Genomic DNA, 288,358 nt, shown 5'->3' with positions numbered 1-288,358 from the left:
GATTACAGTAGAGCAGGTTATTTTTCATGGTGCAAGTGAGTGTCAATAGTAGTTTAAAAATTGACCAGATTTAACTCCCTAAAAACTTTTATTCTGGAGCAACTGGACAGTATTAAAAATTGTTGGTAAGATGCCGTTCAAGTGCTAAATTGACCTTCGGAATCTTTGTAGTGAGAAAAAATGAATAAAAAATGGTTGACATGTTTCAACCTGATGGCGATAACACCAGGTTTTTGTCAGGACCAGTGAACCTGAACGTAGCGGTATACACTTGCTAAGGTGTACCCTACCCTTGATCACAGCAACCCAACCATGTACTCACAGTCAGGCGTTCTTTCGTCCAATTGTAGAAAGGAAAAATCTGAAATGACAATCAAATAATCACACGCAAAACACAATACGTTGCTGTAGAAAGCAAGGATGGGCGCACACTGCTGGCCTCTCCACCGGATTGCCCCTCAGCGTTCTGGAATTAGTAGTGCAAGTAGCATAAGAAACCGTAAAGTTCAAAGTGTATCACCTTGGATGGTGCAAATCAGTACTTGAAAGTTCCGTAAACTCTAGACCCGAGATATGGCCGGGGTTTCGGGATTTATATCCCTCATCAGTAGAGATAAAGTTCAGGGGTGGTGAAGAAAGCCGCCGTAGATCCGTCAAGGGCTTAGTTGTCTGCTCGGCACGCAGGTGCGTTTCCCAAAAAGCCCGTCGGCTTTGGAGGCTCGCAAAAGCCCTTAAGTAGAAAGCAAGGATGGGCGCACACTGCTGGCCTCTCCACCGGATCGCCCCTCAGCATTCTGGAATTAGTAGTGCGAGTAGCATAAGAAACCGGAAATTTCAAAGTGTATCACCTTGGATGGTGCAAATCAGTTCTTGAAAGTTTGGTAATCTCTAGACCCGAGACATGGGCCGGGTTTCGGGATTTATATCCCTCATCAGTAGAGATATAAAGTTCAGGGGTGGTGAAGAAAGCCGCCGTAGATCCATCAAGGGCTTCGTTGCCTGCTCGGCATGCAGGTGCGTTTCCCAAAAAGCCCGTCGGCTTTGGAGGCTCACAAAAGCCCTTAAGTAGAAAGCAAGGATGGGCGCACACTGCTGGACTCTCCACCGGATCGCCCCTCAGCATTCTGGAATTAGTAGTGCGAGTAGCATAAGAAACCGGAAAGTTCAAAGTGTATCACCTTGGATGGTGCAAATCATTTCTTGAAAGTTCGGTAATCTCTAGACCCGAGACATGGCCCGGGTTTAAGGATTTATATCCCTCATCAGTAGAGATAAAGTTCAGGGGTGGTGAAGAAAGCCGCCGTAGATCCGTCAAGGGCTTCGTTGCCTGCTCGGCATGCAGGCGCGTTTACCAAAAAGCCCGTCAGCTTTGGAGGCTCGCAAAAGCCCTTAAGTAGAAAGCAAGGATGGGCGCACACTGCTGTCCTCTCCACCGGATCGCCCCTCAGCATTCTGGAATTAGTAGTGCGAGTAGCATAAGAAACCGGAAAGTTCAAAGTGTATCACCTTGGATGGTGCAAATCAGTTCTTGAAAGTACGGTAATCTCTAGACCCGAGTCATGGGCCGGGTTTCGGGATTTATATCCCTCATCAGTAGAGATAAAGTTCAGAGGTGGTGAAGAAAGCCGCCGTAGATCCGTCCAGGGCTTCGTTGCCTGCTCGGCACGCAGGTGCGTTTCCCAAAAAGCCCTTCGGCTTTGGAGGCTCGCAAAAGCCCTTAAGTAGAAAGCAAGGATGGGCACACACTGCTGGCCTCTCCACCGGATCGCCCCTCAGCATTCTGGAATTAGTAGTGCAAGTAGCATAAGAAACCGGAAAGTTCTAAGTGTATCACCTTGGATGGTGCAAATCATTTCTTGAAAGTTCGGTAATCTCTAGACCTGAGACATGGCCCGGGTTTCGGGATTTATATCCCTCATCAGTAGGGATAAAGTTCAGGGGTGGTGAAGAAAGCTGCCGTAGATCCGTCAAGGGCTTCTAACATATTCAATAGAGACCTAGTCGACTTCAGTCCTACGTCTAAACTATTGGTTATGTTATTCCAATGCGCAGAGCCTATTGGGAATATAGGAACTACACTACATGGCGCCCAAAGTTTGGTAAGGCGATAATTTAACGCTAGATACTAAAGTAACTCAGTTGTGCTTTTCACACAGACGTCTTTTTCCGTAAAAACTCCAATAGACGTCTGGAGTGGGTAAAAGGTTAGTATCCGCCAGAACTAAGTAGGACGAGAATCCTATGTATTGTTTTTTTGGTTTATTCAATGTTGAAGGATACAGTGTTCCAAAATATTGTGCACCTAATCTTTGTTTCCTTGAAACTTTCTCTGCAAACTTTCTGTCAGCAAAATGTCGGAGAGTGACGACGAAAAGGGAAGAGCTAGAATAGCAACTGAACTATTAGCAGAGGACACAAGTCTTTAGCAAAATGACCTGGATGTAATAATCATCCCGATAAATGTAAGAAAGAGTGTAACTTACAAACTAATAAATAGTGGTGTATCATCGAGAGGTGGTACAGTCATATTTGTGGTAGAGGCACATGATTATCGGCAGACAGAGGTATTCTATTCATGGATAACTTTTCCAGCAGCAAATGCTGTGACACTCGAGTTCCACTACTACAAAGCAGGGGAAACTCCAGTGGAATACGTTCCTTTTGAGGACGTTGAAATTCCACTAACTTACCAGGAGCATCAGCTCTGGTTTAATGGTGCCCTAAAACATCAAAATCACATTACCAGGCTCTGTCCACTAAGTAGACCAGGAGCCACCTGGCCGGTTCTAGCCAGCTATATACCACATCCTGATATTGGAGAAATGTCAGACAGAGAACTATTCAGTCAGTTTGCTTTATTCGATTTTGGTTTTAAAATCATAAAAGCGTACAGTTAAAAACAGTCATAAAACACAACATGGAGTAGCACAAAGTATGTACAAGTAAAAAAAAAAAAAAAAACTTAGGCCCAGCCAGTGGGAATAATTTCATTATTGTTTACGTGCGTTTCACAGGATTAGCATTCACAGATCTACCATTACATCAGCTTGTCGCTTAATAGGAGCAATTAATAGAGCTTTCCATGCTCATAGCTATTGTACATTTGTTGGAATCGATTAGAAGCGGAAAAGCTACTACCATTCAATACACAGGCGCTTCTACCCATCGAGTAATTATACCCTGTCTTTGGTCTTTATAGAGGGTGGTATGATGCACAGGGGTAAAAGTTGTGTAAATTGTGGTCAATAAAATTACCGTACTATTTTTCTATACATTAAATGACAATAAGGATAGTTCAATCAAATGAGAGGCAGAATCCATGGAATCTGAGTCATACGGGCTTTAATGAAATGCCTCTAGGCATGGGACATCGAGTTCCATCACCACTAAGGTTCAGGAAGGGACATTCAACATTTTATTAACATCACACATTATATATAGTAAAACAGTATAATTGAATCGAATACAGTAGGTGTAACAGGTGAAAAGAGAGAGATAAGAACACATGTGCGTAACAGGAGGCGTGTAAGAAGGCGTACACATGGGCGTGCACTTGACATGTCAGAGAAACGTCACATGAAACGTCACAAGTGGGTGTATGCTTATCCAAGACCACCTCTCCTTCAGGAAGAAGCTGAAGACCTGGCTGTTCGAGCAGTAGCGGCACCCCCCCCCCACCCCCAGCGCCTTGAGACCCTACGGGTATGTAGCGCGCTCTATAAATGTCTTTGATTGATTGATTGATTGATATGCTTAGAGAAAGTTTGCAGGATCAGCAGAAACTTTTGGCCTGTATGCGCGCGCAACTGAGCATGACGTGTAACTGGGGAGAGCTGGGGGCTTCGCCTTTTGCACTAGTAGAGGAGACTAATGTCTGGGATGTCAGAACGACCTGCACCTATAGCATATCTGGTATCTCATGTTTGGAGGATGTAGTGTCTGAAGTAAAAGGTCTCTCGGGCAGAGGCCGTTCATCACTGAATAATAGTGCGTGCATATGGATCTTCATGTAGAGTGTGGGGGCCATGGGCCTACCATGGTAACGGGAGCAGTAAATTACTTGCATGGAAACAGGAAGGCAGGGCCCTTTGCTCTGCAGCCGGGAATATGTTTACCTATTTCACTAGACTGGAATGTGGTTTCGCGGAGGCTGAACAGATAACTGTAGGCAAAATAACGTTTTGACAGGCAAGCAGGCCGAGCCGGGCACCGCTCGTCTGTGCAGGATTTAAGGTAGAGGTCAGGGATGCATACCTAAACTGCAGCTTTCAGAGGCAGAAAAGAACTCGGAGCCTCGATTACGGGCTTGGCTCGACTGGGCCAGGAAACATGGAGAAAACGTGTGCTTTATTCAAAAGTGTACCATGTAAAGACGTTGGCACCATAGGCCTAGAAGCCTAATTAACGTGATTTTCTTGGGGAACTGTATAACTGACATGTTAACGTTGGACGCAAATGCACATGCGTCTTTCTAGCATGCACGGAAAAGGAATTGCATGACATACATGGAACACGTGTGTTTGGATGGGGTGCGAGTGGGGGACACGTTAGCTACCTGAAATTTTCTATTACCTCAAAATCCCAGGTGGATATAGGGCTGTCTCCTACTTGGGGCTGCCAGGTTTTCAGGTACGGGACAATATGTCTGTTCCTGATTTTAACTAGCAGTAGATCACCAGGAATGTCTTTTGGGAGAGAACCTAGCCTGCCCACCCTTCTAACACTCACTATACTTCCATTAAGGTCGGTTGGCAGAGGTCTATTTTTTGTTAACCAAAACATAACCTTGTTTAGTAGATCTTCTTGTCTTTCGACTTTTCCATAAGTGAGTGCTGGTACTCCCGAAAGGACATATACAAATGGGGCAGCCTCCTGTGGTAGGTGTATGTAAGGTGCTTTATTAAACTCTGCTCTAGGAGCAGTATGCCGTGCTAATACAGGTTTAGAAGAGATCTTAGAAACATTTGGGGCTGATGTATTAAGGGCTAGTGGCTGAATTTGGTCAGTAATGCTTTGTGTAGTTTGCGTAGGTACTTCGGGGGCAGCAGGTGGCTGGGGACGGTTAGATGTTACAGAGTTTTTAGTGGGTGGCAGGTTGGCCTTAATCATTTCTTCTAGTCTCGTCAACCTGTCCCCTAGAGTGTTTAGTTTTTCCACCAACGGTGATGTAATTGATTTAATCAGTAGTTCAATCTGGGACAGTAAAGTTAACTGGGAGGGAAGTACTAGGTGGTCCAATTTTTCTGCAGCCTCTGAGGTTAAGGGGGAGTTAGTGGTGGAAAGTAAGGGGCTTACGGACAGTTTTTGTAGCTTTGGGTGATTCCCATTGTGTTTATCCCCGTCGTGCTTCCTTTTAACGGATGAGACCAGGGGGCGTGCTATACTTTGGGTGTTAACTTTTTGAGGTAATAGGGGGTGTTCCAGCAGGCAGTCATTAGGGGATAATGTATCGATACTACTGGGATGACAAGGTAGGGCACTAATTTGTTCGAATCTCGGTTTCACTGGAACATACCTAGTTTTACACAGAATATTTAATTCCTCTTCCAGTGAGAGGCTTTGCACAATACCAGCTGTAAGTAAAGGAGAGTCTTGACTGAGTATGCTATCTACGGGCTGGCAAGAATTATTTCCATCTGTTTCACTAGGAATGGGCAGTATTATCCCGTTTAGGTGGTGGACTTGTGTCCCATGGCATGAACCCCCCTGAGGGATGGATTTTCTGTTAACCCCTTTACGAGTCATAATGTGGCTTGGTTATGGGCAAGATGTATATGGGTAATACCAAGCAGCAACACGGTCAGGAAATTTAAAATACAAAAAAAAAGTCCGTTAATAAAATCAAATTTTAGGTAAACCACGAAGTATAGAGTCCAAGTCTCTTTACCTCCTCTAGTGGAAAAGCCAAGGGGGGTGGTCCGTCCCGTCCTCCTCAGGCCTCTGAGGGCCACAGAGGCCCGCCCTTTGCGATGGCGGGGATAGAGGAGCGCTGGGTTGAGGTGCACGAGGCAGCAGGTAAGGGACAGCACTTTGGCCCCACAGCACAGACAGGAGGGCCTCCCGCTCTCCCGAGGGCAGTCCTTCGTTTTAAGCGCCTCCGGGCGCTCCCTGATTACTGGAGGCGGCGTCCAGCCGCTGAAGATCTTGGGGGATGTATTCCCCTGTCCCGGCAGCCCCGCTGCGGTGTCCTGGCAGCAGCGGCGATGGCGGGGATAGAGGAGCGCTGGGTCGAGGTGCACGAGGCAGCAGGTAAGGGACAGCACTTTGGCCCCACAGCACAGACAGGAGGGCCTCTTTAGTCACCTTTGAGTACTAGTGAAACAATAAAGAGGCATACGTCTGCCCAGGTGGTAGGTACAATGGAACAGCAACAGCTGAAGGGGAATTGTAGGAGTCCAGCCTGGATCTATGTATGTGTATTTGTTCGTATTCCCTCAGTGAACAAATACCGCCAAAGCCGCCTAATGCGTGAGGTCACATAAAGCTCCCGAGATGCTGAGCAAATTCCACTTAAAACGGAAGAATAATTCTCAATCTATTCAGCAGAGACAGCAAGTATAAGAACTTATAATAACAGCGCTACTGTGCGCTAATGAGAAGACATGCAACAAAGTCCAGGCAGCTGTTGTCTAGTGGGAGCAAACATGGGGAGTCAAAACGCCAAACGAGTTGTAGAAAGAAAGAGCACTCTTCTCAACTTCTCACCTCGATCAGCCTTGTTGAGCCTGTCGCCGTCACTGATGTTATCAGGAAAAACAGTCCCCTCTTTTATTGCCTCCTCCCGAAGCCTCTTTAGCCCGTCTTGGTCTTCTCCCTTCTGGACCACCGCCTCTCCTCCTGCAGGAGTAAATCCCGGGACAGAAACCTGCGTCTCAGCACGGGCTCAGCGACCCGAACAGCAGAGGCAAAGTAAGGCTTCACTCCCTCGGTGCTGCTCGAGCCCTTTTAAAATCCAGCGACAACAAGAGCTTTCAACAATCAGCAGGGCAGCAAACAGTTCAGAGCGGGCAGACAAAGTGCTGCAAATGTGGAAAGGCCGTAGCTCCGAAGGGGGTCAGAAAAGGCAATGCGTGCAGTTTCTCCTTCCAGCCCCAGAGAACTATTAGTTCAATTAGAACAATTAATTGAAATACATAGACAATTAGTCCAATATGTCATGTGGACTTTAGCAGTCCAACCAGCAATAAAAATTCCACAGCACACCCCTCACCAGGGGAATACAAACAAAATTACACCACAGACTATACAATCAGTCATTGGCAAATTACCTGCAAAACGGGAACAAATTCCGCTCTGGTTAGCTCAAAAGATTACTCAAATAGAGGCAGTATTCCCTGATAGTACACCTCATGAAAAACACAGAATTCTGACAATCTGCTTACCAATGGGGATCGCACCACATGTGGAGGACTGTGACACTTGGGGAACAGTCTTTGCTTCAATCTACACAAAAACATATGGTGTTCCGTCTATGGCGGTTATACCAGACGTACTAAGACAGATTCAAAATGAATACAGTCCAGAGCCTGCTTTAAATCTAGGTATGAAATTACTGAAAGACTTTAAGCAAGTCTTGGCTATACTACTAGCCAACATAAAAGGAGAAGCAGCATCTGTGGCGATCCGCCAAAAAATAAAAGAAACAGAAATAGCAGACCAACCTTTTGAACTTGCCAGAATAATTGAAAAATCCTATGAAGAATTAGGTAGAGATAGTTTGGGTGGGAAACCACTAAAACCACAACTAACAGAAAATCCTGAAAAGACTTTCATTAAAAAAAATTAATTACTCCTAAAAAAGAGGTGGGAGGGTAATAAACAGACCACTCCCAGAGAAAAACAGTTTCAGTCCAGATGAAGGTCTCCCCAATGGAGAGATAGATCTCCAGAACGGGGGGGTAGGTCTCCACAACGGGAGCCCTCTGAGAAAAGATATAACCTCAGAAATAGGAATAATTTGAAAAAACCTGACAGTTATCAAGATATTGATACACGTCCCTCTCGATCTTTTCAGACTTCCTAGCAGAAATCAGAAAAAAGAGGACGGTCAGAACATAAAGAAGAGCGCGTCAAGTCCAAAGACAAGGAACCCGCTCACCAAAGTAAAAAAATCTCAATTTCCCAAAAAGAAGGTAGCAAGCATAAAGATAAAACATGCAGAGCATCCTGAGGACACAACTAAAGAACGGGGAGTGGGCCCAAACAGTGCTAGACAGCGCAGCAGAAGTGCCCATAGCTTGCAAGATCCTGATGAATCTTCTGGAGACAGTGGACACAAATGAGTACATTCAGGTGGAAACTGCAGAAACCCAAGTTATTGTACCCCATAAATGATATGAAATAACATTGCGTATTGAAGGGGACATAACTAGGAAAATAAGAACTCTATTTTGGGAGAAGCTATCTAAAGGCTATGATATTCTTCTAGCTGAGAAAGACTGGCCACCAGAATTTGTTAGGGAGTGCCCACATGGCGAAGAAATGATTATAGTCACAAAGCAATGTACAAAGTTCCCCAAGGTGGAGTGGTGGAAAACTAGAGTATGTCAAGTGAAGCGTGAAAAGAGAGGGAAAGAAAAGCCAAAGAAGGGGAATACCCTTGTTGGAACTAAAACCCTCACAAACCTAGCAGGCTAGATGTCATGCTTCATCATATGGGTTCTGCTCCTCGTTAGACTGGCGCTGCAATGTCTGACGGGCACCCGTAAAGGGGCTCTTTATCGGAGATCTTTTGTTCCGGCCATATGGTGCATGCGGGTGTGCGGGAAGAAAAAGGGTGTAGTCGTGAGAAAAGTGGTGAAAATTAAAAAAGGTGGGTCAGTCCACAATGAAATTTATTAGCGTGGCTGGCGCCCTTGGTTAAAATGGTGGGAATATTTAAGCTGTAAACCTACCTACCTACCTACCTACCTACCTACCTATACCTACAACCCCCTGAACAGGTCTACATGTTTCTTGCCCGGATGGCAATTCGTCAGGACCTTAGTGAGACGTACTACACAGTGAGAAAATGGGTGTTCATACAACCTTATGCCTTGAGGTCGTATAAAGGCAGGCAAAGAAGTCCTGCTGAGTTTGGGTGACCCTAAGGGAGATCCTAAGGTGCCCCACAGTCTGCTCCAGTGGGACCTGCACGTAAAGGACAGGTACCCGGATAGCGTGCGGTCAGCGCCGCTAACACCTACCCCCACCGTCTGGTCATTTCAGAAATTGATCGTATTCATTTGGAAAAATCACTGTCTGTAGTGGACAATGGGTTAAAGACTCTGTCCTCCAGAATTTTTTCTTTGGACAGCATTGTATCATCTGCTATTGATATAATAGAACAGGATATGCTAATGTTACAACATGGCCAGTCCCTATTACGTTCTATTGTACAGTTAGGCTGGACGTTACAAAATCTGCGTTCAGGCTACGTGCCTTGGCGTCTAATCAACACAACGTCATTATTTTCTATCATTAACCTTACTGATAAAAAAATCTCTTTGGCACAAAAAGGAGCAGACTATACGGTGCTGAGCATTGAAAAAGTAGAAAGATTACCATTAACAGTTTCCGAGAAACCTGTAATTGAATGGATAATACATGTTACCATAACAATGCCAATAACGAGATTCCAGTTTCAATACTGCCTACAGCATATACCAGCGGGCCTGTATGAAAGGTTGGGTAAAGGATACATCAAGTAGACCTGGAAGTTACCTTACACACATAGATGTTGGAGTGGGGGTAACAAAGAGGTATTTCTTAGTGGTAAAAATTGTGAAAAATCACTAAGTGGTACACTTCTGTGTCAAGAAATGAATTTACATGGAGCCTGTGAGGGTTCATCTAATGATCTTTCTTGCCACTTGCAGGGCACTCCAGCAACACAAATAAAACCTGTTTTCAGGCAGCTTTCCAACGATAGCTGCGTTATGTTAAGTGACCACAGCTGTTGTGGCATGTTGCCAGGAACGCCCTATCTTGTCAGTATTACATCCAGGGTCACTTGTTGTATGCAAGTATTGTGTCCAAACAGCAAGCCAGACAAGGAGGCAACGATTTGACCTTCATTGAACAACTCTTCTATTCGAATTGATACATTAAGCAGAATGAAAGCCATTCTTTTACAAAAAACTGTGCCTTTGACCTCGTCTAGAGAAACGTATGATCTGCAAGTTGCAAGGACCTCAGGAGAGATACATACATTATTATCAACAAACTGCCCCGTACATCTCGTAGAAATGTTAGGTCAAATATTAAACATGTCAGATACCAGTGGCATCGCACATGTATTTTAGACACTTTTTTCGGGACTGTTAGCACCCTTTGAAGCAGTCCTGAGCATTTTTCCAAATTTCGTGCACTCTGTGTTCAGCGGCCTGCGTCTCATTTTGGGACTCGTAGCAGGAATTCTATTTTTGTTCTTTCTGCTCCTATATGGCAAGTCCAGTCACCAGCGATACCCAGGTTACCATGGAGCAAGCGATCCAGGCACTTCGGTACCGAAATAGGATAACACAGGTTCTCGGCTTGGCTCGTCTAAGAGATCTGAATACCACATGGTTTCTATCATTCAGACCAATCTGGCAAGATTGCACCTTACCTGTTCTATGATGCCTGCTCTGCGGAGAAGAATGCGTGTTAGACATCTGTCTCTCACTTCCATCAGCAGTACCTGTGGATGTCGATACTTTGCTTGGTTCGGTAACGGCTCATGCAACGTGTTGTCCCCAGCAGGTACCAATTCTGATGACGGCATTCATTAAGACCTCATCATTACAACTAGGTGGCGGTGAGGTACGAGATGAAAGCGGCACACAGGTACAACCTTCTGTGAACATTGCTGATCCAGGTAACGCTGACGGTAATGAATCTCACATATGCACTATTTCCACTTTCTCTGAAATGGCCCAACTTTCACCTACTGTGGTAGACAAATTCTTTGCCAGCCTATCTGAGTTGATGTTTTCTCCTACCAACGAGAATAACTCTTGATAAACAAGCAAACAGCGTTCCCTGAACTTTGATTTCGGCCTTCAGTTTTGATAAACAGAACTTCTAAAATGTGGGACTATTTTTTACTACAACGAAAATATTTTTTCTCAATACCAAAATATTTCCCTTTTTTGGCACAGAGTAATCTGCTTAATGTAGAAATATTCTTAGAGAACAAGATTTCTATTTTTTGATACCTAGAAACAATATTTTGAAAATAGCCTCTAGCACATGTACAGCATTACATAAATCTGTGATGAAATGGTCTCGACCTTCTCTTCTGTATTAAGAGCCATTTCATAAATGTAAATCTCGTGAATCATTCAGCCAGCATTTCAAATGTAAAAACTATATGCATTATTTGAATGATACCACTGCTTAGAAAACGTACAGTACAATACTCATTTTTCGTGTACAAACCATTTCAAATGCATTTTATGTATTTTTGGGTGGGATTGTAAACACATGCTTAGAAATGTTATAACTGCTTAGTATTTAGTAAAGATGGACATTCTACGTGGAGTGGGTGTTGTAACGTATCAAGGGCTCTAGTTTAAATTTCCCGATTCATGCCCTTATATAGATATAACTTATCCTTATATAGGCATAAGAATCATAACCATATTTAGACACAGCCAATGCAGTCCAAATACGGCTTGTCTACTTCCACTAAGCTCCTAGAGTACAACGAGTTCTTGAAGACAACCAGCCTTAAGCAGTACGGGAATTTCCCCTGCTTCAGTATTGATTAGTCCCAGAACTCCTGGAGTGTGTAAAGAACTTCGAGTTCGACGTTATTATGTCCACCCTTATGTCAAACTCGGCACCTTCCAGGTATAAATATGCCCACATCTGCCCTAGCAAAACACACAGTGGTTTTGGAGCACATCGCCTAACTACTTGCCCGACGCCCTGCTGTATGCGAGTGCCGAAGGAAGCCGACCCTCCCTGCTGACGCACTGAGAGAGGCGCTGTCTTTTCTCCTGCCGAGAAATCCAGCTCCAGTGTTTCCCTGCTACCCTTGTGGGTTACTGGGAGATCGAGTCCTGAGAGAGAGATACAAGACCTCCTTCATTCTATAACCAAGGTACGGAGTTGATTAGACCCTTCTTGGATAAATTCTTGGCAGAAACTATTTAACTCAAGCTACACCTCACTTCCTTCTTCCCTTGTACTAGGCTTAGGTAGGCTTAGGTTAAGTACACCGGGGTAGGCATATTTTAGATGCACCAGTTGAGTACTTTTAGTCATTATTTATCATTGTATGTATTTTATCTATTTTATGTATCCTATGGCTTAGAAAGCATATAAATACTTTTACAGTATTATTTTATAATACTTTTACTTCATAGCAAGTATTACGATTGTAGCAATTCACTTCTCCTGCATGAGAAAGAAGACTGCTCAATAAATATCCTTTTTATTGAAAACGTCTGTCTCTCTATTTCTCTGCACTTCTGGTGAAACGAAGCATGCACGATTGACTGAGTGAATTAGCCATCTATTGTTTCCGTAACTCTGGAGATATATTCCTTATTCTTGGGGAACAAAGTTGTCATGTTCTATGGTCGTCAGAAACTAATCCCTTCTTGTGTATTCGAGAAAGTTTCTAGTGACCTCTGAGCTTGCTGGCATTCACAATTTAGTCTAACATATTCAATAGAGACCTAGTCGACTTCAGTCCTACGTCTAAACTATTGTTTATATTATTCCAATGCGCAGAGCCTATTTGGAATATAGGAACTACACTACAACACCTTAGCGAGTGTATACCACCCAGGTCACGTTCCCTGGTCCTGAGGAAAACCTTGTATTTTCACCATCAGGTTAAAACATGTAGACCATTTTTTATTCACTTTTATTCACTATGAAGATACCAAAGGTCAATTTAACTGTGAACGGCATCCTACCAACAATTTTTAATATTGTCCAGTTGCTCCAGAATAAAAGTTTTCTAGGGAGTTAAATTTGGCCAATTTTTAAATCACTATTGACACTCACTTGCACCACCAAGAAAAATAACCTGCTCCACTGTTTTTAGGTGTTGAAGCACACCCGGATAGCATTTGGCTATTCTGATGGGACCCCAATGATGAAGCATGTCACCAACTAGGTTGGTGAGTGAGGGGTCTTCTTAAGAAAGGAGAAATGTTCCTTTTTGTGCTCTCAGAGACATTGAGGAGTCTCCTGGGTGTACTCCTCCTACTTTTTGACTACTTTACCCAAAGGGACCAGGAGTATTCCCTTTAAACAAAAAACAACCCTTTCGCTCTCTTTAGTTTTTTGGTATATTATTGTGTGATCCAGTTTCAAGTTTCTGCTAGGAAGGTGCCACTACCTAATTGCATGAATCAGGCGCCTGCTGTGGCTGAGCAATTAAGAAGTCAGTGAAGACTGTTTCTTCTGTCACTATATTGAATCACTGAATAGCGCGTTCTCTCTGTGACTTTCTTTATGTAGCTCATACAGTTCCAGGTTATTTAATTGAATTCACAGTGATGATGTGAAGTATGCATCTATGTATTTTCAAAAAAGGGAGGCTGAGCTGGCTTATACCGGGTAATCAGAAATGGGAATAGAATAAAATCAAAGATCTCATTAACTGCATTACATTAGTTTCAAATGTAGTTTTGTTAAGGAGATTTGGAGTATGTATTTAACAACAGTCAATAGACTCAAGTTCAAAGAAACTATCCGTAGTATAGGTGACTGATTTTAGCGACTGCATTTGCTTTTCATAAAACTTTTTGTGAAGATTATAAACAGAATCACTGATCTATTTTTTATTTATCTTCTGTCTTTCCTTCTTTCTTTCTTTCTTTCTTTCTTTCTTTCTTTCTTTCTTTCTTTCTTTCTTTCTTTCTTTCTTTCTTTCTTTCTTTCTTTCTTTCTTTCCTTCTTTCCTTCTTTCCTTCTTTCTTTCTTTCTTTCTTTCTTTCTTTCTTTCTTTCTTTCTTTCTTTCCCCAGGGGGAAGAAGAGGGACGATTCGGAGTGTCCGGGGAGGCTGGCCACCTGGCACCGACCACCAGCGCCGCTGCTGAGGGCTCTGCAGATCCCAGTAAGTCCTTTTATAATTGTTTTGGGATTCTAAGTGTAGAACCATAGAAACTTGGGGTATTTATTTGTCTATTGGAAAGTTGGTGCTATCTACTGTGATTCGTGAAGACTCAGATAGCAGGCCTATGTAAGCTAGTATTTTAAATAAAAAAAATTGCAATGTATTTGTGTTCAGAAGGCTTTCCTTTTCCTACTTATGCCGACAGATCAGTTCACAAGACAGTGGCCATGATCATCATGCCCGCCACCAGTGTAGTGTGCTACAGACCTATTAATTTATAATTACAATACAACACCAGTTTCCAGTGACTGTGCAGGCAGGCTGGAAAACAAAGTATGAGGCACCACTCACATTGCATTTGCCACCCAACACCATAGGTTATTCATTGACGGTTATTTCACCTTGGATTGTCTAATGTTGTGAATCAACCAATCTAATGCCCAGAGTGATATTTGGAAGATATATGCTTACTGAGCTGTATTGCTGCATTGCTGTTGTATTTGGGTTTGCGTATCTGGGATCTAAAGTATGTGTAATGTTTTATTTTCTAGCCAACAGAACATCAGGGATGCCGGCTCCAGTGCTGCTGCAGGAGGAGACGGCGACGGTTCAGTTGCAAGGGCAGAACTGGCAGCGGGGACAGGCACTGATAAGTCACATATTTATTGCATTTACTATGCTTACTAGCTATTGCCATGGCGTCGCTCGTCGTCATCAAAAATTACTGTGAGGCGAACCCCCCCCTCCCCCAGTTTTACCAGCCACAGCTGTGGTTGAGTTAGTATGGACTCTTTTATCTGCAGTGCAGCAAAATCTCACATAATGAGCTTTGATGGCTTGAGGGAGACAAGAAAGAACGGAAGGTAACCCTAAAAGAAAGGAAATGGTATGAGTGAAAGGGTTGGTGAGCCATTCTTGGCATGTGCCACATTTGATCACTCGATACCCATGTAAAGTGATTCTAGAACATACATTATGGTTCCCCATACCAGATTAATTTACACTTGTTCAGATTTTTCCCTTTTGAATTGAACTGTGGCTGAATAAGCCAAAGATGATGAATCAATTATCAATGTAATGACGCCTCTATTATATATAGAAAAAGCTCTATCATACCTGTCTAATCCCTCTACCCTACCCCCTGCCGAAGAGAACATCACATTTATTTTCCTAGGTTCTAGCCCAGCAAATGAATTTGTTAGAAAATGTAGGGCCGGCAAGACCACAGAGTAAATGGAAGTATGTGCATGATCTGATATGGAGTCTTGCATATGAGATACTCAGTGAAGAATGTGTCATATAAAATCTATATAATATGTTCCTTTACCTCTAATGCAGTCCATTAGATTCATTTTCTTCAAAGTCTGCTTACGGCAGACAGGATCATTTAGTAATATCCTCATTTCATACACGAGGTTTATGACTGACGTAGTTTCCTTTTATAATTCATAAGCCTCTTTGGAGACAGGGTAGAAAGAGAAATGCATTTGGCAAAGAGCTGGGCCATTGGAAATAAAAATAGATAATTGTCAACCCCAGCTGCAGCCAGTAGCAAACTATTAGAGGTGCTGGCTCTCAATGAGCATGACTTTATTGTTTTAGCACCACACACAACTTGTACTCCATAATAGTGCATAATACCTTACTTATCAATGAGAAGTCATTCATTTTTTAACTCAAAGTGTCTGACTCTGTTTATAGTTACTTGAAAAGTCTTTAGAAGAAAAAAAAACCCAGACGTTGTTTTTTAATCCTGTGATGTTATTCTCTGCCAGTCTGCCTGTTACGTTTCTGCCACACAGTCACTACTTTTTTATGTTTTGCAACGTGTGTGGGTAAGAGAAAACATAAAATTGGCCATGTGATTCTCCTAATCTTAATCAAAACAATCAAATATATTTCAATGGCCCTAGGGACCAGCAATGTACTGCTACTGTGCCACACACTTTATTTAAAACAATTGTTGGCACAGAGCATTAATTACAATGTGTTTTTTTGTTTTTCCTAATATAGCTGCTCCTGCTGGTCCAGCCGGACCACCTGACAGGCAGGAGAGAGCAGCCAGTTTGTGGCGGCAGAGGCTATAGCATAGTCCGAAATCAAAAAGAATTAGCGGTGAATAAGTATAGGTAGATATTAAGTTAATTTCAGTGGTGGACATGTGAGTTTGTTATTTTAATTAAAAAATGTCAGTGGAGGGGTAGAAGAGGGAAGAGTTTGCCTTTATATATCAATTGCTACCACCCTGAAAAGGTGTTTGAGTGCTTTTCGGTAGGCACTACGCTACTTCAGAATCCGAACAGGATTAGTGGGGAATTAGTATAGAGAAGTATGAAATTAATTTGAGTGGTGGACATGTTTGTCTGTTAGTTGGATTGAAAAGAATAGTGAAGGGATAGAAGAGGGAAGGGTCAAGACAATTTTTTGGGGAAGCTCATTGTAAGTGGAGGAGGTTTGGAATGAGTAAAAGGGGAGTGGAGGGGTGACGAGTCAGAGGGAAAGGTTTAGAAAGGCTTGCTCAGGAGATCGGAGTAGTAAAAGAGGTATGAGATTATGCAGGGAGGTGTAGAGAACGGAAGAGTCTAGAAACGGTTATTTTGTGGATCATAGTAGAAGAATGATGTTTGGTATGAGTTAGAGAGTGGAGGTATAGGATATATTGTAGGAGAGATAGGGGTATAAATATGGTAGTGCATTGGAGACAGTAGTAGAATGAGGTTTGGGATGAGTCAGAGAGTGGAGGTAGAGGATATATTGAGAGAGTTATAGGGTGAGATATAGGGTAGTGCATTTTGAGATGCTGGATTAGAAGTAAAGTAATACATAAAAAGATACCTAATTAGATGGAAGGTAATATATGTAAATTTAAGTTGTATTTAATAAACTCAGACTTCCAAGTGTTGCTGTACTTTAAGGTAATGTATTTGTTTTTATATCTTTTTTTGTAATTCAATAATGAGGCAGCTGTCGATAAATAGTTATGGTAAAAGATGTACTTGTTTATGGAGTCACTTATGTACATGTTAGACATACAATAATATAACCATAATTAATGTGTACAATTGTTAAGCAGAACTATTGAATATTTATAAACATCATTATTATGCATGTTTATACAAAAAAATGCACATATGTAGGTACATATCTATAGTCCAAACAAATGCTTATATAAATAAGGATATTCTGTTTATATGTGAATATGGTAGCTATGTGGGTAAGAGCCAACTCTTGAGTAGTCTTTTAAAGATAAGGCCGTAATCCATGGGGGGTAAAGAGTTCCACAGTGTGGCTGAATCCTCTTGGTTCTGGTCCTTCTGGTCATCCTGGTCCTTTCAGACCGCCTTCTTCTAGCCCTCTGTTTCCTTTTCTTTTCTTTTCTTTTTTTCTTTTCTTTTCTTTTCTGATCCCTTGACAATATTCCATTTAACCTGGTCCTTCTGATCATTCTCAACCTGCTCATCTGATTCCCAGTACACCTGTTCCTGGCCCTCCTGATCCCCTCGGTCAACCTGGCCTCTTATGTCCTGGCCCTATTAGCTCTTGTCTTCCTTCTTTGAATCATCCATGTTCTCTTGGCCCTGTGCCTTGTCCTCTTGGTCCTTCTGGCTCTGCACCTAATGGTCTGGGCCCTCTTGATCCTGGTTCTCTTTGTTTAGATCATTCTGAGCCTCCTCATTTTGGTCCTGATCCTCCTGGACAGCCAGGTCCAGTGCTATTAGTTTTGTTGGCACTGGCTGTTATGATCCTCATGATCTGCCTCACCCAGGTCTTGCTACCAAAGGTCCTGGTCTTTATTCTCTACTTAGTACTTTTGGCCCGGTCCTACGGTGATGGTCCCCCTGGCACTCCAAAGCCTGTTCCTGCTCCTATTGGTGATGATCATTCTACTACTCCTTGCTCTGGTTCTGGTCCTCTTGGCTCTAGTCCTGGTCTTGGTACACACTTGTCATCTTCCTTACTTATTCTGGCCCTCAGTCCTATTGGCCTGGATATTGTATGCCTGGATCTGGTCTTGATTCCCTTGGCTCTGCTCCTCCTGGTAGTCTTGGTACTCACTCTGTCATCGCCCTTGCTTATTCTGGTCCCCAGTCCTATTGGTCTGGATACTGTCTTCCTGGATCTGGTCCTGATTCTCTTGGACTTGGTCTTCCTGCTGCTTGTCCTCGTGCTGCAACACAAACTCACCATGGTCCTCCTGGGCCGGGCCATCTTGTTGCACATCTTCCTGGCCACCCTGTTCCTAATCCTGTGGGATTGACCTCCAGGCTGTGGTCATCCTCGTCCTTATGTCCCCCGTCCTCCTGTTCTTCCTTTCTCTCCTGTCCCTGGTCCTCTTTGTCCTGGTACTCAAGGGCTGATCCCCTTTGCTCTGATCTTCCTGGTCCCCTTAGTCCTTTGATTGCTGGTTCTCTTAGAACGTTTCCATCTGACTCTGGCTGCCTGTGTCACTGGTTTCAGCTGACTGCACTCCTGGCCAAGCAAGCTCATGCTATTCTTGTTTTTCATTGTCCTTGTCCTTCTCAGGATTCTGTGCCCATTGTCTCTAATATTCTTGGTCCAGTATCATATAGTTTGGGTTCTCCTGGACCTAATTCTCCCAGACCTGACCCACCTGCTCTCTTAGTCTTGGTCTCCTTGGTCCTGATCATGCTGGTCCTTTTTGTCCTATTGTGCTTATGATCATAAATGTTGAGAAAGCTCCCACCCGAGGAGAAAATCTACTCAAGCAGCAGAAAGAACAGCGCTCTCTGGTATACTGCATGGTGCTGTTCACACTGATTTTACAGCGTGGGACAAGCTTTGGGGGGTACAAATCAGCCCAAAGACAGAGTGACGTTCCAGACTCTGACGCTTGCGGAACTCTGCAGAATCTCATGGAGTCTGTCTTTAGGTTACCCAGCGCAATTCCGCGGAGTAAAACTCTGCAAGTTCCCCCAGCCCCTATGTAGAGTGTTAGGTTGGACGGTAGTAATGATTTGGACAAGTTTCAGAACTCCCAGCGGGTCATATTCCAGTTCCATTTGTTTCAAGACGATGTGCAGTTTATTCTTTAGAACAGTTTGGGATTTGGTTACTTCCTCCTAGGTAGTGGCTAAACACTCATAACAAGTTGTGATGTTAAATATCTCTGAATCTGCTACCTGTGGTGTGTAAATAGTTTGTGTCTCGTTTCTCTCGATTTCAACTTGCTGTGTTTGGTATACATTTAGACCTTAAAAGAATGCATGGGGGCTGCATGTGCACCAGATGGAATTGATGCAACAGCAGTCCGAAGAGGTGCAACATCACACTGGTCATCACATCGCAGCTGACCTACCTCTCAGTAGTGCAGATCAGGGTGATTTCTCACTGGTGCTCATAGTATGCCTCCCACTGACACCTCTCAGCAGTCCAGATTGGTGTAATATCACAATAGTCCTCACAGGTGGCCTGCCACTGATACCTGTAAATCTGGGCCACAACTCAGAAAAATACCTCCTGGTGGATTTTCTGTTGTTATAAGGTCCTTCTGAGGCTGTAAAAAGCCACAGTGTTTCATTTGAGGTGCATTGACCCTTTTTTAGGTCGAAGCCTACCAGATGGCTCAGCTGTCTGGTTTGCTAAAGACATCTGCAGGACATTCAGAAAGCTGTGATAGAAATGCATTCCACCTGTTGCTTACCATTGTATTTGTAACTCAAATGTTCTGACTTTCTAATTCCTGACTTTATTTGTTTTAGGTTGTTCAGCATGAGTTTGTCTCTCCTGTTGCCCAAACATTGTTTATTGTATTTGTCCACAAACTCACTTTCTATAAACAGACCTTTAATTCTTGTTTTTATCTTGTCACATTTGTTGTGCATTCAAAGTTGGAAGTCAAATGTCAGGCTCTCTCTTCCAGAGCGGGTGGAAGAGCCTTCTACTACATCGCAGTCAAAGCCTGGAACGAGATCTCAGTCAGCATCAGACGCTCCCCTACTCTAAACACCTTCAGGAAGATCCTCAAGACCTGGCTCTTCAGCTGACTCAGAGCAGCCCCCCCTTGTGGCGCCTTGAGACCCTTACAGGTGAGTAGCGTGCATCAAACCTCCCGATTGATTGATTGATTGATTCTTACTCTGACTTCAAAGGGAGAGAATTTATGTGACAATCCTTCTGAGTACCCATGTAAGAGCAGAGGGTGAAGGATGTCTTTTTTTTCTAGCACACTCAGACACTCATGCATTCACCCATTTATTCACCAACTCAGAGACCTATGCTCCCACTCACAGATCCATTGAGACACTCATACTCTCACTCACAGATCCACTCAGACACTCATACACCCACTCACAGACCCACTCAGGCACTCGCACAACCATACAGTCACTGGCACACCCATGCAGTCACTCTCACACCCACTCACAGACCCACTCAGAGACTTATGCACCCAGTCACTCATACAGTCAAAGACTCACACACCCACTCACAGTTCCACTCAGAGACCCACGTACCCACTCACAGAACCACTCAGACACTCACAATCCCAGTCATAGATCTACTGAGAGACTCATGTACGCACTCACAGACCCACTCAGACACTTATGCAACCACCCACTCAGACACCCATTTAGACACTCATGAATCCACTCACAGATCCAGTAATACAGTCATATACGTACTTACAAATGCACAAAGGCACTCATGCACCTACTCACAGATCGACTGACAGAGTCATGCAACGAATCACAGACCCATTAAGACACTGATGCACCCACTCATATATGGACTGAGACATTCACGCAGTTTGTTACAGAATCATTGATAGTCTGTCTCACAGATCCACTCAAATACTTATACAGTGAATGAGAGACGTAATGATACAGTGATGTATGCAGTTACAGATTCCACTGATAGAGTTATACACTGTTTTATAGAGAAGGGAGTTGTACATGCTATTATAGAGTCATTTAGAGAGTAATGTGTTTAGTGTGGGACGAGATTAGCAGTGGGCAGTAAATATTATAGTATCCTACAACAAAATAATTCTACAAAGAGCTGCAGTTCAACTAGTCTCTCACAAGTCAAATGTGAAAGCATTGAAATTATTCTTACATCGAGCTGCGGTTCCGCTAGTCGTTACTAGATGTCCCTCACGAGTCCAATGCAAAAGCATTGAAACCCTTTCATCAAGCAGGTGCATTTGGCTCGTGAGGGACATCTAGTAACCACCAGTTGAACTGCAGCTCTTTGTAGAATTATTTTGCTATTGGATACTATAATACTATAATATTCACTGCCCACGCTAATCTCATTCCATAATGCTTTGCCGGGCCTTTGGTTGGGATTGTTTTTTTGCCAATAACTGTGCTTGGGGTGGTCCTAAGAGGATGGGACCACCACCGAAGTTTAACAATATATGCTTTTTGTTTATGCTCTTTGTGTTCAAGGTATCTGCTTGGTCCTCCCCCTAGGTTGATTGTTTTTTTGCCAATAACTGTGCTTGGTGTGGTCCTATTAGGATGGAGGGACCACCATCGAATCGTTCAACAAGATGTGCTTTTTGTTTTCAGTGATGTCACTGACCATGTCATGAGTGATGTAATATGTGACGTCATCAGCAGTGCATTGCAGGCGCGCAAGTTATAGTGAGTCCAACTAACTATAACGTGGGAATTTCAATGGTTTTATGTCAGTAAAATTTCCAGCTAACTATAACTGGTGTGGAACTTCTGGTTTTTTCAGTGAATTTAATAGGTTTTTTAAATGCTAATTCCTAACTATAACTGGTCTGAAACCTATGGTTATTTCAGTGAATTTCATAGGTTTTTTGAATGCTAATTCCTAACTATATATAGTGCCTCAAACCTATATTTTTTATAATGAACCCTATATTGTACATTTATATAATACTTTTTTTTAAAATGTATTTATTTTTTTGCCCTGGTGCGCTCCCGGTGCGCGCCCCGGTGAGCGCACCGGAAAACGCACTTTTCCGGCGCGCCCTGGGGCGCGCACCGGTGAGCGTCCCGTTAGCGCTATTGCCTTGAACGAAAACATCATCGTGACGTATCGTGTAGACCCGTCCGCGTGATATGCACGGCGTAAGCGCACCCGGAAGCACTCGAGTGAATACGATCGTGCAACGTAAGCATTTGACGCACTTACGCGACCCGTCCCGGAGCGCGTAGCGTAAGTGTGTCGGGTCATGTGACCTAAAAATGACACTTTTTATTGGTTCAGGACAGTTTTGGTTTCCAAATGATGAAAGACCTGGTCATGTGGCTATAAAATAACTCTTTTCATTGGTTGTTATCAGTTTTTTTACAACTAATGAAAACCCCACCCATTTCCTTAATTTCTTCTTTCACGTTGGAGACAGCAAGACCTGTTTTTTTCTGTCCTACCATTTTGTGCAAAGAATGGCAGCTAGACCATCCAGCAGTAGTGAGGACTCAGATGGCTTCATTGAGGAACAGCCTCCTCAGCCCAAGATCAAGGAGCATTTTATTTGGAAATTTTTTTCAATACCTGAAGGACTTAAAAAGGTGAATGCTCCCAAAGTAGAATGCCTAATCTGCCAAACTGTGCTTTCCCAAGGAGACCCAAAAAGGAAGTAGAGTTTTGGCAATTTGACAATGATTCGCCACATCCAACGCAGGCACCCCCAGAACTATGCCCGGGAAAGTGTCCGAGACCTGGCACGTAATCCCCCAAGGGATGGTGCCTCTACATCTACAGGAGGAGCCACAACATCAGGGAGAGGACGTGCAGCGGAATTGGAGATGATTCCGAACATTCAACCTGTTTTTAGTGACATTACTATAAAGTGTAAGCAATGCGATGAACTGCTTTGCTATGGTGAGCAGAGCATCAAGCTCATTGCACGCAAGAGGCAAGAACACCGCTGCATTCCCCAGCCCTAATTTTTCCCCTTTTTTTGCTCCTATTGAGCAGTTTTGCATTCCCTGTTTTTGTTTTTGTTCTGAAAAAAAGAAGAAAAAAAACAGTTCTTTTTAGAACTACCTCCAAATTATAAAAAAAGGCAATTTTTTTTTTGTCATTCTTTATTCCTAATAAAAAAAAAAACATTTTTTATCTTGAGACATAGCAAAGGCACATCAGGCTACCAGTCCCTACAATATTGCCAAGTTTGTCATTTGAGATGTCATCAGTGATGTCATCAGTAATGTCACTGACCATGTCATGAATGATGTAATATGTGACATGATCAGCAGTGGATTGCGGGTGCGCGATATATAGTTAGTGCAACTAACTATATATGCGAATTTCAATGGTTTTGTGTGAGTAAAATATGGTTTTGTAAATGCTAATTCCTAACTATATATGTGGTCTATAACCTATGGTTTTTTCAGTGAATATATATATATATATATTACACAACTCTGAACCACCAGCCGTTGCTCCACATTGCCGTGGGTGCACGCTCAAAGCACGGTGGAGTGATTAAATATTTTCCCAACACTTGGTCACAGAGCCACAAAAAAACAATTTCAATAGAGCGCACTCAAAGCCATTTACAATGTCCAAATCGCCACATTTATTTGATGCTGCAGTTAGTTAACAAACGTGTTTCGGCGTTGCCGCCTTCTTCAGTGTTCAGAACACTGACGAAGGCGGCATCGCCGAAACGCGTTTGTTAACTAACTGCAGCATCAAATAAATGTGGTGATTTGGACATCATAAATGGCTTTGAGTGTGCTCTAAGGAAATTGTTTTTTTGTGGATCTGTGACCAAGTGTTGGGAATATATATATATATATATATATATATATATATATATATATATATATATATATATATATATATATGTATGTATATATATATATATATATATATATATATATATTACCTCCAGAGCGGTTCCTTCGCGGGAGTTTCTGCAGCGCTCTCGCATGTGCGGTATCCTGCGGCAGAACCAAGCCGCTATTTATCAAACAACTTCTTCCCAGATGGGAAAAACAACGGGTCGCACAGCCAACTTGGATTTAAACAGCAATCCTTTTTATTTCTTTCGTTTCAAAGGGCAACAGGCGCAGAGATCTACGCGTTTCGGTGTCACTCCACCTTGCTCACCCATAGCAATAGTAATGACACACATTGCATGTTCTATAACTCCTGCAAAACTACTGTATTTTAGCATTTTTAAACACATTGCTATCACAGTGACAGAGGATGTATAATTGAAACTGCTTTGGACATAGTTTGGCATTTACTTATGATATCTGGCATGAATTTGCTAATCTGACAGGCTGTATCCCTCTCTTTTTTGTTTTCTCCTGCTGATGTACAGGATCAAGAAGATATGTCATCTGAAGAAAGTAAATGTTGAATTCCTGTGTTGTGAGAATACACGTGACTACCTGAAAACTAGCCTTATATATCCCACTGGGGAAGAAAAGAATATGTTTTATACCTCTGATGAGCGTAGAAACAGGTCCAGACATTGGGGGAACTTGGAAGTGCACGGACACTATATAATCCACTTGGAATTTATGTGATCTGCAATTTGGTGCACGGACACTTTATTGAAGTATGGTCTATAGTCACTTGGCTTTGAATTAAGTTACGTTTCATTATTTAGTTTGTTTGGACCAACCTATCAACCGCGCATTATAGGGTGATAGTAATATGACCGTGAATTTTATCACGATACAGCTACTTAAAATTATGGAAACAGCTGATAAATCCACTAGGAATGTATTATTTGAATTGACTAGCCTGTGATTAACACTGTGACAAGATGGCCGCCAAAGTTACATGATCCACGTCCTTTGTCTATGTTTAATATTTTTTCACTGATCACATGTGCACCTTTGTAACAACTTTATTTAAAAGCTTCATTTTCGTTGCACAAGTTACCCGTGAGCAAGGCGAGAGTCAAATCGCCGAAACGCGTTGGGTTTTTTGTTCCATGTTGTCCGTGTATTACATGCTGGAACCGAAATGAGGAAATAAATCTAATTTGAGCACACACGCTATCTCGTTGAAAACTTTGTGAAAGACTGGATTGGAAGTGCATTCGCACAGCGGCTGCTGTGCTTGGTGGAAGACATTGTTTACAGGGCGACCTCTGCCCCCGGTTTGCACCGCAGTCATAGGTCCCGGTGAAACGGAGGAAGTGGACTTGTTATATATATATATATATATATATATATATATATATATATATATATATATATATATATATATATATATACACACATACATATATACACACACTGAAAAAACCAAAGGTTACAGGGACGTTATAGTTAGGCTCAGGTCTCCCTCCTATAAAACTAGTGAAATTCTGCAGTTATAATTAGCTGAAGTAACTATAACTCGTGACCCCGCAATACACTGCTTATGATATCACATATTACATTGTTCATGACATGGTCAGTGACATCGCTGATGCCACCTCAAATGACATCACTGATTATATCATCTGGTGAAAGTGAGTGTTTCAAAAAAACATTATGAGTAATTGAGTATTAAATATGTATACCAAAGTATTTTTGTGAATCAGTGGGCGTATGAGTGCCTGTATGGATGATTCAATGGGTGCGTGGCTGACTGTATAAGTCAGTGATTAGGTGTCTCAGTGAATGTATGGGTGAATGACTGGTTGTGTGAATATCTGTATTGTTCTGTCAGTTGGTGTCTAGGTGGCTGTATGGGTATGTGAGTGGCTGTATGTGTGAGGGATTGGTTGTCTGAGTACCTGTATAGGTGTCTATGTTTCCGTGTGGTTAAGTGAGGGTGTGTGTAAATTTTTGTATGGATGAGTAAATGAGTGGGTGACTAAGTGGTTGTATGGGTTAGGGAGTGTGTGTGTGTGTGAGGGGCTGTATGGGTGAGTGAGTGTGTGTGTCAGCAATGCATGGGGGAGTACATAGGTATTTGAAAGGCATTACAGGTGAGTGATGGTGTATACAAGTGACTGTATGGGTGAGTGAGCGAATGTGAGAGTGGCTGTATGGCTGAGTGTATTATTGTGTTACTTACTTTTTAGGTCATTCAGTGAGTACGTGTTCGTATCTTTATGAGTAAGTGAGTGGGTGTAACTGTATGTGTGAGTAAAAGGCTATGTGATTGGCTGTATGTGTGAGTGCGTAGGTGTGTGAGTAGCTCTATCAGTGAATGACTCAGTGTATGAGTGGCTGTATGAGTGGATATGTCAGTGCTGTATTAGTGAGTAAGTGAGTGTATGAGTACTGGTATGGGTCTGTGAATGGGTTTGTGAATGGTTGTGTGTGAGTGGATGTATGAAAAGTTCTACAGGGGTGTGTGGGTGCATAAGGGATTCTGTGGATAATGTCATCAGTGATGTCTTTAGTAATGTCACTGAACATGTTGTTGCTGATGTAATATGTGAGGTCAGTATCAGTATCAAAAAGCTTTATTCGATTTTAGATATTAAAATCATAAAAGCATACAGACAAATATTAAAATAAATTTATGAACATTTAAAATCAATCTCCTAATAGCTTTTGGTTACACAGTTAATGCATCAAACATACTTTACGCATCCTTTAGGCTACGTTGTAGGGCACAGTAATCTACAAGAATTAATAATTATTACACAAAAAACCCATTGTAGAACGGTTTGGGATAATTAAAAGCCACTGGAAAACTGCTGCAATTACTTGGATGTGTTCCTCTACCCCCAGGATGCTATCAATGCCCCGGGTACTTGGGGAAAGCGTGTAGGACCTATAGGGGTAAAAGTCATGTAGATTCCAGGTAGAAATGAGTCCATCTCCATTTTGGGGTAGCCACGTCTGCATGAATGGCACAATAAGTCTACTCCTAAAACGTATCAAGATCAAATCCCCCGATATGTCTTTTTTAAGAGGTCCAAGCCATCCCACCCTCCGGACACTTATTATTCGGCCATCAAGGTGGTAGGGCAGAGGTCTGTTTTTTGATAGCCAGTATTTGACCTTGTTCATAAGATCGTGGTGTCTCTCAGCTTTGCCTTCTGTTAGTTCAGGAACTCCCGAAAGAACAATGACAAAAGGCGCTGCTTCTGGAGGTAAGTGTATGTGGGTGGTGCGCACAAGTTTAGGTGGAGCATGGCGTGCGTTTTTTAATTTCAGGGGGGCTTTGGGGTTGATAGGCAGAGAGGAGGTGGGGGTTGGCAATTGGATAGGCACCGCTTCATACGGAGTAGTCAAGTTGGGTAAATTTGGATGGGCGGTTGTGGGCGGACAAAGCGTTGTTGCGTTGTGGACAGAGGGTTTCAAGAGGGATTCAATGGAGTTCTCCAGCCCTGTAAGCTTATTCCCCAGCACAGTGATTTTGTCCATCAAGGGGTGTACTAAAGATTTGAGCAAATGCTCAACTATAGATAGGAGGGCCTGATGGGAAGGTGGTGATAAATCCTCCAAATTGACACCAGGCGGCATGGTAAAAAGAGAATTAGTTAAAGATGGAATTGGACTTGGAGAAGGTTTATCAGATGTTTGAAATTTAATAGGGCTCCCATTGACTTTGTTCCCAGCAATCTTCTTTTTGTCGAGCGGAACCCTGGGGGGTATACGTTTTGTATCAGTAAGAGATTTATGCTCCCTTGGATGTGATGATGAGCTGCGGCGTTTTAGCGTGGGGGAGGGTGCTGCTGGAACATATTTGGCCTTGCACAGACTGTTAAGGTCATCCAGCCATGAGGAACTGGATGGGGAATGTGCGACTATATCATCCGGGATGTAATTGGACATATCCCCTGATTTGGGCTTAGACATGGAGACAGTAATACGGGTCGGAAATTTACCTCACAACTTGCAAAGGGGGTGGCCCGTCCCCGTCCTCCTCTGTCCGATGAGGGCCGTAGAGGGCCCGCCCTTTGCCCGGGCTTAGCCCGGCGCTCCCGCGCGTGACTCGCGGTGCGAGAGGTTCTCCTGGCTTTACCCCGCGCCTCCGGGCGCTCCGCTGACGTCACCCGACCGCCGGGGCACCTGGGGGATGTAGTCCCTTGCCCTCGCGGCGGTCAAGGTGCTGGCGCTGGTGTCAGTGTATCCGTGTATCCACGGCCGTTCCCCTCACGGCGGCAGGTCTTCGTGGCAGTTCCTCCCCTGGGCGTTTCTCCTCCCTGTGTGCAGCTTTCCCCACAGCGCTCGCCACCAGCGCTCGGCTCTCCTGGCTTTACCCCGCGCCTTCGGGCGCTCCGCTGACGTCACCCGACCGCCGGGCCACCTGGGGGATGTAGTCCCTTGCCCTCGCGGCGGTCAGGGTGCTGGCGCTGGTGTCAGTGTATCCGTCTATCCACGGCCGTTCCCCTCACGGCGGCAGGTCTTCGTGGCAGTTCCTCCCCTGGGCGTTTCTCCTCCCTGTGTGCAGCTTTCCCCACAGCGCTCGCCACCAGCGCTCGGCTCTCCTGGCTTTACCCTGCGCCTCCGGGCGCTCCGCTGACGTCACCCGACCGCCGGGGCACCTGGGGGATGTAGTCCCTTGCCCTCGCGGCGGTCAGGGTGCTGGCGCTGGTGTCAGTGTATCAGTGTATCCACGGCCGCTCCCCTCACGGCGGCAGGTCTTCGTGGCAGTTCCTCCCCTGGGCGTTTCTCCTCCCTGTGTGCAGCTTTCCCCACAGCGCTCGCCACCAGCGCTCGGCTCTCCTGGCTTTACCCCGCGCCTCCGGGCGCTCCGCTGACGTCACCCAACCGCCGGGGCACCTGGGGGATGTAGTCCCTTGCCCTCGCGGCGGTCAGGGTGCTGGCGCTGGTGTCAGTGTATCTGTGTATCCACGGCCGTTCCCCTCACGGCAGCAGGTCTTCGTGGCAGTTCCTCCCGTGGGCGTTTCTCCTCCCTGTGTGCAGCTTTCCCCACAGCGCTCGCTCGCTCGTGAGGTCATAAGCAGTGGATTGCGGGATCACTTGTTACAGTTATCCCAGCTCAGTACGAGTAAAACCTGAGCCAAACCATAACGTCCCTGTAAACTTTGTTTTATTCAGTGAATTTCTCAGTTTTTTAAATTTCATTTCCTAACTATAATGCATTTGTAATATTTGTTTTTTCTTCCATTGAATTTCTTAGTTTTTTTTAAAAGCTGATTTCTAACACGTCCCTTTGCATTTTCCTCAATGAATTTCTAAGGTTTTTAGGATCTGTGAGTGCATGCATTAGCGTCTCACTTAAAAGACAATGTTGTATACAGAAAATGGTTTGGAACCTCTCATGCTTACCATGTGTGTGCTACAGTGTCACTCTTCATGTCAGTATCCCTAATTGGCTAATTCAGCCAAAACGTCACTTCCGGTGCTTGCAGTGGAGCGCTGGCCAAGCATAGATTGATTCAACTTAATCAGTCCTCGTCAACTGTTCCTCACATTATTGAGGTTCTATTTCTGCCCTTCCTCCCTTCACTGTGTTTTCTATGTTGTTTACATTGGGTGCGATAGGGATAAGCACTGTGGCTGAGACTAGGAACTCAAAGTAATATTTAAGCATGGGCCAATTTTGCGAATTCGCGATCCGCGAATTTGCGGATTTGCGAATTCGCGATCCGCAAAATTCGCGAATTTGTGCGAATTTGCGGATTTTTGTTTTTTTGCGTGTTCGCTGGGTTTTTTGCATGTTCCCGAGGTTTTCAGCGTATTCGCGGGGATTTTTGCGTCTTCGCGAGCCGCTTGCATAGCGAAATTACCCATGCAGTCGTTTATGGGAGAGGGAGAGAGAGATAGATAGATAGATAGATAGATAGATAGATAGATAGATAGATAGATAGATAGAGAGAAAGAGAGGGAAAGAGAGAGGGAGAGAGAGAACGAGAGAAAGAAAGAGAGGCCGGATCTCTGAAGGGCCAGATTCCTGAGTTGCCCCTACAGAACATACAGCTTTTTATTTTTAGAAAAATGCATATGAAAATTGTGCTGTAAAGGTCTCTTTTAGTTTACCCCCTCCTGACAACTCAAAATGGGTGTATTTGCCATCCTCTCCCTTCTTCCTGTTTTTTATATCTGTAAGGGCTTTCTGATGAGGTTTAATTCCTTGGACAGGTGCCTCGTTGCCTACTTGTAACTATTCTCTGACCCTGCTTTAAGGGTCAGAGCAGGGTCAGAGAATAGTTGCAAGTAGGCAACGAGGCGCCAGGAAGCAATTAGCAGCAGGTGTCCAAGTTGAAATAATTTGTTTGTAACCCTTTTGTAAAAGGTTACAAAGAAATTAGGTTCAACTTTTGCACCTGCTGCTGTAACCCTTGCTTGGCTGAAAATTCGTCCCCGCTGATTTGCGGATTTTACCGTGATTTTGCGAGATTTGTGGATCGCGAAATCGCGGAAAATCCGCAAATTCGCCCGCGAAACGGATTTTACGCCCACCCTTAGTAATATTACAAAGTTGTAAAATCTGAGAAGTGCGTGAATACTGAGTTGATTGACACATCTATACTAACACCGCTCGTGAACTGGGGTGCACAGTTAGTTCTGGATGATTTGATTCAGAGGCGACCATTTTCATGGCCTCCCTGTCGCCACCCACTCCAACCACAGAGAACAATACTACAATACTAATGAAAGCCATTCCATTAACTCCTTGCATGTGGCGCGAATTTTTGCGCTGTGCGGGCAATTTAAATAGTGGGTGGGATTCGGACGGCTCTTGGCTGTCCTCCGCACACGCCCACCATGACGCGTGACAACACCCGGCTGTCACGAGCATGCAAGGGGCTAAACAACAACATAATAATTAGTAGCTATTATCGGGAGTGTGTTTTTATGGTACTGCTCAGTCACAGTCTCCCTTGACCCCATGGTCTGTAGTGTTTTGTTCAGTGCCATTTGGGCCAGAAGCAGCTGTGTTTAGTTTGGTTCTCTGTTCTTCCAGCTTGTATTCATACTTACCTTTCTGCTTCGTTTATGTGGTGCAATCGCAGGAGGCTCTTTTGCAATTATTCGGGACATTAGTTCATTGTCTGTTTGTGATGTACCTTGCACAAGGAGCATGCAAGACGAGATGTTCAGGCCTGGTATGCTAAAAGAAGCTCGCTCTGACACACAGATAGCACATCCTTAATTGCAACATTACAAGTTTGAAAGGGTGAGAAATCAGGAACCATCTCCACAGGGCACCACAGAACGGGAGGGAGGCAGGCGTTGTTTTCTGGCAAGCCTTTGCGTCTATTCTGTGCTCAGATAATAAAATTAACATATTCTCTGCCTCTCCCACAGCTGAGGAGGAAGAGGATATGATTCACCAAGAAATTAGGTAATTACATTACGAATTTACATACGTCCTGTGTTTTACGGACGTTAGTTTACCAGGAGTTAAGGAAGTGATTTCAAGTACCTTTTGAGCCAAGAATATACAATTATGTGCTATTTCAGTGACAAAGGCGTGAACCTTCCTCACAAGAAGAGCAAATCAGTCATGTCCATGTAAGTAAATGGTTTTCACGAATGACCCCTTATGTGCACTGTGATACCTACGGCAGAAGTGCAGGATGCAGACCCCATTTAAAAAGTCGTTTTTAGGTCTCGCAAGCAAGAACTATTGTTACTGTGATGCTTCCTAAGGGAGACAGACCGTGGCATGCGCAGATTGTGGTCTGTGGACGCGCACGTCCAGCCACGCGCACATCGCCTGTCCCGCTTTCGCTGGCAAGCCAGCGTACAGTTTCACTTTTGCGCTCGACTCACCCGGTCTGCTTGTTTTGGTAGCTGGCTGTTGCTCTCCATTAATGGGGCTGCAGGAGTCTCTCCTCACGCTGGCAGGGCCACGCCTGAAACCCGGCCTCTTTCCCCTGCGGATAGAACCACAGTGTCAGCAAGCACGGTACTCAGAACTTCCAACTTCAACCCTCTGCTCTGCTTTCTCCAGGAACTCTACGGGTGGCAGAAGCGGGGCTCACAGGAACATCGTCCGCCCTCTGGTAAGTGCAGGGCTCTTCCAAAACATTGCGCTGCATGTTCTCAAAGTGCCGGACAGCCTCTGGGGTATCATCGCCACTCGCGGGTGTTGCTGTGGCACGCGCAGATTGTGGTCTGTGGACGCGAACGTCCAGCCACACGCACATCGCCTGTCCCGCTTTCGCTGGCAAGCCAGCATACAGTTTCACTTTCGCGCTCGACTCACCCGGTCTGCTTGTTTTTAGGTCTCGTCAAGGCAGCGCAAGCGCTGCCGCAATTGCCTAATAAATAAATACATAGAAAAAATAAAATTTGCAATGCAATAGGTCTTACCTTACTGAATGTTTGAGCTATTGGCATTGCAATAATAATGCAATGCCAATAGCTCAAACTTTCAGTAATGCGAGACCCATTGCATTGAAAATGCTTGTTATTGTATGAGAGCCATTATCAAGATTATCATAATGTAGTTTGGTTTATGCACCATAAAAACAAATTTTTATTAGAATATAGTGGCCCTTTAAATATGTGAAAGAAATACTGTGTGCAGGCAGGGTTGTAAATAATTATGCGTAATCATTTCCAGTACAGATTTGTCTTACTATTCTGGGACTAGTGGCATTGTAGAACCAGGACTACAAATCCCAGAATGAAAAGGAAAGAAATGTGCATGCGAGCAGCTCCTCACACATGGACCTCAGAAACATGGCAGCTATGCCTTTGCTTCTCTCCACTGGTGTGAACTGTGCCTTTCATCCTGCCAGTCTGCCCCATTCCTGCTAGACACATTATTGCTGTATTAGAAGGATGCTTTCACAGCCCCCTCCCTGGCATGCATTTTACTGTTCTGGTTTGAGACTTGCTCAGATGTTCTCCTGGGGAGAATAGACTGTTTTACATGTTTAGTCACTGCCCTTTTCATGGCTGAGGGTGTTTATGTGCCTGAGACTCTAGGCACTAGCCACTGGATTATAATCTACACAGCAGGGACAAGTATTGCACATTTACAGGCTGTGACTGGGGCCCAAGAAGATGGACCTCTGTCACAGTGCTACCTTTTAAAAATTGTCCTTAATGCCCCAGGGACCATATCATTAGCGTGTGCTAATTGAAAACAGATGGCCCACACGCCTCTGCTCGCTCTCGCAAGGTGGATGCCAGCACAAGCACTAGTGCCTGAAAACAGCTGTTCCCTTCAAACTGCTTCTCTTGCTGCCGCTTTGCCTTTTCACTGGCAGTTTGCATTTGTCTGCTCTTATTTTGTTTCCCACTGCTTCTCTTGCAATCGCCTATACTGTTTTATTCAATCTATATTGGTGGTTATTTTTCTTTTCAATTTAAAATCGTTATTGCATGTACATGGCCACCACATTTGAGCAGCAGCAGGTCATTTTTTCATTTTTAGGTCGAGGATCGGAGGCTGTGCTTGCGCAGTCTCCGGTGGGAGATTGAATGTTTTTAGGTATTGGGGCTTGAACCCGCCCCTCTCCTCCATTGGCTGGCTTCCTAAACGCAGGCCAGCCATTGGAGGAGAGGGGCGTCACTCGTTTCAAGCCCCGTCTCTTTCGGATTCGGGGGCGTGTTTTTTGGGTTCTTTGTACCTGTGACGACATCCGTCACTCAGAATGCCAAAAACACGCCCCAGATTCCGAAATTTTCGGAGCTTTGCGGCCGCCATTTTTTTTTTCTTGTATCTCTCCCGCTCTGCAGAAGGCACAACAAACATTGGGAAAATCGTGTTAAACATGTTTTTAAAACTGTGGAGCACACTCAGCAACAACGGCGCACGCACAACACTGACAGGCCGAGTGGGCATGTGGAAATACTCTGGATGCTTGTGTGGCGCAGACAATTCTGGTGAGTTTGTTCTCAGCTATGTGAGAGACACAGGTATTTTTACCGCCAAAGACGGTGTTCGAGGTCTGTAAGGTGGCTGCTGTCGCCATTTCATGTAATGACCGAGATTGCTGATGCGAAGGATGCTGAGCCCACGAAGCTCGCGCCAGGCGCGAGTATCAGTGCGGCATCGTGTCAAGAGCAATCAGACATGTCTCAATCAGCTGTAAAGGGAAGATACGCAGCATGTAAACAGGGCCTTTTAAAGCAGGCGTGGCCACAGCCAGACGAGCTCCAGCCCAGCTCTTAGCAGCAATTGTTTGGTAAAGATGAGAGAGAGATTTTACTTACAGCTCCAAGCGCGGGGGCAATGATGAAGAGAGGGAGACGTTGTACATGTGTGCAGTCACCTCCTGTACCCCAAGGGCTCACTCTTCCATGGCCGTGGGAGTTGACGAATACAACACACTGATGGAAGCCCTATCAAGCGCTTTAGGCGCTAGGCACCAGATGTTTTCTTTCCACACACAGGGTATCCTTCGACGCATTATTTACCATTATTTACGGGTTAAAGGTGGAGTCCGTTTCATTCTGCGCTAACACAGCCAGAGTTAGGTAAACACGGCAGACCATGACACGACGTACGTATGTTAAATGCACGGATCTGTACACTGGCCAGCAGTTTACCTGCTCTGCACACGCATGTAATGTCTCTGGGGCTCCCACTGACCTAAGTCTCTGCTGGCGCCGGGACTGCACATTACAGGCTGTACCTGGCCCCTTCACACGCCCCCGATCCATCCGAGCGCAGGGGCCCCTCTTGCAGATTGGCTTCTGGTCTCTCTGTTGTTGTGGCTAAACTCATGCCCTGCGCCCGCATCCTGGGAGAAGGGCCGGGCACTCTCAGATCTCCTGCCCCTGGAAACCCTCGAGTATAAGAGGCGCTGCCTGGCTTTTCTGGCCCACCGGTCGGAAGTGGCTGTAACAAGCGGCGGTGGGAGCTTCAGTAAAATCAATCTATGCCTTGTAATGAGAAGCATCGGTAAGAGCCAGGTGTAATAAGTGGCATAAGAACGGGCCATAAGGAGCGTTTCGAAGGGGCGCCAATAGGATTAGTTAGTAAGGTGCAGTGTAACAGAACCAGTGGCAAGGAACAGCGGTAGAAGTGGCATTAAAAGCACAGTAAGTAGAAGCGGTAAAAAGTGCTGGTGAGCAGCAGTGAGAAGTGGCGCAGTGAGCACTGTAAGGCGCTGTACTAAGAAGCGGCGGTAATGAGCAGTGTAAGGCGCTGTACTAAGAAGCGGTGGCATGGAGCAGTGTAAGCAGCTGTACTAAGAAGCGGAGCAGTGTAAGGAGCTGTACTAAGAAGCGGCAGTGATGAGCAGTGTAAGGCGCTGCACTTAGAAGCGGTGACACGGAGCAGTGTAAGGAGCTGTACTAAGAACGGAGTCACCACGGTAAAGTGTGTCTATGTATTAGGTGGCGCTTGCCTTAAACAATGAAGTCATTTGTGCCTTTCAGCCACTCCTAGCTTTCAGCCCAAAGCGCTCTGCATGTTGGGACATGTAGTTCCACATGTGTAATGGAAATAGTGGCGCTACCACCCCCAGAATGCGGTTACCTGCCTAAGAGTGAATTGGTGATTCCCTTGTGGGTAGAAGCACAAGGGTAGAAGCATTTTTTAAGAATTAAAATCTCTTTGAACAGCACAGGGCGCTGTGTTCCAGGTTGTCTATAATTGGGCAACCATAGTTTGTTTCTCCCTTGCTTCGTTCCTACGGTAAAGCGCTCTGATACCTGCGGGTCTAGCCAGCACTATACAAGGGTGAATGCCAATGTCGAGGAGCCCCCTGGCTGTGCTTGCTCCCCTGCCCCCTGGCTGTGCTTGCTTACCTGTCCCATGGCTGTGCTTGCTTACCTGTCCCCTAGCTGGGCTTGCTTCCCCTGCCCCCGGGCTGTGCTTGCTTCCCTGCCCCCTGGCTGTGCTTGCTCCCCTGGCTGTGCTTGCTCCCCTGCCTCCTTGCTGTGCTTGCTTCCCTGCCCCCTCGCTGTGCTTGCTTCCCTGCCCCTCACTCTGCTTGCTTCCCTGCCCCCTCGCTGTGCTTGCTTCCCTGCCCCCTCACTGTGCTTGCTTCCTTGCCCTCTCACTGTGCTTGCTTCCCTGCCCCCTCGCTGTGCTTGCTCCCCTGCCCCCTGGCTGTGCTTGCTCCCCTGCCCCCTGGCTGTGCTTGCGCTGCCCCCTGGTTCCCCTGCCCCCTTGCTGTACTTGCTTCCCTGCACCTTCGCTGTACTTGCTTCCTTACACCTTCGCTTTGCTTGCTTCCCTGCACCCTCGCTGTGATTGCTTCCCTGCACCCTCGCTGTGCTTGCTTCCCTGCACCCTCGCTCTGTTTGTTCCCCTGCCCCCTGGCTGTGCTTGCTCCCCTGCCCCCTGGCTGCACTTGCTTCCCTGCCCCCTGGCTGTGCTTGCTTCCCCTGCCCGTGCTTGCTTCCCTGCCCCCTGGCTGTGCTTGCTCCCCTGGCTGTGCCTGCTCCCCTGCCCCCTCGCTGTGCTTGCTTCTATGCCCCCTCGCTGTGCTTGTTTCCCTACCCCCTCGCTGTGCTTGCTCCCCTGGCTGTGCTTGCTCCCCTGCCCCCTCGCTGTGCTTGCTTCCCTGCCCCCTCGCTGTGCTTGCTTCCCTGCCCCCGCGCTGTGCTTGCTTCCCTGCCCCCTGGCTGTGCTTGCTCCCCTGCCCCCTGGCTGTTCTTGCTTCCCTGCCCCCTGGCTGTGCTTTCTCCCCTGCGCCCTGGCTGTGCTTGCTCCCCTGCCCCCTGGCTGTGCTTTCTCCCCTGCCCCCTGGTTCCCCTGCCCCCTTGCTGTACTTGCTTCCCTGCACCCTCGCTGTGCTTGCTTCCCTGAACGCTCGCTGTGCTTGCTCCCCTGTGCCCTCGCTGTGCTTGCTCCCCTGCCCCCTGGCTGTGCTTGCTCCCCTGCCCCCTGGCTGTGCTTGCTCCCCTGCACCCTCACTTTGCTTGCTTCCCTGCCCCCTCACTGTGCTTGCTTCCCTGCCCCCTCGTTGGGCTTGCTTCCCTGCCCCCTCGCTGTGCTTGCTTCCCTGCACCCTCGCTGTGCTTGCTTCCCTGCACCCTCGCTGTGCTTGCTCCCCTGCGCCCTCGCTGTGCTTGCTCCCCTGCCCCGTGACTGTGCTTGCTCCCCTGCCCCCTGGCTGTGCTTGCTCACCTGCACCCTTGCTGTGCTTGCTTCCCTGCCCCCTGGCTGTGCCTGCTCCTCTGCCCCCTTGCTGTGCTTGCTCCCCTGCACCCTTGGTGTGCTTGCTTCCCTGCCCCCTGGCTGTGCCTGCTCCTCTGCCCCCTCGCTGTGCTTGCTTCCCTACCCCCTCGCTGTGCTTGCTTCCCTGCACCCTCGCTGTGCTTGCTTCCCTGCACCCTCGCTGTGCTTGCTCCCCTGCGCCCTCGCTGTGCTTGCTCCCCTGCCCCCTGACTGTGCTTGCTCCCCTGCCCCCTGGCAGTGCTTGCTCCCCTGCACCCTTGCTGTGCTTGCTTCCCTGCCCCCTGGCTGTGCCTGCTCCTCTGCCCCCTGGCTGTGCTTGCTTCCCTACCCCCTCGCTGTGCTTGCTTCCCTGCCCTCTCGCTGTGCTTGCTCTCCTGTGTGTGTGTGTGGCTCTGGGTGTGTGTGGGGCTCTGGGTGTGTGTGTGGCTCTGGGTGTGTGTGTGGCTCTGGGTGTGTGTCTGTGGCTCTGTGTGTGTGGCTCTGTGTTTGTGTGTGTGTCTCTGTGTGTGTGTGTGTGTGTGTCTCTGTGTGTGTGTGTGTGTCTCTGTGTGTGAGTCTGTGGCTCTGTGTGTGTGTCTGTGGCTTTGTGTGTGTGGTGCTCTGTGTGGGTGTAAATGCAATAGGTTATGCATTTGCGAGCGATTAGGCTATTGGCATTGTAAATGACAATGACATTTATTTATGATTTTAAAAAAAAATGTCATGAGCAATGCCAATAGCTCTTCCTTTAATAATGCCGCGACCATTGCATTGTAAATGCTTGTTGTTACATAGGCTTTCAGTAAAAAACACAACCTTCGCACAAACTTAAGCAAACCTATTAGCTTTGCCGGGGATTGTTTTGTTAACCTGCAACAAAAATGCGCTCTAGCATCTGGGTGTCTCGTGAGTCTGAAGAAGGGAGGTCGGGGAGAAGAGCTCCTGGTTTCCTATATATTTGTTATAACCTGCTGGAAGTTGCATCAGAAATTCCCTCATTATACTGTAGGCCAAATATGTCCTGGTCTCTTTCAACTTTTTCTTTTGCTTTGTAGCATAAACTTGAAAAACGAAAAGAAATCAATCAGCTTACTCAACATATTCAATCACCATGGCCTATCTATAGGATAAACAAACACTCTATCTATGTATACAGACGTCACCAAGAGCGTTTAATATAGCGAACATAATGAGGAGACTTTGACAAGGTGTGTGTGAGACAATTTAAAGATGCTAATCATATTACACCCAGAAAGCACCGCAGGGTGTTTACACTGGTGAGTTGCATACATGTAAATCCATTGTTATGTTAGGGTGTCGCTCACTGAATTTAATGATATTGTACAGTGAGTGCGTGGTGCTCTGCTCATGAAACTGGAGATGTGGATGATAGCCACGTGCTCCAGTGAATGAACGAATTCCTCACCCAGACCACGGCGCGGAATGTTTTCCTCTCTGGAGCTTATGAAGTCCTAGCTGTCTGTTTTTGCCCTCCCCGGGGGCTGCTGCTGCAGTAGTTCCACGGCCCTCGAGAGCCATGGTGCGGGCTGCAGGCCTCGGGCCTGAATATATTTCAGGCATCTAGCATGCGCGTGAAATCATTCCCATTTGGAGCCAGCGCGAGATGCAATCATTCCCCACATTCCTGTCGGCAGACCCCTGCCCATACCAGGCATTCCTGCCAGCAGACCCCGGCCCATACCAGGCATTCCTGCCGGCAGACCCCGTCCATACCACGCATTCCTGCCAGCAGACCCCGCCCATACCAGGCATTCCTGCCAGCAGACCCCGGCCCATACCAGGCCTCACCTGCCAGCAGACCCCGGCCCATACCAGGCATTCCTGCCGGCAGACCCCGTCCATACCAGGCATTCCTGCCAGCAGACCCCGCCCATACCAGGCATTCCTGCCAGCAGACCCCGGCCCATACCAGGCCTTCCTGCCAGCAGACCCCGGCCCATACCAGGTTTTTCTGCCGGCAGACCCCGGCCCATACCAGGCATTCCTGCCAGCAGACCCCGGCCCTACCAGGCATTCCTGCCAGCAGACCCCGGCCCATACCAGGCATTCCTGCCAGCAGACCCCGGCCCATACCAGGCATTCCTGCCGGCAGACCCCGCCCATACCAGGCATTCCTGCCAGCAGACCCCGGCCCATACCAGGCATTCCTGCCAGCAGACACCGCCCATACCAGGCATTCCTGGCAGCAGACCCCGGCTCATACCAGGCATTCCTGCCGGCAGATCCCGGCCCATACCAGGCCTTCCTGCCAGCAGACCCGGGCCCATACCAGGCTTTTCTGCCGGCAGACCCCGGCCCATACCAGGCATTCCTGCCAGCAGACCCCGGCCCATACCAGGCATTCCTGGATGCAGACGCCGGCCCATACCAGGCATTCCTGCCGGCAGATCCCGGCCCATACCAGGCATTCCTGCCAGCAGACCCCGGCCCATACCAGGCATTCCTGCCAGCAGACCCCGGCCCAAACCAGGCATTCCTGCCGGCAGACCCCGGCTCATACCAGGCATTCCTGGATGCAGACCTCGGCCCATACCAGGCATTCCTGCCAGCCGACCCCGGCCCATACCAGGCATTCCTGCCGGCAGACCCCGGCCCATACCAGGCATTCCTGCCGGCAGACCCCAGCCCAAACCAGGCATTCCTGGCAGCACTCCCCGGCCCATATAAGGCATTCCTGGCAACAGACACCTGCCCATACCAGGCATTCCTGGTGGCAGACCCCAGTCCATAAGCTCCCCATTCCCATTGTCCCTTGCTTCCCATGCAGGCAGCAGCCTCTGGAGGAAACGCACTCGTGGGATCCCAGTGGCATAATGAAACTTGATGGGGCCCCCCTGCAAGTTGCATGGCGGGGGCCCCCATGCTCCGGACCAATTCAAGCCTGCCGCCCATGCACAGTGCTGGAGGGGGCCACCTGGAGCTCAGGGGACACCCGGCACCACGAGGACTGCGGGGGGCTATCGTTATGCCATTTACCTACTGGGGATCTGTATTTGTTATTCTGATGTGATACACCTCAAATCAACCCAGCTTCTCCAGTAGAATGGGCATGTAACAGTAGAAGACACTTCTTAAAGAAAGGTCCTAAAACAGCAAAAAACATAAAATACCAGGATGCTTCTTTGAATGCCAACCTATGACAGTACCTACGAGCTTTATCAGAATTTCACAAAAGGGTAAAGTTACTAGTTGATTCCCTGTCACAAAGCACACAATGCCCCTGTAGTGTATACAGACCATTATTTTCAGTGTCAAGTGATGTGATAAAAGAAAACGCTAGGAATGATTTAGGTTGTTAAATCTAACATCAAAGGTGGAAAACTGCATTCCTGTTGACATAGAGTGACCGTACAAAAATGTATCGAAGGTCGTGAGCCATCTTTCAACGAGTAGTATGCGATGCCGGCTGTAAGAACACTAGAGGACTTAACCAGGCTCAGGGGCACAGCTATCATTGGTGGAGTCCGTGCAGTCGAACTGGTGTCCGTGGCGTGAGGGGCCCACTGTACTGTACAATGGCTGCATTTGACTACTCAACCTGTAAGCAGGAGGATGGTTTTCCTTACTTACATTAGGGCTGTGTGCACCCTTGCTACACACTGACCACATGTGTCATTTGTGCAGCAGCTTGAGTGAAATCTCATGCAGTTGCTTATCTATTTTCTTAATTGAGTCAACTCTTGGTATGTAGGACATTCAAAGATCCCAGACTCGGCAGCTGATGAAGGTCCCATTTTAACGAGACCGATTCATTAAACCCGTTTTTTTAAAATGAAGTCAGGACAAATAAATCTGATGTGTGTAACTATTCTTTTCAAAAGCATTTAATTAGAGATGTGTTTTACAAACAAAAAACATAAAACAACTGGTCCTACAGAGCCTGGTTGTTAGTACTTAACTTCAAATTACCAAAAACCAGCATCGCCTGTCACGTGGGCTATCTGTCTGCCTGCCTATATCTAGAAACTGACACAATCCATTCATCAACACAGGGGAAAAAAGTAAAGAAAATCTATGTGGATAATCTACCCCTCGAAAGAACAAACACGTACCCCTACTTAGGCATCACCATTGACGAGGCATTCAATTGGAAAGAAGCGGTTAATTCCCGGAAACTGTCCCTTATAAGAACAGTCGGCGCATTAAAGGCCTTCTCTCTTCGCCTCGGTAAAAGACCTCCGACCGAGATGATCAAGATATACAATGCCAAATGCATTAGTACAACCACCTTCGGAGCAGGGGTCTGGGGAATGACAAACGCAGAACAGTTACAAAAAGCTGTGCCAAAAAGCACAACTACATTTGGATGTCACCTTGAACTCTGGATGGATTATATCTCTGACATCATTAAAATCTAACCGATCATGTTGTGGCGCAGAATATGGGCAACGGACGAGTGCCAGCTCACAAGAACAATAATTCTGGACTGCATGAAACTAGATAACATGACAAAGATAAAATGGTTGGTCTACGTAAAATCATTTCTTACAGACATTGGTTTCTCGAGATTCTTTGATGACCCCTTGTCAGTAACACTCTGTCTGTCGCACTTATCTCAACTACGGTTGTTGAGTGAAATAGGGAAGCCATCAGTCCAACAATGTCTACTAATACAGCTGGTCCCCACCATCCAACCGTATTTGCAGTATGATTTAACACAATATGAAAAACATCTTCTTACTCGTTTTAGGTTTAATTTATACCATTACATGGTTTTATTTCCTAACCAGAATGACTGGACACATAATATTTCAGTGTGTCCTTGTAACCTAATGTCCCCACAGTCTACAATTCATGTCCTTTTTTTCTGCAAATTTATACGCCACTACGTAGGCGGTGGATAATACCATTATTAAAAGTTTTAAAAATTCGCAAATGTCGCCCTGCCTACTTGGCGCTACAATTTTTGGAAAATGATCTGATGACAAAATCTGTTGCACAGTATCTCAAATTATGTATTAGGCACCGAACGAACTTATGAATTCTGATTGAGTATCTTTTTCTGATATAAGATGGATTGCTAAAAATACGCTTTCAAGACACTGTTTGATACAGAATGATTGTGATTTTTAATATTTATTGTGTTTTTATGTACTTTTATGGCTTTCAAAAAAATGGAAACCGAATAAAGATGATTTGATTGATTGATTTGATCATCAACACTCAGAGCGTCTTCGATAGGCAACTCACTGTCTTTGTCGATGGCCGGCGCTGAACAGTTAGCGTACACGCAGGAACTCCGAGCAGCCACAGAGTACTGTGCAGAGGCATAGCGGCCAATGTTTCAGATTGCTATGTGTGACATTTTCAGAATTTCAGCATAATTATGAGTGACATTTCAACAAGTATGAGTGACACTTTCTCATGTGCAAAATCAAGAAATGAAGATGAGGGAAACATATAAATATTAGAACTTACACTCATTTGAGCAATGGCAAACTCTAAGAACATCTTAAAAGTGCTGTAAAGCACCAAAAAATGGAAGAGCTTGATATCAGGGTTTTAAGTGGTATGAAAAAAGTGGGGGGTCTATAAAAGGGGCAAGCTTGGCCTCTGTGATTAAGCGTATGGCTTAAACACAAACTACGGGGCATATTATCAAGAAACTGTGTTAAAATTATCGCCGCGTTAGCGGCAGGAAACTGCCGCTAAAGCTGCAATAATGTGCTTGATAATATGTCCTTCAGAATTCCCATGGAAGCCCATTTCTGGTGTGAACATGGGCTTCTATGGGAATTCTCTACGGCATATTATCAAGCCCATTATCCCCGCTTTAGAGGCAGTTTCCTGCCGCTAAAGCGGCGATAATTTTAACTCAGTTTCTTGATAATATGCCCCTACATTTCTCCACTAGCAGCACTTTGTTGGAAGAATTACTTCTAAAACAATCTTATTGCCAGTTTATCTCACACTCCACAACTGGGGCGGAAATATGCTATGTGCAATCACATTAGAATGCCCCGTCTTTAAGCAATGCTTACAAATTCCTGCAGTGTTACGGTTGTAAAAAGATTCCCTCTTAACTACTATGGCCTGAAACTCTTCCCACGAAAATGAAAGAATTAATGAACATGTCAAGTTCACAGGGGCTTTAAAGACACTCATATTCACCACTGAACTCTGCTAGGACACGAATGGATGCCACCAGCTGGAGACCTTAGTGCTCTAGCACATCCCCTTGACATAAGATAACAACTTACTGCCAAGACTGAAAAACGTGGTGAAGGTAATAAAATGGGGGAAATAAACTTTTTTTAAGCAACGCATTGTCGTTTATGCCTCACTTTATACACCCTACTATTGTGGTAATATTGGCCTCATTTATACCCCCAAAAATGAGTAATTTAAATAAACGATTGTCAAACCTCGATGCGAGAGTGCGGCAAGTTCATATCAGAAAGGCTCGAGTGCTATTGTCTGGTATGTAGGTAGAGTGTAACAATATCACCTCAAGAAAACTATGCGCCTGCCCGAGGCCACGCAGTGGCCATCAGGAGGGCGGGCTCCTAGTCATGGAGGGCTGTCCCGCCCCCGCATGACATAGTAGTTCCTCACCCATGGCAGTCTCCCCTGGTTGGTGGAGACTGTGTAGGTGATGCACGTCCGGGGCGGCTGGGAGGAGCCGGCGGGAGTATTTCTGACCTCTGCCCCGCTGGGGTGGCCTCTTTGCCGCTCCGGACGTCGTAGTTCCATGTTGGGACACTCTTTTGCTTCCGGTTGTCGTGGGATCACCTTTGTGACGCGTTGTACCGGGTCTGGCGGCGGTTTTGTTCCGGTGAGTGTGGGCATGGTAGCCGTTGGTTTCCTTCCCCTATCCTACTTCTGGCTCCGTGTGGGAGTCGGGTCGTTTGTGTTTTGTGCGCTCTCCCCGCCGGCTCTTCCGATACGCTGTGAATGTTCAGACCCTGCTTTGGGTGTTCGAGGCTGCTGTTGTTCAGAGTATTGATCTGAGTAGGAGTTGGGGTCGGCGTGGTCCGGTGGTGCGGCGCTGCAGAGGATGGAGTGGCATCGAGCTTGGGGACGTTTGTGCAGCGCGGGCACTGCTGTTTGTTAGGAGTATGGTGGCGGGTGTGTACCTTCCCCCCCCCTCCCCTGGCCATGTTGCGGAGGCCCGATGAAGTTCAAAGGCAGTTGCGCGAAGCTGTTGTTCTTCCAATGTCTGCCTGTGGCCGCTGCGTTTCTCTTACGGTCCGGACCGGAGTTAGGCTGAATAATCCTAGTGGGGTTTGACGTGTGCATACTACTCTTGGTTTGGTTTCCGCTCTTTCTACTAGAACGGGTACATAGCTGCTGTAGGTCTATCTTCCGAGTTCGCAATCCCTAGGATGTGCCGCGTTTCTCGTGCCGTGCGATGCTTGAAGTCTCTGGGGTGTGCCTACGCCATCTGATAGGATGCCGCCTCGGGTATCTGTTAATATGGCTCCTAGGGTAATCCGACACGCGTAGGACCCCGCAAGTTGCCCCCTCTCAGGGAGGGTTTACGTCCTGTTGTTTTGTGCCCCGACGTTCAATGTAAGGAAGGCAGACATGCTCATTGATTCTTCGGGGAGGCCATGTTGCGGCGAGGCGGCTACTAGAGTTTTCATTTATATTACAAATGTTAGACAGGAGTAAGATTTGTATAAGGGGGGGCCGGTAGCGGCGCACCGAAGGCCGGTCGCTTCTCGTATGGGCGCATTACCTTTCGCTTAAGCGTTGTGCTGCGGGTCGCGAAAATGTGTTTGTGTGACCCTGGTCCATTCTACGACGTTCACCGTATTAGCTCAGTGCGCAGAGCGATAGACCTTTGATCTGTAGGTTCCCGTTTTCGAGCCTGAGTTTGGGCAGATGCCCTTGGAGACTAAATAATTTCCTCAATACGCTTGCAAGTGTGAATTTAAGCGTTCGGATGCTTGTGGGTCACGTTTGTGCGTTTTGTTCCCGCCAGAGTGTTTTCTACCCATGGCATTTTCCTTCCCGCTGCTTAGATGGCGGTATTTCCCTGCTCTGCACGGCCAGTATGGGGGGGGGGGTGTGTTTTGCAGTGCCTGTGATCCCCTGTGCCTAGCATTGGGGCAGTGCAGAGCGGTATGCTGCCGGTGTTATAGCGGGGCGTTTTTGTCTTGTGTGATGGTTGGAAAATGTTGGGGGACGCAACGGGGCCAATTCCATGTGGGGCACGTTTGTGCGTTTTGTATCCGCCAGTGTTTCCTCCCAATAACGTTTTACTTCCCGCTGCTTGATTGGCGTTTCCCTTCTTCTGCACGGCAAGTTTGGGGAGGGTGTTTACAATATCTGAGCTTAAGTCCTGCTCGATCTTCTAACCAGGTGCTTCGGCTTTGCGGTGCTGGGGCCCGGAATGGCGATGGGCCTCCCTTGGCATGTCGCGTGGGCAATGGTGCCCGGGTGCGGCCATCTTGGCTCAGTTGGTGTACGGCGACATGTGGGTGCGACACACATGGGTAATGGCGCCCGGGTGCGGCCATTATGGTTGCTCTTCTTCGTTTGATGCCAGGCAGTTGGACTTTGCGGTTTCTCTGGCGCGGCTCATCCATAGGGGGTATTCGTGATTTTGGTCGGGATGCGATCCATATGGATCTGCGCATAGGGGTTCTGATCCGCCAGTGTGCAGGCATGATCCTCGAACGGGCCACTCGTTATTTTCACTTCGACACCCGAGGTGGGGCTGTGGCACAATTTCCTGGACATGGCGGCTGGCCCCTTCAGAGCTCGTCCACTTCCGGGCTTCAATGGAGGGTGTGGCTTATTGGCATGAGCGGCCGACGTTGAGACGGGTCAACCTTGTTCGAGTCCGGCGCGAGGCTCTAACTCCTGGGATTCCGGGCACATCCCTTACTCTCCCCTTGTCCAAAAAAGGATGTGAACGGGTGCGCCTTCCCTGATACCTCCCCCCCCCCACCCCCCGCGCTGTTGATTTCTTCTTTCTCCTAACTGCATTCGGGGGCTTGCTGATGCAAAGGGTGGCTCGTCTAGTGGGGCTGATGCCGTAGGCTTTGAGGTCTTGGTGGCCTTCCGTGTAGTCTCTCTTACCTTGCGCAACCTGCCCCCTGTCCTTCTGGGTCTCGTGGTGATTATGGACGTCTGCCGCCCCCCCCCCCCCCGACCTTGCAGCCTTGCACGGAATCCGCTTAGGCGGTGAAGTTGTCACTAATGTTATCTTAGTGCCGCGTCTATTGCTAGACGTTTTCCACTTGTCTGATGCAATATTCATATTTCCGTGTTGACGGCCCTTTCTTCACTGTCTTCAATACGTAGTAATTCCCGATAAGCTAATTTCATAGCGATTTGCGCTCCACCTACTTTTCGGAGTTAAGGCTTATCTATATGCGTCACCCTGCCGCTGGCATGCATAAACTGTTGGCGCAATTATTGGCTTCGCTGCTATGTGAATGGCTACACGATTTCGTCAGCTTTGCTCAAAAACACAAGTTTTCATCTGTTAGGTGTTTAATCTTTTGGACGCGTGAAGTGAGCGGACAGTGTGGTTCCTTTCAGCCAGTTAGTCCTTTGCGAGACTTTGGCGTGTGATGCTCCTTATTATTATCGGAGCTGTTTCCATTGTACTATCAGGGGTACTTCCGTGTTGCGAGGAATCTCAGCGTTCGCATTTTAAGTCGAGTGGTACGCTGACGGAGGTTGGTCTATACAGTTTATCCTAAATGTTGACTTTGTTTGACGCAATACTTGTGTGTTCTGCTGACACGGGGCATGTCTCGGGGGACACGTTGTGGGTAAACTGAAAACTTAACTCCATTTATCATATGCTGATCATGATCCATTCAATTTTCTGTGCCTAACAAAATGGATGTCCATGAAATACTGCTGGAGCTAGGCAATGCACCTCAATGCCCGGGCCGTGTCTCGCTCGTGCCATTGTAAACAGGAAAGTATTTGTTGGCTTGCTGGGACCTCGTTCCAGCGCGGGTCAGACTTGTTTGGTCTTTTTGGTTCCATACCGCGTGGGGGCGAGAATGCTATGTCGGGATGTAATCTTCGGCGTGTTTTCGTGTTATGTTCGGCAAGCGCCTTCTGTGTCACCAATGCCCTCGGTAGCATGGGATGGAAATGAATGATAAACCAACGTGCCACATTCACAAATGCTGAATCTTCGAGCCCTCGACATGAATACTCCTGGGCCTGAGCAAGTTTCCGGGTCTTAAAGTTATAGTTGGCTGTACAGGTTTGTTCAATTTGGTGTGCGTGTTTCTCGATCACCCATACGCAGGGGCCACCTCCGCACTCTCGTATCGACAATTGCCCTTTCACTTAGGCGATAGTTGGCGGTACATGATTATTAATTTCTGTGCATCGTTTACAGGTTTTGTCAATCGGTCATGTGTAGGTGTACCCTCGCACTCCCTTTACGCGTTTCCCTGTCAGGGCAGGTGTGTCCGTTTGCTATTATCAGGATCAAAAATGGCAAATAACCTTCTAACATAAGGGACCTGGGTATGGCACAATATTTGAATAATAAATGTTCCCTTGGTGGATCCGTGTTCTCCTGCTTTGACGATAGTTTTACTTGACCAAATAATTTTCACTCCTCATTCCAGCATAGCCTTTGCTACGATGTTTCTCTAGTGCCCTTCACTTCCCAGTGTTATTCTGGTCTAAAGTGACATGAATAGTACGCACATTTCCATTCAGAGTTGTTCCTTTGTCTAGAAATCGCTGGTGTATCTGATTAAGTTGACTGTTTTGTGCAGAAAGGACTGGATGGGGGCTCTTCTACGCTCCCCTCTCCTTCATAATACAACAGTGCAGTGCCTCTCACCTTTCCATAGCCCTTCTCCCAAATGTATTTTATTTGTTTGATGGTTTCTCTCATTTATCGTAGGGTGTCGGGGCTCTTGTCTCCACGGGTGGGGGTAGGCACGGTCAAACTGTGCGTTCTGTCAGTCACTTGAGGATTCAGATACCCTGCACCCACTATTCCAAAGGCCACTAGGTGGGGCCGCTGTGTCGAGCTACTTTCAGACCTGGGTTCCTGAGCATTCATCAGGAGTGAGTTCAGGGGCCCCCCTTACGGGTGGATAGGGTCTGGTATGCATGCCGATTGGGTACACTATTTGCAGTTAGGGGGGTCGTTTTAAGGAAGTGCGCGGTTGCAGCGTTGGCCCAAGCTCCGGGAGAAGGTAACATGCTGCTTAACGGGTTGTGGGGACAGGCTTCCATACCAACTGTACTCCCTGTGGGGCCCTTCCTGTGCCAGGGGAATTCAATATCCTCTATTAGAGGCCCCATTTAAACAATAGCATGTGCATGTCAATTCGGAAGAAAAGCAACAGTGCAGTAGTCATACTGTCTCCCCCTGAGAATAAGCAAGTTGCTTCCTCCTGCCCTCCCCCCCCATGTTTTTGAGGTAGGTGGTCAACCGGTGTGTAGCCACTGTCTTCAGAATTGACCTTGGTCGCGGGCGGCGTTTAGGGCCTTGTCCCATCACTGGAATGCACACTATGTGGGGGGGGGTCTGGCTTTTGGGAGCTGTGTTGTGGCTCCATTGACCGTTCTCCCGAAATAAGATAGTGTTGCGACGGGCAGAATAGTAGGTAGTAGACCTCTACAGTGTGCAATCAGTGTGCAAAAGGTGTTAATTGTCAGTCACTTTTCTGGTATTTGACGTCTTTGGGTCTGTTCGATACAGTACAGTTTGCACTGCATAGAGCCACACATCTAGTATGCGATGGGGGAGCCCCGAGCCGCGTCGGATGATCCCTTTGGGCCGTGTGTAAATTGGGTTGGCACCTATGTTTATACTCATTACTGTATTGCTGCTGTGCTTTTCCCAATGGCGCTCTAGTGGGAAGGGCCCCCACACCTGGGTTTCTATCTGACCGTCTGGCTTGGCAAGGTCTGCTGTTGGTAGACAATCAAGGATGTGCCTAAGTAGGATCATTAGCAAGTCCGAGGCCCAGCCCTAAACTATGGGAATATCCCCATGTGCATATCATCTCCTGGGACCCTAACCTAGAGGTTTAGCTAGTCCTGTTATCTGTACATTCCTGGGACCGGTACTGGTTTAATTACCTATGAGTAGGATAGGTCACATGTCTACAGGCATTTCGCCCCTTCCATAATTCTGCTGGTGTCTGTCTGTTCATCCAAGTCTCGGGAATCTGAAGGCAGCCCTCCCGCTGTGCCTTCAGCTGGGGGGCTCCTGCTGCCTCTCAGTAGAATGTATGGCCTGCAGCTGCAGGGTAACACCCGTCTCTTGTATAAATGGAGCAACTGTGGCAAATCACAGCCTGAGCCTGGTCTGCACTTAGCCCCTAGAAAAGAGGGCACCTAGTAGTCTTATATAGAACAATCTTTTGGTACCTAGTTAACCTTAAGGACAAGCTATTCCGTGTGGTAAGATAGACTTGCAGCCGACAGGCTGGATTGGGGGGGCATGTATTAACGTGGTTTTCTGTTTTTCACTTTTACGACCACGCCGCTAGTTTCACCAATGTATACATCTGTGCACTGCAATAGACTTCTGTATCCTTTGTGGGATTAGTTGTTCAAACGTAATCTTGCAGCGTGATTGGACTTTTGTGACAGCGCCTGCATACTAGGGAGGGATTCTCTGCAGGCGGGCCCTCCCAGTCACCTGGTCTCTTGCCTGGGTTAGTCTTCACTTCTGAGGTAGAGGGATTGTTCCCGGGTGGTTATGCCTATTGGTGTCTAAGGGGGTTGTATTTCTTAAGGCATGTCCCTGCGCAGGTCAGGAGCTTTGGGGGCTCTCCGTTGCTGGCGCAGCTGTCCCTGGGAGGTGGTGTAAGTCGGCTTACAGACTAGCTAACTTAACGGTTTCTTGGCGGAAGCCGCTTCCAGCCAAAATCGCAAGAGAGCAGGGGATGCCGGCTGTCATTTCCTGTGGACCCTGTATTTTGCTTTCCTGGGACCCCCCCCCCAAGCTTTATAGTATGTCTTGTGCCCTCCAATCCCCCGGTCCTTCTTTGAGGTTAGCAGCTCAAGTGTCATGTAAGCACACCTTCTGCTAGATTGCAGAAGACAGCGTTTCAGTAAGCACATTTTCTCAAAATTCATCTATGTCAATGAACTTGTCCGTTTATTTAGTTTCAGACTTGGAATTCACAGACCATTACATTTCTAGGCAACTGACCACAGTATCTCTTGAATCTTTAGGACATTATTACAAATTATTGGAGCACTCTGTTTATGGTGGAGGGCATTGCACTTTTGCAGCCTAACCATCCAAGACTGCCATGGCACACTGCGCCTGCCCATGACTCCTTTGACAAGATTTGGCGTAAAGATCAGAGCTGGCAAATTTTTTTGGGGGGAACCGGGTTCGGGTTTTGGAGTCAGCTCACTATCCTGAGTCTGGGCAAATCACTTACAGCCTGATTCATCAAAGACCCGTTTTGCGAGTCTTTAATAGCGATTCATAAGGAATCGCTATTACAGACTCGCAAAACGGGATTCATGTAGGAATCGCAAAATTAAATGCGATTCCTACACATTCCTTATTTGCGATTAGCAAATAGCTAATCGCAAATAAGGAATAACTCCCCATTCATTCCTATGGGCCAAAAGGCCCATAGGAATGAATGGGGAGTATTCCTTATTTGCGATTAGCAATTTGCTAATCGCAAATAAGATAGCGATTTGAAGGGTGCCAGGGGTGTCCAAAGGACACCCTGTAGCACCCCTTAAATGCACATTTAAACAGGTGTTGCGCACACACATGTCCAGAGGACATGTGTGTGTGTAACATGCAACTTAGAAAATTGCTTTTAAAAGCATTTTTCTAAGTTTTCGCTATTTACCACGAGGTTTGACCTCGCGGTAAATAGCGGCCCAAAATTGCGAATTCGAAATTTTGAAATGTTTCAAGAATAGCATTTAAGGAATCTCTAACAGAGATTCCTTAAATGCTATTCCTCACAAATTTGCGAGTTCTTAAATAGCGAATTTTGCATTTGGGAATCTGGCCCTTTGCACTCGCAAAGGGCAAGATTCTCTGAATCTGGCCCTTTGCAAGCGCAATTAAGCTTGATGAATCAGGCTGTTAATCTCCCCGTTCCGCCCAAAATGAATGCGTCCTTGTGTATTGAAACTGGTGCTCAAGTAAAGGGCTCCAATACCTTCAGGCTGAGTGTGCACTATGTAAAACGCAACAACAAAAAAACTTCAAACTAATTTTAACTGGAAATGGAAAAGCTAGAACAGCAAAGGTTTTTAATTGCATTTGTCTCGTACTTTCCCTATGTGCAAATGCAGTCGTGTGATAACATCTGTGTTTGGAAAACTGGTGCTCTAATTTAAATGGTGCTGGGCAAATCACCCAATTTTTGACTGCTGCCTTTTCTGAAAACCGACACAAGCGCCTTGAGACCCTTCACGGGTGAGTAGCTGGGCTATACAAACTCCTAATTGATTGAGTAAAAACAAAAAAACATTTCTCAAGTCTGCATTTTGGAGAGTTCGAAATCAACAATGTGTTTCAGAATATCGACGCAAATGTGCACTGCCAATGAAACCAAGAGTGGTCATGATTATATTGATTTTTACTGGGAAAGTAGATTTCCTCTTACCAAGTGTCTCGAAAATTATTTCTATGTCAGTCGGCACCATGAGTGAGAGGAGCAGCTTCTCTACAGCATATCGACGTAACCTGTTCTTTCACTCCTCATCGTGGCCAGTCCTCTAACTCTGGGCCTGGAAGGAGCTACAAGACTCCTACCCCAATGAGGGGCCCCCTGCAGCTCGGGCCCCCCTGCACTGCGTGGGTTGCGGGGGCTGCGGGGACCTGTGTTACGCCCCTGTGGGATTCTCCCTCGAGCTCCTGGGGTTTGTGGGAGCGACACCACTTACCAGCAGTGCGTGATAATAACACACACTATTAAAGGCCTAAACATCTCCCCGATGTTGCTTTCTCCCACCCGCACTTCCATTGATGTACTTCTTGTTGTTTATCCCAGCCCCTCCCTCCCAATTTCTGTTGTCTGTGTTGCCCCCAGGCCCTGCTTCCTCAACCCAACCTCTGTTGACTGTGTCCCTCTCCCGCCCCCTTTGTTGCGCCGTGTTTCAGATTGATCAGTACTCCCTCTGTGATAAACGAAAAACAAGCATTGGCATAGCCAATAGGTCTCACCTTTGGGACGTCTATGTATTTAGTTATGCAGCAAAATATCCTTGATGGAACAACATCAACTGTTGCGTGGCTAAACACTTATAAGGTCCCAAATCAAAACCTATTGGCTATGCCAATGCTTGTTTCCCTGCTGTGATGGCTGGGATTTGGCCCAGTGACCATCCAGACACACTGCGCTGTTGGTTTTATGTGTAGCTTTGATATCAAAGTCCAGTGAGCCCCGACTAGGCTACACAGCCAAAGTGGGCAAAAGTAGGACGAGCCAGCCAAAAACCCAACAAAAGCAAGCGTAGGCATTAAGGGCTGGAGCGAGCTGTGGGATCTTAATTGTAACACCACAAGATTGTCTAGTAGCTCGGCCTCAGCCCACTTTTTATACAGCTGACTAAACTGGAGCAGGCCCATTACTGGAACAAGGCAGGTGGTGCACTCCGCATCAATACATTTCTTCACCAGTAGCGGCTGGTATTGGGTGAAAGTGGTGAAGCATCGTGGGGGACAGAATACAAAAAAATAATTTACCTGGCTGCTGCTCTTTTGCTGCCGGCTTACGCTGAGGCTCCCAGACTCCCCTGCAGCCAATCCAAGCACTTATCTCATGTTCCTGAGAGAAGCGGTGGGCTTGGCCTGAGAGGGCTGGTTTTCCGCTCCATCGAGGACTGGGAGCCTGCACTTGCTGTTATCTTCACCCGTAACGGTAGCTCGGGTTGGAGAGATGTCAGTGCGCATGTCGGTTTGGCCATCCGAGACAGCCGGCCAAACGGACTTGCACAATGACAGCAGTGCCCGCCCTTCCCCTCTGTGCTTGCTGTAGTGCTGGGTGAGTATGGCCCAGCCCCCAAGATGTCGTTCCGAGAAGAAAAATAAAATGATAATAAAATTACTTTATTTCATTTTATTTTTCAATTTCTCTACCATAAGGGAGGAGCCGCTGGTGTTCTTAACCCTGTTTGGTCTTGACAAGTTCCTGAGGGGATGCAAGAAAATTACTAGAATGTGTTAATCTAACCCGCGATGCTTGGCACTTGGCAAGGCTGCCTTGGTGCTTTCTGTTCTTGCTGCTGCTTTCACAGCTCCTGAACCCTAATCCTAGGGCACACAAGAGATGCGCTAGAGTATGACGTGCTAGCAGGCGTTACCCTGGGCTAACCCCAAGTTACCTTCTATGGTACACGGGCGCATTTCTTGGGACTAAAAGCTTTTCAAACAATACATTTTAAAAAAACAATGACTGCACATGCAAAAACTACACTTTTAGGGTCAGGTGAAAGGCACTTTGCACACATTGTTTTATTGCTATGCATTAAAAAAAACAATCAAAAAGACGTCTGACTACTAAGGGGTATATTTACAAGCCCCTATCACCACCGAAGCATCACTTTATGCTCCAGTGGCACAGCACCTTTCTAATATTTACCAGGTGGCACTAAGCCACTTAACGTGGCTTAACATCACCTTGTATAAATGCCCCTTTCCACTGTTGTCCTCTGTGACAAAGGGGCGTGCAATTGGTGTTTCTGTAAGTGTTCCGTCGCAACACCCATTCATACCATAGGAAAGCTGCTCAAGTCATAGGTGTACAGTCATACTATTGCACATTTTTTGTGACATCTTTCTGAGTTGGTATTTACCCAGTTCCGAGCTCTACGTCCTGAAAAAACTGCATATGGAAAGGAAGCGTGTTCTGCTAATGCATACTTTTCCATTTCCGTTTTTTTCTTCTTAAAAGGAACTATTTTTCCTTTGGAAAAAATTTCTTCCACCGCACCTAAAGTTTGCAGGCATTCCCTTATGTATCCAGTGTTAAAAAGTGATTTACTTCTGCATATTTTGGAATAAAGTACTAATAATTTTCAGAGTGGCGAAGAGCTAGAGAGAGTGGGCCCGATTCACAGAATGAACTTAAGACTCAATCCTAAACTTACTACTATTTTGGTATTCACAGAATGCACTTACTACTTTTGGTATTCACAGAAGTTAGGATTTTGTTTTAGGTTTGTTTTAAGACAAACTTAAGACAGACTTAAATTAGGATTTTGTCTTAAGTCTGTCTTAAGTTTGTCTTAAATCTGTCTTAAGTCTATCTTAAGTCTGTTTTAAGACAAACTTAAGACAAAATCCTAACTTCTGTGAATACCAAAAGTAGTAAGTTAATTCTGTAAATACCAAAAGTAGTAAGTGCATTCTCTGAATACCAAAATAGTAGTAAGTTTAGGACTGAGTCTTAAGTTCATTCTGTGAATCGGGCCCGAGATTTTGAACTGTCACAAACTCACAAGTTGGTGTACGATCACAACCTCTCTAAACCAACCACACCTTCTTCTGACCATTCTCACACCTAACGTGGGGATTACTACTATGTTATTGTGCACAGTTGTGGCGTACAATTAACTTGCAGTGAAACCATTTACTCTTAATAGGTACTGGTTTGTGAATATCAGGCAGGCATAAAGACAGTCATTTTCAATCATAAACATACGTTTGCGGCCTAAAGTGAATCTGTGCAACAACTCAGAAAAATCCATCCTGGTAGATTTTCTGTTATAAGTTCCTTCTGAGGTCATAAAAAGCCACAGAGTTTTTCATTTGAGGGCGCATTGATTCTTTTTAGGTCGAAGCCTAACGGCACAGCTGTCTGTTTTGCCCGAGAACTGGGGGACATTCAGAAAGCTGACCTAGGAATGCATTCCGCCTTTTGCTTACCATTGAGTTTGCGGTTTGTAACTCACATTTTCTGCCTTTCTAACTGCTGGCTTTATTTGCTTTAGATTGTCAAGCATGAGTGTATTCCTCCTGTTGCCCAAACCATGCTTACTGTATTCGTCCACATACTCACTTTCTGCAAACAGACCTTTAATTCTTGTTCTTATCTTGTCACATTTGCTGCGCATTAAAAGACGGAGGTCAAATGTCAGTCTCTCTCTTCCAGAGACAGTAGTGTTGATTATTCTCCCTCCAAGTCCTCTTCGCAATCCCACTGTATGAGATTTACTGGAGGACCCTCAGGATCCAAGGGGACGTCCTCCCTCAAACAGCAGTGCGCCAGGAGGTCCGTTTGCAGAGTACTGGAGAAAGGGTCTGGGCCACCGGCGACTTGCAGGTCCTGTTTTTGTTTTGCTTGTTTTCAGGGGAGAAGGGCCATATGGCCCTCCTTCCCTGACTGCTTTTGGGCACCGGGGACCCCATTCCTCATTGTTAATGGAGAAGGGGGGCCGCACAACCCCCAATTTGGCCCAGGGATGGCCCTCTCCAAGGGCCTGTCCACTGCTTTATTTTTTTTTATTGTAAAAAAGTGGAGGTGGCTGCGTGCCCCCATCCCTGCATCAATTTCATTCCTGAAGCCCTTTTACCTCATCTTCCAGAGCTCAGCCTCAGCCTTGAGAGAGCGAAATTTGAATACAAAGTATATGGTAGCCATATCTAGACGTATATGTTATAAACGTAGGAATGAAACGCATATCGTAATGTAAAGTTGGCGGATATAGCATAAAGGCCAATGAAAGTGATAACATGGTATAGGAAATGTAAATGTATTCATACGTTAAAATGCATTAGAGTTAGAAGACCCGTATACATGAAGGGTAAACGTATAGAAATGTGTAGAAATGCATAGGAAATATCGAGCGTGCACAGTAGAATTCGTGTACGTGTGTAACTTTAAATGTGTAACTTTACATTGGAAGAAGCGGCGAGGAAATATAACGTGGAAAGACGTAAATGTGGAGAAACGTGGATAAATGTATAAAAGACCGTACATGACAATGTAACCAAGGAAAATGCATAAGTTATATTCTATGCAGTCGTATTCTATGTATTTCATGTATTTGATGTAGAATGTTTAAGTATAACTAAGGCTTTTGTTAAAATACGAAAATATAAATGTATGCCAAAGGTTATACTGTGTAGAGGGTTTCTGTAGGAATGTTGGAAGAGTTTAGGTCATTTGTGTATGTAACCTAACTGGTCAAGAGTTCGAAGGAGCATAGTCACGTGAAATGTAATTTAGTGGTCTTGTGAAGGTCGTAAATAGCTTGATGTGGACATGAGAGCCGAGAAGTCTAGCACTTGTTAGATTTAAGGTGACAATGCCGGACGGAGCTTATTGCTCGAACGTGAGGAGAGACACTTTGAATGTAGACTATGTTTTGACAAGACCATTCACAGGACCTAGCAGGGTCAAGTTAAGAGACATAGAGTTAAGGCCTTGTCTAAATTCATATGTTACATGATCTGAAAGAATCGATAAATGTCGACGATGAAATGATGAAGATGACATCCAAAGGAGAAGGGTCAACTTAACGGACGACGCGAGGAGTGGACCAATGGAAGAAGCAGGAAGTTGACCTCATCGGGGAAAGTCCGTGGTGGGCGTCAAGGGGCGTTCCACCCACACTGTGATTGTGTATTTTAGGGACAGCACCCCGGGGAGGAGGGCAGAGTCATCAGCGGAGCAATTGGGAGATTAGGAACAGCGAGACGAATTGCTCAGAGCAAGGGCGAAGGGTAGATGCCTTGAGCAGATGCGCTGAGACATCAGAAGCGCATAGGAGCAGTAGGCCGAGGACCCTTAGAGAGCAGATGGGTAGGCAGATAGGGTACTGCTTCTGAAACTTAAGATTTCCTTTAGAGGCTAAGAGAGTTTGAACTCCTTTGAGAGTCAAACTGCTGACACCTTTTTTAGGGAAGAGAACTTGCGAAGTAGGGACGTCACATAGCATAGAGTAGGGACAGTTTTAACTTGATTATTGTTTTGTCTTACTGCAGATGACGCAGAAGGAACCACTTCACACCGAAGCTTAAGGCGACTGATATTTTAATCGATTTTGTATTTTGTATACTTTGAGATTTTATCCTGAGTGGATTGTAACACATTCAAATTAACTCTATATAAACTCTTAAAACTTCATCAGTTGTAAGTGGTTCTTCAGAGTGGCGTCAGTTAATGGGGTATGTCTAACCAATGCGGGGGTGGTCCTTTCCTCAATGACAGATATCAACGATCCAAAACAGATGAATGGGATTCTTTATTAAATTTATCATAATCATAAATTGATATCAAAATCCCGTTCCCCGCAGTTGGTAGCAGAGGATGGTTATCTTCTTGAGGAAGACGACCTAGGCCAGGTTAGTTTACCCCAAGGTCCCTAGTCATCGTCGACCAGAAGAAGAGTTGCAGCCGAAGACGGTGCTGACGGTGCGTCGAGAGAAAAGCAGCAGAGTCGGTCGAGAGTGAGTATAAGGGTCATGCGTTGTAAGATTGCGGTGTTTTATGTTGTTCCTGTGTTGTAATGTCAAGCGGAGTTGAATGCCTGTAGTTTGATTGAGGGAAAGTTGTGAGCGCGCGCAACTGGATGAAATCTTATGTCCAGAGGACTTAAGTGGTTCGGGTGTATCGAACACCTAGAGTAATTTGTCTACCATTGAAAGGGGGTCATGAGGTACCATTGATTTCCCGACAGACCGATGATAGGGGGAGCGTATGTGTGAGTGAATGAGTAGCGGACGCTGGTCGTACGTTTACTGTGTGTAAGTAACCTATCAGTTGAGGCGATCGTCGGACCGTAAGAGGGAAGACGCTTCGTCAGTTGAGGTAGCAATTACAGTTAGACTGTGGCCGTACAGTCAGAGAAAAGTGATCGCTTGGACGGAAGTAGTCATTTTTCAATGTATGAATGAAAACGCATGTGAAATCGTGAGACGAGTTGAAGAACGAGGGAAGCTGCTGAAGAGTGAAGTGACGTCAGCGTAGAGCCGCGCTGAGATTGGTCGGTTGGCATAGAACCGTGCTGAGATAGGCTGATTAGCGGGAGTCGCACAGGGATTGGTGGTTGTTATCAAGACGCAAATAAGTAAGAAATATCATACGGGATCAAAATGAAGTGTTTTAAGGGTTTAGGAAAAATCTTTAAAAAGAAAAGGAGAAATTTATATGCCGGAGAAGAAGCTCCACCAGAAGGCACACCAGCATATCATATGGCAGTAAATGTAGGCTTACATTCAATATTGTGGATCTCCGAGTGGCATAGGCTAACTGAAGGGCAAAAAGAATTGGCGTTTCCAAGATTCGGAACGTTTAAATTAGAAGTGTTGAACCAACTGAAGGCGACGATGCTTTCAATGAGACCTCTACCGAGGCCAACACAATTTGAAGCTCTTGGTGTGTGGTTTAGAACAGCACACGAAAGAGGCGTAAAGAGGCGCCAAGAAAGAGTGAGAAGATCGGTAAAAGCAGTGCAGGATGCTAAATGGGACGAAGAAGCTAAGAAATGGAGGGTGCAGAAGGTAGAAGCGGACAAACTGTTCACCATGATAGAGGCTACAGGAGAAAGGAAACCTCTAGAACAAGTGGATGAGGAAAGCGAGTCGGAGGAGGATCTGATAGAGAGGCTATTGACAGACAGACCACCTCCATACAGCGGTGAACTTGCGAGTCCCATACTACCGCAAGTAGACGGAACTAGGTGGGGAGAATATAAGTCGATCCCAGTAACAGAGTGGGACGCTACTAAGACCGTAGAAATACCCCAAGCTAGTCCTGAACAGAGAGTAGTGGGAAGATTTGTGGTCCAGAGGGCTCCAGAGACGCAATGCGCTAGGTCATACCAGATGCCGGACGCCTTGCAGGTCCCGGTCACCATAGGTCCTATTGTGTCAATCTACAACCCAGAAGGGGTCCAGCAGGAGGAACAGGCACGGTGGGATAATGAAAGAGCAGAAGAGGAGAATAGGAATGCCACAATGAATTCCCACAGGCAAATACGAGCACCAATAAGTCGGAGTACCCCATTAGATCCTGCAACAGGTCCCAGAGTAGAACAGAGAGGTCGAAGAGGGCCAATGGATTTGAGGGGTCCTAAACCAAAAACCCATAAGGAATTAAGGGAATACCTGAGAGAATGGGACGCGGCCGAAGAGGCTCGGAATAAAAGTTTAGAAACGGGATCCGAGTGGAGAGAGCAGGATAACAGGATTCTCTCTCATTGTGGAGCTGGAGAAAGCAGCCCCGAGTGGGAGGGAGGAAGCCAAGAGAGCAGAAGGGATACTTATCCTGCTGATAACAGCAATAGGCTAATGTGCGAAGACAGAAGTGCAGGGTGTGGCGAAGTGCCTCGCGTCACCTTCAGTGAAGGGGAACATAGGACACAGGAGTACCGGAATACCTTTAGGTGCACACACCATGCCCCAGGTGAGAATGCGAGACATTGGAGTCACGGAAATATGGAGAGTCGCGAAGCGTCTCGACATACATCCGGGGACAGTGGAAGGAGTCATGAGAATTCAGGGAGTCGCGAAACATCTCGCCATGCATCCGGTGATCACGAAAGAGATCACGGGAACACGGAAGATCGGCGAGGGCCTTTCATTTTATTAAGCGACACCAGACAGCAAGCAAGTTATAATGGGTTAGAACCGAACGGTGGATCCTATCTCACATCTGGAGAAACCGAGCTTAGAAATCGGAATGTAGGGTTGGGGGACGGAGCGTTATTCCACCATACCCCACGGGACGATGGAAAGGCTTGGGATCTAGAAGGGTGGGAACGAAGAGATGGAAGGAAGACTCCTCATAACTCACCTGTGCTCAGGCGTAGGGCGCATAGTGGAGGTGAGAGGGATATGAGAGAAGAACACAGAACTGAAATGCTGAAAGCTGAAATAAAAGCAAAACGGCTTGACGTGATGAGTTTGAAGGCAGATCTGGATGAATTGATTGATGGCACAGTGCCACTAGAGAGACTAAACTCATATACACCAGATGAGATACTGTTCCTATCCAAAGATATTACTCGAAGAGCGAGGTCAGTTCATGAGAACTTATCTAATTTAGCAAACAGGTACATGGTAGACCTGTCGCGAACTAAAGCTTTACAGAGTAACCACAGGCTAACTAGCACAGATCAGGATTTGGATGATCGCAGAACGATCGCGCTGAAAGTACACATAAGGGAATTGATCGTAAGTATCAGAATATGGAGAGATCTAGATAGATGGGAGGAAAGATGGTCCAGAAAGGGCTCCGTTAGACGGAGTGTGCTTGAGGGCTCCCAGGACACAGGCTTGATGCGAATGGAAGCCTTCCCTTTGCGAGAAATCGCGAATGGAAGTTACGTTCATGTGCCCTGGAGTAGGGGGGATTTGGCGGCATTCACCAATTCCTTCCCAAAGCTTAGGGATAATCCTGTCGAGTGGTACAAGCAGGTAGAGAGATTCGTGAAGATCTCGAAGGTACTATGGATCGATTTGAACACACTGTTCGATATCGTAGTACCCGGAGACTTGTGGACGGCGTGCAAGCTTAGTGTTGAATGGCCCACTTCTGAGCCATCAAGAGATACCCGGACGAATGGTCCATCTGACAGAGTCATGGAAAAATACGAGAGAGTAATAACATGGCTAAAAGAGAAAGTGCCGGTACAAGACATAGACTGGGTAAAGATAGATCGGACTACCCAAGAACCGAAGGAGACAGTGCATGAGTTTTACGAAAGATTGCTGAAAGCATTCAAGCAATACAGCGGGTTAGATGTGATGGATCCCAAGGACATAGGACAGTTTGTTTCAAAGTTTGTCTTAGGATTAAGACCAGAAATATGCCTAATGATCCAACAGCATCTGATCTGTTGGCAGAACAAACCTTTAGATGAAATTCTGAGGTATGCAAGGTATTGTAGTGACGAGATAGACTCGAAGGCAAAGAAGCTTAAAGAAAAGTTAATGCTAGTGCAAATGCAAGCTGCTGGAAAGGATAAACAGCGACAGCAGGGAACAGGAACGCAGGCAAAGAAACAGAATAATCAGAGCAGAGACGAGGAAGAAAGACCGAGACCGAGAATGGATATCGCGACACTGAAAAAGACGACGAGATGCCATCAGTGTAATGAGGTGGGACACTGGCGACGCGAGTGTCCTTACAACGTTGAGACAGGGGAATTAGAGCAGGAGGAGGAAGAGGTTCAGAACAACGTGGTTAAGGGAGCCACAGTCCCGAAAGGCAAGTTTGTCAAAGGGGGGACTCAGACTCCTCGAGCCCCATTTCCTCAACCACCCCGCATCTCAAACGGAGGGAAAACCTACAGACAGATGCCATTGTTTGTAGGAGGAGAGGAATGTTACTACGTTGATCCTCTTACAGGGCAGAGGGCGAATAGGGAGGAAGATTGTACACTAGGAGCCGCCTTGGAAGTAGATCAGAGAGGTCCATACGTAGAGGCTGAAATAGCGGGATGTCCTACAACCTTTTTGGTGGATACAGGGGCCACTCGATCCACGTTGAGATCTGCAGTAGTCCCGGGTCTGCCAATATCAGGAGAAATGGTTCAGGTGGTAGGAGTTGCAAACAAGAGGATGACGAATCCTCTGACCGAACCAGTGTCAGTGAGAATAGGGAATTACAGTGACGAACATCAGTTTGTGATCTGCGACTCTAGTCCTGTGTGTTTGCTAGGGAGAGATTTGCTGTGCAAATTGAATTGCACGATACATTGCACACCAGAAGGAGTAGAAGTGCAGACCAATGATGAGGATGCGGATTTTAAAGTTGTAAACTCGAAGGAGTGTGTGGAACTATATCCTACCTTAACAGTGGAGGAACTTCCGCAAGATTTGAGGGAGAAAGTCTCAGCTGAGGTATGGGATTTTACTGGAGAAGAAATGGGATTGATCAAGGGAGTGGAACCGGTAAAAATCTTGGTCAGACCTCATGCTGAGTATCCAAGAACACCACAGTATAAGCTAACACCAGAGACGATTGCAGGGATTAAGCCTGTGATCGAATCCATGATTAAGCAGGGAATACTGAAGGAGATCGTGGGCAGTCCATGTAACTCCCCGATCATGGGTTTGCAGAAACCTAGTGGAAAATACAGAATAGTGCAGGATCTCCGAAAGATTAATAACATTGTTGTCTCATGTTGTCCAGTGGTACCGAATCCATCGGTGATATTATTTCAGATACCGTTCCAAGCTGAATGGTTTACCGTGATCGATTTGTGTCAGGCTTTCTTTTCGATACCGTTAGACGAAGAGAGCCAGTATCTTTTCGCTTTCAAGCTGGAAGATCGCGTCTTAACATGGTGTCGTATCCCTCAGGGGTATACAGAAAGCCCATCGATCTTTAACCAGCTATTGAAACGAAATCTTGAGAGTCTGGTACTGCCTAAGAATTCAGTTCTGGTCCAGTACATAGACGACCTCCTGGTTGCGTCAGAAACTGAGGAAGCTTGCAAAGAAGACACCATCACCTTGTTAAATCACTTGGCTGAGAACGGACACAAGGTGTCTCCAAGTAAGTTGCAGTATTGTAAGACTGAGGTGCAATACTTGGGCCATAGGATTGAAAAGGGAAAGCGGAAGGTGTCTCCAGACAGAATAGAGGCGATTATGAAAATGAACGCGCCTACGACACAAAGAGAAGTCAGGATGTTTCTAGGCATGGTTGGTTATTGTCGACAGTGGATAGCAAACTTTTCACTAAAGGCAAAACCGTTATTACAACTGACGCACAAAGGAGTAAGTGATCCGGTACCATGGGACAAGGATTGTTTGATGGCGTTTTTGCAGCTGAGGGAGGACTTATGTCGCGCCCCGGCTTTGGGAATGCCGGATTATAAGAAACCTTTTTTGCTTTACTGCTGCGAGAGAGAGGGATGCGCTTTAGCGGTATTAGCACAGGTCCATGGAGATGCGCGCAGGCCAGTGGCATACTTTTCGGCTACATTAGATCCAGTAGCCGCAGCGTTGCCCGGATGTCTCAAATCCGTAGCTGCAACGGGTGTCAGCATTGAAAGATCTGAAAGTGTAGTTATGGGTCATCCGTTAGAGGTGTATGTACCACATTCTGTAGAACTGTTAATGACCAGGACGAAGACTCAGCATCTGACGAATAGCAGGCTCACACGCTACGAGCAGGTCATACTGGCTGCCGAGAATGTGACCCTAAAGAGATGCTCTGTCTTGAATCCTGCAACCTTGATGCCACTTCCGAATGAAGTGGATGACGAAAATTGTACAGAACATGACTGCCTTGATGTGACTGAACTATGTACCAAACCGAGACCTGATATCGTAGATGAGCCATTGACAGACCCAGACGAAATTTTCTTCGTCGATGGTTCATGCGTAAGAAACGATGTCGGTCAGCTGAGAGCAGCTTATGCAGTATGCACGATTACCAGAGTTATAGAAGCCGCTTGCCTGGAAGGAGTACACTCCGCACAGGTAGCTGAAATTGTTGCCTTGACTCGTGCTTGCTTAGCAGGCGATAGACTTCGAGTCACTATATACACCGATAGTCAGTATGGTTTCGGCGTAGTTCATGATTACGGGCAGTTGTGGTCTCAAAGAGGTTACATGACCTCCTCGGGTTCTCCTATTAGGAATGGAGAATTCGTGAAACTACTGTTAGAGGCTTTGCAAAAACCTTTGGCCATAGCTGTGGTCAAATGTGTAGCACACACAAAAAATACGGATTTTGTATCATTAGGAAATAAATATGCAGATGAGGTAGCGCGTTACTGCGCAGAGCAGGGATATTCTCACACTGATGCAAAAGTGGGGGGAATCCAGGAAATGACTGAATTGACCATGTTGTTAGACACTGTAGATACGTGGGATGAATTGAGAGCAGTACAGGAAAATGCACCAGATGATGAGAAAAAGGGCTGGGAAACAGCTGGGTGCGGAAAAAGTGAAATGAATTTCTGGGTGTCTGCCGACGGAAGGGCAGTATTACCAAATGAACTCATTAGTCCAATGGCAAGGAAATTGCATGGTTCAGCTCACATAGGAAGAGATGCTATGGTGAGAGTATTCAGACAAACGTGGTTTAACCCTAAATTTAGAGTAGCGGCAGAAGCAGTGTGTCAGCGATGTACGATCTGTCAGCAACTAGATGTGGGTAAGAGAACACCAGTTACTTTGAGTCACATAGGAAGGTCTGGGGGGCCTTTCAATAGAATGCAGATTGACTTCATAGAAATGCCTCCATGCAACAGACTCAGATACGTGCTAGTGATTGTTTGCATATTCTCTAGATGGGTTGAGGCTTACCCTACACGTAGGTGCGATACACTTACAGTAGCAAAATTGTTACTTAGAGAGTTGATACCGAGGTTTGGGGTGCCATCCTCTTTGGAATCGGACAGAGGAACTCATTTCAATAGCGAAGTGGTGAAGATGCTGTGTTCAGCTTTAAATATCGATCAAAAGTTACACTGCAGCTATCGACCAGAAGCTTCAGGGATCGTAGAGCAAATTAACAGTACTATCAAGTCCAGACTGGCTAAAGTTTGTTCATCGACATCCCTGAGTTGGCCAGACGCACTTCCAGTAGTTCTTATGAGCATACGTAGCACACCTGATAGAAGAACAGGCCTCTCTCCACATGAAGTGCTAATGGGGAGAGCTATGAGATTGCCATCGGTTCCGACTGCAGCGCTAGTGAACATCACAGACGATTTGATCTTGGACTACTGCAAGGGACTATCTGACGCCGTTAATTCTGTGTCCCTCCAGGTCCAGGCTGCAGAGGTTCCATCAGTGCAAGACTTGTGCCATGACCTGAGTCCAGGAGACTGGGTCCTGGTGAAGAAACATGTCAGGAAGAACTGCTTAGACGTGCGTTGGCGAGGACCGTTTCAAGTCATACTTGTAACGAATACCGCAGTGAAGTGTGGAGGACTGCCAAACTGGATACATGCCTCACACACCAGAAGAGTGCCAACACCTCCAGAAGACACAGCTCCTCTCTCGGATGAAAATCCGACAGGAAGCGGAGAAGCCATAGAGGGGGAAAGCCAAGCTGTGGAGGTGATCGAAGAAGCTGAAACTGTGTTGGAACAGGGCGACGAAGGTCAGGACACGAGTGGGATCGAAGTTGCCTCAGGAGAAGAAAGTAATTGGGAATCCGACACAGATATCGAGCAGGCTGAGAGTGACCAAGAGACAATTCCTGGAACAAGGAACAGAAAGACGGAAAGCAAAGAAGCTAATTGGCCGGAGAGAAGGAAAAGGCCAAGTTCGGAAAGGAAAAAGGAAAGAACTCTTGCCCCGATCGCTGAAGAATCGGACCAGGAGGAAGAGACGACAGATTCAGGAACTGAGAGTCCACGACGATCAAGAAGGGTACGTGTGCCCTGCAGAAGGTACGCCACCCCAGAGTGGACTTATCTAGCAGATGTATTGGGGACAGAAATCTGGGAGAGTGAAGAGTGTGAAAGTAACCACTCTCGATCCAGTCGTGACAGTGGAGATATGGATGTTGGCGCCTGGGCTTGAGACTGAGGGGTTGCTGACCTTCACACTTCCCAGACCCCCACGTTTGAGTAAAATTCAAGATCTAGTGCTAAAAAGACTACAATTTCCAACAGTTGGTCAGCAAATGACAGAAGATGAAGAAAAGGTTATTCGTTTTGAACTATTAATTATTGTTGTGAAAGCTGCAGGTCCGACAATAATTGTTGATGCATAAAAGACTTTTTGTATGTATGTTATAAAGAAGAAGATAACCTAGCGCCGAGTGGAAAGAAGAATAAAATTAGGGATTACATTTAGAGGACGGAGAAGGGCTAGGGTTGTCTGCTGCTAAGAAGAGAAAAAGACATTGTTGCGAAAAGATACCTGTTGATAAAAAGCACTTTAAAGACTGTGAAAGCAAACAAGCAACCAAAGACTGGAAAGAGAACTTTCGCTGAAGAAAGAGGTACGCTGTTTTGATAACATGGAGAACGGCAACCCAAACAGAAAAGCTAGATGTATAGTAGGTACACTTATAGCAATAGTGATATTTCTCATAATCATAGTAGTAACGATATCTTACATGACAGGACATGAAAACGATAAAAGAATAGCAAATGTAAAAATAGTAACGACTTTGAAACCTGCTCTTGTGGGAAAGAAGGAGGAGGGCACTGTTATACGGGAAAAGGCGTTACTTGCAGATGAAGTTCGTAGGTTACACATAGACGAGTCACAGGGAAATTTTAGGTCGAATGCATATGCCAAATTATTGTACGAATATATCGATGCCATGGAGGCCAAAGATTGCTACGTTTGTATGCAATTGCCGGCTTCTGTAGACGAAGGCATTAGATATCACCATCTCCCATTAACTTATGGGATAACTTGTAGTTTACTGCTTAGTATATTCTACGGTAGAGAAGGGTTTGAGTACTACTTTTCAAATTATGATTCGGTACTGCCTGAAGTTCCGAATTATAAGCAAATGAATAAGTGGGACTACTACAAAAAGGAAGATAGACTGGCTAAATTCTTTCTTCCTTGGGACACATTAGATACATCATACGCACATAGAAATAATCTGACTTGCAAAGTATCAGAAGTAGAGAAAAGGTTTATAGCACAAGTAGATGATCGATGCAGACGGCAGAAGATTCTAAAAATGTCAGGACAATGGAAAACAGATTGGACAGAAGAAGAGAAGGCACATAAAAAGAAAGGTAGTAATGGTCCAATAGCATTGGATAGAACGCAGAAAGGGAAGTTATGTTTAACTCGAAGCAAAACGTACTACGAGAGTGAATTTGTAGGTGAAGTTAGTTGCGAGCACTCTTTTAGACTGGAGTACTACACAAAGGATTTTATGAAGGGGATGCAAGCTATTCCGAATGTGTATTTTGTATGTGGGAGAAATGCCTATGTAAAACTTCCAGATAATTGGTATGGTTCGTGTTACTTGGCAATTGTCTTCCCCAAAATATATCATGCAAAGGATTTAGCGATCATAGAAGGAAAGGCTTCGAGGAGAACGAAAAGGGAAGTAGGAGATGCAGAAGTAGTAGGAGATGTATTTGGAGCGGTGTTTCCATTGTTAGGTTTGATTCTTAACGATGTTAAGATTAGAAGGTTGGCGACAGTCGTGGATAGATTGTCTGCCAGCACTGCAAGATCTTTAATGTTAGTAGAAGGGGAAATGCAGTCGATTAGAGCGATGGTTTTACAAAACAGACTTGCTTTAGATGTAATATTAGCAAAAGAAGGCGGAGTTGTAAAGCTTTGAAAGTTCAGGAATGTTGTACTTATATTCCTGATAATTCAAAACCACTTGAGAAAGTCATACAGAACATTACACAAATTCATCAAGACATTGAAGATTTATCAAAAATAAATGTTTGGGAAAAAGTAGGAAATGGAATGGGAAAGGTTGGAAGTTGGTTTGCTAAAATAGGCAAAGGTATAGTTTGGTACATTTTAAAGCCTGTATTAATAGTAGTAATCTGTATAATTACATTATTGGGATTAGTAAAATTGTATAAATGGTATAGGTCGAACAAGTTACAAAGATCGATGAGAGACCAAGAAAGGAGATTAGCTGTTCTACAAGATCAACAGTATAAAAGTTTGAGAACACTTGAGTCGATAAAAAGAGGGACTGATGTAACTAGTTCTATATAAAGGATGTATTCAAATTGCTTTTAGTGATGACTCCTAAAAGTCATCAAAGGGGGGAACTGAGAGAGCGAAATTTGAATACAAAGTATATGGTAGCCATATCTAGACGTATATGTTATAAACGTAGGAATGAAACGCATATCGTAATGTAAAGTTGGCGGATATAGCATAAAGGCCAATGAAAGTGATAACATGGTATAGGAAATGTAAATGTATTCATACGTTAAAATGCATTAGAGTTAGAAGACCCGTATACATGAAGGGTAAACGTATAGAAATGTGTAGAAATGCATAGGAAATATCGAGCGTGCACAGTAGAATTCGTGTACGTGTGTAACTTTAAATGTGTAACTTTACATTGGAAGAAGCGGCGAGGAAATATAACGTGGAAAGACGTAAATGTGGAGAAACGTGGATAAATGTATAAAAGACCGTACATGACAATGTAACCAAGGAAAATGCATAAGTTATATTCTATGCAGTCGTATTCTATGTATTTCATGTATTTGATGTAGAATGTTTAAGTATAACTAAGGCTTTTGTTAAAATACGAAAATATAAATGTATGCCAAAGGTTATACTGTGTAGAGGGTTTCTGTAGGAATGTTGGAAGAGTTTAGGTCATTTGTGTATGTAACCTAACTGGTCAAGAGTTCGAAGGAGCATAGTCACGTGAAATGTAATTTAGTGGTCTTGTGAAGGTCGTAAATAGCTTGATGTGGACATGAGAGCCGAGAAGTCTAGCACTTGTTAGATTTAAGGTGACAATGCCGGACGGAGCTTATTGCTCGAACGTGAGGAGAGACACTTTGAATGTAGACTATGTTTTGACAAGACCATTCACAGGACCTAGCAGGGTCAAGTTAAGAGACATAGAGTTAAGGCCTTGTCTAAATTCATATGTTACATGATCTGAAAGAATCGATAAATGTCGACGATGAAATGATGAAGATGACATCCAAAGGAGAAGGGTCAACTTAACGGACGACGCGAGGAGTGGACCAATGGAAGAAGCAGGAAGTTGACCTCATCGGGGAAAGTCCGTGGTGGGCGTCAAGGGGCGTTCCACCCACACTGTGATTGTGTATTTTAGGGACAGCACCCCGGGGAGGAGGGCAGAGTCATCAGCGGAGCAATTGGGAGATTAGGAACAGCGAGACGAATTGCTCAGAGCAAGGGCGAAGGGTAGATGCCTTGAGCAGATGCGCTGAGACATCAGAAGCGCATAGGAGCAGTAGGCCGAGGACCCTTAGAGAGCAGATGGGTAGGCAGATAGGGTACTGCTTCTGAAACTTAAGATTTCCTTTAGAGGCTAAGAGAGTTTGAACTCCTTTGAGAGTCAAACTGCTGACACCTTTTTTAGGGAAGAGAACTTGCGAAGTAGGGACGTCACATAGCATAGAGTAGGGACAGTTTTAACTTGATTATTGTTTTGTCTTACTGCAGATGACGCAGAAGGAACCACTTCACACCGAAGCTTAAGGCGACTGATATTTTAATCGATTTTGTATTTTGTATACTTTGAGATTTTATCCTGAGTGGATTGTAACACATTCAAATTAACTCTATATAAACTCTTAAAACTTCATCAGTTGTAAGTGGTTCTTCAGAGTGGCGTCAGTTAATGGGGTATGTCTAACCAATGCGGGGGTGGTCCTTTCCTCAATGACAGATATCAACGATCCAAAACAGATGAATGGGATTCTTTATTAAATTTATCATAATCATAAATTGATATCAAAATCCCGTTCCCCGCAGCCTTTTACATAAGGGAACTATGTGCACCCTGCCCAAGCCGAATTGGGCCCTTGGGACCTCATCCCAAGGCCTGCCCAATTGAAGCTAACATCCAGCTGCCTCTGTCCAAAAGAAATTCTGCTCTGCTTTGAGTAAGCGGGAAGATGTTCTGCTCTCGCTCACTCAAAGCAGAGTAGAGATTGCTGTGGCTTGTCAGGAATGTTGCTCCTGCCAAGCCACAGAAAAATGCAATGTCACATGGGTGATCACCTTGGAATATTGTTGGAGCCTGCCCTGGGGGTGACGGTCCCCAGGGCCATCTAAGGCTCCAGGATGGCCCTGGAGCCAGATCTTCGGAACCCACTGATTTCTTTTGTTTTATTCTTTTTTTGTCCCTGTGGGAATGCAGTGGGAATCCCCAAGAGGCCTAGGGTGTTACGTTGTTTCTACCCCGCCCCCTTTTCTTTGTTTTACATTTTTTGTGGGACTTGGTTTAACCAAGTCCTAAGATGGCTACCAATACTTCCTAGTTTAAATGTTAGCATCCAATCAAATTTCATTAGATTTTCAGGAGGATTTTGGGCTCCTCTATATCTATATTTTTAAACTTACATATCTCGGAAAATACTGCACATATTGACATCAAAGCACAAAAAGCATGCTTTCTAGACCAACATCCAGCTTTCTGCCAAATTTGCTGTCATTCCATGTGGCAGTTCGGGCTGTAGACATGTTCAAAAAATGAAAAATCCCCACAGACCAGTGATTCCCAAACTTTTTTGACCTGCGGCTCCCTTGACCTATTGGCAATTGGCTGCGGCTCCCTATTATGTTCCTTTTTTTGTCCGGTGAGAAAATGTAAACAGGCTTCAGGGGTACTTCCATTTTTTTCCTGAAAATTATTGAGATGAAGCAGATGAAGGGAATATAATCTGAAATGTAAGCCTATAAAATTACACTTCACATTGAAGAACAGCAGATCAAAGTGACCAAGGCAGGGTACGATGCATTTTCTATTCATGTCATCCTTGATTATGGGGCGTTCACCGCCATCTGTGGTCCCTGGACTCTTGTTCTTTGTGTCACATTATCTTGTACTCCCGGTGGTAAACAGCGTTTACTTCGCATGCCAAACAACGCATGCCATAACAACCGACCGCGTTGTTATTTCGCATACCGTCACAACGCAAGTCGAAACGACTTGCGTTAGGGGGCAGAAGGTGTTGGATTTAAAGTCCAACACCTTCCCTAGTGTCCACACAGACTGAAGTTGGAAAAGTAAATGATACTATTCCAACATCCAATGCCCCCTAAAAGCAAGTCGTGGTTCTGACTTGCGTTGTAACGGTATGCGAAATAACAATGAGGTTGTTGTAACGACCGCGTTGTTATGGCATGCGTTGTAAACGCATGCGAAAAAAGGCCTATATTCCTCCCCGGCTACATGGGGAGGGCACTGTGTGATCTGGGGTCTCTAGGCCCCTTATCTTGTATTCAATGGCAGATTCTTTATAAGGGGCGCACAGTGTGATTTTTGGTCTCTGGCACTACCGTGTAGTCCGTGGCTGCCTGCTTTGTAGGGAACTCACTGTGTGATCTGTGGTCTCCAAACCTTACCTTGTACTGTACTCCATGGCTGCTTCTTCTATGGGGAGAGAGTGCATTGTGTGATCTGTGGTCTCTGGACTCCCTGTAGATGACACACAACATCCTTGTCCTCCTCACAGAAAAGTTTCACCTTCTTCTCATGCTCTTCACACAAGCCCCCCCCCCCTCCATTGACCTGCATGTAAAGCGTCTTCACTGCCTCCACCATGCTCTGCGGCATCCGGTTCGCCCTGAGCTTCCCGCCGGCAGAGGCCACACTGCACTAAGTGCACTGGAGGTGAGGGCGATCCCCTGGGAACACCCAGGGATACAGGTGCAGCAGAAGTTGAGCCCACACTCTATGATGACAATGTCCTTGTAAAACTCCAGGCAGATGGAGCATGTGGCGTCGGCCTAAACAAGACTGCAGGGGGATCGCAGCAGCCGAAATGAAACAGAAACTCAAGTTTCACTTCACAGCAAACAAATGCACAACTGCCATGTGACCTTAACCTTGGAGAATGCCAAGTACCACCCAAATCAACACATGATGTCGGTGAGATGTGAGATAGCATGTTCAATAGCTCTGCACATCTAGGATGCATTAGGAGCACAAGCGGTTTGCAAACCCTTACACCCTTCAATTTGACACAGGTTGTATAAAATTAGGTTAAAAAGTAAAAGTATGGTGGTTACTCGCCACTATGTAACCTACAAAACTAACACACTCATTGGATGATGTCATCAGTGATGTCATCAATGATGTCACTTGCGAAGGCATCAGTGATGTCATAAACTATGTCAGAGAGCCTGCAATTGCATCAGCTTCTCGGACGGTTATCCCAATGGGAATCAATCAGAAATATAGGTATCCACTATTCAGTAGTTAAGTGGGACCATGAAAGTTCCTTGGGTATAACTCTTAACCAACAGAACGTCAACGCGTTTTGTTGGTGACTAGACATTTATACAACCACCTCCTTCAGGACAGTTAATAAGTAGTCTCTCCTATCCGTTTTTATGATGTTTTTAATGTTTCACATGCCATTTGTCTCTCAAAGATTTTAATATATTGTTTATATTTGTGATATTATTTTGTGCCAAAACGCTTGTGATATTGCATTACATTTTTTAATGATTTTTATATGATTACAAATAAAAGTAATTTCTATAAAGATAAGCCATATGTGTTGTTGAAAATCTCGACAATTGTTTTTCAGGGTTCATCTATACTACTATTATAAAGAGAGAACTGTGTCCTTTGAGGCGGGTAAACTCGAAAAGTACACCACCAATCACAACACCCAATACAGCGTTGGAAAGGGGAGGTCCAGGAGATGGACATAGGCTATACATATGGACACCATATACATTAAAAAGGGGGGGGCGCCCTCAGTGGTAAAGTATTCCCTTGTGGGCGTTGGGCGTTAACATGTGAAAAGATGTGGGGGTTAACATTGTCAGAGGGGCAAGATGTGGACGTTAACATTGTATACGATGCGAGGAGATGTGGGCGTTAGATGTGGGGGTTAAGATTGAGAGGGGCAAGATGTGGGCGTTAACATTGTCCACGATGCGAGGAGATGGTGCTAAACCAAACAGTATTACAGCGTAATTGCAGTGCATCGTTCAAAGCCGCAATATTCACTCGCACACACATTCTTCCAACACCATTCACGCTCCATTCATTCTAAGGCTCACAGTGATCATGTACGGAGCGCGGCTTGCAAGCAACATTTGCGCGCTCGGGGCCTCGCATACACAAAGGGGCGCAGCTTTCACAGCCGACCAATCACGCCACATAGCTCTCCAAACACATGCAGGGCTTGCAAGGAATCTTTTCAAAACTTTTCCACCATTAGTCAAGCTCCCGCTTTGTCACAGGGGGATGACCTCAATCAAAAGAGGCTCAGCTTGCACACAGTAGATAACAACGCCTTTCACATTACACAGCGTTTCAGGGCTTGAGCGAGTAAGCGTTCTTTCGTTCTGAAGCTGAAAACACTGTCACACGGAGATGAGATAAATTAAAAAAGGCAGGCTTTCGCACGTTTTAGGGCTTAAGCGAGTCAGCGTACACCACTATAACAATCACAGTACTTGCGTTCAGAAGCTGCAGAAACAGCAAGGTATTCACTCGCTGCTATGTATATGCTGCCACTGTTACCCTGAAAAAACAAAGTGTAACAATGGGTCAACAAGAAAATTGTGCAGCTATCTAAATGACTGTGTGTGTATTGAAAGAACACAATCCCTGAATCCAAGGTATTCTTGGTGAAAAATATGTTCCCATCAGATACCCGTCCTGTACCGCCCTACATCACTTGGGATCCTTCACCCGAAGGAAGTGGAAAGAACCACTTAGGATTAGGTAGATTGTGGCCTAATCAAATGTGAAGGAATACAGGGTGTATAAGTATAAACTATGTGGTGGTATCAGGGGGCACAAGAAAATATATAGGTAAGCAGTGCAATAAGTGCTCGCTGTAGCATGTGATAGTGAAAAAATTAATATTGGGTTGTGGGAGTGGAGAAAGGGTTTATTAGGGTCCTACCCACACCCAAGGTTAAAAAACAGTGCAAGTAGTATTAACAAATAACTACTGAGGTCTTATCTAGGTCGACATGTTTCTGCAGTTTCATTGGCTCAAAAGATACCAGTCTGCTTCATCAGGACCTTGTTGTTAATAGAGTGCTACTGCTGATATTGAAGTGCAAAGTGTGTATAAAAAATCATATCACCTGAGATCACCGGTTGAAATGATCCATTCAGTCAACAAAAGACAAACACACATGTAAATACAAAATACACACAGTTAGTGACGATAGCTGCAAATGCACAGAGATACTGTTGTGATGTTCATTTATATGCCAATCATTTATGGTCAGTGGTTGTAGCAACAATCAACTCATTGAACCAGGTGCACAAATCCTGGATTTAACAAAAATTGTAAACACTCACCCATGATCTGGGGAATGGACTATCCACCTCACCCGGCAACAGCTCAGGTACAAATGAAGCACCGCTCTAATGAATGTGAACAGAAAGAAAAATGAAAGAGGAAGAGCTCGCTAGAACTCAGTCTGAAAACACATATTCCCTCAGCCGTTAAGGGTAACAGCCAGAAGTCGAGGGAGGTATACAATGTTGTTAGAGATGCAGCCTCTCAGTGTTCCCTGTATTACTCAGCCGTGGGCTTAAGGGAGGTCTAACTGATCTCTTTACTCGGTTTGTAGGGAATTGCGCAACCGGGCGTGTTGTGCCTCTTGAAGAGTCAAGCCGCTTTCAGCATGTAAGGAGCGATCTCGATCTTATCTATAGTGGAACCAGCACATTCACAACTTTCTTTCGTGCCTGCCCTGCGCGTTATGCCTCTTGAAGAGTCAAGCCGCTTTGAGCATGTACGGGGCGATCTCGATCTTATCTATAGTGGAACCAGTACATTCTCAACTTTCCTACGTGCCTGCCCTGCGTCTTATGCCTCTTGCAGATTCAAGCCGCTTTGAGCATGTAAGGGGCGATCTCGATCTTATCTATAGTGGAAACAGCACACTCCCAACTTGCCTACATGCCTGCCCTACCCCGCTTACCTGTCCGTCGGTACTCCGCGCCTTCCTCTAGGCTGACTGTGGGAGGTACCGACTGGACAGGAGGCGGGATATTTAACCGGCTCGTAATTGGCCATAAGAGCGACACGTGTTCAGCATGATAACGCGCATCATGGAGCGTGCGGCAAGGAACTAAGAGGTGCATGGGAAATGTAGTCTGTGATCCCGCGCGGGATCTTTGCCTAGCTTCTCTATTTGTCAGTGAGGAGACACGTAGGGCACGTAGTAGCGCGCGATTTGGAACGCGCATTAGAACTACAAACTTCATGGGAGTTGTAGTTTATTTACAATTCTTCGCCCCTGTTATTAAAAAACGAGCTGTACATGTATCATCCTCTCAAATTGTGGAAATACATATGTAAGGGCAAAAATACTCATACGGGGCCATTCTTATTGATTTATAGTTTAAGCCATTAATGCAATACAGTCCCTAGGTCCTCCCCCTTTCTATGGAGACCACAACCAACAGTCTTTTTTAAGGGGGGGGCAGGAGGAGCCGGGGTCGTCAAAGAACTCCCAGAGTAGAACCGGTCCGCTGGAATATCCCACCCCAGACCATGGATCTGAGGAGTGGGAAGAAGATCCCACAGGAACAACCGGGTAGGACCCTAATAAACCCTTTCTCCACTCCCACAACCCAATATTAATTTTTTCACTATCACATGCTACAGCGAGCACTTATTGCACTGCTTACCTATATATTTTCTTGTGCCCCCTGATACCACCACATAGTTTATACTTATACACCCTGTATTCCTTCACATTTGATTAGGCCACAATCTACCTAATCCTAAGTGGTTCTTTCCACTTCCTTCGGGTGAAGGATCCCAAGTGATGTAGGGCGGTACAGGACGGGTATCTGATGGGAACATATTTTTTACCAAGAATACCTTGGATTCAGGGATTGTGTTCTTTCAATACACACACAGTCATTTAGATAGCTGCACAATTTTCTTGTTGACCCATTGTTACACTTTGTTTTTTCAGTATTTGTAGGGTTTGTAACAATGCTAGGTCATTAAATACTTCCCACACATGCCCCCCTTTTGTATTAAAACCACTGTTACCCTCCCAGTAATTGCAGCGCTAAGGATAAAAGTTGAGTTCAGTGCTTAAAAAACATCCTAACAAATAAACAGCACTTTGCAAGCTGGCACTATATCACAGTGTTCTGCACTGTAAACAAGATAAGCCACTTTCACAAGCAATAATTTCACTCGGCAACATCACCAAGGACTAAATAAAATTTCGTGTTGTCACAAGCAACAACATTCTCACAGGGGAGGCAAGGACAAACAAGGAAACACGATTACCATTAACTCCGTTTACTACGAAATATTACTATGATTCTATATTTCTTCAGTAACAGGATTACACAATTTACTTTTCTACCCCGGACAACGTCGGGACGGGCTGCTAGTATATATATATATATGTGTGTGTGTGTGATGAATGTGAAGAATTGATATGTCGTTATGAATGGTTTTTGAGTAAAAGATTTCTTAAAAATAGTTACTCCAAGAGAATTTCTGTTAAGCCTTACCTTTGGTACCCTGTCTCTTGGTTAGTGGGGACACTCCCTGTCGTTTCCTACATATCTTGCAAGATGTTAGTACATTAGAGCATGAAATGAGCTAATAGCGGAGCCACTGGAATTAACCGATTGTGCGGCCGCAGCGATTTTTGCATGATTATAGATTTGCTGCATTTGCCACATAATCGATCATCTGCTGCCTAAACTACAGATTTTAACAAAAAAAAGTTTTTATCTCAAACACATCAAAAGTTACTAAAATGAAGCAACATGTTACCACGCAGTGGAACGCCTATTAAAGAGGTCACCTTTCTGTTGCTTATTGCTATATGTGGATGTTTAACTAGTACCAATGAGGTGCACCCAATGCCAAGACAGTGTAAAAACTATCAAATGATGAAGCAATGCTATCAGAATATGTGCCATATTAGGTGTAATAATTTGCCTTTTCACAGCCCCCCACCCCGTCGTTTGTGTCAGCCCGGGCTGAGACAGCTTCCCGGGCACACAGACTGCCGCACCCCAGAACTTCACAGATCTTTAAAAGACCATTTGCTTGTTAATGGCACGTTGTTGTTTTTCACGCCTTCCTAGAGCCCCTTCATCGCCTCTCTGCCTATTCTTAGATGAATTAGCCCCTCTCCAAAATGTTTTCCAAGCCCCCCCCAAAATTTGTCTCTAGTTGCGCCTTTACCGCATAATTCCAGAGCCCCAACCTACTGTCTCTGAACTTCCTGTGAACGACAAAACCTGCAAAGTACCAAGTCTAAGTTTAATGTATAAGGATCTTTTTTCTACATAAAAGATCATATCTATGTAAACCTCACAGCCGGGCACTAGTTCATGATTTAGGTAAACATCGAATTGAGATTTGTTTCCTAGCCACATCCTCTAGCTTCTCATGGACTCAAAATATGTTTTTCCAGCTTTCCTAGCGTCAGCGCTCAGCGGTAAGAGTGTTCTTAATATGCTCAAACCATGGTAATGAGGCATAAGGCATTTCCTGCTTCCTCCTAAATCGTGAAAGACTTTCCGCAACCCTTCCAGAGTAGGATTGGTCCACACATGGATCCAATAGCGAGCCAGCTAGACGTCATGTGATCTTCTACTTTAGCCACGCCTAGTTCTGACCCCAGTGCTGCCAAAGGCATTCCTGGGCCTAAACAGAGCATGTGACGCGAAGCAAAGGGGCTTATTTACAAGTCCCTTGCAACGACTGGGAATCAATTTTAATTTTGAAAAAAGGGACATACCAGCGGCGCAAGGGACTTGCAAATAAGCCCGGGAGTTCTGAGTAGCTTATAATGCTGACACCTTCTTACAGCCCCAGATTTCTGCACCATACATGCCTTCTGCTAATGCTTTTGCTTTATGGGCAGTCAAAGCCAGCTTCACCGCACGGTTGTCAGTTTCGTCCTTGTTGACTCGAGGTCCCTTTGCTTTTTACTAGCTGTGGCACCTGGTTAAGATGGCCATCAAGGTGGATAATCATTAAAACGTACTCGTTTGAGTCGTTTCCCATATATTTCATAAATGGAGGTGAGGTTTACTTTGAGGTTGATGGTCATCAACTTATTTTTTCCGTATTGATGGTGAGTTTCTGATACATTCACCCGTTGTGTGCTTATGACGAGCTCAGCTCATCATGTGGAACGGACGAGCTGCACTCATGACGAGCTGAGCTCGTCACAGCCATTGGAACGTTCGCACGCGGGGATAATTTCCCCGCTGTGCTGAACGTTCCAAAATGGGTGTGGCATGAGTTCAGCTCCACTGTGCCTCATGACGAGCTGAGCTCGTCACAAGCACAGCGGCGCTGCACGCGGTCCCGTTTCCCCCCGCATATGGGGGGAAAACATCCCTCAGTGAAGGGGTTAAGAGTGCTTCAAGCCCGATAATAAATGATGCATTGAGTTTTCTGATGTGTGAGGATTACCGCATCATCTGCGAAAAGTAGGACTGGTATACAAGCCTCCTCTGTCTTTGGCACATCGAGATGAAACAATTGGCATATCCCATTTATATAGATGTTAAATAATGCTGGAGCAAGAATGCAGGCAGCCCTGTCTTACTCCAGTGTGTATTTCAGTGCATCTCAATGCTGGCCGGCACCGCACACTGCTGTCCCAGTACAAAAAGCTCCGGTAAGCTCCCACCTGAAGTGTGACGTGCGGTTCTTCACAGTTCATGTATTTCAACCCCCACCAAGCTTGGATGATGCATCTCTGCTTCAAGAACTGATCCACACCTTGACATTCTACTACTCACACACCCAGAGGTTGAAGTACATAAAAAGCATGAGAGCTCTCATCTTCAGCACAATGAGGGTGGGTGAGTGTGGGGGCGGAGTCAAATACATGGTTGAAAAGAACAAAGGGGCAGATTTACAAGAAAGTGACTCAATGCGTGCTGCAAGCCATTTGGATGTGCCGCACTGAGTCACTTCCAAAGCGCAGGGATGCAACATATTTACAACACTCTGTTGCCTCTCTGTGCTCCCCCCTGCACTGACACACAAACTGATGCCATGCAGTGCGCCAGGAAGTCTGTTTGCAGAGTACTGGAGAAAGATGCTGGGCCTCCGGCGACTTGCAGGTCCTGTTTTTGTTTTGCTTGTTTTCAGGGGAGGAGGGCCATATGGCCCTCCTTCCCTGACCGCTTTTGGGCACCGGGGACCCCATTCCGCATTGTTAATGGAGAAGGGGGGCCACACAACCCCCAATTTGGCCCAGGGATGGCCCTCTCCAAGGGCCTGTCCACTGCTTTATTTATTTTTATTGTAACAAAGTGGAGGGGGATGCGTGGCCCCATCCATGCATCAATTTCATTCCTGAAGCCCTTTTACCTCATCTTCCAGAGCTCAGCCTCAGCCTTTTACATAAGGGGACTATGTGCACCCTGCCCAAGCCGAATTGGGCCCCTGGGACCTCATCCCCGAGGCCTGCCCAATTGAAGCTAACATCCAGCTGCCTCTGTCCAAAAGAAATTCTGCTCTGCTTCGAGTAAGCGGGAAGATATTCTGCTCTCGCTCACTCAAAGCAGAGTAGAGATTGCTGTGGCTTGTCAGGAATGTTGCTCCTGCCAAGCCACAGAAAAATGCAATGTCACAGGGGTGATCACCTTGGAATATTGTTGGAGCCTGCCCTGGGGGTGACGGTCCCCAGGGCCATCTAAGGCTCCAGGATGGCCCTGGAGCCAGATCTTCGGAACCCACTGATTTCTTTTGTTTTATTCTTTTTTTGTCCCTGTGGGAATGCAGTGGGAATCCCCAAGAGGCCTAGGGTGTTACGTTGTTTCTACCCCGCCCCCTTTTCTTTGTTTTACATTTTTTGTGGGACTTGGTTTAACCAAGTCCTAAGATGGCTACCAATACTTCCTAGTTTAAATGTTAGCATCCAATCAAATTTCATTAGATTTTCAGGAGGATTTTGGGCTCCTCTATATCTATATTTTTAAACTTACATATCTCGGAAAATACTGCACATATTGACATCAAAGCACAAAAAGCATGCTTTCTAGACCAACATCCAGCTTTCTGCCAAATTTGCTGTCATTCCATGTGGCAGTTCGGGCTGTAGACATGTTCAAAAAATGAAAAATCCCCACAGACCAGTGATTCCCAAACTTTTTTGACCTGCGGCTCCCTTGACCTATTGGCAATTGGCTGCGGCTCCCTATTATGTTCCTTTTTTTGTCCGGTGAGAAAATGTAAACAGGCTTCAGGGGTACTTCCATTTTTTTCCTGAAAATTATTGAGATGAAGCAGATGAAGGGAATATAATCTGAAATGTAAGCCTATAAAATTACACTTCACATTGAAGAACAGCAGATCAAAGTGACCAAGGCAGGGTACGATGCATTTTCTATTCATGTCATCCTTGATTATGGGGCGTTCACCGCCATCTGTGGTCCCTGGACTCTTGTTCTTTGTGTCACATTATCTTGTACTCCCGGTGGTAAACAGCGTTTACTTCGCATGCCAAACAACGCATGCCATAACAACCGACCGCGTTGTTATTTCGCATACCGTCACAACGCAAGTCAAAACGACTTGCGTTAGGGGGCAGAAGGTGTTGGATTTAAAGTCCAACACCTTCCCTAGTGTCCACACAGACTGAAGTTGGAAAAGTAAATGATACTATTCCAACATCCAATGCCCCCTAAAAGCAAGTCGTGGTTCTGACTTGCGTTGTAACGGTATGCGAAATAACAATGAGGTTGTTGTAACGACCGCGTTGTTATGGCATGCGTTGTAAACGCATGCGAAAAAAGGCCTATATTCCTCCCCGGCTACATGGGGAGGGCACTGTGTGATCTGGGGTCTCTAGGCCCCTTATCTTGTATTCAATGGCAGATTCTTTATAAGGGGCGCACAGTGTGATTTTTGGTCTCTGGCACTACCGTGTAGTCCGTGGCTGCCTGCTTTGTAGGGAACTCACTGTGTGATCTGTGGTCTCCAAACCTTACCTTGTACTGTACTCCATGGCTGCTTCTTCTATGGGGAGAGAGTGCATTGTGTGATCTGTGGTCTCTGGACTCCCTGTAGATGACACACAACATCCTTGTCCTCCTCACAGAAAAGTTTCACCTTCTTCTCATGCTCTTCACACAAGCCCCCCCCCCCCTCCATTGACCTGCATGTAAAGCGTCTTCACTGCCTCCACCATGCTCTGCGGCATCCGGTTCGCCCTGAGCTTCCCGCCGGCAGAGGCCACACTGCACTAAGTGCACTGGAGGTGAGGGCGATCCCCTGGGAACACCCAGGGATACAGGTGCAGCAGAAGTTGAGCCCACACTCTATGATGACAATGTCCTTGTAAAACTCCAGGCAGATGGAGCATGTGGCGTCGGCCTAAACAAGACTGCAGGGGGATCGCAGCAGCCGAAATGAAACAGAAACTCAAGTTTCACTTCACAGCAAACAAATGCACAACTGCCATGTGACCTTAACCTTGGAGAATGCCAAGTACCACCCAAATCAACACATGATGTCGGTGAGATGTGAGATAGCATGTTCAATAGCTCTGCACATCTAGGATGCATTAGGAGCACAAGCGGTTTGCAAACCCTTACACCCTTCAATTTGACACAGGTTGTATAAAATTAGGTTAAAAAGTAAAAGTATGGTGGTTACTCGCCACTATGTAACCTACAAAACTAACACACTCATTGGATGATGTCATCAGTGATGTCATCAATGATGTCACTTGCGAAGGCATCAGTGATGTCATAAACTATGTCAGAGAGCCTGCAATTGCATCAGCTTCTCGGACGGTTATCCCAATGGGAATCAATCAGAAATATAGGTATCCACTATTCAGTAGTTAAGTGGGACCATGAAAGTTCCTTGGGTATAACTCTTAACCAACAGAACGTCAACGCGTTTTGTTGGTGACTAGACAGTTTATACAACCACCTCCTTCAGGACAGTTAATAAGTAGTCTCTCCTATCCGTTTTTATGATGTTTTTAATGTTTCACATGCCATTTGTCTCTCAAAGATTTTAATATATTGTTTATATTTGTGATATTATTTTGTGCCAAAACGCTTGTGATATTGCATTACATTTTTTAATGATTTTTATATGATTACAAATAAAAGTAATTTCTATAAAGATAAGCCATATGTGTTGTTGAAAATCTCGACAATTGTTTTTCAGGGTTCATCTATACTACTATTATAAAGAGAGAACTGTGTCCTTTGAGGCGGGTAAACTCGAAAAGTACACCACCAATCACAACACCCAATACAGCGTTGGAAAGGGGAGGTCCAGGAGATGGACATAGGCTATACATATGGACACCATATACATTAAAAAGGGGGGGGCGCCCTCAGTGGTAAAGTATTCCCTTGTGGGCGTTGGACGTTAACATGTGAAAAGATGTGGGGGTTAACATTGTCAGAGGGGCAAGATGTGGACGTTAACATTGTATACGATGCGAGGAGATGTGGGCGTTAGATGTGGGGGTTAAGATTGAGAGGGGCAAGATGTGGGCGTTAACATTGTCCACGATGCGAGGAGATGGTGCTAAACCAAACAGTATTACAGCGTAATTGCAGTGCATCGTTCAAAGCCGCAATATTCACTCGCACACACATTCTTCCAACACCATTCACGCTCCATTCATTCTAAGGCTCACAGTGATCATGTACGGAGCGCGGCTTGCAAGCAACATTTGCGCGCTCGGGGCCTCGCATACACAAAGGGGCGCAGCTTTCACAGCCGACCAATCACGCCACATAGCTCTCCAAACACATGCAGGGCTTGCAAGGAATCTTTTCAAAACTTTTCCACCATTAGTCAAGCTCCCGCTTTGTCACAGGGGGATGACCTCAATCAAAAGAGGCTCAGCTTGCACACAGTAGATAACAACGCCTTTCACATTACACAGCGTTTCAGGGCTTGAGCGAGTAAGCGTTCTTTCGTTCTGAAGCTGAAAACACTGTCACACGGAGATGAGATAAATTAAAAAAGGCAGGCTTTCGCACGTTTTAGGGCTTAAGCGAGTCAGCGTACACCACTATAACAATCACAGTACTTGCGTTCAGAAGCTGCAGAAACAGCAAGGGATTCACTCGCTGCTATGTATATGCTGCCACTGTTACCCTGAAAAAACAAAGTGTAACAATGGGTCAACAAGAAAATTGTGCAGCTATCTAAATGACTGTGTGTGTATTGAAAGAACACAATCCCTGAATCCAAGGTATTCTTGGTGAAAAATATGTTCCCATCAGATACCCGTCCTGTACCGCCCTACATCACTTGGGATCCTTCACCCGAAGGAAGTGGAAAGAACCACTTAGGATTAGGTAGATTGTGGCCTAATCAAATGTGAAGGAATACAGGGTGTATAAGTATAAACTATGTGGTGGTATCAGGGGGCACAAGAAAATATATAGGTAAGCAGTGCAATAAGTGCTCGCTGTAGCATGTGATAGTGAAAAAATTAATATTGGGTTGTGGGAGTGGAGAAAGGGTTTATTAGGGTCCTACCCACACCCAAGGTTAAAAAACAGTGCAAGTAGTATTAACAAATAACTACTGAGGTCTTATCTAGGTCGACATGTTTCTGCAGTTTCATTGGCTCAAAAGATACCAGTCTGCTTCATCAGGACCTTGTTGTTAATAGAGTGCTACTGCTGATATTGAAGTGCAAAGTGTGTATAAAAAATCATATCACCTGAGATCACCGGTTGAAATGATCCATTCAGTCAACAAAAGACAAACACACATGTAAATACAAAATACACACAGTTAGTGACGATAGCTGCAAATGCACAGAGATACTCTTGTGATGTTCATTTATATGCCAATCATTTATGGTCAGTGGTTGTAGCAACAATCAACTCATTGAACCAGGTGCACAAATCCTGGATTTAACAAAAATTGTAAACACTCACCCATGATCTGGGGAATGGACTATCCACCTCACCCGGCAACAGCTCAGGTACAAATGGAGCACCGCTCTAATGAATGTGAACAGAAAGAAAAATGAAAGAGGAAGAGCTCGCTAGAACTCAGTCTGAAAACACATATTCCCTCAGCCGTTAAGGGTAACAGCCAGAAGTCGAGGGAGGTATACAATGTTGTTAGAGATGCAGCCTCTCAGTGTTCCCTGTATTACTCAGCCGTGGGCTTAAGGGAGGTCTAACTGATCTCTTTACTCGGTTTGTAGGGAATTGCGCAACCGGGCGTGTTGTGCCTCTTGAAGAGTCAAGCCGCTTTCAGCATGTAAGGAGCGATCTCGATCTTATCTATAGTGGAACCAGCACATTCACAACTTTCTTTCGTGCCTGCCCTGCGCGTTATGCCTCTTGAAGAGTCAAGCCGCTTTGAGCATGTACGGGGCGATCTCGATCTTATCTATAGTGGAACCAGTACATTCTCAACTTTCCTACGTGCCTGCCCTGCGTCTTATGCCTCTTGCAGATTCAAGCCGCTTTGAGCATGTAAGGGGCGATCTCGATCTTATCTATAGTGGAAACAGCACACTCCCAACTTGCCTACATGCCTGCCCTACCCCGCTTACCTGTCCGTCGGTACTCCGCGCCTTCCTCTAGGCTGACTGTGGGAGGTACCGACTGGACAAGAGGCGGGATATTTAACCGGCTCGTAATTGGCCATAAGAGCGACACGTGTTCAGCATGATAACGCGCATCATGGAGCGCGCGGCAAGGAACTAAGAGGTGCATGGGAAATGTAGTCTGTGATCCCGCGCGGGATCTTTGCCTAGCTTCTCTATTTGTCAGTGAGGAGACACGTAGGGCACGTAGTAGCGCGCGATTTGGAACGCGCATTAGAACTACAAACTTCATGGGAGTTGTAGTTTATTTACAATTCTTCGCCCCTGTTATTAAAAAACGAGCTGTACATGTATCATCCTCTCAAATTGTGGAAATACATATGTAAGGGCAAAAATACTCATACGGGGCCATTCTTATTGATTTATAGTTTAAGCCATTAATGCAATACAGTCCCTAGGTCCTCCCCCTTTCTATGGAGACCACAACCAACAGTCTTTTTTAAGGGGGGGGCAGGAGGAGCCGGGGTCGTCAAAGAACTCCCAGAGTAGAACCGGTCCGCTGGAATATCCCACCCCAGACCATGGATCTGAGGAGTGGGAAGAAGATCCCACAGGAACAACCGGGTAGGACCCTAATAAACCCTTTCTCCACTCCCACAACCCAATATTAATTTTTTCACTATCACATGCTACAGCGAGCACTTATTGCACTGCTTACCTATATATTTTCTTGTGCCCCCTGATACCACCACATAGTTTATACTTATACACCCTGTATTCCTTCACATTTGATTAGGCCACAATCTACCTAATCCTAAGTGGTTCTTTCCACTTCCTTCGGGTGAAGGATCCCAAGTGATGTAGGGCGGTACAGGACGGGTATCTGATGGGAACATATTTTTCACCAAGAATACCTTGGATTCAGGGATTGTGTTCTTTCAATACACACACAGTCATTTAGATAGCTGCACAATTTTCTTGTTGACCCATTGTTACACTTTGTTTTTTCAGTATTTGTAGGGTTTGTAACAATGCTAGGTCATTAAATACTTCCCACACATGCCCCCCTTTTGTATTAAAACCACTGTTACCCTCCCAGTAATTGCAGCGCTAAGGATAAAAGTTGAGTTCAGTGCTTAAAAAACATCCTAACAAATAAACAGCACTTTGCAAGCTGGCACTATATCACAGTGTTCTGCACTGTAAACAAGATAAGCCACTTTCACAAGCAATAATTTCACTCGGCAACATCACCAAGGACTAAATAAAATTTCGTGTTGTCACAAGCAACAACATTCTCACAGGGGAGGCAAGGACAAACAAGGAAACACGATTACCATTAACTCCGTTTACTACGAAATATTACTATGATTCTATATTTCTTCAGTAACAGGATTACACAATTTACTTTTCTACCCCGGACAACGTCGGGACGGGCTGCTAGTATATATATATGTATGTGTGTGTGATGAATGTGAAGAATTGATATGTCGTTATGAATGGTTTTTGAGTAAAAGATTTCTTAAAAATAGTTACTCCAAGAGAATTTCTGTTAAGCCTTACCTTTGGTACCCTGTCTCTTGGTTAGTGGGGACACTCCCTGTCGTTTCCTACATATCTTGCAAGATGTTAGTACATTAGAGCATGAAATGAGCTAATAGCGGAGCCACTGGAATTAACCGATTGTGCGGCCGCAGCGATTTTTGCATGATTATAGATTTGCTGCATTTGCCACATAATCGATCATCTGCTGCCTAAACTACAGATTTTAACAAAAAAAAGTTTTTATCTCAAACACATCAAAAGTTACTAAAATGAAGCAACATGTTACCACGCAGTGGAACGCCTATTAAAGAGGTCACCTTTCTGTTGCTTATTGCTATATGTGGATGTTTAACTAGTACCAATGAGGTGCACCCAATGCCAAGACAGTGTAAAAACTATCAAATGATGAAGCAATGCTATCAGAATATGTGCCATATTAGGTGTAATAATTTGCCTTTTCACAGCCCCCCACCCCGTCGTTTGTGTCAGCCCGGGCTGAGACAGCTTCCCGGGCACACAGACTGCCGCACCCCAGAACTTCACAGATCTTTAAAAGACCATTTGCTTGTTAATGGCACGTTGTTGTTTTTCACGCCTTCCTAGAGCCCCTTCATCGCCTCTCTGCCTATTCTTAGATGAATTAGCCCCTCTCCAAAATGTTTTCCAAGCCCCCCCCAAAATTTGTCTCTAGTTGCGCCTTTACCGCATAATTCCAGAGCCCCAACCTACTGTCTCTGAACTTCCTGTGAACGACAAAACCTGCAAAGTACCAAGTCTAAGTTTAATGTATAAGGATCTTTTTTCTACATAAAAGATCATATCTATGTAAACCTCACAGCCGGGCACTAGTTCATGATTTAGGTAAACATCGAATTGAGATTTGTTTCCTAGCCACATCCTCTAGCTTCTCATGGACTCAAAATATGTTTTTCCAGCTTTCCTAGCGTCAGCGCTCAGCGGTAAGAGTGTTCTTAATATGCTCAAACCATGGTAATGAGGCATAAGGCATTTCCTGCTTCCTCCTAAATCGTGAAAGACTTTCCGCAACCCTTCCAGAGTAGGATTGGTCCACACATGGATCCAATAGCGAGCCAGCTAGACGTCATGTGATCTTCTACTTTAGCCACGCCTAGTTCTGACCCCAGTGCTGCCAAAGGCATTCCTGGGCCTAAACAGAGCATGTGACGCGAAGCAAAGGGGCTTATTTACAAGTCCCTTGCAACGACTGGGAATCAATTTTAATTTTGAAAAAAGGGACATACCAGCGGCGCAAGGGACTTGCAAATAAGCCCGGGAGTTCTGAGTAGCTTATAATGCTGACACCTTCTTACAGCCCCAGATTTCTGCACCATACATGCCTTCTGCTAATGCTTTTGCTTTATGGGCAGTCAAAGCCAGCTTCACCGCACGGTTGTCAGTTTCGTCCTTGTTGACTCGAGGTCCCTTTGCTTTTTACTAGCTGTGGCACCTGGTTAAGATGGCCATCAAGGTGGATAATCATTAAAACGTACTCGTTTGAGTCGTTTCCCATATATTTCATAAATGGAGGTGAGGTTTACTTTGAGGTTGATGGTCATCAACTTATTTTTTCCGTATTGATGGTGAGTTTCTGATACATTCACCCGTTGTGTGCTTATGACGAGCTCAGCTCATCATGTGGAACGGACGAGCTGCACTCATGACGAGCTGAGCTCGTCACAGCCATTGGAACGTTCGCACGCGGGGATAATTTCCCCGCTGTGCTGAACGTTCCAAAATGGGTGTGGCATGAGTTCAGCTCCACTGTGCCTCATGACGAGCTGAGCTCGTCACAAGCACAGCGGCGCTGCACGCGGTCCCGTTTCCCCCCGCATATGGGGGGAAAACATCCCTCAGTGAAGGGGTTAAGAGTGCTTCAAGCCCGATAATAAATGATGCATTGAGTTTTCTGATGTGTGAGGATTACCGCATCATCTGCGAAAAGTAGGACTGGTATACAAGCCTCCTCTGTCTTTGGCACATCGAGATGAAACAATTGGCATATCCCATTTATATAGATGTTAAATAATGCTGGAGCAAGAATGCAGGCAGCCCTGTCTTACTCCAGTGTGTATTTCAGTGCATCTCAATGCTGGCCGGCACCGCACACTGCTGTCCCAGTACAAAAAGCTCCGGTAAGCTCCCACCTGAAGTGTGACGTGCGGTTCTTCACAGTTCATGTATTTCAACCCCCACCAAGCTTGGATGATGCATCTCTGCTTCAAGAACTGATCCACACCTTGACATTCTACTACTCACACACCCAGAGGTTGAAGTACATAAAAAGCACGAGAGCTCTCATCTTCAGCACAATGAGGGTGGGTGAGTGTGGGGGCGGAGTCAAATACATGGTTGAAAAGAACAAAGGGGCAGATTTACAAGAAAGTGACTCAATGCGTGCTGCAAGCCATTTGGATGTGCCGCACTGAGTCACTTCCAAAGCGCAGGGATGCAACATATTTACAACACTCTGTTGCCTCTCTGTGCTCCCCCCTGCACTGACACACAAACTGATGCCATGCAGTGCGCCAGGAAGTCTGTTTGCAGAGTACTGGAGAAAGATGCTGGGCCTCCGGCGACTTGCAGGTCCTGTTTTTGTTTTGCTTGTTTTCAGGGGAGGAGGGCCATATGGCCCTCCTTCCCTGACCGCTTTTGGGCACCGGGGACCCCATTCCGCATTGTTAATGGAGAAGGGGGGCCACACAACCCCCAATTTGGCCCAGGGATGGCCCTCTCCAAGGGCCTGTCCACTGCTTTATTTATTTTTATTGTAACAAAGTGGAGGGGGATGCGTGGCCCCATACATGCATCAATTTCATTCCTGAAGCCCTTTTACCTCATCTTCCAGAGCTCAGCCTCAGCCTTTTACATAAGGGGACTATGTGCACCCTGCCCAAGCCGAATTGGGCCCTTGGGACCTCATCCCAAGGCCTGCCCAATTGAAGCTAACATCCAGCTGCCTCTGTCCAAAAGAAATTCTGCTCTGCTTTGAGTAAGCGGGAAGATGTTCTGCTCTCGCTCACTCAAAGCAGAGTAGAGATTGCTGTGGCTTGTCAGGAATGTTGCTCCTGCCAAGCCACAGAAAAATGCAATGTCACATGGGTGATCACCTTGGAATATTGTTGGAGCCTGCCCTGGGGGTGACGGTCCCCAGGGCCATCTAAGGCTCCAGGATGGCCCTGGAGCCAGATCTTCGGAACCCACTGATTTCTTTTGTTTTATTCTTTTTTTGTCCCTGTGGGGACGCAGTGGGAATCCCCAAGAGGCCTAGGGTGTTACGTTGTTTCTACCCCGCCCCCTTTTCTTTGTTTTACATTTTTTGTGGGACTTGGTTTAACCAAGTCCTAAGATGGCTACCAATACTTCCTAGTTTAAGTGTTAGCATCCAATCAAATTTCATTAGATTTTCAGGAGGATTTTGGGCTCCTCTATATCTATATTTTTAAACTTACATATCTCGGAAAATACTGCACATATTGACATCAAAGCACAAAAAGCATGCTTTCTAGACCAACATCCAGCTTTCTGCCAAATTTGCTGTCATTCCATGTGGCAGTTCGGGCTGTAGACATGTTCAAAAAATGAAAAATCCCCACAGACCAGTGATTCCCAAACTTTTTTGACCTGCGGCTCCCTTGACCTATTGGCAATTGGCTGCGGCTCCCTATTATGTTCCTTTTTTTGTCCGGTGAGAAAATGTAAACAGGCTTCAGGGGTACTTCCATTTTTTTCCTGAAAATTATTGAGATGAAGCAGATGAAGGGAATATAATCTGAAATGTAAGCCTATAAAATTACACTTCACATTGAAGAACAGCAGATCAAAGTGACCAAGGCAGGGTACGATGCATTTTCTATTCATGTCATCCTTGATTATGGGGCGTTCACCGCCATCTGTGGTCCCTGGACTCTTGTTCTTTGTGTCACATTATCTTGTACTCCCGGTGGTAAACAGCGTTTACTTCGCATGCCAAACAACGCATGCCATAACAACCGACCGCGTTGTTATTTCGCATACCGTCACAACGCAAGTCGAAACGACTTGCGTTAGGGGGCAGAAGGTGTTGGATTTAAAGTCCAACACCTTCCCTAGTGTCCACACAGACTGAAGTTGGAAAAGTAAATGATACTATTCCAACATCCAATGCCCCCTAAAAGCAAGTCGTGGTTCTGACTTGCGTTGTAACGGTATGAGAAATAACAATGAGGTTGTTGTAACGACGGCGTTATTATGGCATGCGTTGTAAACGCATGCGAAAAAAGGCCTATATTCCTCCCCGGCTACATGGGGAGGGCACTGTGTGATCTGGGGTCTCTAGGCCCCTTATCTTGTATTCAATGGCAGATTCTTTATACGGGGCGCAAAGTGTGATTTGTGGTCTCTGGCAATACCGTGTAGTCTGTGGCTGCCTGCTTTGTAGGGAACTCACTGTGTGATCTGTGGTCTCCAATCCTTACCTTGTACTGTACTCCATGGCTGCTTCTTTTATGGGGAGAGAGTACAGTGTGTGATCTGTGGTCTCTGGACTCACTGCAGATGACACACGACATCCTTGTCCTCCTCACAGAAGAGTTTCACCTTCTTCTCATGCTCTTCACACAAGCCCGCCCTCCACTGACCTGCATTTAGAGCGTCTTCGCTGCCTCCACCATGCTCTGCGGCATCCGGTTCGCCCTGAGCTTCCCGCCGGCAGAGGCCACACTGCACTAAGTGCACTGGAGGTGAGGGCGATCCCCTGGGAACACCCAGGGATACAGGTGCAGCAGAAGTTGAGCCCACACTCTATGATGACAAGGTCCTTGTAAAACTCCAGGCAGATGGAGCATGTGGCGTCGGCCTAAACAAGACTGCAGGGGGATCGCAGCAGCCGAAATGAAACAGAAACTCAAGTTTCACTTCACAGCAAACAAATGCACAACTGCCATGTGACCTTAACCTTGGAGAATGCCAAGTACCACCCAAATCAACACATGATGTGGGTGAGATGTGAGATAGCATGTTCAATAGCTCTGCACATCTAGGATGCATTAGGAGCACAAGCGGTTTGCAAACCCTTACACCCTTCAATTTGACACAGGTTGTATAAAATTAGGTTAAAAAGTAAAAGTATGGTGGTTACTCGCCACTATGTAACCTACAAAACTAACACACTCATTGGATGATGTCATCAGTGATGTCATCAATGATGTCACTTGCGAAGGCATCAGTGATGTCATAAACTATGTCAGAGAGCCTGCAATTGCATCAGCTTCTCGGGACGGTTATCCCAATGGGAATCAATCAGAAATATAGGTATCCACTATTCAGTAGTTAAGTGGGACCATGAAAGTTCCTTGGGTATAACTCTTAACCAACAGAACGTCAACGCGTTTTGTTGGTGACTAGACAGTTTATACAACCACCTCCTTCAGGACAGTTAATAAGTAGTCTCTCCTATCCGTTTTTATGATGTTTTTAATGTTTCACATGCCATTTGTCTCTCAAAGATTTTAATATATTGTTTATATTTGTGATATTATTTTGTGCCAAAACGCTTGTGATATTGCATTACATTTTTTAATGATTTTTATATGATTACAAATAAAAGTAATTTCTATAAAGATAAGCCATATGTGTTGTTGAAAATCTCGACAATTGTTTTTCAGGGTTCATCTATACTACTATTATAAAGAGAGAACTGTGTCCTTTGAGGCGGGTAAACTCGAAAAGTACACCACCAATCACAACACCCAATACAGCGTTGGAAAGGGGAGGTCCAGGAGATGGACATAGGCTATACATATGGACACCATATACATTAAAAAGGGGGGGGCGCCCTCAGTGGTAAAGTATTCCCTTGTGGGCGTTGGGCGTTAACATGTGAAAAGATGTGGGGGTTAACATTGTCAGAGGGGCAAGATGTGGACGTTAACATTGTATACGATGCGAGGAGATGTGGGCGTTAGATGTGGGGGTTAAGATTGAGAGGGGCAAGATGTGGGCGTTAACATTGTCCACGATGCGAGGAGATGGTGCTAAACCAAACAGTATTACAGCGTAATTGCAGTGCATCGTTCAAAGCCGCAATATTCACTCGCACACACATTCTTCCAACACCATTCACGCTCCATTCATTCTAAGGCTCACAGTGATCATGTACGGAGCGCGGCTTGCAAGCAACATTTGCGCGCTCGGGGCCTCGCATACACAAAGGGGCGCAGCTTTCACAGCCGACCAATCACGCCACATAGCTCTCCAAACACATGCAGGGCTTGCAAGGAATCTTTTCAAAACTTTTCCACCATTAGTCAAGCTCCCGCTTTGTCACAGGGGGATGACCTCAATCAAAAGAGGCTCAGCTTGCACACAGTAGATAACAACGCCTTTCACATTACACAGCGTTTCAGGGCTTGAGCGAGTAAGCGTTCTTTCGTTCTGAAGCTGAAAACACTGTCACACGGAGATGAGATAAATTAAAAAAGGCAGGCTTTCGCACATTTTAGGGCTTAAGCGAGTCAGCGTACACCACTATAACAATCACAGTACTTGCGTTCAGAAGCTGCAGAAACAGCAAGGGATTCACTCGCTGCTATGTATATGCTGCCACTGTTACCCTGAAAAAACAAAGTGTAACAATGGGTCAACAAGAAAATTGTGCAGCTATCTAAATGACTGTGTGTGTATTGAAAGAACACAATCCCTGAATCCAAGGTATTCTTGGTGAAAAATATGTTCCCATCAGATACCCGTCCTGTACCGCCCTACATCACTTGGGATCCTTCACCCGAAGGAAGTGGAAAGAACCACTTAGGATTAGGTAGATTGTGGCCTAATCAAATGTGAAGGAATACAGGGTGTATAAGTATAAACTATGTGGTGGTATCAGGGGGCACAAGAAAATATATAGGTAAGCAGTGCAATAAGTGCTCGCTGTAGCATGTGATAGTGAAAAAATTAATATTGGGTTGTGGGAGTGGAGAAAGGGTTTATTAGGGTCCTACCCACACCCAAGGTTAAAAAACAGTGCAAGTAGTATTAACAAATAACTACTGAGGTCTTATCTAGGTCGACATGTTTCTGCAGTTTCATTGGCTCAAAAGATACCAGTCTGCTTCATCAGTACCTTGTTGTTAATAGAGTGCTACTGCTGATATTGAAGTGCAAAGTGTGTATAAAAAATCATATCACCTGAGATCACCGGTTGAAATGATCCATTCAGTCAACAAAAGACAAACACACATGTAAATACAAAATACACACAGTTAGTGACGATAGCTGCAAATGCACAGAGATACTCTCGTGATGTTCATTTATATGCCAATCATTTATGGTCAGTGGTTGTAGCAACAATCAACTCATTGAACCAGGTGCACAAATCCTGGATTTAACAAAAATTGTAAACACTCACCCATGATCTGGGGAATGGACTATCCACCTCACCCGGCAACAGCTCAGGTACAAATGGAGCACCGCTCTAATGAATGTGAACAGAAAGAAAAATGAAAGAGGAAGAGCTCGCTAGAACTCAGTCTGAAAAGACATATTCCCTCAGCCGTTAAGGGTAACAGCCAGAAGTCGAGGGAGGTATACAATGTTGTTAGAGATGCAGCCTCTCAGTGTTCCCTGTATTACTCAGCCGTGGGCTTAAGGGAGGTCTAACTGATCTCTTTACTCGGTTTGTAGGGAATTGCGCAACCGGGCGTGTTGTGCCTCTTGAAGAGTCAAGCCGCTTTCAGCATGGAAGGAGCGATCTCGATCTTATCTATAGTGGAACCAGCACATTCACAACTTTCTTTCGTGCCTGCCCTGCGCGTTATGCCTCTTGAAGAGTCAAGCCGCTTTGAGCATGTACGGGGCGATCTCGATCTTATCTATAGTGGAACCAGTACATTCTCAACTTTCCTACGTGCCTGCCCTGCGTCTTATGCCTCTTGCAGATTCAAGCCGCTTTGAGCATGTAAGGGGCGATCTCGATCTTATCTATAGTGGAAACAGCACACTCCCAACTTGCCTACATGCCTGCCCTACCCCGCTTACCTGTCCGTCGGTACTCCGCGCCTTCCTCTAGGCTGACTGTGGGAGGTACCGACTGGACAGGAGGCGGGATATTTAACCGGCTCGTAATTGGCCATAAGAGCGACACGTGTTCAGCATGATAACGCGCATCATGGAGCGCGCGGCAAGGAACTAAGAGGTGCATGGGAAATGTAGTCTGTGATCCCGCGCGGGATCTTTGCCTAGCTTCTCTATTTGTCAGTGAGGAGACACGTGGGGCACGTAGTAGCGCGCGATTTGGAACGCGCATTAGAACTACAAACTTCATGGGAGTTGTAGTTTATTTACAATTCTTCGCCCCTGTTATTAAAAAACGAGCTGTACATGTATCATCCTCTCAAATTGTGGAAATACATATGTAAGGGCAAAAATACTCATACGGGGCCATTCTTATTGATTTATAGTTTAAGCCATTAATGCAATACAGTCCCTAGGTCCTCCCCCTTTCTATGGAGACCACAACCAACAGTCTTTTTTAAGGGGGGGGCAGGAGGAGCCGGGGTCGTCAAAGAACTCCCAGAGTAGAACCGGTCCGCTGGAATATCCCACCCCAGACCATGGATCTGAGGAGTGGGAAGAAGATCCCACAGGAACAACCGGGTAGGACCCTAATAAACCCTTTCTCCACTCCCACAACCCAATATTAATTTTTTCACTATCACATGCTACAGCGAGCACTTATTGCACTGCTTACCTATATATTTTCTTGTGTCCCCTGATACCACCACATAGTTTATACTTATACACCCTGTATTCCTTCACATTTGATTAGGCCACAATCTACCTAATCCTAAGTGGTTCTTTCCACTTCCTTCGGGTGAAGGATCCCAAGTGATGTAGGGCGGTACAGGACGGGTATCTGATGGGAACATATTTTTCACCAAGAATACCTTGGATTCAGGGATTGTGTTCTTTCAATACACACACAGTCATTTAGATAGCTGCACAATTTTCTTGTTGACCCATTGTTACACTTTGTTTTTTCAGTATTTGTAGGGTTTGTAACAATGCTAGGTCATTAAATACTTCCCACACATGCCCCCCTTTTGTATTAAAACCACTGTTACCCTCCCAGTAATTGCAGCGCTAAGGATAAAAGTTGAGTTCAGTGCTTAAAAAACATCCTAACAAATAAACAGCACTTTGCAAGCTGGCACTATATCACAGTGTTCTGCACTGTAAACAAGATAAGCCACTTTCACAAGCAATAATTTCACTCGGCAACATCACCAAGGACTAAATAAAATTTCGTGTTGTCACAAGCAACAACATTCTCACAGGGGAGGCAAGGACAAACAAGGAAACACGATTACCATTAACTCCGTTTACTACGAAATATTACTATGATTCTATATTTCTTCAGTAACAGGATTACACAATTTACTTTTCTACCCCGGACAACGTCGGGACGGGCTGCTAGTATATATATATATATGTGTGTGTGTGTGATGAATGTGAAGAATTGATATGTCGTTATGAATGGTTTTTGAGTAAAAGATTTCTTAAAAATAGTTACTCCAAGAGAATTTCTGTTAAGCCTTACCTTTGGTACCCTGTCTCTTGGTTAGTGGGGACACTCCCTGTCGTTTCCTACATATCTTGCAAGATGTTAGTACATTAGAGCATGAAATGAGCTAATAGCGGAGCCACTGGAATTAACCGATTGTGCGGCCGCAGCGATTTTTGCATGATTATAGATTTGCTGCATTTGCCACATAATCGATCATCTGCTGCCTAAACTACAGATTTTAACAAAAAAAAGTTTTTATCTCAAACACATCAAAAGTTACTAAAATGAAGCAACATGTTACCACGCAGTGGAACGCCTATTAAAGAGGTCACCTTTCTGTTGCTTATTGCTATATGTGGATGTTTAACTAGTACCAATGAGGTGCACCCAATGCCAAGACAGTGTAAAAACTATCAAATGATGAAGCAATGCTATCAGAATATGTGCCATATTAGGTGTAATAATTTGCCTTTTCACAGCCCCCCACCCCGTCGTTTGTGTCAGCCCGGGCTGAGACAGCTTCCCGGGCACACAGACTGCCGCACCCCAGAACTTCACAGATCTTTAAAAGACCATTTGCTTGTTAATGGCACGTTGTTGTTTTTCACGCCTTCCTAGAGCCCCTTCATCGCCTCTCTGCCTATTCTTAGATGAATTAGCCCCTCTCCAAAATGTTTTCCAAGCCCCCCCCAAAATTTGTCTCTAGTTGCGCCTTTACCGCATAATTCCAGAGCCCCAACCTACTGTCTCTGAACTTCCTGTGAACGACAAAACCTGCAAAGTACCAAGTCTAAGTTTAATGTATAAGGATCTTTTTTCTACATAAAAGATCATATCTATGTAAACCTCACAGCCGGGCACTAGTTCATGATTTAGGTAAACATCGAATTGAGATTTGTTTCCTAGCCACATCCTCTAGCTTCTCATGGACTCAAAATATGTTTTTCCAGCTTTCCTAGCGTCAGCGCTCAGCGGTAAGAGTGTTCTTAATATGCTCAAACCATGGTAATGAGGCATAAGGCATTTCCTGCTTCCTCCTAAATCGTGAAAGACTTTCCGCAACCCTTCCAGAGTAGGATTGGTCCACACATGGATCCAATAGCGAGCCAGCTAGACGTCATGTGATCTTCTACTTTAGCCACGCCTAGTTCTGACCCCAGTGCTGCCAAAGGCATTCCTGGGCCTAAACAGAGCATGTGACGCGAAGCAAAGGGGCTTATTTACAAGTCCCTTGCAACGACTGGGAATCAATTTTAATTTTGAAAAAAGGGACATACCAGCGGCGCAAGGGACTTGCAAATAAGCCCGGGAGTTCTGAGTAGCTTATAATGCTGACACCTTCTTACAGCCCCAGATTTCTGCACCATACATGCCTTCTGCTAATGCTTTTGCTTTATGGGCAGTCAAAGCCAGCTTCACCGCACGGTTGTCAGTTTCGTCCTTGTTGACTCGAGGTCCCTTTGCTTTTTACTAGCTGTGGCACCTGGTTAAGATGGCCATCAAGGTGGATAATCATTAAAACGTACTCGTTTGAGTCGTTTCCCATATATTTCATAAATGGAGGTGAGGTTTACTTTGAGGTTGATGGTCATCAACTTATTTTTTCCGTATTGATGGTGAGTTTCTGATACATTCACCCGTTGTGTGCTTATGACGAGCTCAGCTCATCATGTGGAACGGACGAGCTGCACTCATGACGAGCTGAGCTCGTCACAGCCGTTGGAACGTTCCCCGCTGTGCTGAACGTTCCAAAATGGGTGTGGCTGTGACGAGCTCAGCTCGTCTGAGTGCAGCTCCACTGTGCCTCATGACGAGCTCAGCTCGTCACAAGCACAGCGGCGCCGCACGCAGCCCCGTTTCCCCCTGCACATGGGGGGAAAACATCCCTCAGTGAAGGGGTTAAGAGTGCTTCAAGCCCGATAATAAATGATGCATTGAGTTTTCTGATCTGTGAGGATTACCGCATCATCTGCGAAAAGTAGGACTGGTATACAAGCCTCCTCTGTCTTTGGCACATCGAGATGAAACAATTGGCATATCCCATTTATATAGATGTTAAATAATGCTGGAGCAAGAATGCAGGCAGCCCTGTCTTACTCCAGTGTGTATTTCAGTGCATCTCAACGCTGGCCGGCACCGCACACTGCTGTCCCAGTACAAAACGCTCCGGTGAGCTCCCACCTGAAGTGTGACGTGCGGTTCTTCACAGTTCAGTATTACAACCCCCACCAAGCTTGGATGATGCATTTCTGCTTCAAGAACTGATCCACACCTTGACATTCTACTACTCAAACACCCAGAGGTTGAAGTACATAAAAAGCATGAGAGCTGTCATCTTGAGCACAATGGGGGCGGGTGAGTGTGGGGGCGGAGTGAAATACATGGTTGAAAAGAACAAAGGGGTAGATTTACAAGAAAGTGACTCAATGCGTGCTGCAAGCCATTTGGATGTGCCGCACTGAGTCACTTCCAAAGCGCAGGGATGCAACATATTTACAACACTCTGTTGCCTCTCTGTGCTCTCCTATGCGCTTGTTCACAAACTGATGCCATGCACCGACACAGGCACCCTTGCACCGTGGTGCAAGGATGCCTGCGTCATGGGTAGATTGTTTTTTTTTCAGGAAGGGTCCTCTCCCTTTACAAAAACAGTCTGAAATTTCGTTTTTCAACTTCTATATGTTCTGCATGAGCATACATAGAAGTTGAAAAACATAATTGTTTCAATGATTGTTTATGTGTAGTAAGGGACACCTTCCTGTACGTAAACAAGCATTAGAGGTGATTTCCTCTTTCTATGCGTGCTGCCTCAATACACCTCCCCTGGGGTGGCGTAGAATTCACATGCATTTCCAGATTTACGATTCCTCATAAATCTGGAAATGTGTCTGGTTCCAGGGGTGTTGCGTGGGACCACCCACAGCAACATCCATGGACACCCTTTTCACACAAAGTGCAGAGGGGCCATATTTACAAGGATAAGAAAAGTCACGCAGGGGGGATTTTCCTGTCCTTGTAAATATGGAGCAGTAAAATACCCCACCGGTACGTCACAGAAAGTGACGCACCAATGGCGCAAGGGGCTTTTAAATCTGCCACAAAATATTTTACAACCATTTTTTGATATTTCACCTTCAGCTAACTACAATGAAATAACAAGCACACTTTCATGAAAAATAAATGTGAGTTGAACTAACCCGTGGGAAATGCAGTCCTTTACGTTCAGAAACCTCAATTTGCCTAATACTGTGCTTCAGGTGTCAGTATGTAACTGAAGAGTCACGTATTTGAATTCTAGAGGCCTTTGCCATACTGCCAACAGTGGTCCATGTTTCTGGAACAGGGTGGCACCCCAGCCTGAAAAGGCCTACTTTAGAAGCGTGGTTGCCATTTCGCAACTCCCATGTGTGGTCAGCCTGGAACACTTCGAAATGGGTGCAAATGAGTGGCTCTTTCTTCTTGAGGCACCCCCTATTTAGCAAAAGAGGTGACTGATCAGTCCTCGCCGGTGGCAGAGGTGTAGACTCTGTGGTAGCCCGAGCTAGGACAGTTGCCTCTGCACTCTCTAATCTGGTGACCAAAACAGAACCCCTGAGGTGGACCACCAGTGGAGGTAGACCTAGGGCCCCAGATCAATCCTCACAGCTCTTTGCTTCTCAATCCATTTGCATAAGGCTGTCACTTCTCAGCCCCACGTGGATGCTGACCCTGTCCTCTGGGACCTTAGCATCCTCTGTGGGAACCGGTGACTCCCAGGAATACATGGATTCGTTCAGAGACCGTCTCCATCAAAACAGAACTCAAGACATGTTTACAGGAAATACATGGGAACATTTCTCAGCTTGAAGCCAGAGTGGATGTTAGAAATGGGGTAGCGTGGTGCAGAGCGGGCAAGCCAAACTCCAGAGGAAATGTGTTAAGCATCGGCGCAGTACACACAGGCGACACACAAGGCACACCACAAAAGAGACACAACACCAGATTAGGTGAAAAAGAATAACTTTTGTATTGTATCCAACATACAATAGTAACCACGTATGTTACCACAGTAGTCTCTGGACTGCGCCAACCGGCGCCTGGGCAATATGTTCAAGGGGATTATTTACATGGCAGTGCCAATTGGGCCGCTGTCAGAACCATTACGAAGGGACAAGGGATAAATGAAAGAAAAGGTAAGTCCATCAGCTTTAGTCCTAGGGAAAAAGAAACACCTTATCATTAGAATAGGACTTCAGGCCGGAACCGCTGCAATGACGACATCCTGAGTCAAATGAAAGTACATGAGCAGCCCATCATCTGTAACAACACTAGCACCACCGCATGGAAACACATTTAGCAGGGGGCATTTCCTTAGGCGTGAAAGCACGTTATGCATTTTATCAGCATACATGAAACCTGAGGCAGGCATAAACATATGAGCATCTCCTTATGCAGGAAAACCTTCGACCTGAATAGGTTAACATAGGCAACATCATTTTGGGCCCCTTTGGGGGCATCAGACACATGGTGCATGGCATAACACAGGGCCTGGAAACCTTCCTTAGCATGAGCACATTCAACATGGGGGCATAAACCATTAGCATAAACACATTGGCAGGCTGGGCATGGCCCTTTAACGGAAGGCAGAAAACATTAGGCGGAAGATTAAGGGCATGAAGACATCATCAGGAGGGTCCTCAACAACCCTCTCCACTAGTAGTGCCCTCCCTGCTATGCAAACAAATGTGCCCCACTTTGCCACGGGGCACTAACAAGGCCAACAGGTTGCCGGTTAGGCCAATGCCCCTCTTTTGGGCGCAACAATGATTTGGCGCCGTTGTAGCTGTCCACTGTCCGGTGGGGGCAGCTGGAGTGTACAACCAACCCAGGCTCCACAGTCCACAGGTGCGAGCCCTCGAGGGAATTGGCGCAGTCTCTGGGGCTTCCTATTTTCGCCTCTGGGCCTCAATGTTGGAGTTTCCCCCCCCCTCGGGACTCGGCGATGGAAGAGATGGGGCCCCAAACGTAGCAGCTCCCCCACACTCTAGCAGGGCAGCGGCAACCCCGGCACGGGCCTCACGGGGCCCTCTGTGTAGCCCGTGTAGCCACAGCCTCCCGTTTTTGCGAGGTTTCACTCTCCCGTCTTGATCAAAAAATCCGGCCTCCCTGCTCCTATCTCAGACAGCGTCGCCAGGTTCGTTTTCTTCTGAATAATCAACCTCATGATTACAAGAAAAGGGTCTTTTTGTCACAATGCATTCCGGAAATTTGCGCTGTAATGGAATAGTGGAGACGATTGTTGTCTTGCTTGTATACTCTGAGAGCTGGTGTCCTGCATTCACATAACCAATGCCTACTTAGCTATGTGTTTGTCCCTTACGGACACTGTGTGAATAAAAGGCTACGTCTTGGTTGAAGCGCCATCATCATAGCTCTCTCTCTTGGTCGAAGCGCCATCATCATAGCTCTCTCTTCTTGGTCGAAGCGCCATCATCATGGCTCTCTCTTCTTGGTCGAAGCGCCATCATCATAGCTCTCTCTCTTGGTCGAAGCGCCATCATCATAGCTCTCTCTTCTTGGTCGAAGCGCCATCATCATAGCTCTCTCTTCTTGGTTGAGCGCCATCTACATAGCTCTCTCTCTTGGTCGAAGCGCCATCATCATAGCTCTCTCTTCTTGGTTGAAGCGCCATTATCATATCTCTCTCTTCTTGGTCGAAGCACCATCATCATAGCTCTCTCTTGGTCGAAGCACCATCATCATAGCTCTCTCTTCTTGGTTGAGCGCCATCATCATAGGTCTCTCTTCTTGGTTGAAGCGTCATTATCATAGCTCTCTCTTCTTGGTCGAAGCGCCATCATCATAGCTCTCTCTTCTTGGTCGAAGCGCATCATCAGAGCTCTCTCTTCTTGGTCGAAGCGCCATCATCATAGCTCTCTCTTCTTGGTCGAAGCGCCATCATCATAGCTCTCTCTTCTTGGTCGAAGCGCCATCATCACAGCTCTCTCTTCTTGGTCGAAGTGCCGTCATCATAGCTCTCTCTTCTTGGTCGAAGCGCCATCATCATAGCTCTCTCTTCTTGGTCGAAGCTCCATCATCATAGCTCTCTCTTCTTGGTCGAAGCGCCATCATCATAGCTCTCTCTCTCCTCTGGAGGTTTTCCAGGGGGACGGCAGCGACTGCCTGAATAGAGTATAAAAGGATCCGCAATGCCTGCCAACCAGCCGCAGTAGGCACACTCTACACAGTTCTCCTCAATTCTATCCAGGTCCTTATTGCCCTCTCAGGCAAATGGACATGTTACCCACGGGGCACCTTGTTGTGATTCCAGTGCATCATCATAGCTCTCTCTTCTTGGTTGAGCGCCATCTACATAGCTCTCTCTTCTTGGTTGAAGCGCCATTATCATATCTCTCTCTTCTTGGTCGAAGCGCCATCATCATAGCTCTCTCTTGGTCAAAGCACCATCATCATAGCTCTCTCTTCTTGGTTGAGCGCCATCATCATAGGTCTCTCTTCTTGGTTGAAGCGTCATTATCATAGCTCTCTCTTCTTGGTCGAAGCGCCATCATCATAGCTCTCTCTTCTTGGTCGAAGCGCCGTCATCATAGCTCTCTCTTCTTGGTCGAAGCGCCATCATCATAGCTCTCTCTTCTTGGTCGAAGCTCCATCATTATAGCTCTCTCTTCTTGGTCGAAGCGCCATCATCATAGCTCTCTCTCTCCTCTGGAGGTTTTCCAGGGGGACGGCAGCGACTGCCTGAATAGAGTATAAAAGGATCCGCAATGCCTGCCAACCAGCCGCAGTAGGCACACTCTACACAGTTCTCCTCAATTCTATCCAGGTCCTTATTGCCCCCTCAGGCAAATGGACATGTTACCCACGGGGCACCTTGTTGTGATTCCAGTGCACTAAGTGCTTCTTAATTGCGGACTCCGATGATCGACTGCGGCCCGCCAGTAGAAGCACCTGCCTTCCCAGACATGCAACTGTGACTAATGCACTCAGGTATGAGACTTGGGCCACCTACAAGGTCCCCCACTGGGTACTCTGGAACCTGCCAGTGGACAAGGCTTCTGGGCGTAGAAAACCCCATATCAACCCACGGAAGCCCAGTTGTGACCGATATACCCTAAAAAACCTGTTGGGCTCGGCTTGGACTGACACAGGTGTGATGTACTTACTCCCATCTTTCTTGTCTGGGTCCACTTCCCTATAGCAGAACAATGTTGGACCAGTATGGCAAGGTCAGAATAAGCCTCCATCGCCTTGCCTGGGCGCCACACTGGCTAGAGATGCAAATACACACCTGGGAGTCGTTGGTTGGAGTAAAGGCATGAGACCCTGGTGGAAACCAAGCCACAAGATGTGCATAAAATGCCCTACTTTGGCGGAGACGTAATTAACCCGGTATGAATAATTGTACACCCATGCAATGTGAGCAGTCCTGGGCCCGGGTGGTCCGTGCTGCCCTCGCTCCAACCCTACCACGGTCCCAGACTGGGTGGAAAAGGCGCCTCCACTGTGCAGTTACCACCTACCCTTAGCTAGGTAAGATTGCAGCAAAGTGGCTGAAGCCACTCAACTAACTGCACTGCTAAATCGCCATGCCTAAGGATTGACCTGCCTTGTGATGCAGGCTATGACACATCGCAACGCGGATTTTAAACCCGACTTTGCATGAAGTTATACCTTTCAGGAAGTATGCCTCTGTAGTCTTAGAATAGTAATCACACCGGGAGCCGGTGAGTCAAATGCAGCGCCTGCTAACCAGCCCATTCCAACTCTGTAGTAAAGTCCCTGACCGGCGGTTTAGATTAGTCACTGAGGGGCAGATTTACAAGCCCCTTGCGTCACTTCTGCGTCACTTTTCCTATGTTAAAAATGGTGCAAAACTAGCGCAAGGGGCTTGTAAATCTGCCCCTGTATATTTGAGAGCCCCGCCCATTCCCACCGTCATATGGGAAAAGTAGGCTAACTATGGACCCAACAGAGCTCACCTGTGCCCATGACAATGAGCAGGGACCGCCCCTTCGGTTTGGTTATTGGATATAAATGATTCAGCAGCATGACTCGTGAGGCATGATAGGGTCGGGTATTCTATAGAGCTGAACCCAGAAGGATGGCCCCTGCTCGGTCGCATGCCACCTCACACCCGGGGCACGAGCCCCAGACATACCTATGGAGGGACTGAATCACCCTCGCCCTTCCCATGATGGTCCGTGCAGTGTTAATGCAATATGCAAAGCAGCGATCTCCGCATACTCTTGAAGCACACTGGCTGTACCCTGCCTAATGTACTTGCACAAGTTGCATCGCCCCATAAAATGTATTTATTTAGTGCATTTTTATAAAGCGCAGACTTTACCCGAAGGTGTCAGAGCGCTGTATAATAGAACCAGCTACGTTACATGAGAGAATTGTTACAGAAATGGAACAAACAAAAATAGCATGCCCTAGAATTGAAGCACAGAACACAAGACAAACCAACGAAAAACAGAATGGCCAAAGGCAGGGTATAAGATGTGTCTGTTTGTTTGTAATCACTATGACAGACTTAAATATCCATTTCCACACCATTGATCATTACAATATTATAAAATCATATTGCATATGGTGCTTTTGACACGCTATCCAGCGCCAGCAGGAGCCCCCGTGCCCTGACTTTCAGCCGTTATTCAAGAGGTGCAACCTGGCACCTAGCGGAATTGTTACTTAACCAAAAGCCTCAAGTGCGATCCGGCACTGACATATATTGATATCAGGAATTAAACCATACAAGGAAGGCCCATAGCCTATTGACGATTTAGTGGCTGTCAGCCCCCGTTACGGATCTACTGGGCCGTATTACAAGCATGCCATTACCGTTGAACCTTGTTCATCCTTCAAACTAATGCGATATAGGCAAAATATGTGAATAAGCTTAAGACAACAATGAATTACCCCTTGTCCTGAAGATGATGCTTTATATTGTTGTGAATAGCATCGAAACGTCGTTGACAATAAAAGCACCATATGCAATATGATTTTATAATATTGTAATGATCAATGGTGTGAAAATGGATATTTAAGTCTGTCACAGTGATTACAAACAAACAGACACATCTTATACTCTGCCTTTGGCCATTCTGTTTTTCGTTGGTTTGTCTTGTGTTCTGTGGGTCACAGCTGTGCCCACTTGTCATTTAATGTTTTGAATCACAATCAACTGAACTTATATATAAAAATAAATTCTTGTCCGGCTGGACGAAAGACATACGATCTATTTAAGCGTGTGATTATTGTGGTTGTCCATTTTTCCTTCCAAAATAGGGACCACTGTTCTCTAAAACATGTTACTGCCCAAGGGCCCTATGGCATACCTTCTGGGTTTCCCTTGTTTTGTATAATAATAGAATTGAAGCGACGCAGGCAAAAGGCACACAATCTCAAGCACAGCAAGCAGACTGTACAAGCAAAAATATGAATATATATGACAAATTTTACAATGACTAAAGAACTTCCTTCACAATGAATGTGTTGAATTTGACCCTGCACTTAAAAGCTCCGCCCAGGGAGTAAACAAAGTGCGCTGGGAGTGAAGTAAAGTATGGAGCTCGGTGTTGCTGCCTGTCTGCTTTCTGCAGCCCCGCCCGCAGCAAGATTGCAGCTCATGAAGCAAGATACTGAGATTCTATAACTTCATAGATAAGTTCAAAGATAACTCCCTGGGCCTGTCAAGGTCATGGGCAGCTGTCTGTTTGATGGTGGGCAAGTATCTGGGGTCCAAGGTGGCCTCATGGCCTCAGGTAAGGGGGACACAAGCCCCTCACTCAACTGATCGGCGGGCTCCGCACACTCTCACCTCCCTGGCACATGACCTGTCTCCCCTGGGGTCGGTGCATTGAAGGTGCTCACCCTGACGGGGATATGTAATGCATATAGTATATAATATGCTGCTTCACTCATATATGGACAAAACCTTGATGATGGAACATGACCTGCAAAATAAGACAACCGCTAGGATGGGGGCAAGGTATTTATACTTGCTCCGCCCATCTGCCGTTCCTTTTGTGCCTATGCTTGGCACCCACTGGCGTAACGAAAAGTGAGGGGGTCTCCCTGCACGGTACTTAGGGGCCCTCTCCGGGCTCAATTAGGAGCTCTCCCGGCCAGAGTTCAGTGCTGAGAGGGCCTCTTGGAGCTAGGGGCCCCCCGCACCGCTTGGGCTGCGGGGGCCTGTGGTACACCCCTATTGGCACCGTCAGCCTCCCTACCGCATACCCCGCGTGTCAGCTAGGATGGGTAGCTAGGGTAGGAAGGTCGTCTCACAGGGCGATCCAGAGGCTGAATGGTACATAGGGGTACCCTCTTCAGGAACACAAAAAAGAATGCAAATGCCCAACATCACCAGGAGTGTTTACGGCAGGATCCTGTAGGAATGGAGGAATGGCGGTGCCCGGCTATTCCTTGGTTCGGTTTTAAGCCTGAGCAAGCGGGGGGTTGCCTGGACACACTCTGCCCCTTAAAGGGCGTGAGTAAAGGGATGGACTGATGGTACACGGTATGTAAGGGTTAGACTCCCCAACAAGGGTAGCATTGATTGGGTTAACCACGGTGTAGTTGGCTCATGAGCTGGGCAGGGTAGTTTACGGGAGTCACCACTGCCTGCCTCGGATCGTCCGTAAGTTGACCCACCACATTGGCATATTTCTTGTATGAAATAAACCTGCAGCAATATCTTCTCCAATAAATGCGAGTCTTGTGTGTTTATTTATTATTGGAATGCAATGATTTGCAGGTTGGGTGAGTTGCCGATATTGGCAGCCTGTCCCTGGTCTTCCACGAAGCCCTGACCTGTGTCCAGCCAACTGGGATCAGTGTACATCGCCCAACCCACCACGAGGCATCCTGGGCTGAAGGAAAATCAGTGGTCCGAGCAAGGGTGTGAGGCGTTGTTGAGGATCAGCATCACGCCAGGTGTGGGTACCCCGCTTCCCTGCCGACTCTGTTTGTCGCGCTGGGGACGTGTGGCATCCGCCCATCAGCACTGCGGCACGACATCACCTGCCCCACCGACAGAGCTCTTGGTTGAGCATTGGAAGGAAAACCCTGAGCAATTTCAATAAAGAAACAAACAAGTACAAGCAAATGCAAACAGACACAAGGGTCACACAAGGAGGGGGTAGTGGCTCAGAATAAAACTCACAACTATATGCTCGGGTGTCCAGGGTACATGGACACTGCCAATCTCACCTATTCCCGGAACTCAGTCAGCCCAGTTGTTTGCTGCACCAGAAAGGAAACTTAGACTGCGGAGAAGTGTGGCTCAATGGTTAGAGCAGGCAGATCTTGATGCAGAGCTCTGGCCAGGGACCAGGGTTCGATTCCTGCCCCGGCGGGTCTCGAGCTCATTAATTCCCCTGAAGGGATATTCTCGCCTCACTGCCTTTTCTGATCATGGGTCCCACGCTGCAACTCTGGGCAATAGTTGCTTAGTCTCCACAACGGCCCCCACAACGCGAGGGATGCTTGGTCTGCACCATGGGGGTGCCCAGGAGTGGACACTTCACAGGGAAAGCCAGGAAGGGTTCCCTTGCGGTATTCGTACAAGTGCCGGGAAACCCACTGCGGGTAGCTGTGCGCTATACAAGTGCAAAAACATTTACATTTAGTGGCTCAGAATAAAACTCACAACTATATGCTCGGGTGTCCAGGGTACATGGACACTGCCAATCTCACCTATTCCTGGAACTCAGTCAGCCCAGTTGTTTGCTGCACCAGAAAGGAAACCTAGACTGCCTCCCTCACAGTGGTGGCTGCACCACACTCTCCACGTGGTGACAGTGATCATGCCGCGAGGTGACCCCGGCATCCAGCCAGGGTATTGCAGAGGGCTGACCTGCTACAGCAATGACCCACAGCACCAAGGCCTCTATTCCAGCAATGGAGCCGTTCATTGTTGACAGTGTGCCATCTGCGCTAGCACCCAAGTGGAGAGACTGGGTGGAGCACCTCCAGTCCTATTTTGAGGGCGCCGACATTGCAGTTGAAAGGTGCCAAGCCATCCTGATTGCACCTGGGTGTGAAAGGCATCCACAAAATATGCGACATTTTAGTTGCAGCAACACCCAAGTCATACACAACGTTACTCAGAGCTCTCAAGGCATACTTTGATCCAATCTCAATCAGGGATTACGAAAGATTTGCATTTCATCAAGCCCGCCAAGAGCCAGAGGACTCACTCAACAAGTTCCATGGACGGCTTTAGAGCTTGCCAGCACCAGCAGCTTTCATGATGAACAGGAAGAAATAAGGAGCAAAATGATACATGGTTGCTCATTGGCAAAGCAAGGGGAGACCATTTCCAGGAGTCTTGGAAATCTCTCTGAGGCATTCTAACCCAAGGATGGTCACCCGAACTATCCAAGGCCAGAGCGACCCACATGGAAGCCGCCCTCCACAAGACCATCAATATCACACCAACCACGCCCCGGTCTGCGAACTCAGAAAGGTCCACAGGAATCGCAAAAAGAATGTGGATGCTGTGGAGGACCTCACCACCCCCATAAGCTAAAGGAATGTCCGGCCGAAGGAAAAAAATGCCCCACCTGCGTCAAATATAACTATTTCACCAATGTGTGGCACTCATCAAAGAACAAGTTCCATAATAAAACCGTACAATCAGTCACAAGAGCTCCAGAGGACATGGACGGGGACGTGGAGGAGGACACTGTCCACATTGTTTTTTAAGTCAGAGCGGCTCGATCAAGTCACGGCCCACTCTCATAATGCCAACTTCAAGTAGGGCATCTCAACATTATGCAACCATCAACACAGGGGCGTTCATCGAACTGATGTCAGCAAACACTTACCACGCCCTACCCAGACCCTGGGACCTGAAGAAAATAAGAGTCTTCACGTATAGGCAAGCACACCCCTTGCCCTTTCTGGGGTGTTTCAAGCCGCCAGTGTCCCAGGCAGACAGCAGAGGCACTGGAGCTAATATCCTTCACTCTCGTAGAATAAGAGAAAGAACTGTCCGCCATTGTCGAAGAATTCGCGGAACTATTCGAAGTCATCAGCTGTCGCAGAGGGAAAGACAAACTACACATTGACCGGTCCATTCACTTGGTAGCCCTGTAAATCCAACGGATCACGTTTAATTTCCTGCCAAAAGTTGAAGACAAATTGGAGAAGCTGAAACATGCTAGCATCATCAAAAAGGTAACATGCCCCACCCCATGGGTATCACCAATCAAAATCGCGAAAAAGCAGAAGCAGCTTGGGGAAGTCCACATCTGTGTGGACATGCAACTTCCTTAAGTCGCATTAAGCAGGAATGCCACCTGACCACCACAGTAGACGGTATCCTCGGGGAGCTCAACCGAGTGATGTGGTTCTCAAAATTCGACCACCTCTCAGGATATCATTAACTACCACTCCACACTGACTCAAGGCATATTCCAACTTCTCAGCTCACGTCGGACTATGGTCAACTTTGGTATATCCAATGCCACTGAGGGCTTTCAGAACTCGATCCAGGAATTGTTCAACAGCTTGCCAGAAGTCCTCAATGTCAGCGATGACATTCTGATATATGCTAAGTAGGTGAAGAAACATCACAAACACCTCCACAGACTCAGTGCTAACTCTCCATTGGTATAAATAAGAGTTTCTGAAACCCAGAATCAGTTTCTTTGGGTATACCTTCTCTGCAGAGGGGCTAGCGCCAGACCCAGAGAAGGTGCAAGATGTACAGGAAGCCCCAGCACCCACCAACAGCTAGGAAATATGGAGCATCCTCAGTTTGGTGAACTATTGTGGGAGGTTTATCCCGGACCTCATGGTCCTTACCCCCCCAACCCTCTCACAAACTCACCAAGAAGAATGCCATATGGACTTGGAGTGCAGATCAAGAAGACATCTTACGTAATACCAAAGATGGCCTATCTGAGACACCACCCTGTTCTACTTTGATCCACAGAAACCCACAAACACTGCAGTGGATGCCAGCCCAAAAGGACTCGGGCTGTTCTCACTCAACAACAGTGACATGGAGGTTGGGCTTCCATCACCTATGCCAGCAGGTCACTCACAAAAACAAAACAGAGATACTCCCAAATCGAGTGGGAAGCCATCATCATACAAAGGGTCTGCAGACACTCTCACTTGTATGTGTATGGACATCCTTTCGTAGTCCCAATGGACCACAAGCCCATGGTGCCTCCATTCCAAGGTTCGGCATTCAAGCTGCCACCTCATATTGAGAAGGGGATGCTTCAGCTACAAGAATTTACTCTACTTTACTTTACAGAGATTTATATAGCGCAAACCTGACCTGAAACGGGTATCAGAGCGCTTTACATAGCACCAGTTGCATTACATGAGGACACATTAATTCTTTTTTTGTTAGACACGAGGAGATTACGTGATTTGCCCAGAATCACAGGATGTTCAGCGTCATTGCCGAGACTCGAACCCAGTTCCCCGGATTAGAGGTCGACCGCCCTAGCTGTTAGGCCAACTCCTCTCCCCAAATCTGGGGCTGGTTAACGGGATTGTCCCTCAGCATAATCAGGGGGGTGCACCGGTACGTCTACACATCGTCCAATCATAATCCTTGGTCGGATGGGGTTTGGAGCCTGATCAGTCTGTCCCCCCCGTTCTTACCACCCACTTACCTGCTTCCTGGTATACACTAACAGAGATGTGGCACAGGGCTACTAACGTAAGGGTTGGGTCAGGAGCAGGGTGACTCAGCAGCTATAAATCGTGTCAGATGGTGAGGAACCTGCAGGCTAGTGGAATATAAAGGGCAGACTAGTTGTGCGGGTTATTTTCTCCAGGGTACCACTAGCCAAAAGCAGGGGGCCTGCTTTGACACACTGGTATACCCCTAGCAAACGCTGGATTATGGGATACATCGTTAGTCCAACTAACAGACTAGTGGGTTGAGCTAGTTTGTCATGCCAAATGTAGCAGAATACGGTGGGGGGGGGGTCAGGTGCGATGCACCCATGCGAGGCACCTGAGGTTTGTTGGGGTGCAGTGTTATTAGGCAAATATGTGCAAGGTGGATTATGTCATATAGAATGGTGTGCAGTGCTCAACAAAGGTGTTTTTGCAACCTAGCATTTCTTAAAGTTGCCAGGACCACCGGTCTGGTGCGAGGGCCTTCTGGGTGTCCTGTGAGTGCACAGGAACAGCTTGCTGCAGAGGCTGCAACACAGACTAGGGGGGTGTATCCCCTCCCAACATGTTTGTCCATACACATTGGAGGCTATGACGACTTTCCTGGGTAGGAGGGCAATCAGGGAAAGCCATGGAGACCGCGCGCAGAAGGGTTAGCGGCGCCATGCGTAAATTCACAAAGCAAAGGGGTTTTGTTTCATCGGACATGGGTTACTGCACGCTAAGTCCATAGGGAGTTTTGAAAAAGATGGTTTACACCTGTGCGGAGTTCTTGCTTGATCTGGGGGAGGCCTTGGAATCAGCAGGGCGTTAGGTAACTAGGGCTATCGTGGTGGGGGGCAATGGGGTGACTGTGGCCACACCCAGTGCTGTGGCGGAGTTGCAGGACGATCCAGAGGCTGTAAGGTACAGAAGGGTACCCTCTGCACAATCACCACAAGAGTGCAAATGTCAAATATCCCCAGGGAGGTCCTCGCGTTGGACCCTGGAGGAGCGACGGCGCCCTGTTAGTCCTATGGGCGGTTGTGGACCTGAGCAACCAGGGGTTGCCTGCAACGCTCCGCCCCCTTTCTGGGGGGCGTGAGTAAGCGGGTGGACTGGCAGTCCACCGGTGGGAGGGGCTATCCCCTCCCCCAAATCTGAGTCCTAGAATCTCTGTTCAACTTTCACCAAGAGCTCTTAACAGACGCAAGTGGGTGCATGCTCAGAAGACTGCGCCTGGTGATTCCCACCAGCCTTAACAGCTAGGCTGAGCAGCTAGCCCACCATGACCCCCAAGGGATAGTCAAGAATAAAAACAGGCTCCGCACAAAAGTCTGGTTCCCCAGCATATATGAAATGGTGGAGACCTCAAAAAGGTTGTGTCAGTGGTGCCAAGTGCCCGGGTCCCCTCAGGCCCCTAGCCCTGTGCTCACTAAAGAATAACAGGCATCCATGGGAGTGTGCAGCCTAGATTCTGGCCACCCACCAGATGGAAAATGCACTCTAGTCATGATAGACGATTACATTAAATACCAGGAGATTGAACTAGTCGGGCTACAAATGGTCTCCGAAGTCACTGCAAAGATAAAAAAGATGGTTGCCACTCATGGTCTCATAAGTGAGTTGCGTACAGACACTGGGCCATGTTTTTATAACAAAAACTTTCAAATACTATTTCTGGTCCTGGGGTATCATTGCTAAATGACACTGTGCTGGACCCAGGCCAATGCAGTGGTAGAGCGCATCACAACAAGGAGTCCCGGGTTTGATAACGTTATGAGTTGTCAATGTCTGACATTATGTTTGAGAAAAGGTTATTGTTATGTTTTATTAAAGTTGGGGAGAAATTTACTGTATTACCTAGCTGCACTTCGTGGGGTGGGCTGCATATCTGTCGCCCACGTATGTGTGGGTTTTAGTTGAATCTTACGCTCCACATGAAGCATGAATAAAAGCGTTTGGACATGGCTAATGTTGTTAGTCATACGCCGGCATCACACTAACGCGTGCCTCTTAGCCATTTATGTGATCCCTGTACGTGGGCCTTGGCCCTCGTAGGCCTAACTCTACAGAGCTGCTGAGTGTCTTTAAAAGGCGCACAGCACAGCCGTCAAGTCATGACAGTAGTGTCACCATTCCCTGAGCTGCTCAACGGGACAGACTTCGGTTGCGACATCCACAGCAGCTGTGTGCAGCCAGTGTGATTCACGTACACTTCACCAGCTGTCGAAGGCAGCAGGCAGCTGCGGCACAGAGTTATGTTATGTTAAATTAATTTATTTAGTGCATGATTACCCCAAGTGTGTCTTGGCTCTAGCTCAAACAGAATTCTGGCTCAAAAAGTCAGAGGAGCGCCTATTATCAGAATGAGCATAAGGCTGAGAACTAAGGGCCATATTATCAAGCCCCAGCGATAATTATCGCTAAGCGCACTTAGCGCTAGGATAATTATCACTGGGTAGCGTGGATTTTAATCACTGAGATAGCGTGCTATTAGCAACGCTTATCTCAGAAGTGATCAAAATCCTCGCGCTAACTGCCAAATGAGAGATTATCGCTGGATAACCAATGATAATCTCTCAAAGCTTGGCGTTAGCTTGATGATAGGGGCTCACAAACTTAGCCATGATATCCACCATCCATAGGATATCATGGCTAAGTCAGGAAAATACCAGGTGTGAAAAAAGCAGCGCTAACCGCGGTTAGCGCTGCTTTTTTTTATCACTAACAGGGTTAGCGATATCCTTGATAATAGGAGAAATGTCGCTTAACAACATTTCTCCTATTATTTTTCTCTGGAAAGCCCCCTTTGCATCTCATTAGAGATGCAGGGAGAAGCGTAGAGAAAATGGGTGCTAACATGCGAATTTGTGTGTTAGCACCCTGTTGCTGATAGGGAGATAATTTTATCTCCGCCTTCTTGGCTTTTAAAGCCAAAAAAGCAGAGATAAATCCCTTGATAATATGCCCCTAAGTTCATATAGAACTGAATAACCAAGATTTTAAGTCTTTTCTGAAGACAAGCAGATTGTTCATGGTTTTTAGATGGAGCGGAAGGACATTCCAGTCTCGAGATGAGCTGATCACAAAACTTCTCCCCCCCATGAGGTGAGTCTAAATTGGGGGACTTTTATGTTATTGGCTGCAGAGGTCCTCAAGGTTCTTGATGGCATGTACCACTTAAATGTGTTCTATAGATAGTCAGGTCCGATGTCGTGCCACGCTTTAAAGAGAGTGAAGAGGGTCTGAAATAGTATTCTGTCTTATTTGCAGCCAGGGTAAATGCTTTAGTGCCCCAGAGGCAGATTGAAGTTTGGGAATGCCCAGAAGAAGCTGTGCTGCTGCATTCTGCAGAATCTGTAGTTTATTTAGATGCTGTTTAATAGACTATTACAGGCCTACATTGGATTATATGCAAAAATCACAGTTGATGGACAGAATGCAGAACAATGTCATACATTCACCCCAGTACAGAGATCTGGGCCCAAATCCATCGATTTTTTGCACTCCACACCACCCCAGTTCAGACATGGCCATATGCAAATCAGTCGGACCCTGTGCCTCATGGGAACAGTCCAGCCCGAACTGTCAAGCCATGCCTTTCCTGGACCGGAATCAAGCATCCTAGGACCGGTTTCCGGCTATCAGCCACCCTCTGTTCATCACTGCCACCCTGTGGTTCATTACTGCCACCCTCTGGTTCGCCACTGCCACCCTCTGGATCATCACTGACACCCTCTGGTTCATCACTGCCACCCTCTGGTTTGCCACTGCCACCCTCTGGATCATCACTGTCCCCCTCTGGTTCATCACAGCACCCTCTGGTTCACCAGTGCCACTCTCTGGTTCATCACTGCCACCCTCTGGTTCACCACTGCCACCCTCTGGTTCATCACTGCCACCCTCTGGTTCATCACTGCCACCCTCTGGTTCACCTCTGCCACACTCTGGTTCATCACTGCCACCCTCTGGTTCATCACTGCCACCCTCTGGTTCACCACTGCCACCCTCTAGTTCATCACTGCCACCCTCTGGTTCATCACTGCCACCCTCTGGTTCATTACCGCCACCCTCTGGTTCACCAGTGCCACCCTCTGGTTCATCACTGCCACCCTCTGGTTCAAAACTGCCACCCTCTGGATCATCGCTGTCCCCCTCGGGTTCATCACTGCCACCCTCTGGTTCCCCACAGAACCCTCTGGTTCACCAGTGCCACCCTCTGGTTGATCACTGCCACCCTCTGGTTGATCATTGCCACCCTCTGGTTCAAGACTGCCACCCTCTGGTTGATCACTGCCATCCTCTGGTTCATCACAGCACCCTCTGGTTCACCACTGCCACCCTCTGGTACATCCCTGCCACCCTCTGGTATATCAATGCCACCGTCTGGTTCATCACTGCCACCCTCTGGTTCAGCACTGCCAACCTCTGGTTCATCAAAGCACCCTATGGTTTACCACTGTAGATTATGGGGAGAAAGCACACCTGCCTAGCCTCAACTGAGATGAATTAATTTGGGGCTGGTTAATGTGTCACTGAATTTGAGCTTCAAGTCTGGCACTGGCTTTCTTAGTTGTAAGTGCTTCCTGTTGCAGTTTAATTTTTTTACAGGAGCATCGTGCCATACTTGTAACTATTCTCTGACCCTTCTTTGAGGGTCAGAGCAGGGTCAGAGAATAGTTGCAAGTAGGCAACTGAACTTTTGAGGGGCCCCTCAGGAAGCACTACAGTGAATAGTTACAAATTAGCTTGAACTTTTGCACCTGCTAAGTCCTTTCAGTTTTGCAAAATTCATTTTTCTGCAATTTCGCGAGATTCGCGGGGCACGAATTCGCACGAAATCGAACTCGCAATCCCATGCGGTCTTACATGGGCGCGGCCATCTTATACGCGTTGCGTATTTCCGGTTCCGGGCGCTATTGGCAATCTCGCGTTGTGTGCGGCGCGCTATTACGAGTTTGCCTGTGTTTTTGCATGCGCGCGGGGAAAATATCGCGCAAACTTACCCACGCAGTCCTCCATTGGAGCGGCCATCTTGTTTTTCATTCATTGCTATGGTTTTTGGGCATGCTACCTTTCTATCCATCTTACATCTTTGTAATCCTATGTTTTTCTGAACATTTTTTTGCTTATTATCTATCTCTACAATTTCCTACATCTATATTTTGTGTTTTTTTTAACTTTTTGTTACTTTATTACCTACTTTATTTCTTTCGCTCTCTCTCTTATTTTTTTCACACCTATTCCTCTTTCCTTTTTCTTGTGTCCAGGACCATGGCAAAGGGAGCCGACAAGGGCAAGGGGAAGGGCCCAGCACCCCGTACCCGGCTCCCTTGCGGGCGTTTGAGGGGGGAGGAAGTCCAGGCCAGGGAGATCTTCTCTGCGGTGGAGGTGGCCGCCTTCATGGTTTTTGACCGAGTCCACCTCCCTAAGACCGTGGCAGCAGGTGGGCGGATTGCTTCCGGTTACAGCCTCTGGCAGCGTCGCCAGCTGTGGGAGAAGGTGTGCCCGGGCATGTGGAAGGAGTCTGGGGTCCGGCGCACCTACCAGCAAGCTACGCACTGGTGGACTGACATCCTGGACCGGGAGCATGACATGCTCGACCTGCTAGGATTGGAGATCCCTGGCCTTGGTAAGTAGCTATTTATTAACTACTTTTTTTTCTTCTGCTCTGTTATATTGCTAATCTATTTTTTTTCTGAAGAGTACGAATGCTGCTGATTCGATTACATTGCAGGTAAATTAATCTTTAAATAGCTTCTGTCATTGCAGGTGCTCGCCTGGTTATTGGCGTTGCTACTATGCTTACTTGTTTGCAACTTTTTATTCATTTAAGAGCATTACTGCGTAATGCTTGAGACAGTAGACTCAAGTCTAGTCCTTCTTTGTACTCCTGCTACTGCCACTTTGACGAGATAGTGGTGGATTGATACGTTGAGTATATTATTTATTACTTGTTATAGGACATTTGTTAGTGGTCTGCAATCACGATGACGGACTGTGTCTGTCACGCGATGCCTCGTGCTACTGAGTGATGGCAGTCGTAGTAGAAAGCCTTTTTGTTGTTGGTGTAGTTAGTGAATTACATAACTTTCGTATTAGACTGTCTGCGTATCCTGCAATACTGTACTACTATCCTCCTAGTTGGCCAGATCAGATGCAATTGTTGTTAATTTGTTTCCCCGACATAATTTTAGATTGTGTTCAAAGAAATCAAATATTTCCAAAAAACAATCATCCATGTTGTGTTTCTTTATTTCATGTTCACCAGCACCTCCCAGGGGCAAGGCGCCGGCGGCGAGTGAGACTCCGGTGGAAGAAGGTGGACAGGATCAGTCCCTTGCAGGCTCTTTGCTGGCCCCCGTAAGTTGTTCTATTGTTATATTAATACTTATACTTCCCTAACTTTTACAGCTCCTATTCATTACAAACTGTTTCTTAATGATTCTATGTTTTACAAAATAGTCTTTGATCTTCTTCTAAGTAGACCACTTTCTACATTCTTATCCTGCCTCTACCATCACTCTCTGTGCTACTACTATTTACGATTATGAGTCGGTCTGTGTAGGTAGCTAAGCTTGCCCAGTCGGCAAACGGTGTGAAACAAAACTCTGATCCAGCAATAGCTCTAGGCACTGAGTGTAGTCCTCTGGGTTGCCCTTGCTGTCTATTCATGTCTTCTTAATGTAAGTGCTTTGACAATTTCCAACAACAAAATGTCATTGTTTACACCAAGTAAAAGGTAGCAGTTGCCTTTTTTGATTTGAGAGGAGCACATCCCATTCCGCTAGTGTTTTAGGGACTATTCTGCACACAAAGAAGTATGGACAAGAGAAATAGGACATTGTTGATGATAGGTGCAGTTCGACTTTCGACATGGCTCAGTCCGAACAGAAGTTGAACCCGCAATCCCCTGACCGACTATCTAGTGTGTCTGACCAATGATTTTACGGCCCAGAAGAACAGAAGAAGACTACCGCCGAGTCCCATCCTATCTGAGTCACTGAAACATGACTGCCAAGTGCAGTAGTTCAAACCCTTCCGCTCGCTCACTCGTGAACAAAAACCACACAGTGTTTGTTAGTTTTAAAGTTTTATTTTCAATTAAGAAATGAAAACATTATTTCTTTATTTTTAATAGCGTAGTATTCGGAGCGAGCAATGGTGATGGATGAAGATGACGTTAAAGTTCAAACAACATTCCCATGAATGAAATTACTATGACTCAAATTTAATAGTAGTTAACAGACACATGAAATGATTCGAATAACTGTGCGGGAGCCCCCACCTTCTTTAAAGTACTTAAAGTACTGCTGGTGATGACTTACTAGTAGTTGGTGAATCGTCTGGCAGAAGGGCAATGGAATCTTCTTTCTGTAATGAGAATAATGGTGCACGTTAAGCAAGCATTCATCAGTTGTCATAAGAAGAAGTGTAGCATTTAATGGAATAAGCATATAAAAGGTTAACACTTCCTCTCCAAAACCGTTTTTTTTCAATCCCAGTAATAAAAAATGTGTTATGTAACATTTTCTTCCATTACGAGACCAAATAGGGGGTTGTGTATGGCATCTGAAAATATGACATGTTTTTCCTAGACGTCACAACATCTGATGCGGCACAGATGACCACCAGTGCTGGGGCCAGCAGTGCGGAGGGGTCCACTATAAGCATGGGCGGAAAATCCGTTACGCTCGCGGATTTTGCGGATTTTCGGGAAATCCGCAATCCGCGAGATTTGCGGATTTCCCGCAAAATCCGCAAATTTGCACGCAGCGGATTTTTTTGGCGGCGCGCGGCGTTGGTGATACAATTTTTGCGGCGCGCGGCGTTTATCATCGTTTGCCGAGTTGTTTTTTTCGATAGTTTGCGAGTGCTGAGCCATTATGATCTTGCTGTGTGATCCCGCGGGAATTGGCGAGCGCGATTACGTCATCGCGGCTTGCCAGCGATAGTTTGTCAACGCGAGTACGGCGAGATCTCGTCTCGCGGTACTTCGCAATTGCGAGATTTGAGATGCGGCGAGCGAAAATATAAATTTGCAATTCTGCACAAGAAATCCACCAGCAAGCAGCATAAACCTTCTAGAAATGATGATTTTTATGTGAATAACTCCTTAGTTTGACATTTGCCTGCACTTTTTTAGCGAGGAGTCCATTTTGGGGAGGGGGGCAGGGGGGTGGGAGGAAGGAAGTGCCCCATAGTCTTCAACTTCCTGTTCCTGTTCAGCAGGCTCCTCCCAGTGCTTTGTCCATCTCCTGGTCACTTTTCATTTGGATGTGCAGCTGGAAGGATTACTTTTTGTGGATGCTGCTGGATCTTTGGATTTGAGGCCTTTTTGACTTTCTTTGGATCACTGTTGGATTAGAAATTTTACAAGTAAGTTTGTTTGGGGCAATACAGTTGCTGCAATTAAAATTTTGGAATTTTCGATTTTTGGGCTGTTTTGGGGCCTTTTGCCCAGGGGTACTCAGTGGTGGGTGGACTGAGTCTTTCTGTGGGGTGTCTTGAATTTAAACATCATGGAGGGGCTGGATGGCTTGGGATTGTGCTTATTTTTCAGTGATTTTCGTTTTTTTGGGCTGTACTTGTGGCCTTTTCACCAGGGGTAGTGAGTGTTGCATGGGCCTAGTCTTTCTGTGGGGTGTCTTGAATTTAAACATCATGGAGGGCATGGATGGAATGGGATTGTGCTGATTTTTCTGTGTTTTTCGATTTTTGACCTGTTGTTGGGGCCTTGACCAGGGGTAGTGAGTGGTGCATGGGCCTAGTCTTTCTGTGGGCTGTCTTGAATTTAAACATCATGTAGGCCATGGATGGAATGGGATTGTGCTGATTTTGCAGTGTTTTTCGATTTTTGGGGGTGTTCATGGGGAGGGACATGCCATGTGGCTGGTGGCCATTTTGAGTGCAGCTACAGGCACTGGCCATGTGCTGGCAGGCAAGTGGCCATTTTGAATGCAGGCTTTGTTGTTAGGCCTCCAACCATTTTGCCTACTTTTCAACCTTTATTTATGCCCAGGGGTAGTGAGTCTTGCATGGGCCTAGTCTTTCTGTGGATTGTCTTGAATTTAAACATCATGGAGGCCATGGATGGAATGGGATTGTGCTGATTTTGCAGTGTTTTTCGATTTTTGGGGGTGTTCATGGGGAGGGACATGCCATGTGGCTGGTGGCCATTTTGAGTGCAGCTACAGGCACTGGCCATGTGCTGGCAGGCAAGTGGCCATTTTGAATGCAGGCTTTGTTGTTAGGCCTCCAACCATTTTGCCTACTTTTCAACCTTTATTTATGCCCAGGGGTAGTGAGTCTTGCATGGGCCTAGTCTTTCTGTGGGTTGTCTTGAATTTAAACATCATGGAGGCCATGGATGGAATGGGATTGTGCTGATTTTGCAGTGTTTTTCGATTTTTGGGGGTGTTCATGGGGAGGGACATGCCATGTGGCTGGTGGCCATTTTGAGTGCAGCTACAGGCACTGGCCATGTGCTGGCAGGCAAGTGGCCATTTTGAATGCAGGCTTTGTTGTTAGGCCTCCAACCATTTTGCCTACTTTTCAACCTTTATTTATGCCCAGGGGTAGTGAGTCTTGCATGGGCCTAGTCTTTCTGTGGGTTGTCTTGAATTTAAACATCATGGAGGCCATGGATGTAATGGGATTGTGCTGATTTTTCTGTGTTTTTCGATTTTTGACCTGTTGTTGGGGCCTTGACCAGGGGTAGTGAGTGGTGCATGGGCCTAGTCTTTCTGTGGGGTGTCTTGAATTTAAACATCATATAGGGCATGGATGGAATGGGATTGTGCTGATTTTGCAGTGTTTTTCGATTTTTGGGGGTGTTCATGGGGACAGGCCATGTGGGTGGGGGCCATTTTGAGTGCTGGTACAGGCAGGCCCTGGCCATGTGCTAGGAGGCAAGTGGCCATTTTGAATGCAGGCTTTGTTGTTAGGCCTCCAACCATTTTGCCTACTTTTCAACCTTTATTTATGCCCAGGGGTAGTGAGTCTTGCATGGGCCTAGTCTTTCTGTGGGTTGTCTTGAATTTAAACATCATGGAGGGCATGGATGGAATGGGATTGTGCAGATTTTTCAGTGTTTTTCGATTTTTGGGGGTGTTCATGGGGAGGGACATGCCATGTGGCTGGTGGCCATTTTGAGTGCAGCTACAGGCACTGGCCATGTGCTGGCACTGGCAGGCAAGTGGCCATTTTGAATGCAGGCTTTGTTGTTAGGCCTCCAACCATTTTGCCTACTTTTCAACCTTTATTTATGCCCAGGGGTAGTGAGTCTTGCATGGGCCTAGTCTTTCTGTGGGTTGTCTTGAATTTAAACATCATGGAGGCCATGGATGGAATGGGATTGTGCAGATTTTTCAGTGATTTTCGTTTTTTGGGCCTGTACTTGTGGCCTTTTCACCAGGGGTATTTGAGTCTAGCATGGGCCTAGTCTTTCTGTGGGCTGTCTTCAACTTAAACATCATGGAGGGCATGGATTGAATGGGATTGTGCTGATTTTTCTGTGTTTTTCGATTTTTGACCTGTTGTTGGGGCCTTGACCAGGGGTAGTGAGTGGTGCATGGGCCTAGTCTTTCTGTGGGGTGTCTTGAATTTAAACATCATGGAGGGCATGGATGGAATGGGATTGTGCTGATTTTGCAGTGTTTTTCGATTTTTGGGGGTGTTCATGGGGACAGGCCATGTGGGTGGGGGCCATTTTGAGTGCTGGTACAGGCAGGCCCTGGCTATGTGCTAGGAGGCAAGTGGCCATTTTGAATGCAGGCTTTGTTGTTAGGCCTCCAACCATTTTGCCTACTTTTCAACCTTTATTTATGCCCAGGGGTACTAGTGAGTCTTGCATGGGCCTAGTCTTTCTGTGGGTTGTCTTGAATTTAAACATTATGGAGGGCATGGATGGATTGGGATTGTGCTGATGTTGCAGTGTTTTTCGATTTTTTTTGTGCTCTATAACTGAACTGATGTTCCTCTGTCTTCCATTTTTTTTAGGTGCACAAGACTCAAGAGAACCACCAGTGCCAGGAAGAAGTCCTGCAGCGGTGTGTGTGTGCAGCATAACGTCACGCGACGTCACGTCTGGCCTCAGACAACTCTACAATTCGTGCAACTGCGGCCTGCTGTCTGACCTGCTCTGAAGAAGATGGCCCCGTCCCCAAAGAAAGTTCTCCGTAGCTCCTCTAGCAAGAAAGTTGCTAGTAAGGAGCAGAAGAAGCAAGTTACCAAGGAGGCTGGTGTGCCACCCGCCACGTTTTTTGGGAGCAAAAAAAAAAGTACGCCTGCTGCAGCAGGTTCTGCTGGGGACCAAGCTGGGAGCAGCACCCCTGCTCCATTGGGTTCAGTGCCTCCACCACCACGCCAACTTAAGTCAAAGCCCTTGAGTGCTTCAGAGGCAGTCAGTGTACTTCTCCAATCACCATCGACCAGTGATGTTGGCTCATCGCAAGAAAGTAGCAGCAATGTCCCTGAATCAACACAGCCGCAACAACAACACCATGTGCAAGTACACGCCCAAGTACATGTGGAAGGAGAGGCAGCAAAAGGAGATGCGCAAGCAAAGGTGCATGGAGGTTCACAAGTGCCCACAATAGTTGTTCCTCCCGAAGTAGGGGCACATCAGGAAATCGACAATGAAGCCGAGGTATCATTGGAAGCCACTCCTCCTGATGATCATTCATTGTCTTCCACATCCCTAGCAAGGAAAAGATCAAGGGGGGTGTCTACATCTTCTTCAAGCCCACCTCCTTCTGATGCAAGTGATCTGTCTTGGGAACCACAACTGCGGTCTGACAGTGAGGCACACCATGATCTGACACCGGTACCTAAGCGTAAAAGGAAGGTCGTCCAAAAACTCAAACCTATGGAGTGTGATGAGGCTCAACAAGAAGTGACAGATACTGCTGGTGATGAAGCCTCTCACGATGACGACGAGCCAGTCATCACAAAGGTCACTGCAGCCCCACCGGGCATGCAGCAAAGAGACATTTTGACCCTATCCCGAGAAGCTGCTGAGCGTGATGATGATGTCGGCGAGGAGGCAATGGAAATGGAATCATTAGATTTGGAGTTAAGTAGTACACCAAAACCTACCGCTTCCATATTTCTTCGCAAGAAGGTACCCACCTCGTCCTCGACCTCAATTCGTGGTGGTGAAAGTGCAAAACGTACTGAAGTTCGGCAATCCACATCCTCCACTTCATCTGGCATTAGCAGCAGGACCACCACCACCAGTATCGCCGCCTCCTCCGGCCCCCAAAGACATTTCAAGTCTCCAGTTTGGGACTTCTTTAGTGTTTGCCCAAAAAAGGAAAACGTAGCCATTTGTAGCCTTTGTAAGCTTCGAGTTGGTTGTGGTAAGCTTGGTTCTAACTATGGTACCGGAGGCCAGAGAGGTCATCTTGAGAGAAGGCACGCTGTCCAATGGTTTCCGCACCTAGAGGCGGTCAAGAAAGCCGGAATTGCACGTAATGAAAACGTTGATTTTTCATCTGCTGATGACGAGGAGGTAGAAGAAGACGATTCAAACACTTCACTTACATCCAGTTCCCATGTCAGCAGCACACCCCATGGGAGCCACACTAAGAGTGTGGGAGAGAGTGAGACATCAATGCGGAAAAGTTCATCAGCGAGCGTAACTGGGTCGAAGAGATCATCATCATCCCGTAAATCATTGGTCCAGGGCAACATTAAAAAGATGTTGTTTACAGAAGCGCAATATGAACGCAACCACCCAATGACCCGTCTGTATAACACTAAGCTGGCTAAAATGCTAGCTCTGGACCTTCTCCCTTTTTCTTTTGTAGAAGGGGTTGGTTTTCTAGAATTAGTGACAGCGCTCTGCCCTAAATGGAAGGTTCCTAGCCGGTTCTATTTTGCCCGAGTTGCGGTTCCAGCACTACATGAAGATGTTCTGAAGGTGATTGGGGCAGCTTTGCAGAAGAGTGCTGTTCACACTATACACCTGACAACAGACATGTGGACCAGTGGCGCAGGCGCTGATTACATGTGCATCACTGCACACTGGGTCTCTTTTTCAGGGGCTAAAGCAAAGCTAAACTCAGGTGTTGACACTAACATTGTTTTTAAAGGTGCTCGGAAACATGCAACACTAGCCATGTTTGGTTTGGAGAAACGTCACACAGCAGAAAACATTTTGGATGTCTTTAACACAAAGGTCCTTAACTGTCTGTCCCCACTAAAACGCAAGGTTGGTTATGTTTCCACGGACAATGGCGCCAATATAGTTAAGGCCATGAGGGACGGTTACTATTTCAGAGTGCCGTGTTTGGCGCACTGTATAAACCTGGTTGTCCAAAAATTCTTGGGTAATAAACGCAGTGCAGCGTACGGTGTATTGGAGACCTGCCGAAAAATTTGCAAGCATTTCAGGCATTCTTTTAAGGCCCGGAAGCAGCTGAGGAGCATGCTATATCAATGTCAAATGCCAGTGAAAGCACTCATCCAGGAGGTGGTAACACGTTGGAACTCAACCTTCTACATGCTTGAGCGTCTGTATGAGCAGTATACGGAACTCGATCAATATTTCTTGAAAGAGGGTATAGAGGAGCTGAGGATGGGTGGGCCGCAATGGAACATAGTTGAAAGCCTGACACTCATGCTTCGTCCTTTTGAGGTCTTCACGCGTGCAGTCAGCAAGGAGGACTCTAATTTGGGAAAAGCTATCCCATTGTTGTACATGCTGGAGGACCAACTGAAGGAGGTGTGTTCTGTGTTTGGAAAAGATGACAAAAAGCAAGACTCTTTGCTTCTGGCTGAGCAATTATTAGAGCTCCTACAAGGTGATGAACGTCTTAAAAAGATCCACTCAGAACAGCATTACATTTGTGCTACTATTCTGGATCCACGCTATAAAAAGGCGCTGGCAGGCCAAGCATTCTTTCCTTTTAATGATGAACATGTTCCAAAGTACAAACGTTGGCTAGCCTTGTCAGCCAAGAAGTTTGAAACAGAACGGCTGGAAATTGAAGGAAATGGCAGTACATCAGCAGGCCATCCCCAGTCAAAACAATCCACTTCTGCACCTGTGGCTGTGGCACAAGTGACCTCTCAGCCGTTAAAGACACCGGCAACCGGATCATCTGCACGAAAGACAACAGAAACATTGGAGGCTGAAGAGGATTGGCTAGCTCTGCGTGGGTTTGGTTCTCAAAAGGTCAGAGGCACAGCAAGAGCTAAGCAAAGTGGAGGAACCTTGGATGAGGACCTTGAGTCGATGGTGAAGGACTATCTGAATGACTCAACAGAGGTCTATGTTAATTCTGACCCATTGGCGTATTTGCATGGGAAAAAAGAATTGTGGCCACAGCTCACCAACCTGGCTTTAAACTACTTGTCTTGCCCACTCGCAAGTGTGTCTTCTGAACGGGTTTTCAGTGCGGCTGGTGGGATTGTAACTCCCAAACGGAGCCGCCTCTCGCCCAAAAATGTGGAGAGGTTAACAATGATCAAGATGAATCAGCACCTCATACCACCAGATTTCAGAGTACGAGAGAGCGTGCCGGATGAAGAGGAGGTGGCCAGCAACATAGATGAGGGAATTTCTACTCTGTCAGGTGACACTGACCTCACCCTGCCTGAATTCGCAGAGTATGATGACGAAGCCTTATTCTTATTCCTGGACCGTGATTCCGACTTCAAACCCTGAAAATGAGACAACGAATCAATAACTTTCTTTTTCATCCTTATTCACTTTTATTCCTGTGTGTCTGTCTTTCTTTGTTGTGCACAGTTAATATAATTCAAACTTTAATCAGATAATCACAAAAACAAGCCCATCAGCAGAACTGTCTTCACTTGTTTGCTAATTTATTTGAAGGTGCCGCAGTCTGCATTCCTCAGGTTCACAAGTTCAGAAGAACATGCTCCTCTATCCTCCTCCTCCAGACTCCTATTTCCATCAAAGCAGAGGGCTGGTTTACGCCCAATGAAGAAAGACTCAGCACTTGTGGGGGTGTTGTTCTACCTCTTTGCAGGTGAGTTGACGGGTCTGGGGCCATTGCTGGGAAGCACTAAAAGTGGTTTGGACCAAATCCGAGGCGGAAATTTTTTTGTGTTTTTGATGACTTGCTTGCCTTTGAGGTGCTCTTAGGGGGGGTTCCGTCTGTTTGTGGGTGAGTTTCGTGGTCTGGGAGCATTGCTGGGACACTCTAATCTTGATTGCATTTGCTTTTCAGGAAATCCGTCGTGCCAACCCCGACTTATGGCCTAGCTACGCAGCGCGTTTGGACCGAAGGCCCTGAAATATTGCAAGTATGAGATTTTGCTTTTGGCCTGTTTGGGGGTGTTATGCTTCTTGGCGGGTGGGTTGCCGGGTCTTGGGGCATTCCTGGGAAGGTCTAATACCGGGTAGAAGTGGTTGGGACAAAATCCAGGCCGATTTTTTTTTGGGCTATTTCTGACATTTTGCTCTATGTAGCGTTTTCGGGGGCCTGTTTGGGGGGCTTCCTGGTGTTTGTGGGTGAGTTTCGTGGTCTGGGAGCACTGCTGGGACACTCTAATCTTGATTGCATTTGCTTTTCAGGAAATCCGTCGTGCCAACCCCGACTTATGGCCTAGCTACTCAGCGCGTTTGGACCGAAGGCCCAGAAATATTGCAAGTATGAGATTTTGCTTTTGGCCTGTTTGGGGGTGTTATGCTTCTTGGCGGGTGGGTTGCCAGGTCTTGGGGCATTCCTGGGAAGGTCTAATACCGGGTAGAAGTGGTTGGGACAAAATCCAGGCCGATTTTTTTTTGGGCTATTTCTGACATTTTGCTCTATGTAGCGTTTTCGGGGGCCTGTTTGGGGGGCTTCCTGGTGTTTGTGGGTGAGTTTCGTGGTCTGGGAGCACTGCTGGGACACTCTAATCTTGATTGCATTTGCTTTTCAGGAAATCTGTCGTGCCAACACCGACTTATGGCCTAGCTACGCAGCGCGTTTGGACCGAAGGCCCAGAAATATTGCAAGTATGAGATTTTGCTTTTGGCCTGTTTGGGGGTGTTATGCTTCTTGGCGGGTGGGTTGCCAGGTCTTGGGGCATTCCTGGGAAGGTCTAATACCGGGTAGAAGTGGTTGGGACAAAATCCAGGCCGATTTTTTGGGGGGCTATTTCTGACATTTTGCTCTATGTAGCGTTTTCGGGGGCCTGTTTGGGGGGCTTCCTGGTGTTTGTGGGTGAGTTTCGTGGTCTGGGAGCACTGCTGGGACACTCTAATCTTGATTGCATTTGCTTTTCAGGAAATCCGTCGTGCCAACCCCGACTTATGGCCTAGCTACGCAGCGCGTTTGGACCGAAGGCCCTGAAATATTGCAAGTATGAGATTTTGCTTTTGGCCTGTTTGGGGGTGTTATGCTTCTTGGCGGGTGGGTTGCCGGGTCTTGGGGCATTCCTGGGAAGGTCTAATACCGGGTAGAAGTGGTTGGGACAAAATCCAGGCCGATTTTTTTTTGGGCTATTTCTGACATTTTGCTCTATGTAGCGTTTTCGGGGGCCTGTTTGGGGGGCTTCCTGGTGTTTGTGGGTGAGTTTCGTGGTCTGGGAGCACTGCTGGGACACTCTAATCTTGATTGCATTTGCTTTTCAGGAAATCCGTCGTGCCAACCCCGACTTATGGCCTAGCTACGCAGCGCGTTTGGACCGAAGGCCCTGAAATATTGCAAGTATGAGATTTTGCTTTTGGCCTGTTTGGGGGTGTTATGCTTCTTGGCGGGTGGGTTGCCGGGTCTTGGGGCATTCCTGGGAAGGTCTAATACCGGGTAGAAGTGGTTGGGACAAAATCCAGGCCGATTTTTTTTTGGGCTATTTCTGACATTTTGCTCTATGTAGCGTTTTCGGGGGCCTGTTTGGGGGGCTTCCTGGTGTTTGTGGGTGAGTTTCGTGGTCTGGGAGCACTGCTGGCTATATATACTTTACTTTGCAAGAGGTTTTAAGCAAATCCATGGTGGCAGAGGGGACTTAGGGCCTAGCTGCAGAGCGCGCGCGGAGTGATTTGGGAAATTTGTGAAAAATTGACTAAGTCCCCATTTTTGTACTTTTGCTCTTTGGCTGTTTGGGGGTCTTCTACTCGTTTTCTCCTGGGTTGACGGCTCTGGGGCCATTGCTGGGAAGCTCTAATACCGGATAAAAGTGTTTTGGACCAAATCCCAGGCGGAATTTTTTTTGTGTTTTTGATGACTTGCTTGCCTTTGAGGTGCTCTTAGGGGGGGTTCCGTCTGTTTGTGGGTGAGTTTCGTGGTCTGGGAGCATTGCTGGGACACTCTAATCTTGATTGCATTTGCTTTTCAGGAAATCCGTCGTGCCAACCCCGACTTATGGCCTAGCTACGCAGCGCGTTTGGACCGAAGGCCCAGAAATATTGCAAGTATGAGATTTTGCTTTTGGCCTGTTTGGGGGTGTTATGCTTCTTGGCGGGTGGGTTGCCGGGTCTTGGGGCATTCCTGGGAAGGTCTAATACCGGGTAGAAGTGGTTGGGACAAAATCCAGGCCGATTTTTTTTTTGGCTATTTCTGACATTTTGCTCTATGTAGCGTTTTCGGGGGCCTGTTTGGGGGGCTTCCTGGTGTTTGTGGGTGAGTTTCGTGGTCTGGGAGCACTGCTGGGACACTCTAATCTTGATTGCATTTGCTTTTCAGGAAATCCGTTGTGCCAACACCGACTTATAGCCTAGCTACGCAGCGCGTTTGGACCGAAGGCCCAGAAATATTGCAAGTATGAGATTTTGCTTTTGGCCTGTTTGGGGGTGTTATGCTTCTTGGCGGGTGGGTTGCCAGGTCTTGGGGCATTCCTGGGAAGGTCTAATACCGGGTAGAAGTGGTTGGGACAAAATCCAGGCCGATTTTTTTTTGGGCTATTTCTGACATTTTGCTCTATGTAGCGTTTTCGGGGGCCTGTTTGGGGGGCTTTCTGGTGTTTGTGGGTGAGTTTCGTGGTCTGGGAGCACTGCTGGGACACTCTAATCTTGATTGCATTTGCTTTTCAGGAAATCCGTCGTGCCAACCCCGACTTATGGCCTAGCTACGCAGCGCGTTTGGACCGAAGGCCTAGAAATATTGCAAGAATGAGATTTTGCTTTTGGCCTGTTTGGGGGTGTTATGCTTCTTGGCGGGTGGGTTGCCGGGTCTTGGGGCATTCCTGGGAAGGTCTAATACCGGGTAGAAGTGGTTGGGACAAAATCCGCGCGGAAAAGCCTTTAGTTTTGGCACTTTTTGTAACTTAGGGTTCGTTAGGGTTAGCCCTAGCAGCAGGATTGCATGTGTTTCGGGGTGTTCTAGATTTTTCCAACTGAGTTCTGGGGTCTTAGAGCACTCGTGAGAATGTGTAATTTTGGTTGCAAGTCATTTGAAGAAAATCCATGGTGGGAAAGGGGGGATTTGGCATAGTTAAAGAAAGCCTTTGCCACTATTCTTAACTTAGGGTTCGTTAGGGTTAGCAGTATTTCTATTACATGTGTTTGAGTGGGGGGGATTTCGAGTCTTGGAGCGATGCTGGCTATGGCTACTTTTGCTTGGTTGCTTGCAAGTGGTTTGAATGCAATCCACGGTGGGTAATGGGTAATTAGGAAGGGGGTACTTCGGCCTACTTTTACTTTCAAAGTAAGTTTTGTCACCAGTTTTCTGCTAGGCCTTGTTTTTTGAGATTTGATTGGGGGTCTTCTACATTTTTGCGACTGGCTTTAGTAAGGGTCTGGGTGGGAGCACTGCTAGGAAGATCTAATTTTGTTCTAAAACACAGTTTACAGTACACCTAGCTTGAGGGGCAAGATCCGCTACATTAATTTGCCCATACTTATTTATCCTTCAAAAGGTGACTCAGAGTACGCACTTTCAAAAATATTGTACTGTCTACTAGGAAAATCAAATTGTGACTTTTTGCACTCCACAGCCTACATACCTTATATTTATTTATCAGTGGTGTTGTAATATTATATCACTTCCTGTTTTTCGTTGAATAATTACAGGCCGGGTTTCAGTCTCTGCAATGGGGAAAAAAGGATGGAGTCAGGCTTCACAGTAGCGAGCCACAATTCAGCATCAGGCAGGCAGTGGACAGGGTGTCTTCTGGTGACCAACATCGATGGACGAGGCGTCGGCTGCAATGGAGGAGTGCCGCTAATAGGAGGATTTTTTTTCTGCAGGCAACTTACTTACCACTTCCAACAGGACCACTACAACCACATAGATACAGTATCCCTTGCCTTTTTCTCTGACTGTGACTGCATTTCTTGGCTCTCTCTCGGCTTCTACATTGATCCCTTAACACATCACTTAGTCCACTCCACTATCACATCTGCACCACACATAGTCATTTGTAAGTGCTCCTACGTAATTCGCAAGTCGCAGCACGCCCCAGGCCGTAGAGGACTGGGATGGCCCCAATGATGAAGCATGTCACCAAGGGGCAACCCTGGTGAGTGAGGGGACACCTAGAAAAAAAGCAATTTCTCCTTTTCTATCTACTATACCTTCCAGACCAACCCCACTGAGTGTTGTTGTGAATGGATTTATAGTGACCAGCAAGGCTCTCGGGTATCTGGCTACAGAGACCTTATGTTGAATATCGTTATCAATAATTTACACATAGGCCCTTTACTGTTGCATTCTTTCTTCCACAGTTGTCGAATGTACTACTTACTTTTCACTGACATGCATGCAGTAGTGCATGCACTTTCAAAGATTGATGGATAGGTTTGTACCCAAAGAATTGTTTATGTTCAATTGTTTGTCTATGCTGTGCTTTTTTTTACAGGGTGTCTTCTGGTGACCAACATCGATGGACGAAGCGTCGGCTGCAATGGAGGAGTGCCGCTAATAGGAGGATTTTTTTTCTGCAGGCAACTTACTTACCACTTCCAACAGGACCACTACAACCACATAGATACAGTATCCCTTGCCTTTTTCTCTGACTGTGACTGCATTTCTTGGCTCTCTCTAGGCTTCTAAATTGATCCCTTAACACATCACTTAGTCCACTCCACTATCACATCTGCACCACACATAGTCATTTGTAAGTGCTCCTACGTAATTCGCAAGTCGCAGCACGCCCCAGGCCGTAGAGGACTGGGATGGCCCCAATGATGAAGCATGTCACCAAGGGGCAACCCTGGTGAGTGAGGGGACACCTAGAAAAAAAGCAATTTCTCCTTTTCTATCTACTATACCTTCTGTCAGGTTACGCAGCCCCTAAGCGCCTACCGTACTATGAAACTACATTTCCCATGAGTAGGCGGGAGACTTGCAGGAAGTTTATCTGGGGAACAGACGCGCTTCCTGTTGCGCGTTATTCTGGTTTCTGTTCTGCACCGGCATGAGAGCGGACGCTCTGCATGCTTTTCTATCGTGTCTCCTGTGGACTATCACCTTCCCCCCCCCCCCCCCCTGAGGCTCAGTGGGGAGCGCTTCCGTGTTCTGTCCTTGGCGGTAGACGGACTTCACGCGTCTTCAGGTAAAGCCGCTCTAAACTCTTCGGCCGCCCGTGCGGTCAGCTGATTACTGCCTGAACGGATTGTTAAGGGAGGTTCTGTGACTGTTTTCTAACAGAATTCTAGCTTTGATGAATTCCTGTTTGGTTGAATTGTGTGTGGCGGAGCACAGTGGCGGTCTATACCACGTGTTAGCGGTCACATCGGGGATCGTTTTTGTACTATTAAAACGGAGCGCGGTAGTAAGGACAACTACGCGTCTCCGTTGTATAACTGTGTATTTCAAAGGACCTCCATAACTGGGCATGTAGTGAGGTAACTACAGGCTACCCCAGTTCTCTTTGTGTAGTGCACCGTGGGGTGTGTTGTTGGCAGAATTCAGTGGTGGTCGCAACAGCAACTACGTTTTTCTGTTTGACCTTCACCAAAGATTCTCTACTGGGTCATTACTTAGAGAGCGCAGTGTTGTAGTTCTTGCTTCCTACACACTACCGTTTCCCTCTTCCTTTTTGTTGGACCATACATCTTTGCTTTGACTATTTGGAACCCCCTTTGTACATTGAGTCCTCTACCATGTTTGTGGTATGTTGTGAGTAGTGGGTTTGATGTCTTAGTATAACGCGAGTGTGTTCGGTGCGACAGGAGTGTGTTTGTTAACTATATGTTTATGTGTTTCTTAGGCCTTCCTCACAGATTGTGGCAGAAGGGCTATAGTATTTCCTATCCAAGGTCATGTTTTCTTGGTGCTCAGGTACTTGTCTACTTCCTTGGTTATTTAGTGAGACTATATGAGAGTACCCTTGTATGTTAGGACAGCACTTCACTGATGCCTGTCTTGTCTTCTGTTACAGGTATCCTTTCCCTGCTGACCCTACCTTTACCCATCCCACATTTTTTATTTTAGTTTGTTATTTTTCTCCCCCGCCTAATGGCTCGAACACCCTGTGTTTACACTTCTGGGTGTTGGTGACATTTGGAGGTGGAACCATATTTGCATCGACTGGATCACGGGGAGTAAACCTGACACCTTCCAGACCAACCCCATTGAGTGTTGTTGTGAATGGATTTATAGTGACCAGCAAGGCTCTCGGGTATCTGGCTACAGAGACCTTATGTTGAATATCGTTATCAATAATTCCACACAGGCCCTGTACTGTCGCATTCTTTCTTTCCACAGTTGTCGAATGTACTACTTACTTTTCACTGACATGCATGCAGTAGTGCATGCACTTTCAAAGATTGATGGATAGGTTTGTACCCAAAGATTTGTTTATGTTCACAATAGTTTGTCTATGCTGTGCTATTTTTTCTTGTCTCCCAAAACCTTTCCCAAAAACCCCCGTACCCATCCATTTTTCAAACCCTAACCCTCTTCCCCCGGGCTGTGTGGTTTTGATTGATGTGTGACTAAATTATTATTACAGCAATAAATCCACACACTTGCTGGGTGGGGAGGATAAGGTGATAGCAACAGGCTGGTGAAGAAATCCGAGGATATATTCTTACTCTGCTTGACAAAGAACCATTGCTAATGTGAAAGAACTTCAACCGAATTAGTAGTTATACTTTACCATTTGTTAGGCTACAATGTGGCACTGCTCTACTGTACTTCTGTCACCTGCTATATCCTCAGTTGTACCGTTGAATTGCTCAGGAGGACAAACCAGATTTCATTTTCTTTTTTTTCATAGGCATGCAACTGCCACTGTGTCACACCACTAGTACCACCGCTATGAGGAAATTTTATCCGACCAAGACTGCCAACGTTATTCGGTGTTTCCCGTGGAGCCAGCCCTGGGTCTAGCCCTACTTTCAAACACAAATTACAGGTAAGATAAGCGTTTGGTGGTTTGGGGGTATAATGGAGTATTAGTACGAGAGACGAGAGACTGAAGGTAGTACTACTAAAGTCCTAGGACTCTTGGATTCACTTCACTTAGTCTGTGAGAGGCACTTAGTGTTGAAAACATTTGGGCATTTACACTTAAAGGAAGAAAATGGAACTAAACTTTCAGGAAAACAGTCAACGTTAAACCCCCACCCACCAGGCAAGCAGTAAAAAACAGGTATGCTCAGATAAAGTTTGAAAAAGTATATTTATATCCCTAACAAAATAATCTCCCGCAAGACCCTCCCTAACCCCAACGATTGTCCTTCAAAAGTCCCCAAAAACCCAACTCCCAATTCCCACCCCCCAAAAGTCTCTAAAAAAGGGGCAAGGGACACTATGGGTGGATGCTGTTAACTTTTTGGGCCAGGGCATCATGCTCCTCGCGGAGCAAGGCGAGCTCCTGCTGAAGGCGGGACACCATCAGGGTAGTGCGGCGCAGGCGTGCCTTCACTGCCTTGCAGGTGCAATGCCTGTGAGAGGCAGCTGTTGGCCTTGCTGCTCGGCGGTGGCGTTTGCCTTTGGCAGCCCGGCTCAGTCTGGGTGGACCACTGTGCTGGGTGGCAGCCCGTGGGGCCACGGAGGCCGATGCAGACGACGTTGTTGTAGTTGTCGACTGCACACTTTCCACGTCCTCCAGGGCCACCAGCCGCCGATATTCCGCAACAGTGGCCTCGATCCTCCGTTGCCGGGCCGCTCTAGCCAGCTCCTTCCTCCTTGTTCGTTTGGAAGGAGAACCTATATGAAGAAAGAAAGACATAGTCTGTAACCAATGCTCTTTAAGATTAACTCAATCATTCAGCAGAAATTTGTGTTGCAGTACAACTAGCAACTTGCAAGCGCATTACATAACTATTGAGGCCAGTATCTATCTAACCTCACACTTCTTCATCCTTGCTCTAACATTAGTGGGAGTTTAAGGAACAAATTCTACGAGCACTGTGGACTTCCATTGGAGTCGACTATGAAAGTACACCAGTCTTATTCTTCTTCTTATCTCTTGTTTTGGAAAATTGGTACGTTATTTTCTGCAAGCCGGCATAATGCCAGCGCAGTAAACTTGCACCCGAGAAAAAGAGACGCACGCCATGAGGAGTGACCTAGACTTGCGTTGCCGTTGCGTTACTGTACCCGTCCAGTACATGCAGGTGGTGAAGCTCTTACTTTTCTATTACGGGTGGCACTGAGAATACTCTGTTACAACTCAAGGGCTACTGCTTAATTAATTTAACTTTCACCCTACAGTGGAAATGAGTACTAGAAATGGAAAATTGAAGAAGATAAATAATCTGATTATCTATCACTTCACATGGGATGTTTTTGCTTATATATGGGATGACTTTAGGTGCTTTGCTTTTTATTGAGTGACCAGTGATACATCCACACATGAATGACTGAGTACTACTAAACTTATTAAGAGAGGTAGGGAGTGGCCACCATAATAACCGGATCTATGCAGTGCTTGCAATACAAACTACTGCTACTATTTATGGTAGTATTTGGACAAAATTAAAAGTTCTTTTCCTTGCCTTTCCTACACTGGAACGGACGTGCGGGTGCAGTGTTACATGCTCTTCAAAGTTACACTTAGTTCATCCACTGACCGTCTACTCTCTCTAGATCATGGGTACTCACAAACTTTCTCTCAGGGGCTACATTTACAGTGTAGTTTGGGGCCGAGGGCCGCACCGGTGGGGGCGGAGTCAGAGGGGGCGGGGCTAAAGCAAAACGATAACTTGTGACCATGAGGTTGCACACAGGTCCCTGCAGCAGATGCCCTCATCCACTGAGCCACCAGACCCAGCATTTACATACATCTCTCTCCCTCCTGCTCTCCCTCCTGCCCTCCCTCCATCTCTCTCTCCCTCCTGCCCTCCCTCTCCCTCCCCCTCTGTCATCTCACTGTGTGTGTGTCTATCTGTGTCAGCCTTCAGCCCGGGTTGAGACCGCTTCCTCAACGCGCACACACAGACAACAACACCAAAGTACTTAACAGGTCTTTAAAAGACCATTAACATATTATTGAGGCTTTGTTTGTTTTAGCGCCCCTGCTTCTCCACCCTGACAATGACTGCTTGCCCGGCCCCACAGAGCAGAGGCTTTGTTCTATTTCACCTCTTTGTGGCCTTGCATCTCCACTCTGCTCTGTGGGGGCCGGAGGAGCAGTGATTGTCAGAGTGGAGATGCAGGGGCGCTAACAGGTGAAATACAAAAAAGCCTCTGCTCTGTGGGGGCCGGGGGAGCAGTGATTGTCTGCAAGGTCTGCGCACCGCCAAGGAAGGCTTGCCGGGCCACCACCGGCCCGCGGGCCGTACTAGGAGTACCCCTGCTCTAGATACACATATGCTATCTAAGAGTCATATAGTAGCATGATCCAGGTATATGGACACATACAGTTTCTGTGTCACCCACCCAGGCTGTTGTCCTTCCACCCATCATTGCTTCATCATTCACCCAGCCATGCATCTCATATTCTTGCCTTCCCAGCTAGTCTTCAATCTCAATAAGTAAGGAATATATAAGAGCTTACCTCTGGCCGCCACCACCACGGTCTCAACTCTCACAGCCGCCGCCTCCTCCCCTGAAGAATCGCCCTCCGCCTCCGTGTCGAGCACCACCACCTCCACACTGGCCCCGCCACCAGATGTTCCACCTACAAAGTACATTTAAGAATGTTAGAATAAAGCACTCACTAGTCACTAGTATTTGGTCTAGGAATGAAGACATGTGAAAACAATGTAATTTGTGACTGTCTACGTTAAAGTTAAAAAAAAAAATGTCCCTTTTCCAGGGAAGGTTGTCTTGCTGCACTTTTTGGCACAACTGATGAAGGCTGTTTTTTTAACACGCACCATTTTTCTCCACACAGACAGAAGATGGACTTCTAACAACAAGATCAAGTTGAAACCAGGTGAGAGCTCAGCTCGACCACAAGAAATGTCTTCAATTAATCGTCAGCACTAACCACTTTTCCATTATCAGTTAAACGTTTAGTTTTATTATGACTTGATTTTAATAAATGTGTTTACTTTTAATAAAGCTTTTAAACTTAAATACAATCTGTGTTTTTTGGTCCAGACTAGAGTGACTGAGCGAAAGGTTTTGCAATTTTTGCAAGCATGAGTCCAGATAGAACACTTCAAAAGACATTATGGACAATCCCAGAGGACTGCACTAAGTTGATAGAGCTATTGCTGACTAGAATCATGGGAGTTTCGCCAACCGTGCAATCTTAGTTAGCTACACAGACAGACTAATAAGAATAATCTAGTAATACCACAGGGAGTCATAGTAGAGGCAGGATAAGAATTTAGATACAGTCTACAAGAAGAGCAAAGACAATTTTGAAAAAAGTCAAATGAGGAACGCTAGGAAAAATAGGTACTAGTCTAAAATGAAAACTTACTGGGGCCAGCAGAGGAGCCCTCGCCTGCCCGATCCTGGCCCTGTTGAACAGCATCCGCCGCCTGCTGCTCCTGTGTCCTCCTCTCGCCCCTGGGGGGAGCTGACGTACAACATGAAAGAAAGAACAGAAAACATGGATGATTGTTGCTTGTCAATGTCAACCAAATCAAACATTTCAAAAGAACAATAACAAAATATTTCTGCGAAATTATATTGATTATGGTTACTTTTCATTTATTTGCGGACCTGTGACTTCGAAAGTCACGTAACTCACTAAACAAAGTACTGAAACGTTCACCTAGGACTGGCAGGCAGCAGTCCGCAGGCAAGACGCAAAGTGACAGACAAACTCCATTGTGATTTCAGTCAGATCAGTGACAACACTAACAGTTGCCTGCTACATTACCAGTCATTTAAATAGTCAAACTATCAATCCACCGCCACTATTTTTCTTATTGTCAGGGTTACAAAGGAAGGGGCAGATTTAAGCCCTTGCGGCTCTTTTGCGCCGTTCTTGCGTGACTTTTGTGACGCAGCAGCTAAACAAAAAAGGGCGCCATGGTGCGGCGTATAATATTATAACAACGTGACGCATTTGGGAGATGCATCCCGTTATAAAGCCCTGCGCCATCAGGGGGCGTTCCGGCGCAAGGGAGGGCATTCCTGCGCTGGAACACATCCTAATAGTGGCTGAGGGAAATCTACAAAATATCAATCAGTCACCTTTAGGACAATGATGCGTCACACAAACCCTGCACCTGCTTGAAGCAGACGTACGGCTTGACCCAGCATTGGGGAGATAGGGTACCCCAGAGCATTGATGGAGCTGCGCCATCGTTGCGACGCAACTCCAGCAGTAAAGCTTCGGTGACGTTTTGGGCCCATGGTGCGCCGCATTGCAAATACGGCGCACCATGTTTGGTGGTGGTAGCGGGCCGCACAATTAATGGCGCATCCCTGCTACTTTGCAGGGATGCGACGGTAATTGCAATTCTGCCCCTTAGGGGCATACTTACTTACGCGTTCTGGCGCATCTCCAGAGATGCGCCAGATCAAATGCGTCACGCAAAACTACCCTTGCGACACGGCAGATGTGCCTCATTTACAATGCGGCGCGCCCTGGCGCAAGGGTAGGCACTTGCGTGACGCATCTCGTCACGTAAGAGCGGCGCATCGCTGGAGTCACGTCGCCAACGCAATGCAACTCCAGTAATGCTCAGGGCCACCCAATACTTAACATGCTGTGTCAGTCCTTTCGCCTGCTTCGAGCAGACATAAGGAATTGAATTGACGTAGCAGCGTCGCAGAAGTGCCTGCGTTAAATCTTGTACATTTCACGCAGGCAATTTTGCGAGGCGCACAGCCGCTGGACCGCCCACCCTGCGTACTAGGAACGCACCCATTGTGGTGCAGGCCCATGGCTGTATAACGTGACGCATCTCCCTAGATGTGTCATGCTGTAAATGACTCGCAGGGATGCGGCACGTTTACGCCGCTGTTGCGTCACGCAAGGCAACGTAAACGTGGCGCAAGGGGCTTGTAAATGTAATCTGCCCCCTAGTGTCTAGCATTACGCAGTTCTGTAAAGTACACTCATACATAATAGTTACTCAGGCCAATGAGACCACGAAATAGAAAACAAATAAGCATAGTAGCAACGCCACTGAGAAGGAGAGCAGTGCACCTGAAATGCACAGAAGATTTTGAAATATAATTTAACTACAATGTAATCGTCATCAGCGGCATTATTGGCTTGCTCCATGTAAAAAACAAATATTTGCAATACAACAACACAGAGCAGGAGAAAACATCATAGTAGTGAGTGATTAAATGGCTACTACTACTCACCAAGCCCGGGGATCTCCAAGCCGAGCTGGTCCAGCAGGTCGCGCTCGCGGTCCAGGAGGTCCGTCCAGCGATGGGTGACCTGGCTGTAGGTGCGCTGGACCCCGTAGAGGTGGGATATGGCCCAGCACACCTTCTCCCACCGCTTCCGGCGCTCCCGCATGTTGTAGCCGCCGGCCGCGATCCTGCCGCCTCCCGCGATGGTCCTGGGCAGGCGGCGCTGGACGAAGTAGACCAGCGCGCCCACTTCCTCCGGGCTGAATATCTCCCGTCGCGTCACCTGCTCCCCCCTCAATCTCCCGCATGCTGTCCTGCCACTGGGTCCAGCACTACTCCCTGCCGCCGCTGCGGCCCTCAAGTGCCTGGGCAGCTTCACGGCGCCTGGCTTGACCATGGTCTGGGCAGGTAAGGTAGGAAGAAGTAGAAAATTAAGAAAGAATAGGATAGGGAAGAAGAAAAGAAAAGAGTTTAAAAAAGTAGTTTAAAAGTAAAGAAAAATAGCAGAAAAGACAAAAATATACAGCTAGGAAAAGAGAGGGATAGATAAGAAGCAAAATCGTAAAAAAAAAACTGAAAACAAGCAAAGGATGGCAAAGATACCAAGAGGATTAAACACCATGCCCAGACACAGGAAATGAATGAAAAACAAGATGGCCGGCGCCCGTTCATGAGCGCAAAAGAAAGTTCGCGCGAGATTTTCCTCGCGATCTCGTGCGAACCTGTAGATTTCCCGCGCGATCTCGTGCGAACCTCCACTCGCAATGCGCTTACTGCGCGAGATTATACATAGCGGGCGGAAACGGAAATACGTCACGGAAACAAAATGGCCGCGCCCGTACTCGACCTTGGGGTAAATTCGCGTGTTGCGCTGCAAGCGGCTCGCGAATACTGCAAAAAAACTCGCGAAACAACAAGCCGCAAAAAAATAAAATGCTCATTTGCACGAATTGGCGGCTTCCGCGGTCGGTTTCGCACGACGCCGCGCCCCGCGAATAGCGCGAAAAAAACCGAAAAATGATTTCAGCAAAAGCAATGAGCAGGTGCAAAAGGTCAACCTCATGATTTGTAATGATTCTTTGTAGTGCTTCCTGAGGGGGCCCTCCAGAATTCGGTTGCCTGCTTGCAACTATTTTGCGTGACCCTGCTCTGACCTTAACTGTATGCCACAAAGGTCCTGATTTACAGCTAAAGGAGCAGACAAGCAGGTGCCAGGCTGGAACTTTAAATTCTTTCAGTGACACATTAATTAGCCCCTAATTCATTATTGTCAGTTGGGGCAGGGCAGGTGTTGTAACTAATTTTGCAACAATGAAAGCACTTAGCAAGTGCAAAAGATCACTAATCAGGGCGCTCTAAGGAAGCAGGTGCCAGCTAAAAAAATATTCTGTGACACATTAATCAGCCCCAAATTAATTCAGGTCACTTGAGGCAGGGAAGGTGTGCTTTGCTTTGCCGAAAATAATGTACACTGGACAACCAGAGGGTGTGGTGATGAAACAGAGGGTGGCATGGGTGGGCCAGAGGGTGGCATGAGTAGTCAGAGAGTGGCAGTGGTGACAGAGAGTGGCAGTGATGAAGAAGAGTGTCCCAAACAGGCTGGACATGTAGAAACAACAAGTTCGCAAAACTTGCGACCCGACAGGTAAGTTCGCAAATTGCGAAATTGTAAAAACCCTTGCGAACTGGCAGAAACACGGGCGAACACAAAAAAAAAAAATCCGCAAATTCGCGGGAATTCGCGGATTTTGCGGATTGCGAATCCGCAAATCCGCAAAATTCGCGAACGCGAGATCCGCAAAATTCGCCCATGCTTAGTCCACTATGGATGCGGCGGCGCCAACAGGAGGAGCTGGGGGGAAAACTCAGCGGCGGCGGACGGGGGTAAGTTATTATACTCCTTACTCATTGAAATGTTTTTGAGTAGGCTCGCAAAGGAGTTTATGATGTACTGTACAGTAGTACGCAGTACACTAGTATAAGTAGACTGTACTGTTAAGAACAGTTACTAATTTAGAACTACTTTTTGGGCTATCACGGAGAAGACAGTCAACCTTGACTTGTAATAGCATTAGCGGCGGTACTTCTCGGGTAACCAATGGCCCCCTCTATTTCTCTTCAACTCAGCTGGCACATTTTTATTGTGAAGCCAAGTCATATCAGAAGTACTTTAGGGATGAGAAGAACGAAAAGTTAAAGAAGGGTGAAACGAAGGACGAGCGAGTCTTAATATTTATGACTGTAAAGAAGGGTTTTGTTGAATGCAATTCAAGATAAGAAGATGGCGGTTTCCAAAATATAATGAAACCGGTGTTAGTTGGTTGTTGACAAAAAGACATTTGGTACATTTGAGACATTAAGAAGAATCATAGACGTACTTTGGAAGGCTGGATGTTATCTCCTTTATCCTCATCGATAGCAGAGGTGTATGATGTAGTAGAGCAGACGCTGAGTGGATGAAGTATGGCCAGTGGCAGTGCCACCCCTACAGAAAAGTAAGACATTCCTATCCCCACCTGCATGTACTGCTTAAAGTACTGCGAGTCTGCATCATCATGGCCTGTTTCTGTATTTCTTGGGTGAAAGCTGAGTGAGCTGCCATTATGGCGACTGCCACAAGTTCACGTACAAGTAATTTCTATTGGAAAACAAGAGAAAAAAAGTAAGAAAAGACCTTTTTTTAGTACTCTCTGACTATGTATGTAGTAGTGAGTCAACCCATAGTGCTTCTAGTGGAATTCCTGAAACTCCGAGTAATGTCACAGGCTTCCAAAGACGGCGGAAAGATACATGCCAAAATGTTATACTGTGTTTGCTACTTGCTGGTGTTACTGAGTGTCAACTTTCCGTTGACTTATTTTGACTTTATGTTAAAGGCTATTGGCTACAGTATTTTTCTTTCTTTCTTCATTGATGCTACTCCAAAAAAGCTCACCCGCAAGGAGATGGCTGTCCGGGCCAGGGCCCGTAAGCTGGAAGCTATTTGTGCCGAGTATCGGCGGTTGTGGGCTCGGGAGCATGAGGAGACATCAACCAGTACATCCTCCTCCAGTGCCCCCTGGTCCACCAGCCAGAAGCCTCCAGCCAAAGGGAGCCGTGGTCTGACAGCCTCCCGCCACCGCCGCACAGCAGCAACAAAATCAGCTGCCCCCCCCAGATCCTGGATGGTACGTCAGCGCCGGCTCCGTAAAAGAGTGGAATACCTGGAGCGGTTAGGCGAAAAACATCAGCGCCAGCTCCGTAACCTCCGCAAAGAGCTGTGGGACGTGCAGCACCAGCTGTCCACACTACGCCACCGGAGGAAGTGACTGTCCCTTGCCCCTATTTTAAAGACTGTTGGGGGGTGGGAATTGGGTTTTTGGGAAAGAGGACTTTTGGATTTTTGGACATTTGTTTGGTTAGTGAGGTGGGGTGAGTTGAGGTAATTTATTTTATTTTTGTGATAACAATATCAATAATTTATATTTCTTAATAATTATTATTTTCATACCAAAACACAGTATACACGCTCATATTATTTTGTGTGGGGGTTGGCTGTGGTTACTGGACATTTGGTTTCTTCAAACTTACCGGCATGAATGAAACATCTAGCCCTGAAATGTACCAAAATGCAAGTAACCGAGTTAGTCAATTCAGTAGCCCTACTACTGTACTTTACTAGTAGAACTGTCAGTCTCTGTTCTCCTCCCAACTTAGTACTAGCCCATTATTCTACTACCTCTCCAATATGCTTATCTTACCTGTGATTTGTGTTTGAGAATCGGGGTAGCCCCAGGGCTGCTTGCATTGCAAATGATGATTAAGGTTGGTTGTTGACTTGAATCCTCAACAGATGCAATATCATTGTTGTGCTGGTAGCAGTAGTGGTACACACTGGCAGTATCACCATATGAAAAAAAAGGAAATTAAACATTGAGTGGCCTGAGCGTAGCATTAGAAACAGTACAATAATAGTACGGTAGAGAACAGTGCCCTAAATTGTAGCCTAAGCAGTGCTAAATTAATGTAAATATAAGTAGTAGTTGCGTGGAGTTTGACTGCTATAAGAAATTAAGACAAAGGACATGTCATCAACGTAACGTAAGCATTAAGCATTTGATTGTTCACGTCATGTAGGAGGAGGATGTTTTTATCAATTCACGATGGCACACATTTGGAATTTGGATGGGTATTTATAGAGCGCGGACGTTCGCTCCGGAGGGAGCATCTTGGCGCTGTAAAACCTGGGACCAGAACGCTGGGAGGGAGGTGGAGGATTAAGTGACCTTCTGATTATAATCATTTTGGTTGTGTTGACCTTATCCTCCCCAGCAAGTGTGTGGAATTTATTATTGTTGTCAGTCACACCACAATGAAATACCACACAGCCCGGAGGAAGAGGGTTAGGGTTTGAAAATTGGATGGGAATGGGGGGTTTTGGGAAAGTTTGGTAGAGAGGGAAAAAAACACAGCATGCACAGAAGTTGTTTACTAAATGGATGGTTAGGTTACTGCAAAGTAGCACTACTACTTACTGCAACTTACTAGTAACTACGAAGAAACAAGTTGACAGTACAGGGCTGCGGTCATTACGCAATTTCACTTGCCTCTCTGCCCTCAGAGAGAATAAACACTTAGAACATTAAATTACTGTTAAACATAGCAAAAACATAGCAAATTTAGAGGCAGAGAGCAAAGAAATACAGAGTCACACTCATAGAAGTTCACAGCAATAACATTACTTAAAAGATAAGTAGAAATGAATTGATACTGTCACTGTATGTTGTTGTACTTCTCCTGTTGAATTTGGGAAGTTGCATGCATCCAGCCATTCCTCTTATTTGCGGTACTCCTCCGTTCCATCTGACGCTCCGTCGATCAATATTGGTGACCAGAAGACACCCTGTCCACTGCCTGCCTGGCGGATGCTGAATTGCGGCTCGCTAATGTGATGCCTGACTTCATCCTTTTTTCCATTGCACAGGGTGAAAGCCGCCCTATAAATGTTGATGGAAAAACAGGAAGCGATATGAAAACACCACTGAGAAAAAAATATAAGGTACGTACGCTGTGTAGTGCAAAAAGTCACACTTTCAGTTTCAGAATTGGCAGTACAATAGTTTCGAAAGGGCGTACTCTGAGTCTCCTTTTGAAGGATAAATAAGTATGGGCGAATTTTGCGGATCTTTTCCCTCAAGCTAGGTGTACTGTAAACTATGATTTTAGAACAAAATGAGACCTTCCCAGCAGTGCTCCCAGACCCTTAAACCCAGACGCTAAAATGTAGAATACCCCCAATCAGACCCCAAAAAACGTGCGATACTGCTACCTGTCTGAGGCCTAGTAGAAAATGGTGACAAAACGTACTTTGAAAGTAAAGTAGGCACAAATACCCCCTTTCCCACCATGGATTTTCTTCAAACCACTTGCAACCAAAATGAGACATTTCTCGACAATTGCTCCAAGAGTAGACCCCAGAACCCACTTGCCAAAATCTCAAACACCCCCAAACACATGCACTACTGCTAACCCTAACGAGCCCTAAGTTAAAAATAGTCTCAAACGCTTTCTTCAACTAGGCCCTAACTCCCCTTTGCCACCATGGATTTTCTCCAAACCACTTGCAATCAAAAGTATCCATACCCAGCGTTGCTCCAAGACCCCCCAATCCCCCCAAACACCAGGAACCCCCCCAAGCAGGCCCCCGAAAACAAGAAAGTGAGCGAAAACTCTGAAAAGTTAAAAACTTTTTCACCTCTGATTTTCTCAAAACCACTTTTATCCGGTATTAGACCTTCACAGCAATGCCCCCAGACCCCTGCAGCCACCCGCCAAAAAGCAGAACACCCCCAAACAGGCAATAAGCAAAAATGGGCCTACCTTCAATTCAGTCCAAATACGCTCTGCAGCTAGGCCCAACTCCCCTTTTCCACCATGGATTTTCTGAAAAAAATGCAATCAAAATTAGACTGTGCCAGCAGTGCTCCCATACCCCAAAACCCACCCCCAATAACCTAGAAGCCCCCAAACAGCACCCCAAAAACAGGCAAGTGAGCAAAAACAGAAACACTTTTTCACCATGGATTTGGTCCAAAACACTTGATTCCGATATTAGACCCTCCGAACTATGCCCCCAGACCCCTGCAGCCACCCGAAAAAAAGCAGAACACCGCTAAACAGGCAATAAGCAAAAATGAAAAAACTCATACTTAGAAAATGTTCAGCCAACCAGTCAACATCGGTCCAAACACGCTCTGCAGCTAGGCCCTAACTCCTCTTTCCCACCATGGATTTTCTTCAAATCACTTCCAATCAAAATTATGCTATCCCAGCAGTGCTCCCAGACCCCATAAATCTCGAACACCCCCAAACAGCCCCCCAAAAACATGCAATACTGGTATATTCAAAACATGGCAAATTGCGCTGTTCACAAAACATTGCTGTTTTCAGCACTTCCACTACTTCGATCCTCTTGAAACTTACCTGGACAGTCACTTGTTCCAGCGATTCACAAGAATCTCAGCAAGGCAGGACAAAATCGAACCACTGCGCTCTTTGAAGAAGAAGAAGAAGAAGAAGAAGGTCTATGACTAGTTTTTACTTAGTTTTCACCCAAACACACGCGCCCGCAAAACACCCAAAAAGGCCGAAATTCTGCCAATTCTGGACCAAAGAACACCAACCCCCCATAAAACATTGCCAACATCATTATGAACAAGCCTGCATCGGGCCGGAGCCCTAGAATCAGCGTGAACCATACCAACTTAAACCCAAAAACCCTAGGAAATCGCACTGAACCCTAAACCGTAGATATGCTTTGTCTGTATGTGTCAAAGAGCCTAGGTATGCTACATCAGGAGGATGCTTCACTCAGTGGTGCCTGCCTTGACCGTCTACATGGCCCTGCTGCAAGCATGGGCCAAAAATCCGTTCCACTCAAGAATTTGCGATTTTACGGTACTTTTCCAAGATTTGCAAAATACCGAAAAACAGCAAATTTTACAAACATAACGGATGTTTGGCCCAAGCTTGAGGCAGTGCCATGCAGAGGGTCAAGGCAGGCACCACTGAGTGAAGCAACCTGATGTAGCATACCTAGGCTCTTTGAATTGTATGCAGCAAGCCACATAGCCCCAATTTTACATGAACTGCTGTCTGGAGTGGACTCTGCCTGGCATAACAACAACAGTACACTGCCTCGCCCTCGACCAATACATACCACGAATAGACCGACATGTAGTCCTGCTGTAGTAGTTGTTGTAGACTGGTTTACCTGTTTGCCACTCACAAATTGGCCATAGTTCTTCCGTAAACCGACGCTGATGATCCATCCATCCCAGTGAGTGACTGTAAAGAAAAAATATATATTATTTAATCAATCATCATGGTATATTGGCAAGTGAGTCCGCTCCTAGGACATTTTTCATATTTTGTGAAATGCAATATAGTGGCCCCTGAATTTGAAGTATAATTTTAATTAAACAAGGTAAAAAAAAGCAGAGTTGTTGACATGAGTTACAATTACTGTGTGAAAGATTAAATAATAACTAAGACAAGAAATATGAATCATCATTTCATGCACAAAAAACAAATAGCAATTGGTTACATCAGAGCCAGACAGCCATTGCTGTCCACTGCATGCCATCTTCTCAATTATTCATTACCTGGTAATCTTCTTCGGAAAGTGAGGGCCCACAGGGCAGCCTCTCCTGTCAATATCAGAAGTAACTCTGTCAGCAATCAGCAAGCATGTAGTCAGCCAGTAATTTCAGTCCCACTTGAGGGGACTCGTCGTAATCCATCCATCTGCCTTGAGGGAAATGGATAGGGGGAGTCTGGAGGAGGAGTATAAAGGAGCATGATTGAGTTGTGAACTTGTGAACCTCAGGAATGCAGACTGCGGCACCTTCAAATCAATAAGGAATATAAGATGAAGACAGTGCTGCTGATGGACGTATTGTGATTAGGTGATTAGAGTTTTGTTGCGGTAAAAGTTGCAAAACAAAGAAAGACACACAGGAATAAAAGTGAATAAGGACGAAAAAAAGGAAGTCATTTTCAGGGCTCGGTGTCAGGGAAGTAGAGCTCGTCCTCAAACTCCATGAATTGAGACGGGAGAAGGTCAGGTAACAGAGAAGAACTTCCATCACCTAAGTCGGTGTCCTCTTCTTCTTGCGTGCATTTACGTACTTAGTAATCTGGTGGTATCAAGTGCTGATTCATCTTGATCAGTGTTAACCTCTCCACATTTTTGGCCGAGAGGCGGGTCCTTTTTGAAGTTACAATGGCACCAGCAGCACTGAAAACACATTCAGAAGACACGCTTGCGAGTGGGCAAGACAAATATTTATAGCCAGGTTGGTGATCAGTGGCCATAGAGCCATTTTCCTGTACCAGTACAGCAATGGGTTCGTATTAACAAAGACCTCTGTTGGGTCATCCAGATAGGCCTGCACCATCAACTCAAGGTTCTCCACGGTTGCTCCACTTTGCATACCATCTGGGTACAGCAGCACTGGGACGAGCAAACCCTTGATGAGTTAGCCAATCCGCTTCCGACAATATTATGGCTGGGCATGGTGCAGGTGAGGATGATGATACGGTTGCTGCTGTTGTCGTTAATGGCTGTTAGGGAAAGTGACTCCCTTCGCCCACAGATTCAAAAGTGGAACTTGACGCTGGATGGTCTGCTGATTCAGTTGGACTTCTGACGGCTCCTTGAATTTTCTGCCGATCTTTTTCAAACCAAGTGGCTGACACAGCTAGCCAATGTTTGTACTTTGAAACATCTGCTTCATCAAAAGGAATGAATGGGGGGCGTGGCCAAGATGGCGACGGAGTAAGACGTGCCTTCGAGCTCCTCCGGCACCCCGAGCCCTTCATAGCTTTGTTTAGCAGCGTTGGGGCGATTCCAGCCCCGGCTTTTGACTCTCCTGGATTCGCTGAGGCGTCCTGCATTGGTTTGTCCCTTCTCCCGTCGAGCTACGACGCGGGACGGCGGACTTAGCCGAGGTGTTACTTTGGTGACGCACGAGCACCGGAGCGGCCTTGTTTGGGCGACATCGACTCTTCGCAAGAGGGGACTCGGGACTCTGGCGAGTGATCGAGTGAAGCACTTCTGTGCGAGTCCCCCCCACTGGGAATGTGACGAGCCTGCCTGTGATTCCGGCGTCCTAGCTAGCGGTCGTCGCCGAGCAGAGGTGACGAGGGGGCGCCGGCCTGTCTGGAGTTTTGCTGGACAGCGCAGACGACGAACGGGCGGAGAGGAGGTGCCATCTTGCCCCTCACCATCTGAGCTGAGGCGTCGCATCATGTCGACGAGGAATCGCCTGAATAAACCGGGGAAGGATGGTCCCGGTAAGGGGGCATCTGGATCGCCCCCCGGCCCTAGCAAGTCGCCGACCAAAGATGACGCTGATGGCCCGGTCACGAAGGCCTTCCTGATTGAGCTTTTTTCCTCCATCAAGGAGGATATCACAGAGCTGAAAGCACAACTAGCCTCCGACCTCCGTGAGGTCCGCCGCGATGTAGACGGCATCGGCGAGCGTGTAGCGACCTTGGAGGACCACGACTTGGGCCTCAGTGGGGATGTCCATCAGCTACAGCAAGACTTACTCCAGCTTCGCGAGCAGAATCTGGACCTCCAGACCCACTGCGAGGACTTGGAAAACCGGTCACGTCGTAATAACATCCGAATACGAGCGGTGCCGTGGGATGGAGACGGTGGAAACCTGCGGGAATATGTGGAGGCTCTCTTTTTGCACATATTGGCGGAGGACGATCGCAATGAAGTCAAGATGGACAGAGTACATCGGGTGGGCCTGCCGCGCGGCGCGCGCTCGCCGCCTCCCGACATCTTGGTTTGTGTCCACGACTTTCAGCTGAAGGAGATGATCTTGCGGAAGGTGAGAGACACTAACAATTTGCTTTTTCGTGGGCACAGTTCTCAACTTTTCCAAGACCTGGCGGTCTCCACCCTGCAAAAGCGACGGGACTTTCGCCCGATCACGGCCTTCCTGAGGGAGCGCTGGGTGTCCTACTCCTGGGGTCACCCCTTTCGGCTTATCTTCCGGTGGCAAAATAGGCTGGTGCAAGTGCGAACAGTAGCAGCCGCCAGGGACTTGCTCGGAATGGAGGAAACATCTGCGTCGCCGGACGCCAGCGCCTCACCAAGAAGACGTCGCCGTTCCCGATCCCCGGCTTGGCAGAGAGTGGGCCGACATGGCGCAGCAGAGGGACCATCCCCATCGGCGAGCCAGAGTGAAAGGGGAGATGCTTTGGCCTCGGTGGCCCAGGTGACTGAATCAAGCCGAGTGGACAGCTCCTCGGCGGCTTAGGCCCCCTCAACAGCTGCCCGTGGGAGCCGGGGGGCTCTACCACCTCAGGTACTCTGTGGGACAGTTCTCCGATGGAGGGTTACCCCGACCCTGGATTCGGGGGGGGGCATTACCAGGGTCTTCTACCCCCGACCCTTATGGTCATGTCCGGCTTTCATTTTTCTCTTTCTACTTTTTGCTTTCCCTTTTTTATGGTTTGTTTCTGAGGCTCCTGTGGGTTTAGGTAGGCTTGTTGGGGATGGATCCCGGTGGTGGTGGATGGGGACCTGGTATGGCTGTGGTATGTCTTGTTTGTGTTTAGCGGTGGGCTGCATTGTTTGGAGCGCTGGGGGGGGAAGTTGGTCTCGATGTTGCCTGTTACGATAGGCTCCTGGAACGTTAAAGGCCTTAACTCTCCTCAAAAGCGCCAGAAAGTTTGGAAGTATGATTTAGATCATCAGCTAGATGTGGTGGGCCTGCAGGAGACTCATTTGGCCCGTAAAGATGAATCCAGGCTTAAGCACAGGCAGTATCCCCTGATCTATAAATCCTCAGCCACTACTAAGCACCGTGGGGTTGCGCTTTTGTTCCGATCTGCCCTTCAATTTCAGCCTGTGGGGGTGCGGGGGGACAAGGAGGGGCGGTGGTTGATGGTGAAGGGACTGCTCATGGGTAAGCTTTGCACCTGGGTGGTGGTTTATGCTCCAAATACAGGGCAACATGGGTTCCTTGAGACTCTTCTGAGTGTGATTGGGGACTTTGGGGAGGGGGCGTTGATTGTGTTGGGGGATTTCAATTTGGTTTGGGATAAAAGTCTTGACTGTTCGCATCAACAGAGGACGGAGACGGGTCTCTTTTCCCCGGAGCTGCGCGATACTTTGTTAAGTCTGGGCCTTATTGATAGCTGGCGCTCCCTCCACCCCCGCACTAGGGACTACACGTTCTATTCACATGTTCACCACACATATTCCCGTCTCGACCATATTTTTGTGCATCAAACTTTACAGGGCGACCTGCGCGATAGCAACATTTTTCCACTTTCAGTTTCGGATCATAGCCTTTTGGCGACGTGCTTGAACTGGGCCCCAGAATCGTCCCCCCATCGCAAATGGTACTTCCCAGCATCCCTTACGCGAGATGAGGTATTCTGCAAGAAGCTTAGGGCGGCCATTGGTGAGTTCTTTGAACTGAATAAGATGGGTGACACCTCGATCTTTACCCAATGGGACGCCTTCAAGGCGACGACACGGGGCACGTGCATTTCATTGAACTCCGCCCTGAACAGGCTTCGTCGTGAGGAGAGGGAGGCGCTGGAGGCGGAACTGACGTCGTTGGAAACTGCGAATAAGCAGAATCCTTCTAGAAAGACCCTTCGCCCTCTTGCTGAGGTGCGAGGGAAGCTCAGGGCGCACTATAATAATCGAGCTGAATACACCCTCCTGCGCCTACGGCGCCTCTCCTACGCTCAGGGCAACAAAGTGGGGAAGCACTTAGCACGGCAGCTCTGTGATAAACGAGAGAGGGAATATGTGGGTGGGATTCGGACCCCCTCCGGGATAGTGGAACACAGGGATGCGGTTAAGGCAGAGCTCTTCGGCGACTTCTATGCCGCACTATACTCGGCGGACCGCCTGGTGCCGGCCGCTCAACAAGCATACTTGGAGGGCCTGTCGCTGCCGCAAGTCTCCAAGGAATGGAACGAGCTCTTGGAGGCCCCGTTTACTAGGGAGGAGGTGCTTTCAGCCATTCGGTCCCTCAAACCGCAAAAGGCCCCGGGCCCGGACGGCTATACGGCCTCCTTTTACCAGACGTTCGCGTCCGAGTTGGGAGACCACCTGGTGCTCCTTTTCAACAACATGAGGGAGGCGGGCCACACTTCGGGCACTATGGCGGAGGCTATGATTTCGATTATTCCCAAGGCGGGGAAAGACCCCTCCAAATGTGCATCGTACCGGCCCATAGCCCTCCTGAATGTTGATGCCAAATTGTATTCTTCTATTTTAGCCACCCGGCTCAAGGACCTTATGCCTGCTCTCATCCATCCGGATCAATCGGGCTTTATAAAGGGCCGTCAGACCCATGATAATACCAGACGGCTGATTCACCTGATTGAGAAAGCCGAGCGCTTTAGGATTCCAGCTGTTCTATTAGGCCTTGACGCTGAAAAGGCGTTTGATCGGGTGGACTGGAACTTTCTCTTTAGTACTCTTCATGCTTTTGGCTTTTCTCCCAAATTTGTAGATATGCTTCGGGCCAACTAACATGGCCCGCGTTCGAGAGTTATGGTGAATGGTCATGTCTCACCATTTTTTGCTCATTCCCGGGGCACAAGGCAGGGCTGCCCCCTATCTCCCTTACTTTTTGCGCTTAGCATTGAGCCTCTTGCCATTCGGGTGCGAGAGGACCCAGATATTGTGGGCCTCCCCTTTTCGGGGGAACAGCACAAAATATCTTTGTTTGCTGATGATGTCCTCTTGTCGCTAGCTGACCCCGGGACTTCCCTTCCGCGGGAGCAGGACGTGCTGTCCCAGTTCGAAGCAGTAGCGGGATTCCGGGTGAACCCCGGCAAATAGTACATACTCAATCTCACGCTTCCGCCCTGTGAGGTAGAGCGCATTCGACCGCTTACGCCCCTGGCCTGGTCTAGCTCCTCCATTCAATATCTCGGGGTCAAGCTGACCTCCTCCATCGCCACCTTGTATGCAGCTAACTTCCCTCCTCTGCTGACTCAGATACAGGCTGAGCTGAATCGCTGGAAGCCTCTGTTTATCTCTTGGCTTGGACGCGTGCATGCTGTCAAGATGACGCTGCTCCCCAAGCTTCTATATCTGTTCCAAGCCCTCCCCATTCCCTTGGACGGGGTTTTTTTTCGACGACTGAAGACTATGGTCCTGCGTTACGTCTGGCAGGGGGGCCGTGCTAGACTCTCCTTTCTTACGCTTCGCCGGCCTTTGAGGAAGGGCGGGGCTGGCATTCCAGACATGCTTCTTTACTACAAGGCGGCTCAACTCCGGGTGTTGGCTGAATGGACCCAAATGGAGTCAGAGAAGCATTGGCTGCATATGGACAGGAGTGTGGCGGGGCGCTCTGTTTGGGACCTGGTTTGGAAGGCGAAGGGGGATCGGCCTCGCAACGCATACATTAGCACCCCTACGAGCACCACTCTGAAGGTCTGGGACTCGGTCTCTAATGATGAAAGATGGACCTCCTTTCCTTCCCCCTTCACCCCCTTCACACCTATTCACTTTAATCCAGCGTTCCCGCCGGCTCTTGTTGAGGGGCTCTTTGATGGGTGGAAGGCGGGGGGCTGCCACGCTCTTACACATTTGTTTCATGGCTATGAGCCGCTCACCTTCCACAATTGCATGTGTGACTATGGTGTGCCACCTACTGAGCGCTACCGGCACGCCCAGCTGCTACATTGGGCATTGTCTCCTGAGGTGCGGGACGCTGCGACGAGGCCTCCCACGGATTTTGAATCTTACATTACTCGCGCATCATCTATGAAGGGGGTGATTGCCTTCCTCTATGATTTACTGTTAACCACGGCTATCTCCCCTCGCCCTAGATACATGGGTTTGTGGGAGGAGCACCTGGGGCGGGACATCTCCGATGAAGAGTGGTCCCATCTTTGGCGAGATCTACACACATTCAATCATTCGATCGATCTGAGAGAAGCACATATGAAGACCATGTTAGATTGGTATCTGTATCCGACCCGGTTGAAAAAGATTTTTCCCTCAGCGTCTGACAGATGTTGGCGGGGCTTTGGTCTCCTGGGGGACTTTCGCCATATCTGGTGGGATTGCCCCATCATACGCCCTTATTGGGAGGAGATACTGTCTCATATTAGGGAGATCCTGGGCTACCCGATTCCAGATTCCATTGGCTTCGTGCTCCTGGGCCGTCGGGACCCGCTTCTGGAGCACCAAACCAGGGCTGACAAGCACATCCTTTGGCTCTGTTTGGGAGCGGCCAAACTGACTCTGGCTGCTGCTTGGAAAAAGAGGGAGGCCCCAGCTCTTTCCCTTTGGTTTGCTAGGTTGTGGAGGCTGCTGAGTATGGAGCGTATGGCGGACATTTTCAGAAATAACTTTAAGAACTTTACTTTCAGATGGGGCCCACTGGTCCGCTTTCTCTCTCGGGGGTTGCCGTCAGCGGTTTGCCCGCCCACTATACGTGCCTTACATCTGTTTCAGGTGTGAACTGTGCTTGTGTGAATGGTTGTTGTCATGCTGCCACCATCGGGGGGATGGATGCACTGGGGAGGTTGGAGCCTCTGGGGGGGGGGGGGGGTAGTTTGTTTTTCTTTTCTAAAGGGGGATGTGGACGATTTGCTCTTTATGATCCTCCGTGCCGCGTTGTTTTTCTTATGGCCGAACTGCTTGGAGGCGTACATGGACTTGGTCGACTAAGCATCTGACTTGGATAGCCTTGCCCGATACCAAGACGGGCTTTCCCCTCCGGATTTCACGGGGGGCTTGACATTGTCCCGGGCAGATTTTTGAACTCTTATGTCCTGCCCTGAGTGATGACGCTGCTCAGCCCTTCGTAAATGTTACTGCTGCTCGGCCTTTTGCATTGGCCCCTGCGTGGGCACTTCTTTGATTTGCAATTCATGTGCTTTCATCCCCTTTCTCTTTTGTTGTTTCTATCTTTCTATTCTCTCAATAAAAATATCTTTAACAAAAAAAAAGGAATGAATGCTTTGCTGGCCACTGCCTTTTTGTACCGTGGATCCAGAATAGTGGCACAAATGTAATATTGTTCTGTATGTATGTTTTTAAGCCTTTCATTGGCAACTAGGCAGCTTAATAACCTCTCCGCCAACAGATATGCATCTTGCTTTTCAACATCATCTCTGAACGTTGAAGACACCGCCTTCAGTTGGTGCTCTAGCATGACCAACAATGGGATAGCTTTGCTCAAAGAACAGTCCTCCCTGCTGACTTCACGCGTGAAGACCTCAAAAGGATGAAGCATGTCAGTCAGGCTTTTAACTAGCTTCCATTCCTCTAACTCTAGCTCATGTCTTTCATAGTAGAACCTAGTTGAAAGACATAGTCATTGATTACCATGCACTGCTCAAACAGACGCTCAAGCATGTAGCATGTAAAAGGTTGAGTTCCAACGTGTTGCCACCTCCTGGATGAGTCCTTTGACTGGCACTTTACGTTCATGTTGAATGCTCCTCAGCTTCTTCTGGGCCTTAAATGAATGGCTGAAATGTGTGCAGATTCTTTGGCAGGTGGTCAGTAACTTCTTGACTGTGTTTTCATTTCTCACGAAATCTTGAACAACCATTTTTATACAGTGCGCCAAACACGGCACTCTGAAATATTCACCTTCCTGCATGGCCTTAACTATATTACTGCCATTATCCGTGGAAACATAACCAACTATGTGATTTCTTGGTTGCAGCCATTCAGAGACCTTACTGTTAAACTCCTCCAAAATGTTTATTGCAGTATGAGTTTTCTCCATGGCAAACATGGCTAATGTTGTATATTTCCGAGTAGCTTGAAAAACTGTGTCCAGGTCAACAACTGCACTTGACTTGTCTCTAACCCCTGCAAAAGAGACCCAGTGTGCAGTGATGCACATGTAATCAAGGGCTTGGCAACTGGTCCACATGTCTGTTGTCAAGTGGATAGTGTGAACAGCACTCTTCTGCAAAGCTGCCCCAATCACCTCCAGCACATCTTGATGTAGTGCTGGAACCGCAACTCTGGCAAAATAGGACCGGCTAGGATCCTTCCATTTAGGGCAGACTGTTGCCACTAATTCTAGAAACCCCACCCCTTCCACGAAAGAAAAAGGGAGAAGGACCAGCGCTAGCATTTTAGCCAGCTTTGCGTTATACAGACGTACCGTTGGATGGTTGCATTCAAATGGCGCCTCCAACTACAACATTCCGCGAATGGTGGGCTGGATCATTTTACGTGATGATGATGATGACGTCTTCAAACCAGTTAGGCCCAGTGATGTCGTTTTTCGCATTGGTGTCTCTCCCACACTCTTAGTGTGCCTCATAGATGTTGCAGGGGTAGAGGGTGTGAGCGATACCACTACAGTGCTGCTGCCAGCAGAACTGGGTGTACCAGAAAAAATGTCTGTCGCTTCTTCACTTCCCCCTGCACGATCAGCCTCTCGTCATCATCAGATGCAATATGAAGGGATACATTTGGATTTGTTTTTCTTTCGCCTTCCTCGATCTTCCTCATGTGTGCTTCCCAAACGATAGTGTGGTGATGCTTGAGATGACCTCTCTGGCCTCCGGTACCATAGTTAGTACCAAGCTTACCCCGACTAACGGATACTTTACAAAACGAACAAACAACCATGTTTTCCGCCTTTGCGCTAACAGTAAAGAAGTCCCAAACTGGGGACTGGTGATGTCTGCTGAAGGTGGAGGTGCTACTTTGACTTTCAATGCCAGATGAAGTGGAGGATGGGCGTGGCTGAATTTGTTTCCGTTGTTCACTTACAGCACCACTACTTGAGGTTGAGCTGGATGGAGGTCCATGCTGGCCCGCATGACTAAAAAAGATGGAAGCTGTAGTTCTTTTTGGTGTTGTAGTTAACGGTGGTGGTACCAGTGCCACGCAGCCCATATCCCGCTCAGCAGCCATTCGGGATAGGGTCAAAATGTGTGTCTGCTGCATGCCCGCTGGAGTGACGACTGTGATGACTGGGTCGTCGTCAGACTGTTCATCAGCAGCAGAAGGCACCACTTCCTGTTCGTCGTCGTCACCCATTAGTCGAAGGCTTGCGGGAGCCTTCCTTTTAGGCTTAGTTACCTTTGTCGGCTCATGGCATGACTCACTCTCAGACTGCATTGCTGGGTTCCAATCACGATCAAGGTCATCCCAATGAAGGGGGCTTGAAGAAGAACTTGTAGTAGTAGTAGTATCCCCCCTTGACCTTTCTCTTGCTGGGGATCTGGAAGACAATGGATCATCATCATCAGGAGGAGTGGCTTCCTCGGATGATACTTCCTCTTGAATATCAATTTCCTGATGTGACCCTACTTCTGGAGGAATAAGCGTTGTAGGCAGTTGTGCCGCTCTATGAACCTCTAGTTGCACCTCTCCATGCACCTGTCCATGCGCCTCTCCTTGCGCCTCTACTTGCGCCTCTCCTTGCGGCTCTACTTGCGCCTCTCCTTGCGGCTCTACTGGCGCCTCTCCTTGCCAATGTACTTGCGCTTGTACTAGTTGCACCTGTGTTTGTGGCTGTGGTTGTTGAACACTCGTCAGCTGAGTTACACCCGGCGTTGATTGGATGGTACTTTCTTGTGATGAGCCAAGATCACTGGTCGATGGTGACTGAACAACCAAAGTGGCTGCCGCAGTAGCACTAATGTTCTTGACCCTAACTTGGCGTGCTGGCACTGAGCCCAATGAAGCGGAGGTGCTGCTTCCAGCTTGGTCCCCGGCGGACACCACTGCTGCTACAGGCTTAGTTTTTTTTCTCCTAAAAAAGGTGTCGGTGAGCACACCAGTCTCCTTGATAGGTGGTGCCACTTGCTTCTTCTGCTCCTTCTTACTGGCAGTGGCCCTGGCAACTTTTTTCGCTGAGGCGCTACAGCCAACTTTCTTTGGGGGCATCTTCTTGAGATGTCAGAACAGCAGGCCGCAGTTGCACGAGTTGCAGAGTTGTCTTGTCTGTGGCCACACGTGACGTCACGTGACGTTGTGCTGCACACACCGCTGCAGGACTTCTTCCCGGCACTGGTGGTTCTCTTGTGCACCTAAAAGTAATGGAAGCCAGAGGAACATCAGTTATACACCCCAAAAAGTCAAAAAACACTCAAAAAATAACCTCAATCCCATGCCATCCATGCCCTCAATGAAGTTTAAATTCAAGACACCCCACAGAAAGACTAGGCCCATGCACTACTGAGTACCCCTGTGCATAATGGTTGAAAGCAAGGCAAACTGGGTGCAGGCCTGAGCACACTGCCTGGCTTCAAAATGGCCCCTTGACCCCCACCACATGGCCAGGCCCTGCCTGTACCAAGCATCAACATGGCCCCCACCCACATGGCCAGGCCCCAACACCAACCCAAAAAGTCGAAAAACACTCACAAATCACCACAATTCCATGCCATCCATGCCCTCAATGATGTTTAAATTCAAGACACCCCACAGAAAGACTAGGCCCATGCACCACTGAGTACCCCTGGGCATAATGGTTGAAAGCAAGGCAAACTGGGTGCAGGCCGAGCACACTGCCTGGCTTCAAAATGGCCCCTTGACCCCCACCACATGGCCAGGCTCTGCCTGTACCAGGCCTCAAAATGGCCCCCACCCACATGGCCAGGCCCCAACACCAAGCCGAAAAAGTCGAAAAACACACAAAAATCACCACAATCCAATGCCATACGTGCCCTCAATGATGTTTAAATTCAAGACACCCCACAGAAAGACTAGGCCCATGCACCACTGAGTACCCCTGGGCATAATGGTTGAAAGCAAGGCAAACTGGGTGCAGGCCTGAGCACACTGCCTGGCTTCAAAATGGCCCATTGACCCCCACCACATGGCCAGGCCCTGCCTGTACCAGGCCTCGAAATGGCCCCCACCCACAGGGCCAGGCCCCAACACCAACCCAAAAAGTCGAAAAACACTCAAAAATCACCACAATCCCATGCCATCCATGCCCTCAATGATATTTAAATTCAAGACTCCCCACAGAAAGACTAGGCCCATGCACCACTGAGTACCCCTGGGCATAATGCTTGAAAGCAAGGCAAACTGGGTGCAGGCCTGAGCACACTGCCTGGCTTCAAAATGGCCCCTAGACCCCCACCACACGGCCTGGCACTCCCTATACCAGGCCTCAAAATGGCCCCCACCCACATGGCCAGGTACCAACACCAACCCAAAAAGTTGAAAAACACTCACAATTCACCACAATCCCATGCCATCCATGCCCTCAATGATGTTTAAATTCAAGACACCCCACAGAAAGACTAGGCCTATGCACTACTGAGTACGCCTGGGCATAATGGTTGAAAGCAAGGCAAACTGGGTGCAGGCCTGAGCACACTGCCTGGCTTCAAAATGGCCCCTTGACCCTCACCACATGGCCAGGCCCTACCTGTACCAGACCTCAAAATGGCCCCCACCCACATGGCCAGGCCCCAACACCAACCCAAAAAGTAAAAAAACACACAAAAATCACCACAATCCAATCCATACATGCCCTCAATGATGTTTAAATTCAAGACACCCCACAGAAAGACTAGGCCCATGCACCACTGAGTACCCCTGGGCATAATGGTGGAAAGCAAGGCAAACCGGGTGCAGGCCTGAGCACACTGCCTGGCTTCAAAATGGCCCCTGGACCCCCACCACATGGCCAGGCCCTGCCTGTACCAGGCCTTGATATGGCCCCCACCCACATGGCCAGGCCCCAACACCAACCCAAAAAGTCGAAAAACACTCAAAAATCACCACAATCCCATGCCATCCATGCCCTCAATGATATTTAAATTCAAGACACCCCACAGAAAGACTAGGCCCATGCACCACTGAGTACCCCTGGGCATAATGCTTGAAAGCAAGGCAAACTGGGTGCAGGCCTGAGCACACTGCCTGGCTTCAAAATGGGCCATAGACCCCCACCACACGGCCTGGCACTCCCTATACCCGGCCTCAAAATGGCCTACACCCACATGGCCAGGTACCAAGACCAACCCAAAAAGTTGAAAAACACTCACAATTCACCACAATCCCATGCCATCCATGCCCTCAATGATGTTTAAATTCAAGACACCCCACAGAAAGACTAGGCCTATGCACCACTGAGTACCCCTGTGCATAATGGTTGAAAGCAAGGCAAACTGGGTGCAGGCCTGAGCACACTGCCTGGCTTCAAAATGGCCCCTTGACCCCCACCACATGGCCAGGCCCTGCCTGTACCAAGCATCAACATGGCCCCCACCCACATGGCCAGGCCCCAACACCAACCCAAAAAGTCGAAAAACACTCACAAATCACCACAATTCCATGCCATCCATGCCCTCAATGATGTTTAAATTCAAGACACCCCACAGCAAGACTAGGCCCATGCACCACTGAGTACCCCTGGGCATAATGGTTGAAAGCAAGGCAAACTGGGTGCAGGCCGAGCACACTGCCTGGCTTCAAAATGGCCCCTTGACCCCCACCACATGGCCAGGCTCTGCCTGTACCAGGCCTCAAAATGGCCCCCACCCACATGGCCAGGCCCCAACACCAAGCCGAAAAAGTCGAAAAACACACAAAAATCACCACAATCCAATGCCATACGTGCCCTCAATGATGTTTAAATTCAAGACACCCCACAGAAAGACTAGGCCCATGCACCACTGAGTACCCCTGGGCATAATGGTTGAAAGCAAGGCAAACTGGGTGCAGGCCTGAGCACACTGCCTGGCTTCAAAATGGCCCATTGACCCCCACCACATGGCCAGGCCCTGCCTGTACCAGGCCTCGAAATGGCCCCCACCCACAGGGCCAGGCCCCAACACCAACCCAAAAAGTCGAAAAACACTCAAAAATCACCACAATCCCATGCCATCCATGCCCTCAATGATATTTAAATTCAAGACTCCCCACAGAAAGACTAGGCCCATGCACCACTGAGTACCCCTGGGCATAATGCTTGAAAGCAAGGCAAACTGGGTGCAGGCCTGAGCACACTGCCTGGCTTCAAAATGGCCCCTAGACCCCCACCACACGGCCTGGCACTCCCTATACCAGGCCTCAAAATGGCCCCCACCCACATGGCCAGGTACCAACACCAACCCAAAAAGTTGAAAAACACTCACAATTCACCACAATCCCATGCCATCCATGCCCTCAATGATGTTTAAATTCAAGACACCCCACAGAAAGACTAGGCCTATGCACTACTGAGTACGCCTGGGCATAATGGTTGAAAGCAAGGCAAACTGGGTGCAGGCCTGAGCACACTGCCTGGCTTCAAAATGGCCCCTTGACCCTCACCACATGGCCAGGCCCTACCTGTACCAGACCTCAAAATGGCCCCCACCCACATGGCCAGGCCCCAACACCAACCCAAAAAGTAAAAAAACACACAAAAATCACCACAATCCAATCCATACATGCCCTCAATGATGTTTAAATTCAAGACACCCCACAGAAAGACTAGGCCCATGCACCACTGAGTACCCCTGGGCATAATGGTGGAAAGCAAGGCAAACCGGGTGCAGGCCTGAGCACACTGCCTGGCTTCAAAATGGCCCCTGGACCCCCACCACATGGCCAGGCCCTGCCTGTACCAGGCCTTGATATGGCCCCCACCCACATGGCCAGGCCCCAACACCAACCCAAAAAGTCGAAAAACACTCAAAAATCACCACAATCCCATGCCATCCATGCCCTCAATGATATTTAAATTCAAGACACCCCACAGAAAGACTAGGCCCATGCACCACTGAGTACCCCTGGGCATAATGCTTGAAAGCAAGGCAAACTGGGTGCAGGCCTGAGCACACTGCCTGGCTTCAAAATGGGCCATAGACCCCCACCACACGGCCTGGCACTCCCTATACCAGGCCTCAAAATGGCCTACACCCACATGGCCAGGTACCAAGACCAACCCAAAAAGTTGAAAAACACTCACAATTCACCACAATCCCATGCCATCCATGCCCTCAATGATGTTTAAATTCAAGACACCCCACAGAAAGACTAGGCCTATGCACCACTGAGTACCCCTGGGCATAATGGTTGAAAGCAAGGCACACTGGGTGCAGGCCTGAGCACACTGCCTGGCTTCAAAATGGCCCCTTGACCCTCACCACATGGCCAGGCCCTACCTGTACCAGGCCTCGATATGGCCCCCACCCACATGGCCAGGCCCCAACACCAACCCAAAAAGTAAAAAAAACACTCAAAAAGCACCACAATTCCATGCCACCCATGCGCTCAATGATGTTTAAATTCAAGACACCCCACAGAAAGACTAGGCCCATGCACCACTGAGTACATGCACCACTGAGTACCCCTGAGCATAATGGTTGAAAGCAAGGCAAACTGGGTGTAGGCCTGAGCACACTGCCTGGCTTCAAAATGGCCCCTTGACCCCCACCACATGGCCAGGCTCTGCCTGTACCAGCCCTCAAAATGGCCCCCACCCACATGGCCAGGCCCCAACACCAAGCCAAAAAGTCGAAAAACACCCACAAATCACCACAATCCCATGCCATCCATGCCCTCAATGATGTTTAAATTCAAGACACCCCACAGAAAGACTAGGCCCATGCACCACTGAGTACCCCTGGGCATAATGCTTGAAAGCAAGGCAAACTGGGTGCAGGCCTGAGCACACTGCCTGGCTTCAAAATGGCCCCTTGACCCCCACCACATGGCCAGGCCCTGCCTATACCAGGCCTCAAATTGACCCTCACCCACATGGCCAGGTCCCAACACCAACCCAAAAAGTTGAAAAACACTCACAATTCACCACAATCCCATGCCATCCATGCCCTCAATGATGTTTAAATTCAAGACACCCCACAGAAAGACTAGACCTATGCACCACTGAGAACCCCTGGGCATAATGGTTGAAAGCAAGGCAAACTGGGTGCAGGCCTGAGCACACTGCCTGGCTTCAAAATGGCCCCTTGACCCCCACCACATGGCCAGGCTCTGCCTGTACCAGGCCTCAAAATGGCCCCCACCCACATGGCCAGGCCCCAACACCAAGCCGAAAAAGTCGAAAAACACACAAAAATCACCACAATCCAATGCCATACGTGCCCTCAATGATGTTTAAATTCAAGACACCCCACAGAAAGACTAGGCCCATGCACCACTGAGTACCCCTGGGCATAATGGTTGAAAGCAAGGCAAACTGGGTGCAGGCCTGAGCACACTGCCTGGCTTCAAAATGGCCCATTGACCCCCACCACATGGCCAGGCCCTGCCTGTACCAGGCCTCGAAATGGCCCCCACCCACAGGGCCAGGCCCCAACACCAACCCAAAAAGTCGAAAAACACTCAAAAATCACCACAATCCCATGCCATCCATGCCCTCAATGATATTTAAATTCAAGACTCCCCACAGAAAGACTAGGCCCATGCACCACTGAGTACCCCTGGGCATAATGCTTGAAAGCAAGGCAAACTGGGTGCAGGCCTGAGCACACTGCCTGGCTTCAAAATGGCCCCTAGACCCCCACCACACGGCCTGGCACTCCCTATACCAGGCCTCAAAATGGCCCCCACCCACATGGCCAGGTACCAACACCAACCCAAAAAGTTGAAAAACACTCACAATTCACCACAATCCCATGCCATCCATGCCCTCAATGATGTTTAAATTCAAGACACCCCACAGAAAGACTAGGCCTATGCACTACTGAGTACGCCTGGGCATAATGGTTGAAAGCAAGGCAAACTGGGTGCAGGCCTGAGCACACTGCCTGGCTTCAAAATGGCCCCTTGACCCTCACCACATGGCCAGGCCCTACCTGTACCAGACCTCAAAATGGCCCCCACCCACATGGCCAGGCCCCAACACCAACCCAAAAAGTAAAAAAACACACAAAAATCACCACAATCCAATCCATACATGCCCTCAATGATGTTTAAATTCAAGACACCCCACAGAAAGACTAGGCCCATGCACCACTGAGTACCCCTGGGCATAATGGTGGAAAGCAAGGCAAACTGGGTGCAGGCCTGAGCACACTGCCTGGCTTCAAAATGGCCCCTTGACCCCCACCACATGGCCAGGCCCTGCCTATACCAGGCCTCAAATTGACCCTCACCCACATGGCCAGGTCCCAACACCAACCCAAAAAGTTGAAAAACACTCACAATTCACCACAATCCCATGCCATCCATGCCCTCAATGATGTTTAAATTCAAGACACCCCACAGAAAGACTAGACCTATGCACCACTGAGAACCCCTGGGCATAATGGTTGAAAGCAAGGCAAACTGGGTGAAGGCCTGAGCACACTGCCTGGCTTCAAAATGGCCCCTTGACCCCCACCACATGGCCAGGCCCCAACACCAACCCAAAAAGTTGAAAAACACTCACAATTCACCACAATCCCATGCCACCCATGCCCTCAATGATGTTTAAATTCAAGACACCCCACAGACAGACTAGGCCCATGCACCACTGAGTACATGCACCACTGAGTACCCCTGGGCATAATGGTTGAAAGCAAGGCAAACTGGGTGTAGGCCTGAGCACAATGCCTGGCTTCAAAACGGCCCCTTGACCCCCACCACATGGCCAGACCCTGTCTGTACCAGGCCTCAAAATGGCCCCCACCCACCTGGCCAGGCCCCAACACCAACCCAAAGAGTCGAAAAACACTCAAAAATCACCACAATCCCATGCCATCCATGCCATCAATGATGTTTAAATTCAAGACACCCCACAGAAAGACTAGGCCCATGCACCACCCACTACACCTGGGCCTACTGGATACTGTGGCTACCCACCACAATATATTTTTTGTTAAAGTTGTGAAAAAAGTTTTAGAACTGTAGTTGCCTAAACTGCAATGCCCCAAACAAACAACACCAACTTACTTGTAAAATCTCAAGTCCAAAAGTGATCCAAACTCCAAAGTCCAAAAAGTCCTCAAATACAAATATCCAGCAGCAGCCACAAAAAAAGTAATCCTTCCAGCTCCACAGCCAAATCAAAAGTGACCAGGACATGGACAAAGCACTGGGTGGAGCCTGCTGGACAGGAACAGGAAGTTGGAGACTCTGGGGAACTTCCTTCCTCCCACCCCACCCCAAAAAATGGACTCCTGCCCAAAAAGTGCAGCCAAATGTCAGTTATTCTGATCAAAATCCTCATTTTCACAAGGTTTATGCTTCCTGCGGTGGATTTCTTGTGCAGAATTGCAATTTTTGCAATTTCGGGAACGCGAGCTGTTCAAATCTCCCGCCAGAAGTCAGCTGCACCCTGCATCTACGTGTTCGGCATTGTTTACTCCCGTAATGCGTGATCGCGGGCCTTTACGACGTACTCACATTGTCAAACTCTCGCTGTGCAAGATGGCAAGCCGTGATAACGTAATTGCGTTCGAAAAACTCTTGCGCGATCACCCAGCAAGATCGAAAATGGAGCAGAACACGCAAAACTGGGAGAAAAACAACTCAGTGGATTCAGAATACGGTAAGTCAATGCCGCATGTGCCATATTGCTTTTCTCAAGCGCGACCAAGCAAAATAATTCATAGCTTGCGAATTTGCGGATTTTTGGGCAAATTCGCGCGATTCGCGGATCGCGAAATCGTCAAAAATCCGCAAATTCGCCCGTGAAACGGATTTTACCCCCACGCTTACTGTATGCAGAGTTTTTGCCAAACTCCATGGTCCAATAGGAGTGCGGAGTGGCAAAAATTCTGTGAACTCTGTCAGCAGAGCAGAGTATGCCACCCACTCATAATAAAAGGGGACATAATACCAGGAGGTGATTTTAATGTAGCTTGGGACCGCAGTTGAGATAGTAGCAAGAATGCATATTCAGGCGCGGGTGCAAGACCGGCACACCTCATTAAATAGATTTTTGAGCTGGTATTTCTAGATTCATGGTGTTTGCAGACATGAAAGACTGCTGCTTCTATTCACATGTGCACACCACTCATTCCTGCATAGCTTTTGTGTTCTATTACCCTCTCTGTTGCGCTCTCAGGAGTTCCGCATAACTTATATGTTCACTTGCACTCTATGCAATTTGCATCCATAGCAAACATATCCATTTCAGACCATGCCCATCTTAACATTACATGACGGGCACCAGCTACCTTTGATGGGGGACTACAGGTGGCACATGACACTGGCCATATTAAGGGACCCAGTGCACAGGACCTCCATAGAGGCAGCATTTAGGGAATACTTTGCCCTGAAATCACTCCTTGATCTGTCATTGCACCCAATAGGGGGTGCATTCATAGCAGCAATTCATGGAGTGGTGAGATCTATCAAGATTGGCCATGCCTGTGAGGCCAGATTGCTTGAAAATAAGCTTTCAGTAGAGATTAAGTCTCCTGAACAACAGAACAAACAAAAACCAGGTTAGGAAAATGCCAAAGACAATTTGTCATTATTAGGGGCTGTTATAACATGAGAAACAGGAAGCCAGGAGGTGACCAAGTTTACTTCACCTCCTCAACATCCCTAAGCAGAAGTTGGATAAAATTACACAATGGTCAAACATGGAACCATAGGAGGGAGGCCCTCTATCAGAAACAAGGAAAGTATGGGAAGCATAATAGGGGTGTGGAGGAAGTGGAGTCTTCTTGGTTACCCGTAAGCGATGGTGTTGTCAAAAATAGCAGTCACTCTGATCTCACCATCTCCTCGGACCAAGGTTTACGTGAATCAAGTGATCGTGTGCAGAGTGAAAAGAAGAATTCTGAGAAGTGCAATGAGGGAGAGAAAGTCCATCCAACAAGAAAAAGGGCTGGAAGTATCGACATTACAATGTGACGCAGAGAAAGTAAATGGAGTGTGCAGTAAAACTAACATGGGAAAATCTCTTCCAAGCTACAAATATTAAATGTGAAATGTTAAAAGATTTCTAAAGTGCATGGCTGCCCGCAAGCGTCCCAGAAGAATGTCTCTTCTTTGTAGCTTGAAACAGCTTTATTCTTGAGAAGCAGCACAGTCACCCAACCAACACGGCCAGACGCAAATCAAAACTCCCAACTGCTCCGCTGTGGAACTTTACATATGTCATCTGGAATGCTTTATGTGTCATAGCAGTCTTCTTCTCTGCATCTCTCACTTTAAAGACTTATTGTTGCGTTCCGGCCCACAATGTCACTTACCTCCAGGGAGTGGTTTACCATAAACGGTAGCTCTCATTTTCACTGCCAGTGCTGCGTTTGCACCACTGTGTGCATCGCAGTTGTTACAGACTAGGGCAGCCACGAACTCTATCTCTCAACTGTGCAGTACTGGGTAGGTTCATCAGGGTGAACTGCTGTCTTCTCCCGCTGCCTGGCTCAGATCGTCGCCAAAAATTTGATAAATTAAATGAACAGATGTTCTTCTTTGTAGCTTGGAAGAGTTTTATTTTTGACAAGTATGACAGTCACCCAACCGACAGGGCCAGGCGCAAAGCATAACTCCCATCGCTTCACCTTGGAACTTTACATATGTAAATGTCATCTGGAATCCTTAATATGTTATAGCAGTCTCAGTCTAGCTGAGACTGCCTAATCATATTATTGCACTGCCACTGCCATCACTTTGAGTGAGTGACGTTGGATGCCTGTCTATGTCACTCCTCACTGTAGGTGAAGAGGATGCCGCCACGGGCACTCCTCCCAATGAGTGAAATGGCTCTGACTCTCCTCAGAGACACATGCAGACTGTTCACGCACTGTGAGGAGTGGCAGAGGGATGGGCAAACACTTCACGCACTGTGAAGAGTGGTGGAAGCCAGAAATCACTTGACTCAATGTGCGGTAGAGACAGTTGCCCACTTCACTCAGTGTGACATGTGGCTAAGGCAGCAGCCATTACAAACAGTATAAGGAGTGGTAGAGGCTGCCAGCCTTTTCACAGCCTATGAGAAGTAGTAGAGGCAGGCTGTTTTTTCCCACACAGTGAGGGTGGGCAAAAGGGGACTGCCATTTCACCCACTGTGAGCAGATGGAGAGTTATGCCCACCCCTCATCAAAACTAAATGGAAATTTGTTCCCAAACGTAGGAGGAAGTCAATATTAGTAAATATGAAAATGTATTAGTGGATTGAGCCTAATCTCTGGGAAATAGGTAGGGAGAATGTTGGGGTGGAATATGGAATATACAGGAGATATATTCTGTGGGTGGTCGGTTGGTGGTGGCAGTTGGTACTGAGGCATTCCTCCTCTGGTGTTGCGAGCATTCCACCTGTCCTGTACTTAATTCTGTCAATAAATACTCTGATTAGGACCTACCTGCATGGAACCTTCCTTGAGACAATGGCGACGAGGATGGGATGCAACAGTTGTGTGATACCAGCATTCTGGTGCTAGTTTTGCATTCTTTTCTCTGTGTGATTGAGAGAGCGTAAACTGAACGAATTGTAGCAGTACATCACACTTACACGTAGTACGCACAATCATGAAGAGAAATGCCATGAGTGCTAACATTATATTCGCTTATATTCTGAAATGTGTAGTTAATCCAGAGATTTTATATATAGAAGTGGAACTAATGCAGAAATGTGTGAAAATGTATAACTTTACTAGACGTGATTAATCCTGATCCATGTCGTGTAGCTGCTAAAATGTAAGGATGACATGCTGTAAGCATAGAACGAAGTAGGCCTCGGCGCCAGAGCCGAAGGGGTTGGGAAAGGTATTCATTTGCACGACGTGGATTGCACTAAATGATATTTAGATATTTGATAGATGTGTTTACCTAATCATAAAGCAGACTATTAGCATGATATTGATTAATGAAGGAGTTGAAGAATATAATCACTGTGAGAAATGTTGTAGGCCTGAAATGTTTAACCATGCTTGATTTACACGTATTAGTATGAGCCAAGTGCGCTGAGACGGAATGTTGCAAACTTCTGTTAGAAGTTTATGAGAATTGGGATCCTAGCTGCAGATGTCTGTCTGCAAGTGAGAAGGGGGATCCAATTATATATTGAATGAATAGAAGGTTGTTCAGGGAAAGGAACCAGACATGGAGGAGGGTTTAGGAATGTTTGAGGGGTATCGGCGGGCCGGAGAAGAGTCTGAGAAGCAAGGTCAACTCTAACGCACGAGGCTCCAATGAGGATCATCATGGAAAAAGCCAGAAGCAACACCACGTGAGGGGCGTCTCGAGAGGGGCGTCTCAAATGTTGTTGTGTTTTTGTATTAGGGACAGCACCCCTGGGTGGAGGTAGAGCAGATGCCTGAGGACCCTCTAGAGAGCGGATGGGTAGGCAGAGAGGGGTCATGACTGGAGATCTTAGGTTTTCACCTAGAGACTAAGAGTGAGTGATCTTCCTAGGAAGTCATTCACCGCTGACACCTTTTGGTAGGTTGGGATTCTGTTAAGTAGGGATACCATCCAGAGCAGGGTAGGGACAGCCTAACCTGACTCTTTTATTCCGGCTGTAAATGATTGAGAGATCACAATACGTGTCTATGCTTGCAGCTCTTTTAATTTTAGAACTGGTCCTGGTAGTTTTCTTTGCTCGTCTGAGGGTTTTCAGAGAGCACATGTATGTAATCGTACCCATGTATCTGGTGAACATCATGCTGAGATGTTTGTACTTGCAACTTACCCTAAACGTATAATAAATCCTTGAAAGCTAGAAGTAGTTTGTGGTTCTTCCGAGCGGAGTCCATTATTGATTGAACTAACCTGGTAAGAGATGCACTTCCTTCCCTCAATGACAGGCAATAAATGTTCAGGCGACCAGAACGGGGTTTAGATCAAGAGTGATAAGATAGCGATCAAAATCCAGCCCCCGCAGTTGGTAGCTATAGAGGATGGTTGCCTTCTTGAGGAAGGTGATCTAGGCCAGGTTAGATTACCCCAATGCCCCTAGAGATCAATGATCGGAAGAGCCACCCGCCGAAGAAGGTCCGGATGACGTGAGACAGAAAAGCAGCAGTATCGGTCGAGAGTGAGTATAAAGGGTCATGCGTGTTAGATTGCGGTGTTTTTGTGTTGTATCTATGTTGTAATGTCTGGCGGAGTTGAATGCCTGTAGAGTAACTGTGGAACAGGTTGTGAGCGCGCGCAACCGGTGAAAATCTTGAGTTCAAAGAGAGCTTAAGTGGTTCGGGTGTGTCGGACATCCAGAGTAATTGTCAACCAGAGTGAAGGGGGTCATGAGGTACCATTGATCGCCCGTAGGACCGAGATAGGGGGAACATAAGAGTGAGTGTGTGAGTAACGGACGCTGGTCGGAAGTTACTGTGTGTAAGCAACCTATCAGAGAGACGGAGGACGTTTCGTCAATTGTGGTGACAATTACAGATAGACTGTGGACGGACAGTCAAGAGAAGTGACGGCTTGGTCGGAAGTAGTCATTTTTCGGTGTATGAATGGGACGCATGCATGACCGGGAGACGAGCTGAGAAAGGAGGGGTGCTGCTGCGAAGCGGAGACGAGTGACGTCAGAAAGTGTCGCGCTGGGATTGGGCGGACGGAGCAAGACCGCGCTGCGATTGGCCAGCTAGCAAAGCCGCGCTAGGATTGGTGGATTGTCATCAGGAAGTAAACAGAATAGTGAGGCTGGAAATTGTGCGTATAATCATGAAGTGTTTTAAATGGTTAAGAGCGGTGTTTAAAAGAGAGAGGCCGAGATATTATGAAGGGGAAGAAGCACCGCCGGAGGGTACGCCGGCTTATTATATGGCGGCAAATGTTGGGCTCCATACAATACTGTGGATATCAGAATGGAGTAAGATTACAAAGGGAAATGAGGAATTGACGTTTCCAAAGTATGGGACGTTCAGATTAGAGGCGCTACATAGATTGAAAGCAGTCATGACCTCAATGAGACCTATGCCTAGACCGATCCAGTTTGAAGCTCTCAATGCCTGGATTAGGGCAGCGCACGAGAGGAACCTGAATAGACGACAAGAGAGGGTGAAGCGATCGGTAAGAGCAGTGCAGGAGGCCAAATGGGATGCGGATGCTAAAAGATGGAGAGTGCATAACATTGAAGTAAACAAACTGTACCCAGTATTAGAAGTGCCAGGAAACAAAAGCCCATTAGAAGAAGATGATGAGAGTGAGACAGAGGACAGCCTGATAAATAGGTTACTGACAGATAGGCCACCCCCGTATAACAAAGATACAGGGAATGGTGAGACTAGTGGAGAGGGGGGGGCCAGCATAGGAGAGAATAGACCGCTTCCCATTACAGATTGGGATCCCACTGCAAAGAAGGAACTGTCCCAACCTAGTCCGGTGCAGCAGGTGGTCGGAAGGTTTGTGGTACAACAGGTGCCGGAAACGGAGTGTGCCGCATCCTACGCACTACCAGATGCCCTACAAGTACCTGTTACTATAGGCCCTATAGTATCGATTTATGACCCAGAAAGAGGTAGAGGGGAGGAACAGGTACGGAGGGACAGGGAAAGGGCGGAGATGGCAAGGAGGAATGACATGGTCAATTCTCCAAGCCAGCTGCCAAGGCCAAGAGATTGGAGCACCCCGGTACATACGGCAGAAGATCAAATAGGAGGTCCGGGGGGCCCTAGATGGCCGGAGGATATGAGGGGATCAGGACGGAAATCCTTTCAGGAGCTAAGCGAGTACATGAAGAAATGGGATGAGGCAGTAGAGGCTCACAAGAGCATCATGGCAGCAGAAGCTGGAAGGGAAAGCCAGGATAGCAGGACCCGGACTCACTACGGGGCTGAGGAAAGCAGTCCGGAGTGGGACGGGAGGGGTCAGGACAGTAGGGGAGACACCCAACATTCCAGGGATGGAGGTAGACCAGATCTGGGAAGCAGGAGCCCTGAGTGTGGGGGGGTGTCCCACCCAATACACCGTGAAGGAGACAGGAGAACTCAAGAGTATAGAAACAGTTTCAAGTGTACCCACTATGTATCTGGGAATAGTGGACAGAACGGGAGTTGCGAGAGGTCTCGCCATGACCCCTGTGATTACGGACAAGAACACGGTCCGGGGGATATGAGGAGCCGGGAAGGGTCTTACCAGATACTGAGTGACACTAGACTACGGGAGAATAAGGACAGGGTAGAGAACCACGGGGAACCTTGCCATGAAGGAAGGGGAGCCAGAGAAAATGGACAAAATGGGATAGGAGGAAACAGGCCCGTGTTTCATCACCTCCCCAGGAAGGATGGTCGAGCATGGGATTTAGAGAGATGGGAGGAAGGGAGGACTCTCCTTAACTCTCCTGAGCCCAAGCGTAGGGCTCGGAGTTGGGATGGTAGAGAGGCCAGTGAACCCCCTTCGAAAGACATACTGCGAGCTGAGATAAAAGCCAAGAGACTCGATGTTGCCAGCTTAAAGTCAGATCTGGATGACATGGTAGATGGTACCTTGCCTCTAGAAAGAATGGAGACGTATGAGCAGGATGAAATACTGTTCATGGCAAAAGACATCACTCGAAAAGCGAGAACAATCCATGAGAAATTAGTTGAACTAGCAGGCAAATATATGGTGGACCTGTCACGGACCAAAGCGTTACAGGGTAACCACAGGCTACATTATTCAGATCGAGACCTAGATGAGAGAAGGACAATAGGATTGAAAACACACATAAGGGAACTGATCACTGGAATAAGGACGTGGAGGGCCCTGGATAAATGGGAGGAAAGGTGGTCCAAGAAAGGGACCGTAAGGAGAAGCATGCTTGGCATGACCCCAGGAGGACTACAGAGAGTAGAGGCATACCCTTTGCGTGAGGTTGCAAATGGAAACTACGTACATGTGCCATGGAGTAGGGGGGACTTAGCAGCCTTTACTAACTCCTTCCCAAAATTGAGGGAGAACCCCGTCGAGTGGTATAAGCAAGTGGAGAGGTTCGTGAAAATCTCCAAGGTACTGTGGATAGATCTGAATACACTGTTTGATATTGTGGTACCAGGAGACCTGTGGACCGCATGTAAGGTTAGCGCCGAGTGGCCCACAGCAGAGCCAGAGAGGGATTCACAGACCAATGGGCCATCCGAGACAGTAATGGTAAAATACGAGAGAGTGATGACTTGGCTGAAAGACAAGGTGCCAATGCAGGACATAGATTGGGTCAAAATAGACCGAACTAGACAAGAACCCAAAGAGACTGTTCATGAATATTACGAGAGATTGCTGAAAGCGTTTAAACAATATAGCGGGTTGGATGTAATGGACCCGAAAGACAAAGGGCAGTTCGTGTCTAAGTTTGTCTTGGGTTTAAGACCAGATATTAGTTTGATGATTCAGCAACACTTGATTTGCTGGCAAAATAAACCTTTAGATGAAATTCTGAGATATGCCAGGTACTGCTGTGATGAGATAGACTCCAAGGCAAAGAAGCTAAAGGAGAAACTGATGGTGGTCCAGATGCAGTCAGCTGGTAAGGGTGGACAGCAGCAACAGCAACAGGGAACAGGAACTGGGGGTAGGAAACAGTATAGCCAGAACAAGGGCAAAGAGGAGAACTCCACCTTTAGACCAAGGGTGGATATAGCCGCATTGAAGAAAACGACTCGATGCCACCAGTGTAACGAGGTGGGGCATTGGAAACGTGAGTGTCCCTACAATGTTGAAATTGGAGAACAGGAGGTAGAGGAGGAAGAGGTTCAGAGCACTCCGGCGAGAGGGGTAACACCCTACCAAGGAAAGGTGCTCAAAGGGGGGACCCCACCCCCACGAGCCCAGTTCCCCCAGCCACCCAGAGTAGGGACCATGGGTAAGACCTATAGACAGATGCCTCTGTTTGTGGGAGGGGAAGAATGCTACTATGTAGATCCATTAACAGGACAGAGAGTGGAAAGAGAAGACTGTACCCTCGGGGCAGTCTTAGAGGTGGACCAAAGGGGACCCTACGTTGAGGCCGAAGTGGCAGGGTGCCCCACGACATTCCTAGTGGACACAGGAGCCACTCGATCCACGATAAGATCGGCCGCAGTTCCAGGCCTGCCCATGTCTGGAGAGACCATACAAGTGGTGGGGGTCGCAAACAGGAGAATAACCAGCCCATTGACGGAACCAGTGCAGGTGAAAATAGGGAAATACAGCGACGAGCATCAGTTTGTGGTTTGCGATTCTAGTCCTGTATGTCTGTTAGGAAGAGACCTTTTGTGCAAGTTAAATTGTACAATATACTGCACACCACAAGGAGTGGAGATATTGACCAATGATGATGATGCTGACTTCAAAGTCGCAAATTCAAGAATATGTGTGGAGCTGTATCCCACTTTGACCGTGGATGAGCTCCCATGGGATCTGAGAGAGACCGTAGCACCAGAAGTGTGGGATTTCACTGGGGAAGAGATCGGACTGGTCAAGGGAGTGGACCCAGTGAAAATTGTAGTGAAACCGCATGCCGAGTTTCCAAGAACACCCCAATATAAATTGACTCCAGAAACGATTGCAGGCATAAAGCCTGTGATCGAGTCCATGATTAAGCAGGGAATATTGAAGGAAATCGTGGGCAGTCCATGTAACTCCCCGATTATGGGTTTGCAAAAACCAAATGGGAAATTCAGGATAGTGCAAGACCTCCGAAAGATTAATAATATAGTTGTTTCATGTTGTCCAGTGGTACCGAATCCATCAGTGATACTGTTTCAGATACCGTTTCAAGCCGAATGGTTCACTGTGATAGATCTTTGCCAGGCTTTCTTTTCGATCCCATTGGACGAGGATAGCCATTTCCTTTTCGCTTTTAAGCTGGAAAATCGCGTATTAACATGGTGTCGTATCCCCCAGGGGTATACGGAGAGCCCATCGATCTTTAACCAGCTATTGAAGAAAAATCTTGAAAGTCTAGTGCTGCCCCAGAAGTCGGTTCTGGTCCAGTACATAGACGACCTACTTGTGGCGTCAGAAACTGAAGAAGCTTGCAGGGAGGATTCCATTGCTTTGCTAAATCACCTAGCTGTAAATGGGCATAAGGTGTCCCCGGGAAAATTGCAGTACTGTCTGACAGAAGTGCAGTACTTGGGGCACAGAATTGAGAAAGGCAAACGGAAAGTGTCACCAGACAGAATAGAGGCGATCATGAAGATGAATGCGCCTAAAACACAGAGGGAAGTTAGGATGTTCCTAGGGATGGTGGGGTATTGCCGACAGTGGATAGCCAACTTTTCACTGAAAGCAAAACCCTTGCAAAAACTGACGCACAAGGAGGTGAGTGATCCGGTACCATGGGACAAAGACTGTTTGATGGCGTTCCTGCAGCTGAGAGAGGACCTGTGTCGTGCTCCTGCTCTGGGAATGCCTGATTACGATAAACCATTCTTGCTTTACTGTTGTGAGAGAGAAGGTTGTGCGTTGTCTGTGTTGGTCCAAATTCATGGGAATGCCCGTAGACCAGTGGCCTATTTCTCAGCTACTTTAGACCCAGTAGCTGCAGCGTTGCCCGGATGTCTCAAATCCGTTGCTGCAACAGGTGTCAGTATCGAGCGTTGTGAGAACATCGTGATGGGGCACCCGTTAGAGGTGTACGTGCCCCACTCTGTTGAATTGTTGATGACCAGGACCAAAACACAGCATCTGACCAACAGCAGGCTCACGCGCTATGAGCAAGTCATTCTTGCTGCAGAGAACGTGACCCTCAAGAGATGCTCTGTTTTGAACCCTGCTACCTTGATGCCTCTCCCAAGTGATATAGATGATGATGAATGTACAGACCATGATTGCCTCGATGTGACTGAACTATGCACCAAACCGAGACCTGACATCGTAGATGAGCCACTGACTGACCCCGATGAAATTTTCTTTGTCGATGGCTCATGCGTAAGAGACGAAGTTGGGCAGTTGAGAGCAGCTTACGCTGTTTGTACAATTTCTGGAGTTGTAGAAGCCGGATGCCTGGAAGGAGTACACTCCGCTCAGGTAGCCGAGATTATTGCATTGACGCGTGCCTGCTTGGCAAGCAACCAAATTCGAGTCACCATATACACCGACAGCCAATACGGTTACGGGGTAGTTCATGATTACGGGCAGTTGTGGTCTCAAAGAGGTTACATGACGTCTTCAGGCTCTCCCATTCGAAATGGAGAGTTTGTGCGTCTACTGTTAGAAGCTTTGCAATGTCCAGCAGGTATAGCAGTTGTAAAATGTACCGCTCATACTCGAAACATGGACTTCGTGTCGCAAGGCAATAGATATGCCGACGAAGTTGCGAGGTATTGCGCGGAACAAGGGTACTCTTTCACAGAAGTGGGAGTGGGTGGAATAAATGTAAGAACTGAATTAGCCATGATATTGGAAACTGTCGACACTTGGGACGAGCTGAAATGCATGCAAGATAACGCACCTGATTTTGAAAAACAAACATGGGAAAAGGCAGGATGTGTGGTGGGTGAGGCTCATTTCTGGGTCTCGGCAGATGGAAGGGCAGTGTTACCCAATGAGCTGGTGAGCCCAATGGCTAGACAAATCCATGGTCCAGTACACCTAGGGAGAGACGCGATGCTGAGGGTATTTAGACAGACCTGGTATAATCCTAAGTTTAGAGTAGCAGCAGAAGCAGTGTGCCAACGTTGTGTGACCTGTCAGCAGTTAAACGTAGGTAAAAGAACACCAGTTGCACTGAGCCACATAGGGAGGTCTGGAGGTCCATTCAATCGAATGCAGTTAGACTTCATTGAAATGCCAAGGTGCAACCGCCTACGTTATGTCTTGGTGGTTGTTTGTGTATTTTCCAGATGGGTCGAGGCATACCCTACACGCAGGTGTGACACCCTCACAGTGGCCAAGTTACTGCTTAGGGAACTCATCCCTAGATTCGGGGTGCCGGCCTCTTTGGAATCAGATAGGGGAACGCATTTCAACAGCGCGCTTGTGAAGATGATCTGTGCGGCCCTGAACATAGACCAGAAATTGCATTGTAGTTACCGACCAGAAGCATCAGGAATCGTGGAGCAGATAAATAGCACCATTAAGGTCCGAATTGCAAAGATGTGTTCATCAACGTCCCTGAGTTGGCCTGATGCTCTGCCATTGGTCCTTATGAGCCTCCGTAGTACCCCAGACAGAAGAACGGGACTGTCGCCTCATGAGGTGTTAATGGGGAGAGCAATGAGGTTGCCATCAGTCCCAACTGCTGCATTGTTAAACATCACAGATGATATGATCTTGGACTATTGTAAGGGGCTGTCTGACGCCATTCATTCTGTGTCCCTTCAGGTGCAGGCTGCCGAAGTTCCGTCGTGCCAGGACCCGTGCCATGACCTGTACCCTGGTGATTGGGTGCTTGTGCGAAAGCACGTGAGAAGAAATTGCCTGGATATTCGCTGGCGAGGGCCCTACCAGATCATCCTGATCACGAACACTGCTGTGAAGGTGGGAGGCTTGCCCAATTGGATCCACGCGTCGCATACGCGGAGGGTTCCAGCACCTCTGGAAGAAACAGCTCCTCTCTCGGATAGGAGTCCAGCTGCGGACCGAGAAGCCATAGAGGGGGCTAGCCAAGCTGTAGAGGAGCCGGAAGAAGCAGGGAACGAGTCTGATCAGCCTGAGGACGGTCAGTACAACAGCGAAACAGACGATGCTACTGAAGGAGGAAGTAGCTGGGAGTACGAATCAGATACTGACCAAGCTGAAAGAGAGCGAGAACAAAGCAGGAGGACAAGGAGCAGGAGGGTAAGACGTGGAGAAGCCAGCTGGCCTCAAAGAAGGAGTTCAAGCCTGAGGTCGACTCCAGAGAGAACCCTCCCTCCAATATCCGAAGATTCTGACCAGGAAGAAGGTGCGCAGGGCTCTGAAGCACCAGATCTAAGAAGATCAAGAAGGGTACGTGTGCCTAGCAGAAGATACGCCACCCCTGAGTGGACATATCTGGCGACAAATGTCTTTGGAACGGGAGACAGGGAGGATACGAGCGGTGGTGGTGTCCAGCTCTGAGCCCATCATCACGGTGGAAGTACAGCTGTTAGTACCCGGAGTCGAAGCAGAAGGGTCACTAACTTTCACACTCCCCAGCCCTCCCCGCCTGAGCAAGTTAAATCACATGTTTTTCACCGAATTACAATTCCCTGACTTTGGAACAAAGATAACAAGCTATGAGGAGCACACTCTTCGCTTGGAAATATTGAACTATGCCGTCCAAGCTGCAGGCCCAAGCCTGATTGTGGATGCTTAAAGACTTTTGTAAATAAATAAGAAGAAGAAGATTACCTAGCGCCTAGGAAGCAGAAATTCTTAGGGACCTTCCTATAAGTTGACGGAGAAGGGCTAGGGTTGTCTGCGTTGAAGCTTTAAAAGACTTTTGCAAAGGAGTTGCCAGCTTCCAGTTGTGGGGTTCTAAAGACTGAAGGAGCAAAAGAGACTGTAAAGGGACGAGAAGAAAAGAACTTTGTGTTGAAATAAGGAAGAGAATCCTACAGTCTGACGAAATGGAGAAAGGCACCCCGAATCGTAGGGCCAAATGTATAATAGGCACACTAATAGTAGGAGTGATACTTCTGATAGCTTTAGTAGTCACAGTTTCGTATGTAGTGGGACATGAGAGGGAGGCAAGGGTATTAGACGAGGAGTCGGTAGTGACACCAAAACCCACTGTTGCTGGTGAGAAAGGAGAAAACATACAGGAAAAGGCGTTATTAGCAGCAGAAGCCCGTAGGTTACATATGGATGAGTCCCAAGGCGACTTTAGGTCAAATGCTTATGCTAAACTTTTGTATGAATATGTGGATGCCATGGAGGTAAAGGACTGCTATGTCTGCATGCAGTTGCCGGCATCAGTAGATGAAGGCATTAGATACCATCACCTCCCGCTGACATATGGCATTACATGTAGCTTATTGCTTAGTATATTTTATGGGAGAGATAGTTTTGAATACTATTTCTCCAATTATGATTCAGTGTTACCAGAAGTCCCAAATTATAAACAAATGAATAAGTGGGATTACTGGAAGAGTGAAGACAGATTGGCTAAGTTTTTCATTCCTTGGATTACCTTAGATACTTCACATGCCCGCAGAAATAACTTGACATGCAAGGTGTCAGAAGTCGATAAGAAGTTTATAGGGCAGGTGGATGATCGATACAGAAGGCAGAAGATTTTGAAAAAATCAGGGCAATGGAAAACAGATTAGACCGAGGAAGAGAAGGCACACAAGAGAAAGGGTAGTAGTGGTCCAATAGCTTTGGATAAAACGCAGAGAGGAAAGTTATGTCTTCACAGAGCCAAAACGTATTATGAAAATGTATACGTAGGAGAAGTCAGTTGTGAACATGCTTTCAATTTAGAATATTATACAAAAGATTTCCTGAAAGGAATGCAAGTGATTCCAAATGTATATTTTGTGTGCGGAAGAAATGCGTACGTGAGACTGCCTGACAACTGGTATGGCTCATGTTACTTGGCAATTATCTTCCCCAAAATATATCATGCCCAAGACTTAGAGATCATCGAGGGCAAAGCTTTAGCAAGGGGGAGAAGAGACCTGGGTGATGCAGAAATGGTTGGAGATGTATTTGGAGCCGTATTTCCTCTTTTAGGACTAATCCTCAATTATGTCAAAATTAGACGACTGGCAACAGTCGTAGACAGATTGTCTGCCAGCACTGCTAGGTCCTTAATGCTGGTGGAAGGAGAGATGCAATCGATAAGGGCCATGGTACTTCAAAACCGTCTTGCATTAGACGTCCTGTTAGCAAAAGAGGGCGGAGTCTGTAAGGCTTTGAAGGTCCAGGAATGTTGCACTTACATTCCAGACAATTCAAAACCTCTTGAGAAAGTCATTATGAATATAACTAATATTCACAAGGAGATCGAAGACTTGAGTAGAGAAAATGTTTGGGAAAAAGTAGGCCATGGAATGGGTGAAGTTGGAGGTTGGTTCGCCAACTTGGGAAAGAGCTTCGTATGGTATGTGCTGAAACCTATCATCATAATAGTGATCTGTGTGATCATGTTGTGGGGATTGGTGAGGGCATACAAATGGTACAGATCAAAGAGGTTGGAGAGAGCCCGGAGAGAACAGCTACAGAGACTAGCTGCAATACAAGACAATCAGTATAGGAGCCTGAGGGCTCTAGAAACACAGAAGAGAGGAACACTAGCAATTAGTTCAGTTTAAATGTTGGTGATGACCCCTAGAGGTCATCAAAGGGGGGAACTGAGAGAGCATAAACTGAACGAATTGTAGCAGTACATCACACTTACACGTAGTACGCACAATCATGAAGAGAAATGCCATGAGTGCTAACATTATATTCGCTTATATTCTGAAATGTGTAGTTAATCCAGAGATTTTATATATAGAAGTGGAACTAATGCAGAAATGTGTGAAAATGTATAACTTTACTAGACGTGATTAATCCTGATCCATGTCGTGTAGCTGCTAAAATGTAAGGATGACATGCTGTAAGCATAGAACGAAGTAGGCCTCGGGGCCAGAGCCGAAGGGGTTGGGAAAGGTATTCATTTGCACGACGTGGATTGCACTAAATGATATTTAGATATTTGATAGATGTGTTTACCTAATCATAAAGCAGACTATTAGCATGATATTGATTAATGAAGGAGTAGAAGAATATAATCACTGTGAGAAATGTTGTAGGCCTGAAATGTTTAACTATGCTTGATTTACACGTATCAGTATGAGCCAAGTGCGCCGAGACGGAATGTTGCAAACTTCTGTTAGAAGTTTATGAGAATTGGGATCCTAGCTGCAGATGTCTGTCTGCAAGTGAGAAGGGGGATCCAATTATATATTGAATGAATAGAAGGTTGTTCAGGGAAAGGAACCAGACATGGAGGAGGGTTTAGGAATGTTTGAGGGGTATCGGCGGGCCGGAGAAGAGTCTGAGAAGCAAGGTCAACTCTAACGCACGAGGCTCCAATGAGGATCATCATGGAAAAAGCCAGAAGCAACACCACGTGAGGGGCGTCTCGAGAGGGGCGTCTCAAATGTTGTTGTGTTTTTGTATTAGGGACAGCACCCCTGGGTGGAGGTAGAGCAGATGCCTGAGGACCCTCTAGAGAGCGGATGGGTAGGCAGAGAGGGGTCATGACTGGAGATCATAGGTTTTCACCTAGAGACTAAGAGTGAGTGATCTTCCTAGGAAGTCATTCACCGCTGACACCTTTTGGTAGGTTGGGATTCTGTTAAGTAGGGATACCATCCAGAGCAGGGTAGGGACAGCCTAACCTGACTCTTTTATTCCGGCTGTAAATGATTGAGAGATCACAATACGTGTCTATGCTTGCAGCTCTTTTAAATTTTAGAACTGGTCCTGGTAGTTTTCTTTGCTCGTCTGAGGGTTTTCAGAGAGCACATGTATGTAATCGTACCCATGTATCTGGTGAACATCATGCTGAGATGTTTGTACTTGCAACTTACCCTAAACGTATAATAAATCCTTGAAAGCTAGAAGTAGTTTGTGGTTCTTCCGAGCGGAGTCCATTATTGATTGAACTAACCTGGTAAGAGATGCACTTCCTTCCCTCAATGACAGGCAATAAAGGTTCAGGCGACCAGAACGGGGTTTAGATCAAGAGTGATAAGATAGCGATCAAAATGCCGCCCCCGCATGATGTTCCGGCGCCATCCTGCTGACACTTCAATGCACTCCATGGAAGCCTCCTGATCCTCCTATTGATTCCGTCACACTTTCAGGAAGCCGGCTTGATCGTTGTGTGGCGCATTTGCAGATGCGTTCTGACGTCATTGTGTGTCTTAGTGTTCCTAGGAACCGTTGCCCGATGTATTCAGTGCCCATTTTGGGTTGCCGGCCCAGTCTTTGTGATGGCTATTAACCTCTTTACTGGTTTGCCTACGCTTTGACAACATCAGCAGTCATATTTGGACTTGCTGGCTGACCTACTTTCTGACGCCTTTGACGGCCATAATCGAAGTTAACTTTGGCTCTCTGTTTAGTCTTTTTGGTGGCGCGAAACTACTGTGCAGTTGCCTTTGTCCTGTCATTGGCAGCCATATTTGAAGTCTTCTTGTTTCACTGGACACACAGCAGTGGCATGGATGGTGTTGTAGAGGAAGTATCTCAATTTTTCTGCAGTTTTGATATTACCTATCGAGCGGCGGTTGAAGGCTGTTCAGTGACTGGCACACCGATTGTTGTTTCCGGTCTCTCGGTGATTGTCACACCAATGTTATAATGAGTCTGAATCCCTTAATTATTTTCCTGTGATTGGCAAACCTATGGTTTTGCCATACAACAGTTGAACATTTTTCATTCTAGTGGTATACTTTGAAACGTATGGTTCATATATAATTTTTGGTGGTTGTTATGCCTATATTATATGTTATGTGACATATCTTTGTGCTATTTGCAATTGGAGGGTATGGTATTCTAACCAGATTATGGGTTTTTTGATGACCAATAATATAATTTGAAGTAGTGAAGATTCTATATAAGGATTACAGTAATATTATTCACCAAGTATTGTGTAGCGTTTCAACTCTTGAAGTATGGCGAGCATCCAACCTCCTCCTTTTTTCTTGTGTAAGCTCCAGGAACCTCCTATACAATGGGATCTGTGGCTTGATATGTTGGAGGCTGTTGGAACTGGGATTCGTAGTTGGTGGAGGTATGCACCCAGGCCAGGCAGGAACCACCACTCTAGTCAGGGTAAGTTAATACTCACTAAAAGATAACCTGTGCTCACCTTCTGGTAGCTTGGCACAGAGCAGTCAGGCTTATCTAAAGAGGCAATGTGTAAAGTATTTGTGCAACACATACACACACACACATAGTAACACAAAGTATACATCACAAAAAGATTCTACACAGGTTTATAAAAATAGAATATTATATTCTAAACAAAACAAGACCTAGATGACAAAAATCCATATAGGGAAGTTAAGATATTGACTTAGAACTAAGTAGCACTAAAAAGGTTACTTTAGGTCACACTAGACTGAGGCAAAGTCAAAGTTTGGGCTGACCATAATGGAGCACCAGCCAGCTACAGGACCCAAGCAGACCCCAGTGAACAAAGTAACTTTACTGGTCGCACACAGCGAGATGCTTCAATCTTCTCCACGAGTTGAAGGCGATGTGTCAGTTCCAAAGATGGGTGCCTGAGTCGAGAGGCGTCGAATGATGCACTGGATTCTGCCATGCAGTCAAGGGGATGCATTGGTCTCACCTAGCTGCTGTAGTGGCGATACCCTGCATGGATTTTACTCCCGCAATAGGGTTGATGTGTCAGCTGTATTACACACAGACAAGAGATGTGTTGAAATCCTTGTTGCAAGTATGTGGGCCACTTCCAGTGAGCCAGGCACAAGAGCAAGGTATATACAGACTTTGATATCCCTGAGTCTCAAGCAACAGAAGGCAAGCCAACAAGCACTTGAAGATCTTTTCGAGGGAAGACAGAGTCCAGCTCTCCTTCAGCAGGGTCATACAGCAGCAGACAGCAGGGAAACAAACAGAAAAATAGGCCTCCCAGATCAGCAGACAAGTTGAGTCATTTAAACAGTCAGGCTGCAGTTCTTCTGGCAGAGCTTCGGTTACAAGTTCAGTAGTGTCTGATTTTAAGGGACAGAGATCCAATACTTATACTTAAAGTGCCTTTAATGTGGGGGTGACGTCAAGCAGCTCTCTGAAGTGCACAAGTATCCCTGTCAAACCAGTCCTGTCTGCCAGGCTATATTTTGGGGGTAATAAGTCCTTGTGTGGGTATAGTGAAGACTTAGCCCCTCCCGTCTATCCTTCCCAGGCTTCAGATATATGTAGATGGGTACTCAGACACACCTATCCTTCCTGTGTTGTGGCTATCTAGAGGGAATGCACAAAGTATCGTCGCCCACCCCAGATGTGTATAGGAGACAGGCTGTCAGGCACACAGATCAATAATTGCAGAGAAATGTCCACTTTCTAAAAGTGACATTTTTAAAACAGTAATGTTAAATTCCACTTCACCAGTAAGAAGGATTTATCATTACTTCTCCAAGCATATGAAATATGAAAAAGATACTCTGATCAGGGATTACACCTTTAAAGTGTATTACGGAATTCCCAATGTTAACCTATGAGAGGGGTAGGCCTCAAAGTAGTGAAAAATTTAAATAGGCTGTTTGTCACTACCATGACATGCAAAACATACCAGTGCATGCCCTACCTTTTTTTTTTACAAAGCACCCTGCCCCCAGGGATACCTAGGGCCTACCGTGGGTTGACGTAAATGCAATAAAAGGGGAGTGTCAAGTTTGGCAAGTAGTTTTAAATGACAAGTTGAAGTGGCAGTAAACTGCACACACCTGCGCTGCAGTGGCATGCCTGAGACAGGTTTGAAAAACTACTTATGTGGGAGGCAAAATCTGTGCTGCTGTCCCACTATTCGTATTTAACTTACAGGCCCTGGGTATATGTTTTACCACTTTACAACGAATGTACTAGTAAATCAAATATGCCAATACGGTATACACCAATAACACCATGTTTAGGAGAGAAGCGCCTGCACTTTAGTATTGGTTAGCAGTGGTAAGGTGCTCAGAGTCCTACATCCAACAAAAAGAGGGTCGGAAAATGAGGAGGAGGAAGGCAAAATGTTTGGGGTGCCCCTTCAGAGATGGACATTTCCCAAAAGAGGCTTATTTGGATGTGTTGGATGATGGTGAAAGTTCATCTGAAAGACATGTATCTTTACTAAAACATAGATTGAGTGCTTTAGGGTTGAGAGAATTTGAGATTTTACCTGCCTTTGAGAACTCTAACAAAATGAATGCTTATCAGTTTGCAATTAAACAGATGCAGGAAAGGTAGGACAGGAAAATATATGTGGTCATGGAATGTTTTAAATGTTATTCAAGGGCACAAAAGGAGTATGAGTCTATTGACCGGTTTGTTGCTGCCTTACGAGGGTTGGCGGTAACGTGTGACTTTGAACACATTTCATATGACCAACTATTGAGAGATTAAATACTCATGAAAACTAAATCTTAGATGATACAAGAGAAATTATGGTTGTGTGGGGAAATGTCCTTGAAGTCAGCAGTGGATGTGGTTAGAAGCATACAAGGAATGGAAAAATGTATAAAAGCTGCAAGAAATGAGAGTGAAAGTGTTGCTTTCATATGTGCAATTGGTGGAGGAAGGGCGTTAAAGATAAGGAAGAAACATAGACAGCAGAAGTAATGAAATGTTACGTACACCCAGCAAGAGATTCTTATACTTTAGGCGTGGCTCGAATAGTCATTTAACTAATTTCAAAGTGTGTCCGTCAGTAAACAAAGTATGCAGTAAATGCAAAACATAGATCACTTAAGCAGGGTGTGTTCTTGGGTGAATAGGAGAGTTAATTATAATGTGGAAGATGTCAAGGTTGGGGAAGAGAGTTTGCAGGGAGTGGTAACTGTACAGGATGATGTAACATGTGACGGAAAAAGAAACTATTGCCCAATTGTACTATTAGCATTGATGGTGTACACATTGAAACATTGGTGGATTCATGGGCTTGGTACAAAGGCCGGACTGGCTGGACTGGTAAGGTAAGGTAATATTTTATTTGCATAGTTAATTAAAACCGTTGCTATACAAACATAAACATTTTAAAGTAAATCTACATGCATTGATAAAACCAGCATATTGTAATCACAATTTCTCATTTCATTTTAAAATCATAAAGATGCATCCTTTTTGGATGACCTTTTGAAATAGATACAGTTTTGTCTTATAATATTATCTAAAAAGCATTTAGGATTCAAGTTTTGGCACTTTCTTTTCCACCGCCTTCATAAACTTCACAAAACTACAGTTCAACTATGGATCCTGGGGTGCAAAGCAGGCGAGAACTGCTTGTCTTCGTTAACGTATCCCTCGCTGATTAAAATGGCGTTTCAGCAGATGTTTTCGATCATCCAACAGTTTTTCACAGGAGCATAACAAGTGCAGCATATCCTCTGACACTGAGCCACATAACCGGCAAAGGGAGTCCGCCTTGTCTTTTAGCCAATGTGGGAAATGACGGGTGCAGGGTAGCAAGCCCAGCCTGTACTTTAAAAACTTCATTTTAGCAGTTTTAGCATAACCCAATCCAAGGTAACTCTGTGCTGCTTGTGTTGAATAAGAGTTCAGGGTCATCCAGCCATGTGACCTTTTTGTGAGGGCTGCCTTATCTTCAACCCACAAAAGAACCTTGATTGTTTTCTTGACCAGGTTTTTAAGCGTTATATGATTTGTGGGGTTATCCCAAAGCTGCTTTAAGCCCGTATTCGCCAAGCTACTTTTAAGATACTTGGCAGCTGGTGAGGCAGGGTGTTGCTCTAGCTCCATCCATAGATATCCTTGTTTGGATTTTCTCACTTTGTCCCAGATAGTTATGTATGCCCCCTGTCTTGTCAGGAGCTGTTTCTGGACTCCGAACTCTAGCCTAATTTGTGCTGGGGAGGTTCGTTTGGGGAGGCTAAAAATAATTCTGTATGCAGCTATGACTGTATTATCGAGGGTCTTTGCGTCTCTGCCTCTCTGTACTTCGCTCCCATAAGTGATTGTTGGCAGGAGTTTAGCTCGTATTACTTGTACCAGAGGTAGATGTGGGCCCAGTAAGTTTGCTGTTTAGTGCTTTTAGAGAGATTGACATGGCAAGACCTTTACCTCTGATTCTCGTTTTCTATATAATAAACTGCCCACTGTTATCAATTTTTACTCCTAGGTATTTATACACTGATGTATCTTCAATTCGAGCATTGTTCAAGTACCAGGACGACGATTTTTTTCTTGTTCTTACTAATCGTCATTGTCTGTGTTTTCTCCAGGTTTATGGTCAGTTCATTTGCTTCAGAATAGCCATGTGTAGCATTCACAAGTGGTTGTAGCCCTACCTTTGTATGGCTGATTAGGACTATATTGTCTGCATACAGAAGACACAGTAATTGAAGCCCTCCTAACTTGGGGGCATGAGAGTTACAGCTGTTTAGGATCGGGATAAGATCGCAAAAAAACAGATTGAATAGTGTAGGAGCCAAGACGCAACCCTGTTTGAGGCCTTTGTTGGTTGGTATGCTCCTTGACAGGAGTGATCCGTCACCGAGCTTTATCTGGACCCATGTCTCTGTGTGAAGGTTAATCAGCAAGTCTAACGGAGGCCTTGGTATCCCCCAACCATTCAATTTGGACCATAAAATGTTCTGATTTACATGGTCAAAGGCAGCCTTATAGTCTCTAAAACAGAAGTGGATGGGCATTTTAGTTGATTCAGCCTTGTATATTAACATACTCATAGTTAGGATATTAGTCGTTGTCCCAACTGGCTGGACTAGGCGTCAGGCGTTTCCCCGGTAAACTTTAAGGGAGGGTGGGGGTCGCTTTTTTTACTGGGGACCCGTTTTGTAGCATTATAGTAGTTTTAAAAGCTCGGTCAAGTTCCTTTTCTATCCAACAGTTTTCAAGCAACAATAAAAGTGCTAAGATAACTCTGGTGATTAATGTACCTGCTGAAGTGGCAGTTTTGACTCCTCTAAAATCGAGAAAAAGAGCGTCTACTATGCAGATCACAGAACAGTATTCTATGTGCAAGGCTTAGTGGGTTACTGCTTTTGTCAAAGAGATCCTTTTGTCACTGTGCTTTTCATAAATTGCAATCATAATCTAGGTTAGAAAGCTGTGTTTATTTCCCAGCCTTGCATTATCCAAATTTTGTAAAAAAGGGTTTGTTTGGGTAGAAATACATTCTTATTATGAAAGCCAACCCTAACTACTGTGTTATGTTCTGAATCCTGAGTTTGTGCTTCCCCAGTCCAAGGACTCTTAAAAAATGCCTACCAGTATGAATGCCGTGAATCCTACACCTGTTAGTCTCCTTTGTCTTATGTAACATTTTCTATGCTCTGATTTACACATGTACGGTTCATTGTCTCCGAATGTGTGTGTAATGTAAAATGCTTCAACACCCTGCACAGGTATGAGAGGCGCTATGAAACAAATGAAATACATGTGAGAGCGGGCTATGGAGTGAAGAGGGGCGCTGTTGGAGGGTGATAAGGAAGGAATCATTGAAGAGACCCAATAATGATTTCCATTTTGCTGGTGCACCCGAAGGTCATCACTTACTATTCTTTAAAAAGGAATACAATTGAATATATAATGAAAAATGTGTTGTGAAATGGACCATTTTTTCCTATATTATCCTCTTGGGGGCAGAACCCCTCCCCACCCCATTGTAGTGGTCAGGCTCACTTGCTGCACTCACTCTCGCACGCATCAGCTGTGCACCGCATGGGGGCTTGTTTGACAACATTTGCCAGAGCTGCTTTGGGTTTCCAATCCGGCCCTGCTTGAAACACTATTATGAACAAGAACATGTTTGACTGATTGTGGAATGGTAGAGGACTGTGTGAGAGAGATGCCAGCCCAGGTAGGTATTCAGGGGATTAGATTCCCATACAGGTGTTTATGTGGGCAAATATAGAATTTGGTTCCCATAAGTGTTATGGCAAGGTTAATGTGGCTACCCAAGGTTCCATGATTTTGGGTTGTCCTCACATAATAGAACTAGGTATAAAAATAGATCCTTGTGCAAATCCTCCCGTGTATTCTGTGCATGATGTTGCAAAAGAGAGGCAAATGTAAAATATACAGAATTAAAGAATAAGGGGGTCATTAGGATGACGGGCGGACTTTGTCCGCCCGCCCTCCTGTTGTAATTCGGGACTAGCCGCCATAAGGGCGGGGGTACCGTGGGGGGTATTAGGATGTGCCCGCCACAGTGGCAGGCACATCCTGCATTTTTAGCATTGTGGCGGCGGTGCTCTCTGCACCGCCCGCCACAATGCTAAAAATGCATTTCAGTATTTGCATTAACAAAGAGCCAGGCACCGCGCAGTGCCTGGTGCTTTGTTAATGCAAATGAAGGGGGGGTACCACAGGTACCCCCGGTGTACACCCCCACCTATACTTCACTCTGGGGGCCCGCAGGGGGCCCCTAGAGTGCAGACCACATGCCTTTCCGTGGCGGCATCGCCGCCGCAGAAAGGCACCTAACAACAACCATCATAATATGGCTGGCGGTGTCTGATAGACACCGCCGCCGTAATATTCCTTGTCCGCCCCGGCCGCAAGGCGACTGGGGCGGAAAGGCGGCGGACAATCTTTAGGTCCGCCGAGGTCCCCCCCACCATACTAATATGGCGGGGGGGGGGGAACTAGTGTGGATGTCGGGCGGATTGCCCCCACCAGGCTGGTGGTGGCTACCACCAGCCTGGCGTGGGCAATCCGCCCGACATCATAATGGGCCCCTAAGTGTTCAATGATCGGTTGGGAAAAATGAAAGGGTTGAAACATAGAATTGTAGTGTGTGACAATACTATGCCAGTTAGACAAAAGCTGAGGAATGTTCCATTAACCTATAAAGAGAAATTAAAGGAAATGTTGCAAGACTTATGTTAAAAGAAAATCACAAAACCTGTGGAGAGTTCCAATTGGCTATCGCCAGTTGTAATTTCTCTTACATCGAAGGGAGATCTGTGTAGACTTAAGGTGTTTGAATGAAGCCATTTGGATGGTGTCCTTTCCTCTTCCTAATTTGTAAGACTTGATGTCCTTGATTGGTGATGCAACTACTTTTTTATTGATAGATCTTACAACTGCATACCACCAAATTGAGTTAAATGAGGAATTCAAGTAGGAAACAGACTGCATAACACCAGAAGGGATGTTCCAATATAAAAGGATGCCTTTTGGTCTTGCAAGTGCGGTAGCTGTTTTAAAAAGGGAAATGACCAGGATATTACTCGGAATACAAGGTGCCAAGGTATTCCAAGGCAATACTTTAATATTCGGTAAAGACCAATTGGAATATGGTAACACTTTAAAACAGGTTCTGGTGGTACTCATTGTGAGAAGTTGGCCTGGCATATGCTGTCCACTAGTTATAGTGGGCACCTTGCACCAGTCCAAACAACCCTTATTGATGATAGGTTTACGACATCCTTTATTGAAAGCTATCCTAGTTGTAGCTATGGAGAGCAGCCTTCAGGCTAAGCCTTGAAGGAGTGTAAAGCAGCTTGGTTTACCAGATTATAACCTCTTGCATGTCTAAATGAAAGGAGAACCACACAAGGTATTTATATAAAAGATATGTATTGATTACTAAACACTCTCTAGTAATCCCGTTATGAGATTACAGAGCTAAGTACACACTTTAAATGCAATAGAACTTCAGTAAATAGCACAATATACACTGGGCCGCAGGGGGGAACCAAACCATATATTAAGAAAGTGGTATAAGAAGCACAACTTGACTAGACTCAAGGCCTAGAGCTTGTAGAATTGCTGGGACCAAAGGGAAGCACCCAAGGTAGTGGCACAGGGGACCCACTGGGGACACGTGCAGTGTGAGAACACAGCTGCAAAACGCCGTTAGCTTCTATGGGGAAAGTCGCGGTTGGAATTTTAAAGATTAAGGACACTTAGGAGAGGACTTTGAGCAAACCCCTTTAGACTTAAGGGGTTTTAGGGCCAACACCCATGGGAGCACCGGAGTTCTTGAGTTGCCTCACCCAGGGAAGCCGGGTGCATAGGTGTCAAATGGTGTCGGGAATCGTCTTTGATTTCAATGGCGATCTGCTGCAAAGTGCTTCTGCCGTGGAGAAGAAAAGTGTCCGGTGTGATCCAAGCCTGGATCGAAGATGTGAGGAACCTGAAAGCAGAGGGGAAAGAGTCTGGGTCACTTGCCAGAGACCAGGTGCACGATAGACGAATGCTCACCCATGTTGGGTGATTCAGGTGTGAAGAAGTGAAGCTTGACTCTGCAGCCCGAGGACCAGGAGGCGTTGACAACAACTAGGACCTGGATTCGAGCTGTCCCACTGAGGATGTCGAGTGCTTCTGCATCGGTACCCGGTTTGGACCCAAGAAGCCTTGGCAACAGCAACCCAAGCAGAAAGAGAAAAGATGCTTCTGTGTGGACCAGCAAGATCCAGGGGACTCCCCAAATGGTGGAGAGTGAGGGCACGTCTCGGGCAACCAGGGAAGCCCAAGTAAAGTCAAAGTTGCCATCTCAGGGACCCACCAGTTGACTTACCAGGGATCGCAAAGATATCTTGAGCAAAAACACAAAGGGCCGGCTCACGGAACACTTTTGGAGTGTAGGCCAGCAATCTTCGATGGAAAAGGTGCTCGGGTCTGGGCTACGAGTAACCCAATGCACAGCCTCAAGGAACGTCGAGAAGCTAATGCACTTACAAATGTGCACGGTTCCAGGGGTTCCGGTTCCATGGTACCCACGAGGGCTGCGGGTCTCAGTTATTGCTGGGGACTCGGGTCGGCCTTGGGGAAGTCTGGAAATCCACCTCCTGTGTTGCAAATACTTTGGAGTCTGGTGGGAGCTTTGGAGAAGCAAACCGGTCAGATGCATCTTTGGTGCCTGCCACGCAGGGGAGTAACTCCTTTACTCCAAGGGAGATTCTTCAGTCATCCAGCGTGGTGCAGATCATCGAAGTAACAGGATTCAGTATCAGAGTTTCGTCCAGGTGTAATCTAAAGTCCTGTTGCCAGGGGTTCCTATCTTATACCCAAGGCAGGGGTGGGACAAACTCTGGGGACACACCTATGGAAGGGTTTGGAAAGAGGGGTGGCTACACCCATTTCCTTTGTCCATCTTCACACAAGAGCAGGGGCTGGTAGCCCCTGCAACCGGTTTAAATTGGGCTATGCACAGGGGCACCAAATGTGCCCCCAGTGCTGACTTTAAAGCACTCTTGGAGTGCACCCACCCAGCCCCAATACACTAAAGCCTGTCTGGGAGGTGATTACACCTCCCTGTGACAGGAAACCTATTGTCCAGGCCTAACCTGCCAGGGTTTCGTCCAGCAGTAGGAGGCCAGACTTGTGTCTGTGGCTAAGGCACCATTTTTGTGATGCCAGAGTTTTTTTAAACCGGTACCAGGGGTACCAGTGCGTACATTTCTCTCCCTCTTGAAGAGTGGAATCATACCCCCACCACCAGGACTGGCGGGGGGTATGATTCCAAAGTCTGCAGAGGGGCCCTGCTTATGCATGGGCACCCTCTCACACAAAACCCAGCACCCTGCCTTCAGGACTGATAAGGCCTGCCATCGGGGTGACTGATAGGTTTATATGTGTAGTGATATAAGGTAGATATAGGGAACCTATATCTAAGTATGGGGTACATGCACCACCTTACACAGGCTGCAGTAGCAGAACTGTAGTGTCATTTTGAAAGGCTGCCCATGGGTGGCATAATTCATGCTGCAGCCCCTGGTAGGCCTCTGGGGTACCTATGCCCTGGGTATATAGGATACCATATACTAGGGACTTATAAGGGTACCCCAGTAACCAAACATGAGTGTACCTAAAGTACTTGGAATCATTTTAGAGAGGAAGCAGCTAGGCTGGGGTCCTGGATAGCAGGGCCCCAGCCAGACTAAAGTCGAAAAACAGTGAAACATCAACAAAAAGTGGGGGTAACTATAAGAAGCAGATCCTACTCCCCTACACTCAAGGGCCAACACCCACGGGAGCACCGGAGTACTCGAGTTACCTCACCCATGGAAACCGGGTGCATAGGTGTCAAATGGTGTTGGGTCGCGTCGTCGTTTACAATGCTGCTGCCAAGTGCTGCTGCCGTGAAGAAGAAAAGAGTCCGGTGTGACCCAAGCCTGGATCGAAGATGTGAGGAACCTGAAAGCAGAGGGGACAGAGTCTGGGTCACTTGCCAGTGACCAGGGGCACGATAGACGAATGCTCACCGATGTCGGGTGATACAGGTGTGAAGAGGTGAAGCTTGACTTTGCAGCCACGAAGACCAGGAGGCGTCGATGATGACCAGGAGCTGCATGCAAGCTGTTCCATGAAGGATGTCAAGTGCTGCAGCGGGTGCCCAGATTGGACCCAACAAGCCTTAGCAACAGCAACCCACGCAGAAAGAGAAAAGATGCTTTGGTGTGGACCAGCAATGTCCAGGGAACTCCCCAAGTGGTGGAGAGTGAGGGCACATCTGGAGCAACCAGAGAAGCCCAAGGAAAGTCAAGGTTGCCTTCTCAGGGATCCACTAATCGACGGACTAGGGATCGCAAAGGTACCTCGAGCGAAAACACAAAGGGCTGGCTCACGGAACACTCGTGGAGTGCAGGCCAGCAATCTTTGGTGGAAAAGGTGCTCGGGGTCTGGGCTACGAGTAACCCAATGCACGGTGTCCAGGGGTTCCGGTTCCACCGTACCCACGAGGGCTGCGAGTCTCAGCTTTGCTGGGAACTCGGGTCGGCCTCAGGGAAGTCTGGAAATACACCTCCTGTGTTGCAAATGCTTCGGAGTCCGGCGGGAGCTTGGGAGATGCAAACCAGTCAGATGCATCTTTGGTGCCTGCCACGCAGGGGAGTAACTCCTTTACTCCAAATGAGATTCTTCAGTCATCCAGCGTCGTGCAGATTGTCGAAGTTTCAGGATTCTGTATCAGAGTTTTGTCCAGGTGTAATCTAAAGTCCTGTTGCCAGGGGTTCCTATCTTATACCCAAGAAAGGGGTGGGACAAACTCTGGAGACCCACATATTGGAGGGTTTGGAAAAAGGGGAGGCTACACCCATTTCCTTTGTCCAGTTTCGTGCCAGAGGAGGGGCTGGTAGCCGCTGCAACCAGTTTGAACTGGGCTATGCACAGGGGCACCAAATGTGCCCCCAGTGCTGACTTCAAAGCACTCTTGGAGTGCACCCACCCAGCCCCAATACACAAAAGCCTGTCTGGAAGGTTGGGACACCTCCCTGTGACAGGAAACCTATTGTCCAGGCCTCCCTTGCCGGTGTTTTGGCCAGCAGCAGGAGGCCAGGGTTCTTTTAAACTGGTACTGGGGTACCAGTGTGTACATGTCTTTTCCCCTAGAAGGGTGGAATCATTCCCTCGCCGCCAGGACTGGCGCGGGGGGGGGGGTATGAATCCAAAGTGTTTGACACCAAACACTACATGTTTCATTGCAGCCATTCCAAAGTTAGCATTTACCACAAGGTTATAATGCACTTAAGAGTATATGGTCTGGCTGCATCACAGAACAACCCAGGAGAATAGATTCCGAAGTCTGCAGAGGGGCCCTGCTCATGCATGGGCACCCTCTCACACAAAACCCAGCACCCTGCCTTCAGGACTGATAAGGCCTGCCATAGGGGTGACTGATAGGTTTATATGTGTAGTGATATAAAGTAGATATAGGGAACCTAAATATAAGTATCGTGTACATGCACCACCTTACACAGGCTGCAGTAGCAGACCTGGGGTGTCATTTTGGAAGGCTGCCCATGGGTGGCATAATACATGCTTGTGAGGTGGCGCCCCCGCGGGCCTCCCAGGACGGCTGTTCTACCCCGCACCTACCTCGGTCTCTTCCACTACCGGGACTACAAAAGCGCACACCATATCCTATGGTAAAGACAGAACTCGGCAATCCGGCCATAACCCACGAGGCTCCGCCCTTCTCTCTTCCCCAGGGACCAACCAGAACCACGAGCCCAGAGGAAGTATATCCCTCCGACCCCGGAAGTCCCGCCTTAGCGGCAGAGTCAGCACAGGATAAAAACGGGATCCGAGTGGAACACCCTGTCGGAGTTTTGTGGCAGGAGATTCGGACTGGAGCTGAAGAAGGAGAGCAGACGTGTGACGGAGACGTGTGGACCGAAGAGTGGTGGAGCCCACAGGAGGTGGCTGAAGAGCGGCCGTAACTCACTTGGAGAGTTACGGCGGACCGGGTGAGTGTCTTAAGCCTTCCTTACCCCTACTCATTAGGAGTCCTATTAACGCCCTGTAAATACACCCTTCTCTTTAGCATCACGTACCCCACACTGTAGCATATTTGTACAGCACTTGCACTGTTTGAAGTGACCCCGTGTCCCCGTTCCCACACACCCCTTCCCGACACCCTTTCTATAAACCCCCTTGTGTTCCGACCTCCCTACACCCTCCTTTCCTCACGATATCCTTTCTCTTCCCGCCCCCTCACGACCCGGGTGACGGTGTTCGATATAACATCTGATCAAGGATAAGACTAACGGTCCTTTGTTTCTTCTCTTACTGCCCTCCGTGGACCTCCCCTACACCGGAGCTGTCGGAGAATCCCAGACCCAGGACTACACCCAAGACCCGGAGCGGACTGCGAACCCGGAACCCTTCTTACATTCCTTTTTGTTGTGACATTGATTCTGCCTCTTTGTATAAATAAACCTACAGAATAGCACACTACATACGGCCTCCTCGCCTGCTTTTCCGGCCCGCAGATCGCCCAGCATTACATCTGGTGTCAGAAGTGGGATCTGCTGGAGGCATGGAGGCCGTGGTGAAACAGATGGCGGAATCCCAGGAGCTATTCGGGAAGCTTATGGAACAATTTCTTAAGACCGCTGAGACCGACAGGGGACAGCTCCATGACGTCCTTAAGGGTCAGGGGGTGGCCCATGAACAAACAATGGAGAAGCTAACTACCGCCCTGGGACAACCTAGACCGGTCTCCTCTTTCCCGTCAGTCGTTTTACAGAAGTATGTCCCGGGAGAGGACCCGGACTACTTCTTCACCAACTTTGAAAGGCTAGCCCAAGCGGCCAACTGGGCTGCGGATCGTTGGGGTCAATACCTAGGTCCCCTTTTGACCGGCGACTTACAAGCGGCCTACCAGCAGGCCAACATCCAAGGCACCACCCCGTATGCAGATATCAAACGGTATATATTGGAACGTTTGGGCATCGATGATGACACCTACAGGGTTCAACTGCGACAAGCAAAGGAGAAACCTCAGGAGAATCCGAGAGCTCTCTCCTTTCGGATCAAGGATCTCGCCAACCGATGGCTCCGACCCGAGACATCCACCAAAGACAATATCCTTGAAAAAATATATCTGGAACAATTTCTGAACTCCTTGCACCCGGCCACCCAGCGATGGGTGAGGCAACACTCTAGGCTCACTCTTGAAACCGCCTCAGAGATAGCCTCTGCCTATAGCCGGGCTCAAGAGCTCCAACGGGGAAAGGAGGAACATTCACACAAGTATTCCCACAGTATGGTCTCACGTCCCCCTCGTCCCCAAACAGCACGAAGACCGGAACCTCCACCTCTTCTGCCCTCACCGGTCCTGTTCCGACCCCCCAACCCCGGACCCCAGTGTTACTCATGTGGTGGGTTTGGACACATCGCACGGATGTGCCCGCAGAAGGAGGAGCCAATGGAGATCGGCCTGGTACGGAACTACCTGTGTCACCCTCCCGGGGACGCTCCCCCGCCGTTTCACTGTCAGGTTTCTGTGGATGGACGACGACTGATGGCCCTGGCTGACACTGGGTGCCGTCAGAGTGTAGTAAGACCCCAAGATCTGGCCCATCCTGTCCAACACCCTACGGGAGTAGTGGCCATCCAATGTGTCCATGGGGACACCAAGCACTACCCTACCACTCAAGTGCGGATCCATCATCAGAAGGATCCAGGAACCAACCTCACCGTAGGCCTCGTACCTGCTCTCCCTGAACAAGCCATTCTGGGGAGTGACTATCCGGGATTACCCACACTACTTCAGGAGACCTCTGATTCTCTGACCCAATGGTGGAAGGATGCTCCTTATCAGGGACAGTCTACCCCGGAGTCTACACCCAAACCGCATAAACCCAAAAGCCAGAGGAGAAAAGAAAAGAAAGAGTATGTCAGCGCATATCCCGTGTTAACTGAAGAACATCCCTGGCAGACCGATAGAGAATTCAGGGCGGCACAACAGGAGGATCCCCTCCTGCAGGAAGCCTGGGGAAGGGCCCTTGACCACAAAGACCCCTTGCAAGTAGGTCCTTACTTTTTCAAGAGAAACGGGTTGCTGTACCGGGGAGGGGGGACACAACAGAACGCACAGTTACTTATCCCAGGCCCCTTTCAGCACAAAGTCCTCTTCCTTGCTCATAGCCACCTTTTAGGGGGTCACTTTGGGGATGAGAAAACCAGTCAAGCAGTCCTGGAGAAATTCTATTGGCCGGGGGTACACCAAATGATCAAAACCTACTGTAGGGAGTGCGTGGTCTGTCAGAAAAACAGCTGTTACCGACCACCCAGAGTCCCTTTACAACCCCTGCCTCTCATAGACGTCCCGTTCAGTAGGATAGGAATGGATATCATAGGCCCCCTCCTACCTTCCCGCAGCGGGTGTCGCTATGCATTAGTCATAGTCGACTACGCCACCCGCTTCCCGGAAGCCATACCCCTGCGCCAACCCACTACCCAGGCGATAGCAAAAGCCCTGATCACCCTGTTCTCTCGCGTAGGCTTTCCCAGAGAGATCTTGACTGATCAAGGTACCCCTTTCGTGTCAGCCCTTATGAAGCGGGTCTGTGCTGAGCTGGGGATTAAGCAAATCCGTACCTCTGCCTACCATCCGCAAACGGATGGTTTGGTAGAACGGTACAACGCCACCCTCAAACAAACTCTCAAGAAGCTTTTGGGTCTGGAAGCAAAAAGGTGGGAGGATATTTTGCCACTGGCTCTGTTCGCCATACGCTGTAAAACGCAGAGCAGCACCGGCTATTCCCCTTATGAGCTGCTGTATGGCCGGCCTCCCCACACCCTGTTAGACATGGCACAGGAGGCCTGGGAAGCAGAGCCAGATCGCACTCGGCCGCTTCCAGAATACTTGGATAACCTTAAAACACATCTAGCCATGATACGGGACATAGTCCGACAGAACCTCGAAAATGCCCAAACCAGCCAGAAGAAGCAATATGACAAGGGCACTCGTCCCAGAATATTTGCTGTTAACGATTTGGTCCTTCTTATGATGCCCTCGTCCGACCAGAAACTCCTAGGTCGGTGGCAGGGCCCTTACACCATTCTACAGCAGGTCACGCCGGTTACCTATGAGGTAGAACTGGATGCCACACGCGGTGTCTCCCAGATATTCCATGTGAATTTGCTTAAGAAATGGGAAGGACCCCGGCCGGTGTTAACAGGAACCAGCCCACCCCTGTCCTTTCCTTTTGACCCTTGTGTAGACCCTGAACTGCCTCCTGCTCTAGTCCAGGAACTCCGCAAAGCCCTAGGACCCCTTCAGAGAGTCTTCTCCTCTTCTCCAGGTCGAACCAGTATCACTGAGCATGCCATCGAAACTGAGCCAGGAAAGGTGGTCCGGCTACGACCCTATAGAGTACCCGAGGCCCGTCGGGCGGTCATAAGGCAGGAGATAGAAGACATGCAAAGGATGGGAATCATAGAGCCCTCAGTAAGCGACTGGAATTCCCCTATAGTCCTTGTCCCAAAACCCGACGGGTCGGTCCGCTTCTGTATCGACTTTCGGGAGGTCAACAAAATATCCACATTCGATACATATCCCTTGCCCAGGGTGGACGAAATGATAGAGCGGATAGGGAAGGCGAAGTATATTTCCAAATAAATAAATAAATAAAAATGAAGGAGGCCCCCTTAACTGTCAGTTCCGGGACAGGGGAGAATGGATCAGTAAACAAGGAGGTCCCACAAATGACCCTGATTGGGTAATACGTTCTTATAGGTGCCCAACGTTATGTCTTTACCAATACCAATCACACATTGTTGTACTTGGAACTTGAGACTCTATAAGTCTATACAGCGGCCAACACTTAGATACAACCAATAATTTTCTATAGGTATTATCAAAATTTAGAGAAGGACAAGACATTCAGGGTTTAAAAAAATATAACAATGTATATTTATTTCAGTGTAAAAAAGTCATTCGCAAAACACAAGTAAAAACAAATTATACAGTAGCTAGTTTAAAAACATGGTTAAAAACATTCAATAATGTCAGCAACAAACAAGTAATTCATACATTAAGTTTATACACAACAGATTTATCAAAAAATGTTTTACAAGAACAGGGGTCGACGCGGCGTTTCGGTTTTTAGGAAACGATTGGAAACCTTCTTCAGGACCAAGTTCTAGGAAGAAACATACAATTACTTCTTTTGCGTATGACAGATATTAAGTGCATATACATAGGATTTTCTCTTTTTTACAACAACCTTCTCTACCTAAAGCATATCCTTGCAGTTATGGAAACGGAACACTTAGTTTTTATTCGTAGTGGGCCATGACCTGCGTAACTGGATTCAGTACAGATATTGGTATTTGTAAAGAACATATTGACTTGGAAGTGGGGCATGTCGCTGGTGGGTGTCAGAGATTGGTATATATAATGTAAATTATCTCTGCGGTAGGGTTAGAAGTAATTGTCTTTAATGTCAATTTGACTAATTAGTTAATTCTGACATACCTAGGTGTGCTACACATAGGTAACTCCTTTTTAGTCAAATGTTGAGTAGTGGATGTCTCTAACTCAATCTAGATTATTACATAATAATTTAATAAGGCTGAATTACCTTCAGTGTAAAATTCCTTAACTCCCAGTCTTTCAAGGGAGAGTTACTGCCCAATTATATTTATGGGTTTCAACTGGGTTGCATATTGCCAGGTCTGCATATAGTACGTATTTCCTATGGAAAGATGGTAATAAGATTGTTCACGTTAAATACCAGCTATATGTAGTGTCTTGGATAAAGGTATAAGTAATTGATTGTAACTACCTTGTAGTGTCTCTCAGGAGGTTGTTACGATAAAGGTAGGAGCCACCGATATGTATGATTCATAGGGCTGCAAGATAAGTCAATAAAGAGTACTAAGTAGCGGTTTTTTGGGCTTGTTACACTTTTGGCAAAATACAGAAATATGGGGTATTTGACTTACCCAGGTTTTTAATTACTGGATCCCCAATCCAACACAACCTTTTCGTATGGCGCTGTGTTGATGAGCGCTGCTTTACATTACTGCACTGCTCCTTGCTCTGGGAATGAACAAGAGAGAATGGAGTGTTGTAGGTTACTACCCTAAGTCTGTAGTTTATGGTTTTTTCTTGATAGATAATAAGCATATGTGCTTCGTATTTCTATTTGAGTTTTAGATGTGGTGAAGAAAATGCTATTTATCTGCAGTTCATCAGTGCATTTAGTCCTATAAGACCATGATCTTCTGTGTGATAAGCTATGCTTATATTGCTAATTTAATATACATTTGTACAGACTTGGGCGAATTTTTGTCCGTTTTCATGACTAATTATCAAGGCAAGCGTCCTTGAGTATTTACTTCGCCTTGCCCTGATCTATTGTCTGGTATATGGCATTACTCTTGTGAGTTGGAACTACCATAGTCCAGCACTTGTGTGTAATTCAATTAATGTAAATAGCCTGAAGCTAAAAACGAGCATTGTTGGTGTATATACATCATAATATAAATCGATTACCTTAACCTATGTTCTGTTATATCTAAAAGGGATACACCGCTGAATATATGTACCCTCGCCCCTCTCTGTGTGATTTTTAGCTACATGTACGTCCGAGAGAGATTTAATAAACAATACTATTGTGTGACCACAAGTAGCGGTATGGATTTAAGAAGCTACGGGGACGCGGGGGTATTTGACCTAGTCCCGGGAAGCGGAACAGCTGGCTTACCTTTGTGATGCAATTCGGCCTCCCTGCTCCTACCGATAACGTTCTTCCGCGGTCTGCAATAGACGGATGTATGGAGATGGAAACCATCCCCGTCAGTTTTATGCACCGGCGTTTGTGATTGGGCGGCAGATAGCTACCACATGATTGGCTCTGCGGCGGTCACGTGTGCGCGATGTTTGTTTACACCCTAATGAGTTTTTTTGTTTATTTATTAAACTCGCAACATACGTATAAACAAAAATGTGCTTATTGGCATAGTACACATAGGGAAAGCGGACGTGTATTTGTTTAATGCTAGACTGGGGGGTCCGTTCGTTACTCATGATTTTTATTGCTCATGGTCAAACAAAGTGTGATATTTGTGCACACTGGCCCACATAAATTAAAATCATATGTTTATCGGGCTAACGTGTATACTGAGTGATGTTGGAATTACAATCAGTAACGAAGATATTAGAAGTTAGCAATCAGTACGTGTTGTGTGGTAAGCAAAAGAGTCTATTGATTCACAATTATCAATAGGTTCTAATGTTGGTGAGGCGTGTAATATGGTGTGCTGCGCCCTATGTTGCTTTCGTAAAGGGGATGAACTAATGAACATTAAAAATTGACATGTTTGTAAGGCTTAAAAATACTCGAAATAAACTGGTAACAGGTTTCCAGTGTTTTGATCTAAGTTAAGGATCTGTTGTTTTCTAGTAGGGGCTATTTGTTCATCTGTTATTAATACCTATTCATCTCTGCTCAGTTCTACCTTAGTTTATGTTAGACTATTCTCTCCCAGTCTTCTTTACTATTCAAGCCGATTCGGACACTATTGCATTTTGACATAAAAAATTGTTCTCGTCTCTTTCTTTTCTGTGTCAAATTTCCGCCTCTAGAGTTAAGGCTGACATGTTCAACACAGCACCAACGTAAATCTGTGAGCTTGTGTTTTGCAATTTTCCAGTGTTCAGTAAGCGGAGCACCTGTTTTGTTGGTGCGAAGGGCCGACCTATGCTCATTGAGTCTGACCCGTACTTCTCTAGAGGTTTCTCCTATGTAAATCAAATTACATGGACAGGTAATAAGGTATATTACGCTTTTGGTGCGACAATTCATGAAGCTGGTGGGTTTAATGATGGTGTCTTTGATGGTGATTTTATCACCACGGATAATGTCCTTACAATTGTTGCACCCTGAACAGGGAAATGTACCTGTAGGTCGAGGTGCATTGTTGATACACGGTTGACTAAGGGATGTGTCCTCCCTATATGTATGAACTAGGCTGTTCCTAATTGTGTGGTTCCTTCTATACGAGAAACGTGGTTTGGGCAGTGTGTTGTGTTGTTTGTCCGTGATCAAATGCCAGTTTCTATTTATAATGTTCTTAAGTTTGTTACTTATTACATTGTAATTTGTAACAAAAGCAATTGGTTGAGGCATGCAATCTTCTTGATTCTTGGGTAAAAAGAGACTTTCGCGGTTGTAGTATTTGGCACGCTTATATGATTGTCTTATAAGCCTTTTCGGGTACCCTCGCTCTAGAAATTTCATTTTTAAAATCTCTGCATGTTTTTCAAAATCATGCATTGTGGTACAGTTTCTCTTTAATCTAAGGAACTGGCCAAATGGGATGTTGTTTATTTGACTGGGGGGGTGGTTACTCTTATGATGCAGCATCGTGTTCCTATCCGTTGGTTTTGTAAAGAGTTCTACTGTCAGTATACCGTCCGTATGTTTAATAATGATGTCTAGAAATTCGGTACTTTGGTTGTCTATGTGGGATGTAAACTTCAGATTTTGGTCACCGAGGTTCAACCAGGCGATGAATTCTCTTAACGTCTCTACAGGTCCCGTCCAGATGAAAAAGACATCATCTATGTAGCATGACCACATAGATATGTTCTCATAGAAGGGTGACACCGTGTTGTATATGTGACGATCTTCAAACTTTGACACATACAAACAGGCCAGACTAGGGGCACAGGTGGCCCCCATGCTGGTCCCCTTGATCTGTCTGTAAAGTGTCTTATTAAACAGAAACAGATTATTCTTTAATACCACAGACATGCAATCTATGATGAAAATTTCATGTTCATCAAGATCTCGATCTTCATTACTGAGCATAGATGTAATGACATCTATTGTTGCATTCTGTGGAATATTAGTATAAAGCGCTTCTATGTCTAATGTGACTAGAAGCTGGGACTTAGGATCAAATTCCAGGCCTTCTACTCTGTGGATGATGTCTGCTGTGTCTTTGGTAAATGATTTTTGACTGGTAACCAGAGGTTGTAAAAAGACATCCACGTACTTACTGAGGGGTTCTGTTAGTGACCCGATGCTGGAGACAATTGGCCTCATTGGGGGGTTAGAGATGTCCTTATGGACTTTTGGGAGTCCATAGAGAGCAGGGATAACCGGTTCCTGATTGTTGAGGAACGAATATTCCTCATCGCAAATGATGTCATCATCTCTCGCTTGCTTTAAGAGATTCAGAATGGAAGTTTTGAGAGCTGCCCATTCTTCCATCTTGGCAGGTTTGTAATGTTCCCTATTGCTCAATAGTTTAAGCATCCTACTATTGTAGTCGGAAGTGTCCATTACTACAATGCCACCGCCCTTATCTGCTGGTTTGATCGTCAGCTCAATGTCGTTCTGCAATGATTTAAGGGCTAGTGACTCATCTCTACTGAGGTTATGTTTGATCCAGTGTTTGTGCTTGAGTAGATCATCTATACTTTTATCCACGCTCCTCTCAAAAGCTTCTATATCTTTAGGCATCATATTGACGCTCGGAGTCCAAATTGACTTGTTCTTAAGTCCCGATTTATTTAGGCTGGGGAGACGTTCTTTCCCCTCAAAGTAGATTGCTAGTCTAATCTTCCTAAAAAAACTTTGGAGGTCTCTCTCCAAAGAGTATCTATCAATATTGGCGGAGATTGCATAGCCTAAACCCTTTTCTAACAATGTAATTTGTTGAGCAGTGAGTGTGATTTTAGAAAGATTAATGATAGGGGCTTTAAAGTGATTGGCTAGTCCCATTGTTTCTGGCTGCGTGTGTTGGGACGTCGTAGGAACTGCGGTGTCGTATTGTAGTTCCCTCGTCCTCTGCCTCTCCCCTTCGGTTGGCCCTGATTTTGTTGGCGCTGTTCCAAAAAAGGAAGAAGGGTGTGGTTTGAGGTATTCGCGGTTTCTCTATCCCTCGTGTTTCTATTCTCATTTTGTTGTTCACCCTCAGATTCGGAACTGGTGTATGAAGTGTCAAAGAACCTGACTTTTCTTTTTTGGAAGTTACGGGGGGGGTTTTGCCATTGTCTACGCTGTGGGTAGTTTTCTTTGCTCCTCTCGTAGAAATCCTTTTGTAAGTATGGATAGACATGTTCAATGTTGTAATTTGATATGTCTTTCCGTAATTTATTACTCTTTTTATTTGTTAAGTAATCTGTATACCCCGATATGTCTTTTTCTATTTCCTCTAGTTTCTGTTTTGCTTCCTGTAGTGCCGGGTTGCCCTTTAGTTTGGCTTCTTGGTCTTCAATTTCTTTACGTTCTACTATTAGAACTTCCTGGGCAGTCTCAATTATAAGGAGGATCCAATCGCGGCTACACCGGTTGGCTACCAATGTCCAATTTTCTATAAATTTTCTGTTATCTATAAAGACCCCGGGCTCATTTACCACTTGGAGGCCTTTAGGAATCACTCCTTTTTTGCAGTATTCCACTAGGAATTCTGCATGCAACTCGGCCCTAACTACCTTCTTTTTTAAATTCCACAGGGTCCGCCATTGTTCTTCGTCTGACTTGTCTAGACAAACGGTAGAGATGTTTTTTACCGGCGGCCCGTGGATGATCTTATTGAAATGGTCGTCTGTGTAGCTAAGTACTTTGAAGCCTTCCATATTTCTTAGTGTTAGTCTAGGTGGAACAGGAAATATAATATCAGGACTTAGATGTTGTGAGAGTATGTAATATATAGCTGTCGCGAACAGAATTACCTCCTCAGCTAACTAGCCGGGTGAAACAAATAAAAATGAAGGAGGCCCCCTTAACTGTCAGTTCCGGGACAGGGGAGAATGGATCAGTAAACAAGGAGGTCCCACAAATGACCCTGATTGGGTAATACGTTCTTATAGGTGCCCAACGTTATGTCTTTACCAATACCAATCACACATTGTTGTACTTGGAACTTGAGACTCTATAAGTCTATACAGCGGCCAACACTTAGATACAACCAATAATTTTCTATAGGTATTATCAAAATTTAGAGAAGGACAAGACATTCAGGGTTTAAAAAAATATAACAATGTATATTTATTTCAGTGTAAAAAAGTCATTCGCAAAACACAAGTAAAAACAAATTATACAGTAGCTAGTTTAAAAACATGGTTAAAAACATTCAATAATGTCAGCAACAAACAAGTAATTCATACATTAAGTTTATACACAACAGATTTATCAAAAAATGTTTTACAAGAACAGGGGTCGACGCGGCGTTTCGGTTTTTAGGAAACGATTGGAAACCTTCTTCAGGACCAAGTTCTAGGAAGAAACATACAATTACTTCTTTTGCGTATGACAGATATTAAGTGCATATACATAGGATTTTCTCTTTTTTACAACAACCTTCTCTACCTAAAGCATATCCTTGCAGTTATGGAAACGGAACACTTAGTTTTTATTCGTAGTGGGCCATGACCTGCGTAACTGGATTCAGTACAGATATTGGTATTTGTAAAGAACATATTGACTTGGAAGTGGGGCATGTCGCTGGTGGGTGTCAGAGATTGGTATATATAATGTAAATTATCTCTGCGGTAGGGTTAGAAGTAATTGTCTTTAATGTCAATTTGACTAATTAGTTAATTCTGACATACCTAGGTGTGCTACACATAGGTAACTCCTTTTTAGTCAAATGTTGAGTAGTGGATGTCTCTAACTCAATCTAGATTATTACATAATAATTTAATAAGGCTGAATTACCTTCAGTGTAAAATTCCTTAACTCCCAGTCTTTCAAGGGAGAGTTACTGCCCAATTATATTTATGGGTTTCAACTGGGTTGCATATTGCCAGGTCTGCATATAGTACGTATTTCCTATGGAAAGATGGTAATAAGATTGTTCACGTTAAATACCAGCTATATGTAGTGTCTTGGATAAAGGTATAAGTAATTGATTGTAACTACCTTGTAGTGTCTCTCAGGAGGTTGTTACGATAAAGGTAGGAGCCACCGATATGTATGATTCATAGGGCTGCAAGATAAGTCAATAAAGAGTACTAAGTAGCGGTTTTTTGGGCTTGTTACACTTTTGGCAAAATACAGAAATATGGGGTATTTGACTTACCCAGGTTTTTAATTACTGGATCCCCAATCCAACACAACCTTTTCGTATGGCGCTGTGTTGATGAGCGCTGCTTTACATTACTGCACTGCTCCTTGCTCTGGGAATGAACAAGAGAGAATGGAGTGTTGTAGGTTACTACCCTAAGTCTGTAGTTTATGGTTTTTTCTTGATAGATAATAAGCATATGTGCTTCGTATTTCTATTTGAGTTTTAGATGTGGTGAAGAAAATGCTATTTATCTGCAGTTCATCAGTGCATTTAGTCCTATAAGACCATGATCTTCTGTGTGATAAGCTATGCTTATATTGCTAATTTAATATACATTTGTACAGACTTGGGCGAATTTTTGTCCGTTTTCATGACTAATTATCAAGGCAAGCGTCCTTGAGTATTTACTTCGCCTTGCCCTGATCTATTGTCTGGTATATGGCATTACTCTTGTGAGTTGGAACTACCATAGTCCAGCACTTGTGTGTAATTCAATTAATGTAAATAGCCTGAAGCTAAAAACGAGCATTGTTGGTGTATATACATCATAATATAAATCGATTACCTTAACCTATGTTCTGTTATATCTAAAAGGGATACACCGCTGAATATATGTACCCTCGCCCCTCTCTGTGTGATTTTTAGCTACATGTACGTCCGAGAGAGATTTAATAAACAATACTATTGTGTGACCACAAGTAGCGGTATGGATTTAAGAAGCTACGGGGACGCGGGGGTATTTGACCTAGTCCCGGGAAGCGGAACAGCTGGCTTACCTTTGTGATGCAATTCGGCCTCCCTGCTCCTACCGATAACGTTCTTCCGCGGTCTGCAATAGACGGATGTATGGAGATGGAAACCATCCCCGTCAGTTTTATGCACCGGCGTTTGTGATTGGGCGGCAGATAGCTACCACATGATTGGCTCTGCGGCGGTCACGTGTGCGCGATGTTTGTTTACACCCTAATGAGTTTTTTTGTTTATTTATTAAACTCGCAACATACGTATAAACAAAAATGTGCTTATTGGCATAGTACACATAGGGAAAGCGGACGTGTATTTGTTTAATGCTAGACTGGGGGGTCCGTTCGTTACTCATGATTTTTATTGCTCATGGTCAAACAACGTGTGATATTTGTGCACACTGGCCCACATAAATTAAAATCATATGTTTATCGGGCTAACGTGTATACTGAGTGATGTTGGAATTACAATCAGTAACGAAGATATTAGAAGTTAGCAATCAGTACGTGTTGTGTGGTAAGCAAAAGAGTCTATTGATTCACAATTAGCAATAGGTTCTAATGTTGGTGAGGCGTGTAATATGGTGTGCTGCGCCCTATGTTGCTTTCGTAAAGGGGATGAACTAATGAACATTAAAAATTGACATGTTTGTAAGGCTTAAAAATACTCGAAATAAACTGGTAACAGGTTTCCAGTGTTTTGATCTAAGTTAAGGATCTGTTGTTTTCTAGTAGGGGCTATTTGTTCATCTGTTATTAATACCTATTCATCTCTGCTCAGTTCTACCTTAGTTTATGTTAGACTATTCTCTCCCAGTCTTCTTTACTATTCAAGCCGATTCGGACACTATTGCATTTTGACATAAAAAATTGTTCTCGTCTCTTTCTTTTCTGTGTCAAATTTCCGCCTCTAGAGTTAAGGCTGACATGTTCAACACAGCACCAACGTAAATCTGTGAGCTTGTGTTTTGCAATTTTCCAGTGTTCAGTAAGCGGAGCACCTGTTTTGTTGGTGCGAAGGGCCGACCTATGCTCATTGAGTCTGACCCGTACTTCTCTAGAGGTTTCTCCTATGTAAATCAAATTACATGGACAGGTAATAAGGTATATTACGCTTTTGGTGCGACAATTCATGAAGCTGGTGGGTTTAATGATGGTGTCTTTGATGGTGATTTTATCACCACGGATAATGTCCTTACAATTGTTGCACCCTGAACAGGGAAATGTACCTGTAGGTCGAGGTGCATTGTTGATACACGGTTGACTAAGGGATGTGTCCTCCCTATATGTATGAACTAGGCTGTTCCTAATTGTGTGGTTCCTTCTATACGAGAAACGTGGTTTGGGCAGTGTGTTGTGTTGTTTGTCCGTGATCAAATGCCAGTTTCTATTTATAATGTTCTTAAGTTTGTTACTTATTACATTGTAATTTGTAACAAAAGCAATTGGTTGAGGCATGCAATCTTCTTGATTCTTGGGTAAAAAGAGACTTTCGCGGTTGTAGTATTTGGCACGCTTATATGATTGTCTTATAAGCCTTTTCGGGTACCCTCGCTCTAGAAATTTCATTTTTAAAATCTCTGCATGTTTTTCAAAATCATGCATTGTGGTACAGTTTCTCTTTAATCTAAGGAACTGGCCAAATGGGATGTTGTTTATTTGACTGGGGGGGTGGTTACTCTTATGATGCAGCATCGTGTTCCTATCCGTTGGTTTTGTAAAGAGTTCTACTGTCAGTATACCGTCCGTATGTTTAATAATGATGTCTAGAAATTCGGTACTTTGGTTGTCTATGTGGGATGTAAACTTCAGATTTTGGTCACCGAGGTTCAACCAGGCGATGAATTCTCTTAACGTCTCTACAGGTCCCGTCCAGATGAAAAAGACATCATCTATGTAGCGTGACCACATAGATATGTTCTCATAGAAGGGTGACACCGTGTTGTATATGTGACGATCTTCAAACTTTGACACATACAAACAGGCCAGACTAGGGGCACAGGTGGCCCCCATGCTGGTCCCCTTGATCTGTCTGTAAAGTGTCTTATTAAACAGAAACAGATTATTCTTTAATACCACAGACATGCAATCTATGATGAAAATTTCATGTTCATCAAGATCTCGATCTTCATTACTGAGCATAGATGTAATGACATCTATTGTTGCATTCTGTGGAATATTAGTATAAAGCGCTTCTATGTCTAATGTGACTAGAAGCTGGGACTTAGGATCAAATTCCAGGCCTTCTACTCTGTGGATGATGTCTGCTGTGTCTTTGGTAAATGATTTTTGACTGGTAACCAGAGGTTGTAAAAAGACATCCACGTACTTACTGAGGGGTTCTGTTAGTGACCCGATGCTGGAGACAATTGGCCTCATTGGGGGGTTAGAGATGTCCTTATGGACTTTTGGGAGTCCATAGAGAGCAGGGATAACCGGTTCCTGATTGTTGAGGAACGAATATTCCTCATCGCAAATGATGTCATCATCTCTCGCTTGCTTTAAGAGATTCAGAATGGAAGTTTTGAGAGCTGCCCATTCTTCCATCTTGGCAGGTTTGTAATGTTCCCTATTGCTCAATAGTTTAAGCATCCTACTATTGTAGTCGGAAGTGTCCATTACTACAATGCCACCGCCCTTATCTGCTGGTTTGATCGTCAGCTCAATGTCGTTCTGCAATGATTTAAGGGCTAGTGACTCATCTCTACTGAGGTTATGTTTGATCCAGTGTTTGTGCTTGAGTAGATCATCTATACTTTTATCCACGCTCCTCTCAAAAGCTTCTATATCTTTAGGCATCATATTGACGCTCGGAGTCCAAATTGACTTGTTCTTAAGTCCCGATTTATTTAGGCTGGGGAGACGTTCTTTCCCCTCAAAGTAGATTGCTAGTCTAATCTTCCTAAAAAAACTTTGGAGGTCTCTCTCCAAAGAGTATCTATCAATATTGGCGGAGATTGCATAGCCTAAACCCTTTTCTAACAATGTAATTTGTTGAGCAGTGAGTGTGATTTTAGAAAGATTAATGATAGGGGCTTTAAAGTGATTGGCTAGTCCCATTGTTTCTGGCTGCGTGTGTTGGGACGTCGTAGGAACTGCGGTGTCGTATTGTAGTTCCCTCGTCCTCTGCCTCTCCCCTTCGGTTGGCCCTGATTTTGTTGGCGCTGTTCCAAAAAAGGAAGAAGGGTGTGGTTTGAGGTATTCGCAGTTTCTCTATCCCTCGTGTTTCTATTCTCATTTTGTTGTTCACCCTCAGATTCGGAACTGGTGTATGAAGTGTCAAAGAACCTGACTTTTCTTTTTTGGAAGTTACGGGGGGGGTTTTGCCATTGTCTACGCTGTGGGTAGTTTTCTTTGCTCCTCTCGTAGAAATCCTTTTGTAAGTATGGATAGACATGTTCAATGTTGTAATTTGATATGTCTTTCCGTAATTTATTACTCTTTTTATTTGTTAAGTAATCTGTATACCCCGATATGTCTTTTTCTATTTCCTCTAGTTTCTGTTTTGCTTCCTGTAGTGCCGGGTTGCCCTTTAGTTTGGCTTCTTGGTCTTCAATTTCTTTACGTTCTACTATTAGAACTTCCTGGGCAGTCTCAATTATAAGGAGGATCCAATCGCGGCTACACCGGTTGGCTACCAATGTCCAATTTTCTATAAATTTTCTGTTATCTATAAAGACCCCGGGCTCATTTACCACTTGGAGGCCTTTAGGAATCACTCCTTTTTTGCAGTATTCCACTAGGAATTCTGCATGCAACTCGGCCCTAACTACCTTCTTTTTTAAATTCCACAGGGTCCGCCATTGTTCTTCGTCTGACTTGTCTAGACAAACGGTAGAGATGTTTTTTACCGGCGGCCCGTGGATGATCTTATTGAAATGGTCGTCTGTGTAGCTAAGTACTTTGAAGCCTTCCATATTTCTTAGTGTTAGTCTAGGTGGAACAGGAAATATAATATCAGGACTTAGATGTTGTGAGAGTATGTAATATATAGCTGTCGCGAACAGAATTACCTCCTCAGCTAACTAGCCGGGTGAAACAAATAAAAATGAAGAAGGCCCCCTTAACTGTCAGTTCCGGGACAGGGGAGAATGGATCAGTAAACAAGGAGGTCCCACAAATGACCCTGATTGGGTAATACGTTCTTATAGGTGCCCAACGTTATGTCTTTACCAATACCAATCACACATTGTTGTACTTGGAACTTGAGACTCTATAAGTCTATACAGCGGCCAACACTTAGATACAACCAATAATTTTCTATAGGTATTATCAAAATTTAGAGAAGGACAAGACATTCAGGGTTTAAAAAAATATAACAATGTATATTTATTTCAGTGTAAAAAAGTCATTCGCAAAACACAAGTAAAAACAAATTATACAGTAGCTAGTTTAAAAACATGGTTAAAAACATTCAATAATGTCAGCAACAAACAAGTAATTCATACATTAAGTTTATACACAACAGATTTATCAAAAAATGTTTTACAAGAACAGGGGTCGACGCGGCGTTTCGGTTTTTAGGAAACGATTGGAAACCTTCTTCAGGACCAAGTTCTAGGAAGAAACATACAATTACTTCTTTTGCGTATGACAGATATTAAGTGCATATACATAGGATTTTCTCTTTTTTACAACAACCTTCTCTACCTAAAGCATATCCTTGCAGTTATGGAAACGGAACACTTAGTTTTTATTCGTAGTGGGCCATGACCTGCGTAACTGGATTCAGTACAGATATTGGTATTTGTAAAGAACATATTGACTTGGAAGTGGGGCATGTCGCTGGTGGGTGTCAGAGATTGGTATATATAATGTAAATTATCTCTGCGGTAGGGTTAGAAGTAATTGTCTTTAATGTCAATTTGACTAATTAGTTAATTCTGACATACCTAGGTGTGCTACACATAGGTAACTCCTTTTTAGTCAAATGTTGAGTAGTGGATGTCTCTAACTCAATCTAGATTATTACATAATAATTTAATAAGGCTGAATTACCTTCAGTGTAAAATTCCTTAACTCCCAGTCTTTCAAGGGAGAGTTACTGCCCAATTATATTTATGGGTTTCAACTGGGTTGCATATTGCCAGGTCTGCATATAGTACGTATTTCCTATGGAAAGATGGTAATAAGATTGTTCACGTTAAATACCAGCTATATGTAGTGTCTTGGATAAAGGTATAAGTAATTGATTGTAACTACCTTGTAGTGTCTCTCAGGAGGTTGTTACGATAAAGGTAGGAGCCACCGATATGTATGATTCATAGGGCTGCAAGATAAGTCAATAAAGAGTACTAAGTAGCGGTTTTTTGGGCTTGTTACACTTTTGGCAAAATACAGAAATATGGGGTATTTGACTTACCCAGGTTTTTAATTACTGGATCCCCAATCCAACACAACCTTTTCGTATGGCGCTGTGTTGATGAGCGCTGCTTTACATTACTGCACTGCTCCTTGCTCTGGGAATGAACAAGAGAGAATGGAGTGTTGTAGGTTACTACCCTAAGTCTGTAGTTTATGGTTTTTTCTTGATAGATAATAAGCATATGTGCTTCGTATTTCTATTTGAGTTTTAGATGTGGTGAAGAAAATGCTATTTATCTGCAGTTCATCAGTGCATTTAGTCCTATAAGACCATGATCTTCTGTGTGATAAGCTATGCTTATATTGCTAATTTAATATACATTTGTACAGACTTGGGCGAATTTTTGTCCGTTTTCATGACTAATTATCAAGGCAAGCGTCCTTGAGTATTTACTTCGCCTTGCCCTGATCTATTGTCTGGTATATGGCATTACTCTTGTGAGTTGGAACTACCATAGTCCAGCACTTGTGTGTAATTCAATTAATGTAAATAGCCTGAAGCTAAAAACGAGCATTGTTGGTGTATATACATCATAATATAAATCGATTACCTTAACCTATGTTCTGTTATATCTAAAAGGGATACACCGCTGAATATATGTACCCTCGCCCCTCTCTGTGTGATTTTTAGCTACATGTACGTCCGAGAGAGATTTAATAAACAATACTATTGTGTGACCACAAGTAGCGGTATGGATTTAAGAAGCTACGGGGACGCGGGGGTATTTGACCTAGTCCCGGGAAGCGGAACAGCTGGCTTACCTTTGTGATGCAATTCGGCCTCCCTGCTCCTACCGATAACGTTCTTCCGCGGTCTGCAATAGACGGATGTATGGAGATGGAAACCATCCCCGTCAGTTTTATGCACCGGCGTTTGTGATTGGGCGGCAGATAGCTACCACATGATTGGCTCTGCGGCGGTCACGTGTGCGCGATGTTTGTTTACACCCTAATGAGTTTTTTTGTTTATTTATTAAACTCGCAACATACGTATAAACAAAAATGTGCTTATTGGCATAGTACACATAGGGAAAGCGGACGTGTATTTGTTTAATGCTAGACTGGGGGGTCCGTTCGTTACTCATGATTTTTATTGCTCATGGTCAAACAACGTGTGATATTTGTGCACACTGGCCCACATAAATTAAAATCATATGTTTATCGGGCTAACGTGTATACTGAGTGATTTTGGAATTACAATCAGTAACGAAGATATTAGAAGTTAGCAATCAGTACGTGTTGTGTGGTAAGCAAAAGAGTCTATTGATTCACAATTAGCAATAGGTTCTAATGTTGGTGAGGCGTGTAATATGGTGTGCTGCGCCCTATGTTGCTTTCGTAAAGGGGATGAACTAATGAACATTAAAAATTGACATGTTTGTAAGGCTTAAAAATACTCGAAATAAACTGGTAACAGGTTTCCAGTGTTTTGATCTAAGTTAAGGATCTGTTGTTTTCTAGTAGGGGCTATTTGTTCATCTGTTATTAATACCTATTCATCTCTGCTCAGTTCTACCTTAGTTTATGTTAGACTATTCTCTCCCAGTCTTCTTTACTATTCAAGCCGATTCGGACACTATTGCATTTTGACATAAAAAATTGTTCTCGTCTCTTTCTTTTCTGTGTCAAATTTCCGCCTCTAGAGTTAAGGCTGACATGTTCAACACAGCACCAACGTAAATCTGTGAGCTTGTGTTTTGCAATTTTCCAGTGTTCAGTAAGCGGAGCACCTGTTTTGTTGGTGCGAAGGGCCGACCTATGCTCATTGAGTCTGACCCGTACTTCTCTAGAGGTTTCTCCTATGTAAATCAAATTACATGGACAGGTAATAAGGTATATTACGCTTTTGGTGCGACAATTCATGAAGCTGGTGGGTTTAATGATGGTGTCTTTGATGGTGATTTTATCACCACGGATAATGTCCTTACAATTGTTGCACCCTGAACAGGGAAATGTACCTGTAGGTCGAGGTGCATTGTTGATACACGGTTGACTAAGGGATGTGTCCTCCCTATATGTATGAACTAGGCTGTTCCTAATTGTGTGGTTCCTTCTATACGAGAAACGTGGTTTGGGCAGTGTGTTGTGTTGTTTGTCCGTGATCAAATGCCAGTTTCTATTTATAATGTTCTTAAGTTTGTTACTTATTACATTGTAATTTGTAACAAAAGCAATTGGTTGAGGCATGCAATCTTCTTGATTCTTGGGTAAAAAGAGACTTTCGCGGTTGTAGTATTTGGCACGCTTATATGATTGTCTTATAAGCCTTTTCGGGTACCCTCGCTCTAGAAATTTCATTTTTAAAATCTCTGCATGTTTTTCAAAATCATGCATTGTGGTACAGTTTCTCTTTAATCTAAGGAACTGGCCAAATGGGATGTTGTTTATTTGACTGGGGGGGTGGTTACTCTTATGATGCAGCATCGTGTTCCTATCCGTTGGTTTTGTAAAGAGTTCTACTGTCAGTATACCGTCCGTATGTTTAATAATGATGTCTAGAAATTCGGTACTTTGGTTGTCTATGTGGGATGTAAACTTCAGATTTTGGTCACCGAGGTTCAACCAGGCGATGAATTCTCTTAACGTCTCTACAGGTCCCGTCCAGATGAAAAAGACATCATCTATGTAGCGTGACCACATAGATATGTTCTCATAGAAGGGTGACACCGTGTTGTATATGTGACGATCTTCAAACTTTGACACATACAAACAGGCCAGACTAGGGGCACAGGTGGCCCCCATGCTGGTCCCCTTGATCTGTCTGTAAAGTGTCTTATTAAACAGAAACAGATTATTCTTTAATACCACAGACATGCAATCTATGATGAAAATTTCATGTTCATCAAGATCTCGATCTTCATTACTGAGCATAGATGTAATGACATCTATTGTTGCATTCTGTGGAATATTAGTATAAAGCGCTTCTATGTCTAATGTGACTAGAAGCTGGGACTTAGGATCAAATTACAGGCCTTCTACTCTGTGGATGATGTCTGCTGTGTCTTTGGTAAATGATTTTTGACTGGTAACCAGAGGTTGTAAAAAGACATCCACGTACTTACTGAGGGGTTCTGTTAGTGACCCGATGCTGGAGACAATTGGCCTCATTGGGGGGTTAGAGATGTCCTTATGGACTTTTGGGAGTCCATAGAGAGCAGGGATAACCGGTTCCTGATTGTTGAGGAACGAATATTCCTCATCGCAAATGATGTCATCATCTCTCGCTTGCTTTAAGAGATTCAGAATGGAAGTTTTGAGAGCTGCCCATTCTTCCATCTTGGCAGGTTTGTAATGTTCCCTATTGCTCAATAGTTTAAGCATCCTACTATTGTAGTCGGAAGTGTCCATTACTACAATGCCACCGCCCTTATCTGCTGGTTTGATCGTCAGCTCAATGTCGTTCTGCAATGATTTAAGGGCTAGTGACTCATCTCTACTGAGGTTATGTTTGATCCAGTGTTTGTGCTTGAGTAGATCATCTATACTTTTATCCACGCTCCTCTCAAAAGCTTCTATATCTTTAGGCATCATATTGACGCTCGGAGTCCAAATTGACTTGTTCTTAAGTCCCGATTTATTTAGGCTGGGGAGACGTTCTTTCCCCTCAAAGTAGATTGCTAGTCTAATCTTCCTAAAAAAACTTTGGAGGTCTCTCTCCAAAGAGTATCTATCAATATTGGCGGAGATTGCATAGCCTAAACCCTTTTCTAACAATGTAATTTGTTGAGCAGTGAGTGTGATTTTAGAAAGATTAATGATAGGGGCTTTAAAGTGATTGGCTAGTCCCATTGTTTCTGGCTGCGTGTGTTGGGACGTCGTAGGAACTGCGGTGTCGTATTGTAGTTCCCTCGTCCTCTGCCTCTCCCCTTCGGTTGGCCCTGATTTTGTTGGCGCTGTTCCAAAAAAGGAAGAAGGGTGTGGTTTGAGGTATTCGCGGTTTCTCTATCCCTCGTGTTTCTATTCTCATTTTGTTGTTCACCCTCAGATTCGGAACTGGTGTATGAAGTGTCAAAGAACCTGACTTTTCTTTTTTGGAAGTTACGGGGGGGGTTTTGCCATTGTCTACGCTGTGGGTAGTTTTCTTTGCTCCTCTCGTAGAAATCCTTTTGTAAGTATGGATAGACATGTTCAATGTTGTAATTTGATATGTCTTTCCGTAATTTATTACTCTTTTTATTTGTTAAGTAATCTGTATACCCCGATATGTCTTTTTCTATTTCCTCTAGTTTCTGTTTTGCTTCCTGTAGTGCCGGGTTGCCCTTTAGTTTGGCTTCTTGGTCTTCAATTTCTTTACGTTCTACTATTAGAACTTCCTGGGCAGTCTCAATTATAAGGAGGATCCAATCGCGGCTACACCGGTTGGCTACCAATGTCCAATTTTCTATAAATTTTCTGTTATCTATAAAGACCCCGGGCTCATTTACCACTTGGAGGCCTTTAGGAATCACTCCTTTTTTGCAGTATTCCACTAGGAATTCTGCATGCAACTCGGCCCTAACTACCTTCTTTTTTAAATTCCACAGGGTCCGCCATTGTTCTTCGTCTGACTTGTCTAGACAAACGGTAGAGATGTTTTTTACCGGCGGCCCGTGGATGATCTTATTGAAATGGTCGTCTGTGTAGCTAAGTACTTTGAAGCCTTCCATATTTCTTAGTGTTAGTCTAGGTGGAACAGGAAATATAATATCAGGACTTAGATGTTGTGAGAGTATGTAATATATAGCTGTCGCGAACAGAATTACCTCCTCAGCTAACTAGCCGGGTGAAACAAATAAAAATGAAGGAGGCCCCCTTAACTGTCAGTTCCGGGACAGGGGAGAATGGATCAGTAAACAAGGAGGTCCCACAAATGACCCTGATTGGGTAATACGTTCTTATAGGTGCCCAACGTTATGTCTTTACCAATACCAATCACACATTGTTGTACTTGGAACTTGAGACTCTATAAGTCTATACAGCGGCCAACACTTAGATACAACCAATAATTTTCTATAGGTATTATCAAAATTTAGAGAAGGACAAGACATTCAGGGTTTAAAAAAATATAACAATGTATATTTATTTCAGTGTAAAAAAGTCATTCGCAAAACACAAGTAAAAACAAATTATACAGTAGCTAGTTTAAAAACATGGTTAAAAACATTCAATAATGTCAGCAACAAACAAGTAATTCATACATTAAGTTTATACACAACAGATTTATCAAAAAATGTTTTACAAGAACAGGGGTCGACGCGGCGTTTCGGTTTTTAGGAAACGATTGGAAACCTTCTTCAGGACCAAGTTCTAGGAAGAAACATACAATTACTTCTTTTGCGTATGACAGATATTAAGTGCATATACATAGGATTTTCTCTTTTTTACAACAACCTTCTCTACCTAAAGCATATCCTTGCAGTTATGGAAACGGAACACTTAGTTTTTATTCGTAGTGGGCCATGACCTGCGTAACTGGATTCAGTACAGATATTGGTATTTGTAAAGAACATATTGACTTGGAAGTGGGGCATGTCGCTGGTGGGTGTCAGAGATTGGTATATATAATGTAAATTATCTCTGCGGTAGGGTTAGAAGTAATTGTCTTTAATGTCAATTTGACTAATTAGTTAATTCTGACATACCTAGGTGTGCTACACATAGGTAACTCCTTTTTAGTCAAATGTTGAGTAGTGGATGTCTCTAACTCAATCTAGATTATTACATAATAATTTAATAAGGCTGAATTACCTTCAGTGTAAAATTCCTTAACTCCCAGTCTTTCAAGGGAGAGTTACTGCCCAATTATATTTATGGGTTTCAACTGGGTTGCATATTGCCAGGTCTGCATATAGTACGTATTTCCTATGGAAAGATGGTAATAAGATTGTTCACGTTAAATACCAGCTATATGTAGTGTCTTGGATAAAGGTATAAGTAATTGATTGTAACTACCTTGTAGTGTCTCTCAGGAGGTTGTTACGATAAAGGTAGGAGCCACCGATATGTATGATTCATAGGGCTGCAAGATAAGTCAATAAAGAGTACTAAGTAGCGGTTTTTTGGGCTTGTTACACTTTTGGCAAAATACAGAAATATGGGGTATTTGACTTACCCAGGTTTTTAATTACTGGATCCCCAATCCAACACAACCTTTTCGTATGGCGCTGTGTTGATGAGCGCTGCTTTACATTACTGCACTGCTCCTTGCTCTGGGAATGAACAAGAGAGAATGGAGTGTTGTAGGTTACTACCCTAAGTCTGTAGTTTATGGTTTTTTCTTGATAGATAATAAGCATATGTGCTTCGTATTTCTATTTGAGTTTTAGATGTGGTGAAGAAAATGCTATTTATCTGCAGTTCATCAGTGCATTTAGTCCTATAAGACCATGATCTTCTGTGTGATAAGCTATGCTTATATTGCTAATTTAATATACATTTGTACAGACTTGGGCGAATTTTTGTCCGTTTTCATGACTAATTATCAAGGCAAGCGTCCTTGAGTATTTACTTCGCCTTGCCCTGATCTATTGTCTGGTATATGGCATTACTCTTGTGAGTTGGAACTACCATAGTCCAGCACTTGTGTGTAATTCAATTAATGTAAATAGCCTGAAGCTAAAAACGAGCATTGTTGGTGTATATACATCATAATATAAATCGATTACCTTAACCTATGTTCTGTTATATCTAAAAGGGATACACCGCTGAATATATGTACCCTCGCCCCTCTCTGTGTGATTTTTAGCTACATGTACGTCCGAGAGAGATTTAATAAACAATACTATTGTGTGACCACAAGTAGCGGTATGGATTTAAGAAGCTACGGGGACGCGGGGGTATTTGACCTAGTCCCGGGAAGCGGAACAGCTGGCTTACCTTTGTGATGCAATTCGGCCTCCCTGCTCCTACCGATAACGTTCTTCCGCGGTCTGCAATAGACGGATGTATGGAGATGGAAACCATCCCCGTCAGTTTTATGCACCGGCGTTTGTGATTGGGCGGCAGATAGCTACCACATGATTGGCTCTGCGGCGGTCACGTGTGCGCGATGTTTGTTTACACCCTAATGAGTTTTTTTGTTTATTTATTAAACTCGCAACATACGTATAAACAAAAATGTGCTTATTGGCATAGTACACATAGGGAAAGCGGACGTGTATTTGTTTAATGCTAGACTGGGGGGTCCGTTCGTTACTCATGATTTTTATTGCTCATGGTCAAACAACGTGTGATATTTGTGCACACTGGCCCACATAAATTAAAATCATATGTTTATCGGGCTAACGTGTATACTGAGTGATGTTGGAATTACAATCAGTAACGAAGATATTAGAAGTTAGCAATCAGTACGTGTTGTGTGGTAAGCAAAAGAGTCTATTGATTCACAATTAGCAATAGGTTCTAATGTTGGTGAGGCGTGTAATATGGCGTGCTGCGCCCTATGTTGCTTTCGTAAAGGGGATGAACTAATGAACATTAAAAATTGACATGTTTGTAAGGCTTAAAAATACTCGAAATAAACTGGTAACAGGTTTCCAGTGTTTTGATCTAAGTTAAGGATCTGTTGTTTTCTAGTAGGGGCTATTTGTTCATCTGTTATTAATACCTATTCATCTCTGCTCAGTTCTACCTTAGTTTATGTTAGACTATTCTCTCCCAGTCTTCTTTACTATTCAAGCCGATTCGGACACTATTGCATTTTGACATAAAAAATTGTTCTCGTCTCTTTCTTTTCTGTGTCAAATTTCCGCCTCTAGAGTTAAGGCTGACATGTTCAACACAGCACCAACGTAAATCTGTGAGCTTGTGTTTTGCAATTTTCCAGTGTTCAGTAAGCGGAGCACCTGTTTTGTTGGTGCGAAGGGCCGACCTATGCTCATTGAGTCTGACCCGTACTTCTCTAGAGGTTTCTCCTATGTAAATCAAATTACATGGACAGGTAATAAGGTATATTACGCTTTTGGTGCGACAATTCATGAAGCTGGTGGGTTTAATGATGGTGTCTTTGATGGTGATTTTATCACCACGGATAATGTCCTTACAATTGTTGCACCCTGAACAGGGAAATGTACCTGTAGGTCGAGGTGCATTGTTGATACACGGTTGACTAAGGGATGTGTCCTCCCTATATGTATGAACTAGGCTGTTCCTAATTGTGTGGTTCCTTCTATACGAGAAACGTGGTTTGGGCAGTGTGTTGTGTTGTTTGTCCGTGATCAAATGCCAGTTTCTATTTATAATGTTCTTAAGTTTGTTACTTATTACATTGTAATTTGTAACAAAAGCAATTGGTTGAGGCATGCAATCTTCTTGATTCTTGGGTAAAAAGAGACTTTCGCGGTTGTAGTATTTGGCACGCTTATATGATTGTCTTATAAGCCTTTTCGGGTACCCTCGCTCTAGAAATTTCATTTTTAAAATCTCTGCATGTTTTTCAAAATCATGCATTGTGGTACAGTTTCTCTTTAATCTAAGGAACTGGCCAAATGGGATGTTGTTTATTTGACTGGGGGGGTGGTTACTCTTATGATGCAGCATCGTGTTCCTATCCGTTGGTTTTGTAAAGAGTTCTACTGTCAGTATACCGTCCGTATGTTTAATAATGATGTCTAGAAATTCGGTACTTTGGTTGTCTATGTGGGATGTAAACTTCAGATTTTGGTCACCGAGGTTCAACCAGGCGATGAATTCTCTTAACGTCTCTACAGGTCCCGTCCAGATGAAAAAGACATCATCTATGTAGCGTGACCACATAGATATGTTCTCATAGAAGGGTGACACCGTGTTGTATATGTGACGATCTTCAAACTTTGACACATACAAACAGGCCAGACTAGGGGCACAGGTGGCCCCCATGCTGGTCCCCTTGATCTGTCTGTAAAGTGTCTTATTAAACAGAAACAGATTATTCTTTAATACCACAGACATGCAATCTATGATGAAAATTTCATGTTCATCAAGATCTCGATCTTCATTACTGAGCATAGATGTAATGACATCTATTGTTGCATTCTGTGGAATATTAGTATAAAGCGCTTCTATGTCTAATGTGACTAGAAGCTGGGACTTAGGATCAAATTCCAGGCCTTCTACTCTGTGGATGATGTCTGCTGTGTCTTTGGTAAATGATTTTTGACTGGTAACCAGAGGTTGTAAAAAGACATCCACGTACTTACTGAGGGGTTCTGTTAGTGACCCGATGCTGGAGACAATTGGCCTCATTGGGGGGTTAGAGATGTCCTTATGGACTTTTGGGAGTCCATAGAGAGCAGGGATAACCGGTTCCTGATTGTTGAGGAACGAATATTCCTCATCGCAAATGATGTCATCATCTCTCGCTTGCTTTAAGAGATTCAGAATGGAAGTTTTGAGAGCTGCCCATTCTTCCATCTTGGCAGGTTTGTAATGTTCCCTATTGCTCAATAGTTTAAGCATCCTACTATTGTAGTCGGAAGTGTCCATTACTACAATGCCACCGCCCTTATCTGCTGGTTTGATCGTCAGCTCAATGTCGTTCTGCAATGATTTAAGGGCTAGTGACTCATCTCTACTGAGGTTATGTTTGATCCAGTGTTTGTGCTTGAGTAGATCATCTATACTTTTATCCACGCTCCTCTCAAAAGCTTCTATATCTTTAGGCATCATATTGACGCTCGGAGTCCAAATTGACTTGTTCTTAAGTCCCGATTTATTTAGGCTGGGGAGACGTTCTTTCCCCTCAAAGTAGATTGCTAGTCTAATCTTCCTAAAAAAACTTTGGAGGTCTCTCTCCAAAGAGTATCTATCAATATTGGCGGAGATTGCATAGCCTAAACCCTTTTCTAACAATGTAATTTGTTGAGCAGTGAGTGTGATTTTAGAAAGATTAATGATAGGGGCTTTAAAGTGATTGGCTAGTCCCATTGTTTCTGGCTGCGTGTGTTGGGACGTCGTAGGAACTGCGGTGTCGTATTGTAGTTCCCTCGTCCTCTGCCTCTCCCCTTCGGTTGGCCCTGATTTTGTTGGCGCTGTTCCAAAAAAGGAAGAAGGGTGTGGTTTGAGGTATTCGCGGTTTCTCTATCCCTCGTGTTTCTATTCTCATTTTGTTGTTCACCCTCAGATTCGGAACTGGTGTATGAAGTGTCAAAGAACCTGACTTTTCTTTTTTGGAAGTTACGGGGGGGGTTTTGCCATTGTCTACGCTGTGGGTAGTTTTCTTTGCTCCTCTCGTAGAAATCCTTTTGTAAGTATGGATAGACATGTTCAATGTTGTAATTTGATATGTCTTTCCGTAATTTATTACTCTTTTTATTTGTTAAGTAATCTGTATACCCCGATATGTCTTTTTCTATTTCCTCTAGTTTCTGTTTTGCTTCCTGTAGTGCCGGGTTGCCCTTTAGTTTGGCTTCTTGGTCTTCAATTTCTTTACGTTCTACTATTAGAACTTCCTGGGCAGTCTCAATTATAAGGAGGATCCAATCGCGGCTACACCGGTTGGCTACCAATGTCCAATTTTCTATAAATTTTCTGTTATCTATAAAGACCCCGGGCTCATTTACCACTTGGAGGCCTTTAGGAATCACTCCTTTTTTGCAGTATTCCACTAGGAATTCTGCATGCAACTCGGCCCTAACTACCTTCTTTTTTAAATTCCACAGGGTCCGCCATTGTTCTTCGTCTGACTTGTCTAGACAAACGGTAGAGATGTTTTTTACCGGCGGCCCGTGGATGATCTTATTGAAATGGTCGTCTGTGTAGCTAAGTACTTTGAAGCCTTCCATATTTCTTAGTGTTAGTCTAGGTGGAACAGGAAATATAATATCAGGACTTAGATGTTGTGAGAGTATGTAACACTGAAATAAATATACATTGTTATATTTTTTTAAACCCTGAATGTCTTGTCCTTCTCTAAATTTTGATAATACCTATAGAAAATTATTGGTTGTATCTAAGTGTTGGCCGCTGTATAGACTTATAGAGTCTCAAGTTCCAAGTACAACAATGTGTGATTGGTATTGGTAAAGACATAACGTTGGGCACCTATAAGAACGTATTACCCAATCAGGGTCATTTGTGGGACCTCCTTGTTTACTGAAGTATATTTCCACCCTGGACCTCTGTAAGGGGTATTGGCAAATGCCCCTCAGGGAACAAGACAAGAAAAAGACAGCTTTCTCCACCCCTGAGGGGTTATACCAGTTCCTAGTCATGCCCTTTGGTCTTCACGGGGCGCCTGCCACCTTTCAGCGTGCAATGAACCATGTTTTGAGACCCCATGCACAGTACGCAGGCGCCTATCTAGACGACATCGTCATATTCAGCGACAATTGGCCACAACATGTGAAACATCTATGTAGCGTTGTCACTTCCCTGGGTTCTTTTGGATTCGCCATAAATCCCGCCAAAACCACCCTAGCGGCAAAGACTGTCAAATACCTGGGGTATCTTCTGGGGGAGGGGCTAATAAGACCTCAGGAAAGCAAAACCGTGGCTATCAGTTCCCTATCCTTTCCCCAAACAAAGAAAGACCTTCGAGCCTTTTTAGGGCTTCTCGGGTATTATCGGCGGTTCGTGCCCAACTTCTCCCAGAGAGCCGCCGCCCTGACGGATCTTCTAAAGAAGACTAACCGTTCTGATGAGCTGTTACGAAACCCCTCTCCCGAAGCCTGGCACGCGTTTGTTGATCTAAAAGAAGCCTTGACCTCAAGCCCTGTTTTGATACCCCCTGACTACTCCTTGCCCTTTATCCTGCAAACCGATGCTTCCGAACATGGGCTGGGGGCGGTGCTGTCACAGAAAGATCCCCTAGGTAACGAAAGGCCCATTCTCTATGTTAGTCGTAAACTATTTCCCGGGGAAAAACACTACGCAGTGGTGGAAAAAGAAGCCCTGGCCATAAAGTGGGCGATTGACAACCTACGGTACTACTTGGAGGGCCGAGACTTTATCCTCTATACTGACCACGCTCCCTTGGAGTGGATGGCCCGGAACAAAGGTCAGAACGACCGGGTCCTCCGCAGGTTTCTTTCCCTTCAGCCCTTCCACTTCAAAACACTGCACAGGAAAGGGTCAGACCAGGGCAATGCCGATTATCTGTCACGCTACCCTCATACTCCATCCAGTACAAGAAGGACAGCTAGGGGAAGGGTATGTGAGGTGGCGCCCCCGCGGGCCTCCCAGGACGGCTGTTCTACCCCGCACCTACCTCGGTCTCTTCCACTACCGGGACTACAAAAGCGCACACCATATCCTATGGTAAAGACAGAACTCGGCAATCCGGCCATAACCCACGAGGCTCCGCCCTTCTCTCTTCCCCAGGGACCAACCAGAACCACGAGCCCGGAGGAAGTATATCCCTCCGACCCCGGAAGTCCCGGCTTAGCGGCAGAGTCAGCACAGGATAAAAGCGGGATCCGAGTGGAACACCCTGTCGGAGTTTTGTGGCAGGAGATTCGGACTGGAGCTGAAGAAGGAGAGCAGACGTGTGACGGAGACGTGTGGACCGAAGAGTGGTGGAGCCCACAGGAGGTGGCTGAAGAGCGGCCGTAACTCACTTGGAGAGTTACGGCGGACCGGGTGAGTGTCTTAAGCCTTCCTTACCCCTACTCATTAGGAGTCCTATTAACGCCCTGTAAATACACCCTTCTCTTTAGCATCACGTACCCCACACTGTAGCATATTTGTACAGCACTTGCACTGTTTGAAGTGACCCCGTGTCCCCGTTCCCACACACCCCTTCCCGACACCCTTTCTATAAACCCCCTTGTGTTCCGACCTCCCTACACCCTCCTTTCCTCACGATATCCTTTCTCTTCCCGCCCCCTCACGACCCAGGTGACGGTGTTCGATATAACATCTGATCAAGGATAAGACTAACGGTCCTTTGTTTCTTCTCTTACTGCCCTCCGTGGACCTCCCCTACACCGGAGCTGTCGGAGAATCCCAGACCCAGGACTACACCCAAGACCCGGAGCGGACTGCGAACCCGGAACCCTTCTTACATTCCTTTTTGTTGTGACATTGATTCTGCCTCTTTGTATAAATAAACCTACAGAATAGCACACTACATACGGCCTCCTCGCCTGCTTTTCCGGCCCGCAGATCGCCCAGCATTACAATGCTGCACAGGAGTTCCTTACTTATACCCAAGGCAGGGGTGGGACAAACTCTGGCGACACACCTATGGGAGGGTTTGGAAAGAGGGGTGGCTACACCCATTTCCTTTGTTCATTTTCGCACAAGAGCAGGGGCTGGTAGCCCCTGCAACCGGTTTAAATTGGGCTATGCACAGGGGCACCAAATGTGCCCCCAGTGCTGACTTTAAAGCACTCTTGGAGTACACCCACCCAGCCCCAGCGGTTATGGAGTTGGTGCAGATTTATCTAAAAAAAACAATCGAGGAGAATGGAGTCTGGCATATGCCTCACACACATTTTCGCAAACTGAGTGTAATTACTTAGTTATTGAGTTGGAGCTGCTTGCAGCCACTTGGGCGGTGGAATGATTCACACTGTATGTATTGGGGCAGAAAATGCAAGAGCCGCACTGACCGTAACCCTCTAGTCAACATTTTAAAACCAGGTGGAGGTAGGAATCTTACTCCAATGCTAGCAAGACTTTCATCTCAGCCTCAAATGTTTCATTATGAAATTGAAGATGTGCCTGGGAAAAAGCAACAGTATTGTAAATGGGTTATATTGGTTACCATATGATGGTGTGGAGGAAATTGTGGCTAGTGGAAATGAATGTGAGTTGGGTTTTACTAATGAAGATGTTTTGATGTTTGTTGGAAAGGAATATGGATACATGCAAGAATCGTCAGAATCAGTGTGGATGCAGGATATGGAAAAAGATGTGGTGCTGAAGACCATTCATATCATATCAATTTTATGGTGAACCCAAAATTTTGGGAAGAGAACACCCTACTCCCCTGAGTTCCATAAAATTGAAAACTACAAAAAGGCCTGATGGAGGAGGACAATATTTTGTTAGGTAAAGGAGTATGCGAGGCAAGGTATCAATAAAAACACGATTTAAAGTTCACCATATAAGAAATATATACATGACCTAACAAAATATTGTCCTCCTCCATCAGGCATCAAAACACTTGAGAAGCTTAAGGTATTGGCATCATGTTTTGATGCACGATCTATTTATTCACACATGGGTTTTATAGAATTTACAACACTTTGGTAATTATGGTTGCTCATATTCTGAATAGATAGAACACACTCACACTATGCATTTATATGTACGATAAAATAAGACAATACAGAAAGTATTTGATTGTGTCTGCTAAATTTTAGCTCTATGTTGTTGAAGACTTTATTTGTTTTTTGAGAATCAAATAAGAAATGATTCGGGCCAAAATGTACAGTTGCACCTCTTGAATACTTTATCTTGCACTGGGTTGCCATCGTTGTGAGCTCTAACAACATGATCTAAAGAGAATGACTTGTGAATTACAACATGCATTATTCTGTATTATTTTCACCCCTGACGAAGCCGCAGGTTTACTAAACCACAGAGAAACGCGTTGGCACAAGGGAGTGGAATGTGTTGAAAATAAAGACAAGAATTACAAGAGCTCCATTGTATTCCTAAAGAAATTTGCTTTGTGTTTTCTGTGACTTTATCTAACTGATACTTCATCTGTGCTTGTGTGCTCCAAAAACCTATTATTTGTTGGGTTATTGTATTGGGGGAAGGTGTTTGGGACATAGGTGGGTGGAATGTTAGGGCGGAATGTACAGAAGATATATTTTATGGGTAGTTGGTTGGTGGTGGCAGTTGGTGCTGAAGCATCTCTACTCTGGTCTTGTGGGCACTTCATCCTGCGAATAAATACTCTGATTTGCACCGACCTGCATTAAACCTTCCTTTCGACATAGTGGGCCCGATTCACAGAACTAACTTAAGACAAAATCTTGAAACTTACTACTTTTGGTATTCACAGAAGTTAGGATTTTGTCTTAAGTTTGTCTTAAGACAGACGTAAGACAGACTTAAGACAAAATCCTAACTTAAGTCTGTCTTAAGACAAACTTAAGACAAAATCCTAACTTCTGTGAATACCAAAAGTAGTAAGTTTGGGATTTTGTCTTAAGTTAGTTCTGTGAATCGGGCCCGTAGTTTTTAGAAATGTATTAACAAATTGAAAATACAATCAAATTTCATTAGTAGATCCAGCCATGTTACATAACTGGAAGGGGCAGGCGGGTTACAGACACAAACTCCCACCTGCGTACAAACCCACATATACATTTTTACAATGCTGTTGTGTTGCATACAGAGGGCCTGTACCCTCCGTGTCCCTGTGTGCTTTGCATCAGCTTTAGTTTTCAGTCCCTACACCTCACAGGCCAAGAAGCAAGGACAGGAGAAATGCACATTAAGAAAAGTTCACCACTGACTAACCACTGACGTATCAGACCCTGCTCACAAAGCCATTTGAGCACCTAGGTTCAACTTGCGTGTACAGATGCCATAACTGTTCGAGCGTGGATTCACAAACACTTCCCAGCATTCTGTAATATTAAACATGAGTAAATTTGCATCCAGCCTGGTATTGTACAAACCTTTGATAGGTATATCCCAGCCCTGGACATGATTGAAGAGTTACTCTTGTCAAGAGTCTGTATAATTTGCAAGGTAGGTATCGGGTGGGGCTGTATGCCACAACTTGATGAAATAACAAATGTTGTGTGCTCCTGGATACTGTTTACAAAACAACTTATTGTGGGGTGATATGTTAGTAAATGATTGTTAGACCCGACAGCCTTAAGGTGGTCTTCCCCCAACCTTGAGCCTGCCTCCCTCCAATTTTCTGACTTTGTTTTTGTTGGCTTTAGGACCTTCGCCCTTTACCACTGAAACCAGTGCTAGAGTGCTTGTGTTCTCTCCCCTAACTATGGTAATATTGGTCCATCCCCAGTTGGCATATTTAATTTACTTATAAGACACTCGTAAAGTGCAACACATGTGCCCAGGGCCTATTGATTAAACCCTGCTAGTGGGCTTAATGTCACTTGGCATGTAGACAGCTTTTTTCATACCAGAGGTTCTACTAATGGGCTATCAAACCCAAGGCCATACATATCAATTAATATTCAAGTAAGGATGAATTATCCTTTAACACACAGAGGAGGAACCTAACATTCACATCATTCACTTATACGAAGTAGTGGGAAAATGTTGACATTCAATTTATACTTGGAAAGCCCTGATGAAGTTCAAGTTATCTAATTGAACAAAACACATTGGCTGGATGTTTTATATGGAATTAAAAGATCATTCCTCACTGTTTAGGGATAAAGGAAGGTTTTCAGCAATTTCCTGAAGCTGAGATTTTTAGGTTCCAACCAAATGGAGTCGGGGAGTTGGTTCTAGAGTTTTGCAGCATGTAATGAAAAACGGCGGCCACCCATACACCCCCGTTTAATCCTAGGGACTGTCAGAAATTTGTTATGGTTCGATCTAAGAGTCCGGTTGAAACATAGGCTGGATCAAGGCCGGTCCGTTGTCAGAAATGGACTCATGAACAGTGCACATGGCCTTGAACCAGATCCTTTGCTGCACTGGCAGCCAATGCAACTGACGTAGGGCTGATTTGGCCGAACTCCACTTAGGGACATCCATTAACAGCCGAGCAGCGCAGTTCTGAACAATCTGTAGGATATTGATAGTTCCCCGAGGAGCGCCCAGATAGACTGCACTCGCGTAATCAAGACACGATAAAATAAGTCACTGAACCAAAAGACGCCTGGCTTCAAATGAAAGGAGACCCAGGATCTTCCTTATCAGTCTAATTAGACCATAGCATGTGGCGGCAACCTTACGAGATTGTACAAGGAAACTAAGATTAGGATCAAGCCATACTCCCAGACTCCTAATTTGTTTTTTTGGGGAGGGGGCAGGCCAAGGCAACTAGGCCACCAAGGATCTAAATTGGTAGGGGCCATATGTCCTCACATCATAATTTCGGTTTTGGAACCATTAAGTTTCAGAAAGGACGAATCCATCCATTCAAGTACTTTGGTTAAACAAGAAGTAAGTAGGCATTGGCGAATTTTGCGAATCAGGCGTTCGCGAATGCGAATTTGCAAACTCGCAATCCGCAAAATCCGCGAATTCTCGCGGATTTTTTTTTTTGTGTTCGCAAGGTTTCTGCCAGTTCGCAAGGATTTCTGACAGTTCGCGAGGGTTTTGTAACAGTTCGCAATTGCAAACTTACATGTCGGCTCGCAACGGTCACGATTATGTTGTTTCTACGTCTGGTTCATTATCACAGGTTCCCAGCACCCTCTGTTTCACCCCTGCCACCCTCTGTTTCACCCATGCCACCCTCTGGTACATCAATGCCACCCTCTGGTTCATCATCACTGTAGATTATGGGGGGAAAAAGCAAGCACACCTGCCTGCTTCAACTGACATGAATTAATTTGGGGTTGATTTATTAATGTGTCACTGTTTTAAAATTCTAGTCTGGCACCTGCTTCCATATCTGTAATTTGCTTTCTGTTGCAGTGCAATTTTTTTCCAGGACCTTTGTGGCCTACTTGTAGCTATTCTATGAGCCTGCTGTGAGGGTCAGAGCAGGGTCATACAATTGTTGCAACTAGCAACTGAACTCTGGAGGGGCCCTTGTCAGGAAGCACTACAGGGAACGGTTACTAATGATGAGTTTGAACTTTTGAACCTGCTTTCACTTTTGTAAAACTCGATTTCTGCAGAACAGCATTACAGCAACTGTAATGTCCACCAAGCTTATATAAGAAAGTTGATTTCTAATCCAAAAGGTATCCAAAGAAAATAAAAAGGCCTCAAATCCAAAAAAGTGCAGGCAAATGTCAACCTGAGGAGTTATTCTGATAAAAATCATCATTTTCAGAAGGTCTATGCTGCTTGCTAGTAGATTTCTTGTGCAGAATTGCAATTTTTGTAATTTTGCGAGTGCGAGATTGTTGCTGCCCGCCGCACCTACATGTTCGCAATTGCGAACTTACACCGCAAAGAAAAAAAAATCTGCTGCGTGCGAATTTGCGGATTTTCGGTAAATTCGCGAGCGTTCGCAGATTGCGAATTTACCGAAAATCCGCAAAATCCGCGAGCGTAACTGATTTTCCGCCCATGCTTAGAAGTAAGTTTATTGTCAGGTGTATCATGCCGGGAAAGGGAGACCGCCAACTGGGTATCATCGGCGTAGGTAACCAACTGAACCCCCCAGGGAAGTACCACCTCAGCCAAAGGCCTCATGTAGATGTTAAACATGGTAGGGCTTAATGAGGACACCTGGGGAACACCGTACTGCAGGGGGATCTGATTTGAAATTGCCTCATCTTCAAACACAGCAAATGTTCTGTCCGTGAGAAAGGACTGCAGCCACTTAAGGGCCATTCCTGATACCCCCACGTCGCTCAGTCTCTGAATCATGATAGAATGATTTACCGTGTCGAAAGCTGCGCTGGGGTCTAACAAAATAACGGCAGCGCAGCTTCCAGAATCCACGATTTTCCTAGCTTCTTCAACTACGGCAATAAGGGCAGTCTCCATGCCCTGCTTGCATCTAAAGCCCGTCTGGGTGGGGTGCAGGGCTTTATTATTCTCAACAAATGTTGCTAATAAAGAATTAACATGCTTTTCAGCCAGTTTACCTATACCTGGTAAGAGAGAGATGGGACGGTAGTTCGCCCTGTCCTCAGGGTCTGAATTAGGTTTCTTTAAAAGTGCCTTCACTCTTGCCTGTTTCCATGACGGCGGGACCAAGAGAGGAGTTAATTACATCCCGGATAACTGGGGAAACAGTCTTCGAGACCAACTTCAGGTGGATGGGGGCGCGGCATCAGCCAGGGAGCCAGACTTAAGATTCCCCAAGAGTCGCTGCAGAGTGGATAAATCAAGCGGAGCAAATTCCACCAATCCAGCATGGAGGTCGAGTGGGGGGGAAGGTAATTTAGGCTCCACAAGCTGAAACAGCAAATAGATATTGGCAACCTTAGTAGCAAAATAATTTGCTAACTCATCACAACGTTTCTGTGCATTAAATGGCTCAGTGAGAGGGCCAGGAGGGGTAACCAATGATTTGAAAATTAAAAAATTTCCCTCTGGGAATTGGCGGCCGAGGCAATCTCCTCCTGATAATAGCTAGATTGTGCAGTTTTTATTTTATTTTTATAAATCCGCAATGCAGATCTATAATTGCCCTTACTGACCTCGGAGAAGTCCTTCCTCGATTTCCTTTCAGACTGCTTGCAGGCTTGTTTAAGCGATCTTAATTCAAGAGTATACCACGCTTTTTTGTTAGTGCCAATGCGATGACAGAGTTCTGTCTTAGGAAGGGTATGGTCCAAGGAGGACTCCAACCAATTATTAAAAGAGGCATTCACCATTATAGGGTTAGAGCAGAATGCCGGGGTAGAAATATTAAGGTCGCTACCCAGTTTTTCACTGGAAGCTTGGACCAAATGCGACTCAGTTTTTTTGTTTTTATGATGGGCTGTGTCTGATCAGGAGGGGACCAAATAAAAGATAAAAGGACATGGTCTGACCAAGGGACGATAATGGAGTCCTTCAAAATAATATTATCAAGATTGGTGGAAAAATGATCGAGCAGATAACCTGCACTGTGGGTAGGGCAGGTGACAATTTGTTTTAGATGGAGCACCTCTAGACCTGCCATAAGGTCTTGAGAAGCGGGGGTATCAGGTTCATCGAGGTGAATATTAAAATCACCCAAAATAGAAAAAATAGGGGTAAGACTGGCGCACTTTATGGCAATGTCTGGAAGATCATTGCAAAAATTGGCGTATGCTCCAGGTGCTGTTTTTTGTACTGCATTTATAATGATTACAAGTTAATGCATTCCTTTAAATATGCGGGTGCTGACTATCGGTGATTATGATGCACCCCTACAATTTTCAGAATAACATGATGCTCTATCAACAATAAGTAGCTCGCAACAACAAATTTAAATAACAAACCTCTGGTTACCAACCAATGGGGGTAGACATTTTAAGCAAGAGAGGCTATAAATTTTTAGTACATTTTTTATCCTCTGTCATTGTATATATTTCTATTGAAACTCTTCCCCTGATGGTAAATTATGCCAACGTGTTTCAAATCCCAATTTATTACAAGGGATTCTCCTCAGGGCTGTGACTGAATTCTGCAAACCCAATAAAAAGAAAAGAAAAGCACATGTTTTGTTTAGAAAGCCTTTGCCCTCCCTTTCATCTTTCTATAACCACTCTTAAGGACAAACAGTATATACAGCGACAGGGTATAAAAAATTAACTAAAAATGTATATCCTCTCTTGCTTGAAATGTCTACCCCCCGTTGGTTGGTAACCCGAGGTTGTTTCTTTGAATTTGTTGCTGCGGGTTACTTATTGTTGTTTTGTATTGACTGGAAACATTCTTTCAACTGATTGTTATTTGGTATTTGTTGTTCTAACGTTGTTTAGATGCTATGTCATTTGTGAATTGTATTGATATCTGTCTTTTTGAATTTTTAAAATTAAGAATAATGAGTGAATATGTATAAATAAATGATGTAGGCCATCTTATTAGTTAGCTTGGTTTGGGTCTTTTTAAATTAGTGGCAGCCATCAAATAGCCAGCTAGATTCTTTTGATTATTTTGTACTTTTAGAAAGTTATCATTTACTTACTGTAGCCATTTGGTGCCCTCTGCCTGCCTGTCTCTGGAATATACGTCTGGGGGTCGGGTAACAGCTGGCTTCCTGGATTCCCTCTAGACAGTCACACACAAAGGAATAGTGGGTGTGCCTGAGTGGTCATCTGCATGCAGATGGGCCATCCCGAGCAGGATGGGAGGGGAGAGCTGGCACTAACAACTGAAAGGGCTGTGTCTTGTCCCCACTTAAAGGATTGATTACCCCCCCTGTAGTGTGTCTGGAGCCAGGGTAGAAAATGAGAACCTCTGTGTACTTCAAAGCTTTTTTTAAAGTCTCTGGGACTATAAAGGCACCACTGGGTATTAGTGCTGGACCTCTGACACCACCAAATCAGTACATTTCTGGACCTGTGAGTACTCTGCCAGGAAGAAGAGCTGCAATACTGCTGAAAGGACTGCTACTCTGCTGGACTGCTGCTTTGCTGAACTGTGCCTTGCTGTTCTCTTGCCTTACTGAGCTGCCCTGATGCCTGATGTTCTCCTGCCTCGGTAAGAAGAACTGGACCTGCATCACTTGAACCCAGAGTGACCCCAAGGAGTTGCTGTCTTGCCTCCTATTCCCAAGTCTCATGGATATGAAAGACTTGAACCACCTGCATCTGCACCTGGACTCTGCATGCGTCGAGTGTGCCCTGCCAAGTGGTACCACCCCAGTCCTCGACCATTGGAAGTGAGGCCTCACCCACCCATCCTCATCTGAACTGGTGCATCTTTGCCTTTGCATGAGTCTAAACCAGCACGTCCTCTTCGTTGTGGGGAGCAGACCCAGCGCATCGTCCTTAGAATCAGCGCTTCATCGTTATTGAGTGGAACAGACCCAGCGTATCATTCTCAGAACCAGTGTATCACCTTCAGCATTGACTCATTTCCTACTACGGATGGAGAAGCCGTGCATCGCACCCGGAACCAGCGCTCGCATTTGGAACCAATGCTTCACCACTGTTGCATGAAAAAAATGTATGCTTCTTGTCAACTGCGTGGCTCTACCACCTTGCAGCCTCATCGATGACAATGCATCCCACATCAAGATACATTGGTTCGCGCTCATTCGAGGTCAGCCGGAACCAAGACATGGGTCCCTTGCTCACTTTGCCACTGGATTCAAGATAGTCTGGTTTTGAACCCGAAACCGGTCCCAGGATGCTTGTTTCCGGTCCAAGGAAGACATGACTTGGCAGTTCGGGCTGGACTGTTCCCATGAGGCCCAGGGTCAGACTGATTTCCATATGGCCATGTCTGAACTGGGGTGGTGGAGTGAGCTAAAGAATGATGATGGATTGAACCCAGATCAGTTGACAGGAGGTGAGTGTTTGATTTGCTCAAGCGAACTGTCCATCATCCCCTTTGGTATCGCTTTGTTCGCCCTAAGTTGGCAGGGTATACCCAGACATGGGTCCCTTGCTCACTTTGCCACTGGATTAAAGATAGTATGGCTGATGAGGGTTTAGAACCCGAAACCGGTCCAAGGATGCTTATTTCCGGTCCAGGGAAGACATGGCTTGGCAGTTCGGGTTGGACTGTTCACATGAGGCACAGGGTCAGACTGATTTGCATATGGCCATGTCTGAACTGGGATGGTGGAGTGAGCTAAAGGTGAGCTAAAGAATGATGATGGATTAAACCCAGATCAGTTGACTGGGGGTGAGTATTTGATTTGCTCAAGCGCTCTGTCCATCATCCCCTTTGGTATCGCTTTGTTCGCCCTAAGTTGGCAGGGTATGCCCACTGGGCCACTGGATTCAAGATAGTCTGGCTGATGAGGGCTTTGAACCCGAAACTGGTCCTCGGAAGCTTGTTTCCCATCAAGGGAAGGCATGGCTTGGCAGTTCGGGCTGGACTGTTCCCATGAGACACAGGGTCAGACTGATTTGCATATAGCCATGTCTGAACTGGGGTGGCAGAGTGGGCTAAAGAACGGTGATGGATTAAACCCAGATCTTTTGACTGGGTGTGAGTGTTTGATTGGTTCAGATGCTCCGTCCATTACCACCCCCTTTTGTACCGCTTTTGGCCGCCATAAGTGTGGCAGGGTATGCTCAGACTTGAGTCTCTTGCTCACTTTGCCACTGGATTCAAGCAAGCAGGGCTGAAGGCGGCTGGAATGCCAGAAACCGGTCCTCGGAAGCTTGTTTCCGGTCCAGGGAAGGCATGGCTTGGCAGTTCGGGCTGGACTGTTCCCATGAGGCACAGGGTCAGACTGATTTGCATAAAGCCATGTCTGAACTGGGGTGGCAGAGTGGGCTAAAGAACGGTGATGGATTAAATCCAGATCTTTTGACTGGGTGTGAGTGTTTGATTGGTTCAGATGCTCCGTCCATTACCACCCCCTTTTGTACCGCTTTTGGCCGCCATAAGTGTGGCAGGGTATGCTCAGACGTGAGTCCCTTGCTCACTTTGCCACTGGATTCAAGCAAGTCGGGCTGAAGATGGCTGGAATGCCAGAAACCGGTCCTCGGAAGCTTGTTTTTTGGACCAGGGAAGGCATGGCTTGGCAGTTCGGGCTGGACTGTTCCCATGAGGCACAGGGCAGACTGATTTGCATATAGCCATGTCTGAACTGGGGTGGCAGAGTGGGCTAAAGAACGGTGATGGATTAAACCCAGATCTTTTGACTGGGTGTGAGTGTTTGATTGGTTCAGATGCTCCGTCCATTACCACCCCCTTTTGTACCTCTTCACAAGCTGGTGCTAACATCCAATATAACCAGTTTCCTTGCCATAGCAGCCGCAAAAAATATCGCCACAGATTACACCGGCAACTAACGCTAATGATATGCAGAGTAAGCGTTCCCGTGCAAAAAGCCGCGACAACACCACTTCTCAACATTCTAAACGACCAGCCAGATTGGCGATAAGATCCCAAAACATGCGATAGGGCGCGTTAGTAGCAGGGATTTAACACCTGCTCTTACTTGGCATACCAGTGACTCACCTGAAGAACAACAGATGCCATGGAGCTACTGATCATGTAGCTCGGACACCCAAAAGGGCCACAACACCCACTGCCACCACCCCCAGGACCTGCCCCCCCCCTCCGGACAAAGATATTTTACATACATTTTACGTAATCATGAACAAAACAATTCGCCTGTTGTCACACAATTACAACAATTAACATTCATGTGTGGTCAGAAAAAGGAGAATCATTCATTTATCTTTGAATTTTCAAACAAATCATTTTATTCAAATTAAACTCAAAACAATTATTTGGAAGAGTCACGGGGGGTCTTCTCTGGACGATCTGTAAGTAACAGCCTGCAAGACAAAATGCAATATAAGGTGTGTCACGCTCTCAGTAAAGGACAGAGAGAGAGAAAGAACGAAAGGAAGAAAGAGTGAAAGGATGAGAGGGAGAGAGAGAGAAAGAGAGGGAGAGAGAGAGAGAGACAGTGAAAGGAAGAGAGGGATTGGAAGAGGGAGAGAGAGTGCGGACACTGCAGACCCAGGCCTCACTGCTCACCTACTGCCACTGTTGTGTCTCCAACCACGTGCCGGTATACACTGAGGTCCACCAGTTCCCTTATCTGAAACAGAGTCCATATTTATGAATGGCAGAGTTCATATAATTGCACACTCCATCATCGCTTGCCCGCCCCTGCGCACACAGGCTGCTGCACCCCAGCCCCTCCCGCCGCACAGCGGTGATTGCCCGTCCCTGCGCACCAAGGCCTTACTGCTCCCCATCCGCCACTGGCATGTCTCCAAGAGAGCCCACCAAGTGCTGGTGCAAGCTCCAAGCCGGAGCCTGCAACCTCGGCAGCCCCGCACCGCGGGCAACCAGGTCACAAATGTGTTTCTGGGTCTTGATTTTGCAATGAAAGAGATCATATTGCTACACACGCCATCATAGCAGGCCGCACACCTGATCAGCTCTTTAGGTGCCCCTACCTCAGTGCACCGAAAGTCACCCTCCCGTGGCGGTAAGCCCGTGCCGGCCGCAGTGTATCGGGCACCACCAACTCTGTGCAACTCAAGTTATAGACCCTTTATGATTGAGTCTCATGGTGTGGACGCCATCATGTCACCTCTGGCAGTGGGGAATGTGATTTGGTAGGTCCCTAGGCCCTCATGCATAAATAATAACCACAAAGATACACCCAGATAGAGAGTGAAAATGGTGTCGAGCATGTGCACATGGCCTGTGACGCCTGTGATGGATGGGTGTGGTGTGGGTGTAAACCATCCCTCAGGGAGTGGCTGTGGCATGCTGACAACTAGACCTGTGATCAGCAGATCACTACAGGGAAGACCTGGGACATGCAGCGTTGTCCCTCCCCCTGTAAGCGTAAGCGGAGTGGGCTGGCCTAGCGTGTGCCAGTCCAGGATAGGGGTGTGAACAATGACCGCGGGACTCTGGGTGTGGTTCCGTCCTGGGCTGGACAAGGAAGTAACTAATGCGTGTGTCTCTGTTGTAGTGTCTGCGCCACCCGGACCGTAATCGATAATGTTGCACCCTGTGACTCAAGTCCCACTACATGAGCAACATGGACGTAAGGGGGAATCACTGACCCTACATTCATCCATTCTACCACACTTGAATGATCATAGACATGACACATCTGTGTGAATATGAGTGTTTAATGCACATTCAGTGGAGTGTTATAGCTGGAGCGGTACAGGGCCATGCAAATGAGTCAAATGCAAAAGCATTAAAATTATTACATCAAGCTTTTGCATTTGACTCATGAGGGACATCTAGTAACGACTAGTGGAACTGCAGCTCTATGAAAGGGTTTTAATGTTCTTGCATTTGACTTGTGAGGGACACCTAGTAACGACTAGTGGAACTGCAGCTTGATGTAATAATAATTTCAATGCTTTTGCATTTGAATCGTGTGGGGACACCTAGTAATGGTTAGTTTTTTTTTGTTTTTTTTTATTTACGTAATTTTTTATAGCGCAACAAATACCCTGGGGTGTCTCGGCGCTGTGGAGCTACTGGGGTCAGTCATCCTCTCACTGGTTAAATAACCACGTTTTTAAGAGCCTGCGGAAGCTCATCAGGTTCGGGTCAGTTTTGATGGAATGTGGCAGAAGATTCCAGAGTTTTGGGGTGGCCACCAAGAAACGTCTATCTCCCCAGGTGGCCGTTCTTGTGCGTGGCACAGTGAGGAGGTTGGTATTGGCCGATCTTAATTGCCGTCTAGGAGTGTATGGCTGAAAGGCTTCCGTCAGGAACCTGGGTCCTATGCTGTGTACTGCCCTATAGGCAATGCAGAGGGCCTTGAATTTAATGCGGCTCTCTACTCTCAGCCAGTGGAGTTGACGAATGCCAAGAGTGGTGGAGTTGCGGCGAGGAATGCTCAGGAGAATCCTGGCTGCCGCATTCTGGATGGATTGCAGCTTTGTTATAACACGCTTCTGGGTATAGAGAAAGAGAGCGTTTCCATAATCCATTTTGGAGAAGACTAAGGTAGAGACCAGAGTCTTCCCAGCTGAGGGAGGGAGATAAGGCAGCAGCTTCTTAATCTTTTTCAGAATAAAGAAAGAAGACGACACAACCTTGTTTGTATGAAGGTCAAATACCAACTTGCTGTCAAAAATGATTCCCAGGTTTCTGGCTTTTTCCACTGGGACAGGTGGATAGCCGAGCTTTTCCGGCCACCAGTTAGAAGACCATTCTGGAGAGAGTTTTCCAAAGGTCATAACCTCGGTCTTGTCCGAGTTGAGCCTAAGACAATTAGAGGCCATCCAGGTACTGACCTCAAGCATAGCTCTCTGGAAGCTGGCTGCCACAGCGCAGCCGTCCTTATGGATGCCCAGGACCAGCTGGGTATCATCTGCATAAGATGTTAGCCGTACTCCATGTGCCTTTATTACCCTCGCTAAGTCTGCTACATAAATGTTAAATAGCATGGGACTTAGCGAGGAACCTTGTGGGACTCCACAGGGGAGTACAGAGGTGGGTGAGTAGAAATCTCCCAGCCTTACAGTCTGGGTACGGTCTGCCAGGAAAGATGAAATGAACTACAGCTCTTTGTAGAATTATTTTGACATTGGATACTATAATATTCACTGCCCACTGCTAAACTTATCCCATAATGCTTTGCAGAGCTTTAGTTGGGATTGTATTTTTGCCCATAACTGTGCTTTGGGTGGGCCTAAGAGGACGAGACCACCACCGAATCGTTCAGCGGGATGTGCTCTTTGTTTTCAAGGCATCTGCTTGGTTCTCTCCCTGGGTTAGGGAGGATCCCAAAATCATCACCTCTCTCACTGCTTGCTAAATATTTATTTTTAATTTTGTGAAATGACTATATGCTGATCAGCATGTAAGGAAAGATATACTTTTTACTTTATCAAAAGTATATGAGGTTTCTGTTTTAGTTCGGAGTCGGAAACTTTGTGAAATTCTCCAATTCTGCATAGTGGTACACAACCAGAAACAGGCCATATGGCAGAGATGAATGATACTGCGTTCTTCTTACCAGTGAAGCAGATTCATCCACCTCTTCGTCCTCTCCAGTTTTATGTGCCTCAAATGTTGGTGCTGGTGTTCTGTCTCTAGCACTGTGTGGCAGTGACACCTCGGGGCGTAGGTTGAATGTCTGCTGCCCTGTGTGGCACTGATACTTCAGGGGGCGGAGATGCGAATGGAGTGGTAGCAGCAGCATTCATCCGTGCCAGGCCTTGTGGCAGCAATGCCATGAGGAGGGTCTGCAGGGCATGGAAGAACCCAGCTACCTCACGCTGGTGTGCAGCCGTGGCAGCCGCTCTTTCCGACTGCATCCGCTCCATGTTCTCCATGATCCTCTGCATGTGTCCCAACTCCCGGGTGACATCGCTGGAGCCACTCTGACTAGACAGTTGCTCTTGTCTCCGACTCAGGACTCCAGCGATGTCAGCCATGGATCGCTGGAGAGCATGGAGGGGACTGTGGGCATCCATTAGGAACTGTGAATGGTCCCTGATGGAACTTAAACACCCACATATGGCATCTAGTGTGGATGCCATGCGGTGTAACCCCACCCGCACCTGTTTAGCCATCTTCTCCTGGCACCCCAACACACAGCATTGGAATGCCATGTGTTGTTCGTGGGGGTCTTGGGAGACAGCCCTGGTGGTGAGTGCTGCCTGCTGTGTGGTCTGTGCAGGGGGTGGGGTCTCCTCGATGCAGCTGGGCTGCCCTGCTCCTGGAGGTGGGTTGACGTAGCTGTCAATAAACTCTTGGAGGGAGTCGGTGTCGAAGGTGTGGAGGTCCTCTTTGTCATCAGAGAAGAGAGATTCGGTCTGCTCTGCAGGAGGTGTTGGTTTTCCCTTTGCAATGTGAAGGGGAGATGCAGTTTAACATTTTGTTCACATGTATGTTGACGCATAGTACATGTTTACATACAGACTGCATGACATGGTACATTGTGACTGTTTGGGAGGAGCTGCCTATTTGATGCAGGACAATGAACATTTTGACAACATCACGGATGTGTGTTTGTACTTGCACATTATCAACTCGCATTTCCCTGCTATGCCAAATGTGATTGGCCAGTTTCTACACACAAGCAGCACCAGTTGTGTCCTCTGTTCTGTTGTGAACGTGTTGCAGTTTGTAGCACATTGTTGTCAATGTTGATGTGCTCTGCATGTTATGTGTGTGTGCTGCATTTTGGGAGAGTCGCCCCGGCAGCTCTGATTTTGCTGCTCCTTATCCCTTTCATGCGGTGTGCCTTTGACTTCTGTGCTTATACAGTGCTGAGATGTTGCAGACCTTGGTACATTGGGCTCTTGGTGGGAGTTGGGGGTCTGGGGCATGGTTTGGTTTGTCTGCAGATGTGTTGTTGACATCAGGGGTTATTTGAGCACTTGGATCTGTCAGAGTGTGACCTGCTCCTTTACGGATGTGTTATACACTAAGCCACCTTAGTGTCGTGGCGTGCAACATTTCATGATATATTGACTGCAGCAATGCTATTAGTCATGCAGTGTCACTTGAATTGTCAGTGTTGCTAACAGACACGCCGCTTTGCTGGGTTTAACACATGTGCATGGGTTGGTTGTGAGATTGGTGGTGTGTGGGAAGGATGCATGACGTTACAACGCATACTTTTACAACGCATACCTTTACAACGCATTTTTTACAACGCAACATCCATAACAACGCATTCCATTACAACGCATGCCATTACAACTAATTTTTAAAAACTACCTTTACAACGCATTCCATTACATCGCATACTACCTTTACAACGCATACCATTACAACGCACAACATTACATTGCATGTAAGGTAAGTATTGGATAGTGTAGGGGTAAAAATTACTATTCTAACTCCAGGGGGTGCAATAGTAGGGTAAGTGTTGGATAGTGTAGGGGTAAAAATTACTATTCTAACTCCAGGGGGTGCAACAGTAGGGTAAGTGTTGGATAGTGTAAGTGTACTATGTGTTGTACTGCTATGCGTTGTAATGGTATGCGTTGTAATGACTGCGTTGTAATGACATGAGTTGTAGTGGTATGCGTTGTAGTTTCATGCGTTGTCATGGTTGTGTTGTAATGGCATGCGTTGTAATGGATGTTGCGTTGTAAAAGTTTCGTTTTAATGGTAGTGCGTTGTAAAAGTTGCGTTGTAAAGGTGGTTTCCCGTGTGGGAAGGGCCCTCTCTGGGCACATAGTTGACGGGGGCTTACTTGCTGTCTCTAGGTGTGCTCTAGTGTGCCAAGGGGATCAGAGACATGCACCATAGTTATTGTGGGTGTGCACTGTGTTATACTTAATTGTGCATGTGTGCCATTGTGCCCATCTCCCCCGTCCCCTTAGTCCCTGGTTGTTACTCACCCTGCTGCTGTTGTGTCAGGTCATGTTAAGCAGTGTCCGGTCCCCCAACTCCTGCAACCGTCTCCACACTGATGACTGTGGACACCATTCCCTCATCTCATCCAGCTCCTCCCGTGGCGCTGGACTCCCACCTCCAGTCTGCATTGCTGCCCTCTGGTTGTTGGTGAGTTTCTGCTTGGTTTTGCACTTCACATCATTCCAGCGCCTCTTGACCTCTTTATTGTCCTCCTCAGCACTCTGACTGCATTCAGCTTGTCCACGATGGACTGCCATATTCCATTTTTTGTTGCCAATGACACAGTGGAAGTGTCAAACAGTAGTTTATGGTGTTCTATCACCTCAGTTATCAGGATCCTGTTTTCTTGAGGATTGAACCACGTCTTCCTCTTCTTCTTGTCCTTGTCCTTCCCTGACCCCGAGGTCCCAGGCTGGTCCTCCAGGGGGCTCGTGGGGTTCTGGTTGTCCTCTGCACTTGTTCCGGCTACCTCCATTGTGCTTTGCAGTTGTTTTGCTTTTGTTAGTATTTTTTTTCTACTTTTATAGTGATTTTTCCCACCTGACGTGTGTGAATTGCAGGCCTGGCGAAGATTATCGCAGATTTTTTTATTGTGGTTGGGCCCATTGCAAATTTTTTCACATTGGGGTTTAGATTTTTAGCGCTGTCCCAGTGACTTTATCGCGGACATTTGACGTGTTATCAGGAAAATATTGCATGTTACCGCCGTGTTGTGAATAGGATGTTAATATAGAGTTATATTACTGCGATAGACGGCAATATGAAACATTGCGTTAACCGATTTTGACGTTGATTATCGCACGTTCTTGAGATTATCCCTCAAAGAGCGAATCCAAATATCGCAAGAGGGCACAGCCCCCCACTGGTGGACAGACACTGTCAGAGGTCGTGTATCTAAAGTAATTGTGTGCCACTAGCTGTGTGTAATTCTGTATCATTGTTGTACTATTTACTGCCATATGTATTCCTGTACATGTTACTTGGTTGGCACTATGCTATTTAAAGAATAAGCTCACATATTTTGGTGGTTATCTCTGCACCCCGCACTGGGAGTCATAATGGTACTAATGATCTCAGCCCCCCACATTGACAAGGTGCAGGACTCATAATTCTGCTTCGTTTCTCCTAGGACAGTGATTGCATTAGTTACAATATTTTTCCCCCGTAACAGCTAGGACCAAAATTTAGCGGAATGTAGTGATCCCGTTGGCCATCTTGGGTTAGGTCTAGGCGAGGTCTTTTTAAATTGCACCTGATTGCCAACACACATTTTGTTTTGAGGATTCATCCTGCACACACCTACCAGCTCTAGCTCTGTGCCGCTAGTGCCCTGAAGCTCTTGGTCCTCCCACCTCTGTCAGCGGCCTGCACAGCGGCTCCTGAAGACCAGTAAAGAGAAAATAATACTACAAAGAGTCAAGAATCGTAAGCGCTTACACTAAAGATAAGTACCATGAAAATGTCAACTGAAATTCGCCATGCAGCACAACGTGTAAGGCAACACAGATATTTTAAGATTTTTGTAGTGCGGCGGGGCCACGTGGACAGTGGACCGCAGCAGCGCTCAAATTCAGTACGCGACACTTGGATTTACTTGCTTGGCCGAAAGACCCCGAGCAGTCTCTAGCCATTTATTTATCCCCTCGGGTCGAGCCCGCCCGAGGGGTGCATGTATGCGTGAATGTGGATACATTGTAGGAGAGAACCCTGGTGGCTCTACACATCCCTCCTTTCTTTTGGTACTAGACCATCATGTCAACAGGGTTCGGCCGGAGACCATACTTGTGGCTCCGGGAGTGGAACTGGCCACTGCGCAGTATAGAGTATGCAGTGGCAACTCAGATGCTTCATCAGGACGGGCTGACCCAGCCACGGGAACAGCCTCTTCGCTCATTCTTCATGAGCCCCTTGGCAACAGACTCAGTGTTCCTGGCGAGCCTGGGGGGGGGAGAAAGCCCCGAGGTGGGTTCTGAATACTCAGAGACTTTGTGACTAGGGTCATTCTCGCAAGTCTTTTTGAAACTGGACACATTTCTTGTGACGGACTGCTGTCCCCGCTGGGCAGTGACCATGGTACTTTGGATATCCACTACGGTCCATTCCTCTGGCTCGTATGGTGTCCAAAACTTCCAGCCAGTGTGCCTGTCCTTGACCACTACCCATTCTCCCACTCTTAGCTGGGGCTCTTGTGCCCGGCGGGCCTCACTGGCCTTGCAGTTCATCATCTTCCTTCTTGCCTGAACCTCTTCATTGTCTCGTTCCAAAGGCTCCTACTTCGGGTCCGATGGGATACTGTCTCGTGGAGGCCACTTGAACAGTAGGTGAGGCGGCGCGCACTTGGTTGTGCTGTGGGGCATCTGTCGATAGGCACCAAGGAATTGATTCAGAGCCGTCACTGCGTCTTCCCCTTGGTCCACGGCAATGCACAGTGCTCAATTAAGCATTCGCATCAGACGTTCCACCTCTCCGTTGGCTTGAGGCCACAGCGGGGTGATCTTCTGGTGATGAATTGCTTTGCTCTCGAGGTACTCTTGGAATTCCCGGCCCTGGAACGGAGGTCCGTTGTCTGACTTGATTTCCTCGGGCAGCCCCATCATTCAAATGTCTTGTCCAGAACTCTCTTTACATGAGTGAATGCAGTTGACGCCACCACCTCCACAATAGGGAACTTTGAAAACGACTCTACCAGGACCAGCATGTGACGTCCATCGGGGAAACTCCCGAAGTCAAGGCTGACTTTTGCCCAGGGGGTCTCACTGGGTTCTTTGGTATTCACTGGTGCCGGATCTCCCCCTGTGATTGTGCAAGCATGGAACTGTCTCACCATCTCTTCCACCATGAAGTCCATTGCTGGGAACCAGACCTTGTTCCGCAGCCTGGCCTTTGTCTTGGCCATCCCCTGGTGACCAACATGTGCCATTGTGAGAATTCGCTTCTGCAGCCTTTCTGGAATCACAATCAGGTGTCTTCTCAGAACAACCCCGTGCTCCCCCACGCTGAGTTTGTGGTGCACTTGCCAGAGCTGTTGTCGAGCATGGCTGATCGCCATCCGGAGAGGGCGGGTTCCATCCATAAATTGTGCCCATCCGTTGTTCTCCAGTGCGGTTTTCACCCGGGACAGTGTCTCATCATCGCTGGTGGCACAGCCTATCTCCTCAAGCATCATTGCAACACCATCTTCACAAATGCTTCGGCGATTCCGTTGAAAGTTCTGGAGACGACATGGACTCATGGTGGCTTGATAGGTAGTCGGCCCGGTTGTGGGCCCCAGGACGAAACACAACATTGAAGTTGTATGACTGCAGCTGCACCGCCCATCGCTCAACTCTCGGGGGTGCCAGTCTGGACAAACCTGCGAAGAGTGGGAGTAGAGGCTTGTGGCCAGTCACTACAAGGAATTCTTGGCCGCACCAGTAGAGGTGAAAATTTTGACATGCCCACTTAATGGTCAGGGCCTCCCTCTCAATTTGGGCGTATCTTGTCTCTGTGTCATTGAGGGCCTTGCTTGTGTAAGCCACTGGCCTCCAGACCTAAGGGTTGTGCTACTGAAGGAGAACCGCTCCCAGGCCAACTGGGCTGGCGTCGACGATTAGTTCACTGCACTGCCACGGGTGGAAGTAGGCCATTACCGTTTTGTCCAGCAGTCCCGCCTTGATGTCATTGAATGCTTTATTGGCGGCCCCAGTCCACTCCCACTTGTGATCATTGTGGGTGAGAGCTCGGAGTGGCTCCGACATGGCAGCGAGGTTTGGAATGAAACGTCCACAGTATGTGGCCATGCCGAGAAAGCTTCTTACTTCTGTGGGGTTCTTCGGTGTGCGGGCTGCTCGGATGGCCGTGGCCTTCTTGTGGTCCACTAGGCGTTCCTCTCTGGTGAAGGTATACCCGAAGAAGTCGACAGATTCTTGGTAGAACGAGCACTTGGACTTCTGAAGGGTTAACCCGCTGTCTTCTAGTCCATTCAGGGTGGCTCAGAGATGAGTATGATGATCTTCTAACGTATCTGAGAACACCAGTATGTCGTCACTGAGGTTGATCACGCCCTGCAGCACCGGCAGTGCTTCTCTTATGGTGTTTTGGAAGTCTTCGGCTGCCGACAATACCCCAAAGCTGAGTCTCTTATACCTCCAGAGGCCAACGTGTGTCAAGAAGGTGGTGATATACCTACTCTCAGGTTCAAGCTCCAGCTGATGGTTTCCTGCGTTTTAATCCAGTTTAGAGAACCATTTGGCTCCATTCAGGTCTGCCAATATATCATCCATGGTGGGAGTAATGCGGCATTCTCTCTTGACTCTGTTTTCAGTAGCCTCATGTCCACGTAGAGCCGGATGGCTCCGGGCTGCTTGGGTTTGGAAGCCAAGACCAGCGGGGACACCCAGGGGGTGGGGCCAGAGACCTTCTCAATCACGTCAAGATCTTAAAGCTTTTTCAGCTCTTCCTCAACCTGTGGGCAAAGATTGAACAGCACTCTCCGGTGCCTGAGGGCGACTGGTCTCACAGTGGGGTCTTGCCCTTGAGTGTCTTTAGTCCTGTGAATAGAGCCGGGAACTCCTTCAGAATGGCTTTGGCGTGTGAGTCATGGTTCTGGTTGGCAAAGAAGACGAGCCTCAAGTCTTCAGCTGTGTGGCAGCTGAGCAGTGTCCCTTTTCTTCCCTCTGTGATGTGGAACCTTGTTTCCGTGGTGTACTTTCCACTGGCGATTTTGGCCTGGATGACTCCTCGAAGAGGAAGTGGAACAGTCCCTCTGTAAGTATAAATCCAGGCCCTGGAGGGCGCAAGCGGGGCTTGGCGTCAGGCGATCGTATTGCTCTGAGTTCATCACATTGACAGAGGCACCGGTGTCGATGAGGGCTTGAACAGCTGTGCCTTCTACGGAGACGGAGCACATTGGACGCGGCCTTCGGCGACGGTCTGTCCTGCTGACATACGACACCACAAACACCTTGTCGTCATCATCTTCAAACGAAGGACACCGTTCCTGCTGTGGAGCCCCCTTTGTCGATGGTGAGTCATCGAGATAGATCTGGCGAATGCGTTGTGACATGCCTCTTGGCTTTGAAGGAGCCTGTCTGAACCGTCCGCCGCGGCACACTTGTGGAAGCATGTCTTCCCTTTCGCCCCACAGACGGCTGTCGCTGAGTGGTCTTCTCTGCAGTATCCACACTGCCCTCCAGATTGCGGTCTTGGTGCTTGACGAGCTGTGTTGGGGCGTCTTTAGATTGCCTCGACCCTCTATTCTTTGATCCGCGGGTGCCTGGATGCATGTGAGGCGGCAACTGGCGTTTGTAAGGAGGACTCCATATTCTCAGCTCGGACGTCCGACACCTCGTGGGAGCAGGCCAAGACAAGGATCTCGTCCACCGAGATCCCAGGTTGATGAAGGAAGATGATTTGGTCTCGTATCTCTTCCCTATGATCTGCAAAGGTGCACGTGCTGGCCAGCCAGCGCAGCCACCCATAAAACATGTCGACTGACTCTGTGTCCAACTGCGACGCTCTTCTGAATTTGAACTTCTCGAAGTCGGGGTTAAGTTGGGGGTCAAAGTGCCTGTTGGGCACGGCGACTGCTGCCTCATAGTCATTATTGTTACCGCGTTGGGGAGCGTTTCAAAGAGTTCATCAATTTCGGAGCCTCCGTAGTAGATGAGAAGCGACCGTTTCACGGTGCCATTGGTTTTTTTGGGTACCTTTGAAATAATGGTTGAGCCGTCCAACCCACAATTTCCATCGTGGCGCAGCAGTGGCAGGGTCTGAGAGTTCACTGAACGGTGGTAGAGGTGCCACCGCTGTGTGGCTGTGCCCTGGGGACGGTGCATTTGCACCCCAGACTGGATTGCTCACCCCTGTTGGCTGGCAGCGCCAGTCATAGGTGGGTTGCTCATGGCGACCACTTGTCTACACGCAGGTGTGACGGCATGGCTTTGGCACTGAGAATCGGTGGGTGGGTGTGCGCACTAGTGCGTGACCACACACAACAGACTGTTCTTTGGCTCTGATGGCGCAGAAGCGGCAACTTTGCTCCTTGGCGCTGACTGTGGTGATTGGCGTCTCCTTGGCGTGCATGCAGGGTAACAAACCAGGCACCGACCTCTTTTTGTATTTGAGATGAGGACGGAAGATCCAGAGATCACGAATCCGAATATAAATTCCCAGGTTACCGGAGGAACTTTCCTCAAGGCTCTGGACCTTTTCAGCCTTGAGGAAGCAAAGTGAGAGAGGGGTTGTGAGCAGAAGTGCCTCCTTTTGCAAAGGGTATATCATCCAGTCACGGAATCATTCCTCATTTGGACGCAATAAAATACAGGTAGATTCATGTGAGGGTGATTCTATTTATTAACTGTTTGTTTCAGTCCAATTAACTTTTTATTAGATTTCCATAGAAATTGTAGCGCAAGTAAAAGAAGAACAGCCGACACGTGTTTCGCCCTGTTTGGCAAGTGAAGCCAGGGCTTTCTCAAGGCTAGTTAGTTCATTCCAAACAGTATTGTTCGTTTACATTTCCACAGTCATGATAGATGATATTGTGTACAGCATCACATTTTTTAAGTAGTGTTTATCGATATCCTACATCTGGTCCTCGGTTTAATCCGCTATAACTATATAATCGATATCCTACGTCTGGTCCTCGGTTTAATCCGCTATAGGGCAAATACCGGTATTAGGCGCTACAAACTACCCCTGTCCATCCCTTCTACACATTGGTTTGAGCCTCGAGGCGCTCTCCCGGGGCCGGTCTTTAGGGTACTTGTTTACTGGGAACCCAGACTTTCTGCGCTTTAAGGCTCCGTGTCCAGGACCTGTGACTCACGATGCAGCCTACTGCACCCCCACCCCCCTGCTCCGGCGCCCTCGGGCTGGTGACCCTCTTAAACTAGCGCTCACGAACAGCCGTGGGTGCCTCGAGGCGCGTGGCATGGACAGTAATCCCTAGTGCCCCGTGCAGGTGGTGGTCAGTGAGCTGGAGGGAGTGGTCTGCGTGGAGAATGGCATCCAAGGTCTGGGGTCCAGCTATCAATAATACAGGGGTCTGGACTCTGGCTCCTTTCTGCTAAGGCAGCTCAGTAGGCTAATGCACTGTCTGAAGTGTTCTGCTTTAAGTGCGAGTCACTATATCAGTCTAACAGGGCCGACCCATCCTGCTAACCTTCTGAGGTCAACAAAAGAACGTCGGTACATGAAATAAACCACAACTTGAGCACACCCACTGCTTGAATATTCATGACTGCCTCGGGTTCAGCAGCTTAGGAAGCACAGGTGATGCCTGCAATAAAGGCCCGATCGACATGCGAAGAGGGGGATGAGGGGAGGACAGGGTCCAAGGTTCTAGAGGTGAAGAGTCGGATAGGGACATAGAAGGACGTTTGAAATGTAGGGAGATGTACAGCAGGGAGATGCACAGGACAGAAATGCTGTCAGAAGCGTTGTATTAAAATACAAGTTAAATCTGCCAGCAATGTGTTTTTCATTCACTCTGCAAAGCGTAATCACATCCCCTCTAGGGGGGCACATTTAGAAAATCATCTTGTTGCAAAAGATCAGTGCAATATTAGAGCAAAAAGGATTGCACCTTTTCCGAACAAAGGGGCATATTAGCAACAACTTGCGATCAGGGGCGGCCTTAGGCATGTGCAAGCTGTGCACCTGCACAGGGCCACCAAACCCCAGGGGCCACCACACCAATATATATCCTTAATATAATAATCCTCTGAGGATGGATATATATATTTGCATGGTGGCCCCTGGCAGGGATTTGGCAGTCTCTGGCTCTGTTCCACTTCCAAACACCCTGACCCCCCCTCTTCTCTGGCCTCCGCGCTCCGCCCCGCTCGGATCCCCTCTTCCGGGTCCCCCTACCTACGCTCCTTACCCAGGGCCGCCATGAGCCTAGAGCCGCCCCTGATGCGATAATTAACGCAAACTGCGCTTAGCGCGATTTTTTTTATCTCCTCCTATCGCAGAGATAACGCAGTATTACCAACGTTTATCTCCACGGCGATAGAAAATACAGCTATAGCTGCAAATTCCATCTATAACATGAGAATTCCAGCAATAAAATTCCTATCGCTAAGGAAAATCTTGCTAATAGGCAGGTGGGGGCTTAGTCGTAGAATCCACCTCCCATTGACTATGATGGCTAAGTCAGGTTTTTACCAGGTGTAAAATCCTGGCACTAATCGTGGTTAATGCGTGTTTTTTTATTGCGCCGCGGGTATTGCTAATAGGCGATAGCTGTGTTACCAGTTTGGATACGCCCACTTTGCATGTCATTAGGGATAAATATCGCTGACATGCAAAGCGGGCCCCAAACCGGTCGCTATGGCCTGGAATCTGTCGCTAACTGCTGTTAGCGACAGCTTGGTAATTGGGCGATAAAAAAATCGCCACTTTATGGGCAAAAAGTGGCGCTAAAGCGGCGATAACGCCCTTGATAATATGCCCTGAAGTGAGTGCATTATCAAATCCACATATTCCTTATAATGGTTTGCTTAAACACTGTTTTCTGTTAATTTATTTTAAGGTACCTGATGTGTGGGAGTGCAGAATAGACATTTGAAGAGAAATGTTGTGTTAATGTTTTTGTACAACATCCGTAAGAAAGTTTTTTTTTAGATCAAAACAGGGCCTCACATATAAGAAATTGGAGGGGTAACAGAGATTACTGGAACAGGCAGTAATCTTAGTGACTGGGCTACAATTTTGAAAACACACTTGACTATCCCTGGATAGGGGATATAAACACATGTAGGACTTGGAGAGGGATTTTCTTGCACTGTTAGTGACCCAGTCAAAGAGGTCACGAAAGAGCCGAAACTATCAGAACTCCAAAGCTTTCCGCACAAGGGCCCCTAAAATACATTTGCCCAGACCCCTCTCCCATGCACGAAACTACCGGCATGTTACTAAAGCGTTACTGCATAACAAGATTCTATACAATGAATTAACCTGGGCCCGTTGAGGAATGCACACCTCACGAGAGAACACTGCAGGCACAGTAGATTCTTGCTGCGCGGAGATGGAATCCTGCTCAGGCCGGAACCCCAATAGGTACGACTCTCGGTTGACATCTGTTCAGGGAATATTTATTTATTTATTTATGGGTTTATATAGCGCTAGAATCGACTCCCGGAGGAGTATCTCTGCGCTCAAACGGACAGTATTGAAGAGTTGGTGGTCAATTTAGAGAGAGAACAGATAGGCTGTGGGTCTGATTAGCAGGCCCACAGCCAGGGAAAGTCGTAAACCAGTGAAGCAAAAAGCAAAAATCTGGGGTGACCATAGGATTGCAGACCCTACTCTCCTACAGTCACTACATGCTGGCCGTCCGCAACCAGATTCTCCACTTCTGGAAGAAGGCAAAAAGTTACCTAGAGGTCAGCCAAAAAGTGATGAAGCTCTGTTACGACCAGAAGTAGGGGTGGGTTGAGCTCGCTGAGTTTTACTCTGCAGAATTCAACTCAACTGAGTAACCTAAAAACTCTGCGAGATTCCACGGAGTACCACGAATGGCTGAAATTTGGAAAGTAATTTACATTTGATAATTTTAGCAATTAAAATGTCCCTCAATTTACTGATCTAGTACCAAGGATAAAATGTTAAGTTGGACATGCCATGATTTGTGCTCATAAATACAAAAAAGAACAAGGGAAGTGTCCCTTGACACTGCCGGCGCCTCCAGGTCACAGGTTGTCTTGTGTGATAGGGACAGAGTTCAGACCCTGACACCTTCCTGTTCTGTGCCCAGCATCTTGTGTCGGCAAAGAGCATATAAATGCGTTTGCAGCTCCTTGAAGATCCTGCTATACGCTACATCAGATACCTAAAATCGGATTAGATACGCTGCATAAAGAATGCAGCTGTGCACTTCTGGTGAAACAAAATAATTCTATTGCCTTAAGATCATCTCATCCAAGTAACCATCTCTACTAATACAAGCTTGCTTTATGAATGTCTCTTGCTGCCACACTCTTGCGACTTCCTGGCCATCTGAACCTCGGGCATTGCTGTCACTCAGTTTCACTGTACCCATTATAGGCACCTGAGAAGGATGAAAGTCGGAGTCGTCCTGGCTGTGAATTCAACAAATAGTTCTCTGCAGCAGATACGTGGATCCAGAAAGCAATCTTCCCTGTACTCATGCCGCTGTTTCAGTTTGTCTTCCTCAGAGCTTTTAAGCATTTGGCTTGTTAGAGTTTAAATACATGCATGAAAGGCAGTAGGAGGGGTGTGTTATGGTTCAAACCCACAGCTTTATAATAAGGCAGAGGGGGAGGGGATGAGGATGGAAAACTGGGTGGTTTTGGAACCAGGACAGGCTTTAGGCAAAGGCACTGACTGCTCCAATGCAAGCAGGGCTCAGTAGTGGGACCCTCCATCCAGCAAAAATCTCTCAGGAGAAATAATTGTTTACAGTTTTGCGTGGCGTAAACTTGACCCAAGGGCATCGGATCACTATGCATCAATCAATCAATCAGAACACTTGTATAGCGCGCTACTCACCCGGAAGGGTCTCAAGGCGCTTGGGGGAAGGGGTCCGCTACTAATCGAGGAGCCAGGTCTTGAGTTGTCTCCTGAAGGCGAGGTGGTCCTGGGTCAGCCGAAGGTGGACAGGGAGGGAGTTCCATGTCTTGGCCGCCAGGTAGGAGAAGGATCTGCCTCCGGCGGTGGCTCTTCGGATGCGTGGCACGGCGGCGAGGGCGAGGCTAGCAGACCGTAGCTGGCGGGTGGGCGTGTGGAAGGTCAGGCGGTCATTGAGGTACCCCAGGTCGTGGAGAGACTTGTGTGCATGGGTGAGGAGCCTAAACGTGATCTTCTTGTTGATGGGGAGCCAGTGTAGGTCCCTCAGGTGGCCGCAGATGTGGCTTTGTCGGGGGATGTCTAGGATGAGTCGGGCGGAGGCGTTCTGGATGCGTTGGAGTCTTTTCTGTAGCTTGGCTGTGGTTCCGGCGTAGAGGGTGTTTCCGTAGTCCAGTCGGCTGGTGACGAGGGCCTGGGTGACCGTCTTCCTGGTTTCGTTCGGGATCCAATGGAAGATCTTGCGGAGCATGCGGAGGGTGTGAAAGCATGAAGAGGAGACGGCGTTGACTTGTCTGGTCATCGGGAGGGAGGAGTCCAGGATGAAGCCCAGGTTGCGTGCGTGGTCTGTTGGCTTGGGGGCTGTACCCAGGGCTGGGGGCCACCAGGAGTCGTCCCAGGTGGAGGGTGATGGTCCCAGGATGAGGACTTCCGTCTTGTCTGAGTTCAGTTTAAGGCGAGGCGGCTGTTCTTCGTCCACTCGGCGACGTCTTTCATCCCTTCGTGGAGGCTGGTTCTGGCGGTGTTGGGGTCTCTGATGAGGGAGAGGATCAGCTGGGTGTCGTCGGCGTAGGAGATGATGTTGAGTTTGTGTTGGCGTGCGATGGTGGCGAGAGGTCTCATGTAGACGTTGAAGAGGGTTGGGCTGAGTTATGATCCTTGCGGGACGCCGCAGATGACTTCGGTGGCCTCGGATCGAAACGGGGGGAGGCGGACTCTTTGTGTTCTTCAGTGCCTTCTCTTGGATGCCGGTGTTGCTGAGGCGTTGGACTAGGGTGCGGTGGCAGATCGTGTCGAACGCTGCCGAGAGGTCCAGGAGGATGAGTGCCGCTGTTTCCCCGTTGTCGAGAAGGGCTCGGATGTCGTCGGTGGCTGCGATGAGGGCGGTCTCGGACTGTGGTTGGCTCTGAAACCCGACTGCGAGGGGTCGAGGCATCCATTTGTCTCGAGGAAGGCGGCAAGTTGTCTGTTGGCGATCTTCTCAATGACTTTGGCAGGAAAAGGGAGGAGCGAGATGGGGCGGAAGTTTTTGAGGTCGGTGGGGTCCGCTGTTGGTTTCTTCAGCAGGGCGCTGAGCTCTGCGTGCTTCCAGCTCTCCGGGAAGGTGGCGGTGTCGAAGGAGGTGTTGATGATGTCTCGGAGTTGGGGTGCGATGTTGGAGTCAGCCTTGTTGAAGACGTGGTGGGGGCAGGGGTCAGTCGGAGATCCAGAGTGGATGGTGTTCATTGTGCGGGTTGTGTCTTCGGTGGTCACCGTGGTCCAGGTGCGGAGGGTGGCGGTGGGGTGCGTTGGTTCTCCGGTTGGGTGCGTGGATGGTGCGCCGAAGCTGTTGTGGATGTCGGCAATCTTGCGGTGGAAGAACGAGGTGAGGGAGTCGCAGAGATCATGTGAATAGGTGATGTCGTTGTTGCCGGTGCTGGGGTTCGAGAACTCCTTGACGATGCTGAAAAGTTCTTTCTTCTTGGTGGTGCGGATGGGCTTCATCTTGGACTCCTCCCTCACCATGACCAGACAAGTCAACGCCGTCTCCTCGTCATGCTTCAACATCCTGCGCATGCTACGGAAGATCTTCCGGTGGATCCCCACCGAGACCAGGAAGACGGTCACCCAGGCCCTCGTCACCAGCCGACTGGACTACGGCAACGCCCTCTATGCCGGAACCACCGCCAAGCTCCAGAAGAGACTCCAGCGGATCCAGAACGCCTCAGCCAGACTCATCCTCGACATCCCACGACACAGCCACATCTCCGGACATCTGAGAGACCTTCATTGGCTCCCCGTCAACAAATGAATCACCTTCCGCCTCCTCACCCACGCACACAAAGCCCTACACGACCAAGGACCGAGCTACCTCAATAACCGCATCAACTTCTACGCTCCCAAACGAAATCTCCGATCAGCCAGCCACGCCCTCGCCACCGTCCCCCGCATCCGAAGAACGACAGCAGGAGGAAGATCCTTCTCCTACCTGGCCGCCAAGACCTGGAACTCCCTCCCTCCCTCCCGACCTGCGCCTGACCCAAGACCACCTCTCCTTCAGGAAGAAGCTCAAGACCTGGCTTTTCGAGCAGTAGCAGCACTCCCCCCCCCCCTAGCGCCTTGAGACCCTCCGGATAAGTAGTGCGCTATATAAATGTCTGTGATTGATGAGCTGGTGGTGCTTGCGGGTGGCGTGTTTGAGGGCGGCCATGTTGTCAGTGGTCTGGACGAGGAGCCAGGCTTTCTCGATGGTGCGGCAGGTCTTCTTGGAGTCCTTGAGTTCATCGGTGAACCAGGGGGCCTTCTTGCTTCTGGGGTTACTTGGAGGGTTGTTCAGTGGTGCGAGGTCGTCGGCGCAGGCGGACAGCCACTGCGTGAAGTTGCGGGCTGCTTCGTTGGGGTCCGGTGTGCTGGCAGGTGGGTTCTGGCTGAGGGAGGTGGTGAGCTGGTCGGCGGTGATCTTGCTCCTGTTTCTGTGAGGAACCTGTTGTGGGTAGTGGTTTTTCTGAAGCTGAAGTGGACGCAGCTGTGGTCGGTCCAGTGAAGTCCTGTGGAGTGGCTGAAGGTGATGTGCTTGCTGGATGAGAAGACGGGATCAAGCATGTGGCCGGCGTAGTGGGTGGGGGTGTTGACCAGTTGCTTGAGTCCGAGGTTGGCGAGGTTGTCCAGCAGGGTTGCGGTCCTTGTTGTTCTCCAGGTAAAAGTCGAGGTCCCCTAGGAGGATGTAGTCGGCAGGGGGGGCGGGGGGGGGTGGGGAGCTGATGAAGTCCGTGATGTCTTCGCTGAATTGGGTGCGTGGTCCCGGGGTCTGTAGATGAGGGTGCCTCTGAGGGTCGTCTTTGGGTCGGTGTGAATCTGGAAGTGTAGGTGTTCGGCGGCGGCGTAGGTGTCGTCGGCGTCGGTCGTGATGCGGATGGTGTTCTTGTGGACGACTGCGATGCCTCCTCCGGTTTGGTTGACGCTGTCCCTCCTGATGATCTTGTATCCATCCGGGATGGCGATGGCGATGTCGGGGGCTGAGGAGGCGTTCATCCATGTTTCAGTGAGGAAGGCGATGTCTGGTGAGGTTGTGTCGAGGAGGTTCCAGAGTTCGACGGCGTGTCTGTGGACGGAGCGGGTGTTGAGCAGGATGCACTTGAGGTCGCTGCTGGAGTTTGGCTTGGCGGGCGCGGTGCATGTTCGGAGGCAGGTGAACTTGCAGGTTGTGCAGGTGAAGGGTCCGTGGAAGCGTTTCGGGGCGGCCCGGCAGCAGGTGGGCTTCCGGACGGTGTTGAGTGCGTTGAGGGCCGCGGCGTCGTAGGTTTGTCGGGTCGTCTTGCGTCGATGGGGGCCAGGGGTCCTGGTGCTAGGCGCGGTCCAGGCGCGGACGGGCGTAGACGGGCTTGCCTTTGGCGCGCCTTTGGCGCACAATCGGCGCGCCCGCTGTGCAAGCCCTCTGCGCGTACGCGCGGTCGCCATTTATGGCTAAGTGGGAGGGAGGAGCAGCTGGGAGGCGGGAGCGGGGAGGACACAAAACGAAAAGGGGGCATGTCGGCGTGAACGGCGGCGGGAAGCGCCGGGGAGCGGGGCGGGCAGGGCACAGGGGGGCTGCAGAAGAATTAACAACAAGGCTATATCTACAACGCGCACAGGGGGACAACAGTAGAAGTTACAACAAGGCTATATCTACAACACGCACAGTAGTGAAATACAAAAAGGCAATGCAACAACAACACGCAAACAGGGCAGAGGGGCAGGGAACAGTGAGGCAGATGTGAGAAGTTGGCCTGATATATAATGTTCACTATTCTAGTGAGCACTCTGTATCAGTCCAAACAACCCTTATTGATGATTGGTTGTAAGTCAACCTTATAGACCAGCTATCCTAGTAGCATGGATACGAGCAGTCTTCGGGCTAAACTCTAGAGGGCGTGTTAAGCCAGCTGTTATACCATCACATATACCCCTTGAACACCAAGTGAAAGGACACCACACAAGTGTTATGAAAATAAACAGTGTATTTATTTAGAACACAACAGCCCTGTACTCTTTATGAGGACAGGGTACTAAGCACACAACAAAACTCTTACGAAAATACTTTAAGTTGCACAAGTTACACAAATGCCCAAGGGACACGAAAAACCATATACTCTAAAAGTGGAATGCGAAATTACTAGCAGGTAAGTACTAATCTCATAGGGTTTGGAATCGCTAGGACTGGACTACTGAACCTTCAGATTATTAGCAGGAGGCCTAGGGGACTCGGGTGGAGAGTGTGCACTCTCACGCGGGATGCGGGACAAAGTCTATGGATACTAGTAAATGCAAAAGTTAGTGTTCTCGGGCGAATCCGACTAGGTAGGTCAAAAACGAAAGTGGATCTAGGCACTTAGAGAGTTGTTCTACGCTGGTGCACCGGGGTACTCGGTTTACCTAGCCCAGGGGCTGCGGCTGCATAGGGTTCAAGTGTCGTCGGAAACCCTCGTTGACGAACCAGGAGCCTGAAAGAAGAAGTTGCTGGCAGGCGACCAGTGAAGATATTCGGATGGATCCAAGCCTGGATCGGAGATGGAAGACACCTGTAAGCAGAGGGGACCAAGTTCTGAATCACTAGCCAGTGATTAGATGGGCACCAGGATGGCACCGGATGGAGTCACCTCGACCAGGTGAGTGGGCGACGCTGGGCTCTGCAGTCTCACGGACCAGGAGGCGTTGTCGGCGACCAGGATGGAGGTGCGAGCTGTCCCACGATGGTATCTGCTGTCGACGTTGCTGGACCCAGAATTGGGGCAACAAGTCTTGGCAAATGCAGCCCACCCGGTGGACTCAAAATGGCGTCTGGAGGGGACCAGGCAGGTCCGGGGTGCTCCTCTTTTGGAGGGGAGCAAGGGCCAGTCTGGAGCAACCAGACCAGCGGTGTTGATGTCATCGTTCGTCGTCGGGAAGGCCACAAGCCAGCGGGCTAGTAGCCAGACAAGGCGGTGAGCAGCAAAGAGCAGAAGGGCCCCACGCAGATCTGGTGGATGCTGGAGGGCTGAACTTCGGTGCTGGAGCTGCTCAGGGTTGTGGCTTCTCACACCCCAAAGCACTCACTCGAGGATCCCCCAGCGGTCGTGCTGGGCAAGCGTCGTGCAGTCTTGAAGATGGCCTGTCCCTCGAGGTCTCGTCGCACCCACGGGTCTCAGCTGAGCTGACGATGTGGGTAGAGGTCAGAGGTGCCAGGGAAGGCGGTTCTCGTCGAGCTGGGCAGTCTTGATCCGGAGGAGAGACTTACAGCAGACCGCGATGCTTGGATGGTGCCTGCGGATGCAGGGTGCCTACTCCTTAGCCACAAGGGAGAAATCTTGAGAAGAAGTCGAGAGTTCCTTTCGTAGAAAGTAGTTTCAGGATTCAAAGATGATCTAATTTGGAAGGGGGCCTGCTCCTATCTTTATACTAGGAAAAGGGGCTGGCACGCGACTAGGTCCTGCCCATGGGTGGGACCAGGAAGGGGGGTGGTTACACCCCTCTCCCATGCCGGACTTTCCCCAGCTGAGGGGCTGGTGTGCCCCTGGAACTGGTTCTAGCCGGCAGATGCATAGTGAGCACCGGGGTGCCACTTGCAGTCACCTTCCTCTAAAGCCCTGCCTACCCAGGATACACAAAACCCTGTCTGGGATGGTGCTAGCACTGCCCCTGACAGGAAACCCTTTGTCCAAGCCTCCCTCGCTGGAAGGACTCCCAGCAGCAGGAGGTCAGACTTGTGTCTGTGGTGGCAGCATCCATTTTGTGATGCTGAGGCTTGAGTTAACTTTAACCGGGGTTCACAGTTACATACATGTCGTGTCCCTCTAGAAGGGTGGAATGCTAACCCCGTTGCCAGAATTGGCGAGGGGTTAGTATTCCAATTCGTATGACACCTTACTCGACATGTTTTGATAAAGCAATACCAGAGTTAGCATATAACCGCGAGGATTATAATGCACTTAAGAGTATATGGTATGCGTTATCATGGAACAGCTATTAGGACTTGGTTCCGCAAGCTGCAAACGGGCTCAGCTCATGCCAGAGCACCATCTCACACGATTCCAAGCACTCTGCCTTCAGGATTGCATATAGCCAGGTTCTGAGCTGGGATGGTGCAGTGAGATAAATAACGGTGATGGATCAAGCCCTGATCTTTGGACTGGGTAAGAGTGGTCTGCTTAATTCAGACACTCTGTTCATCACCACCCCCTTTTCTGAATTGTTTCAGGCCACTATAGGTGTGGCAGGGTATACTCAGACATGAGTCCCTTTCTCACTGCACCATCAGGATTCAAGCAAGCCGGGCCGTAGACGGCTGAAATGCTAGAAACCGGTCCCCGGTAGCTTGTCTCCTTTCTGGTGAAGAATTGGCTTGGTAGTTTAGTCTGCCCTGTTCCCATGATGCACTGGGCCAGGGACAGACTGATTTGCATATAGCCAGGTTCTGAGCTGGGATGGTGCAGTGAGATAAATAACGGTGATGGATCAAGCCCTGATCTTTGGACTGGGTAAGAGTGGTCTGCTTAATTCAGACACTCTGTTCATCACCACCCCATTTTCTGAATCGTTTTTGGCCACTATAGGTGTGGCAGGGTATACTCAGACATGAGTCCCTTTCTCACTGCACCATCAGGATTCAAGCAAGCCGGGCCGAAGACGGCTGAAATGCTAGAAACCGGTGCCCGGTAGCTTGTCTCCTTTCTGGTGAAGAATTGGCTTGGTAGTTTAGTCTGCCCTGTCCCCATGATGCACTGGGCCAGGGACAGACTGATTTGCATATAGCCAGGTTCTGAGCTGGGATGGTGCAGTGAGATAAATAACGGTGATGGATCAAGCCCTGATCTTTGGACTGGGTAAGAGTGGCCTGCTTAATTCAGACACTCTGTTCATCACCACCCCATTTTCTGAATCGTTTTTGGCCACTATAGGTGTGGCAGGGTATACTCAGACATGAGTCCCTTTCTCACTGCACCATCAGGATTCAAGCAAGCCGGGCCGAAGACGGCTGAAATGCTAGAAACCGGTCCCCGGTAGCTTGTCTCCTTTCTGGTGAAGAATTGGCTTGGTAGTTTAGTCTGCCCTGTTCCCATGATGCACTGGGCCAGGGACAGACTGATTTGCATATAGCCAGGTTCTGAGCTGGGATGGTGCAGTGAGATAAATAACGGTGATGGATCAAGCCCTGATCTTTGGACTGGGTAAGAGTGGTCTGCTTAATTCAGACACTCTGTTCATCACCACCCCATTTTCTGAATCGTTCAGGATTGTTAAGGCCTGCCATAGGAGTGACTGATAGGAATCTGTGTGTCCATTTTAGGGTTAGATATAGGTATACTATATCTAAAGCAAAGGGTGATTACACCACCTTGCCCCAGCTGTCGGGCAGCCAGTTGTGTCAGATGTAGATGGCCAGCCAGGGGTGGCATAATACATGCTGCAGCTCCTGGTAGGCCCTGAGTACACCTATGCCCTGAGTTACAGGGTCTGATAAGGTGGCTCAGTACCAATTGGTAAATGCACCTAAGGTACACGTGTCAATTTAGTGAGAGAACAGTAAGGCTGTGGGTCTGATTAGCAGGCCCACAGTCAGAGAAGTCGTAAACCAGTGAAGCAAAAAGCAAAAATCTGGGGTGATCATAGGATTGCAGACCCTACTCTCCTACATGACCCCCCAAACTTTGGGACAATAAACTAACCTTGACCAGGTGAGTCTTCTTGCTCTAAGTGGAAATACCTGGAGAGCCCATCTGCATTGCTATGATCAGTGCCAGGTCTATGCTCCACTGTAAAATCCATCCCCTGTAGGGAAATGGACCACCTAAGCAGATTGGGGTTTTCACCCTTCATCTGATTTAGCCACAAGAGGGGCTTATGGTCGGTCTGAATCTTGAAATGAGTGCCAAACAAGTATGGCCTCAGTTTCTTCAGGGCCCAAACCACAGCAAAGGCCTCCCTCTCAATAGCTGACCAATTTTTCTCTCTGGGGGTCAGCCGTCTGCTTATAAACGCAATGGGCTGGTCATGACCATCAAAATTCAGTTGAGATAGAACAGCTCCCACACCCAACTCAGAAGCATCTGTTTGGACAATGAATGGTTTGGAGTAGTCTGGACTCTTTAGGATAGGTGCTGTGCACATGGCCTGCTTTAGGTAATCAAATGCTTTTTGACAGCTTGCTGTCCACTGAACTTTCTTTGGCATCTTTTTACTTGTCAGTTCATTAAGTGGAGTCACAATTGATCCATAATTTCTGACAAATTTCCTGTAATAACCAGTCAGGCCCAAGAAAGCTCGAACCTGAGTCTGGGTGGTTGGAGGAGCCCAATCCCTGATGGATTGTATCTTGCTCTCCAGTGGCTGAACCTGGCCTCCACCTACAAGGTGGCCCAGGTATACAACCAGTGTCTGCCCTATCTGGCACTTGGTGGCCTTGATAGTGAGACCTGCTGCTTGCAGTGCCTCTAACACTTTCCTCAGGTGGACCAGCTGATCATCCCAGGTGGAACTAAAGACAGCTATATCATCAAGATATGCTGCACAGAAGTCATCCAGCCCAGTGAGAACTTGATTCACCAGCCTTTGGAAGGTGGCAGGTGCATTTTTCAAACCAAAGGGCATTACCACAAACTGATAATGCCCACCAGGGGTAGAAAATGCTGTCTTGGGCTTGGCATCCTCAGCTACCCTGATTTGCCAATACCCAGCTGTCAGGTCAAATATACTTAAGTAGTTGGCAGAAGCCAATCTATCTATAAGCTCATCTGCCCTTGATATTGGGTGGGCATCAGTCTTAGTGACTGCACTGAGGCCTCTGTAGTCTACGCAAAACCTCATCTCTTTCTTACCACCCTGGGTGTGAGGCTTTGGCACTAGAACTACTGGACTAGCCCAAGGGCTATCTGAGGGTTCAATGACTCCCAACTCCAACATTTTCTGCACTTCAGTTTTTATGCAGTCTCTAACATGATCAGGCTGCCTGTAGATTTTACTCTTGACTGGCAGGCTGTCACCAGTGTCAACCTCATGGGTACACCAATTGGTCTGACTGGGTGTCAGAGAGAACATATGTCTGAAAGACTGAAGAACCTGTTTACAGTCTTTCTGTTGATGTTCAGAGAGGCTGCCACAAAAGACAACACCATCTACTGACCCATCATCAGGATTCTGAGTGAGCAGGTCTGGGAGAGGGTCATTCAGTCAGTCAGTCAAAATATCTTTATTCGGCTTATTTAAAAACCATACAAAGAGGGGATAATAAAATACATTTCATACAGCATTTTCCATGATACACACAATATTATATACAAACAACAATATTTTAAGATTGCGACAAATAATTAAAGAAGATTTAAAAAAGGTTATTTGGCACAAATAGCTAATTCTGACAGAGGGATTTCGCCCTTGAAGCCGCTACCGGAAATTTGGCAACACAAAAAGTAATGTGGGGATTAGGTAGTAATTGTAAAAAGAGCAGGGCCGGTCTCACCTGTGTGAAGCCAGCTTCTTTAAGGATTGGCAGCAAGAATTTTTTCCTTGGCTCTAGATACAACCCGCAAAACATAACAAAATGCATTGTATCTTGTACAGAAAACTGGTCACAGCTACAGGGCGGCGCTAATTCAGGCCTCTGCCAATTATTAAAAGAACCTAAATAAAAATGCAACAAATTGAATCTAAATTTAATTAGGAGGAACCTATGGAAGGGGATAGTGACATAACCAAGGTAAGGTGCTAGTGATGGCGAGCTGATCAACAAACAATGATCTCTTACTGCCGGTTTTGATAATTCACATTCTTCACGGCATGCATATTTCCTTCCCATGAAAGCCTTTTTTACAAGGTCAAGATCTTGGAGCCTAATGTTCTCTGGTGTGTTAAAAAGCTCCGGACGGCCTAGTTCTAAAAAAGCCCTGGCCAAATAGGCCAACCAAGGGATTTTATTGGATTTGTCAAGGGATATAACATCAGACATGATCTTATGATTAAGTGGGAGTTCTTCATTCATCCACATTTTTAACCAAAGAATCAAAGGGGCCATACTCAGCTTGTCAGCAAGAAACTGTAAACCAACCTCTTTGTGAATAGAATACGTTGGGGTCGACTGGGGAACAGAGAGTAGGGTTCTAATAAATCTGTTCTCAGCTCTCTGGTTTGGTTCCACATTTGCATATCCCCACAATGCTGACCCATATAACGCAATTACCACAGGTTTACTGATGTAGATTTTTAGTATGGCTTCCATAGGCCTGGCCCCAAGCCTACCAGCAAAGCTCAGAAGTGCTGATGAAGATCGAATAACGGCCAACCTCTTAGCTCTAACCTGTGGGCCCCAAGTCCCTTTCTGATCAAACAGAATACCTAAATATGGAAATGTGGATACCCTAGAGACCATGTCCCCCCTGCATGTAAATGTTTTGCTTCTCTTCCTACGGCACTCTAGTCCTACCACCATTGTGTGTGACTTGGCTACGTTTATTTTAAGATCTAGCTGTTCCATAAACGAACCAAAGGCGTTCAATAGGCGCTGTAGGCCAACTCCCGTGCGGGCGATCAGCACAGCGTCATCCGCGTATAGGAGCGCTGGAATTTTTGTAGCTCCTACACGCGGGACATCGGCTTCCTGCCCCCCTAGGTGCACGCCCAGGCCATTGATATAAATGGAAAAAAGCAAGGGAGCTAAAATGCAGCCCTGCCGCACACCCCTTAGTGATCTAAAGCGGTCAGTGCTCCTACCCTCATTAGTCACTCGTATACTTGAGAAAAGTTCTTGATGCAGGGAAGCCATGAAGGCGACCAGTGCCTCGTCAATACCCATCTCCCGCAGGATAGGCCATAGCTTGGTCCTATTAACTAGGTCGAACGCCGAGGAGAGGTCCATGAATGCAAGATACATGGATCCCTCCTTGGCTACAGTGTATTTGGAGATGAGCAGATGTAAATTGACACACTGTTCTATAGTCCCCTTTCTTTCCCTAAATCCATATTGGATTTCAGACAATCCACCACAGCCCTCAACATTTTCCCTCAACCTGGATAAAAGAACTCTACCTAAAATTTTTACCGATGAATCCAGGAGGGATATAGGCCTGTAACCACCTGGATCATCCCGCTGGCCTTTTTTAAAAATAGGTACTATAGTGGAAGTATTCCAGGATGCAGGTACAGGGTTCCCATTAACTGCATTGAACACATTCGTCAAGACCTCAGCCCACAATTTTGGGGAATACATAAAAAAGTCGGCAGGCACGCCGTCAGGGCCAGGTGCCTTGTGCTTTGTAGTAGACGTAATGGCTTTTTCCACCTCATCTCGGTTAAAAATAATAGGGCGGATAGCTGGGCCTGTCAACAGGGCATCTCTAGTTGCATCAACAGTGTCCCCATAGACATTTTTAAAATGAGCTAGCCGTTTCTCATCAGGAATAACACAGTCCATGGGATCGTTCTTATCATCTGAGAAAAAGGGCTGTTTAATGATGTCCTAGAATTTTTTACTGTCCTTCAGGACTGCCGCTGAAAGGAGGCCCTCCCATGCTTCTTGTTTAATGGTGTCCTTTCGCTTTTGGATTGCTAATTTATAAGTTTTCCTGAGTCTGGTGATCTCGTCTTTTGCCCTGGGGGTGTTTTTTAGGGCTTCCAGTAATAATCTATGTGCCTTTGAGCAAGCTGAGTCAAACCAGCGCTTGTTTCCTATGTTTCCTTTTTTTGTCTTAACTAAAAGGTCCTGTGACACGTGCCCACATATTGCCTCGAACGCCTCTACAATTTCTTGGTCCTGTGCGCAAGGATTATTGCAAACCTCGACCAGCCCCTTAATCTTAGAGAAGTTTTCGGCATAACATTTTTCCGGGACCACCTTTGCCCATTTCAAGCGTCTGCCTTGGTCAGTAGTCCTCAGAAGATGGGCAGTTATATTCGATGGTCGTGGGCCCATATTACCTCCCCAAGCCACTTCTAATTTTACCGGATTATGGTCACTAAAATGTGATTGAATAGTATGATAGACAATAACCCGATTAAGAATGACTGGGGACACGAATATATCGTCTATGATTGTGCCATGAGGGATGCCAGTGAAGGTCGGCAATCTAGTGCCACCGTCTGGTTCAAATAAATCAAAGTTTGCAAGAAAGTCCTCCAACTCCTCTCCCTCAGTGGAATGTTCAAAATGGGATCCTTCAGATCCTTCATCCCCTTCAATGCTACTTCCCCTACAATTTAGGTTGCATGGATGAATATTAAAATCACCTAATAAAATATAATCTGTAGCAAACGTATTATTCTGACTGACCAAATTTGAGTTTAAAATTTTGTCTAGATCAGTAATATTGCGGCCTCTGTAGTCACTATTCCCTGAATTATAAAAATTTATATAGATAGTCCTACTAGAGTTTTTGATCTCTCTTTCGACCAACAAAATATTGGGGGAGTCTGTACTAATCTGCCTAAAACTACCCTTTAAATCTAGAGAGAACAAAAATAAGAGGCCTCCCTTGGCCCTCCCCATGCGACTATGAACAGCTGCTTTGGTAAAGCTAATGAACCCATCCCACCACTGATTGTCAGAGGTGTCCCACGTTTCCTGAAGTGCGATTATGTGATGACCTAGAACAAAACTTAACCAGGATTTATCCTGGCGTTTACAATTTAGCCCTGCTATGTTCCAGCTTATTAGTCTGCAGGAGTCTATAGATGTCTTAGTTTCCGGATGCCGCGCCAGTGCCACTTCTGGCTCTCGCGGAGTTTGGGTTACATCATTAGATCCCGCGGTCAGTAGGTTATATTGATTAGTACTGCCCTGGCCCTGGGTCGGGCTATTGTCAGACAAGGGTGACAAGGATATTGGGAGGTCGTGCCCAAATGAAATTCTTACTTCATGCCCTGACTGAGGAGTGGGCTCGTTGACTACTGAGCCATTGATACGTGGGCTGATCTGGGCCAGTTCTTGGACTGTGGCCTCATCCCCCTGGATTATAACCTCTGTATGTCAGTCGCAGTCATTTAGGCCTGACAAAACTCCATATCTATTCCCATTTCCAAGTCCCCTTCAAAGGGAGTAGGCACCTGACCCCAACCATTTGTTGCTAAATTCCACATAGGCTGGGGAGTATTGGGTCGCATCAAGAGGTGATCATTACCCTGCCTGGTCATACACCCAAATCCCTGGCCTCTATTATCAAAGCCCGGGGTATTTGCACCCCACCTATTTATGTTGGGCCAAAATAACCCTGGCGTTCTGGCCATTGGCCCGTTAGGAAAGTTATGATGCCCTAGCCCATAACTGGTCATGGGGTGAGAACTATCTTTATTAAGTCTAGGTCTAGTTTCCCCACCCCAATGAGCAACTCTGGCATTCCTTCTGGACCTGAGAATATTAGCTGAAGTCGCCATCTGTGTCTCATTATAAAAGAATTTCAGAGTGAGTGGGATTATAGATCCGGTTCTGCGTTGAGGTGGGAGGATGTTAGCGAGAATGTTAGGGAGTACTTCTGCGCTAGCAAAATTTAGTATTACGCAGTCCCCTTTAAACTTCTTAATCTTGTTCCCAATCCAAGATACCCTCCTTGTCCTAACAATTTCCCCTGCAAGCTGGTCAACACCCTGATCTGCCATGCGCATATTATTGGTAAACCAGTATAAAGCTTTATCTTTTAGCCCTTGCGCAGATTCTTTTTGATTCTGGGATAAGACAGGGACATTCGCCAGTACCAAGACTAATGGTGAAGCTTCCATAATAAAATGGGAAGAATCGTCCCCTAAATGCAATGGGGCTGGCGCCACAGATTGCGAAGTAGGGGGCTCTCTTGGTACATCCTGGGTGGGTACCGGTAGTAGTAGTTGGCTATCCGGGATGGGCTGTTGTTGGGCTTCCATAGGTACTATTTCAGCACCCGGGTCCTCTTCCACAATAACTACTGGTTTAATGACTTGGGTGGCTAAATTCTCCAAGTCATTGACCAACTTACTTTGCAGCCCTCCCATTTTTTTAACTTCTGATGTTAGTTTATCTATCTTCCCAATGAGCGGCTTGATGATGGTCTTAATTTTAATATCTATCATGTCCGAGATCCTATTAAATAGGTCATTATCAATGATTTGTCTGAACTCATTGGCATCTTCACACACCACTTTTTTCCCTTTATGTCTCGGGGGTGAGGCGATCTTATTCCTTCCTAGATGTTTCCCCCCCCGTTTTGCTTGGGCTTTCCTACAATTTCTCATAGGCCGGGTGTTAGACACTGAGGGTGAAGGATTTTCCGCAACAGTGTTTTGCTGTTGCTCAGAGTCAGACACTACATTTGCCGACTGATCAACTGACAGATCGGGACTTCCGTCATCTAAACCAATGTCTTGTGAATTAGTATCTATTATATGGATTCTAGGGTCATGTAATGGTGTACTAGGCGTATGTACATTAGGATCAGGACTTGGTGGGAGCAGAATTGGGGATTGACTCAAACCTAACGATTCCCTTCTTTCATTATTTATTTTCTTAACGACTTGGACTAAGAAAGAATCTAAGGTTTTAAGTGGTGCTGGGGTAACAGGGGCCATATTTTTTAGACATATTTACCAATAATGGAAGGGCGTCGAAATGTCAAGAACTATATAATTGAATGGGAAGGTAATGGGGGCAGGCCGAAAATATTACAAAAACAACAAGTTAAACAGTGCTAAACCACATAAACAATGTCGTGCTCAAATAAATTCAAAGTCCTAGACAAGACAATTATATAATTAAAATCAGATATGGGATAGTGTCAAGTGTAGCCTACGCTCTTTCCAAGTTAAGTTCAATTGGATCACTTACAAAACAAAGACAATCAGGAAAAAGAAAACTGCTAAGGACCATGTAAAAAAGATCAGGTCCTAATCTGTAGCGTTAACTCCTCCTACTAATCCGCGTTCCTGGGCGATTCAGTAAGGGCTCATAAATAAACCCTCTTCACACTGACCCCCGTCTGGTAACCAAGAGAAGAGTGAGGGGTACAAATTGCTAAAAGACTAGGCTGCTCGGTTCAATAACAGAGGTTTACAATAGCCACGCAAATATGCGTTTAACACAGTACCTTAGACAGTCCAAATTGAAAATATCAGAGCGTGGGCCCAGCCCAGCCTCCTTCGGCCCCGAACGGCCATAGACGGTCCCGCCCTTGTCCCGGGCTTCTCCCGGCGAACTCCCGCGCGCTCCCGCGCTGCGGTAGACCAAGCGATGATATATAGGAAGTGTGATTGGTGAGGGGGCGGGGCTTGCAGGGAGAGCGGCCCAGGTGTTCACTGCCGGGCTATCAGGGACTCCTGGGATATGGAGTCCCTGAGCACACTGCTCGCAGCCCTGCAAGCCTTATCAGCGCCCTTTAATGCTGCACAAGTTCCCCCGCAGTTCTCCTGGGTCCAGACAGCGATGCGGGACCCGCGCAGCGGGTCCGGCGAGAAGTGGCACAGTCCACGAAGAAATGGCAGCAACGCAACAAACGGACAGCAGATGCCTGGTCAGAGGGTCCCACGAGGACGATGGGAACAAAGGCTTTTAAGTCCGTAGGTGAGGGGGCGGGGCTTGCAGGGAGAGCGGCCCAGGTGTTCACTGCCGGGCTATCAGGGACTCCTGGGATATGGAGTCCCTGAGCACACTGCTCGCAGCCCTGCAAGCCTTAGCAGCGCCCTTAAATGCTGCACAAGTTCCCCCGCAGTTCTCCTGGGTCCAGACAGCGATGCGGGACCCGCGCAGCGGGTCCGGCGAGAAGTGGCACAGTCCACGAAGAAATGGCAGCAACGCAACAAACGGACAGCAGATGCCTAGCCAGAGGGTCCCACGAGGAAGATGGGAACAAAGGCTTTTAAGTCCGTAGGTGAGGGGGCGGGGCTTGCAGGGAGAGCGGCCCAGGTGTTCACTGCCGGGCTATCAGGGACTCCTGGGATATGGAGTCCCTGAGCACACTGCTCGCAGCCCTGCAAGCCTTATCAGCGCCCTTTAATGCTGCACAAGTTCCCCCGCAGTTCTCCTGGGTCCAGACAGCGATGCGGGACCCGCGCAGCGGGTCCGGCGAGAAGTGGCACAGTCCACGAAGAAATGGCAGCAACGCAACAAACGGACAGCAGATGCCTGGTCAGAGGGTCCCACGAGGACGATGGGAACAAAGGCTTTTAAGTCCGTAGGTGAGGGGGCGGGGCTTGCAGGGAGAGCGGCCCAGGTGTTCACTGCCGGGCTATCAGGGACTCCTGGGATATGGAGTCCCTGAGCACACTGCTCGCAGCCCTGCAAGCCTTAGCAGCGCCCTTTAATGCTGCACAAGTTCCCCCGCAGTTCTCCTGGGTCCAGACAGCGATGCGGGACCCGCGCAGCGGGTCCGGCGAGAAGTGGCACAGTCCACGAAGAAATGGCAGCAACGCAACAAACGGACAGCAGATGCCTGGCCAGAGGGTCCCACGAGGAAGATGGGAACAAAGGCTTTTAAGTCCGTAGGTGAGGAGGCGGGGCTTGCAGGGAGAGCGGCCCAGGTGTTCACTGCCGGGCTATCAGGGACTCCTGGGATATGGAGTCCCTGAGCACACTGCTCGCAGCCCTGCAAGCCTTATCAGCGCCCTTTAATGCTGCACAAGTTCCCCCGCAGTTCTCCTGGGTCCAGACAGCGATGCGGGACCCGCGCAGCGGGTCCGGCGAGAAGTGGCACAGTCCACGAAGAAATGGCAGCAACGCAACAAACGGACAGCAGATGCCTGGTCAGAGGGTCCCACGAGGACGATGGGAACAAAGGCTTTTAAGTCCGTAGGTGAGGGGGCGGGGCTTGCAGGGAGAGCGGCCCAGGTGTTCACTGCCGGGCTATCAGGGACTCCTGGGATATGGAGTCCCTGAGCACACTGCTCGCAGCCCTGCAAGCCTTAGCAGCGCCCTTTAATGCTGCACAAGTTCCCGCGCAGTTCTCCTGGGTCCAGACAGCGATGCGGGACCCGCGCAGCGGGTCCGGCGAGAAGTGGCACAGTCCACGAAGAAATGGCAGCAACGCAACAAACGGACAGCAGATGCCTGGCCAGAGGGTCCCACGAGGAAGATGGGAACAAAGGCTTTTAAGTCCGTAGGTGAGGGGGCGGGGCTTGCAGGGAGAGCGGCCCAGGTGTTCACTGCCGGGCTATCAGGGACTCCTGGGATATGGAGTCCCTGAGCACACTGCTCGCAGCCCTGAAAGCCTTAGCACCGCCCTTTAATGCTGCACAAGTTCCCCCGCAGTTCTCCTGGGTCCAGACAGCGATGCGGGAACCGCGCAGCGGGTCCGGCGAGAAGTGGCACAGTCCACGAAGAAATGGCAGCAACGCAACAAACGGACAGCAGATGCCTGGTCAGAGGGTCACTCTCTTCCTCCTGTCCCTCATCTATGGCCATGAGCAAGCTCATGTCCTTCCTGTCGACATATGCTTTGAGCCTGTTGACATGGAGCACCCTGTGGGGGCTCCTGGGAGTTCCAAGGTCCACCAGGTAGGTGACCTCTCCCTTTTGCTCAAGAATTGTGTGGGGCCCAGACCATTTGTCTTTGAGTGCTGCTGGGGCCACTGGCTCCAACACCCACACCTTCTGTCCAGGCTGATAAACAGTCAGGACAGCCTTTTGGTCATGCCAAGCTTTTTGAAGTTCTTGACTGGCCTTAAGGTTTTCAGATGCCTTCTCCATATACTCAGCCATCCTGCAGCGGAGACCAAGTACATAGTCCACTATGTTGGTTGCAGGCTTTGAGAGGTCTCTCCCATCCTTCCTTCACCAAACACAGGGGGCCTCTCACAGGATGCCCATACAAAAGTTCAAAAGGGCTGTAGCCAACCCCCTTTTGTGGGACCTCTCTGTAAGCAAACAGAAGGCAGGGAATCAGGACATCCCATCTACGCCTGAGCTTTTCAGGTAGTCCATGAATCATCCCTTTTAGGGTCCTGTTGAACCTTTCAACAAGCCCATTGCATTGTGGATGATAGGGTGTAGTGAACTTGTAGTTGACACCACATTCCTTCCACATAGCAGTTAAGTAGCTTGACATGAAGTTTGCACCTCTGTCAGAGACAACCTCCTTAGGGAAGCCCACTCTAGAGAACACTCCAACTAGGGCCCTTGCCATTACAGGTGCTGTAGTGGTCCTAAGTGGAATAGCTTCAGGGTACCTGGTGGCATGATCCACTACCACCAGTATAAACTTGTGCCCTGATGCTGTCTGGGGTTCCATTGGACCAACAATTTCAATCCCCACTCTTTCAAAGGGCACCCCCACCACAGGCATTGGTATAAAGGGGGCCTTTGTTGTGCCACCTGACTTACCACTGGCTTGGCAAGTGACACAGGAGCGACAAAACTCCTTGGTATCCTCATTCAGGTGAGGCCAGTGAAAATGTGAGACAAGCCTGTCCCAAATCTTTGTCTGGCCTAAGTGACCTGCTAAGGGAATCTCATGGGCCAAGGTAAGGAGGAAACCTCTCTGAGTCAAGGGTACAACCAGCCTCCTGGTCATGCCAGGCTTGGGGTCTCTTGCCTCAGTGTACAGGAGTCCATCTTCCCAGTATACCTTGTGGGTACCTGTGGCGTTCCCAGCAGCCTCAGCAGCAGCCTGCTGTCTGAGGGGTTCAAGAGAAGGGCAGTCTAATTGTTCCTTCCCCAGGTCCTCCCTTGAGGGTCCCCCTGAGCCCAAGAATTCAACTTGATCAAGTTTAAACTCTTTAGGCTCAGTTTCCCTCAATTCCTGTAGGTCAGCCTCCTCTGAGACTTGATCCACAACCTGGGGCAAGGGGGAAGGTACAGCCTTAACCCTACTGCTCTTCTTCTTGGGAGGTGTCTGGTCCATTGTTCCAGGATCCAGCACCTGTTCAGTGGGGCATTTTCTGACCTGTGACCTGGTCACAGCAAACACATGTGCTGGCAAGCCTAACATCTCCATGTGAGTCCTCTGCTCCACTTCTGACCATTGTGATGACTCCAAATCATTGCCCAACAAACAATCCACTGGGAGGTCTGAGCTAACTACAACCTTCTTTTGGCCAGTTACCCCTCCCCAGGAGAAAGCTACAATTGCCATACTGTGACTGGTAGTGACATTGCTTGCATTGGTCACCAGGAAATCTGTACCTGGCATGATCTGTCCAGGGTCCACAAAGTTAGGTGTCACCATTGTGACACTGGCACAAGTGTCCCTATAGGCCTGAGCCATTTTTCCATTAATGAAAGGTGTCTGTCTGTATTTGCCCAAAGTATTGGGACTTATATCAGGGGACATATCCACATCCCCTGTACAGACAAGGACAGCCTGAGTGAGTGTGCCAACTAAGTTGTCATACCCCTCAGAACCCAAGGTTAACCCAACTAGTCCCTTGGGAGGCGCACTACCACTGCTGACTGTACTAGGGGGCACAAGTGCCTTAGGGGCTGCAGTGGCAGGAGTCTGCCCTCCTCCTTTCTTGGTGCACTCACTAAACCAGTGAGTTTTACTTTTGCAGTACTGGCACCACCTTTTAGATTGGCCTTCTTGATTTTTCTTCTTCTGGGGAGCCTGACCCCCACCCTCTTTGGGTTGTTGGGGACCTGTCGAAGACTTCTGGTCATTTTGTTCCCCCTTAGAATCTTTACCCTTCTGGTCTGCTTTCTTCTGACCACCTTGATTCTGGCCCTGGTTCTGTTTAACTCTTGTTCTGACCCATCTGTCTGCCTTCTTTCCCAATTCTTGGGGAGAGGTCAGATCTGAGTCAACAAGATGCTGATGCAACAACTGGTTCTGACAATTGTTTAAAGTTTGTTCTCTCATGATCAAATTATACAATCCTGTGTAATCAGTAACCTTACTGCCCAGCAACCAGCCGTCCAAAGCCTTAGTGGCACAATCTACAAAATCAGACCAATCCTGAGACTGAATTTTCTGGGTATCCCTGAACAGCAACCTGTACTGCTCAGTGGTTAGGCCAAACCCATCAATCAGTGTACTCTTCAGGACTTGGTAATTGTTAGCATCCTCCACTCTAGTAGTGAGGAGCTTATCTCTACCTTTACCTTCAAAGGAGAGCCACAAGATAGCTGCCCACTTACTTTGGGGTACACCCTGCACAGTGCAGGCCCTCTCCAAAGCAGTTATCCACTTGTGGATGTCATCCCCTTGTTTAAAGGGGGGCACTATCTTATTCAGGTGCTTTGTATCAAAACTCCTTTCCCTATTGCTAGGTATAATGCTGCCACCAGTGGGGACTACCCCACTTAACTGTTGCTCTCTAGCAAAGGCAAGCCTCTCTTTGGCCAGGGCAAGTTCTTCCCTTTCAATCCTCAGATTGGCTGCCCTTTCTTTAGCTTCATACACTCTCCTCTGAGGGGAAGTCATCCCTCTGTGAGAAGAGTTGTGAGAGCCATTGGTTTGAAGGGATCTGTGAGAGCCTCTGGATAGAGACCTAACTCGTCCATTCCCAATGTTAAGCTGGCCTGAGAGTGGCCCCAGGGGTCCCCTAGTACCATTCTCATGCCTGCTTAAGTTGGACCTGGTTAGTCTGCTGACTTCTACCTGTCCCTTATCTGCCTCATCCCCAGATAGATCCTCATCCTCCTCCCCCTCTTCAGTCTCAGCTGAGAGGTGGATTAGGTCAGGGTCTCCTCTGGTTCCCTCAAGGGGAGGCATGTTCCCATCTGGATTAGAAGGGTCTGGGTTACCAGCCCTCCTGGCATCATAAGTCTCTAAGAGACCAATCAGAAAGGGAATTGTGGGGTTAGACCCCTGTTTTAGCTTCCTGGAGGTACACAACTGTCTCATCTCCTGGAAGCTAAGAGCAGCATATCTGGAAGTGGGGACCTGTGGAGGGTCCACTGACACAAGGGGAGACTCAGAGTTTCCTCCTTTGTCTGACATGCTGATTCTAGTGTGGTGTAAGTGATGCACCTACCTACACTATGTGTTTGCCTACTGATCCCTTGCTAAGAGTTGCAGCCAAGGTGTGCTAAGCCTTGAGGAGCTACAACAGCTGGTTCAGTAGAACTCAGAGTATTCTAAGCTAAGTTATATGTACCTGAAGTACTTATGTGATCTTTCAACAAGATATTCTTAGGATACGTGTGGTAAAACAACAGCAAGCTCAAATCCCAACCGCTGCTCACCAATGTGAGAAGGTGGCCTGATATGCAGTACTCACTATTCTAGTGAACACTATGTATCAGTCCAGCAACCCTTATTGATGATTGGTGTTAAGTCAACCTTATAGACCAGCTATCCTAGCAGCGTGGATACGAGCAGTCTAAGGCTAAAGACTCGAGAGGGCGTGTTAAGCCAGCTGTTATACCACACATATACCCCTTGACCACCAAGTGAAAGGACACCACACAAGTGTTATGAAAATAAACAGTATATTTATTAAGAATCACAACAGCCCTGTACTCTTTATGAGGACAGGGTACTTAGCACAAAACAAAACTCTTACGAAAATACTTAAGTTAGCACAGTATATACAAATGCCCGAGGGGCACGGAAAACCATATACTCTGAAAGTGGAATGCGAAATTACTAGCAGGTAAGTACAGTACTAATAGGCTTTGGAATCGCTAGGTCTTGACTATACAATCTTCAGATTACTTCTAGGAGGCCTAGGGGACTCGGGTGCAGAGTGTGCACTCTCACGTGGGATGCCGGACAAAGTCTATGGTAGCTAGATTTCACAGAGTTAGTGTTCTCGGGCGAACCCGACCTGGTAGGAGGAAAACGAAAGTGGATTCTGACCCTTGGATAGTGAGGCTATGCTGGGGCACCGAAATGCCGAAGTTACCTAGCCCAGGGGCTGCAGCTGCATATGTCTCAAAAGACGTCGGGAATCCTCGTAGACGGACCAGGAGCCTGGAAGAAAGATGCTGGCAGGCGACCAGTGAAGAGAGTTCGAAGTGATCCAAGCCTGGATCTTGAAGAGAGATGACACCTGAAAGCAGAGGGGACCAAGTTCGAGACTACTAGCCAGTAGTCAGGGGGCACCAGGAGGGCACCGGATGGTAGTCACCTCGACTAGGTGAGTGGGTGACGCTGTGCTCTGCAGATCTCACGGACCAGGAGGCGTTGTCGGCGACCAGGATGGAGGAGCGAGCTGTCCCACGATGGATGAAGCTGTCGGCGTCGCTGGACCCAGGATTGGGCAACAAAGCCTTGGCAAATTCAAGCCCACGCGGTGGACTCAAAATGGCGTCTGGAGTGGACCAGGAGGGTCCGGGGTGCTTCTCTGTTGCAAGGAAGCAAGGGCCAGTCTGGAGCAACCAGACCAGCAGCAGTGATGTCGTCGGGCGTCGTGAAGAAGGCCACAAGCCAGCCGGCTAGTAACCACACAACGCGGTGAGCAGGCAAAAGCAGAAGGGCCCCACGCAGATCGTGGAGATGCTGGAGGGCTGATCTTCGGTGCTGGAGCTGCCCAGGGTTGGGGCTTCTCGGACCCCAAAGCACTCACCAGTGGAGCACACGGTGGGCTTGTTGCAAAGAAGTTGTGCAGTCTTGGCGATCGTCGGTCCCTCGAGGTCTCGTCGCACTCACAGTTCTCAGCTTGGCTGCAGAGGTGAGTAGAGGTCAGAGGTGCCAGGGAAGCCGGGTCTCGTCGAGCTGTGTCGTCGGATTCCTGAGGAAGGACTTGCAGCAGACCGCAGTGTTCTTTAGGATGGTGCCTGCGGATGCAGGGTGACTACTCCTTAGCCACAAGGGAGAATCTTGATGAAGAAATCTTGAAGTCCTTTCATAGAAAGTCGTGTCTTGATTCCAAAGATGATCTAATTTGAACAGGGGGCCCGCTCCTATCTTTATACTAAGAAAAGGGGCTGACCCGGTGACTAGGTCCTGCCTATGGGTGGGACTAGGAGGGGGGTGGTTACACCCCTCTCCCATGCCGGACTTCCCCCAGGCCAGGGGCTGGTGTGCCCCTGGAACTGGTTCTGACTGGCCTATGCGTAGTGAGCACCGGGGTGCCACTCAGCAGTCACCTTCCTGTAAAGCCCTGCCTACCCAGGATACACAAAACCCTGTCTGGGACGGTGTTAGCACCGCCCTCGACAGGAAACCCTTTGTCCAGGCTCCCCTCGCTGGAAGGACTCCCAGCTGCAGGGGGTCAGACTCGTGTCTGTGGTGGCAGCATCCATTTTGTGGAGCTTAGGCTTCGTTTAACTTTCACCGGGGTTCACAGTTACATACATGTCGTGTCCCTCTAGAAGGGTGGAATGCTAACCCTGTCGCCAGAATTGGCGAGGGGTTAGTATTCCAATTCGTATGACACCTTACTCGACATGTTTTGATAAAGCAATACCAAAGATAGCATTTAACCGCGAGGATTATAATGCACTTAAGAGTATATGGGATGCGATATCATGGAACAGCTATTAGGACTTGGTTCCGCAAGCTGCAGACAGGCTCAGCTCATGCCAGAGCACCATCTCACACGATTCCAAGCACTCTGCCTTCAGGATTGTCAAGGCCTGCCATAGGAGTGACTGATAGGGATCTGTGTGTCCATTTTAGGGTTAGATATAGGTATACTATATCTACAGCAAAGGGTGTTTACACGACTTTGCCCCAGCTGTCATGCAGCCAGTTGTGTCAAATTTAGGAGGCCAGCCAGGGGTGGCATAATACATGCTTCAGCCCCTGGTAGGCCCTGGGTACACCTATGCCCTGAGTTACAGGGTCTGAAAAGGTGGCCCAGTACCAATTGGTAAATGCACCTAGGGTACACGTTGTAATTTAGAGAGAGAACAGCCAGGCTGTGGGTCTGATTGGCAGGTAACGAGTCAGTTTGAGTTAATGGGCATAGCGTTTTCTACTTTATGATTACATCCTCCGCGTTCGGAGTATCGACGCTGGGAATCTGCCGTGCAGAACGAGGTTTCGTTCTGCCTTCTGGAGTCGGTGCACCTCGGACGCCTGTCAGTCCGTTGATCTTCCACGGAGATACGGTATAATCCTGATTGAAGGCGTACTGACCGTGATTGGGACTATTCTTTTTGTTTTATTTGGATCAAGATTATTTTTGTAATTGAGTGACCATCTGCAAAGCCGATTTCCGGGTTAGGGTTATCCAATTCACATCGTTATGTGAATGGTTTGGACTATTTTTCAAAGCAGTCGTGTTACTGGCGTTTTCTTTTATGAACGCGCTTTAGATTGTGGCCACAATCGGTAAAAACGCTATGCATATACAGCGTTTTCGCTGTTAATAGCCTTACAAGGGGTTTTTTGTCAGAGGCATGATTTTTTCCCCTCTTTATATGAAACGCTGTGCAACAGGGAGTCTGTTGAATTCATTTTGTTTGGACTATTCCTCCACAAGGCTCCCTTCTGAAGATTCTTCTATGACACATTGGTAAGGAGAGGGATTGGGGTGTGTTGGGCAGTTTTATGGTATAAGAGGAGGGACATGATTAATCAGCATCACTCTGCCTATGCCACTCCTTAGATAAGTGATTATCACCCTCTGCCGTTCCTCAGTGAAGTAGTTGCCTGCCGCTAGCATTCCTCAGTGAAGTAGTTGCCTTCCTCCGCCTTTCTGTAATGAATTAGTTGCCTGCCTCTGCCTTTCCTCAGTGAAGTAGTTGCCCGCCTCTGACATTCTTTAGTGAAGTAGTTGCCTGCCTCTGCCATTCCTTATTGAAGTACTTGCCTGCCTCTTCCTTTGATTGGTGAAGTAGTTGCCTGCCTCTCCCATTACTCAGTGAAGTAGTTGCCTGCCTCTGCCATTCCTTAGTGAAGCAGTTGCCTGCCTTTGCCATTCCTCAGTGAAGTAGTTGCCGACTCTGCCATTCCTTAGTGAAGTAATTGCCTGCTGTTAGGAATTAGCCTGTTTTCTTCCTTCTTTTCCTTGGGTGTGCAGGGTTTTCCCGGTGTCCTCTTTCTGTTTCTTGGTTTTCTCTGGTAGCCTCCGCCCCTTTTTTCCCCTCCTTCCTTATCTGAGTTCCAGCGCCAGTGTCCGGCGCTTGGTTTCTAGCCTGGTTGGTTTGTCTATAACGAGCCAGTTCGAGTTAATGGGCATAGCGTTTTCTACTTTATGATTACATCCTCCGCGTTCGGAGTATCGACGCTGGGAAGCTGCCGTGCAGAACGAGGCTTCGTTCTGCCTTCTGGAGTCGGTGCACCTCGGACGCCTGTCAGTCCGTTGATCTCCCACGGGGATACGGTATAATCCTGATTGAAGGCGTACTGACCGTGATTGGGACTATTCTTTTTGTTTTATTTGGATCAAGATTATTTTTGTAATTGAGTGACCATCTGCAAAGCCGATTTCCGGGTTAGGGTTATCCAATTCACATCGTTATGTGAATGGTTTGGACTATTTTTCAAAGCAGTCGTGTTACTGGCGTTTTCTTTTATGAACGCGCTTTAGATTGTGGCCACAATCGGTAAAAACGCTATGCATATACAGCGTTTCCGCTGTTCATAGCCTTACAAGGGTTTTTTTGTCAGAGGCATGATTTTTTCCCCTCTTTATATGAAACGCTGTGCAACAGGGAGTCTGTTGAATTCATTTTGTTTGGACTATTCCTCCACAAGGCTCCCTTCTGAAGATTCTTCTATGACACATTGGTAAGGAGAGGGATTGGGGTGTGTTGGGCAGTTTTATGGTATAAGAGGATTCAGGTAACAGGACACTGAGAATTGAAGTGACTTTCTGTTTTCTCTTTCTTTTCTTGTTTTGCTGCAGGTTAGAAGACCTATACATGTATACAAGAACAGGGTCTGCCTAGCTGTACATAGAAAGAGCCTTGGCGTTTCTCTTTCTTTTTGATTTTCCTACCTTCTCCCTTTGTTCGGTCCGCGGTCACGCTGTGATACATATGGGCGTGTGGCGATCCGAATAGGGGTAGAGGATTGGGGCCATCCTCGCTTCCGTGGTGTGGGTCAAGCCGGTTGCAATCCAACAGAAAACCAAGCCCACGAACTTTACACCACCCGAGCGAGAATGGATGAGGATGGAAATAGTGTGGAGGAGAGGGCCCCTACGATGCAGGAACTAATGGGGCTGTTAATGCTCTTCAGATTAAAGTTCAAGAGTTACAACAGGAGAACCAAGGGCTGCGGCAGGAAATGAGTGCAGGAAAGGCTAGGGATCCAGTCTGGGGGATGGGTAAACCGCCATTAGTCCAGCCTGCCACATTCCATTTTGACAGGAATACAAGTACAAGTAATCCCCCTTTCACTGTGAATGTCACTACCCCGACCCCAGTTCCGTTGGCAGTCCCAGAAAGGTTTACAGGAGATTCCAGTAAATACAGTGTGTTCATGAACCAATGTCATCTCCACTTTATGTGTCGTCCCACTTCGTTTCCTAACGACTCTTCTAAGGTGGCTTTTGTCATCTCCTATTTGGCCAGAACTGCTGCTTCTTGGGCGGTTCCGTTGGTGGACAATGATGACCCTGTGTTGTATAACTATGGGGCATTTAAAGAACAGATGCGTTGTCTTTTCGCAAAACATGCCTTTATGCAAGCCAGTGATGCTGAGTTATTGAAATTGAGACAAGGGAAACAGGATTTACTGACTTATGTGTCCTCGTTTAATCGTTTAGTGTCAGAAACCCATTGGCCCGCTGATAAGAGATCCTCTTTGTTCTATCAGGGGCTGTCTGAAGACTTGAAAGATATTGTTTCACAGGTGGTTAACCCCCCTTAGGACTGTGTCGAATTCATCGATCTAGTAGTGAAGTTGAATCATAGACTACTGGAAAGGAGGGGGGAGAAAAATCGCTTTCAGGTATCCCGAGTGGCTCCTGTTAGAAGTGAGGCCAGGAGTACAGGCGAAGGCCGACCAGCTCCGGAACCTATGGAAATAGGTGGAGTGAGGGGTCCCCTGTCAGCCGAAGAGAAGAGCGCTGGAGAAGAGTAGAAGACAATCTCAGAATTTGTGTCTTTATTGTGGGCAAGGAGGTCATTATGCCAGAGACTGTTCTGTTAAACCATCTTCCATTTCCTCTAAAAAAGTGGTAGCTTATGTGCAGCCACCGGAGTATTTGGCAGTAGAAAATAAACTTAATCCATCATATCAGATTTCTGGTATAGTTAAGAGGGTCCCTAAACATTTCATGATCACCGTTTGTTTGGTTATTACTAACAGCCATAGGGCTCCTGTATCGGCTTTATTGGACTCGGTGCCACGGGTAATTTCATGGATATCAAGTTAGCCGAACAATTGAAGGTGCCCTGGATCATGAAGGATCAACCAGAACCCGTGAGGGCTATAGATGGAACCGAGTTGTCTTCTGGTACTATAACTAAACAGACAGAACCCTTGTGTATGATTTGTGATAACGGACATTCCGAATATCTCGGGTTTGATTTAATTGATGCTCCTTCTTTTGGTATTGTCTTGGGGGTACCTTGGTTGCAATCCCACAATCCCAGGATTGATTGGTTTCGAAGAACTGTGACTCTTGATTCAGTCTATTGTTTGAAAAGTTGTTATAAGGTAGCCACGGATTGGGTTACTCCATTAACCTGTGCAGTAGGTGATGGGTTAAGGTGTGACGTGCAAAATATACCAGAGGCATATGTAGAGTTTGCTGAGGTGTTCGACAAAGATCGAGCGAGGGACTTGCCTCCCCACCGTTCGTTCGATTGTAGAATTGATTTGGCTCCCGGGGCTACCCTACCATGTTGTCGCATCTATGCTTTATCTGGCCCAGAAGAACTGCATTTGAAGGAGTACATAGACGAGATGTTGGCTAAAGGGTTTATTCGTCCTTCTTCCTCACCTGCCTCCTCTGCTATCTTTTTCATACCCAAACGTGAAGGTGGCCTCCGCACCTGTGTAGACTATAGGGCGCTCAATAATGGTACGATTAAGAACAAGTATCCTCTTCCCTTGATACCAGTGTTGCTTGATCAACTGAGGCATGTAACGGTTTTTACTAAACTAGATCTCCGAGGGGCATATCATCTCATACGAGTCCGTGAAGGCGATGAATGGAAAACTGCCTTCCGGACTAAGTTCGGTCTGTATGAGTATTGTGTTATGCCCTTCGGATTGTGTAATGCTCCGGCTGCCTTTCAGTTCTTCATCAATGAGGTACTAAGGGAATATTTGGATTTGAGCATGATCGTCTATATAGACGATATCTTAATATTCTCAAACAATGTGGCTGACCATGAGACACACATTCGCCAAGTCTTACAGACCTTGAAAGACCATCAGTTGTTCGTGAGGCCGGAAAAATGCAGTTTCCATACTGACAGAGTAGAGTTTTTGGGGTTCCTTGTTTCTGCTGAGGGCATTAGGATGGATCCACGCAAGATCGAGGCAATAACTTCTTGGCCCCCTCCGAAATGCGTAAAGGAGGTGCAGGTGTTGCTTGGATTCGCTAATTTCTATCTGCGATTTATCTCCCATTTCTCGGAGATCGTTGCCCCCATGACTGTTTTGTTGAGAAAAGGAGTTCCTTTTGTGTGGTCTTATTTGGCGCAAATGTCATTAGATCAATTGATCGAACGTTTCACCTCGGCCCCTGTTCTTGTTCATCCAGACCCTGCGTTACCCTTTTTTGTTGAAGCGGATGCTTCTCTAGGGGCTGTGGGGGGAGTCTTGTCTCAGAGAGATGCAGAAACTGGGTTTATGCATCCTATAGCTTTCTTTTCAAAAACTTTGTTACCTGCTGAAAGAAACTATACAGTAGCTGAACGGGAATTGTTGGCTATAAAGTTATCCTTTGAAGAGTGGAGACATCATTTGTGGGGGGCTCGCCACTCCATTACCATCTTTACGGACCATAAGAATCTTGAATTCTTTAGGTCCGCTCGTGCTTTGACCCCTAGGCAGATGAGGTGGGTTTCGTTCTTCAACGAATACGGTTTCATTATCACCTATAGGCCAGCCGCCCAGCAACTGAAATCGGATGCCTTGTCCCGCATACATGGGAAACCAAACGAGTGGGGGACAGACAAGGATATGGGGAGTTTTATTTCACCCGAGAAGATTGTTGGTAGTGTTTCTATGGATGGCTTTTTGACTTCAGTGAAAGACCAGTTGAGGGGTGTAGATCTGACTCCTTGGGATTCCCAGCCTATCTTTTCCATGAGAGACGGGTTGTTGTATCATGGAAACCAATTGTTCATCCCTCCAGCCTTGAGAGACTCAGTGCTAAAATGGTGTCATTCATCGGCCTTAGTCGGACATCCAGGAATAAATAAGACCAGGGAATTTTGTTTACGTTGGTTTTGGTGGGAGTCATTAACACAGGATGTTCAACAGTTTGTAGCGTCTTGCCCCGTATGTGCTGTGAGTAAGTCATCTCATTCCAGTCCGTCCGGCCTGTTACAACCTTTACCTGTACCTCCTGTGCCATGGCATACGATTAGTATGGACTTTGTTACGGATTTACCTTTGGAATCCGGTTGTACGGTGATTCTTGTTGTGGTTGATTCCTTTACTAAAATAGCCCACTTTATCCCTTTATCTAAATGACCTACGGCGAAGGAAATGGCTTTAATCTTTGTGTCATCTATAGTGAGACTGCATGGGTTACCATCTGCCATTGTGTCTGATAGGGGGGCTCAGTTTGTGTCCCATTTCTGGACTGAGTTATGTGAGGCTTTACAAATGAAAATCTGTCTGTCTTCTGCTTATCATCCTCAGTCCGATGGTCAGACTGAGAGGGTCAACCAAACGATGGAACAGTATCTGAGGTGTTTATTGACTTCCTTGACCTGTAATTGGGTGTTAGCCCTCCCCCTTGCGGAATTCGCATATAATAACAGCATTCACTCTGCAGTTGGTACGTCCCCTTTTTTTTGCTCCATGGGATTTCATCCTAAGGCCATTCCTATTCAACCTTCTGGTCATGTGCCCGCGGTTGATTCATTGGGAATAGCATTGGGCAGGATTTGGGGTATAGCTCAGGAGCATTTGGTCAAAGCAAAGGAAGACATGAAAAAGCAGGCTGACAAACATAGAGTTCCGGCCCCCTCTTACGTAGTTGGTGATCGGGTTTGGTTATCTACAAAGAACTTGAGATCGGAAGGCTCTAGGAAACTGCAACCACGATTTGTGGGTCCTTTTCCTATAGCTCGGGTGATAAATCCTTTGGCCATGAGATTGGAATTGCCTGATGAATATCGCATTTGTGGGTCCTTTTCCTATAGCTCGGGTGATAAATCCTGTGGCCATGAGATTGGAATTGCCTGATGAATATCGCATTCATCCAGTCTTTCACACCTCTTTGTTAAAGCCATATAAAGACACTGATCAGACACTGCCCCCTCCTCCTTCAGTGTTGGTCAATGGAGAGGAAGAATTTGAGGTGAATGCTATCCTGGATTCAAGGAGGAGACGGGGGAAGTTGATGTACTTAATAGATTGGAAAGGGTATCCTCCTGAGGAACGTACATGGGAACCAGCTACAGGGGTGCATGCTCCACGACTGATCAGATTGTTTCACCTCCGTCATCCTGCTAAACCCCGTCCTGTTGGGAGGCTTTTGAGGGGAGGTACTGTTAGGAATTAGCCTGTTTTCTTCCTTCTTTTCCTTGGGTGTGCAGGGTTTTCCCGGTGTCCTCTTTCTGTTTCTTGGTTTTCTCTGGTAGCCTCCGCCCCTTTTTTCCCCTCCTTCCTTATCTGAGTTCCAGCGCCAGTGTCCGGCGCTTGGTTTCTATCCTGGTTGGTTTGTCTATAATGAGCCAGTTCGAGTTAATGGGCATAGCGTTTTCTACTTTATGATTACATCCTCCGCGTTCGGAGTATCGACGCTGGGAAGCTGCCGTGCAGAACGAGGCTTCGTTCTGCCTTCTGGAGTCGGTGCACCTCGGACGCCTGTCAGTCCGTTGATCTTCCACGGAGATACGGTATAATCCTGATTGAAGGCGTACTGACCGTGATTGGGACTATTCTTTTTGTTTTATTTGGATCAAGATTATTTTTGTAATTGAGTGACCATCTGCAAAGCCGATTTCCGGGTTAGGGTTATCCAATTCACATCGTTATGTGAATGGTTTGGACTATTTTTCAAAGCAGTCGTGTTACTGGCGTTTTCTTTTATGAACGCGCTTTAGATTGTGGCCACAATCGGTAAAAACGCTATGCATATACAGCGTTTTCGCTGTTAATAGCCTTACAAGGGGTTTTTTGTCAGAGGCATGATTTTTTCCCCTCTTTATATGAAAAGCTGTGCAACAGGGAGTCTGTTGAATTCATTTTGTTTGGACTATTCCTCCACAAGGCTCCCTTCTGAAGATTCTTCTATGACACATTGGTAAGGAGAGGGATTGGGGTGTGTTGGACAGTTTTATGGTATAAGAGGATTCAGGTAACAGGACACTGGGAATTGAAGTGACTTTCTGTTTTCTCTTTCTTTTCTTGTTTTGCTGCAGGTTAGAAGACCTATACATGTATACAAGAACAGGGTCTGCCTAGCTGTACATAGAAAGAGCCTTGGCGTTTCTCTTTCTTTTTGATTTTCCTACCTTCTCCCTTTGTTCGGTCCGCGGTCACGCTGTGATACATATGGGCGTGTGGCGATCCGAATAGGGGTAGAGGATTGGGGCCATCCTTGCTTCCGTGGTGTGGGTCAAGCCGGTTGCAATTCAACACCTGCCTCTGCCATTCCTCTGTGAAGTAGTTGCCTGCCTTTGCAATTCCTCAGTGAAGTAGTTGCCGACTCTGCCATTCCTTAGTGAAGTAGTTGTCTGCCTCTGCCATTCCTTTGTGAAGTAGTTGTCGACTCTGCCATTCTTCTGTGAAGTTGTTAGCTGCCTCTGACTTTGATTAGTGAAGTAGCTGTCTGCCTTTGCCATTCCTCAGTGAAGTAGTTGCCTGTCTCTGCCTTTCCTTAGTGAAGTAGTTTCCTGCCTCTACCATTCCTCTGTGAAGTAGTTGCCTGCCTCTGCCATTCCTTATTGAAGTAGTTGCCTGCCTCTGCCATTCCTCTGTGAAGTAGTTGCCTGCCTCTGCCATTCCTCGGTGAAATAGTTGCCTGCCTCTGCCATTCCTTAGTGAAGTAGTTGCCTGCCTCTGCCATTCCTTAGTGAAGCAGTTGCCTGCCTTTGCCATTCCTCAGTGAAGTAGTTGCCGACTCTGCCATTCCTTAGTGAAGTAGTTGCCTGCCACTGCCATTCCTCAGTGAAGTAGTTGCCTGCCTTTGCCATTCCTCAGTGAAGTAATTGCCGACTCTGCCATTCCTTAGTGAAGTAGTTGTCTGCCTCTGCCATTCCTTTGTGAAGTAGTTGTCGACTCTGCCATTCTTCTGTGAAGTTGTTAGCTGCCTCTGTCTTTGATTAGTGAAGTAGTTGTCTGCCTCTGCCATTCCTCAGTGAAGTAGTTGCCTGCCACTGCCATTCCTCTGTGAAGTAGTTGCCTGCCTCTGCCATTCCTCAGTGAAGTAGTTGCCTGCCTCTGCCATTCCTTAGTGAAGTAGTTGCCTGCCTCTGCCGTCCTCAGTGAAGTAGTTGCCTGCTTCTGCCATTCCTCAGTGAAGTAGTTGCCTGCCTCTGCCATTCCTTAGTGAAGTAGTTGCCTGCCTCTGCCATTCCTTAGTGAAGTAGTTGCCTGCCACTGCCATTCCTCAGTGAAGTAGTTGCTTGCCTCCGCCATTCCTCAGTGAAGTAGTTGCCTGCTTCTGCCATTACTTAGTGAGATAGTTTCCTGCCTCTGTCACTAATAAGTGAAGTAGTTGCCTGCCTCTGCCATTCCTCAGTGAAGTAGTTGTCTGCCTCTGCCATTCCTTAGTGAAGTAGTTGCCTGCCACTGCCATTCCTCAGTGAAGTAGTTGCCTGCCTTTGCCATTCCTCAGTGAAGTAATTGCCGACTCTGCCATTCCTTAGTGAAGTAGTTGTCTGCCTCTGCCATTCCTTTGTGAAGTAGTTGTCGACTCTGCCATTCTTCTGTGAAGTTGTTAGCTGCCTCTGACTTTGATTAGTGAAGTAGTTGTCTGCCTCTGCCATTCCTCAGTGAAGTAGTTGCCTGCCACTTCCATTCCTCTGTGAAGTAGTTGCCTGCCACTGCCATTCCTCTGTGAAGTAGTTGCCTGCCTCTGCCATTTCTCAGTGAAGTAGTTGCCTGCCTCTGCCATTCCTCAGTGAAGTAGTTGCCTGCCACTGCCATTCCTCTGTGAAGTAGTTGCCTGCCTCTGCCATTCCTCAGTGAAGTAGTTGCCTGCCTCTGCCATTCCTTAGTGAAGTAGTTGCCTGCCTCTGCCGTCCTCAGTGAAGTAGTTGCCTGCCTCTGCCATTCCTCAGTGAAGTAGTTGCCTGCCTCTGCCATTCCTTAGTGAAGTAGTTGCCTGCCTCTGCCATTCCTTAGTGAAGTAGTTGCCTGCCACTGCCATTCCTCAGTGAAGTAGTTGCTTGCCTCCGCCATTCCTCAGTGAAGTAGTTGCCTGCTTCTGCCATTACTTAGTGAGATAGTTTCCTGCCTCTGTCACTAATAAGTGAAGTAGTTGCCAGCCTCTGCCATTCCTCAGTGAAGTAGTTGTATGCCTCTGCCATTCCTTAGTGAAGTAATTGCCTGCCACTGCCATTCCTCAGTGAAGTAGTTGCCTGCCTCTGCCATTCCTTAGTGAAGTAGTTGCCTGTCACTGCCATTCCTCAGTGAAGTAGTTGCCTGCCTTTGCCATTCCTCAGTGAAGTAGTTGCCGACTCTGCCATTCCTTAGTGAAGTAGCTGCCTGCCTCTGCCATTCCTCAGTGAAGTAGGTGCCTGCCTCTGCCATTCCTTAGTGAAGTAGTTGCCTGCCTCTGCCATTCCTCAGTAAAGTAGTTGCCTGCCTCTGCCATTCCTTAGTGAAGTAGTTGCCTGCCTCTGCCATTCCTTAGTGAGGTATTTGCCAGCCCCTGTATTTGATTAGTGAAGTAGTTGCCTGCCTCTGCCATTCCTCAGTGAAGTAGGTGCTTGCCTCTGCCATTCCTTAGTGAAGTAGTTGCCTGGCTCTGTCATTCATCAGTGAAGTAGTTGTCTGCCTTCGCCATTCCTCTGTGAAGTAGTTGCCTGCCTCTGCCATTCCTTAGTGAAGTAGTTGCCTGGCTCTGTCATTCATCAGTGAAGTAGTTGTCTGCCTTCGCCATTCCTCTGTGAAGTAGTTGCCTGGCTCTGTCATTCCTCAGTGAAGTAGTTGCCTGCCTCTGCCTTTCCTCTGTGAAGTAGTTGCCTGCCTTCGCCATTCCACTGTGAAGTAGTTGCCTGCCTCTGCCATTCCTTAGTGAAGTTGTTGCCTGCCTCTGTCTTTGATTAGTGAAGTAGATGTCTGCCTCTGCCATTCCTCAGTGAAGTAGTTGCCTGTCTCTGCCTTTCCTTAGTGAAGGAGTTTCCTGCCTCTACCATTCCTCCGTGAAGTAGTTGCCTGCCTCTGCCATTCCTTAGTGAAGTAGTTGCCTGCCTCTGCCATTCCTCAGTGAAGTAGTTGCCTGTCTCTGCCTTTCCTTAGTGAAGGAGTTTCCTGCCTCTACCATTCCTCCGTGAAGTAGTTGCCTGCCTCTCCCATTCCTCTGTGAAGTAGTTGCCTGCCTCTGCCATTCCTCAGTGTAGTAGTTGCCTGCCTCTGCCATTCCTCTGTGAAGTAGTTGCCTGCCTCTGCCATTCCTTAGTGAAGTAGTTGCCTGCCTCTGCCATTCCTCTGTGAAGTAGTTGCCTGCCTCTGCCATTCCTCAGTGTAGTAGTTTCTGCCTCGGACATTCCTCAGTGAAGTAGTTTTCCTGCCTCTGCCTTTCTCACAGGGAGTGTCCCCTGATGTGAGATAAGACAGCCTGTAGAATTCACCGGTGTGGCTTTTGCTGCTCGGAACAATGTGCTTCAGGGCACCATGCCTCATCCACTGAGGGTGGCCTCATGAGGTCATTGCCCGGAGGTGGACTGGCATGAGCTGTGGCCAACAGCGAAGCAGGGAGACAGTCGGGGGAGGATTTCACGGTACAGGCAGAGCCTATTTTAAACATGCTCCTCTGTGCACTGAGCATTTCCTATCCTCTTCTCTCTCTTCTATGCCACTCTCCGCAGCTGGCAGCATCTAGCATGGCATCCCAGCAGGAGAAGGACTGTGGCTTGAACTCTGAGCCAGTCTTCCTGAAGCCTGTCAGCAGAGTTGCTGTCACCGGGGGCACCTTTGGGAACAAGCTGGACGGGGTCTGCCTGGCTAAGAAGTGGCTGAAAGACCCCTCAGAGCTGCAGCGCCAGACCTTCAATGCCACCCCCTGCCTGGTGAACCCCCGGGCTGTGAAGGTCATGGAGCGCTTTACGGACAAGGACATCAACACCTGCTTTCTGGAGAGCGTCTTTAGGTGGGTGACTGTAGGGGGCGCTCAGGGGGATGCTTCTGGGTCTTACGAGGGCATCTTCTCCTGCTTCCTGGAGCATCCAATGGTGGGTGTCTGCAGACTCGGTACTCAGGAGGTGGGCTGTGGAGGCTGGGGGCATCACTTGTCTAGACACCGTGTTTGGAATTATAGAGACATCTGCGAGCTGGTATTATTGTTCGCTCGCTTAGTGACTTATTTTACTTTGTTGGCCAATTCTCTCTCACACACACTCACTCTATCACTGTATCCTTACTTTCTCTTTCTTTCTCTCTCTCTAGCTCCTCTCTTTCTTTATCTCTCTGACTCTTTATATTGTCTCCGTCTCAACTTCCATTCTCACAAACTCTATCTGTTTTCACTTTTGTTTTTTCCTCTTCCATACTCTGTCGGTTTTCCTTCTCTCTCTCTCTCTCTCTCTCTCTCTCTCTCTCTCTCTCTCTCTCTCTCCCTCCCTCTCTCATTTTGTAAGCATGTGTCTCCTTATTTGTTTTCTTACCCGTTATCCTTTACTTTCTCTTCTCTTTTGCTTATTTTCTTTGCTCTCTCTCCTAGCCTCTGGTACACTTTCTACCTCATTTTCTTTCCTTCATACGTTCCTTCTTTCTTTTTTTTCTTTCTTTCTCCTTCTACCCCTCTCCTTCTTTTTAATCTTTGCCTCTCAATGGTTGCTCTTACTCTTTCTCTGGTCTGGTCTTCGTTGCTTTCTTTCTCCCTCTCTCTGTCCTATGTATTGCTGTTCTCTTTCTCCTTATTTTTCTCTCACATCCTCTGATCTTGTATTGCTTTTCTCACTAATTGTCGGTCTCATTCTTCCTCTCTTTCTCTATCTCTTTATATCTACTCGTCATGCTCCTTATCTCACTCACTTTTTCTCTCTCTGTTCTCAACATCTCTTTGCCTTAGTTAACTCTTTCCATTCACTCCTTCCAGTGCTTAGGTCTTGCCTACAAGCAGCTGTAGGTGGCTGGAAATGGCACACCACACATACATGCATAAAGGGGGTTTTAGACCGCCCCTTTCAGTCATTAGCTACTGTGGTTCACCTGGTGTTAGGAGCTGGTATTGCAGATGTGAACTACTTTTAGAAGAGGTTAACACACATATTGCTTTTTAGGTCGAGCCTAGACAGCGCATGCGCTGTCGCAAGACCTGTAGTAAACATAATATGGAGGGTAATTTCTTTTGCCGCTTGCCATTGGTTAAGTCTGGCATTGCTCTTCTTATCTGGCTTATTGTTGGCTGGCCATCCTATACATCACTTCCGTTTTGGCAGGAAGCAGCACCGACCAACTACAGTGTACTGACGATGCTGGCTGTTATCTTTGCATTTAGGGACTACTTGTTTTCTTTGCTGCTCGCATTCCTAGAGGAAGTTTGCACACTGCCACCGCCGGCACATCTGCCAGCTTCCTGCCCTCACCGGACGCCTTGATCTACCTACCACTCTCTACCCGGACCGACGCTTAGTGTCTGACACTCGTGTTGACAGCGGACAGCATTTAATTAAATGATTTAAGCGAAAAGACAGCCCCGTAACATGCCCACACCCAACACAACTCCACAAGCCCCCCCACTCACCGTCCTTGCATGCGGACTCCCCCTCGTCTTTTTATTGGTTTATGTTTCCTCTCTTTGCCTCCCTTCAGTTATATGCACAGACCTCCGGTCCCGGCGCCGCACGTAACAACTAATCTGCATAGCATAATAAACTTTTGAAAGTCACGTCTCTGTCCTTTTCTTGCTTAATCCTTTTCTGTGACTTAATGCTTTGTGTGAAACTTTGCAGGCAGAGCCATCTACTGGTGGCAACATTTGTAACGCAGCATTGCCGTCACCTCGCCCCCCCACCCTTCAATGCCACGGCCAGGGTCGGACTGAGTACCAAAACCGGCCCTGGCAAAGTGCTCGGCCGGTCCCCCTGAGGGTGCGACCGAGCTCTTTGGCGGGGCCAGTTTTCGGCCGATTTTGTTACAGGGCCGTTTTGCAGCTATGCTCCAAAAACGGCCCCCGGGGCCCAAAACTGGCTCCCACCCTTGCGGCGCACCGGGGGATTGCCCGGTGCCCGCAACGGCCAGTCCGGGCCTGGCCGCGGCAAGGGTTCCAAGAGTGTCCTGGACCACTGGACGGTATTGGGGGATAGCGGAGACCCGGCGGGGTTAGTGTCACACACAGTGTTCAGTGCTCCCCTCACTAGGTTTGTTTCATATCAGGTGCAATTATTATGAGGATCATGCCGCTATAAACAGTGCGCTGCAGAGACTCCGTCTCACTCAGGGGCATATTATCAAGGGGGTTTATCTCCGCTTTTTTGGCTTTAAAAGCCAAGAAAGCGGAGATAAAATTATCTCCCTATTACCTAGCTGTCGCTAACACCAGTTAGCGACAGCTAGTAGAAGATAGAGACCATCTTGGGCCCCACTTTGCATGTCAGAGAAATTTTCACTAATGACATGCAAAGTGGGCGTGCCAAGATGTTAGCGACTGGAAACAGTCGCTAACATCGCTATCTCCTATTACCAACTTTTGGAGATATTCGCGCTAAGCGCGAATATCTCCAAAAGCTAACACCTGCCCTGAGCAGTTCTTAGCCAAGTTATCCAATGGGAGTTGGATAAGATGGCTAAGAGCATTAGCTCGGTAATGCCTGAATATCGCTGACTTTTCACCGATTTTCATGCATTGCGGCCGATTTTTATCGCATTTGCGATAAACTTTGGTAATACCAAGGTTTATCTGCGATAAAAATCGCCGCAAGTCAGCGATAAATTTTTGTCTCTAACCAAGCAATAGCGATAATTATCGCTATTGCTTGGTAATATGCCCCTCAATTTCTTAGCACTGGAGGTGCAGCCTTTCGCCGTGTTTCTCTTTATTTGTGCTTTGCACCGTCTGCAGCAGCTCTCTGTAACAGCTCTCTGTAACACCCCCTCCCTCTGCTCCCCGTGTGACCGGGCACGTTACCCTTACTTTACTGCTTGTTTAGGACTTGTGCCCTGATTGTATTTACATTCTTCTGCGCGCAGTCTGTATTGGTCCACAGGAGCCATGGTTCCAGACCAAGAAGAGAAAGACAGAGCTCGTCCGCGGTTTATATCTGTATATAAATAAGAGTACAATAACTTGTTGTTTCCATTTCTGCGTGAAACGCAATTGTCTTTAACTTTTTATGGGCTTGGCATCTGAGGAGGGACCTTACACGTTTTAAGTGGCCACAGTAAAAGTCTTCACTGCTTCTTCGCGTCTTTACTCGGACTGAGCCCCCAGCAATGAATGACATTCACTACGGGAACATTAAAAAAATCACAGATTCAAACATAACTTAGAACGTATCATGAATTCATAAACTGGCTCCACCAAACCTTATGCAAAGAGACGAGCAGCGATAGGCAGGATGAGGGCGCCAAGAAAAACGATCGATATTTGAGTTAAAAAAATTATCTGATGTGGGTTGCAAATCTCTAGTTCGATCCCAGGCACAAAACGGGCACCACTGAAAGATCGACATATTAAATGTCGTTCAACTGTGTACCTGCGTTTTGAAGCACTAGCTGTTTACAGCGCGGAGAAAAGGCAAAATCGCTAAAGGAAGCAGTCTTTATAAGACAAATGGAATGTTTTTTTTTTTTTTTGCAGTTTCTATATAGCGCGAACTCGACCCAAAGGTATTGGAGCGCTTCACATGAGCACCAGTTACATTACACAAGGACACATTTAATTGCTGTGAGCACCGGGAGATTAAGTGATTTGCCCAGAATCACAGGCTATTAAGCCGACGCCAACTCTGATCTGGTTTCCCGGCTCTAAAGTCGGCCGCTCTGGCCGTTAGACCACATCCTCTATTTATTTATTTATTTATTTATTTATGAGGGATTTGTAATGCGCATGGCTGCCTCAGCGCAACCATAAACCAGAGGAGGAACAGAGAGACTCA

General features: G+C 46.8%; 1 protein-coding gene across 1 annotated transcript in view; it reads left to right on the top strand.

Annotated features, from left to right (window-relative positions):
* The first annotated feature begins 283,918 nt into the window (after positions 1-283,918).
* The window catches only part of LOC147736550 (N-acyl-aromatic-L-amino acid amidohydrolase (carboxylate-forming)-like), a 141,045-nt gene continuing 136,605 nt past the window's right edge, over positions 283,919-288,358 (top strand). Inside the window, exon 1 of the mRNA XM_086953768.1 lies at positions 283,919-284,409. Coding sequence (XP_086809894.1) covers positions 284,066-284,409 — 344 coding nt within the window. The 5' untranslated portion in view covers positions 283,919-284,065. The remainder of the gene's footprint in view (positions 284,410-288,358) is intronic.

This window comes from Lissotriton vulgaris, chromosome 1_2, assembly GCF_964263255.1.
Source record: "Lissotriton vulgaris chromosome 1_2, aLisVul1.2, whole genome shotgun sequence".
Classification (NCBI taxonomy): domain Eukaryota; kingdom Metazoa; phylum Chordata; class Amphibia; order Caudata; family Salamandridae; genus Lissotriton; species Lissotriton vulgaris.
Note: the sequence above shows the minus strand (reverse complement) of the source record. Positions and strands in the feature narration are given on the sequence as shown.